This window comes from Erpetoichthys calabaricus, chromosome 5 (genome assembly GCF_900747795.2).
Source record: "Erpetoichthys calabaricus chromosome 5, fErpCal1.3, whole genome shotgun sequence".
NCBI lineage: Eukaryota > Metazoa > Chordata > Cladistia > Polypteriformes > Polypteridae > Erpetoichthys > Erpetoichthys calabaricus.
The window spans coordinates 53,667,544-53,926,328 of record NC_041398.2 but is presented as its reverse complement, the minus strand read 5'-3'; the positions used below and the strand labels follow the sequence as shown (position 1 = coordinate 53,926,328).

Genomic DNA, 258,785 nt, shown 5'->3' with positions numbered 1-258,785 from the left:
CTCTGTTGGTATGCCAAGATATCACATGGTGTAACTCTGGCTTGCAGAGAAGTGACACTCTGCTTGAGAACATAGTGCTTAATAATATGTACTAATCCTACTATAACTCGGTCAGTACAGAGTCTGTAAATAGAATACATTGTTACATTAGCAAGGTAATAATTTAATATCAATGCTAAAATAATACACTTGTGTTTTCTGACACTGGACATACACAGTATATGTTAAAAACAGAACTGTAGAGTTGTGCGATTAACTTCTAGGTGTACAAAAGTGGAATCCTGTAGGAGTTAATTCAGATGTTTTGTTTTTAAAGCACAAAAAACTTAAGTTATAAAAGAGGTTGCTAATGAGCTGAGGTGTACATTTGCACAAATTATGATGGACTTCTGATTTGGCTGTGAAATGTTTCTTTTAAAAAGAGCCTTGAAGTTTAATTGTCACATTATTTTTTTTACAACTTCATGATATTTACAGAATTAAATTAACTGTAAAAATACAGTTGTAATAACATCAGAAGAAATTGTGAACACATACATTGTGGGAGATGGTTTATATAATCTGATTTTTTTTATTCATTTTATGTTTGTGTGGTTTTTCAAATGAAATGTTGCATGACAGAATTTTATGGTACAGATGACAATCTATGTGATAAATTGTTAGCTGATGGCAGTATTACAGGATATTTGCTGTGAATCCTGTATAGGAAGACAGCAGAAAAAGGGAAATCATGTTTGAACAACAAACATAAAGACTTTGTTTTATAAATATGTGTTGGACCATTTTTGTTTCATATTTTGATTGCAATGACACATGCATATGTGTGCCTGAGATTCCAAAATGCTTTTTGTAAGTATTGTTTTTATGTAATAATAATTTGTTTTGATATACTATATATGCACAATTTCTATGATTTAATATTCACTTTAATGGCCTATAAACATGATGTGCCTCACTGTTGAACTCATTTTACTGTATTTGTTTTAATAACAAAATGCCTGCTAGACATTTTGTATTGTTTTAGACTGCTTAAGAATGTACAGGTGTTATGTTTCCTTAAAATATATTTTGATTAAAACATTGATTGCTTTCTATATTTCATTTGTATTATTTTTGGGATGAAATAATCATCATAAAAAAAGCTATTCATTTTCTGTTATTGCTTTAGGTCCAATACAAGTGGCACACAAATTATCAATTATTTCAGAGACTAGTTTGAAACCAGGTCAGTACAGTCACACATACTGTATAGAACTATAATGTACATGTTATTTCATAGTGTAGATAATGCACTGCACTATATGTAGGTTTGCAAGAATACCACTGCAGCTCTAGCCATATACAAAGAGGAGCTAGTTTATCTTTGCTTTCATGTCCTTTTTTTTAATACATTTAATGTTAAATTTATCAAAAAGAAGCCAGTTTCAGTAAACAGGTAAATATTACATGCTGTAGTTTTCAGATTGTTCTTGTGCATGTTGGATCATGTCTTTCCCCTGATGCTTTCAAAATAGACTCCTTCCCCAACGCTTTTTAATAGTGTAATGGAAAAAGAAGCTTCAGAAAATCAACATATTAATTGCTTTTGTTTTGAGATAATAATTACATTCAATTCTGACCATCAGGTGTGGAATTTCCATAATCCCAGTTTGATTCTACGGCCATTTTGCAGGTGGTTATTTTCTTGCACATTCCAAAGATTTGGTGTCATGAAGATTAGCAATTCAATGTTTTTCATAGAGTGGAACTGTGTATGAGTATCCTCTGAAACAGATTGATATCTCACCCAAAACTGCTTTGTATTTTGCACCTACTCCTTCTTACATCAACAATGGATTTTACTGATTCTCTCCTATAATACTATGTTAAGAAAAACATATATATTTCAATCCCACATTTGCTTAACATTAGCATATGAATGGTTAACACATTTCAGAAGGCCTTAGTGACTGACAGTTGTGGCATTTTACATATGACTATGATACCAATGTCACGACGTAGCAATTTGGCCTTAGAATATATACAGTTGGGCTTGGCTATCTTTGTAGTTCAAATACTTTCCCAACTGAATAAATGTACTTTACACACAACTTTCCTTACCTCTTTATATTTAGAATACAATTTTATTCTACTGTACCTAAGCACCTTGGGCATGGAAAAGGTGCTATATAAGTAAAATGTATTATTATTATTATTACCTAATGCATATTGATTTAATATTTTTTATTTTGTGAATGGAAAATTTTAAAACCTAAATTGCTTTAGAGCCATTTGACTTGTACTACTGTATATTCTATTGGATTTTTGCAGGACTAGTGGTTCATTTATTAACGAAGTATTGAGCCTTTTCGAAAACAGAAATTAAGGTATTTGTTTTGCTCAACTGGATTCTAGCTTGAGATGTGTGACAAAACCATCTTGCTGTATGAGATGTGACAGAAGCTGAATATAAGAAGGGTGCAGTTAAGATGGATGAATAAAGATGTTAAGCAGTGTATGTCTTAGTAAACTATAAATCTACTTGCTGTAGCACCAGATCAGTTTTAGGGATTAGGGATTATAGTTCAGATGTGCTTACCCTAGTGGACAGAAGTGTATTAATACAATTACAAGTAAACAGTTCACTTCAGATTAATAATACATTTTATTTATACGTAGGCACCTTTCTAAACACTCAAGGACAACCGAACAACAGATAAAACACACATTATAAACAAAACTAAAATACAAAAATCAAAATCAGACAGAGCAATGGTGGTAAGATGGACGAAGGGGACAGTCAAGTGGATGGAGGAGGAGGACCTAAGGGTACGGAAGGGAATGGCAACATGGAGGAGGTCAGCCTTAAAAGTTAACAGAAGAATTTTGAATTGAATGCGGAACTTAACTGGAAGCCAGTGAAGCTGCTGCAAGACGGGAGTGATATGGTGAATAGAGGGGGTTCTAATAATTATGCGGGCAGCTGAATTCTGAACCAGTTGAAGCTTATAAAGAGATTTGCGAGGAAGACCAAAGAAAATGGAATTGCAATAATTCAGACGAGAAGTGACCAGGCTATGAACAAGGATAGCAGTGATGTGGGGAGTGGGGGAAGAGCGAATACGATTAATGTTAACGCAAGTGGAAATATGCAGACTGGGAGATGTTACTGATGTGGGACTGAAAAGATAGAAATCTTTCTATCAAGGATGACACCCAGACTCTTAACCTGTGGGGAAGGGGAGACAGAGGAATTATCAATAACCAAGGAAAAATGATCAATTTGGATAATGTTGATTTGGTACCAATGAGGAGAACCTCAGTTTTGTCACTATTTAATTTAAGAAAATTTGAAGAAAACCAGGATTTGATTTCTGCTATGCAATCAATAAGCGAGGAGGGTGGAAAGGAAAAAGTAGGTTTGCTAGTGAGATAGAGCTGGGTGTCATCAGCATAACAGTGGAAGCTAATGTTATATTTACAAAAGATATGTCCAAGGGGAAGGAGGTAAATAATGAAGAGGAGGGGCCCCAGGACAGAGCCCTCTGGCACACCTGAAGTAGTAGCCGTGGGTTGGGATGTGAAAGTTTTAAGCTGAACAAACTGGGTGTGGCCTGAGAGGTAGGATCTGAACCAATCTAGTGGTGTGTGCGTAATGCCAATTGAAGATAATCTATTAAGAAGAGTAGTGTGACAAATAGTGTCAAAGGCTGCACTCAGATCAAGAAGGAAGTGACTAAACCAGAATCGGCTGCCATAAGGAGGTCGTTAGTAATTTTGATAAGTACCGTTTCTGTATTATGGAGGGGCGAAAGCCAGACTGGAACTGTTCATAAAGATTATTTTGAGATAAATGAGAATGAAGTTGAATACCCACTATTTTTTCAAGAATTTTGGAAATGAAGTGTAGATTAGAAATAGGACGAAAATTACTGAAATGAGTCGGATTGGCACCAGGTTTTTTCAGTATTAGGGTTATTGCAGCTGTTTTAAAAGATGAAGGAACAGTACCAGTAGTGAGAGAAGAGTGGAGTATAGCAGAAATAAGGGGGACCAGAGAGGGGAGGCAGGCTTTTACCAGAACTGTAGGGAGGGGGTCCAGTTGACAGGTGGATGACTTAGACTTACAGATGAGGTCTGAGATTTCTGAGAATGTAGGAAGCTGAAAAGAGGAAAATGGGTGAGTTGGTGGGTGAAATTCAAATGAAGTACTGGAGGAATCCATACAGAGCGACTGGGGTATCTTCTGGATTTTTTCATTAAAAAAGGACATAAGGGAATTGCAAAAATCAGCTGAATAAAGGTGAGAAGGTAAAGAATCTGGGGGTTGTGTGATATTATTAAGCAGTGAAAACAGTGACTTGGTGTTGCCTTCTTTGGAAGAAATAATGTGAGTATAATAGTTAGATTTAGTTTGGGCAATACAGTCCTTGTAGTAAAGTATATGGTTTTTAGTGTGGTGGCTTAGTGAGATTACCGTTACAGAGCGGATGAAAGCACCAAATTTTGCATGGCTAATCATTAGGGTCTATGAAAGAATTTTAGCCTAGGAGCCCAAAAAAATTGCTTGAAAAAAACACAAAACTGCAGATATACCGATATCAATGAAATTGTTGCGAAAATGACCAAAAATGACCGTACGTGCACTGAAAGAACCAAACTTTGACACTTTAAAGTCTTTGACAGAATCACCAAGTCATTCACAAATACTTGAATAAACCACACGACTGCAGATTTACCGATAGCAATGAAAATTGTTATCAAAATTACCATCCGTGCACTATAAAAACCAGACATAGATACGCGAAACTCGAAACTTAACAGTCTTTGACAGAGTCACCAAGTCAATCACAAATTACTACATCACTATGAAATAGTTTTCAGATTAATTCTGTTTGTTACACATTCATTTACACAGTGGTGAGCAGTCCAGATTTGCATTACTGCATTTGCATCTGGTGCAGTTGCCTTTACAGGAACATTTGATCAGCTCACTGCAGGCCCTGGAGTCTTCAGGGAGAGTGGTCCAATGTGGCACCCATGATCCTGATTCTGTCACCCATGAATAGCCCAATGGAGAAGGAATCAGTTGGTCAGTTTGTTCAGATTCCTGCCTGATACACAATCCTTTGTACATGCAGAAGTAGTGCATCCTGTGTAGGTGGCAGTTTCTCCATTGATCGGTTTGCATGACAGAAGAGTTCTCTTCTTAATTGATTCACAGACACCAAAGGGCTGCTTTTATCATACAGGATAACAGTCAGTCTTTCAAGCGTTTTGAATTGTACACAATCACAAGTCAACTGTTGAAATGGATGTTTGGCAAGATTTAAAAATGTCTCTGTGACATCATCATACGCCTGCCAGGCCTGCCAAGCTGACTTCTTACCTCTACCAGTGAAAGCTGAAGTTGTATCGTAGCCGGAGTATGCGTGGAACACAGGCAACGCTCTTGAATTTGGCTCACCCAAGCTTGCACATATTTCGTTAATGTGGTAAAATCTGTGCTCTTGCCTGTGCCAAAGGCCACTCAAATATCAGCAGCAGATTGTGTGATGACAAAGTCATGAAATATACCTGCAAGGATGACTACTACGTCGGTGTCTACAGTATGCACAACAACACTTTTTGCTCCGTCTTCCAGTGCATGCTGTACATGTACAACAATCCGAGTGTCAGCCTCCTTGTGGTTGCATTCATTCATGGGAGAACCAGAACCAAGAACTGAAACAGCATGTCCTGATGTGACTTTTTTTTTTTTTTTGGTGACCACTTGAACTCTTCAATCTTATTTGTCAAAAAAGCAAAAAGCTCCTTCTTATTGGTTGGGTCATGTTGATAATCCATCCAGTTATGTGGTAGTTTTGTCTGACTGGACATTTTTCTGCATTCGCCTTTTCCCCTCTTTTCTCGTGTTGTCTCTTTCAAACTGCCTGAGATGTAGCTGTCCCAAACAACGTGTAGCCTATTGCAATTTTGCAGCAGCTTTTCAAGGTAAGGGATGAAAACACCACTTGCATACATATCAAACGTATTAAAAATGTTAGTGGGCAGGAAGTGGATGATAGCAGCTCCATCCAGGACTTGGCAGTCATATAAAACAGGTGCCTCACATTGATCAGGCTGTTCAAGGCACTGCAGTAGATCAGACTTGGTACCGGGCAAGAGAAGCTTACCGAAGTCTGACAGGGAAGGAGGGAATGACTGCATTTCGTGTGCAAAGAACTCTTCCAAGTCACCTTTGCGGTTTTGCATAGCAATGTAAAGCTGCCCAAACAGTACAACATTGTTCTTCAGTTCTTTGATCTTCTTGCCCTGCTTTGGAGTAGACTTGTGTTTAGGGTTACTGAAGAGTGCCAGTGAATTTCTTTTTATAGTATCATTGAGTGTGTTCGCTCATCAAGAACCCGCTTAACAAAGTCTTGGTATTGTCTCTTACCTGTGTCCTCCAGGCAGTGGAGTGAGTCAATCACCAGTTGACCTGTGCAGATACGGCTATTAAGAGTAACTAATTCTGGGAAATCAACCAAGAATGGATTGCCCATCTGTCTCAAAGCTTCACAGAGGCTTGTCACCTGTGTGTCGAAAGTCTTCTGAACTGAGAAACCCTGTTCATGGTGTAGCAAATTCTTACTGTTGTCAGAATTATCATCATGGAGGTATTCTTCCTCAAATTCCTTCTGCAGTCTCGCAAGTTCTGGTCCTGAAATCATCCATTGTCTGAAGGCATTTGGATTTTCTGTGATTCCCACTGCACCACCTGAACCCTTCATGATCTTATTCGTGTGCCTGGTCAAATAGAATGGAATTTGTTACATGTCTTTGACAAAACCCAGTGTGATTTGTTCCGAAACTCATCTTTGACTGAGTTAGGAAAGGATTTCATGTCCCTGATATGGACAGGCGTTCATCTTGCATAATTTACATGGTCCAACGCAAAAAACAGAGGGGTTAGTTCTTCCAAAACTTCAACATACAGTGGAAAATTTCTTTCTCTGTGAGCCCTGACGAAAATTAGAATTAGGGTTTCATATCTCATGATCATGTCCCAGAACATGAAAGTTGGACTTTTTGACAGCATGTCAATTCTCCAAGCTTCTGCTGCTTCATCATCTTTTGGGCCTGTACTAAGCATGAAAGCCTCCTTTTGAAGATTCTGCAGGGCAAGCACAGTGACTTGATGAGCATGCCTAGTTCGAGTTAGGTGGGCAGCCTTCAGAAACGAGTCAGCCATGCCAGATGATACTACTTCAGCTGTGGTGAGTGCGGCTGTCCAGCCTGAGCCTTCAAGGAGATCACCCAAGGTATTCCACAGAGCCATTTCAGTATGCAAGCCTCCAAGCATAACCACATGCACTTTCTCACCATGAGTGTCAGGCCATTTCCACTGTACCAATTTGGTAAGGGCAAAAAGAGGCTGATCAAATGTTGTAACAGGAATCTGTCCAGGATTCAAAAATTCAACAGCCTTTCTTACTACATACAATCCATGTTTAATCATGGCAGGTGTAGCAGACTTCTCGTAGAACAAAGGAAGCATGGCACATATTGCTGGGGGGGTCTTCCACCATTGGCTGTATAGAGGAATGGTAGGCTGCCTATGCAATGGCATCACCACCGGTCAATTCTTCCTTATCTAAAATTCTAAATGCAGTAATGTTTTAAACAACCATCTACTACAAAATATTTAATTTGGTTAAGTTATTTTTATCACATGCTGAGTTATTGACATTCCCATCAGGGCTATGTTAGGCCGATCTGAAACAATTGCGATATTTCATGCCTATTAATTAATTTTGTGTTTTATACTGTTTATTGTACAATCTCATCAGGGCTCCTAGGCTAAAATAACTCTATTGAACTTAAGGAAGAACTGTGCCAAATTTGATGCTTTTATCCGCCCTGTAACAGTACCCTTGAATCCGGTCACTAAGCCACCACACCATTTTGTACATCTCTTTCTGAACAAAGAGTCCAGTTTTTTTATACAACCGTTCAAGTTGCCGGCCTTTGGCTTTCAAAAGCCAAAGTTCAGGAGTGAACCAGGGAGCAGAAAAGGAGAAAGAAACAGATAATAGTTTTTATCGGAGTGAGAGAGTTAAGAATACCATTAAGTCCAGTGTTATAGTATGAGAGCAATTCTTCAGGAGTGGATAAATTATGAATATCCATAAGGGAATCAACACTACAGGAAAGAGAGTCCAAGTTAATATTCTTAATATTACGGAAAGACATGAGACGGGAAAGCTTAGTATTGGAAAGTGCAAGTTTAACATTGAATGAAATAAGAAAATGATCAGTTATAGGGTTGTCATCAGTTATAGGGAGTTCATCTGCAGTACAATCAAGCAGGGTAACTCCAGAACAGTCAACAGATTAGACTGTATGATCATGAAGCAAGATATTTTATTGCTTAGGTAAGCCTCTTGATTAGACTTTTAAATGTAGAAATTACACATTTAATTCCTAGCACTAATTTGTACACTGAATAAGTAGTGTGGGCCAAAAGACGGGCACACAGAGGCACAAGTACAAGCTCATGCCTTTATTTTTCTTTTTCCCTCGTGGGAAACGCCTTACCACATTTCCCAAAAGCACAACACAGTCCAGCACTGTCAAAGCACAATGCAAATTTCTCTTCTTTTTCTCCTCCACTCCTGCTGGCAAGCTTCGTTAGCCTCCCCCCGATTCTGGCTTCCCGAGTAGTGTTTGCTGGCTTCTTTTATATGGCACCCAGAAGTGCTCCAGGTGCTCGTTGACACATTTCCGGCAGCACTTCCAGGTGTGGCAAAAGAGCTGCACTCCAGGGCTCGTCAGCTGCTGCAGCACCCCCTGGCAGCATCCCGGATCCCAACAGGGCTGTATCCAACTCCCATGGGAGTCCGTGGCACCGCTGCAACCGAGGGGGGCTGCCATCTAGTGTTCTGGGGGAGGTACTGCTCTGGATACACTCCCTCCCCCGGTCCTTCCAGCGTGGAGTCATCCTGGCCGGGCAAGGGCCCCGGCCGTACGCCACAGTAGCTAGGGTCAAGGTTCATTGATGGCGTTTGTATTGGTGTCATCAAGTTTTTATTTCTTTGAACAATCAGGTTGACAGCAGTGCAGTGATATAAAATGAACACAATTTGGTATAGACTACTAAAATGCCTGATACACACACTAACACACACACACACACAAGGCCCAAAGGTGAAACTTGCAGCCAAACAGTTCCATTTCTTCTAGTCCGGGAAGGTATGCTGTAGAGGTGAGTGATGATACAGTTGTACCTTAGTTAATAAATCCTCTGAGAAGAAAGTTCCTTTTATGGTGAAGTTGGCATAAAATGTACTGTGGCACATGCATAAGTTCAAGTGCCTGGCTAGGGCACTGTGTTGCTGTGCACTGTAATAATTGTTAATATGCAACATCGAAAGTAGAAACACAAATGATTATACATATATTGCAAAGTTCTGGTCAAAGTGGGCAAAGTGCTAAAACATTATATCTAAGTAGTAAATGTGATTCATGAAAATGATGACGACTACTCCAAAATACCAGAATGTGTAAGTTTGTGTATACTTTAAACCAAATCATGAAAAATCAGTCAAAGGGTGGATTAAAAGGGTTCCAGTCTTCAAACCCAATGCAGAGCAGGCTGCATGTACACACATGAGAGCAAAAATATGTACAGTAATCCCTCACCTATCGCGGGGGTTACGTTCCAGAGCCCCCCCGCGATAGGTGAAAATCCGCGAAGTAGCGACCTATATTTATTTTATTATTTATACATATTTTAAGGCTTTATAAACCTTTCCCACGCTCTTATAAACACTTCCTATGCTCTTAAACACTTTCTACATTCTTAAACACCTCAGACCAACACTGCACACTGCCTGCACGCAGCGATCAGACGTCAATGTGTCTGCACTCGCTTTGTGAAGAGGGGCAGCTGAACTCACGCTGAGCAGAAATGGACTTTGTGCTGCTTCTGCCAAAATGCCTGCTTGTCGCTCTGCGCGAGGAGTGTGTGTGTGTGTGTGGGTGTGTGAGAGCTGAACGCACCTTCGCTCAAACCCCCCCTCCCCGGAAGCGCAGTACGCTCCTGCCACTTCGCATTGTCAAGGGGGTGGGGAGCTGAATGAACGCTAAGGAGAAGTGGACTTTCTGCTGGCTTTGTGCTGCTTGTCGCTCTGCGTGTCAATAATTTAAAAGCCTGTACATCACCAATTTTCCTGTCTCACTGTCTTGTCTTGCGTGAAGTTAAAATGTTTTATAATAGTGAGATGTTACTCATATCCTTAGCCCGACATCCACATATCATATGTGTTAACAAAGTGTGTTTTATAAGTTTACATATGTTTAAAGCATGTGGGATGGGAATTTTAAGGCTTAAACTATAAAAATGTTTATTTATATGGTCTTTCTATATCGCAGATTTTCTCCTGTTGCTGATGGGTCTGGAACATAACTTCCGCGATAGGTGGGCAATCACTTGTATTTAAAAACCCGCGAAGTCGTGAATCCACGAAAAGTGAACCGCGAAGTAGCGAGGGATTACTGTATAGAACTCTAGAATACTGCTGGCTCAAAATGCCAATAGTGTTAGTGTTATATTTATTGCATTTGTATGTAGTTTGGATGAAAATCAGATTATCTAATAAGTACTATAGAACATGCTATGAAGAGTAAGTTATTGTGAGCCTGAGTTTCAGGGAAAGGTACTGATATTTTATTCTTTTCTAGTTAAAAGTCACCATATAGAGAACAACAAAAAGCAAAAATAATAAAGGACTTACAGTGCACTTTCTGTGCTGTAGCTATGACATTGCATGGTGCAGCATTTTGGCTACTAGCAGCACATGGAATGGGTTTATAACTTGTACAATATAGAAAGCAAAAAGGGTGTTGTTGTTTTGAATTGGAAAGGCAAAGACAAATGAATAATAGTGGGAGGATGGCCGCTCAACTTATGGAATGGTACAGTATTGGGCTGCATTGAATTTAGTTACCTGAACATGAGTCATTTTCTTTTTTCATCTGTCTATTTAAAGACACTCTGCTGAATTATTTTGCCTTGCACAGAATTTGTAGGCTTGAGTAAATGATAGCCTAAAGAAAGGATTCCTATAACAAAGTTGGGAATTTTATTCAAGTACTGTACAGTCTGAGACGAAGACGAACACCACAAGTGTAAAATCATTTGTTCCTCAGTGTGGAATGTTTCAAAACGTTTCTTTATGTTTTCTTTTGAGGGTGTTTTGTTGACTGACAAATTTATTTTTTCATTGATCTCAATGGAGTTGAGCTTTTCACTGATGACTATGACCATGGTAGATCCCAAACTATCTGTAAGATAAGGGTAATTACCTAATGTCTTGTGACAAGGCCTGCCTTAGCAAGATCCAGAAAGCAAATGTCCGCAATGGACCCAATGTCAGAAAACATTCCTTTAAAAAATAAGTTAGTTAGAATACTCATTAATTACAAAACAAGTAACTAAATATGAAATAGAGTTATTTATTATAAAATGTAATGATGTCATTTGTATTACTTTTACTTCTAATAAAGATGTGCAACCCACATTTTAGTCAAAGTAAATAAATTTCCTTAAACAAGGAGAAAAGAAAATATTCATTACTATTTCAATGCTATTTATTTTATTATGCATCTTTTAGTACTCCTTATTAGCATTTGTTATTTCTTGTGATGTCAGTTCCTGCATTAGGTACAGTAGAATAAAAGTGTATTTTAAATTTAAATGTAGTGGCCAACTAATTCTCAATTAAGGTAATATTTTGTTTAGTCCTTCATGTGATGTGAAGTAAAAAACACCCACCCCTTTTTCATCCTCAATGGAAGCTCAGAAGATCTGTGGTATGCCCATTAGTCGCTGCGTCACCAGATCACACTGTTTCAAAATATCTATAACAAATAACTTAATTATAACTAAATAGATAATTTGTTTATTGGTTTCTGTGTCTAGATTGTGTGCAGTATACTCTTTTAATTGGCTCTGCGATTAAGCCCTGCAAAAGACCATTGGTTGGTTTTATGCCTTACTTCCACTGTTGCTGCGATCATCACTGGCTACCTGTGACCTCTAAACAGCGCTGATGAATTAAATCTGACCCTCAGAACATGTAGGCTTAAATATATATCTAAAACATTTGTATTTTGACATGTCATACATGTCCTTAACCTCTTTGTCACTAGCTGTCACCAGACAGGTGACATGTGTATGATGTTACTGAAGCCAGCAGTCAACATCTTTGCGAAAAAAGGCAATACTTAGTGTGTGGATGTAACTAACTTAATGACGATGATGTTGGCAGCAGATGGCTGGGGAGTTCTTGGGGTGGAGAGTGTTAAGGATGTCTTTCTTCCAAGGTGTCCTTGTGAAGATGGGCTGTCCATCACCTGTCCACTTCCTTTAGACTTGCTGTCTGTCTGGCACTAGATTAAAAGTGGCAAAAATGGAAAAGCCAACAAAGTTTTGGGGATGGCCGGGGATTACAAATAGGACTTTGTTGGGTACAGGAAGGAAGACACGGGAGTCAGGAGACCTTCATGGGCACACACCACTGAATTCTAATGAGCAACTGAGCATTCACGTGAGAGGTTGCTCGCTTCTATAAAAGAAATGTATGCACATGTGACAGGGGAGTGGGTGACTAGATCATCATCTTATAGTGGCACAAGGTTACAAAAGCATTGCAAGAATTCAGTATTGGGTCATCTGAAGGTGAGAAAAGCAGATGCAATTCAGATAATCAGTGACAGTATTATAGTTATAAGCATGCTTTCCTGGACAAAATGAGCTGGAATTGCTTTGTAGCCTAAAATTAACGAATTATAAGGTGCGTTAAAAAATTTAATCTCAAGACATTTTAAACATGATAATCGCATGGGTTAATGGCAATTAATCACCAGCTCTAAAAAATACATTTCCGTGTTTTCCATGTAGACAATGAGAGTGGGATGCTGAATGTCCTACCTATTTGCTACTGACACATACATGTTAGCCCTAGAAAAGCACTAGTGACTTTGAAGGTCACCTTCACTTTAAAACCATACAACTGCTGTTAAGTGAGAGAGTTCATCGGAAAATGTGACAGTGTATTTTGTGAAACCAGGTACAACAGAGGATGTTGTGATTGAAGGTGACAGAATTTTGGCACTTCATACAGCTAAGACTCATAATAGTTACAAATCATTATATTGTACGCTGGATTTGACAAAGTAGGCATTCCTAGACTGGAAAATGAGTCAAATTGGCATGTGCTCACATGAAGACAGAAATGATTAATTAATGCTGTGTGCACAGCACTCTGTTATAGGAGGAAGAAGAGCACCTTACTGTGTCATTGCAGCTCATATCAGCAAGCACAGTGCAGTCAAAACACTGAAACCATTCTATGAATATACTAATAGGAGTTGTAGGACACCACTTCCCTTTTGTTCTCGGTTTCCATGAACAGGATATCAAGGCTTGGTAAGGCTTGGAGAATGTCTGGAGGATTGAAACTCTGGTATTTGCTGATGATTTTGGCCTTTTGACCTGATCTGACAGTAATCTCAGGCGTGCACTGGAAAGCTTCACAGCTGGGTGTGAAGCAGTCAGGATGTGAATCAGCACCACCAAATCTTAAGGTAATAGTTACTGTATATCCTGAATAGTAGTGGCCTGCTCTATATACAGTAGGTCAGTCATTTCTAAGTACTGTATGTGAATGGCTCACTCAAGAAAAAGTCACACAGAATGGCTTTCCACCTTAAAAAAAACGCACACAGTGATGGCACAAAATGAATCATGAAGCACATGAACAAAAAGTATTCATATATATTTACAGAGACAGAATGTCAACACAATTAACCTTAAAAGTTGGTTAAATGAGGTATGACACACTAGTACTGTGGTTTACTTTGCTGCTTCACACCTTCACAGACCACAGTTCAAATTCTGGTCATTGTCTATGAATAGTTTGCACATTATTCACATTTAAATACACTAAAGCAGGTCATAAACAGATGAAAAAACTATGTGAATGCAGGGGTGTACTTTACATAACTATAGCTGTTTTGTGGTATTCAAGGACACTCAGATGGAAGGGCCATTTGGTGTTATGTAAATATTATTATATTATTATATTACAATCAGAATCAGGTGCTATAACTGATGCATAACAAGGCACAATGGGTTGATCGTTCTGATATGTCCCCTTTACCACTTCTGTTTCAGTCAGATTTTAACTGAATGACCATAAACTGTTCTAATCATAATCTTTGACAGCCCTTTTCACTGACCACCAAATGACTACTGGTGTCAGATAATTTCATCAGGGTTGTTCATTTTGGATGATTTAATGCAAAATGAAGGAAAATGTGTACTGTAATAGCTCTCCTAGGGTTTAGATAGGAGCCATAAGCCAAGCTTTTTTTTTTAAATTTTATCCAGCTGTGGCAGTGAATTCTTTATAACCTATCCTTATCAGTTTTCTGAATGTACTTTTTTGATCATAAGGTCATGCAGAGTCACTTCCTATCAGTCACTTCCACACGTAACACAACAAAACATTCAAACTAAGGCCACTTTAGAAAGCACAACCTTTGGTAAAGGGGCAAAACCAGACAAGGTCTACACATAGATGGGGAGAATATGTAAACTCAATGACAGGAATTAGGAGTCATACATAACTCCCTAGAGCAGTAGACAGTAGTTCCAACCACTGTGCAAACATGCCACCTGAGCTGTCTCCAAGTTTAAAAGATCTGCTCATTCTCTTTTTTGAATTTGCCTTTCCTCATCTTTATCTTATTGTTTCAGTTGTACAATTTGTTTACAACAACAACAACAACATTTATTTATATAGCACATTTTCATACAAAAAGTAGCTCAAAGTGCTTTACATAATGAAGAGAAGAAAAATAAAAGACAAAATAAGAAATTAAAATAAGAAAACATTAGTTAACATAGAAAGGAGTAAGGTCCGATGGCCAGGGTGGACAGAAAAAACAAAAAAAAACTCCAGAGCTGGAGAAAAAAACAAAATCTGTAGGGGTTCCAGGCCACGAGACCGCCCAGTCCCCTCTGGGCATTCTACCTAACATAAATGAAATAGTCCTCTTTGTAGTTCGGGTTTTTCACGGAGTCACTTGATGCTGATGGTCATACAGACTTCTGGCTTTTAATCCAGTTTAGGGATTTCAATACCTTGGTCTCCTTGTGACTTTTATGGATTTATACTGTACTTATTCAATTCATCCAGTCTTTCCATGTAATCAAGTGTATGTTGGGATATGCCATGTTGTTCTTTTTTTAACAATTTAAAGGGCTTCCTATAGCTTCCTGTATAGCATCCTACATCGTGCTGTCACCTGTGTATTGTACAACTTCCATATTATTTTGATTGCTCCTTACACCAATATTCTAGTGACACAGGTCAGTAATCTGTTAGCCTTCTAGCCTTCCTTTAGATAAACTTAATTATACACTAAACTTCTACACAGGTTGCACTTGCAGGTTCAGGAGACTAGCTTATTTACTCTGAGAGTCAGTGGTGAGGATTGAACCTGAAATCTTGTTGTTTAGACTCCTTTGTCACACGTTACACAGTTTCAGGAGCTACTGGTCTCTATGTAAAAGCAGATTTTGTGAGCCAAAAATATAGGATTGTTAAGGTAATGTCATTAGACATTTTCCTCTTTGCCTTAGAGCTTCACTAGGATAAAGACCTCGAGTTTTGATCTGTGACACTGTCTTGTTACGTTTATATATCACATGAATGCTGTGCTGCTGGATGAAAATTGCTGATTGTTTTTTGGGTTCACACCAATGTGTTGTTTACTGACACTGAAAGCTTTTTAGGCAGGCAGATCAGAAGATGAGCCAATTTGGTGCTGTTCTCTGATGTTTGCCTTCACTTTATAATTTCAACTCCGTCTTTGGGAATATTTGAAAAAAAACTTTGAACGTGGAAGTGGATGTCTCAATAATTTAAATTTGCTTAGATTTTCTAACATAAAGTAGAAAAGAAAACTTTTCATTAATGAAAAAGTGTTTTGTATTTATATTATATTTTACAGCAATAGTCCTCAAACTTGGTCCCACACAGCTGCAGTGGCTTCAAGTTTGTTTTATTCCAACAAATTTCTTTATTAGTTAAGAAGTACTGTTGCTAAAAAACAATTGTGCAAGCAACATTTTGTTACATAATTTCAGTTCACTCTCTTGTTAAGACTGAGAACACCTAATAGCTTTTTTGGTCTATTTTCTGCTAAATTCACTGTTTGTATTGCTACTTGTTGTCTTAATCTGCTACCAATTAATAATGAGATAAAAATGACAATGGAGCCAGCAGATCTCCTAGAATTATTAAAAAATTTGGAAAAAAAAGTAAAGAAAAAATAAAATAAATGACAATCAAAAATGTGCTTTGTTGGTCAAGCATTTGTTTGATATTTCTGGAAAAGAAATATAAGCAATCTTAAATTAGATAAAGATAAATAATAAGGCTTTTTTTTTAGCAAGGACTGGCATCTAATAGCAAGATTAGTAAAAACAAAAACCTGCAGCCACTGCAACCCTCCAGGACTGACACTGAGTACCCCTGTAGAGTGGTTATTAAACTATCTAGTAATTTAAAGCACATTTCTATGTTCTCAGTTCCTTGTTTTAAATACCTCGGCAGCTATTGATGGCCTGGAGATGATAACTGGTAAAGAAATAAAACCCCAATTAAATTCTTTCTCTTGCATGAATATACACCTTCCTCAAAATACCACTGCTTGAAAATTTTTCAATTACACATATTTTTTTATTAGAAGTTTATAGGGAATCAGTGAGTATTCCTATACATGTTAGAGAAGCACTGACAAAATTTTGATGGGAGATCAATTTGCTCCTTTTTTTACAAACTGTTGTTTTGATAAATTTTCATTTGAATTTACCTATATACAGGACAAAATTAAATCAGACTTATAGAATTGCACTGCAATGGTGTGCTGCCCTGATATAGATGAAGAGTGATGAAGACAGTCATGTCCTTAGGGAGAAAGGAAACTATGCTCTGCTGTTGTCAAGCTCTGCATTGCCTTTTTAATGTACATTTCATCACTGGCTAGCTAATCCACTACTCTGGTGGTTACTTTGAAATGGGTCAAATAAACAAACCTGTTCTTGGGTTATTTATTTTACAGTCTGAAGGGTGGACAATGTTAACACAGAAGTGATTCTGAAAAAATAAAAAAATTAAAGAATTACTGCAAGGCCTTTCCATTAAAGAATGGTTCTTAAAAATAAGGATACATACTGTAGGGTTTATATCCCTACAGTGCAGCTGACATGCATCAAGCCTACACCTACACATAGATGTTGATATACTTGAAAATTTTTCAAGTAAAAATTATTTTCTCACAATCATGGCATACACTTATTTGCCACAGGAATGTGTGCTCTAAAGTGTACCATTTTTTATATTTAAATTTCCAAACATGAAAACAAAAGCCTTAACGTTTATCGAATACATCCACTTTGAAGAAAGTGATGTGATTACAAAATAAACAAATACACATTTCTGATTCACAATAAATATACCTAACAGTGCATATAAAACAGAATAGGTTGAACAAAACTTCATCCTACATAACACACTGTCGCATGTTGAACTATTGCTCAAAAGGTAGCCAAAGCTAAGCAGAAGTTGCACCAATCAAATATGCACAAGGTAGCACCCAACACACAACACTGAATACATTGTTCAGCATAATGGTACATCATAAAATTAAGCAAAAAAAGAACATAAATTGAAACAAAATTAAAGCATAAACCTAAAAATTAATGAACGATTCCTCTGTGACTTAGCTTACCACTGCATTCAGCTGAAAAGGCCACTAAGATAACACCATTAGTGTTAGTTTAATATTTAATGTAGATATCAAAACACCTCACTGTAAATAAAGTAATACTGCACCAAGGCTGATGCATGATATTTCAGAGTTAAAACATAAAGGCGGATGTTAAACACTAAACTCACAACTAGAGAAGATTTGACAAGTCTGGGAGCAGAATTTCTGGGAACATTTCATATTTTTCACCCAACAGTAACTTTTATGTGTTTTTCTGTTACATATTTTAATATACAATTATCAAAATGTATATACTGTACAGTACATACATAAAACATGTTTTTTGAATTTGTGTCAAACGCAAACTAGATGGATGGGCCTGGCACTGACCAAGTTTGAAGTTATGGCTTGTGGTGCTTAGGTAAGATCTGCACATCAAAACAGAAGACATAAAGAAATCTGTTTTGCGAGTTTGTGGCACTCACTTTCCCTACTACTTACAGCTTAAATTTCCTGAACCCTACTGTAGTTATATTTTTTTCTAGGTTATTTATTATATTGAATTCAAAAGTAAAGCAGGGTGAAAAATAAAGCACTGTTCTATTAGCAATAGAAATGTCATTCCATAGCAAACTTAACAATATATAGATGACAAGCTCTTATGTAAGATGGCATAATAGTGTAGTCACTGCCGTTTCATGAATCTAGTGTCCTAGGTTTGAATCTCATAAGTACCATTGTACACATGGAATGTGCATGCCTTCCCTGAATTAGCATGGTGTTCGCTTAACCAAAGACAAGAAGTTTTGTGTGATTGTGTATTAAGTGTCAGTTTATTTGTCTAAATCCTGAAAACAACCTACTATAAGTGTAAGCACTTGCATCATTCTCAATAATAAAAACAACTGAAGTATTCACAGGACACAATATACGAAACCACATTCCAAGTGAGGGTGAAATGCTGCCACAGAGGGAGACAGCAATAAGTTAACAAGGTGCAGGCATTGTGGCCCTCAATGGACTGAGTTCAATAGATAGGTTCAAGAACATTCTCGATACATTTCAGGGTGGCAGGGGCAAAAGACTATCATACCAGGACTGGGCAAAAAAGTTGAAAACGGGCCAGGACAGGACTACAGTCCATCACAAACACCACACAAACACACACACCTCATATTCAGTCACAGTGAGAATTTGAAATTGTCAATTAACATAACCTAAATTAAAAAAAAACAAAAAAACTTTTGCAATGAATTCCTTGTTTGCAGTGAATTTCTTTGTTTCTGAATGTGTGGCTGTAGTAATTTTCATGAAATGGGACTTGTAAAGCTATTCAGTTAAATAAGTGAAAGACTAACTTTATTACAGCAACTGACTATTATAAATACCAGGTGAATGTTGCACTCTGATGGTAAATTATAGAGTGACCAGACTTTCAAAGTCCCAAACCTGTTGACTTGTGTAGTACGTCTGCCCATACATAAAGCTCATCCTCATTTGTTCAATGCCTGCTTTATCTCATCATCAACAGTGAGGGTTTAGGGCACAGAGAAAAAAAAAACACTTTCACAAATTAATATATATGATTCCACATATTTTTTGCAGTAGAAACAAAAAAATTGCAGTACTATCTGTTTTTACCTGCTTCTTCAGCATCCTCATGATGCTGTTCAAATTTGCCACAAGTTCTTAATCAACCTTTCTCCACCGTAGTTATGGGGAGTCACATTTGAAGGTTCGTACACTTTGTTGTAAATATTGTGAGGCTGTTTCGGTGGAGCAATGTTTTATTAGATGAGCATCTGCTTCATTAATTTGTATTTGGGATCTGCTTGCTATCAGTAGCAACTGTCAGAGGTGAAAAAGAGGAAAATCTACAAAATATACAACAAATTAAAATTAAAACAGCAAAGTAATTCGAAGTTGAAGTTGCACAGAATGTTTCTCTGTTTTAAGATTGACAAGGTTGTAGATTCGTCAAAATTTTTTCAATGGGATTTTGAAATTTTACTGTGTACAACATTATCTGTTCAGGATACAGCAACGAAAATTGAACTGTCTAGACAAATTTTCTTGATGAACAAGTGTTACATTTCAACAAAACTGGTTCTTAGAGGGATGAGTTGTTTCAGTACCAACTGATAGAAGGATAGACAGACAGACGTCACAATAGGTCTTCTGGGTGTATATGCTAATGCACCTTTAAAAGGAAAGTCAAACTTTTTGTGAAATGGTATAGTCTCACAACATTGCTTATATTTACTCTTGAAAATGACATGGATACACTATTTTACAATGCAGTATGTGTGAAATCTCAAGGTGGCGATCAATACAAGTGTTTTCAGTAGGTTAGAAAAGTGGTATATAAAGTGTAATTAATTACTGAATACTTAAGAACATTCTTGGCTTTTAAATAGACATTTTGTTTTTATAAAATATACTATTTTAAACCAGAAGAACAGGAACAGTATTTTAAATACTGAATACTTCACTTAAGAATACAGTTGTCTGAGGCAAATTAATGTATACCATGATTGTGAAAAAATAACCTTGACTTATAAATGACAAATCTGATGAACTTATTCTTTTAGGCCCTTCCCCTCTTTATTTCTGTAATCAAATGCAGTCTTCAGTAGGGTAAAACTGAGCCACTTCTGTTTCCCTACAAAATTCTGTTAAAGCAGCATACCTGCTCAGTTTAGAGAACAGGAGAAATAAGAAATACACTTCTGAATTCAATCACAAGCCAATAGCCCAATTAGGAACAGATCTGATTATGTCAATACCTCTTGTGTTCTTTCTGATACACCCACGTAGCAAAATTAGCTTTTTTTAAAACACTATAATTTACATCTGTAAACACTGAAATGTTTCAATTGCAATATACTTTAAGATCTGCAATAAATCCAACAAATGGAATTGTTGAATATGTCTCTACCAGCATCACCAGAAGTACAATGCTTATAACTATTACATGAGGAATCTACCAACTACTGAAACATGAAGGCTACATTGACTCGAAATATAAGAGCATGCTGAAAAATCTTGACTGTATGATGAGTTGTGAATAGGTTAATGTACGTGAGCAAATCATATTAGAAACTCGTATCAGTGGTTCTCAAATTATGCTTGACAGACCACCTGTGGTTCACAAACCTTAGCCAAGTAGCGGGCAACTTAGAGTTCCTCATATCTGACCAAAGTAACTTTTGAATTGCTCTAATAACTCAGTCTATGAGTATTTATTTATATGATCCAGGGTCCTACCCAACATCTGCACTTCAGAACGAATTAAGGTTCTTGAGGAACAGTTCTAAAACTACCAGTCGACCACACCATGCAGCTTACTTTTATCAACAGTAACTGTGATGGCTCATTAACTTTGCATTGCATGGGCATATGAAAAAGATTCACAATGAGTCAACAGAATTAATAAACAAGAACACATGAGACGTTTATTAAAGAACAAAAGGAAAATAAAGTAGTATACATAGCTCCTTTTCTGCTTTTTATGCACAGGTACCTGAAGTTACCTTCACTATTACTATAATTCTTTTAATAAGCTGTACACTGCTGAGTTACTGGTAGTGTATGTTCATGCAGCATAAATATAAAGCACAACTGCAGGGATCCTCAAGTGTGGTTTTAGTGATCCACATAGTCTACAGGTACTTGTTCTAACGTTAATGTCTTAATTATATGCCAATTTTTCCTCAAGCAACATTTTTGTGCTTCTTTTTGCCTTAAATGGCTCCACTTGTTGTTTTTAACTGCTTATTGGTTTTTTAGCCAGCTGCAAATTAACAATAATATCCAAATGATGAAGGAATCAGAAGTTCACTAGCTATCTCAGAGGTACTCAAGTTCAGTTCTGGGGCCCACTGTGGCTACAGGTTTCATCCCAACCAACTTCTGCTTATTAGACTTTTCTCTTAATTAGACTCTTGTCTTAACTAAGTGTTTCAATGTTTTAGTGTGAATTTATAAATTACTAAATTGTAATGCAGTAAGCATTTTTATGTTACTTGGCATTTTTTAACCCTGGCTTTACAATATTTTTCATAATTGCTACAATTTTCCCTCTACTTTTGCTGCTGCTCTGGTTATTTTAGCCATTATTTACTAATGAGTTGTAAGTAGCTTCAGCCTTTCAGATTCATTTACCTTAGTGCAGGGGTCTCCAATTCCAGTCCTGGAAAAAGGAAAAAATGAAGGGTTCTGAGGCTTAAATAGTAAGGCAATTAAAATTAAAAGCAAAAGAGTTAATTACCAGCAAAAACTGGTCACTAATTAAGAACAGGGTTAGAATGAAAATCTGCAGCCACAGTATTGCTCCAGGACCTGATTTGGAGACCCCTACCTTAGTGTTTCCTCTGCTTGATATGATTGTCAACTGTGGTGGGTTGGCACCCTGCCCAGGATTGGTTCCTGCCTTGTGCCCTGTGTTGGCTGGGATTGGCTCCAGCAGACCCCCGTGACCCTGTGTTCGGATTCAGCGGGTTGGAAAATGGATGGATGGATATGATTGTCAATATTGGTTTAAAATGTCTACAAGGGAAAAAGTTGAATTAATACAGAAATGGCAAAAATAATGAAGTATTTATAACTATGGCAAAAATACAAAGACTTCCATGTTTTCTGTAAATGTTAATTTCACACTAATGAGCTTTTTGAATGCACAGAACAAAAGAGAAGAAGAAGCTAAGAGAAGAAAAAAAGACCAGCTAATTAAACGATGAGCACTTTTAGAGGAAAAGAAGTCACTGATTGTAAAACTCACTTGGAAGAAACATCTGTAGTTACAGTGGGTTCACTGTACTACACTACATAAAAACAGCTCACAAACCACAAGAACTTAAGAATTTTGACAAACATGAGAGGGCCATTCAGTCCATCAAGTGCATCTGGTAAATCATTTGGATGATTCTTTCTGAAATAAGAAATCTGCAGTATCAGAATGATTCAACTTAACACGTTGAAAGCACTAGCAGGCCATAAAATCAAATAACAAGTTTTATTAGCACCAATGGATGGCTTCTAGTTAAGCAGTTGGGTTATAACAAAACCCTGCAGTCACTGCAGTCTTGTAAAATTAACAACATTTACTTCAGTGCTGTTCCTTCCTGTTCCGTGCCTGTTCACTTGTTAAGAGTGTGCATCCCCTCTCTTTCTCTTCTTCAGCACTTCTTCAAACTCAGTCCTTCTTCACTACAGCAATTATTTATCATTATATGGGTCTCTCTATTAAATTAACTTTGATGTCAGCCCAGAAAGCCCACCTGTGGCCACTGTCGTCCTTTAATTCCATGCTAGCAGTAACATGTACAGCATGCCAATCTGCCTGTGTTTATACTATCTTCACACCTGAGAGGTTTTCAAGTATCACAGCTGAAATCTGTGGCTTTTCATGATAAATTCAATAACAATAAAATTAGCATTTTATTATTTTCACAAAAATACCTTTAGAAAAATAAATATTGTAATTTTAATGTGGAGTTATACAAGTGCCTATTAACCATAGGTGGACTGCTCTGATTGTAGCAAATTTTTCTTGGTCTAAAGCACTTTAAGCTTTCTTTGGATTGGGTCAATATGTAGCTTACTGTATGTTTTGACAATATTATAATAGAAAAGAAAAGAAACTGTACATATCAACTGCTGAATTTGTAAGTTTTCTGCTACTGATGAGTTTAAATAGTCGCTTTCACCATTCTAATAGGGTACATTTTTTTGCAAAATGCCCCTAATTGCTTATGAATGTCCCCTGGATTACAGTTTGTATTTGCTTGAAAAAAAATTCCAACACTGGTCTATATGAGCCCCACATATGGAAATTTGTAATTTCAGTTTAATCTTCAGTCTGCATTTGTCTCCAAAATTAAACCAGACAATTTTATAGGCACTCAGAAAATGTAAATTTCAGCTTTTTAAATTTACTCCTGTATTTTGCACAAAGTGTGTTATAGTTTTTGTAGTAGTGTGAAGAAAGTTTTACATTTCTACATATATCAATATGCAAGCTTTCAAGGCAACTCAGGTGTCTTGCCTGAAGAAGGGGCCTCAGTTGCCTTGAAAGCTTGCATATTGTAATCATTTTAGTTAGCCAATAAAAGGTGTCATTTTGCTTGGCTTTTCTCTACATTCATAATGGCTAACACGGTACAACACCCTAGTGCTACATACATACATCAATAAATCTTTCTTTAAGACATTAGACTCAATTGTACTTTTACAATTATTTACTTAGCAGAAGCTTTTATACATAACAACTTGCAAAAGACTTTAACATAATCAAGTAACATCAGTCTGGGCACTGTTTGGGGAAAAGTGTAACAGGACAAGTTGATCATCCCAAGTGAATATCTCAGAACAAAATACAAGTGAGTTACAAGTTCCAGATTTACAAATCCTAACAGCCAATATTAGTTAGACGGAAATTCACCAAATAAGAGAGTCTTCAAATGCTTCAAATGAGAGAATATTGTACAGAGTGAATCTGCAAGACTGAGAGACCTTAAAATATAGCTGGTCATCAGTCACCACCCCAAGTTTGTGTTGTAACAATATTTATAGATAGACAGAAGTTTATTCGTCCCCAATTGGAAACAAGGCTTTGTACGGAAGCCCTTTAAATAAATAAATATCTGAAACTCAAAATGGTGAAGCATCAAAAAGGTGACTCTGAAGAGACCTAAAGCAAAAGGCACCATGGCAATACCAAACTTTAATTTTTACTACTGGGCTGGGCTGATTACATCCTTCAACATGGCCTACAAATGTTGCTCAATAATGAGAAAGTAAATTGGGAGATATTAAAGAAGTAGGGGATTAAACCAAGTGTCATTGTTACAAACAAATTAAATTGCCCACAGGCAAATCACAGGAAAGTTACCAGTGTCAAAAATAAATTCCACAAGTTGTTAAGCAGGTATAGTAATTCTGCATCAGCATAAGATGTTCTTGTGATAAGGTAATATAACCAAAATCAGGAGGATGAATGGAGGTAATCACTATTATATTTGTTACACAAGCTTAGTTGCACACATAGCACATTTAAAAATAAAATAACATAAGTAGATAATAATAACAATAGCTATTAAAACAATAACTACTGCTTTTAGCCAAGCTAGGCAAAAAGAAAGTAGATCAGGAAACCAAAAACTGGATCAGCTGCATGGAAGCAAGCAGATGGGATTTGGCCAATCTATAATTGAAAAAACTGGAAAAACAATCAAATGTGGAAAAAAACAAACCAAAACAACAGAACAGAAACAAAGTAAAAATACAGCAAGCGAGTGGTCTAATACATTCTTTTTGGATTTGCCTTATAGTTCCTAATAACACTAATGGCAAATATTGAGCTCATCAAGAATGAGATTCAACACATTGATAAGTGAATAATCGCAGTGGCATCTTATGTAAGGACAGTGCAATGACACTGCATTCCACGAAGACATATACACATAACTAACAGCAGGGTTTTGTTGCCACCAACAACACAACCATGAAAATCAAACACAAAACAACAGTGCCCAAGTCACAAAACAAGAAAATAGCAACAATATGTCACTGGCAAACTGAAAATGATACAGACATGGAGAAGAACTAAATATATGTGCTCAAAAGATACAAAATATAGCATACAAGGTTCATTGTGTTAAGGAAAGAAATAACAAAACAGTAATTTACTCTAGATCATTCTTTTTGTCAAGGTACAAAATATACAACAGTATATTCTTTAGTCACATTTAAAAATGTAAATGTACAAGTAACACCTCCATTAATATAATTACTGTACATATAATGTGAAAACTACAGCAGGCTGTCATCCTGGTTCTGGTTCGTCTTTTTAATGGAATTATTACCAATACACAATTTTTGATCTATATTATTCTTCTAAAAAAAAAAAGCATTTGTTTTTTACGATTCTTTTTTTTTAATATGACCCAATTCCTGGACTAATCTGTAAAATCGCTCTTCTTCATAATAAAAAAATTAAACAATCAATTTTATATTTTACTTTAATTGAAATTCAGTTTCTGAATGAGACACAGTTATATTAATTCAGAAATCATGTAGCCATTATTACCTCCCACACACACGTCATTTACCTCTGTAACTAGCTATACTCTTATACTCTTTTTATGCCTGACTTTATCTTTATTAAAGTAGTTGTTTTACTTTTGCCTTATTTCACCCATATTACAATTCAATTTTTACATTATATACAAAAATACAGGAAGGAAGGTGAGGTAAATACTTTTGCAAACAATAGTGTACAGTATAGCCTTTCAGGTCTCCATTACATATACATGATTTTCCTCATCCTGCTTCTGTCCCAGCAGCAAGGGTTTAAAGTTAGAATATATCTTTCAGCAGGAAGCCAGTCCAGGTAAGAGATTACTTACATAAAAACTTACCTAGAGTCAGCCAGTTTAGACTCTGTAATAAGTCTACCGTCATGTCTTTAGAAAGAAATCATAGTTGACAGAGGAATCCCAAACATGTCTATGTAAATAAAGAAAAACACACTGTACCTTAAGAGAAGAAAGCTTACAAAATGAGGATGGCCACTGCAGTATGGTGTCCTGTGGTCCCATTTACATAGTGGACTGCTTCAAAACCCTCTTCTGTGACACATGAACACACTAACAAATGTGCTCAGTTCTATCAGTGACTGTAAATAATAAAACATTTTGGTCAGCACATCAGTTTTGGAAAACTGCCTCTGTTTAAAAAGTCTTTTAGAAGCATGCTTTTGTTAATATGCTACCTTCTTCAATCTACTCTACAGTATTTAATCTTTGGTTAAAACGTAAGGGGTTTCTCAGTAGGGACAAACTTAAACAAAAATGGTGACACTTTATAATTATTACTGCATCAAGAGGAATTTGCTGCATTCTCTGCTTGAAGAAAGATTTCTTATGTTCACAGAAAAAAATGTGATATTAGGTAAATGTAATATTCTTTAATAAACTTGCTTTCAGAACATTAAATAAATTATTTAAATACTTTTTATATATTAAATTAGTTATTCATAAAATTACAATCCTTTTCTGAACATTGGTCAGTGACAGGCTAGAATATATCATGGAAGCATTAAATGTGAGACAGGAACTAGTGATTGACAGGACACCATGCCATCATTTGTTTTTTGTTTGTTATTTGTTCCTCATATATTCTTAATTGACATTTATGTAAGAACAAAGTTACATACCCTACAATTACCAAAAAAACAACTGAACATAGGCTGGAGATACAAAGACATTATGTATACAATAAAACATACATTGTTAAAAATCAAATAAAAAAAACTTATCAACAATGATTTTAAGTAAAGAATAATTTTTTGGCAGTTTTGCTGCTTATTCGCCTCAGCATAAACATCACGAAAGAACTGTTTAAAATTCATACAAATTTATAAAAATCTACAAACAACCTCTGACAAAAATACTTCTGAGTGGGCACAGCTACAACATAAAAGATTCATGGCTTTTTCCTCTTTTTAAAATGAACACGTGAAACATATTACTTGAAATTATACTTAGCCACCTGTTATAAGGGTAATAAGAATAAAGGATTTTAAAATGATTTTCCTTGAATGTCTTTGGACTGTCAGAGGCACTAAGAAGTTGGAAGGTACGTTATGTCTGCATAATACATACTTTTTTCAAAAAATATATAATTTTTATAGAGCATGGCATAATAAAATCCAGAAAAAATTTATAATAAAGATAAAGTTTAAATATTTTTGGTATGCAGAAGGCATACCAAAGGTTACCCATGTAGATGGCTAAAGCTGAACAACTTCATTATATATAAAATTATTTTACTATTATTATAATTATGTAATTATACATATAAAGTATTATATAGCTCTTTCATATCTATATGTATATCTTAAATAGTGCCTTTCCTATCTATCTATCCATCATTTCTTGTTGTCCACCCACAGTCTTTCAAGTTTTTTAGTGGCTTTTAAACAGTATGTATTCACCACAGCATCTGCTGGGATGGTCCAGTTTTGGAAAGTCGACATTATTTGTAACTACCATCCTCAGCTAAGTGTTGAAACACACAAACAAATTCCGTTTTTGGAACATGTTATTTATGTATGTATAAAGCAACCAATTAGTATTTTCACAAATGGAACTGTTAATACCCGTTAAACCCAAGAGTGAAGTTGTCAGGACGCTATCTCAAACCCATCGGCTCCATGCCTTACTTAAGTAAGCGCTGCTTCAGAATCAAAGGCCGTTCGCTGTCTTGAAAGAGGACAGAAAACCCCTGCCACGTCGACCTTGCGGCTGCCTCGCCTTTTCGCCTGTACATTTTGGCAGGCAGGTGTTTAAATAATTCTCCTCTTGACTGCTGTTTCAGTGTATACTTAATACGCCGTGGACTGGAAACGTAATTGGCGGCGTCGCCCAGATGCTGAGTCCTAAAGTGGCAGCCGTCTAGGGACACGACACTCCGAAGCGCCTTATTACTCGTCGAACGCAAAGGCTGCTACTGCTGCTGTACATCTCTAGGGGTCATGCATTACTGGTGTAAAGTTTCTAAAAAGCCGCCCTGTCTCACTCCCTCTTTTCTCTCCTCCCTTCATCCCTCCCTTTCTTTCTCCCTCTCCCTCTCTCTCTCTTGCTCTGATCTCTTTTCAGCTCCCCGTTTCTTAAATCGTGCGCACATTCACGATTACAACTCTCGTGCACTGAAGCCAAGTCCATTCACCGCATCTTAGCGCTGTCAAGCCCAGGAGCTGTGAACAATGTGCGCCTTCGTCTAGAGCACCTTGTCAGGCAAGCTCGCTTTTTTATTTTAAAGATAATATGGTTCTTGGTTACTAAGTCGAGAAACCAAAAAGAATATACAGTAATAAAGGCAAACCTGTCACCGGTTGTTCAAAGAAAAATATTTTGACTTAGGAAACGAACCGTGGCATCGTACTGCTACTGGGAAAGCTGAACAAACGGAAGAGTGAAACTCCCACTTCGGACAAAGAAAAGCAGAAAAGGTAGGAGTGTTGCTTTTGAACCTTTGCTTTTTGTAATACAAAAATGTAAAGATATGGAGTCTTGTGTAAGTTAGGGCTGCCGCGATGGACCATAGTACCGTTATGTATGTCTATCTATCTATCTATCTATCTATCTATCTATCTATCTATCTATCTATCTATCTATTGCATAATGTCTCTCTTTCTTTCTATTGTATAAGTGCCCCCATTTCTATCTATCTATCTATCTATCTATCTATCTATCTATCTATCTATCTATCTGTCTGTCTGTCTGTCTGTCTGTCTGTCTGTCTGTCTGTCTGTCTGTCTGTCAGTTCTTGGCAATTTTCTGACTTGCTTTTTAGACCAGTTACTGTGGATCCTGAAAAGTACTTTTGAAAGGAAATTGAAAACACCAAAATAAGTCAGAAATAATTGCATCTCCAGACGACAGACTCACTGTTGATTCCTCAAATGAGTAAAAAACTGCATCCTGATTGTTTATTTTAGTATTTTAAAATCTTTATGGCCTTTATTTTAGCAATATTTCACTGTGCCCAATATGAGTTTGGCCTATTACCAAGCACTGAACAATAGCCTGATGGAGTCAAGACAAAAATAATCAAGCATTAAAAAGTCAGTGCATTATGGTTTGTAATTATTTCAAAAGATTTGGAGCTTGCAGAAACATATCAGACCCTCCCAGGACCTCAGTTTCTCATCCTAGTCCATGGTTCATAATATTTTTAAAGTGTGATCAAAATGCCAAAGGAGTGTAAAATATAACAATGTAGATTTATTTAGGTTATCAATGATTTGAATTCTTTGAAACTCATAATACTGTACTAGTTACTGTTCAAATTAGTTAAAAATATCTTATTAGAATTTCTGTCTATACATACTCATCTAAGTAATGAAAACTTTACAGAGGTGTGATAAGTAATTATTGGAATAATCCTGAGGTATTATATTACTTGGTATAAGCCTAATAACTAGGCATATGACTTACTGGGAAACATCTTAAATTTTGGTATGGAAAGAAAACAAAGGCAAAGGCTCAGAGTATTTTCACCATATATTCATGGGAACAGTAAAGTTTTATTAACCAAAGACTATTCTTGGGCAGTTAAATTTAAAACTCTCTTGTTGATGATTCTAATTAGGAGCAGCATGCGAGTTTTTATGAGAACCTGGCATTCAGACCAACATGGTGTGCCAGTTTCTGTTTATCTATTTTTTAGGTAAACATCTATTCAGGATTTGATAGTAAGATGTTACTTTTACTACACTACTAGATAAGCTACTCCATATATTGGCATTTTTCTTTTTTTGTTCTTTGTTTTAGAAGGTTAATTTGGTATTTTTGAAGTTAAGCTTATTTTTTTCTCAATCATGGTATATTGAGATATATCATATTATTTGAAATTTTGAAATACTTTGATAAACCAATTTATCAATTTATTAGGATGAGCTAGTTCAAAAATGAATGAATGAATGAATGGGTAGTAACTTCCAGTGTTTGAAGGTATTAACTTCCAGTCTAAGAGATAGAATCCAAAACTGCAATGCATTAGTATTAATATTAACAAAAGGACTGATGTGTTTGGATAAATTACCTGCTAGACAGGGTTGTAAGTGTATGTTTGAGTATGCTCTGGGCTGGTCAAGCATCCACTTAGGATTTGATTTCTTTGTTTGCCTTGTTGCTACGCTACAAATTTTAGCTGCCCAGAACCCTATTTTGGATAAACAGGATAAATATTCAGAATACAGATGGATTATAATCAAATAGCTTTTTTATCACTTGTTTATTTTATGTTTATGTGGCTAGTAGGGCACATTGATTCCAAAAACACACTATTTTTAACCTTCTAATTATTGATTTTTTTCAGCCAAAATCAGCATAATTATTCACACTGCTTTCACTTTAGAATTAAAAAGCAGATTTACTCATCTGGTGTTTAATCTAAAACAAATGTTAGCTTAGAGTACAAAGCACCTCTGATATGCATGAAAGATGTTTTTTGAGTGAACTTACAATGATCTCAGCCATGAACTCTCTGGTGCAGAGAAGAGTGAGCTAGACTATTGAAAACAGTCCTGCAAATAAGATTCAGGCAATGTTTTCAGATGTGGTGTACCAACTGGATCACATTCCTTGTAATTTAAAGCTACAAAAATGTTGTTTCTTTGGTGATTTTTGTTGTTCCAGTGTAAAAAATACAAAATGATGTATGAAAATCTGTGGTTATTATTTTTATACTTGCTTTTTATTCTTGCTACAAAACAAACAAACAAACTGCAAATTATGAAGAAACTTCATCCATATGTGAGGATTTTCAAAAAAATAGCGAGTCAATAACAATTTAATGGCATATACAATATGTAGTAATAAGAGACATTGCATATACATATAAAGTACATAACACAATATCCAGGTTAATTTTTATTTTGAAAATAGTTACTGCTATTTGTATTAAGATATTACTGCGTACTTTTTAATGCATATACTGTAGTATAGCAAAATGAAAGAAACATAGCAAAACTCTGAGTAGCTACAGTACATTTATTGTCGCAGTAAGATTTATGTTTGTGTGTGTTGCTTTGATACTTTGTGTTATTTCAGTGTTTATCCTTGCTTTTTGTCTTTGGCTGATAAGCCCAGTGTTTTGATTATTGGAGTGACCTTTATTGATGCTGCCCAGTTACTTATTATGTGGAATTGGTTCGGTCTTAACAGAACAGGCCCAAGGCCCTGCAATCTGGAACTAGGTGTGAGTGGTCCAAAAATGGGTGTTGTAGTATTAAAATTGGATAAACGTCAGAAAAATGGTTTTTCATACATGATGATGCATCCATTCCAAGACAGACCAATTGCTGCCACAGACACATAACAAAGATATAATAATGGCAAACAAAAAATAATCACTATAAATAATTAAAAAGCAATAAAATACAATAATATGAAACAACCTCTGTAGAAACTTTTACAACAGTATACTGTGAGTCCTCTGAGACCAATGGGTCATCTCTACTAATGGTGAGTTGATAAAGATTGAGTACCCCAGAACTTAAGCCTTTGACATTTCCACTAGTTTTATTTGTTTTTAGAACTTTTTTTAGGTGTTTGCATCTTCAAATTTGGTAAAGTGAATTAAGAATCAGTTATATAGGGAAATAATTCTTTGTTCTAGTTATGATCCTTGTTGCCATGTTTTAAACTATTAGAGCAGTAATGATTGAAAAAGAGTGTGAATTTCCCCTTGGGATTAATAAAGTATCTATCTATCTATCTATCTATCTATCTATCTATCTATCTATCTATCTATCTATCTATCTATCTATCTATCTATCTATCTATCTATCTATCTATCTATCTATCTATCTATCTATCTATCTATCTATCTATCTAACCATAAGGTAGAGATGCTCCGTTTAGGTTTTTTAAGGTCAATACTGATCACTGATTTCATATTGCTTGATCTGCCAATTCCGATACTGAATCAGTTATTTTTCTTTATCCTTTAAAAAACGTTTTACGCTACTCTCCTGCATAACCAGACACACAGAAGTCCTATGTCCTATATTAAAGTGTATTTTTATAATTAAGGTGTTCACTGTTCATTTATATTAAAAAATGAAATTCTGTAGGCTTATTGTTCAGTGACAATAAAAATCCTAAAATACATAAAATTTCCTTAAAATACATACTAATAAAATATGTGCATAAATATGTATCCATAGTACCTATGGCATAAAAGAAAATACACGTAAAATGCTTGTAAATAGTTATAAGCTATCATATTGTTTAATATTTTTCTGTAATGTAAAAAACTATTTTTCACCATTTCTCTTACAACAAAAATTTGGCAATTAAACATAAATGTAAATATACCTGCACTTACAGGTTTTAACCATTTTAAACATTGATTGCACTACAGCTTTTTTGATGTTAAAAAACATATTTACTGTATTTATACAGGTAGACCAGGGGTGCCCACACTTTTTCAGCTTGACAGTTACTTTTAAAATGATCAGGTCAAAACGATCTACCTATATTGAAAATGCTATTATATATATATTCATAGCATTCGTAGTCTGAATCTCGATCTGATTGTATGGGTGGTTACCTACCAGGTAACACATGTGGTTGGTCTGCCAGTTTGCAAACATCCGCCACAGGCGGATTCTATATAACATTCTATGATTTGCTTCTCAGTTGCGAGAAGCAAATCATAGAATGTTACATAGTTTACTGTCAAATAATGTTAAGAGTACGTGTTTCGCCCTTATTTGGGCTCATCAGGCGTACACACTCACTGCACCCCTCTAGGGGATCGAACCTCTGGTAGGTAACCACCCATACAATCAGTTTGAGATTCAGACTACGAATGCTATGAATGTAATTACTCCGATCTCCAGGCTGTCAAATAAAACGAACCACACGCCATGGCGCAGTGTAAAGAGGCGACGCTGACGTCCGAGGTTCAATCCCCGAGAGGGGTGCAATGAGTGTGTATGCCTGATGAGCCCAAATAAGGGCAAAACACATGTCTTGTACTCTTTGCATTATTTGACAGTAAACTATGTAATATATATATGTGTGTATATATATATATATATATATATATATATATATATATATATATATATATATATATATATATATATATATATACAGTAATCCCTCCTCCATCGCGGGGGTTGCGTTCCAGAGCCACCCGCGAAATAAGAAAATCCGCGAAGTAGAAACCATATGTTTATATGGTTATTTTTAATATTGTCATGCTTGGGTCACAGATTTGCGCAGAAACACAGGAGGTTGTAGAGAGACAGGAACGTTATTCAAACACTGCAAACAAACATTTGTCTCTTTTTCAAAAGTTTAAACTGTGCTCCATGACAAGACAGAGATGACAGTTCAGTCTCACAATTAAAAGAATGCAAACATATCTTCCTCTTCAAAGGAGCAAACAAATCAATAGTGCTGTTTGGCTTTTAAGTATGCGAAGCACCAGGCACAAAGCTGTTGAAGGCGGCAGCTCACACCCCCTCCGTCAGGAGCAGAGAGAGAGAGAGAGATAGAGAGAGACAGATAAAAAAATCAATACGTGCCCTTCATGCTTTTAAGTATGCGAAGCACCGTTCAGCATGTCGTTTCAGGAAGCAGCTGCAGCTGCACAAAAGATAGCAACGTGAAGATAATCTTTCAGCATTTTTAGACGAGCGTCCGTATTGTCTAGGTGTGCGAACAGCCCCTCTGCTCACACCCCTTACGTCAGCGCAAGAGAGAGAGAGAGAAAGTAAGTTGGGTAGCTTCTCAGCCATCTGCCAATAGGGTCCCTTGTATGAAATCAACTGGGCAAACCAACTGAGGAAGCATGTACCAGAAATTAAAAGACCCATTGTCCGCAGAAACCCGCGAAGCAGCGAAAAATCCGCGATATATATTTAAATATGCCTAAATATAAAATCCGCGATGGAGTGAAGCCGCGAAAGGCGAAGCGCGATATAGCGAGGGATTACTGTATATATATAAATATACAGTGTATATATACTGAGTATAATTTATATATAAAATATATGTTGGCATACCTTGCATAACTGCATAAACCCTTATGGCACAATACAATTCAATACATTTATGGTCATTACTTTACTCTCTGATGACTTGCACTGAATGGAGTCAGCAAGGGTTGCATAGTCCAGACAGTAGCTGCTGGTAGCCAGTTTCAAGCAGGCTTCCAAATGATCTTCAGTCATGGTGGAATGAAATTTGGACTTAATAATCTTCATGGCGGAAAAGGCTGACTCGCATAAATAAGTAGAGCTGAATAATGCAGTCAAGGAGATAACACCTTTCCTCATGTTTGGGTACATTTCCTCTGTGAGTAAGTTCCAAAACTGTCCATAAGCCCTGGATTTCAGCTGAATGTTAGCCTGTAGTGTCAAAATCTCATCCTACACTATAGACTATAGAGTTTTAGGTGAAACAGTGTTGCAATTTTTAATGTGAGTGAATCAACCTCAACATCTTCCCTAAAAGGATAGCACATAATTGTAATGATTGGCTTGAGTAAAGCAAAGTCTTGAAACCGTCTGTCAAAGTCTGACAGACAATTTTCAATCTGCTCTGTGTAGCGCGCACTGTCAAGTTGCGCACATTCCTTCCGTTGTGTCTCCAGCTCTGATGCATGATTTTGGATGTTCCCCACATCATGACACTGCAGCTTTGAGGACAGATGTTGCATTTTCCATTTGAAAGCATTAACTGAGCTAATCATATTTTGACCATCGTTTTTGTCTTTTCCTTGCAGCTGTACATTAAGCTCATTCAAAATGTTGGTCAGATCGGTAAAATAATGCCAAGTCTAGCAGCCACTGATCGTCATTAAGTTGCAAATTGCTTGTATTCTGCATGTTTAATGACAAGGAGAAACTCCTTTATCTCCGGTCAGAGGTCTCAAAATCGCTGCAGGAATTTCCCCCTAGCCATCTGCCTCAACTAAGGCCTCTTTTATCATCTCTCCATCATAGTAACAAATAATAAATGGTATGAATCTTTAAAAAAGCTGCAAATGTATCAAATGTTTATAGGTTGTTTATCAAGAAGACACAAAACTAATATGCTACATATTTTTATGCTAAGCTAACAAGAGTACTGTTTACTAAGCAGTAATTTCAAATTCATTCATCTTTTCTTTTTCGAATTAAAAATATAAGCTGCTGCATTTAAAACAAGGTCACTGTCCAAACTCAAATGGTGTTTGTTTTAATTTAAAGGGCAAAATAAAAAGGAAATTAAATTAGCTTTTCTTTGTCTAATTGCACAGGATGGCTTCTGTGATTCCTTTTTTCAGTTTATAACTCTACTTTCTTTAATGTTGAGGAGAGAGATTTTACAATGGCATAGAACATATATGAATGCAAATAAAAGTGGAAGGGGTGCCTGATGGATGAAAAATATGGTAAAAATGTGGCAGAGCGGTGGAAAATAGCCTAAAACATTGTGTTATTTTTAAAAAAACTACAACCTTTGAAACACTATGTTTTCCCTAAACACTAACACTAAATAACCCTGTTGGGCGATGAAATTGTGGACCTGACAACACTGGTTTCAGGTTAAATAGACTTTGACTTGCTGCTCTTTGTTTACACTGCAGAAAGTTTTCTGCAAAAAAAGACTTGTGCTGGCTCAACTAATACCTTGTGTTAAAGAGCAGTGCAACTAAATTACAGTAAAGCTTTGAAAAGCAGGAGCTGAAAAGATTGTTTTTTGTGATCAGCCAATTGACCAATCACTGATTGGGTTTTCTTTTTCGTGAAAATTGGCTAATTGATTGGAGCATCCTTACCATAAAGCAAATGCATAGGTAAGATTTTCAGGATCCTGCAGCTTAAGAAAACACTTGAAATACTTCTAAAATGGAGAAATCTCATTTTAGAAAGTGCATAAGTGTGACAACTGAAGGATAAATCTGTGTCTAAGATAACATTAACATTTCAGATTGATCCTGCTTAACTGATATTTAAGCCTACTAAATTAAGAATATTTACTATACTCTTATCATTCACAACAATATCACCCAGTTAAAGGACTTCTTTATTTCTGAATTTAAACATAGATAATTTTCAGTCATCCACTGTATTTTTTATCAAAAAAGTAGTTAATTAATGGTATCTTAAGAGGTATTGCTTAGTTTAAATTATAAATGAAGCTGATTGCCATTACTGAATGAATGAAATTTTATATTATTATGCTGCTATGTCTCAGCCCAGGGAAGGTATAAGAAGATGTGTATTCTGACTTGTGTTATTTTGTTATCAAGAAAAATGTTTCATGTTTCTTCAGCTATGGTTCTGCAGCATGTTTGACAACAGTTCAGAACATAAAATGCAAAAAAAGTGTCATCTAGAGCAGTGTTCTTCAACCCGTGGTCTCTAGACCGGTGCCAGTCCACAGAAAATCCCTGCCGGTCCGCGAAACATTTCGACCGAATCATGTAGATGTACAGTTCTGTTCACGAGTATATATAGCACATTTTTTTAGTCGACGCAGAAGCTAACTTTTATCCGAACCATGATTTATTTAAATATTTACTAGCCTCAATACAATGCCTCTCGCGGCTATTTTTCATACTACTTTAGATCGTGTTTCCAGATTTCGACATGCATTTGAGACTTCTCTAAAGTGCTGGTCTCCAATAAATGCCGTTGACTGCGCCGCATCAGATGCTTGTTCGATGGATGAAGTGCACGGCTGCTGAATGTCAGTATAGCGTCCGCTCGTCTGGTGATAACACGTCACACAATTCTTATTTTATTGCTCATACGTATTGTTTTCTAATATTTTGTTGTAGTATTTCGGAAAACAGGTTAATTCTTTTGTAAAATTTTTATTTTTATTTAATTTTTAATTTGTAGGGCCTACAAAATGGAGACAAAAAAAGTCAAAATAGCAAAATATTTTAACGTTTTTTAGTAGAAGCAAGGACGATATTCAGGAGAAAATTAGTGATGGTGCTGAAAGAATGCCAAGTACTAGTGCTTCAGGTTTAGGAGAAACAGAAAAATAAATACGTTGATACTTTGGAATGTGAAATACAAACCAAAAAGAGAAAAGTAAACTATGTTAGGCATTACGATAAAGAGTATTTAAAGCTTGGTTTCATTGTAGCCCCTGGCAATGAACTATCGCCACGGCTTTTGTGTGTAGTATGTTCCGAAATTCTGTCAAATGAAGATATGAAACCTTCCAAACTTGCTCGTCATTTGCATTCGAAACATAGAGATTTTACTGATAAGCCACTGGACTTTTTTGAAAGATTACGTGACCAGATAAAAATGCAGAAAAGTCAAATGAAAATGATGACGACTAGTGACAAGTCACTGCTTCAAGCGTCTTAATTAGTTGCGCTTTGAATAGCTAAATCGAAAAAAACGTTTACTATTGGTGAGGAGTTAGTAAAGCCTTGCATCTTAGATGTCATACGAGAAATTTTAGGTCCTCAAGCTGCTGTAAAACTAGAGGTCATACCGCTTTCGGACACCAGCATTATGAGAAGAATTGTTGAGTTGGCCACTGATATTGAAAATCAAGTTGTAGAAGGGATAAAGAAATCGAGATGTTTTGTGATTCAACTTGATGAATCAACTGACGTGAGTAATCATGCTATCCTACTTTGCTTCATGAGGTATAGTGAAGATGAAGACATAAGGGAAGATCTTCTTTGTTGTCTCGGCTTACCTGGACGAACCACTGGTTCAGAAATATTTAATGCTCTTGATGAGTATTTTCAAGCTCAGGGCTTAGACTGGAGCAAATGCGTCGGAGTTTGTACTGACGGTGCTGCGAGCATAACTGGACGTTGCTCAGGAGTAGTTGCGAAAATAAAAGAAGTCGCGCACCCTGAAGTTTTGTCCACTCACTGTATGATCCAGCGAGAGTACCTAGCTGCAAAGAAGCTTTCTACTGAACTAAACACTGTGAAGAATGACGCGGTGAAGATTATTAATGAAATTTGTAGTCGAGCTATGTACTCAAGGCTCTTCACGACACTATGTGAGAGCATGGACTCACACCACAAACATCTCCTTCTCCATGCAGAAGTGAGGTGGTTATCGAGAGGAAGGGTTCTTTTGCGCCTTTTCGAACTGAGGGAAGAAATAAAGCAGTTTTTGCTAGAGCGAAAATCTGAACTGGAGCCTTTGTTGAATGAAGAATGGCTGGCAAAGCTTGTTTACATGGCAGACATATTCAGTCTGCTCAATGAAGTTAATATTTCTCTGCAGGGGTCATATACAAATATTTATACTTTGAGAAATAAAATGGAAAAAGAAGCTAGCTCTTTGGAATAGTCGCTTACAAGAGGAAGATATAGAAATGTTTCCACTTTAGGAAGAATTTTTGATTGCTGCTGATGTCAACCAGAAAGTCATATTCAACATAATAAGTCAACATTTAAGAGCATTAGCTAAAAATTTTAATAATTATTTCCCTGAAAATGAGGATCCTCATAAAGGTAACCTCTGGATTAATAATCCATTCTTGGAAGATATAAAGTCATGTGCACGTGATCCTCGTGAAAAAGAAAAGCTGATTGAGTTGTCTTCTGATGTCACTCTGGTGTCCAGACATAAAATGCAATCATTGTCTCAATTTTGGAAATCACTAGAAAAAGAATATTCATCTTTGAGTTATAAAGCTATCAAATTACTGGTCATTTTTTCGACTTCCTATTTGTGCGAAAAGACTTTTTCAGCTATGTCAATAACAAAAACCAAACCGAGAAATCGAATGGATGTTAATGCAGCGCTTCGTCTCTCAGAAACAACTCTGCAGCCACGTATATCAAATTTTCTAACAAAGAATCTGCAGCAGATGTCACACTAAAAAATTGTAATTGTATAACTGTATAAAATATACCTATATAATAATAAAATACTATCTATATTGGTTTTTATATGTGTCTTAGGATAAATATTTCGTGGACCGGCTAAAAGCTATTTTCACCGGTCCGCAGGTGCAAAAAGCTATTTTCATTAAATGTATTAATTAATTAAATGTATTAATTAATTTAGAATGCATATAATACATACTGATGATTACTCAATTCATTTTCTGAGCTTATTTAATCCAGTTATAAGGTTGAAGGAGTCTATTTTGTCAGGCTCAGGTCCAATGTAGGAGTCAACACTGCACGGTGTAACACTCCATCACAGGCTACAGTACACTGAATCCCGCACAATACTTACACATTCCTGGCTATTTTAGATTTAGAATATTGAGAGAAAACTCTTACATGCACCCCTGGAGCTCTCAGCTGTTAGGTCACCACTTTGCCACTATAGATACCACCTTGAGAATTTTTTTAAATATGCTGGCTTGCGTTTGTATTAGATTTTCCAGAATTTCAGAGTGTAATAAATAACAGTTTAATGGTATTTTTAGTAATATATTGAATTAACTGAAGAGTAACAATACTTAAACCAATATATGTGTGGATGCGCAGCCAAGATTTAACACTAGAATTACCAGAGCCTACGAAAAAACACGTAGATCCGGCCCACCTTAAATCCCTTCGCACCTCTCCCTCAGCATTTTTTGTCCTGTAAATGTGCCAATTAAGGTAAGCAGCCTCCTATTCCATCCTCCACCGCCACAGAACGTGCACAAAGTTCCCCCAGTTCATGCCTTGATTGATTATCTGGGAGTGAAGTGCTGGAGTTTTAGAGTGAAAATAATGGAAGTTATTTAGAACACATGCATCTTATGTGTGTTCCGTTTCTACAATAATTTGTGTAAACACATTGTTAAAACAGAAACGTTTGTAATATTTTAGTAGTAAATGACAAAATGTTGGCATAAACTATATAATGTGTGAAGCCTGAAGTCCAAAGATCAAATAAACACTCACAATAGGTTCAAGGATGATACAACAGCTTCTGTGGCGTAGCGGTAAGATTTGCTGACTTGTAATCAAGAGTCCCTGGTTCGATCCTGTCTGCCTCCTGTATTTGCTGTTTGCAGTAGTGAGCTGCTCTTATTGTTATTATTATACGGTACACACATACATTTGGTTTGCGTCTGTAACAGACAGTGTACATTTATAGGACTTGTAAAAGTTACCTTTTTTTTTTCACTTTTATTCTCTCAGTCACGATCACGATACATACTACTGCCCTAGGGATCTGACGCTGTTAGTTTTTATTTGAAACTGGGAGTAACTGTAGATGTGAGTGGTGTTTTGAGGCAATGGGACTGTACATTCTCTGATCTGGAGAGATAAAAGCCGACACACAAACACTGGTGAATCTGCCTTCTTCATATCTCACCGTCACTTGATTTTTTTAATTCAGTTTATTGAGTGTTCCTGCTCACGCTGAATTAGTATCCGCCTTATGGTCTATGATGTCAAAAAAAAAAAAAAAACAGATATAGATGTATATGATATTTGGAATTACTCATTTTATGACCTGTATAGTACATTTCGGAAAACATTGTGGCACGGATGCAACATTATTCATATTATTCATATTCATTCGCATAACACTGCATGTTTTTTTCCCCGATCTTGCCAGTCTCCACATGTTGCTGTTTCTTTTGTACTCCAGGACATGCAGAGGCAACAATAGTACAGAGAGGTCAGTTCAGCACTATATGCAGTCATCACATTCAAATGTTAACAGTTCACACACACGCAAGGACCGTCCTTCCTACATTTACAACATGTGTACCTGTTGCAATGCGCACACTTTTCTCTATACTGTGGTTTCTATTACACACCTGAAAGAAAGAGACAATATATGTGACATTTTGAAGAAATCATTTTATGATCTGAATAGTACCAACCAGAAAACATCATCGCACTAATTCAATATTACTTGAAAATGAACAGCATCAGATCGGGTGTGAATTTATGCTGGCACTGTTACTTACAGTCAGATCAGGAGGGGCTGGGTTGAGAGGGGGGGTAGAGCGTGATTGTGATTCATAGAATAAAACTGAAAAAATCTAACTTTTACAAGTACAATATGCTAACCTTTATAGTACCATTAAAATCAGCATGGTATTGTTCTCTGTTGACAGATCACACTGTAGTTTTCCGTGCCATTCTTTTTTTAACCATGAGCCACTCCTGAGGAGCAAGCAAATTATATGTAAAATCCTGACTAATGATGAAAAGTACCTGTGTGCTAAAGTTTTAAGTCTGTGGTTTCCACAACCAAATCTTTGCATAAACAATAAACAAAAATAAATTGTGATTTATAAATACAGAGATTACTGGTCATATAATGAAATTCAGAGAGTAATGATTGACATCAGTGGCATACTAGTGCTCTGGTTATTGCTGCCACTTCATGGATCCAACATTCTGGGTTTGAACCCTATGTGTGAATGTTGTCTTTGTGGAGTTTTTACATTCTTGTGCATCTGTAAGATTTTTCTCCCACATCTCAAAAGACATACAGGTTGAGTTAACTGTCAATTCTAAATTGGTCTTTGTGTATGTCTGTGCTTAAGTGGGTCCTGCAGTGTGCTGGCGCCTAGTCCAGAGTTGTTTCCTTCCATTTGCCCAGTGCTGTGGGATAGGGTATAGCCTCCTGTGATCCTGAAATGTCTTAAGTAAGTTAGAGAATGACATGATATTGATTGAGAAAAATTACTTAGAAATGATCTATTGCCAAAACATATAATTAGAATTATACTTTTGTAAGCTGAGGTAACTGCCCATCTATGGTATCTATTCTTGAACTTGCTTAAACCAATTCAGGGTTGCAAGGACCATAGCCTATTTCAGAGTTTAATAATCCTAGGCCTAATAAGTGGAGTATGCATATTATCCGTTTCACTGCGTGGGTTTTTCTCTACATACTCCCAATTTCCTATCTTATGCCAAAGATGTACCATGTAAGTTAATAGGTGTCTCTATACTGGCCCTGTATAAAAGAGAATGTGAATGAGGCTGGCTTCCAATGACAGATAACTGAATTTCTGATTATCATTAACATTCTGTTTTGCAAAACTGCTTTGTTATTGCATGAGCAGAAAACAAACATGTATAGATATTAGAATCTTCTAGTTCAAATCGAAAGGGTGCTTACTAATACAGTTATACTTGTGACCAACACTGGTTTGTGGTATCCAAGTGTGTGTCTATAGTGCAACTTCCACATTTTATTAGCAACATACATCTATCACTTTTTGTCTGAATTTCACTTTATTGTGTAACCTGCATGCACATTACAGTAAAAACACTGCATAATAATGCACTATTTATTGTTTTGAACAAATAAGAATTGCAGATGATTAGGCTATTTGTGTGTCTAGTTATCAATGTGGGTATAAGCACGGAAGGTAGGGTTTGTACCCTGGTTCAGAGAATACCTAGAGCAGGTACTGCTGATAAACATTTTATCGATTATTCTAGAGTCTAAAAAGAAAGAAAGAGTGTGCATGTTTCTGACCAAACTGTCAGAAACAGGCTTCATGAAGTTGGCCCACACAGAGCTCTCTCTATCTCTGTGTGTGAGATGCTGCTCTGCATCTTCTGACTTGGTTTAAGAAAAAACCTATAGCACAGTGCTAGAACGTATCCTTCACTAGGTTATTATCTTTTAGTTAAAGCTACACCATAATCATAGTACATTAGCTGATGGTGTCTTATCTATTAAATTACATTTAATAGTTCTTGGAATCAAAGTAATACTTATGGTTAAGGTGTTCAATGCTTTGTTGATTTCCTGGATTGCTTTCTTCAGACATGGGAAGAACTTTCAGGGTGCTTTCTTTCTTTGTTCAGGAGCTTGTCTCCTTCTTCGCCTTTGGTTGCACCTTTTGGTTGTGGGCAGTACTGCAGTTTCTACTCAAGGATTTTACACACAGTGTCTGTGGTAGCTAGCAAAGTTACCCCTGCTAGGTCAGCTGGTGATTAGTTAGTCCCTGTTGTTAGCAAGGCAATCACGTGGTCTACATATGGTCTCTCACTCTCTCTTGCTTGTGCACTTGCTGTTCCTCGCAAGGTTGGACTAATGGCAATCTTGTCCTAACTCAAATATTGTCAAGTATTCTACCCTTGCGGGCATAGCTGCCCGCTGGAGTAAAGGGATTACTTTAACCTGTATTGTGGCCACACCCTATCAATTATGAGTTCTGGCTATGGGCAGCCAAAGGTGGATGGGTTGAGCTGTAGCTTTGTAAGTGAAACAGTTAGTTAGGGTGTGGTTGATGTTTTTAAAGGAATGAGTAGAGGTCTTGTCATTGGCTTCATGTGTGGAAATCCGTTCTTTTGGCTTACCATTGGTGCAAAGTTCTGTCCCTCAAGGTTGTGACATTACGAGTTATGGGCTTTTGTTCAGGACCTGGTAGCCCATCTTCTACATCCAAGGGACATGCGTGCAATGTTAAAAGGTCTTATATTTATCATCTTATTAGATAAGGCGCAAAGCTGCATTCCGGCTAGTAGCCACATTATGCAGACTGAGACTTTGTAGCTGTCAATAAGAGTGTCTGACCCTGGCTTTTAAACCAGCATATGTTTTCATCATCCATAGCAACAGAATAGTTAATAACTAATGTCAATCTATCCTGCATTACAATGATGATGATTTTATCAAATATCATCTAGTCATCTAATATTTAGCAGATATGTACTGTTAGTGTACAAATACTGGAACCGTGCTTATCATGCAGCCACAGTTTTTCATCCACTCTCATACTGTTGCTAACATTCCTTAGCAACCAGGAATGTGCATCTGAAATTCCACTGACTCTGCCATTCAGTGCCAAGACAGGAAATGAATTCACGGTATTGGCAAAATCTCTTAGATGTGGCTGGAAAGTGGAATTCCTAGTACTTTTAAATAAGGATGTTCTGATATTCCCTGCTAAAATGTTAATTTAAGTTTTAAAAAGATAATTCTTACTGAAAGTGAATAACTTAAAACCTGAAAATGTAAACATTAATAAAAAGAAATGGATCAATTTATCTTTGGTTTACTAAAATAAAGGATTCCCTAAAATATATATGATAAATTAAGAGGATTGCTATAAAATTGCAGATGTTATGCTTTTATTAGGTACTATAAAAAGGACAGTAGCTTGGAAGAAGGTAAAAATTGTTTAGTATGTGAAACATTCAGACATTTCAGTAATCGAAAAAAAAATCTACCAAAAACAAATACATGAGTATAAAGGTGCAAGATATTCAATGTGTAACCAAAACCTATTGCAGACTTAGCCTTTATTTTAAACCATACAGTACACAAAACATTTGCATAATACAGAAAACCTTTTATAAGCAATCTCCAATTAATATCCCAGATTTATACAGCTTTTTAAACAATACTGAAAATTATTAGCTGTCAACTTGTTAAATGCTTTTACATTATAACTGATAATAGATGTATGATCAAATACCATGTAGCGAAGTCCAGTGAGTATGAACAGAATATTGCCATGGTGTAGAAACTACTCTCCATTTCCTAGCACCACAGGGGTAACATTGTTTTTTCCCTTAATCAAATCAGAACTTAACAATAAAATATCAGAAGTAATTTCTGACCATTTTATGAAAAATAAATAAATAAAAAATAATGACTCGGAATATCAAAAACAATATCAATATTGTTTTTATATTTGACCAGCTTGCATTTTGTATAAGTTCCATGAGGCAGAATGGAGTTTCATTTCCAAGAAAAGTATTAACATGTATTCTATGTTTATACATCTCCTTATTGTATGATCTCTGCACTACAAACTAAATAAATAATACTGTTAAAATTAATAAGAAGAGAGATTGTGCCAGAAGCCTGAAGAATACACTAATGCTTAGTGTAATGTACTGTATATTCAATTGAAAGGAAAAATCATTTAAAAAAAAGACTTGAAAACCTTGTTCACCAGGAAATGCTTTTTAGGTGCATTCACATAAAAAGTAAAACTCACTTAATGTTGTCATCTTGTCTGACCTGTCTGTCCTTGTGAAACAATTCGCTTCCCCGGGAACGATTTTGTTCAGATTTGGTACGCTTGTTCTTTAAGGGAATTTGCTGGAGAAGTTCAATTTTTGTTAAGATATCTTGAATAGAGCATGTTATACAAATTGTCTGTCTTAAAACAGAGAAACATTCTGTGCGACCCCAATCACTGATTAATTTACTTTTTTAAATTTATCTTGACAGAAGTTATTTCAGCTTCCATGTTTTCGTTTTTTACATGTCTGATAGCCACTCACCCCTCCTCGAACTGCCACCTTACCGTGGTGGAGGGGTTTGCGTGTCCCAGTGATCCTAGGAGCTCTGTTGTCCGGGGCTTTATGCCCCTGGTAGGGCCACCCAAGGCAAACTGGTCCTAGGTGAGGGATGAGACAAAGAGCGGTTATACAAACCTCCTATGACGAATAAAAAATTTGGACGGCGTTTTCCCTCGCCCGGACGCGGGTCACCGGGGCCCCCCCTCTGGAGCCAGGGCCTGGAGGTGGGGCTCGATGGCGAGCGCCTGGTGGCCGGGCTTGCACCCATGGGGCTCGGCCGGGCACAGCCCGAAGAGGCAACGTGGGTCCCCCTTCCCATGGCTCACCACCTATGGGAGGGGCCAAAGAGGTCGGGTGCAGTATGAGTTGGGTGGTGGCCGAAGGCGAGGATCTTGGTGGTCCAATCCTGAAGGGGAAGGAGCCTGAGCTTGTGCGTGAGATTGAGAGGTTCCGTCTAGATATAGTCGGGCTCACCTCGACGCACGGCTTGGACTCTGGAACCAATCTCCTTGAGAGGGGCTGACTCTGTACCACTCTGGAGTTGCCCCCGGTGAGAGACGCCGAGCGGGGGTAGGTATACTTATTGCCCCCCCGACTTGGAGCCTGTTCATTGGGGTTTACCCCGGTGGACGAGAGGGTAGCCTCGCTCCGCCTTCGGGTGGGGGGAACAGGTCCTAACTGTTGTTTGTGCGTATGCGCCGAACAGCAGTTCGGAGTACCCACCCTTTTGGAGTCCCTGGAGGGTGTGCTAGAGGGCATACCATCTGGGGACTCCCTCGTACTGCTGGGAGACTTCAATGCTCACGTGGGCAATGACAGTGAGACCTGGAAGGGCATGATTGGGAGGAATGGCCCCCCCGATCTGAACCCGAGTGGTGTTTTGTTATTGGACTTCTGTGCTCGTCACGGATTGTCCATAACGAACACCATGTTCAAGCATAGGGGTGTTCATATGTGCACTTGGCACCAGGACACCCTAGGCCTCACTTCGATGATCGACTTTGTGGTCGTGTCGTCGGACTTGCGGCCACATGTCTTGGACACTCGGGTGAAGAGAGGGGCGGAGCTGTCAACTGATCACCACCTGGTGGTGAGTTGGCTTCGATGGTGGGGGAGGATGCTGGTCAGGCCTGGTAGGCCCAAACATGTTGTGAGGGTCTGCTGGGAACGTCTGGCAGAGCCCCCTGTCAGAAGTAGCTTCAACTCCCACCTCCGGAAAAACTTTGACCATGTCCCGAGGGAGGTGGGGGACATTGAGTCCGAATGGGCCATGTTCCGTGCCTCTATTGTTGAGGCGGCTGACCGGAGCTGTGGCCGTAAGGTGGTCGGTGCCTGTCGTGGCGGCAATCCCTGAACCCGTTGGTGGACACCAGCGGTGAGGGATGCCGTCAAGCTGAAGAAGGAGTCCTACCGGTCCCTTTTGTCCTGTGGGACTCTGGAGGCAGCTGATAGGTACCGGCAGGCCAAGCAGAATGCGGCTTCGGTGGTTGCTGAGGCAAAAACTCGGGCATGGGAGGAGTTTGGGGAGGCCATGGAGAACGACTTTCAGATGGCTTCGAGGAGATTCTGGTCCACTCTCCGGCGTCTCAGGAGGGGGAAGCAGTGCAGTGTCAACACTGTATATGGTGGAGATGGTGCGCTGCTGACCTCGACTCGGGACGTTGTGGGTCGGTGGGGGGAGTACTTCGAAGACCTCCTCAATCCCAATAACATGCCTTCCAATGAGGAAGCAGAGCCTGGGGACTCGGAGGTGGGCTCCCCCATCTCTGGGACTGAGGTCACCGAGGTGGTCAAAAAACTCCTTGGTGGCAGGGCCCCGGGGGTGGATGAGATACGCCCGGAGTTCCTCAAGGCTCTGGATGTTGTAGGGCTGTCTTGGTTGACACGTCTCTACAACATCGCATGGACATCAGGGACAGTGTCTCTGGATTGGCAGACCGGGGTGGTGGACCCCCTCTTTAAGAAGGGGGACCGGAGGGTGTGTTCCAACTACAGAGGGATCACACTCCTCAGCCTCCCTGGAAAAGTCTATTCGGGGGTTCTGGAGAGGAGGGTCCGTCAGATAGTCGAACCTCGGATTCAGGAGGAACAGTGTGGTTTTCGTCCTGGTCGCGGAACAGTGGACCAGCTCTACACCCTTAGCAGAGTCCTGGAGGGTGCATGGGAGTTCGCCCAACCAGTCTACATGTGTTTTGTGGACTTGGAAAAGGCGTTCGACCGTGTTCCTCGGGGAATCCTGTGGGGGGTGCTCCGGGAGTATGGAGTACCGGACCCCCTGACAAGGGCGGTTCGGTCCCTGTACAAACCGGTGTCAGAGCTTGGTCCGCATTGCCGGCAGTAAGTCGAACCCGTTTTCCAGTGAGAGTTGGACTCCGCCAGGGCTGCCCTTTGTCACCGATTATTTCATAACTTTTATGGACAAAATTTCTAGGCACAGCCAGGGTGTTGAGGGGGTCCGGTTTGGTGGACTCAGGATTGGGTCACTGCTTTTTGCAGATGATGTTGTCCTGTTCGCTTCATCAGGCCGTGATCTTCAGCTCTCTCTGGATCGGTTCGCAGCTAGCTGAGTGTGAAGCGGCTGGGATGGGAATCAGCACCTCCAAATCCGAGACCATGGTCCTCAGCCTGAAAAGGGTGGAGTGGCCTCTCAGGGTTGGGAGCGAGATCCTGCCTCAAGTGGAGGAGTTCAAGTATCTTGGGGTCTTGTTCACGAGTGAGGGAAGAATGGAGCGTGAGATCGACAGGCGGATCGGTGTGGCGTCCGCAGTGATGCGGGCTCTGCATTGGTCTGTCGTGGTGAAAAAGGAGCTGAGCCATAAGGCAAAGCTCTCAATTTACCGATCGATCTATGTTCCTACCCTCACCTATGGTCATGAGCTATGGGTTGTGACCGAAAGAACGAGATCGCGAATACAAGCGGCTGAAATGAGTTTCCTCTGCAGGGTGTCTGGGCTCTCCCTTAAAGATAGGGTGAGAAGCTCAGTCATCCGGGAGGGGCTCAGAGTAGAGCCGCTGCTCCTCCTCATCGAGAGGAGTCAGATGAGGTGGCTCGGGCATCTGATTAGGATGCTTCCTGGACGCCTCCCTGGTGAGGTGTTCCGGGCACGTCCAACCAGGAGGAGGCCCCGGGGAAGACCCAGGAGACGCTGGAGGGACTATGTCTCCCGGCTGGCCTGGGAACGCCTTGGGATTCTCCCGGAAGAGCTAGAAGAAGTGGCCAGGGAGAGGGAAGTCTGGGCATCTCTGCTCAAGCTGCTACCCCCGCGATCCGACCTCGGATAAGCGGAAGAGAATGGATGGATGGATGGATGGATAGCCACTCAAGATTGCAAAGCAGAAACTGAAAAGGCTTAGTATACCACCAGCACATCTGTCATTGACTTAAGTAGCAAAAATTACTTCTCCAATATTTAAAAGTTCTGTCAGGTTCCAGTCCACTGCTTAAGGTCAAGGTAAGGTGAAGTTCATTGTTATGTGCAAAGTGCAATGACATTGTTTCTTGTATCTCCTCAGAGCAGTTGACAAAATACAATAAAACAAAAGATAAATAAAATTATAACAAGTGTGTGTATGTATATACATATATATAAGCACACTACACTCCACTATACTCATATAATAACACAATAATCCAATACAATAATCAATCCTCCACTCCCAGACGCATTGCCACCCTTCCACCCAGCTCAGCTCAATGCTCTGGTATTTCACTGTCCTTTTTATAGTCCTTGACCCGGAAGCGTTTCACCCTCTCTGTCCATGTGACCTGGAACACTTACAGGTCAGATAAAAAAAATCCTTCTTTTTCTTTACCCAGGAAGCACATCGTTCCCTTTGTCCATGTGACTCTGACGTACTTCCTGGGCGTAAGGCAAATAGTCTCTGTGCCAACCTGCAGCGTCCTCTAGCGGGCCCCAAGGTATCCAACAGGGCAGAGAATAAAAACTACATTGTCCAGTATTCCCTGCTGGGATTTGGGGCACCTCCATGCTGCAGGAAGGGCTCCACCTGGCAGCCTGGGGGTGTTGGCCGGGATGACATGCCGGCCATATCCCACAATATATATATATACATCATTAGTTTAAGCAAATATTAGACTGACATTTATTGCAATAAGAAAGGTTTTCTGAGCCTGTGTGCCACCAATTTGACAATGGTGCATTTAGCAATATGACAATGGTGCATTTAGCATTTAATGCATAGTTAGTAAAAGATACTGTCTATCTTGTGTCTTTACTGTTTTTTTTTTCATACCACAAATAGCTGTAGGGCTAATGTGGTTGCTATTCTTTTTTTCTGCCACTGTCTACAGTATATGAAAACACATTTTAATCTTAGCTTAGCAAAGGCTTAACACATTTTTAAGATTTACGGCTTTAAAAATGATGTGAAAATCAATTAACACAAACTGTTAATCTAAGATCAACTGTGCCATAGTTCATCATTTTGCCAGTTCTCGACTGGTTATTATTTTTAAAGATTTTTGCTTGGCACTGCTAGTATTGCTGATTTTTACTTACATATTTAGGTACTGTGGACTCTACATGTGAATGACAATGTGCATGTTTTCCTAATATTGATTTATAATAGTCATACGTCATTTTGTAGCTTTGTTCATTGTTAAATGGGATAATACTTTGAGTTTCATAGGTGTTACCTGTATGAGGTTAATATTCTTTTAGGGAAAATAGAGTTGAGTTTTGAGACAAACCGTAAGGAAAATAAAAAATATTTCTTGCCTTTTAATATAATTTGAGCATTATATTGTTCATTTGCAGTACACAGAATATTTGTCAATTTACCTAATTTCTTTTGTTTTTATTCAACATCTACTTTCTTGTTCAACCTCTGCACATTTTACACTAAACAAATTATATTGTCTTTAATTCTTTAAGTACCTCTTTTCAATTCAAGGGCCTCTTCTATCATAAAAAACTGCTTTAAATCATCTTTACTAATTTCACAGGAAACGACCACAGCCTGTGTGCACATTGTGATCTGCTCAGTATAGCAACTATGGTGGAGTAAGTTATAGTTGACTTGGACTTGGAAACCATTACCCATCTGGCTAACAGAGACTATTTTTTAACATCTTGATATTATGAGAAGAGGAAGAAGTCTAAAGCTGATTCAGAAAAACAATTTTAAATTACTATCCAGTTGCTAGAGAGGACCTGTAATCCTTGTTGACTAGTAAAATAATAAAGTTAATAGAATAGTAGAAAAGTTTGTTTTCAATTGAAATAGTTACTTTAGCTAGTGTTCCAATTCATAATCCTGTTTTTGCTTAATCCAACTTTCTCTTATCCTAAACATCTTGTACTGTACATTTTATTTTGATTGCCATAAAAAGCACTGCTTAAAAGTTGATTTTTCCAAAAAAAAAATACACTTTTCTGCTGTTCATTTCACCTTGTTTGCTTCAACATATACAGTATTTTAATGCTTATGCTTATGTAAAGAAAGCAAATGTATTCCACAGAAACTTTTTAATTCAGGTTTTTAAATGAGAAGAAGGGTTTATAAATCCTCTTCACTTTCCTTGACTAGGTTCTTGTTCCGATATTGGTTGCCTTGAGAACTAATCTGGCTTGGCTAATTTAAGAAAATCAATGGTGGCGTTGTAATTTGTCTGTATATGGAATGTCTGACGAGATGCGGACAATATCACCTCACATAGCTGCCTGTTTGACAGCTGCTTTGCTGAGTGAATTACACCTTTAATGCAGCAACAGTCAGGGTTTTATACCTTCGTGGCTAATGGCTCTAATCAATTTTCTTTTTCCAGAATACATTTTATGCAGATTGGCACTCTAGTATAGGAGGTAGCGCTTCTGCTTTACAGCTCTGGAGATCTGGGTTTGATTTCTGGCCATGTCAAAATTATTGTGGGGTTTTCACATTCTCTCCATGTGTGTATGTTTGTTTGTTTGTTTGTTTTTTTTTAATATCCTGTTTTCATCCAACAAATTAAGTATAGGTAGTTTTTTTATGGAGTGAATGTTGTGAACTGTTTACCTTGTTTTTAAAATCAATAAATACTTTCTCCTTCAGTTTAGATGTTTAGTAAATCTTTTAACACCTTGTGTGTTAACTTCTTGAAAACCAATTATATGGACCATTTGTTAGACTTCATCTGTAAATTCTTGAATCTCATTTTTGGTTCTCTGGCTACATCTGCTCACACTTTGTGCCAGGCACTATTTAAGCATTCTTGGTTAATTTCTTTCCAGGAATCTTTGATGTCCTCAATTGGGCTTTTAATTGTATAATTCTTCCAGAAATTTTAATTGATATTTGTTCTTTGTTTTCAAATTTTATTAATTTGTTTAATGTATTTCAAATGTACTAAGCTTTGAACACTGCTATAACTCCCTGATCCATTGGTTAGATTAGGGAGGTTGTGTTCGGTGTAAAAAATACAAAAAATGGGTAAGCAAGGTTTTAATGAGCCAAGATCTGAAGGATGACCAGGCACATTGTCAAATAAAAAAAGAGCTTTTACCTTTAAGTTGTTTGTTTTACAATAATGTTTCACAACTGGGCAAAAATAGATTACAAATGAATGAACAAACAACTCTTTTGTTACCCACACTTTTCGATTAGATTTCCATATGATGTAAAGATCAGTTTTCGAAAGCCCCTTAAGTGCTGGAGTGATACACTAGCATTGGTTTCAGTCTGAAATCTCATCACCTGAAAACACTTCCAAAACAAACCACTTTCTTTGATATGAAACACTAAACTCAGCAGATAAACTCACTGTTCAATAATTTTGAGTAATTTTGAAGGAAATTATGTTGCCTCTTGGACATTTGTATTTGTGGCTTCTCCTGTTAATGTAACAGTTGTGAATTCTGGCACAGTTTTTCAATTTTTTGAACCAACCTCAAGATGCCACAGTTTTCTGTAATTTCTTCGGTTTCTTATGATTTCAAATGATTATTTTTTTTTGCTGAATTATCACCTGAGATAGAGGCATATGTTCTTGCAACATATCAATCCAAAGACTTCATATTTTCTCCATATTTTCTATTACAGTTCTGCAAGTGTGAGTTAGTTTTGATGCAGACACATCAGCGCAATTTTGCACAGAATTTTTCATTTTTTCTAATTGATTTAATTCCATAGATGCTGATATATACTGTATGTATATATATATATGTGTTTGTTTACTTTTACTTACCAAGTTGGCTCCATGTGTGCATATGCATATATAGCATGCACACACACACATACTGTATATACTGTATACATACTGTGTGTATCAGCATCTATAGAGTTAAATTTTAATAAATACATTTTATAGAAATTATAATTTTATACTTAATAACATACTACAATTTGTTTAGTTTTCCTGATGGAAATGTAAGGATAAAATCTAATCATTCACAGATAAATTGGCGGATCAAGTGAGTCACCATCCTTCTGTTTTATTTGCTACATTGAGAAAGCATTTGTTTAGTTGCTTCATTTGTAGTATGAAGCAGATGAAAAGCACAATTACAGGGTATGCCGGGTGCTAAAATTGCACATAAAATATTACACATGGTATACATAGCTGTCTTTCTATTTGTATTTAAACATGTGGCACATTTGAAAATGAGCAAATCCAAATAAAACTTTAGTCTCATCTTTGAATGTGGGAATTCATGTGGTATATAAATGACTAATGCTCCATCCTTGATTGGTTACTGCCTTGTGCCCAAAGCTGATGGAAAAGTCTTCACTTCCTAGTTTATAATGAAAATATTAGGTTATATAATTAATGAAAGGATAACAATTTTGTATCAGCATGACATCTTATTTATTTTTACATTTATAACAACATTTTTGTACTTAATTTACAGGTGCATTAAAATCTTTAGGACGTGATGAAGACTGAGCTGCTGTACAAGCAATGGGAGATTCTGGGTTTGCTGTTAAGCCTCCTATCAGCTATGGGACTGTCACAGCACACAACTCCAAGTCCACAACAACAGCAAAGGGGAAAAATCAGATTCCGCCTGGCTGGATATCCTCGCAAGCACAATGAAGGGAGAATTGAGGTCTTCTATAATGATGAGTGGGGAACCATTTGTGATGATGACTTCTCAATGGAGAATGCTTTTGTCCTCTGTCGACATCTTGGATTTGTTTCTGCAACTGGATGGGCACACAGTGCCAAATATGGCAAAGGAACAGGTACAAAAAGAGCCAAATATTAAAATAAATTTGATTTTTAAAATGAATTCCATTTAACAATTGCAAACAGATATAAGTATGTGGGATGGGGTGGATTTACATTTCTATGGATAGAAACCATTCAGGTACATCAGTTCATAGAAGGTTAGGCAATATAACTCATACCAATAAATATCTAAAAGTGATATTTAACTACAGTGCATATTTTTATTAAAATAGCTTTCTGAGGAATGCTTTATATAATACTGTCTTCTTTTTCATATTTTGTTGTTATTCAGAAAGCACAATGACTCCATATGTATCAGTGACTGTACCTGACAGGACTATTGTCCCCAGAGATGTTCATGTAAGGATAAGGATAATTGGCAATTATAAACTAACACAGATCTGTAGTGTGTGTGTGTGTGTGTGTGTGTGTGTGTGTGTGTGTGTGAGAGAGAGAGAGAGAGAGAGAGAGAAAGAGAGATCTCTGCTTTGGATCTGCATCTTGTCCAGATTTAATTCCACTGTGGTGAAGGAATGCTAAATATTCAGGTTTTGGCTCTTTGTGACTCAGTAACAGAGAAAATGGCTTTGACAAATTCATCACAAGAAAGTTATAACAGATTAATACACAGGTTAGTGCTTAAAGAATTGACAATCTCAATGCAGGATGTTTTGACAAATTCATCACAGGGAACATATAATAGATTAATACAAATGTTAGTGCTAAAAGAAATTGACCATCTCAATGCAGGATGTTTACCTTAATGACAATCTCATTACATTATAATTCATGAACACACAGAAAAGACCTTTTAGAATGCAGTCTTTACATATTCTTTCCAAAGCAAAATATAGTGTTGCATCTGGAGTTTCTGCATCTGCATATAGTAATTCTGATATGAACTCTAGACATAATCTAACTTGAGACTGAAATGCTGAAGGGCAATTCACATTAAATACTTTATATAACATTTTTCATCGAAGTTATTTTGAGAAATTCTTCAGAAACATGAATTGTAGCTGTTAGATATTTTGATTGTACAGCTCAACTCATGTTCTAACTTTTAAAAATATAATGTATTCTAATTTTAAATATAAGAAACACTAACTATGTTATGATGTTTATAAGAGTAAGAATGTGTTACAGTGTTCCCCAACCACTAGCATTAGAGTTTATGGCTTAACCATTTGGAATTTAAAGCAAACATATTAGGTGAAAGTTCAAGGAAATACGTGTGAAGCATTATGTTCAAGTGTTTCACAGTTTGCTGCAAGCATGACATCTGGATGCCAACTCTGTCTTTAAGGTTTCCAGGGAACCATGGCAAGAGAAGTTTCTTCTATGGGAGCTGTTGTTTACACCATACTTAAAGTTTGGTATTTTTCAAGTGAAAGTTATTTCTTTGCAATCATGGTATATACAGTATTAATTTGCCTCAAAAAACTGTGTTCTAAAGTAAAGTGTTTTTACAAACTTTTAATTACTTTGTTCTTGCAGCATACAAAACGCTGTATGGAACCCCATATACATACATGATAAAAAAGCGTGAAAACTTACCAAATGCATCTATTTTTAAAGCTAAAAATGTTTTCGAGTATTGTCCCGTGTCAAGATTGCAAAATATATTGTAAAACAGAGTGTCCAAGTTGTTTTAAAAATAAAAAGGAAAAAACTATTGTGAGATTCAGCCATTGTAAAAGGAGACCAGCTGCATTCATCTTACACCATGGTATCCTTGCTCTCTGTGCTCTGTAGATAGCTAGATGGTAGGCTGGATTGATAAAACATGCATGTGTTTCAGTGAGAGAGAGTGTTGAGCTTGTGTATCAGGAAATGAAGTGACAAAAACAGATTAGACATTATTGGCATACATTCAGTGCTTGAATGGAAGGAAGCCAGTGTGGTGCCCCACATCAAACCCTACATTTCATCCATAAATACATATACAGTATCCATCCATCTTCTTAACGTGCTTATCCAGGGCTGGGTTGCAGTCCAGCTGGAGCTTATCCCAGCAAGTATCAGGTTGCAAGATTGGAACAATCCTCAGAAAGGGCACCTGTCCAATCCAGTGCGAATGCACACAATCACTATCAGGCCAGTTTAGCAATACCAGTTCACCTAAGTTTAATCAGGTTGAAGTTTAGTATGTTCAGTGTAGATGTTTTATCATAGGCAGAGTGGGCTGTCATCTCACAGCGGCAGGTACCACATATAACCTGCATGCATTTACAGATTGATTGGCATCAGGGTCAATGATGTTACTCACTCAAAAGCATTGTGCTCAGTTCCTCTATTACTTACAGTATATAATAAGGAAGAATGACTCATCATGCATTAAATAAAATAATGCATTTCTGGCACTTCAGTCTTCCCCAGAGTGCACTCTGCCTTTTTCTGAGGGTTTTTTCTTTATGGATCATGTGTGTGCAAGACACAGCAAAAGTGTCTTTCCTCTCTAAAAACCTATGGATTAAATTTACAATGTGTTATAAATAGTTCAGTTCACATGTATTATTATGTGTGTAAAGTACAATGTATGTGTTGTATTCATTACACATCCACTCATTGTACATCTCGATGCTTGGGTTTTGTAAAATAACCACACAGATTGTAAATATGGGTTAGGGATTGTGTTGTCATAACTTTCATGGCTGCTGCAAGCACACAAATGAGCACATACCTCAAGAAAATTAAAACAATATGTTGTGATAAAATGATTATTTTTAGTTTCCATCTCTTATCACAAGGATGCCTCATAAACAAGGAAGGCATGTTTTCTTAATTCAAAACCTTTGCTACTACAAAGTGTATGTATTTGGTAAGTGTTAAGGCTGTTTTAATCAGGTATGGATGTGGGATTCCATAGAGCTCCAAGCTGTTAGAATAGATAAAATTATTTAGAACACAATTATGTGGCAAAGTAATATATAACTTGTTTGTGAAGAAATAACTTTGACTTGAAAAATACCAAACATATCCTTTAACATCTAGCAAGCGCAATATCTTAAAAAAGTAGTTGCACCTAGAAGCATTGGTGCCATTTACATGAAAATCTGTGACTCCAACACCTGAACAGACAAGTAATTTATTGGTGTCATGCTCAGCCTGCCTGATTGTGCTTTTAATGCATATTGATCACATTGCCACCTAATAAGATTGTCTTCTACCATGTAAAATGAATAAAATGGCCTCCACTTATAATTGATAATTTACGCAATTCATAGTAGCTTCCTTTGTTTAACCCAGAAAAAACAGCCCAAAACATTGACTTTTTTCAAAAGAAAAATGTTATTACCTGTAACAGAAACATGTAAATACCAAAACATTTGCATAAATACAGTAGGAAAGGTATGTCTAGTGTCCACTGCTGTGTTTATGCTGGTGCTATGTGTGATGTGCTATCCTTCTTGTGATATATTTTGAAACAGTCAGCAATGCACAGCCCGATATCACAATCAGGACAGTAAAAGTGTGAGAGGATAGAATGTCAGTGCCTGATCCGCATGGTTGACTTGCCGATTATGTTATTGTAGGCTACCTCAGTGCAAGGCATAGTCACTTCCACATTTCCCCTGACATGAACATTAACAGCTGCTGCATTGTGAAAAGTGCTTAGGGGGGTAATGTTTTGCTTGTCCTTGCACTCAATCAGAATTATTTTGCCTTTTTATCACACAGCTACTGTCACACCATGCTGAAGCTTCATGTGACTGAATTCATGGGGCATATTATGATGGTTTGGTCATGCTCTGCCTTATTGTGCATCAGTTTCACTTTCCGTGTCAACTTCTCATGACCAATTCACATCCTCATTACTATCGCCAAATTCAAGCAATGATTCTGTTTCAGTTCGTTGTAAAACTACCTTTATGGCTTTTCGTTTGCCATTGTGTTTTTGGTTGGACTCTTCAGGTGTCTGCCCCACTAATGAATATTGATGAGTTGCAAAGTTGATGTGTTACTTTAGAGTGGCAATATGGATAGACATATTAATTATTTTTTGTAACATGGTGTTATTTCATTCATTGGATGGAAGCAGAATACTGTCTGTATCATTATTCAGGTTTAAAAATGTAAAGCAGATCATTACACTTCACCACTAATGTGACTTGTGGTCAACTGTAATTGTATAGAATTCCAAGACCAAGTCACACTTGGGATTAACACCAAGGAGGTTAATGGAATTATGTTAAGGTAAGTGACTGAGGTAAATCATAGAAGAGGAACTATAATAAAATCTGACATTCATTTTATTAGTCCACAAAACAGAAGCAGTGTCTTAAATAAACAAGGTTCATTTAGACAAATTCTGAATTGTCTAAAACAGAAGACAGAGACAATAATCCAAATAACAAGTAGATATCATAAAACTCAAAAAAAAAAAAAAAAAAAAAAAAAAAAAAAGAGAACTCAACTGTAAAGCACACCCCAAGGAGTGTGCTCTAATTTTGCGGGGTATCTAAAGCTGCCTGTTAACACAGCAAGTAGCATCCTAAAGGAGGGGTCCATTTTGGGTTAAAACTGTTGGTGTAAAGCAAAGTTATACATGGGTTGGTCTTTAGTATCGAGGAGAAAAAAACCCTTTGTTGGTATAGTGGTGTGTCATTAGGTTATTTCTCTTTTTTTGAATAAGTAACAAAAAAATACAGATGATAGGTGGGTTCAAGTTAAGATTAGGGTTGGGGGTAAGGGAGCTGAATAAGATACGGTTGTTGAATTTTTTTCTTATTTAAACAAAGGGTTTAAATGTGTCTTTATTTTTAAAAAATACAAATTAATACACTACAAATGGTAGCCTATAGAATATGCAGATGTACAAGACACATTTTTCCATTTAAACTAACAATGTGATTTTTATTTAGAAAAACAGTGAAAATTTATATTTAAACATACACTTCAATGATGCTGATAGCATCATTTAACGTTCCTTCATCATTTGGTTTGAGACTTCAAAATTTAATGTTTTGCAGCATCTACTGAGCTAAACAACTATATTGACCATAATTCCTTGTGTATGATGTCACTGTGTGGTTTTTACAAGGTAGCAATTCAGTTATTGCAAATGCTTGAAGTAAAACTAGCAAGTATTTGCAATAACTCTCAGCGTTGTTTTCTATAATAAAAAGAAAAAGCTCTGCTGTTCCACAAAGGATATTACAAAATTAATTCAAACTGAAAAGTTTGCATTTGTCTTCAACATAATATTCATCTTAACTTTTGCCAGTTTTATTATTCTTATCAAAGGTCATGAATGCAAGAGTGTCTTTTTCTAAAGCAGTTTTTTTAAAACCACAGTGACTAAGAGCAGAAACTCTCCAGTCATCACTCTGAAAAATATTACTAAACGAAACTGACTTTTTGGAGCTTTAGAAAGCTATAGAAAGCTTGTAGTGTTGGTGCACGAGCTTGTAGGATCTGATTGTGTTCAGTGTTAAGTGTTTTGGTGTTTTTTACACCATTTTCATATTTATGCTTAATTTTTAAATTAGCATGTTAATTACTACTGTGATTACATTTTAACCATTGCAAGGTGCTATGATTCACTGTTAAGAATCACTGTTTGCCATTCAAAAAAATTTTGGCAGTAATTCATATTTTACATGAATATAAGGTATATAACTCAGCAGATGGTTTACTGACCTTTACAAGTTAACCATCTACTATCACAGACTTATAAGCTGAATGTGGCATATCCAGACAAGCATTGTTTCAGGAAAGTAATGGTCCAAGGGGAGGTGCAGAGTAGAACATATTGGTATTCCAGAATATCCCACATGTGCTCTTTTGAATACTGCGAAGGCAGATGTCACAGGTAGATTACAGTACTTTATGATTAAGTGCAACAAACACCTCACATTTATTTTTGTATAACCTGCTTCTCCTGTTGTTCTGGAACTTTCATGTCTTTCCCAATAAACATGACTGCCTCCTTATAGACCTTTTTGTCAATATTATATCACTGTCATATTTCTGAGACCTGCCCACAAACCTCATGAAGACCAATAATTCTTAAGTGGCATTTCAAATGTTGGCTGATTATCATTTTATCGACCCGGTGCATGATTGACTGAAATATATTCTGCTAAATATAGAACCTGATTGAAATTCAGTGAAAAACACTGCATCAGTGTATTCCAAGGAGTTAAATAACAGCATAACAGGAAATTAAAATCTATTGAGAAAAATAAATCCTGCGATTTATAAGATCAGATCATTTTACATTTAAATTTATGTTATTTGGTAATGTAATAGTTGTTCTCTATCATATATAAACATTAGAGATGCAGTCAGGATAAGGGCTCCACCTCTGAGGAAACAGAAAACTATCTTAGCCGCTAATAACACAAGCGGGGCCACCACGTCAGCAAATCGAAACCTCAGAAGAAAGGCAAATTTGCTTACCCGCTAATATTGGCAAAACAGTATCCGTTTTACTTTTCCTCCAGCCGCTAATGTACAAGCAATGAAAGCACATCAGTAACACGAATCCTCCTAGGATAGCGATGCCCAGAGTAGTTCCTTTCAATTACCTGACATCTCTACATTTCAGTTTTTTTTCTGACGACTTCAATAGTTTCTATGACCACAGACTTTTTACAGCGTGGGCCTACACAGCTAGTATACTATAAGCATACTGTAATGAGCAGAACCGTATTTACCCGGACAGATGTATGGAGGAGCATTCTGGAGAACAATGTGGTATAATCTTTTAACCTTTCATAGGCACTTTCATAGGCATGAACCCCAGCCGGGTGCCACACTATATTTGCATAAACTGAAAAGGCTCAGCCTAGTTGTTTTCTTTTGGACTTAACTCTAGAACTGCTATGTCTTCTGTGTAATACTAATATTTCTTTTTTGTAATTAATGCAAGAACATTTATTCAAGTAGAATCAATATTCACGGCAGAATTTATATATAGTGTATTTGAAAAATGTATATAATCCTTCAAATGAAAATTTAACAGTCCTAGACTTTGTATATGGTATGTTAGCAACAATGTGTGAAAAGCAGGTATTGTACAGAATGCCTAGGAAATCTATACAATGTGTGACTTTTTAGGCAAAGCATGAAATGGTTGTGTTAGTTTAATATGCTATACACTTTCTCTAGGCATTGTGTGCAATACAAAGGCATTATACATAACAACTTGCCGGTTTGCCTTTTGGTATTGCATAGAATGCCTAGGAATGTCTGAAATTTTAATCGTTTCACAATTTCATGTTCCATTTTCAGCATTTTATAGATTTCCTAGGCATTCTATACAATACCTAATTTCACACATTGACAGTAACATATAAAAAAACATATTACCAGTTGGCCTTAAACTACTTTTCCTACATGCATGAAGTACTTCAAATGAAGGTGCACAGACTGGGAGCCTTTGTGACAGCACTAGACCTATAATTAATACATGATATAACACTTTATGTTTCAAAAACTGGCAGCTAAGCCAATGCAGATAACTGTACAATTGTTACCTAATTTTAAAAGATTGTTACTACACAAGAAGTTTTGTTACGCAAGCTGTCTTGGTAGTGAAACCTACAGGGGCATTGTCATGATCTACCGTCATTGTTGATTAATCTTAGAGTGCTGGGATATTATTTAGATAGATAGATAGATAGATAGATAGATAGATAGATAGATAGATAGATAGATAGATAGATAGATAGATAGATAGATAGATAGATAGATACTTTATTAATCCCAATGGGAAATTTAATTGTCTGGTGTATTAAATTTTCAGTTTATTTCTATTTTACAATCATTTCCTTGTGTCTTGGATGCTGTGATCCAGTATCGTCATCATGAACATCGTGAACATCACACTGGTGGCTATGAACACAACTCAGGAGCATTGAAAGAAATAATCCACCTAAAATTTTTTTATATGTTACTTGCCTAATGTAGTTTGTAGTAATGAGAAAAAAAATGTCGTGTTTTCTTGCAGAATGAAGAGAAAGAAGTTTATGATATACTGTTATAGAAGCCAATAGTTACCAATGCTGTAAAATAACAAATAATGTAAAAAATGTCCATGGAAGAAAGAAAAAAATCTCTTGTTGTGTATTTCTTATGTCAGTTATCCAGTCATATGCTCAAAAAATATTGTTAAATATCTACGTTCGGAATTACACATCATAAACAGGAAACCTAAAGCATATAGGAATGACTTTTTAAGTCCACAAATGCAGATCCAGAAAAATGTGAGAATATAGATTAAATTAATATAAAATAGTCTTATTTATTAAAGCATAAAATACAAAATATAAAATATATTTTAATTATTTAGCTTGTTACCCCTTTAAGCAATTAACTTCTATAATGTAGTTAAACTGTAAGTAATAAATAAAACAATATTCTTACAATAATTCAGAAGCAATGACACAGATTGACTGCCTTTTCATCTTCATGATGACCTCTTCACTTTTCAAATCTCATTATTTTTATTTAGTAATTCTGGGCGCAAGTACACAGAAAGAGCTACTTCTTAGTTAGCTTGTTGTCTTACGCGGGACTTTTTCTTGGGAAGCAGTGTAATACTTCTTTTAAACTATACAATTTCCTTTTATTAAGTCCAATACCCCAATACACATATAATTAATATATACATTACTTTATGTAATTGATATGTCTGTATTGCTTATTCTGTTGCAACAATCATTTATAACACTTGTTATTATGAGCCTTTTACAGAAGCTCCACATTCTCTCAGTTTTTCATTTTGTTTTTGAATTTGTTTTACTTGTTACTAGTTTTCATTAAGATTAGAGTTAATATGGCCTCTGGCTTGTCACTGACGATAGCCACTAGAAATTGAAAAAATAGATTTTGAATTTACCAATTATCTGTTGCAGCTATGGTAAACCCTTGCACCCGCGTATCTTACTTGCCTTTTGGACAAGCTTCAGACTCTGGAGAAGCTACATGAAGAAAGCTACCTAGTGTCTACAGCACACACAAATTTAAGAGACACTGAGAAGCTAAAAGGTTGAGGTGTTAAACACTCCCGCAAATTCTAACATGCTAGAACTAAGTACTTTCAGCCAACAAATTATTCAGCAGAAGTTTGTAAATAAACATTACTGGGGTTCCTTTATATAAACAGCAATACACCTTTAAAATGCTTCACAGAGGACTGCTGTTTTTTGCATTGAGTTAAATCAAAAGTTTTCATTCTTTTTATGAGTTTTCATTCTTTTCATTCTGGTGTGTATTTGAGAAGAAGGGTGTTATTTTTTATTTACTGAGCTTCTACAAAATCCCAAATTTCCCCAAGGGGATCTATCAGTCTATCTGTTTATCTAAAAAGCATATGTATGCTTAAATAGACAGTTAATTATTTCAAGGCATAATAAACATGCCAAGTAATAAAACAGTTTGGTTCAGAAGTTCAATGTTTTGTGTAGCACTTGCGGTTTTAAGTGATATTCTTATCCTCGTGTACAGCTCTTTGCTAAATTTTGAAATCCATCTGAACAGTCTTGTCTTCACATGCCAGTCTTAATTTTTTGATATTTGAGTACCTTCGGTCCATTTCCTACCCAATTTGGTTCTGAGGTGAAGCTTATACTAGTGGCCCTTCCTACATCATAAAAGTCTGTCCATTCGATTGACCCCAACTAAACTCCTTGCTTCTGGTTTGCTTATTCAGCCTTGCCACTTAGAAAAATAAACCAGTGATACACTTTCTCTTTTGAGAGTCAATCTTGTTGTCTAACATATCAGTGTAAGGAAGTGAGAGACAGTTATAGTCATGAAACAGTCTCAGGAGATTTCTGCAGGACATTAGAGTGCATGCAATTCATCAGATGCCAGAGATGATCACCCCTATAAGTAGAGAGACATATTCCATTAAGGGTTAGTAAGCAGCCACAAGATCTCCAGGTCAACAGGTGACAGCATACAATTTCTAGATGGGGAAGCCACATACTTCTCTTTTTGACTGAGAGAACTAGCACTTCAAGAGCTACTAAGCTACAGGAGTGCAGGTAGACAAGAGCAGATTTTTAGGAAGCTCTTTCCTAATTTTCCTTTGTCCAGAGATGGACCTCCTCTGACACCAGAAAGAAATGCAAATTTCTAGAAGTACTGTGTTACTAGGAAAGGTTTTAAAGATAGTGAGTTGTTTCTGGATTTGGAGTCAGAACAATGGAGAAGAAAATAGATTTGAGAGAGAAAAATTCTGGTAGAAAGTGTGAGGGAAGTGCTTTGGTTTACTGTTTACAAGGTGAGGAAGTGGATGAGTCATCCTACCTATCAGCCAAATTACAATTAACTGTTAGAGCAGGTTCAGGGGAGAAAACGATTATTTTTTAGTTCTATGTCATTTTAATACTTTTAACTAATAGTTCTTTGAAATACAACTAGTTTGGTTCTTAGTCACAGATGGAACAATTCTTGTACATGTACAGCAACACGTGGCACACAAGACTTAACAATTAATAATGTACAATTTAAATTGTCTTACTAAACAGCATAATGTACTGATTCTGAAGTGCTAAGGCATGGTTTTTCAAATTGGTATCTATTTTGTGATATTTTGTACGTTTCGACATTGTTAATAATTTTTATCCATTGTTTATCAGTGTTGTCATGTTGCTATTTTGTTTTTGACCATGGCAGCTACATGCATTGTTATCACATGGAGCCCGAAAGTTGCAACGTATGATGTCATTAGTATATAAGATGGGGATGCACTTCCAAGTTTTTAGATATTTCTCAAATACCTTTATGTGTTAACTATTGTAAAATCAAGTTAGGAAGTTAGCACTTTTACCATGTTTCTCTAAACTTTGATTAATGAACTCATATTAAGCTTTGGTAACTGGTTTTCTGTGCTCTTTTGGCAACTGTTCATTTCTGTTGCTTTAACTTAGATTTTTGGCATCATCCTATAGTCCTAGTGTTCATTTTCAATTCTGGCTTGCAGCTTTCCTATCGTGGAAGTACAAACTAGATTAGATGCACACTAAAAGGTTAGCTAAGGATAGCTAATGACTTTGTGGTACCATTACTTTCCTGCTTTGTCACAGATGGCCACTTTGACAATTCTTATACATGTACTACAGCACATATGTTTAGTATATATGACTAAATGATTAAACATTTACAATCTAAATTGCATTACCAAAATGTACTAAAGATTCAAACATCATTAATGAGCAAGCTATCATGACTACTGAGAACTTCTTCTTGCAAGTCTTTATAGATGATATTTAAGGAGATCCTTTGTTTAGTTGTAAAGTCATACAAACAAACTGTCAGGCAAAGCAGAGATTCTTACTTAAAGGACAAAGATGTATAAACAAAATTAGCCTGACACCACTAAACTTGAATTTGTAAAGCAAAGGTAAGTCAAAACCAGATTCCGAACCAAAATTGTATTGCTCATAAAAGTCTCTCATGAAGTTATCCCTTTATTATAATAAAGTTTAGGATGAACAAACCACTGTGTTTCTTCGTACCGGTCACAAGCCCGGATAAATGGGGAGGGTTACATCAGGAAGGGCATCTGGTGTAAAATTTTGCCAAATCAATATGCGGACAACAATACAAATTTCCATTCTGGATCGGTTGAGCCCCGGGTTAACAACGACCTCCACCAGTACTGTTAGCCAACAGGGTGCTGGAGGAAATTGGGCTACTGTTGGCAGAAGAAGAAGAAGAAGGAGAAGAAGAGGTAGGAGGAAAGTAGAGTGGAACAGAGGGTAGGAACTTTGAATGTTGGCAGTATGACTGGTAAGAGAGTTAGCAGATATGATGGAGAGAAGGAAGGTTGATATATTGTGCGTGCAAGAGACTAAATGGAAGGGGAGTAAGGCCAGGTGGATTAGAGGTGGATTCAAATTGTTCTATCATGGTGTGGATGGGAGGATAAATGGGGTAGGAGTTATTCTGAAGGAACAGTATGTCAAGAGTGTTTTGGAGGTGAAAAGAGTGTCAGGCAGAGTAATGATTATGAAGCTGGAAATTGGAGGTGTGATGATGAATGTTGTTAGTGCATATGCACTGCAAGTTGGGTGTACAATGGGTGAGAAAGAAGATTTTTGGAGTGAGTTGGATGAAGTGATGAACAGTGTACCCAAGGGACAGAAAGTGGTGATTGGAGTGGATTTAAATGGGCATGTTGGTGAAGAGAACAGTGGAGATGAGGAGGTGATGGGTAGGGTAGGTATGGTGCCAAGGAGAGGAATGAAGAAGGTCAGAGGATAGTGGATTTTGCCAAAAGTATGGACATGGCTGTGGTGAATATGTATTTTAAGAAGAGGGAGGAACATAGGGTTATGTAAAAGAGTGGAGGAAGATGCACACAGGTAGATTACATCCTATGCAGAAGAATTGATCTGAAGGAGATTGAAGACTGCAAAGTGGTGGCAGGGGAAAGTGTAGTTAATCAGCATAGGATGGTGGTCTGTCGGATGATGTTGGAGATCAAGAAGAGGAAGAGAATGAGGGCAGAGCCAAGGATCAAATGGGGGAAGTTGAAAAAGGAAGACTGCAAGGTTGAGTTTAGGGAGGAGGTGAAACAGGCACTGGATGGCAGTGAAGAATTACCAGACAGCTGGGAAACTACAGCAGATGTAGTAAGGGTGACAGCAAGAAGTATGCTTGGCGTGACATCTGGAAAGAGGAAGGAGGAAAAGGAAACCTGGTGGTGGAATGAGGAAATACAGGAGAGTATACAGAGGAAGAGGATGGCAAAGAAGAAGTGGGATAGTCAGAGAGATGCAGAAAGTAGACAAGAGCACAAGGAGATAAGGCGCAAGGTGAAGAGAGAGGAGGCGAAGGCTAAAGAAAAGGTGTATGATGAGTTGTATGAGAGGTTGGATACTAAGGACGGAGAAAAGGACCTGTACCGATGGGTAGACAGAGGGACCAAGCTGGGAAAGATGTGCAGCAGGTTAAGGTGATAAAGGATAAAGATGGAAACGTACTCACAAGCGAGGGGAGTGTGTTGAGCAGATGGAAAGAGTACTTTGAGTGGCTGATGAATTAAGAGAACGAGAGAGAGAAGAGGTTGGATGATGTGGAGATAGTGAATCAGGAAGTGCAACGGATTAGCAAGGAGGAATTAAGGACAGCTATGAAGAGGATGAAAAATGGAAAGGCCATTGGTCCAGATGACATACTTGGAAGCATGGAGGTGTTTAGGAGAGGTGGCAGTGGAGTTTTTAACCAGATTGTTTAATGGAATCTTGGAAAGTGAGAAGATGCCTGTGGAGTGAAGAAGAAGTGTACTGGTGCTGATATTTAAGTATAAGGGAGATATGCAGGACTGCAGTAACTACAGGGGAATAAAATTGATGCTTACAGTATGAAGTTATGGGAAAGAGTAGTGGAAGCGAGGTTAAGAAGTGAGGTGATGATTAGTGAGCAGCAGTATGGTTTCATGTCAAGAAAGAGCACCACAGATGCAATGTTTGCTCTGAGAATGTTGATGGAGAAGTTTAGAGAAGACCAGAAGGAATTGCACTGCGTCTTTGTGACTGTCAAAGATGCTAATTTCATGATTCATGAAACAGCAATAACACCAAAAGGGGGCCCCTCCCCACTGCCTAATGTGCATATAGGAAGTGGTGGCTCTGAGCACAAAGCTCTTACCTAGTCTTCAGTTTATTTTCAAAAAGCTTGCACATGATTTAAACTCCATGGTCATCATATATAACATGGCTAAAATGGCACTTCTATCATGTGGCTAGCAACCATATACTGTAGCATCATAGAAACCAGACATGTTTGAGATGGTTTGAATAAAAAATTTAAAATACAGAATGGTAGCACCCATAAAAAAGTCTTTGAAAATGAAAACTGGACATTTTTCACAAGCACACATATGAATCAATGATAGTAATAATGGGTCTACCTGTGTTTTTCAGATTTTTCCTTGAGAAAAGTCATTTTTGTTTTCAGTTTATTTCCTATAACCTCAGGATGTCTGGACAAAAAATTGAATAATGGAAAAATATTTGTTTAAAGGACCAGGGAGGCACAAATTTCTCAAAACTTGAGGTCAAAGTAAACATGCTAATGTGATGTACCGATGTACAACTTCCTGGTGTCATGTGATGGCAAAGGGAAACCCACAACTTGACACTTGAGGTGGAAACAACAAAACCAGATGGCTGCAACTGTGATACACTAAATGGCAAAATTAATAATACTTTAATTAAGGATACAATATATTATTCATACAAATGGAAACATAAACCACAAAATCATAACAACCTCCAATAAGCACAAAGGTAAGGTGATAAGTGCCATTTTTCCATTAATACCTAAAACCAGAGGGAGGCTCAAGGCCCTGTTTTTCCATTATTTATAATCTTTATTCTGTTCAAAATTTTGAAATGTTTCATTTATTAGATAGCAGTCCTCTGCAATTTTTGTCATGTTGTAATGTATGGATTCATGCTTATATTGTACAGCTTGTCAGAGCTAGGCCTGTCTGACAATGCTGGTTGATGCTGCTTATCTCAATTGGTGATTATTAGTTAGTAGGTAATGGGAGTCAGACCACTTCATTCATATAGGTGTTTTCTGCTTCTTTTGCAGGGAAAATCTGGCTTGACAATGTTCAATGTAGTGGCAGTGAAAAGCACATTGGTGACTGTAAATCTCGAGGGTGGGGAAATAGTGATTGCACACATGATGAAGATGCAGGCATTATCTGTAAGGATGAGCGGCTACCAGGATTTGTGGAGTCCAATGTCATTGAGGTAATAAACTCATCTTTGCCACTCTATTTTTAACATAAGCTATGTTGAATCTGTATTATGAATCAAGAGGCTAGTTTATCTGATTTTTGGCTGTGTTTTATGCATTACTTTTATGCAGCATAAAGCCCTTTTTATGTAGTTTTTTGCATGTCTTTTTGTATATCGTTTTCATGGGTGCCAGCATCTTGTTATCAGTGACTACAATCATTGGTAATCACATGACCTGACAACAACATAAAGTGATGCAATTACACCCCATTGTAAAACACTGCAAAACACAAAGGAAGAGAGTTTTGGTTTTAAATAATTATCATTTTGCTTTTTCCTACAGTATGAAAGCAAGTTGTTTGGTTTGTAAAAATGAAAATAATCACTACAAAAGGTTAGACTGGCAACAATGAAGAGTATTTGCAAAAATAAAAAGATTCAGAAAGACCTTAAGGGACCACAAGCTCAATAAAATTACCTCACTTTTATTGTTCAACAGCTGGTAATGGAGGCTAGCATCCTGCAACAACCTTTAGCGACAAAACCAACTACACAACAAGCATTGCACATGAAAGACCCCAGCGTCTGCATTCATAGCATTACTCAGAGGGCTTAATAGTGGTTGGGGCTTTTTCATCCACTGTCAACTGGCTTTTGTTCAGCAGTCACAAACGTACTAGACTGATAGGGAGGGATAAGATCATTTTTCTATCATTTTTTTCTAGCCAGGAAACCCCTTCAGTGTTAAGCTTCCACCTTGTACGAATAAAAGTGTTCATGTTTTTGCAGTTTACTGGTGTTCCTGCTTGAATTCAAATCTGTTTTTGATGTCCTAGTATCTCCATCCATCATCTGCTTAATTTTAAACTGGGTTTTAGGTCCATAAGTGACTATGCTGTGTCATTTAAAATGCATCTATTGTCATAGAATAGTATGACTCTTCTTTGATTTCAGTCTTTCAGAATTGGTTGTCCAATAAACTTAATAATGAAATGGCAAACCATTGTAAGAGATAAAGTTAAGAATGTATAAGGAATGTTGGGATCAGAAGTGGGAAAACACCATTTAATTATTTTTGGCAGAAAAAGGTTAGAAAAAAAATCTTTGTAAAGAAATCCACCTCTGTTGCTTAGAGAATCATGTCCTTCAGAGTGTGTGTTCATCAGTTGACAGGTACTCTTTGTTGTGATCTGGTTTTAGAAGTGGAGGAAACAGAGTTGGGGAGGAAGTGACTTAGTTAACTTTCTTCTGGGCCATCCTACTCAACTCTGAGGATGGAAGTTGAGATTGTGCAAACTGTGCAACATTTCTAGTCTTCCCCTTAAATTGGTCTCTCCAAGATGCTCACTATACTCATGTACCTAACATGCCAACTCTGCCCTTCGCCCAGCTCAGTCCTATGGGCATTATTGTATCTTACCTCAAGGTAGTGGGCATGGGATAGTACATTAGTGTTGGCATAAGGAGTCCCTTGCCATGTATCATTTTTAATTTGTAAAAGTTGATATTCAGAAACCATCCAGTGATGGGAGATTCCCATCTTTGTGAGCTAACATCTATTGTATATGGGGCATGATCAGTGACCAAAGTGAATTCCCATCACAGCAGGTAGTATATCAGTTAAGTCACAGAGTGTTCACCACCAGTTTAAGGACAGAAGTGGAAATTGATTTAGTGACATTGCAGCCTCCCCAATCTTCCTCAGTACATCCTTGAACTAATCCCCATAAGATACAGATATGTTTGATATCTGATATAGAGGACTTTGTAGAGGAAGTAGTTAGTCTGGCAGTGAAACTGGGAAGATGTTTCCCAGAAAAAAAGTGGGAAAAGAGGGTAGTTATATCAGTATCAAGAAAAACAATGCAATGTTAAAACCTAAAAAAATAGTACCAAACCATGGTAATGGGAAAAAACCTACTAGTAAGGTATCTGAGTTACTGGGTATGTGTTCCTATTGTGGTGACTGTGGGCATTTAGTCGCTAATTGGTAAAAGCTTCAGGTAAACTGATGCATTTACATTAGGTCAAAGTTGGTAAAGTGGTTGGTTATAGTCAACTCAATACTGAATATTGTTTAATAGTTTAAGTTTATTTATAAAGTACTGTAAATATGCAATCCCTTATAGACCTGGGTGCAACAGAAAACTTTGCTTATCAGATGAGGCTTATATAACAAAGAAAGTTTCAAAAGGAACCCATGACATTAACATTTAAAAATAAGACAGGGGTTCCATCGGTAATATGTTTGTAGAATATATCGCAACTTCTTTCCATTCACTACTGGTAGAATATATTCTGAATAATAAAGATTTTTGTAATGGTTTTCCTTGTATGTAATTTTAAATTTTAAGACTTAATTGGAAAGCTAAGGGTCTAGAATACCACATGTGCTACTGTGTTACGGATTTGTTGCTTGGAGTACCTACCTTATGGGAAAGATGTGTAGGATGAGCAGATTAAGAACAGCCATTTATCTGTAGTTTTAGTAGGCTTCTTCTTCATATAGAAAATAGATAATTCAATTTGTTATTGAGAACTTAATAAAACAAAAGTAAAGAACAATTATCCAATTATCCACAGATTGTTTTGAGTAAATATTATTCAGAGGTTCAGGCAGTAATATGCACACTCTGTTTAATAAAATAAGTCCAAAGATTCATAGGTTTTGTGAACTATAACTGCAGATTCATAAAATATTTTAGTTACTTTCTTTTTTCCTTGAGGAAGTAGACAAATTGAAAAATTTCTGTGGACTCTCCGGGGTTCAGCCAGCTATAGTATAATTCTCAAAAATTTCCCAACAGAGGCAAATTCCATTCTTGCACTTTAATGTACACTATGATCTGGGAAACTGAGCCTTAGCGTTAGAAGACTAGTATGACTGGTTTGAGGGAACTGAATATCCATTTGTTATTTATCTTCTTCTTCTTTCGGCTGCTCCTGTTAGGGGTTGCCACAGTGGATCATCTTTTTCCATATCTTCCTGTCCATTGCATCTTCCTCTGTTACACCCATCACCTGCATGTCCTCTCTCACCACATCCATAAACCTTCTCTTAGGCCTTCCTAATTTCCTCTTGCCTGGCAACTCTGTCCTTAGCATCATTTTCCCAATATACTCAGCATCTCTCCTCTGCACATGTCCAAACCAACTCAATCTCGCCTCTCTGACTTTGTCTCCAAACTGTCCAACCTGAGCTGACCCTCTAATGTACTCATTTCTAATTCTGTCCATCATCCTCACACCCAGTGACTATCTTAAGATCTTTAACTCTGCCACCTCTGGCTCTGTCTCCTGTTTTTTGGTCAGTGCCTCTGTCTCCAACCCATGTAACACAGCTGGTTTCACTACTGTCCTGTAGACATTCCCTCTCACTCTTGCTGATACCTGTCTATCACAAATTACTCCTGACACTCTGCCTGCACTCTCTTTTTCACCTCTATTCCACAATCCCTGTTACTCTGTATCCATTTGTTATTTATACTTAACATAAAAATTGAATTTTACAGCTGCTAAATGTTTAAAATCCCTGGCAGCTTGGTGGTCATTTTTTTAGCCGGTTTAATTTTGTAATTTCACGTTTGGCAGGAAACAGAAATACTAAAGCTGACATTTATTCTGACAATTTGAAAACTCAAAGACCAAGCTGGAACCTGCCAGAAAATTACATTGTAGGTGCAGAAGGTGCTAACTAACCAGAAAACATCTTTGAGAAGATTAAGAAGTCACAGGGAGTAGTTTGCCTCAAGGATAGTTAGAAGTACAAAAATTATGGTTGTATTCAAGTCTTTCATTGGAGTGGGGGTCATGATTTATTTTGGGCTTAATTAGCTATTTCTGGTGGCTAACCATTGATGAAGATAGAAAGGATTTTGTAAAAGATTGCAAAACCTGTAATTAGGCAGAAGATACCTCTAGTGCCACACCTGCATTGTTGTAACCTATTCAGATTTCTCTGCCATTCGTGTAAAGAAATTTCCATGGACTTTATTACAGATTTGCATTCTTCATATGGTTATACAACAGTTTTAGTGGTTCTAAAAATGTTCACGTTATTCCCTTAAAAAGATACACACAGTCTAGGAATTAGTGGAGATATGTTCTCAAATGAATAAATGAGTTCCTAATTAATATAATTTCCTGACTTGTCTTGGTCTACAATATATCTCTTATTTCTGGACTTCTGTACTAAGTGGATGTCAAGGTAAACACGATTTCATGTTATCATCCAGAAAGTAATAACTGGACTGAATAAGTCTATTGAATCTATTAAAAACAGAGTGTCTATTGAATATTTCTCAAAAAGAGTTTTGGGGAAAAAATTGTGGCTTACTTTGGGAGACCTTCTCTTGTGAATTTCATCCTGCAAACTTGCCCTGAGCTACATTTGTTTTTATGCTATACAGTACACCCCCAAAATTCACGGGGGTTACATTTCTAGAGCACCCGCGAATTGTGAAAAACCGCAACTTTTGGATGTGGTTAAAAAATGCCTTTTAAATTCTATTTTTATAGTTTAAACCCTAAATACAGTATGCCCCCAAGCACTTTAATTTCATTTCAAACTCAGCTTAATACATTAATACATTGCCTAAAAAATTACCTTAATACATTACCTAAAAACAGAATGTAAAGTTAAACCTGTATACTGTACAGTACTGTACTGCTATGTCTCCCGCGGTGCTAGAATGTAAAATACCGATGTTACCGCTATACATACTTGAAATTCATGCAAGCGCATTTTCTTTGGTATAAGTAGAGTAAATGCATAATAATTTCTTTTAATTAAAATACAGTAAAATGTATGGGTACTCACCAAAATGAATGATATTGATGATGATGATGAAGTAGCTGTGCAGTACAATGCAGAGGATTTAAAACTCCTCGGGTGGCGCCTCTTCTACAGGCGCTTCAGCAGGAGCCGTATCTTTGTACGGGTCTTCTTCTGGTGGGGTTTTGTGCTGGCTTTTCTTTATAGGTTTCAGGAACATTGTGATGGGAAGTTGCTACATTGTCTCTTGTAGCGAACTGCTGGTACAATTTCTGTGCTTTCTCATGGATTATGTTACCATCCAAGGGGATGTTCTTCTTCCTGCAGTCGGTGATCCACAATGCCAAGGTAGATTCCATTCTGACGATATTTTTATTCCTTACGGTTGTTACCTTTTTGGCGCTATCACAGAAACTTACAGATACAGTACTCCAGATCGCTGCTTCGTTCTTCTTTATGTAGCGTACGGTGCTATCATTAATGCCATAGTGGCACGCTACTGCACCATAACTTTTTAGCTCCCGGAGCAAATCCAGTAGTTCAACCTTCTCCTGGAGTGTTTTAAACTTTTTCTGGCGCTTAGGCTCAGTGCCAGAAGCTTTAGAAGGTGCACGCCGTTTCTGCATCATCTTGTTCGTTTAAGAATAACAAAATGAATACAATAACAAAGTGGAAAACACGAGGACATTCAGCTGGAGACACGTCACAGAGCAGCAGTCAATCAGCATCAAGGAGAATTGAATAACGCTGTTGGACTGGCTACTTTTACCATCCCAAACCGCGTTTCCCTCAGCAGTGGTAAACCCATTCACCTGGAGACACGTCACAGAGCAGCAGTCAATCAACAGCAAGGAGAAATGAATAACGAACTCGTATTGGCTGCTTTCACCATCCCAAACTACGTTTCCCTCAGTGGTGGTAAACCCATTCAGCTGGAGACGCATCACAGGGAAGCAGTCAATCAGCAGCAAGGAGAAATGAATAATGCTCTCGGATTGGCTACTTTCACTATCCCACAGCGGTTGCTTCCTGTTCTCTCTACAGCACAGTATTGCCACGAAAAAAGCCATAAAAAATTGCGGAGGATATTTGCACTTTCCGCTAACAATTAATAGTTAGGTTCTAAGGAAAAATCCGTGAACAACCGAGTCCGCAAACCCTGAACCGTGACTTCGTGGGGGTCTACTGTAGTCCAAAAAGTTTATGTGACCTACTGTACATACGTGCACTCACAACACACTTTGTAGTTTACTCTGTACTTTGTGTATCCTATTTGAAGTTGACTTTATACTCTAAGTCACTATTTTAATTCTATTGTTCTCCATCAACCATGTGTTGGTGGATGGGAAGTAGCAGATTGCAGCACACATTTTAAGGCATCTGATCTTTGCAAAAACAGGGGGAGAGACTTGTGAACATCTAGCATTCTGTTGAAAACAAATTATTGTAGGAAATTTGAAGTTTGGTGTTTTGATTATTAAAATTTTTGATCTTTTGTATACTAACCCTGCTTGCTTTCTGTCAACTCTTTTGACTTGACCCTTTAATAGTTATCATTTTTCTGTTGCTTAAAAAAGAATGTGTTTTGGGCTGACAGAAATATCAAACTGCCACTACAGCTTGCTTTGGAATAGATAAGCACAAATGCACATAGAGTATCTTTGGCTACAGCATTAACAATGAACTGTCACGAGTCCTTTGTGATAATTAATTTCACAGGAAAGCCCCATTTATAAAATATACTGTGTTTTTGGAAGTAGCACCGTATGGGGAGCAAATTCTCTTCTTCTGGCCAAAGTCGCTTGTGAAAGAAAGATCTGTGAAAATTGTTATCTCGCTTTAAGGGTCTGGAAGAGTCTTACTGCTTCTTGCCATTTGCATGAGCCTCTCTTTAATGTGATAAAAATGCAGCTGAAATATAACATCTTTGGGTGAATTCACAGAAATGTGTTTAGGTTTAGGTAGTCTATGGCAGGTGACACGGTGGCACAGTAGGTAGTGCTGCTGCCTCGCAGTAAGAAGACCTGGGTTCGCTTCCCGGGTCCTCCCTGCGTGTGGAGTTTGCATGTTTTCCCCGTGTCTGCGTGGGTTTCCTCCGGGCGCTCTGGTTTCCTCCCACAGTCCAAAGACATGCAGGTTAGGTGGATTGGCGATTCTAAATTGGCCCTAGTGTGTGCTGGGTGTGTTTGTGTGTGTCCTGCGGTGGGTTGGCACCCTGCCCAGGATTGGTTCCTGCCTTGTGCCCTGTGTTGGCTGGGATTGGCTCCAGCAGACCCCCCGTGACCCTGTGTTTGGATTCAGCGGGTTGGAAAATGGATGGATAGTCTATGGCATCTATCTATCGTCAGATCCAGTAATTCAAGGTTCGGCAAGAATGCCCATAGAAATTTTTGCAAGTATTACAGCCAGCTGTCTATTATCTATATCCTCCGGGATTCCTCGAAGTTTAACATTATTCTGTCTGGAGCGATCTTATAAATCTGTAATCTTATCTGACAGCCTGCTTATTGTCTCCTCCATTTCGTTAGAAACCATTACAATTTTGTTATGAGCCTTCACAAACTCAGACTTTCTTGTTTCCAAATGTGACATGCATTCTGCAATATCTGCTATGTCTTGTTTAAGCGCTGTAATCGATTTTTTAACTTCAGAAGAAATAGATTTATGGTGCTCTTCCAGAAGTAGTATCAGTCTTGTTTCAGTAATGGGTTGATAAGTAGTTTGTGTATCTAACTTTTTCCCCACCTCATTTGAAACAGAGGATACCAGTGAAGGCATAGGGGACAGGCTACGGGATCTAGAGTGGTGTGTAGTCCTCAGAGTTGAACCTTCGGAAGCGCCATGTTTGTTTCTACAAGTCGAGCTTTCTGGAGTACCAAAGAAGTCTGGCAGCATTGCTGGGCCGCTATTTTTAGACTTTTTCCCCATTTCTTATATGAAGTAATATCTCAAGTTCAAAATAAATGCTGAAAATGATAATTGTAGGAACACTTTGAGCTCCTATTAATGAGGCTAAACTGAAGCTATAAAACTTGCATCCATTCAGGTACACATGGAATCCACGCTCCCACATTTTAGACAAATTTTGATGAGAACAGGACATTCAACCTAACATATGTCCCAATCTTGTTAACCTAATTTCTCCAAAATAAAATTAAGTCAAACACCCCCCCCCAACACACACACACACACACACACACACATACAAATACACACATTCTCTCGTTTGCTTATATTGGGCTATTTTAGAGTTGACGGTTAACCTAAAATATATGTCTTAACACACTTTTACATATCCTTTTAACATGATGTTACCCTTCTAAGTGGAGAAAGCATATTGACACACACACACATATATTCACATTTACTCATACTAAGAAAACATAGATATACTTGTTAAACTCTCATTCAAGTTTTCAGGGAGTAAAGGGAAAACAAGTAAAGACAGTAACTAGTTCTGGGACTGACATATTTAACACTCACTGTTGAACTCCATCACAGTGTTATTATTGTTATATAAACATGTCCATCATGTACAGTATATGAATTTATTCTATATATGAAACAATTGTAGAACTTTGCAGATTGCAGTAAATGGATAAACATATAAAATTTGTATCTAATTATGTTCTTTTCTGAGACTCCTGTTTTCCATATTCCCATTAGGTCAGTGGGATCAACCACAGTATTATATGAAAAGATAATTGGCAAGACTTCAAGGCTGTAATGCTCAGTCTGGTAGTAGGAATGGAACTGTTGTGAAATTAGAAAAGATACATATTCTTGAATGGTAGTTCCACAGAGTAGTATAACACATGAAATTATAGTTTGTATAGTCTAATTAATGTAAAACATTTTTTAAAGAGAAATGCACCAATCTTACAATTACTATAAGTCACTGCCATCACAGTGTCCTTTTGTCAAAGTATCAATCCATCAAATATGGAGCAAGACAAAGTATTGATTTTGGCTTGCTTTGTTTTCATAATAAAATAATGTGCCAGGAAAGTAATAGCATTTAAATATACAATATCTGCCCTGCAGATGTGTCCACAAGAATATTCTTCAGCTGTTTTTCTTCAGATGATGGATGTTTGGTAAAATAAAGATTTTTCATTTCATGTGATTTAGACATTCAAAAATCCTTTGATATATTTCCACGCAGAAAATTTATTACCATCAGAGGTAACCTACAAAAATGGATTTCAAGTTGGTTAATCAGAAGGAAACAAAAAGTATAGATACAAGGTGAATGCTACATATTGGGTGAAGTCATCAACAAAGTCCTTCATTTTTTCTAATTTATATTAATGGCATTCTGGTATTACTAGCAAATTTTTCAAATTTACAGATAATATGAAAATTGGAGGTATAGCAGATACTAAGGAGACAGCAAAAATAATTCAAAATGACCTGGATAATTTTCAGAACTGGGTGAACAATTGGAAAATGAAATTTAACGTAGAGAAGTGCAAAGATAATAATTACAAGATAGTAGACACTGTTTCTCAGAAAGCTTTCTCTGGATTTAAGGGTTTAAGTCAAGGAACTCAAACTCCAGTCCTAGAGGGCCACAATGGCTTATTTAGTGACCTGTTTTTGTTGATAATTAAACTTCTTTTGAATTAATTGTAACTGACTTATTTTTTAAGATTTGTTCCCCAGAATTTCTTCATCATTCCTCTGAATTGCTTCATGTCTTTCCTTAAGCAGAAATGAAATGTGAAGTGAGTGAGCCAACAGAAGACCAACTAAGTCGGGTCCTCAAACTCAAACCAATTTCACTCCAACCAGTTGCTTAATTGGGTGCAATGTCTTGTTGTTAATTAAACCCATTCTTTAATTACATAGCTTGTTGTTGCTCTCATTGTGCAATAGCATACATTTTCAAAATTGTTGATTTTGTCTTTACTTTTCAAAGAGCACTGTTAAAATGTTTTGGGGACCTGAACAAATCAACATTCCTGAGACCTCAACCCTTTTTATTTTCAGATATTGTATGATGGTCACAGTTTGCTGGTCATGTTTTGTTTTGTATCTCATTATTGTTTGGCTGCTAATTAAGGAAAAAGAAACAATTATTGGGTCTGAGACTTCAAGAGCAAGTCAATTAAAATTAATTAGTTTGAGATCCCTGGTTTAGGTGCATCTAAGTAATGTGCACAAGCAATTGAAAAGACAAATAAAATGTTAGGCTATATAGGAAAAATAGTGATGGTAAAATACATAATATTTTTTAGAATAAATAGTAATTTAAGTAACATTATACTCAGACTATATAATGCACTAGTGAGTCCACATTTGGAGCGTTGTGTGCAGTTGTGGTAACAGTGCCACAAAAAAGACATAGTAGCACTTAAAACTGTGCAAATGACAGCAACCAGAGGAGGCTGTGTGGCAATCTAATTCATATCTTCAAATTCTTCAAAGGCATTGATAAAAGGCATCCAGCATAAATATTTCAACTAAAGGATGAATTACATACTCCTGAACATCATAGGAGATTAAGGGGACATACATTCATGACTGAAGCCAGGAACCACTTCTTTGGTGCAAAGAGCTAGGGTATCTAGAACAATCTACTGATTCATATAGCTGAAGCAGAAATCTTGACAACATTTTGAATTCTATCGAGATGAAATACTTGTGTAATGCATGTATTAGTGAACCAATTGAGTTTGATGGAATGAATGGTCTTCTCTTGTTATTTTTTGCAGCAACTAATAAGGGAGAACATCATAGGTGCAACAGACTTAAAGTGAATAACAGACAATCTGGATCTTCATAGTTCAATGACAACTACTTAATACATAAAAATTATAATCTTATAATAAATATTATAAGAATAATTCATAGAATTTAGGGTTATGGTAGGAAGCATTCTTTCCCAGCAGCAACAGACAAAGCAGCAATTACATTTTGAATGATATTCCAATACATTGCATGGTGTACTTATCCCTTTAGTCATATAGGCCAATTTAGTGTAGTTACTTATGTCGGTGTCTTTAGTATATGGGAACAAAGCAGAGTAGCTGAAGAAACATATTATGTATATTGGAGAACAGGTAGTATCCACACAGACAGCACTCAAGCTAGTAATTTAACCCTGGTCTCTGGATCCATAAATCACTGTGCCAATCTAATGACAAATAGAATACTAGTCAAGTGTTTAGCATCCTAGTTTTAATATAAATAGATTTATAGGATGCAATTAGACAGACATCTAACAATATAAATCTAGAAAATACAAGGAAAACCAGGGGAGCTGAACAATGGCTTACCCTGTGCCTGGACCTCCAAAGGTCATGCGAAAAACAATTTCCCCCTGGGGATTAATACAGCATATCAAATTAAAAAATCAAATATCAAAAAAAAAAAGTTTTAGTAATGGCAAATTACAATCAACGTTTATACTGTATATTAAAAAATAGAAACTCTGTTGATTGTTTAGAAAAATGCTGATGATTAGCTGCTTTTCTAAAACAGAGACACAAAGCTGCATGTTTTTTACAGGTATAGAAGCCAGCAATTCCACATCTGGTTTTGGTCATCATAATTAGATGTCAGTCATTTTCTTATTGGCTCTAAGGGGCATTTAAACTCCGTGCTTCTTGATTTGAGTTTGAACAAACTTCTCATAAAGTTTAACACATTGCAGCATTACTGTGTAAGTTTCCTCCTTTACCTGTTATAGATGATACATGAAATCAAAGCACATTGCACAGCTGTGTTATTCTGTCAGTTCCTAAGTGATTCATTGATTGAATTGCTGTGGAAGAGGCACTGAAGTGAATCATCACCATCCAGATGAGGTTCAGTTCATGCTTCTGTGTCTTTCTGGATGGGCATTTAAAAAGCAATAGTGCTATGTATCCCAGCCAGTGCACAAAGAGCAGCAAGTTAATTAACTTTGTTTAAATATAGTAAATATAGGAGAAGTGATTCTGCAATGACTAGCATAAAAAAATGAAAAGATACAAAGGAATTTAGCAAAAAAATAATATAGTGGTAGTTAATGTACACCTACAATTTTGTTTTTTTATTAGGAAATAAGACAATGTTCAAATATATTCAAACTATGAATAGTTCAGAGGATATGATGCATACTTTTCCATTTTTCAAGTTTAGTTATTCTGCACAGAAATACAGCTGGTTTGGTTTTCTTTTCTTTCAGCTGTCAGAAAACCTTTACTTTGATGCCCAGAGAAAGCACTTTATTTGGTATATCTACTAAACAGTAATAGTGGGAACAGCCTGAATTTGTCACTATACAGACTCGTCAAGATGATAAAAGTGACAGACACATGCTGGCTCATTTCAGCTCCAGTGTTTCCCCATCATACCATATTTTTTACAGAAGCTCTTTAGATAGATAGATAGATAGATAGATAGATAGATAGATAGATAGATAGATAGATAGATAGATAGATAGATAGATAGATAGATAGATAGATAGATAGACTATCTATCTATCTATCTATCTATCTATCTATCTATCTATCTATCTATCTATCTATCTATCTATCTATCTATCTATCTATAAATAAAAATAAAACTTCTGACTTGACAGTCACAGTCACAGTGAGATATTATACAGGCATATTGCTGTTGGTATAAAGGAGCCCCTGTAATGTTTCCTGACATGCGTCTGCTGAATGATTCATTGGCTGAAAGTACTCATTGTTAGTGTGTTAGGGAGAGGATGTGCAGCATTGTTCATAATGGCAATCTGTTTTGTTTAATTCTCTCCTTTGCTACTACCTCCAGGGGATCCAGAGTGTATCTTGTAACTGAGCCTGGTGGTCTACCACAAGAGCCCTCATATAGTCTAGGACCAGCTTTTCAGACATCTTCATGATGTGAGACGTAAGTGCCACTTGTCTATTATCAGGTGAAGAGCTGTCTGCCTTGTTTGGAACAGGAACAATGCAGGATGTTTTCGACAGCAGCAGCACTTGCTAGAGCTTTAGGAACAGACTGAACAGGTGACAGAGGATACCACAAAGTTGGTCAGGACAAGCCTTAAGAACTCGAGGACTGGCTCCATTTGGTCCCATGGCTTTTCCTGTGTGTAGTTCCTCAGTTTTCTCTTTACCTGGTCATCAATTATAAACAACCGATACTAATGGTCAGAGGATGACTTGTCACTGGCCATTCCAGTTGACATGGTAGGAGTTGTTGATGTATTAGGGATGGTGTGAGGGGACTTCGAAATATTTGAAGAAACTGAGATTCCTGGAGAAAACACCACAGGAACTAGACTGAGGAACAAACCTAGTGTCATTGAAACTGCTAATCACTGTACCACATGATGTAAAATAGGGCAAACATTTAGAGCCACACTCTGTTTGGATTATTGGCGCCAATTAGCTTAACATACATGTCTTGGGGATGTGAGAGTAAAATTGGAGCACTCAGATTAAATGTCACACAGGTACAGGGATTTTGTGCAGTCACCAGGAAGACAACAACTGGGTGCAAGATTTGAGTACAAGAGTTATGTACTTAAATAAAGGGTCATTGATTTTCAATTGAATGGAGAAATATTTAGCTGTTAGGTCTTTTTAAAACAAGCCTACACAAAGACCTCTATTCTTCTACTATGTTTTTCCTAGTTCTAGTTGAAAATTGGAATTTCCTTGTTGTACAATAGATGATTAATTTAAATTTAAAATAAAATTACTAGTTAAAAGGAAAATAAAGAGTTTACACATGAAAAGTGCAGAATGATTCAATCAAAACCTATATTTCACTTGCAACCACAAATATACTAAACTGACAGGCTCTTCCCTTTTAAGCTTACAGACTATGGAATGTGTTGAAACAGATGATGCAGTCTAACTATTTTCCTCTCTCTCCGGTGTTAAGCTGGAGTGCTGAACTTGAAAGACCTCTGACAACCTCCGGCCAGCATTTTGGAATGCAACCTTTAAGTAAACTATTTACAAAAGCTTGTCCGTAAGTTTTAGAAATACTCCATAAAGAAGGAATTACACTGGGAGGCATGCCTTAGTGCCTTCTTTCTTTATAGGTTTTTCATTATTTTTTTTAACCTTAAGAATTTATGCCATTGTAAGGCACCACTGTTGACAAAAGTGTGAAATATTATGCTTACTAGCTATAAAAATGTGAGTTCGTTTTCGGATGATGGCCTCATCTGTTTTCATTAAACTGTATAAAATGTGATTTCCAAAAAAAAGCATTCAAGCAGTAAGTAGAAGAATTTCTCAGTGCCCAAGGGTCAAAGAGCCTTCCCCCCACCACTCCTAAGTGACTCTCTTTTGCTTTTGTTTCCTGAAAAACAGAAACTCTATTAGTTTTCCTTACTCTCTAGAGGAAAAGTAAATCATAAGAGCAACATTCCTTTCCCAGCCCAGGTCATCTATTAGTTATTCTTCCACATGCATGTTTAGATCTAATATTGTGACTATAATCGGTTGGATAACTGACTGGAAAGCCAGATCAACACCCTCAGGAATATTTTAGGATGTAATAAAAGACACTTTTGTTGATAACCAGTAAAAGCTTCCTTTGTTCTAAAGACATGATTTTTTTATCTTATCCATTTAGTTGCTGCCCAAGAGGAATTTTTTAGTTCAGATAATATCTGATTCCACTACTTTTACATTTCATAAAGGATTGAACATCTCATAGAGGATTGAACCTGCAAGTATATTGTATGTATTCATGGGATCCTATCATAAAAAGGCATCTGTGTAAAACTGACATATGGATGGCGTGACAATAGAGGCACTGTTGACCCCTTGAACCCTCAGACCAGACGTCAGACACCAGATAAAAGTCCAATAATAATATTTATTATTATAAATAAAGTGCACAAAGCACCACCACTCCACTATACAGTGATCCCTCGCTATATCGCGCTTCGCCTTTCGCGGCTTCACTCCATCGCGGATTTTATATGTAAGCATATTTAAATATATATCGCGGATTTTTCGCTGCTTCGCGGGTTTCTGCGGACAATGGGTCTTTTAATTTCTGGTACATGCTTCCTCAGTTGGTTTGCCAGTTGATTTCATACAAGGGACGCTATTGGCAGATGGCTGAGAAGCTACCCAACTTACTTTCTTTCTCTCTCTCTCTCTCTTGCGCTGACGTAGGGGGGGTGTGAGCAGGGGGGCTGTGTGCAGCTGCTTCCTGAAGGACATGCTGCACGGTGCTTCGCATACTTAAAAGCTCAAAGGGCACGTATTGATTTTTGACTTTGTGTTTCTGTGGCTCTCTCTCTCTTCCTGCTCCTAACAGAGGGGGTGTGAGCTGCCGCCTTCAACAGCTTTGTACCGGCGGTGCTTTGCATACTTAAAAGCCAAAAAGCCCTATTGATTTTTTTTTTTGACTGCTTGCTTTGCACTCCTTTGAAAAGGAAGATATGTTTGCATTCTTTTAATTGTGAGACAGAACTGTCATCTCTGTCTTGTCATGGAGCACAGTTTAAACTTTTGAAAAAGAGACAAATGTTTGTTTGCAGTGTTTGAATAACGTTCCTGTCTCTCTACAACCTCCTGTGTTTCTGCGCAAATCTGTGACCCAAGCATGACATTCTAAAAATAACCATATAAACATATGGTTTCTACTTCGCGGATTTTCCTATTTCGCGGGTGGCTCTGGAACGCAACCCCCGCGATGGAGGAGGGATTACTGTACTCAATAAACAACAACAAATAAACAATCCTCCAATCTCCCAGACGCTTAGCCACCCTGCCTCCCAACTCAGCTCGTCCGTCTGGGATTTCCCACAGTCTTTTATAGTCCTCGACCCGGAAGTGCTTCTGAGCCCTCAGTCCATGCGATTATCCAGCACTTCCGGGTCAGGTAAAAACTTCTCTTTTTTCTTCAGCCCGGAAGTATATCATTTCTTCCATTCCCGTGACTTAGAAATACTTCCAGGCTATACGGAAAATATAAATCCCTGGGCCTCCCTGCAGCGACTCCTGGCGGCCCCCATGGTATCCAGCAGGGCTGTGCATTAAAACTCCACTGTCCATGAGGTCCTGCTGGAATTCGGGGCACCTCCATGATGCAGGGAGGTCTCCATCTGGCGGCCTGGGGGTATTGGCCGGGATGAACAGCCGGCCATATCCCACAATGGATTAGAATTTATTATCCCCTGAGATCAAACATTCCTCTTTAGCTATGATAGAAGTAATTCTGGATTAATTGCCCAGGTAGACCTAAAATACTAAAATATGAATAGAATACTAAAATGTTGCTCTGAAAGTATTTATTTGAAAGGGTACTTAGATGGATGATACACATAGACTAACACACATGCTTGTATTTTAAAACCTTAAAAGCTATGCTTATATATACACGGAGCAAAGCAAGCTATTTCTTCCAAAGCTAATGCATTACAGGTAAATTAGGTTGAATTTAAATTAATACATGACACAAACAACATACATCATGGATGACAATTAGAGAAATGTTATTCCGTGATGAAAAATGGGTTAGCTGGCTTTCTTATCAAAAAATATTTTTTATGTTGACACATGTGTTTGTATTTTTGCCAATAAATAATTGACTTCACATTGGTCCAAAACCAAACCACATCTTTATTGAATATATTGAGCAGAGAAAACATTCTGAAAATATTATTCATGAAACCAGATGTCAAAAGCATTGTTCCTTATTATAAGTAAGTAAATCTATAGTATAAATTAAGTGTTCTTGGACTGGATATTGTAGCAGTTACTGGTACTGTCTCATAGCTCAAGGGACTTTGATAGGTGTGCCTTGTTGTCAATAGCTTTCTTTTAAGATTTTACTTGTCATTGATACTGCTAGGTTAGGTTCAGATTCTTCTTGCTTATGGCATCCCTTTAGAATGAAAAACTTTTCAGGTTTAAACTGTCCCAGTAATAACAACTTGTACACATTATTAATTTAAAAAAACTCATTTTTTTTGCTTACAGTAAATATATAAGGGAAATGGGAAACAGTGCAGTACAAATTATTGAAACACTGTATTGGTGTATAGGCTTACCAAGGTTCAAAGGATGTGAAAGTCTGATTGGTAACCAGTGTATGCAGAATGTATTATTCTGCAATCCAGTAAGCACATTTTATCAAAACTATCTTTTGAAATGTACTCTGTGCTCAGTGTTACATAATCCTTTAAAGGTAGCACTATCAGATATTATTACAGAAGGGAGTAAAATATTTTTTATATAAAAAGCATGAAATTAGTTCTTAGGAAATAGAACAAAAACAACAACAACAAGAGAAGTATTTTGTTTCATATGACTACACATTGGGATATAAACTTGTGTCTTACCCTTCATGTGGAGAGCCAGAAGAGACCATATAAATAGCTCCTTACACTGAAGTGGCTATTCTTTCTTAAAACATTTTACTTCACTTTTGCCTTGACATACAAAAAATGATTTGTGAAATAATACTTTAGCTCTAATTCCTGATTGTACACTTACAATGTTTGTCAGATAGCCATTTGCAATTTAAGTTTTTATTGTTAATGCTAATAATCCTGACACAGATGTAGAACATAAACATCAATGAAACAAGATCCTGAAAAGCAGTTTTAGGTTTCTGAATAAGCTTCATATTTAACTGTCTTTCAAATGGCTTCATTCACGTGCAGTTTTTCTTCATATAGGAAGGTAGAGCTGGTAGACTAGTATGCAAATGCTTTTTGATATTCCAAAATATATGAAGAAATTTGGCATTCAGTGGACAGAGATGACAGCTGGGTTGTACAGCCATATCTACAACATGACACTTGCAGGAAGTAAGTTATAGCTAATGTACACATTTAACTGAATATGCTGGTAGTTTAGATTTTTAAAAGATAAGAATATGCTTTTCAAAATAGATTTACATGACATAGTTGGTATTAAGGAAGATCACACTGCCCAACTAAGAATATTGGTAAGAGTTTTAGGATGCATTATATAAAAACATGTTCCAAAACTGGCACCAGTTTGATAGAAGGAGATTGTGAGTAGAAACAATTATAAATGTCTTGGATAATGGTTGCGGTCTGCTGGGATCCATTTTTTTGCATCCTGTTATTGTACATTATCATTATGATGATGAAGTTATCGTTGCACAATTATGCAACAGATTTTCATCAGGGTGCTGCATTTTACACTGTGATTTTTTTATGGCCACGGCCATACAGTTTATGTTAACAACTACCATTGCCGGTCACGTAGTCACTGATGGCATGGTGTGTGGCAAAATACAGTGTGGTAAAAAGGTATCCAAGTTTTGGATACATCTAAAATGTATCCAAAATGCAGTGTTTTTCTTGAATATTTATTGTTACAGAAAAGAACATCTAGTTTTGATTTAGACCTTTTTCCATCCATCCATCCATTATCCAACCCGCTATATCCTAACTACAGGGTCATGGGGGTCTGTTGGAGCCAATCCCAGCCAACACAGGGCACAAGGCAGGAAACAAACCCCGGGCAGGGCACCAGCCCACTGCAGGGAACACACACCCACACACCAAGCACACACTAGGGACAATTTAGAATCGCCAATCCACCTAACCTGCATGTCTTTGGACTGTGGGAGGAAACCGGAGCACCCGGAGGAAACCCACGCAGACATGGGGAGAACATGCAAACTCCAAGTAGGGAAAACCCAGGTAGTGAACCCGGGTCTCCTAACTGCGAGGCAGCAGCGCTACCTCTTCTACGCGGTGATGTGCTGGGGAGGCAGCATAAAGAAGAGGGACGCCTCACGCCTGGACAAACTGGTGAGGAAGGCAGGCTCTATTGTAGGCACGGAGCTGGACAGTTTGACATCTGTGGCAGAGCAACGGGCACTGAGCAGGCTCCTGTCAATCATGGAGAATCCACTGCATCCACTAAACAGTATCATCTCCAGACAGAAGAGCAGCTTCAGCAACAGACTGCTATCACTTTCCTGCTCCACTGACAAATTGAGGAGACCGTTCCTCCCCCACACTATGCGACTCTTCAATTCCACCCGGGGGGGTAAACGTTAACATTATTCAAAGTTACTGACTGTCTGTATACCTGCATTATTATCACTCTTTAATTTAATATTTTCTTTACCAGTATGCTGCTGCTGGAGTATGTGAATTTCCCCTTGGAATTAATAAAGTATCTATCTATCTATCTATCTATCTATCTATCTATCTATCTATCTATCTATCTATCTATCTATCTATCTATCTATCTATCTATCTATCTATCTACCACTGCGCCACCGTGCCACCCATACCTTTTTTTAAGTTCTGAATTTTGAATTTTGTTTAAATTTTGAAATAGTCATTCTTTTGTCTTTTCTGTTTGGTTATTAGACTCATCTTTGTCTTTTTGACCATAGTTTAATCTACACCTTTAAATACTATCTTTCATATTTGGGTCCAATCATCTAATTTATCTTAAAAATCTTGCTTATTTCAAGATGTTCTACAACAAATAACTTGGATCACACCACAAGCAACCTCACTTTAAGTTAAAACCCATGCTTCATGTCCCCTTTGTATTATCTTCCATTAAGGGATTTAAGAGTTCAAAATACTGAAACTTTTTGACTCAAGACAATGATAAGCCAGTGTTCACTATATACAGTAGTTCATTGGTCAGGGTATGGTCCTGAGAGTAGGTCCTGTGTTAGTGTTTTCATAGTCATGAACCATGTTTCTTTAGACATTTGCATAGATTGGACCCTGCGGTGGGTTGGCACCCTGCCCGGGATTGGTTCCCTGCCTTGTGCCCTGTGTTGGCTGGGATTGGCTCCAGCAGACCCCCGTGACCCTGTGTTCGGATTCAGCGGGTTGGAAAATGGATGGATGGATGGATTTGTTTTCATTAATTGATTCTTATTTTAGCGATTGTGTGATAACATCATGCATCGTAACATTGGCAACCATGTGACTAGAAACAGATCTTGCTTTCATTAACAATATGGCCACACATATGTAAAACTACTGTAAAAAGCCAGTCATAAAAATGGTGAAAGTATTTTCCAAAATGACACTGCAGTAATGTTATCATCATAATGAGTCAAATAAACAATCTTAACACTAGTCAACAATTTATGCTTTAGGTCTACCACACAAGACCATGCTTCATTCAAAGATAAGAGGTATTACATGTATTCCAATTCCTGAATTCTTTGCTGGCTCATGAAGGTCAAACTAGCAGTATATCCAATTGTAAAATCATGAATAGCACCCTTAATGGCCAGTTGTATGTAATAATAATAATAATAATACATTTTATTTATATAGCGCCTTTCCCATGCTCAAGTATGTATACCGGATCAGCAGTGGAAATGGAACAAGTGACTGTGAACTCCTCCAAAACAAAAGATTTTATCACAAAATTCCAGATTAAGGGGTAATAATGAGTTATACTGCCAAAGCACACCAGTTGTCTGACAGAAAATTTGATTCTACAGCTGCATTAGAAAGTAATAGAGCCAATGACTGACAGGGACTGCAGTGGGCTGGTGCCCTTCCTTGGGATTTGTCCCTGCCTTGCGCCCTGTGTTGGCTGGGATTGGCTCCCTCTAAGACACAACATGTCTCTTTTCAGCAAGACAGTCTTTAACCATTTAGAAAAATGGAAATGTTTGATCAACCTTGAATACTATACTTGGATGTCTAAATCCAAACTGACTCTAAATGTCTGTTCATATTTTCACATAATCATCTTTAATATGTCTGATATATAAAGCTGAATGAAAGGCTATGTATAATTACAAAACTGAACTAAGGCCGCAACCCCAGGCACTGCCAGGTATCCCTGTCAGTGTTTGTGCTGTAAGCAAATCCACACATTTTAACGTATCTCCACCAAATTTTCAACTGGTTCCCCATTTATACAAGGAAACACCACAGACATATGTTTTGTTCCAAAATTTATTTGATGCCCATATCATTGGTAATGCTGGTTGCTGCCTCCACCATGGTTAGTACTGGACACCCCTGCTCGTTTACAACAAAACAAAATACTGTACAATAAAATAAAGTTTAAAAATAGATAGATGAATACATTTCTAAGTATGGCTAGTAAAATATAAAAAGATAAGGATTAATTTTGCTTCCTTCTGACAGACTTTATGTACACCTCATCTGTCACATTTCAATTTTTGAGATCTTAAAGAAGAGAGTTGGTATGTAATACGTAGTAGAGTGAAAAACGTTTTAAAAAGGCTAGTGTGATTTTTAAATATTCTGACATTGTTGGGTTAATATGTCTTTCCGCTTTTGCCTAGCAAATTAAGCTCTTAGTCATGTAATGATTTTGGAATTCAAGCCCTGTAATAAACATTGTTAGAATGATAGTGTTTCATATAAAAAAACTACTGGTTTCAGTATCCCAGAGATAATAAACAAAACCAGGAAGCATAAATAAAGAGATAAGCAGAATGAAATATGGAGCAAACGGCTGTTATAAAGGCCAGATCAAAGTGCTCATTGATTTGGGACCTAATGCCAACCTATTTAAAAAGAGGCATGAGTCAAGCAAGAGCAATTTTCAAAGACCTTTTTGGCAGTGTATTAGGTTCTATGTTGTTGAGGGAATAATAAAAGTTTCTGAATGTCTCAGCTACAGTAAGTGCATAGCAAGACAGCAGGAAATTTAAAGTTAACAAAACTACACACAAAGTAACAAGATGTCTCTGGATTTAGGTAGACCAAACTATCTGACAAACTTTGAATAACAAATGTAATATTCAGGCTGTTATTTTTTTTTGCTATGCATTACAATCCAAACACATTTCCGCTTATGTTGCTGCTATTATTAGAATCATGTATTTGCTGTTTTGCTTAGACAGTAAATTGATATCTCTTTTGTACTTGAATGCACTTTTTCTTGCTGCTCTAACAGGTAGAGTGGTGGGGAGAAATCCAAATTGGTTATTTGGAAGTGAAATTGACATTCCAGTTTCACTTTTCTGGCTCTCACCCATATACAGTAGTACTTTGATTGATGTCAAGTTAAGGAGGTACTTTGCTTTCCTATCTGGTATCTGTGGAGAAAACAGATATGTGAATACACCCAACTCTCCTGATACTGACATTGTAGATGTGGCACGCGGCTGGGGGTGGTACCCAGCTGGGATGCCCAAGAGGACCAGAGGAGGGCTCACGCCTCCTCCAGACAATGAGGGGGCGACCCCCTGGTTGCTTTGGGGGCCATGGGTGCAGAGCTTTGAAGCTCAACCCTGTAGGGGCCCGTGGTCACCGCCAGGGGGCACCGAGATGCCTTGGCAGCCCTGGACCTCAGCACTTCCGCCACACCAGGAAGTGCTGGCGCATAGAGGAGCAGGGACACCCGGAGTGCTTCCAGGGATACAGCCAGCATTTCCGCCACACTGGGGCGTGTCGGCGGAAGATTGCCGGAGCACACCTGGAGCACATCCGGGGGATAATAAAAGGGGCCGCCTCCCTTCATTCAGGGCTGTAAGGAGAAAGAAGGAGGCGGTCTGAAGAAAAGGCATACTATTGTGTTGGCCTGGACTGTTGTGGTGATTGGTGCTGCGGCACTGGGTTTTCTGCACTTTAGTATTATAATAAACGTGTGTTGGACTTATAAAATGATGTCCGTCTGTCTGTGTCCGGGCTGCTTCCCACGGTGTTGTAGCAGGCAGGATGCTCCTACTGGTTCAAGGCGGGGACCTGGTTCAAAAAATCATTCTGTGGACGGCCCGGCGCAGCAGCGGAACCCACACACGTGCCGCGGGAGCGGCACATGCACAACCCCGCGGGAGCAATTCACCAAAGGGGCTGCAACTGGTCCGCAGAAGGGTCATTTTCCCCTGGTGCAGGACAACAACAGATGGTGCAGGAGTGCAGCGGGCTCTTACGAGTGCGCCATCGTTGGAGGCGCCCGGGACAGCATGTCGCCTAAGGAGGCAACATCGAGGACACCTCCTCGGACAGACAGGACCCAGGAAGTAAGTTCCCTGCTTGCCAGCGACCGGCCCTATGGGGCCGCGTGTGTTTTGTGTGTTGCAGGCAGGGGCTGCCCGGTTCCTTGTTGGTGGCAGGCGCATGTTGCTCCGCAGCACCTCGTTAACGCAGCAGCAGCAGGGAGAGCTGCTGAGAGGGAGACGCTGCAACCCAAAGAGCCAGCATGCCGCTGCACCAGGGGGAAAGAAGCCAAAATGGCCGCGGACTGGAAGTCCCTCCCTGTGACAGGCACACGATTGGATGGTGTGTCTTGCGGGCCCGCCGATGAGTGGATGGAGGCGGGACAAAGGAATGTCCATCACGTGCCAGGGAGAGACCCGATTGGGCCAGGGGGAAAGGCCCACAGGAAGCAGCCGACGCGTGTTGCTGACGGACAGGTAAGCTCACTGTCGGCTGTCTTCCTGTCCTTGCCGGTGGCTCTGCGTGAGCCGGAGGAGTGCCTTTGGCCTGTAGAGTCGCCTTTGTTAAAGGTGCTGAGTGCTCTCCTTGCAGAGTTGCAAATGCTGAAGGGGAAGGTGTTCGCGTCATCACCGACGCTGCGTGCTTCGACAGAACGGCACGACGCTGGATCCTTTGGCCAGAGATGTACAGTGGGGATGGTAAGTGAAGCCAACCCCGTAAAGCATAAAGGAGAGCCCACTGAAAAGGCCTGTGATTCGAGTGATCGGAACCTAGTAGGGGGTTCTCTGACAGTGGATGCGGTGCTGAGAGCTGTGCGCGAGGCGAGGGGAGGAAGATCAAGAGGGCTGGCAGGACGGGGGCTGATGAGTGCCCTGGGTCCTAGCGCCCTACGCCCCGAGCCCGCAACGGTCTTGCGTCGGTCTATAGGGACGCAGACGGGGTTGGATCTGTGCGTTTGCCATGCGCAGACCCAGACCGTCAGGGCGTCCAAGAGAAAGAGGAGGAATCGAAGGAAGAGAACCGGTTCCTCCGATAGGAAGGGACGTGATGCTAGGTGCTCACGTCCAGAGAAGGGCCGCCCTCTGCGGAGGCAGAGGGAAACCCCACAGCCGGCTGAGGTAATGGGGGCGCGTGTGGTCCTGTCCAATGTCCCAACATGGGGGGCACGGAGGTCTCAAAAGGGGGGCCGAGGTGGCAAGCACCGGGGTGCCGGTCAGAGGGGGAAGCGTTGCCCTACAATGAGGGAACATGACGCCGATTGGCGGCGTCAAGGCAATGTCTCCGCCCCATGTTCTGGTTTATATTTTGCAAGATGGGACCCTGGAGTGGAGCATGTCAGCTTCCTGCCGTGGAAGACCTGCCCTCGCGGGACGGGCCGCTGGCCCCTAGGGGTCTCAGCTTGTGGTGGGGTACTGTGGCACGCAGCCCGGACGCCCAAGAGGACCGGAGGAGGGGGCCAGGGGGCGCCCGGATGCCTTGGCAGCCTTGGACCTCAGCACTTCCGCCACACCAGGAAGTGCTGGCGGGAAGAGGAGCAGGGACACCCGGAGTGCTTCCGGGGATACAGCCAGCACTTCTGCCATACTGGGGCGTGTCGGTGGAAGATTGCCGAAGCACACCTGGAGCACATCCGGGGGATAATAAAAGGGGTTGCCTCCCTTTATTCAGGGCTGGAGTGGGATGGAAGAGGTCATGGTCTGTAAGGAGAAAGAAGGAGGCGGTCTGAAGAAAAGGCATACTATTGTGTTGGCCTGGACTGTTGTGGTGATTGGTGCTGCAGTACTGGGTTTTCTGCACTTTAGTATTATAATAAACGTGTATTGGACTTATAAAATGATGTCCGTCTGTCTGTGTCCGGGCTGCTTCCCACGTAGGTTAAGAACATTTAGGTATATATTTAACTTATACTCATTGAAATTACAAATACTGTATGTACGTTAATGTTACATCTGTAGCAGAAAATGAAACAAGGCAGTTTTTATTCATAATCCGCCTTTACAAATTAATTACAATCAGAAAGCACAATGTAAGGTAGTTAAGAAAACTGTAACAGAAAAAATAGATATTTGGAATACTCCTATAAAATATCATAACAATAAATAGAAAATAGAAACTATACTCAGAAAAAACACAAAAAATCTGTATATGTAAACATTCTTAAATGATTGTAAATATGGATTTAGGAATGTTAGATCTGTCAAATTAACATTTTAATACAAGTCTAGCATATGCCTGAGTGTGTGATAAAGCTTTGCAGATGTGCCTTACTAATAAAACCTGTGGGCTGCCATCCACACTAAAAAAACAGGGAACAGAACATATCTGGAATATTTATGCATGTTACTCACCTCTGAAGGAAGATTTCAATATAGGTCACTTAAAAACATTGTTGAAGTGTGATGCTGAGTAATTTAACCAATACACAGTATTTAATTATAGATGTTTACAAGGCAGAGAAAGAAAGACCAAAGAGTAGTAGGGTAGGCTAAAACCTGACATCCTAAACAATGCACTTTAAACTACAAGATTTTTAGTTCAGTAGTTTAATAGTGTACTTGTAAAAGTTTTACATTGCCAAATTTCTCCCTAGGGAAAAATAAAGTTCTATCTATCTATCTATCTATCTATCTATCTATCTATCTATCTATCTATCTATCTATCTATCTATCTATCTATCTATCTATCTATCTATCTATCTATCTATCTATCTATCTATCTATCTACAGTCATATGAAAACGTTTGGGAACCCCTCTCAGTCTGCATAATAATTTACTCTACTTTCAACAAAAAAGATAACAGTGGTATGTCTTTCACTTCCTAGGAACATCTGAGTACTGGGGCGTTTTCCAAACAAAGATTTTTAGTGAAGCAGTATTTAGTTGTATGAAATTAAATTAAATGTGAAAAACTGTCTGTGCAGACATTTGGGTCCCCTTGTAATTTTGCTGATTTGAATGCATGTAACTGCTCAATGCTGATTACTTACAACACCAAATTGGTTGGATTAGCTCGTTAAGCCTTGAACTTCATAGACAGGTGTGTCCAATCATGAGAAAAGGTATTTAAGGTGGTCAATTGCAAGTTGTGATTCCCTTTGACTCTTCTCTGAAGAGTGACAGCATGGGATCCTCAAAGCAACTCTCAAAAGATCTGAAAACAAAGATTGTTCAGTATCATGGTTTAGGGGAAGGCTACAAAAAGCTATCTCAGAGGTTTAAACTGTCAGTTTCAACTGTAAGGAATGTAATCAGGAAATGGAAGGCTACAGGCACAGTTGCTGTTAAACCCAGATCTGGCAGGCCAAGAAAAATACAGGAGCGGCATATGCGCAGGATTATGAGAATGGTTACAGACAACCCACAGATCACCTCCAAGGACCTGCAAGAACATCTTGCTGCAGATGGTGTATCTGTACATTGTTCTACAATTCAGCGCAATTTGCAGAAAGAACATCTGTATGGCAGGGTGATGAGAAAGAAGCCCTTTCTGCACTCACGCCACAAACAGAGTCGCTTTTTATATGCAAATGCTCATTTAGACAACCAGATTCATTTTGGAACAAAGTGCTTTGGACTGAGGAGACAAAAATTGAGTTATTTGGTCATAACAAAAAGCGCTTTCATGGTGGAAGAAGAACACCGCATTCCAAGAAAAACACCTGCTACCTACCGTCAAATATTGTGGAGGTTCCATCATACTGTGGGGCTGTGTGGCTAGTTCAGGGACTGGGGCCCTTGTAAAACTCGAGGGTTGGATGAATTCAACCCAATGTCAACAAATTCTTCAGGATAATGTTCAAGCATCAGTCACAAAGTTGGAGTTACGCAGGGGTTGGATATTCCAATAAGACATTGAACCAAAATACAGTTCGAAATCTACAAAGGCATTCATGCAGAGGGAGAAATACAATGTTTTGGAATGGCCGTCACAGTCCCCTGACTTGAATATCATTGAAAATCTATGGGAATGATTTGAAGCAGGCTGTCCATGCCTCTCTGGAGAGATTTTGTATGGAAGAATGGTCAAAAATACCTCCATCCAGAATCCAGACACTCATCAAAGGCTATAGGAGGCGTCTAGAGGCTGTTATATTTGCAAAAGGAGGCTCAACTAAGTATTGATGTAATATCTCTGTTGGGGTGCCCAAATTTATGCACCTGTCTAATTTTGTTATGATGCATATTGCATATTTTCTGTTAATCCAATAAACTTAATGTCACTGCTGAGATACTACTGTTTCCATAAGGCATGTCATATATTAAAAGGAAGTTGCTACTTTGAAAGCTCAGCTAATGATAAACAAAAATCCAAAGAATTAAGAGGGGTTCCCAAACCTTTTCATATGACTCTATCTATCTATCTATCTATCTATCTATCTATCTATCTATCTATCTATCTATCTATCTATCTATCTATCTATCTATCTATCTATCTATCTATCTATCTATCTATCTATCTATCTATCCTTTAAGTTCTTTACTTGAATAGACAGGGTGCATATTTAAGTCTCAGAGAAGAAACACAAAGAAGAGACTTGGTCATTTCCAGACCAGTAAACATTTTCCTAACATCTCTGATTTATTTTAGCATTTCCTACTTTGCTTTTATGTGTTATGAATTGCATTTTGCTGCTTGAACGAGTAACAGTAACACTTGCATAACCATTCACAATGACACCATGCTAGTTTTTTTAGTTCTGAAAAATGGATCCATGTCCTCAGAGAGTCAGGATAAACACTGATTGGATAATTTAGAATTGAAGAGTTGCTAGCAGACAGGTTATGCAAGTTTTTGTAAGGGCACGATTTCCTGTAAAAGACGAATGAAATGACAAGTACTGGTTCTGGTTCTACGCAATCTCAGTGTACTGCATACACAGGAATTGAGTAAGACAGAAAATTTGCTACAATATTATTTTTTTCCTGTTGTGACCTGGTCAAAAAAGTTTCTCAGATGGAATATGTCTAATTTATGTGAATCAACAGGGAGAGAGTATAATGGCATAACAACTTTTTCAAAGCCACTTTATCTAATTTGGGATTGTAAAGAGTCAGTGTCTATGATGGCAACATTGGGCACAAACAGAAACAGAATCCCTGGATGAAATGCCAGTCCATCACACACCCTCACAGACTCACATAAATCCAGTATAGAGTAACCACAGTCAACTCGTCCTGAATATCTTGAAGATGTCAAAGTAAATGTGCATACACACCATGGTGAGAACATACAAAATTCACATAGACAGAGGTCAAATTGAAAGCTGAACCTAGTCCCTGTGGCTGTGAGCAGGAGCACCAAACAGTAGCCTTAGAGAGTATTAAAGTCAGTTTATTAATATATACTGAAATCATTCAGTTAATCACTCAACCAACATTTTATATTATACCATTGCTAGTAGATGCTATACGAAGACAATATTCTGAGCAAAGAATACAGTAATATAACATGAAAGGAGTAAAGCAGAGCAAAAGAAAGTATATATTTAGCAGTAATAGTAAGCTGAGAGAATTTGCAAAAGATGACTTTGTAGATCATTCTGTTCATCCAGGAAATCGCTTTTTTTTAAATCATTGAGTGAAAGATTTGAATCTTCGGTTCACTGTTGAGGATTTAAATCAATATGTTAAAAATGTAATGTTTGTTTATCCACCAGCAGGTTGAAGAAGACCGTGTTGAAGAGATACGGCTCAGGCCTATTGTAGCCAGTGCTAAAAAGAGAAACCCAGTGACAGAGGGAATTGTGGAGATCAAATACAAGGATGGCTGGACGCACATTTGTGATATTGGCTGGACTCCTAAGAATTCACAAGTTATCTGTGGTATGATGGGATTTCCAATGGAGAGAAAAGCCAACAAGAATTTTTACAAGTAAGAAATTATGAGGGGTTTGATATATTCTGCCATGCATGCATGATGACACAGTGGTTTATGCAGAAGAAATTAAGTCACTTTTATGTCTGTGGACCATCAATTTACTGACATGCTTTTCAAAGTTGGTTTCTTCTGGCACTTTCTGTACCAGTAAAAGTTTTTATTGCTTTGAAAGTTTTCACATTTCATTATTATGTAACACTGCATCACAGTGGATTTAATTCGGCTTTTATGAAATTGATCAACAGAATAAGACTGTTTAATGTCAAAGTGAAAACAGATACCTGCTAAGTGTTGTAAACTAGGTACATATGTAAAATACAGATTAATTGATCACACAAGTATTTGCCCACCTTTAATATAACACACCTAATTCATCAGTAGTGAAGTCAATTGGTTTTAGAAATCACATAAATAGTTCAGTGGAGATCACCTGTCTGTTGTCAGGGGGTTTCAGTTAATTGTAGTGTAAATGCACCTGTATTGGAAGACCAGCTTGTGTTTAGTCTGTATTATGGCCTAACCTACACAATGAAGACAAAAGAACATTCCAAGCAACTCTGTGAAAAGGTGATTAAAAAGCACAAGTCAGGACATGAAGACAAGAAAATATCCAAGTCACTAAATATCCCTTGGAGTCCAGTTAAATCAGTTATTAAGAAATGGAAACAGTATGGTACAGCTGTAAACCTGCTTACAGAAGGCCATTCACAAAAACTGAGTGATCATGCAAGAAGAAGACCAGTGACAGATGCCACCAAGACACCAATGATACCTCTGAATAAGTTCCATGCTACAGTGGGAGAGACTGTGCATGTAACAGCTGTGGCCTGGGTGTTTCACCAACCATAGATTATGGGAAAGTGGCAAAGTGAAAGCCACTGTTACAAAATGCACATGACATCTTGGCTTGAGTTTGCCAGAAGGCACATGGGACACACTGAAGTCAGTTGAAAGAAGGTTCTGTTGTCTGATAAGATCTAAATGTAGCTTTGTGGCCATCAAACAAAATGCCATGTTTTGCATAAGCTTAAAACTGCACATTATCAAAAACACACATGAAACATAATGACGGCAATGTAATGCTGTGGTGATACTTCTCTGTAGCAAATGTAGTAGAATAAATAAAGAAAAAATAAAATGAATGCAGCAAAATACAGGAGAAAAACCCGATGCAGTCCTGAAGAAACTTGGACTTTCAGAGAGGGTTTGTTTTCCACAAAGACAATGACCCCAGGCATAAAGCCAAAGCTACACAGGAATGAATTAAAAACAACAATGCTAATATTTGGAAGTGGCAGAATCAGAGTCCACATCTTAGTCCAGCTGAGAATTTGTACCTGGATTTGTAAAATGATGTTTTCTGATGATCCTCGTGTAACTCGACAGAGCCTGAGCCATTTTGCAAAGAAGAACTGGGACAAATTGCAGTGTCCAGATGTGCAAAGCTGAGATAGACCTCTCCACAAAGACTCAAGGCTGAAATTAGTGCAAAAGGTGCATCTACAAATACTTGACGGTGGGGAACGTTTATGCAATCAATTATTTTGTGTTTTATATTTATAATTCATTTAGACCACTGTGCAGAGATCTGTTTTAACTTTGTCATTAAAGAGCAATTTTATTTTGATTATTGTCAAAAAAGCTAAATTGAATCCATTGTGATTCAAAGAAATGTGTGAAAACAACCAAAGGGTTGAATACGTTTTATAAGTACTGTAAAACTACTATGACAGGCTTTGACTCTTTAGGACACTTTAATAGACAAATTGAGTTTAGAAAAGAATGGAAGGCAGAGGAATTTCACCATACACTAATTTGGTACTTTAGTGATAAAGTCTTGAGAATGTTTTGTGCCTTGAGGGTACCATTACCAGTAGTGTGGCATGGAAAGTATTACTAAATAACTTGAACTGTTCTCTTCCTGTACTATTTTTATTATGCAAAAAATGTTTTTTGTTTTTTATGCAGTTCTTGTTTGTGGCTTTGCAGTCAGTGGTCTGTGAAAATAATGGTTTTGTTCTTTGATGTTCTTTAAAAATGCCAACCCTGCATTAAACATACAGATTTTTGCAGTATGTGTAATTTCAGCTTCTCAAAACTCTTTTGACCATGAAGAATGGTCTAGACTTTAAATAGGAGAAAATTATTTAAAATACTTCTGGAACTAATCAGTGTCACTTTGACTTTCTCAGAGACTGTATTGTTTTTATATAGTACACTTGCATGGAAGGGAATTAAAGTAGCAGTTTAAACTTTATGCTTACTACTGTATATGCCTACTTGGAAAAATACATTGTCAAGTCTCCTATAACTCCTATTACTTTATTTATTGCTTTATTTATTTATTGTAGTTTTTGGGTTGATACTTTGGTATTATAATTTTTTTATATATTTTAAATTTTTTTTGTAATGTAACAATATTCACAAGTCTGCTTAATCCAATTCAACATCACAAAAGACCAAGTTCTATCTCAGCAGCATTTGACACACGTCAAAAGCTAACCTTGGACAAGGTATCATTACATTACCTGGCTCACTCATGCATAAGGGGCAAAATTGGAATTGGCAAGTAACATAACACACACATACTTGGGATATTGAATAATAAAGGCAGTACCTAGAAAAAAGCCCACACAAACAATAGAAGAATAAGCAGTCTCTACATAGTCAGGATTCAAAAATACAGTGCCATTATGAACAATTCCTCCCATCTCTGACACACTAATACTATAACAGCATTTTCAGCAAACAAATTAATCATCAAAAGTGTATCAGGAAATGCTATTGGGGCTCCATTATACCAATAGCAACATGTCTGCATAATTCCTCACTGTGACTGTGGCTGCCACATCAGAAGTTCTTCTTTCTTTTTAATGTTCTTCCTTTTTTATCATTTTTGTGTGTATTCAGGCCATAGTATCTATCTATCTATCTATCTATCTATCTATCTATCTATCTATCTATCTATCTATCTATCTATCTATCTATCTATCTATCTATCTATCTATCTATCTATCTATCTATCTATCTATCTATCTATCTATCTATCTATTGTGAAAAGACTGGACTGACACAGAAAGAGTTTTGGGGGCAGCCGCCCGTATACTTGAATTAGGCTGCCAAAATTGAAAGGTTGATTCCATAGAACAGTTCTCAACAGAATTCAGTCCAACAATAGAACAATCATAACAGGCAAAGATGGCAGTTGTAAAGCCGGGCAGGAGAAATGATACAATCAGGGTGGGAACCGGAAGTGACATCATTGGGTCCAGAACCGGAAGACATGTCACTTCGTCAAGTCCAGGCGAAATTTCCCGTGGTTGGTCTGCCGATGAAAAAGAGAGAGGATTAGTGCACCCTGCCACCCCCTGGTCTGGCATAGAATTAACCCTTTGTGAGCCCTTCAGCTGCTGCCCATGCGCACGTATGTGACACGGCTCCCCCCTCAGCCCAGACCCATTGGGTCGGGCGTTCCTGACCGAGAGGTCATGAAACCGAGAAACAGCATCTGTGTTGGCGTGATGAGAGTCCTGTCAGTGAACGAATGAAAACATATAACGCTACAGAACCAAGAACCACTTCGTGATTTGAGGGTTCAACTCCTTGTGTAAGGCCATCCACTGTAAAGGTGCATGGTCTGTAACCAAGGTGAACTCATAACCCAGGAGGTAGTATCGCAGCTGTGTAATCGCCCATTTGATCACTAAGGCTTCCCACTTCACTGCCGCATACCTGGTTTCCCATTCCAGCAATTTCCAGCTTAGGAACATGACAGAGTGTTCAACACCATCGATACTCTGGCTCAGCACAGCTTCCAGGCCTGTATCCAAAGCATCTGACTGGAGTTTAAAAGGCAAAGAAAAATTAGGTGCCATCAAAATAGGTCTGGACGTAAGGGCCTGTTTTAAGTTACAAAATGCAGCTTCCGTGTCATCATCCCATACCACATTGTTCGGGGCCCTCTTCTTTTTGAGATTAGTCAAGGGCACCACTCTCTCAGGAAATCTGGGCACGAACCAGTGGTAGTACCCCGCTAAGCCAAGAAAGACTTGGTTCTGCCTCTTGGTCTTCGTACGGGGCCAATTCAAAATGGCTTCTATTTTGGTACACTATGTCCTCCCAGTACCCTGGCTCACCAGGTAGCCTAAATATTTGGCTTTATTCATCCCAAAGAAACATTTCTTTGGATTAATACGAAGACCGGCTTTTCCTAGCACCCGCAATACTGCTTTAACCTGCTGTAGATGCTATCTATCTATCTATCTATCTATCTATCTATCTATCTATCTGTCTGTCTGTCTGTCTGTCTGTCTGTCTGTCTGTCTGTCTGTCTGTCTGTCTGTCTGTCTGTCTGTCTGTCTAATAAGTTTCTTTAAAAAACTAACCATCCCCCGGGGACAAATAAAGTCAATATAGTGTGCAGTACCCATTAAATAAGTTTATTTGTAGGCTTGGTATTTTATTTGGTTAAATTTATAATAATAGATCAGTAACTGTTTTAAGTGATTGTGTATTAGCCATGAAATTTCTACATTTAGCTATGTTTGTCCTATTTGAGAATGTGGGCCATTTGTTTAAACAGCAACATGCAGGATTCTTGTAGAATTCAGTCTCACACATACTGGGATAACTTAATGTTTATTCTCAAGCAGTGGAAGAAAACCACAGGTCCTGGATATAACCCATATAAATAATAGGATGGAGGGTGGCATACAGTATTATGTCTGCTAATGTAGAAATATATACAAGATTGACATTGTTACCTTTTCTACAATTAATTTTTATATTTTGTCTTAAATTATTTAATTTAAAAAACTTTGTCAAAATTGCTTTTGTTTTTTTTTCTTATATTTAATTAGAAGTACAGTGTACTTCTTAGAAGTACAATGTACTTCTATTTCATTGAATACTTTGTAGTAAAATAAAAGATATTTGCATTTAGAAGAAGCATCTGAAAGAGAGCTTTCAGATTGTTGGTGGTAAAAGTTTACTCAATAAACTTTCACTATTAGTTATGTTGCTGTGCAGATTTTGTTTCAGTTTCTTTCCAGGAATATTGACTTTGACGAAATGCTCTGAGTCTTTCTTTTGACAGTTATACCTTGTTACATTAAACAGTTCCTGTTTGAGAAGCAAGTAGTGCAGATCATTGCTAGACATGTCTGCTTCCTTAGTGGAAATCTTTAACAGGCATTTGCCAGACATTCAAAACAAGGGCAGAGATGCATGGTGTTTAACAGTTTTTTATTTATAAATGTACTCATATACACATTATCTAATTTCTCAATTCTGTATAATTATATTAAGCATTTACTAGAGCCTTTTGCTTTGTTTCTTTGTTGCACCATAATTTACATTAAATCAAAAGTAGCAAGGTAAGAAAACTTCAAAGTGGGTAAGGCATTTAAAAAAACCTCACAATTTGTCATTTGCTAACCATCTCTCATGTTCATTTGTATGGAATCTTCAGTTCAGACACTCGTATAAAGCTCCTTACAGTTCCTCAGGGTTTTTGTCATTATGTTTTACATTTTGACTTTCCTTGGTTTATCTACTGTAGGTTTCTGGACTTTTTAAATAATTTTTTAAAATTGTTTTTGCTACATCCTCTTTCAGTTCATGTCTTAGTTTATCCGTAGCTTTTAGCAACAATCTTGTATATTCTTTTAAATTGACCATTGCTTTATTTTAATCATTTATTGTCATTTTCTGGAACTAGATTAGCGTTTCCAAATAACACACCATTCGGAAACTCATTTAATCAAATCCACGGTCACAGTATATGGGTGAGTTGAACCTAAAATGTGGAGTCCTGGTTTTGAATTCTTTGCCTGGCCATTGTCCATGTAGAGTTTGCACATCCATTGTGTCTGTGTGGGTCTTACTAGTACTCAAGGACATGCAGATTGAGTTAAGTGATGACCAGGGTGATTGGGTCCTGTGTTTTAAATTATTTTCTTGGCACCAGTTTTATAATGGGTAATAGCATTTTGCAGAATTTAGGTGTGGGCACCAAAATGTATAAGTAATGGCATAAGATGCTGGTGATGTGCGCAGGGTATAAATGCTGCTTACCATGATGGGCAAATCTTTTTGATTCTTTAATAAAAAGCTCACTGTGAATTCTAGATAAGGAAAGACTACTGGAACAGGTTAGTTTTTTACTATCATTTCTGGCAATTTTGTTATTTGTTGTCCAGAGCTCTCATGGTTATAATGTGCGCTTTAAATGACATGCTAGAATCAAAGATAACTCCTACATTGTGGGCTAATTCAGTAAAATTAATGGTGATTCCAGCTGAGTTAAATGATGACAAAATATTGTTGCAATTAGCATCATTCCCTCCAATAATTAACATATCTGTTTTATCTGTGTTTAAAGACAAGTAGTTATCATCCATCCACTCCTTTAATTCACTAACACATCTAATTAAAGATATCATCGGAGAAACTTTATTTGGTCTGAAAGAAAGGTATAACTGGGTGTCATCTGCATATGAGTGAAAATTAACTTGTTTTCTAAGGATAGATCCCAGTGGAAGCATGTAAAGTGAAAACAGTAAAGGTCCCAGTACTGAGCCCTGTGGGACACCATATCTCACTTCTGTGTATAATGATGGAGTACTGTCAGCACATTTCTGTATGTATTGGAATCGATTTGATAAATAAGAACTAAACCAGGCAAGGACACTGCCTGTTTACCCAGCGTCATTTTCCAGCCTGTGCAGTGAAATAGAATGGTCAATTGTCAAATGCTCCTGTTAAGTCTAACAACATAATTAGAGTGGAGTTTCCTTCATCAGAGGATATCAGAATGTAGTTTACAACACATGTGTTATGATGTAAGATTTTGCATATAACTTGATAAATATTTTGTATGTCTTTATTTGTAATTTAGGCAAAGCAATGTAATTTTGTGTTACATTAGTGAGAAGCATTCATGTTTACAACCCCTTCCCCCCTTTTAGGAATGGGTCTCTTTGAATTTTACGACAGAGTTGCGGGGGGGGGGTGCTTTAAACCAGTTTGGCGAGTGTTTCTCTGCTAAAGTCTTTCAACCCCCACAAGGAAGCCAAGCTGCCATATAGTTTTGGCGGATGGCAGGTGTTGCCCCATTGGTCTGAAGCATGGCTGTTTGGAATTGGCTTCTGTCAGAAGATTTTAAGTACCATGATGTCCTATTGGCTCTAGGGGTTGGACAGAGAATCTATAAATCTGCTTGTTCAACCACATTCTCTCTCTCTTACTAACCAACATATGATGAAGAAGTATATCTCTTTTACTAACCTCTGATCATGAAGACCAAACTGATGAACTGAAAGGACAACACAATGGAGACCACAGCTTGGCAGCCATATTTGAACAGGCTTGCGGCCTGTTCTGAAGAAAGCTGAGCACCAATGATGCTTTAACTAGAGACGTTTTAAATAACTACAAGTCTGTGTGCCGCCTGAAACTACACATCACCATTTAATCTGGTTGTATGGTTGCCAATATTCAAATGTACTTTGCATATTGTTATTATTTATGAATATTATCAATAATACATTGTTTTATGTGTAACTTAACTCCTGCTTGTCTTTTTATTATACCTAATTGCCTGAGGTTATAGATATAGAAGGGAAGGTGGGGATAAGTTATATACTGTAATACCTTATACACAGTGGAAAATCTGCAGGATTAGGCATTCTGACAAAGGCTACTTATTAATAATACAATAGGGGAAAGTAGAGCAATATATTACTCTACCAAGACAAAACAACACGTTAGTGCCGTTTCTGTACTATGACCAGTGCAGAAACCAGATTAGAATTTCTCAAATAAATTGTGATGTGTAAGGTGTGACTGAATCTGATTGTCAACTACTTTCTCAAGTATTTTAGATAGAAAGGGTAAATTTGAAATGGGTCTATAATTATTAAGTATATGTGGGTCTAGGTACTGACTTTTTAAGTAATTCTTGGATGACTGACACTTTTAGTGCATCAGGTACTGTGCCATGCAATAATGAACTATTAATAATGTTAAGAATAGGCACTGCAAGAACATCCATTTCACTTTTTACTAGTTTTGTTGGCACCAGATCTAGGGAACAAGTAGTAAGTTTCATTTTAGAAATTAAAGTCAAGATTTCCTGCTCAGTTACAGGATATGTTGAATGCAATGTGAGTCAGGGTCAGCCAAGCTAGTATGTGGTTTGCACTATGATGCTGAGGTCTGGGATCTTATTTTTTAATTTTCTCATTAAAGAAGTTCATAAAGTCTGTACTGCTAATATCTGTTGGTATTTTGCACTGTAGATCTGTAGATCTGAATTCCCCGAAAACTGTTCTAAACAGTCAAGGATTTTTATTATTGTTATCCATAACTTTAGAATAATAATCTGAGAGAGCTTTTTTTATATTTTGAACACTTTCTGTCCATGCAATTTGAAAGACATGTAGCTTTGTTGTTCTCCATCTGCGCTCCAGTTTTTGACAGTCTAATTTAAGAGCTCAAGTGTTTCCATTAAACCAGAGAGAGTTTCTATGTGCTTTGATTACTTTTGTTTTAAAGGGAGCCACTGCATCCAGAGCATCTCACAAGGTCATATTATAATGTGTTGTTAGCTGATCAGTTGTTTTCCTTGTTTACATTCAATATTAACTGATCTAAGTGGTTTTCCACATTTACACTTGACTTACTCAAAGTATCTATAAACTTTGAGGCAGAATTACAGTCTGGATGTCTCACTGTCTTTGTTTTAATCTGTGAGTGTATTGGTAAGGGCAGAACCAAATCAACATAATTAAGTAGTGATCGGAAATAACTTCATTTAATGGAATAATATTTACATTTTGAAATTCAACTTTGTAAGTTATAATTAAATCTAATGTGTGGTTATGATTATGAGTTGGACATTTGACAATCTGACAAAATCCTACTGAATTTTTAGCAATAAGCTTGGCTTTTATCTAGCAAATAAGTAAAATATTTACTTTTAAATATTTTTAAAATATTTTAAAATATATAGTTTCCACCTCAATGTATACATTAAAAACCCCCATCAATACTACATGATCATAATCTATAGTCAAATCAGATAAAAGGTTGCCAAATTCAGTCATGAACAATGAATATGGCCCTGGTGGTCTGCAGACTTGCACTACAATTGTGTTGGAATCTGTTTTAATATTTAAAATGAATGCCTCAAATGATGTGAAGTCGCCTAAATTTTTAGAAGTGATTTGCATTTTGTTACAATGAATTATTCCAAGGCCTCCTCCTCGACCAGAGTCTCTAAACTTATGAAAGAACGAGTATCCATCTTGTGACGCCTCAGCTAGGGGAGCAGTGTCAGATTTACTAACCAGGTTTCAGTGAGAAGACCCCGATCAGATTTTGTACTTAATATAATATCATTTGCCAAAACAGCCTTACTTCCAAAACAGTGAATGTTCAGTAAGCAGTATTTAAAACTACATACTTCTTTCTGAACTGGCGATAGATTTCTAAGTTTCTGTTACAAGTGCCTATGGTGGAGGGTCTGGTTTTATCTCTTTGGCTAATTATACATCTTATTTTTTGGTTGTCAAGTAGTTTAATGATGACTAAATTTACTGGATGCCCCATAACAAGGATTATGGGTAACCACTTCAGGAAAGTAACAGGTAGGATAAACAGCAGCCTGTGATTTAAGATCACATGACTGCGGCCTGGATGGTGTTCTAATCAGTCAGCCACTTTTAATGACTTTTTTAAATAATGTAAACTGTGTAGATAAATATTAGACTGTCTACTCATCTAATATGAGTTTTAGGCATATGCACATTGCTGCTTGGATGACTGCAATCATCACTTATAATACACTCAGTTTTAATACAGGAAAAAAAGTTAAATTCTGTACAGAGTAATTAATACTAAAAGTAATTAAAAGGCAAATAAAATACTAGGATTTAGCAAGTGATGTGTACAGTACAAACATTGTTTAAGATACACTATGTGAAAAAAATAATATCATCCAGGACATTGCATGCAAATTGGTGCGAAGAAGAAGTGACACTTTACAAAAAATGATTCAGAAAGCCAAGAAATTGACTATTGATCCAGAATGGGGCAAGTGTTGATAGGCTGGGATAACAATATCCTCTTGGCTAAAGGTAGTGGACAGATGGTGTCATGTGTTCCATACAATGAGTAACAGGATTTCCTAACAATCTTATCTGTGAAGGCATTTCACTTTTCTTAAAGACTTGGAACCAATGTGAAGTTAATCAATATAACAGCTTGAACAGATTAAAAACAAACTCTAAATCAACCTCTCAGGAGAAACATTACTCAGTAACGGTCCAGTAAAATAAGAAACTACTTCTTTACTGATTAACATAGCAATTGCATTATGCTCTATTCTTTTCTTAGCAGACATCTCTGCAAGCACCTTTAGCATGAACAATCCTATAAAGGACTGCATATCTATTGTAACTTGTTATGACATGATTTAAGTTATTTGTAACCAAAGGCAACCAGGCCCACAAGTCATGCAATACAAAAAAAACCCCATCATTACTTCCACATCACAACATCCATCCCACTGAATCCGAACACAGGGTCACGGGGGTCTGCTGGAGCCAATCCCAGGGCACAAGGCAGGAACCAATCCCAGGCAGGGTGCCAACCCACCACAGGACACACACAAACACCAAGCACACACTAGGGTCAATTTAGAATCACCAATCCACCTAACCTGCGTGTCTTTGGACTGTGGGAGGAAACCAACGCAGACAACATGCAAACTCCACACAGGGTGGACCCGGGAAGCGAACCCAGGTCTCCTAACTGCGAGGCAGCAGCGCTACCACTGCGCCACCATGCCGCCCACATCACAACATGATAATCATTATTCCAGTGGTGTGGCATTCAAGAGTGTTGTCCAGATTTCATTTTTGACTGCTGTAATCACAAAGGTGTACCACTGAGCCCCAAACTACAGACATAATAATGTCCAAGCACAATTCCGGATTCAAATAAAGGATTCATGTCTGTCACAAACACCTTCTTTTCCAAGAATTCCAGCCACAATGCACATATATAAATTCCCTCCTTCCACCTCCCAAGAATGTTGCCCACTGCCTCTTGACTCTGAATAGTGAGGCTGTCTTTTAAATTCAAGCTGGGAACTGCTTCTGGTCTCATGTCCAGGTCATCCGGAGCATTGCCAGGTCATGCACAAACCAGTGCAGTCCTTCCCCCTTAGCACCTTCAGGACTGTTTCCAGACTCCAACTCCCATGCAATCCTGTTGGTGTTTTCATCAGGTTCAACCTTGAGGAACACTGCCACCAGTCATGTTGGGGAATGAATTACTCCTGGTAAGCCAGTTCACCAAGTCTATCCATTATACCCTCCTGGTGGGGTATGAATCCATCATTTATACAAGGCAGAGTGGTGGCTCTGAGGCTAGGGATCTGCACTAGCAATCGGAAGGTTGCTGGTTCGAATCCCGTAAATGCCAATGGGGACTCTGCTCTGTTGGGCCCTTGAGCAAGGCCCTTAACCTGCAATTGCTGAGCGCTTTGAATAGAGAGAAAAGCGCTATATAAATGCAAAGAACTATTATTATTAAGCTAGGATGCCTGTCTTTTCTCCCTGGCACCTACACTTTGTTGTTTCTGTATACTAGTCAGCATTCATCAGCTTTAGGGGAAAAGTAAAAATCATTACTGATGACTCGCACCAGAAAACAAACAGAACAAAAGCAAGAAGGAAGAAAACATTTAAACTATAAAGATAATTTTTACATTAATTACATAATGCATCTCCAAAATGGTCAAAGTTGGGCACAGATACCTAAAAAATAAATTATGCATCTTTTACTTTTCATTGTATTTATTCTGACTGAATATCTATTGTGTATGTAAGAATTACAAAGTTAATGATTTTTGTTAAACAAGGGGGCTTGCAGCACAGACTGGAAATTACACCACATTTCAAAGGTTCAATTAGTGGTAATTGTATTTCTATATGTAGATCTCTTGAGGATCTGTGGTATTTTCTGGACAAATAGCAACAAGATGTCTGTTTTTAATATATCTGCTTGTAGTAAACCAATAAACTGTGTTTGCCTTGCTTATGTACTCTATACAGAGCATCAGTTGTAAATACTGCTTATACTTTTTTCTAAATCCTTTTAAATATTTATACCTTTTAAAACATTTTTCATTTTTGAACTGTCATAGATATATTCACTGTCTTAATTGTCAGGAAGGTGGTGTAAATGTTTACCCTACCAGTCTAGTTCAGAATTAATACTGAAAAGAAAGATTGTCATTTTGGATTTCACTGTTAAATCTAAAGGTGATGCACAATCAATTAATGGATGTTGAATGCTAATGTTGAAGCTTAGTTATAAAGGACATAGTAATATTACTTGTATTGTACTGTATATACAGCAGTATAACAAAGCTCTCCGCTGTGTTCAATTTGAGTATGTCACCTATAAGATAAAAGCAGTACATTTATTACAATGTATTATTTATTTAGATTCATCCACTTCAGTGAGTGAATGTGTCTAAAGATAAGATTTTCACTTTAATAATATTAATAGAAGCATTAAATGAGATTTGAGCTGTTATATTAGTCTAAAAACTACAAAATTAAACCTTTGCTGATCAAGTGTACATTGTGCCTATGGCAAACCGCAACTGAAAACAGCAGAGAGCAGTTCCACATAAGGAGGTTTTACATAGTCATATTGAATAGATATATTTAGCTGGGCACCTGGCATAAACCTCAAAACCTCAAACAAGGATGGGTGAAGAGAACAGTGCACACACATTTTATTCATATATTTTATTTTCCTTAATCCATTTCAAATGATTAGGCTAAATAAACATGAGGTCAAGGAGAGGTGTCAAAATAAAGAAGCACAAGCAAAATCAGAAAAAGATGGCAACATTTCACCAAACAGAGTTCAGAAGAAACAGGTAAATAGTAGATGATTTCAGAAAAGATTGTTGGGCACAATAGTAGAGCATCCCCTAATGTTCGCCCTTTTTAAATCCTTCATCATGTTACTAAAATGTTGTGCTAGTAGCGTTGACAAATGGATGAGCTAAATCAAGGGTGCAGTATTATGTGAAGGAATTGGCTATTGCTGAATCTCAAACCCTGCCAATTACATACATTTATACGGACTTTTAGAAATGAAGAAACAAGCAAGCTAAATGAGGCAAAACATGGAAACAAAAGATTACAAACACAATAAGGCAGATAAACAGGTCTTGCAAACATTTTGCAAAACGTACAAGCTTTTGAACAGTTCCAGGATCCAAAGGAAAAAGATATAATGAAACATTCTAAATGAAATGAATCAAATAAGAGTACTACTTAAAAGAAAGCTTAGAATTATACAAAAAAATATACAGTAAGAAGAGGTGAAGCGACATAACAAAACACTTCAATATAAGATGTAGATATAGACATGAATCAAAGAGAACTCTACTTACCCAGTTAATCTGAGCTAGGCAAAACTGTGAGACCTAAAATGCAATTAGGGAAACAGAATAATGGTAAAAGAAACCTGAAACAAATGACAAAAATCATGTATAATTAGAATAGAAGACATACTCTAATAGCCCCAGATCTTGATAGTTAACAAGGATTAACATTTTGTTGACCCTGGATAACAATATGAGCAATACCAGTATTTCATTACATATTAATACATAACTTCAGAGTTCTTATTTCTCACTTTGTAGGCTTATGAAGAAAGAAACTAGAATATAGAAGGTGAAAATATGACGCGTGTATTTTGTGCTGAGAAAATGAGTTAAATGGTTAGAAATATATATAACAAACTAAATAAAGTATTTATTTAATTTATTTCAATTAAACTATGAATTTAGTGGCTCGGGCATCTGATTAGGATGCCTCCTGGACGCCTCCCTGGTGAGGTGTTCCGGGCACGTCTAACCGGGAGGAGGCCCCGGAGAAGACCCAGGACACGCTGGAGGGACTATGTCTCTCGACTGGCCTGGGAACGCCTTGGGATTCTCCCGGAAGAGCTAGAAGAAGTGGCCGGGGAGAGGAAAGTCTGGGCATCTCTGCTCAAGCTGCTGCCCCTGCGACCCGACCTCGGATAAGCGGGAGACAATGGATGGATGGATGGAAACTATGAATTTAATATTATACATTTCATGCTGGCGGAACACATCCTTAATTCACAATCTTGTCTCTTAATGGCTATACATGTAGAGACATAAAAAGTTTTGATAACTGTAATTTTATATTTCATACTGCAACCCTGTGCAAAAACCTTATTTGAGCTCTTCATTCTTTCAATCATTACCCTGAGTCCATGGCCATAAGTGATAATGGGGATATAGACTGATCACTAACTCCAAAGGCTCATTTGAGGCCTTAATTCCAGATTCACCACGGTTCTCTTCAACCTCTGCAAAACTGCTGCTACTCCACTATTTGTCAGCCTCACAATCACCTTTTCCTTCTCTCGTGAACAAGGTCCCAAGGATCTAAAATGCATCAGTGGGTGAATTAATTTTCTGATGAGAAGCTACTGTTTTCCTGGATCGGGCAATGACCTCAGCTTTTGAGATGATGATTCTCATCTAAACTGCATTATCCTCAACTGTGAACCATTCCAGTTCATGTCACAAATCCCAGACTGATAATGCCAAGAGGACAGCATCATTTGAATACAATTTTTGTTTCACAAATAAAGGGAACAAATAGCTCAAATAATCAGCCCCAGAAAACAAAATTGTTGAAGTACATACCCACAAAATACTGTGGAGTACAAAGTCACAAGCTTTTCCAACTTTACAAAGCATACAGTATGTAGATCTTATTTACCTTGTGGATGAAAGATCACAGCTGGAATATAGGTGCACTAAAGACAACAGACAGTGATTAAAATACCCAGAATGAAAATATAAAAAAAACATTTGTTACAAAACAATGATAATAATACCAGTTTGGTCTGTTACAAACTCTTACTATCAGTTTATGTTTGCCAGGGCTATCTAGCAGACATTCTATCTTTCTTAGCCAGAAAACCTAAGAAAGTGGTGATTAGTTGACAGCTCAGCAGCTCTTTTCAACTGATTGTTCAGATCAGATGACAAAACTACAAAATCGATCTTTGGCCCAAATTATTCTGTTAACGGGTCCGCTTATGATCTTCCTTGTGTTTAAACATAGTGATTATTATGAAGAATCCATGACTAGGACAGAAATACTATAACAACTCAGATTCAGATCAGGCAAGCTGTTTCTCCCAATCATGCCCCTCCAGGTATCTCTGTTATTCCCCATGTGAGCATTGAAGTCCCCCCGTATTTCTTCAGAGTTACTGGATGAGTACAGTTTTGAGTATCTAATCTAATGTCACTGAGAAGCTTGAACACTATGAATATTAGTTTGGTCCTTGTATCCAACCAACAGTCAGTTTTCCTCAATAGAACTCAAAGTCACATTAAGGTGACCTTCTTTTCCTCTGGAGCAAACACCAACTCTAAGGCACCCAGTCATCAGTTTGTGAATATCACCACAGCTGCACAAGACACCTCCCAAGGACAACTCCAGAACATGATAGAGACCATCCTTAATCGAGAAGTCTGGTTCCAAATCCAATACAGTGCATTGAGTTGACTCTGACTATATCTAATCAATATTTTTCAATTTCATGCACAAGCTCTTTACATTTTAAATCCCAAAAGCTAGTTTTGGCTAGTGGCCAAAGTCTAGTGTCCCTGGGTCCATCTCATTCATGCCTCTTGTCTGACTGGCATTGTACGTGACCTTCATCCGTCATCTTGGGGATGGTAATATCACATGGTGCCTCCACACACCTTTTCTGAACTGACCCTGACTGGACTACTCAGGTTACCCAACCTTCAGTTACTCATCTACGAACCCCACTACCGGGCCTGCCTCTATGCGCAGGTCTCAGTACCCCTGATCTACCTGAGGTTCTCTTTAATTAACTTTTGGGCTACTAATAAGAGTAGTAGTAGTAATAGTAATATTACTTATACTAAGTGTAGTGAGATTATTAGTTGCTAGTCCAACTCATTATAAAAGTCTTTAATATACCATTTTTTGTCCCTATCAGGAGCATACATCTCTAAACAACATACTTCTAAGCATCAATGAGCTACATAACCACCTCCACTACTAAGGTCACAATAAACAAATCTAATAAAATACATCATTTTGGCTAAAATTGAGTTTAATCTATTTTAGCATATAATTTATTAAATTTGACTATCATCTTACATATAACTTCTACAAGCCTATTGATAACATTTGGTTATATGAAAAGGTCTCTGTTCAACAGTGAAGTGGAAAGGAAATGTAAATAAATTGTGTATACATAGACATGGCAAATTCCCATGTAGTGAAGATATTTTAGTATTACTGTTTATATTACGTTATATTACAAGTGCATAAGAAATTAATTTCCAAACCTACTGAAAAAAATACATATGCTGTCACACACATGCGCATGGGAGGCAGCTAAAGGGCCTGAATAATGGTAGTTCTATGCCAGACCAGGGGATGGCAAGGTGCAGTGACTTTCTCTCTCGATCCTCTGCAGACCATTTACCGGTTCCAGCGCCCATGAAGATGTTGTTTCCAGTTCCGCCACCAAATGATGACGTCACTTCTGGTTCCAGCAACCACCCTTGGTGACATCACTTCCAGTCTCGGCCTTTAAAGCCGCCATCTTAAAACCTCTAAATCAGTTCTGTTTTGGACTTGAACCTGAACACAACTCAACAAATAATACCCATTTTGCAGCCAGGGCATAACATACAGGTGGCTGCCCCAAACCTTTTTGGATGTCTTGTGTCAATCCTTGTTACAATGCATAAATATGTACATTATTACAGATGCTATCTGACCTTATTTAATGCACATTTTAGAAAATTGTGCTGATATTCAGTGCATTAATATCACTTATTGGGCTCAGATTTTAGTAACGTTTCAGAAAACGTTTTATATGGTGACAACAAAATACTGTACAAGATAATTGATGATTACCTTGATAACAGGAAAAAAGTGAAAAGTTGTACCATATTCTGCCAACTGCTGAGGTTTCAAAGAAATCTGAATCACTTATGTTGGCCTTATGCAATGTAATAAATAAGCTGAAGTATACAGATGGTGTCCAGACTTCATCTGAAAAAATGGATCCAGACCCATTCTATATATCACTCCAACAGTGCCCCTAAATGCTGTATTAAAGCTTTCTACTAGCCAAAGCAGCCAGTAAACTAGATAGGACTGGTGTGAACAATAACCATGGTTGATAACCCTGCTTCTCTTAATCATTAATGTACGTTATTGTTGTGGGTTTCCAATCTTTAGTCCTAATGTGAATAATTGTGAATTTCCCCTTGGGATTAATAAAGTATCTATCTATCTATCTATCTATCTATCTATCTATCTATCTATCTATCTATCTATCTATCTATCTATCTATCTATCTATCTATCTATCTATCTATCTATCTATCTATCTATCTATCTATCTATCTATCTAATGTTTCTTGGGCTCATAGATTCAGTGTTAAATACACATCTGTACCATAATCAGACCTAATTGTAAAAGAGTTTAAGTCAAAACTAACTAGTTGTACATGAGAATAACTGTGACACGGAGACGTGTCCCCATAAAAACCTGCAGCTGAAACTGGCAGGACTCTGAGACCACAGCAGCACAACAAGGTATTTAAACAGCACAGTTATTGTAGTAGGGAAAAGCTGAGAATTAAGCTGAGCTTAATTAAGAGGACTTACCGTCAGTCGTCAGAGCATGAAGAGAGGGGCTTACCATAGCTCCTTATTCTCTGACTGTCTTCTTTCAAGTAAAGGCACGTGCACCAGTCCAGATGCCATTTTAAATATGGCGCTTTGGTTGGGTGCCATGCTCAGGATGCTGGAAAAAGACAGCCAAGTGGGGGAAGGTCTTTTAAAGGCATTGAGTGTATGTTGGTTTAACGCTTTGTTTTTCGAGTTTGTATTATTGTGTGGGCAGATGCACCAAGGTGATATTGATGTTATTGTTTCAGTTGGGTGTGGTTAGGTTTAGTTTGGTTATGAGTCAATTAGGTCATTTTCCCCTTTAAGGGAATATGGATAGTTTCATCCAGCAGCAGTGTAGTCTGAGAGAGTAATGGCATAGGCTATATAAGGTTTGAGACATCGTCCTCTAGGGATTGGTTAACTGACTTAAGGATAGAGAGGTGTTGATGAGCCATCAGTAGTGAGAGAGTTGACTCAGTGTTTGGCTGCTTCAGTGGAGAGTAACAGACTCCTAAAAGTTAGTTCAGGCTCCTGATATTTCACTAGTTGGAGGATCTTATCTTTAAAATAGTGTTCAGGTAGTTTTAATTTTTCCAGACAGGGAAAATTGCTTTTGGAGACATTGCCTTATTTTTGAGTATTTTATTTTTCCATTTTTCTATTCAAGGCTTTGTGTGGGTGTTCACCATAGAGAGAGCTGTATATGGCGTTACTTGTTAGGTGCATTACAATACATTTAAGTAATTTATACTGTAATCTTTGGAGCACAAAAGGTAATTTGCTCAAGATGGCTCATGAATCATCTGTGAAAAAGTGTATATCAAGGTGCTGCAGATTAAGAAAAATATAACTAGTCACTAATGAAAAAGCACCTCTGTGTAAGGGATTCTTAGAAATATTTGGCAATAAAAAGGTAGAAAACAACTTGATAAAGAAATTATGTCATCACTGTAGTCATTAAGATTGGCCACGTTTTTGCATGTTGGTCAGACATGCAAATAAGAATTTCACTGTACTTTGCACATATGACACTTTTACTGCTACAATTGCTACTACAGAACAAAGCTGACTCAAGTAAGCATTTGGTATAAGTACATATCAACAAAAATTCAGTCTGAAACCATAAGAAAATGTACTGTATTTAAGAACAGTATTTTCTCATGAATGTATTTGTTTGAGTTTTTCTTCCATTGATAAGATGTAATTTTTACTTATCCTGGACAGTGATAAATGACTGTCCTGTATTATTATATATTTTAACTTAAAACAAGAAAATGCAAACTGTTACAGAACAAACACGATTACTTACATAGAGCTCTCCAGATTTTTGTCCTTTGTTGTAACCTGTGTTTGCTGGGATATGCTGTCACCATCCTGAAACTATATTTTAAAAAGCAGTTGTTATATTCTTAGTTTCTTGTTTAAACCTGCCTGATTTCATCTCATCATTTTGATTCTGCATATTGTCATCTAAGTCCTTCATGGCTTTATTTACATTTGGTTGCTTGAGCTCATTAATTCTCAACAGGACTGCATCTTTGGCATAGGTTTTGTTAGGATTGAGCAGTTGAAAACTACCTGGCTGAGATGAGCTTGACATTCATTTTCATGTGTCATTTGTGGTTATCTGGGCAGTCAGTTCACAGGAAGCGGGCCTCTACCATGAAGACAGGTCGAAAAGAAGCCTTCTTCATGCATTTAAAAGTTCAGTCTAAACATTAAAAACTGATCACTAACATCTGCTCTACTAAGGCTTTCTATATTGTGTTCATGAATTCTTTGCACGTTACTTAGAACTATAAATTTCCCCAATGGCTGCACTTGATTAAGAACATGCGCATTAGTCAGTGGCCACATGCTATTGATATTATTGTACCATCAACATTTTTGTTTAAATAGCTGATGACTCAAATTCCTCTTCCCATTTACTGTGATTGACTGTTTATACAACCTGTGTGTCTAGTTTAACTGAATAAACTGTAACTTGTAGTATACTAACCTAACAAAGTACAGGTGATTGTTCGCATTAAATGGTGTGAACAGTGGTATATTTGAATAGTTGCATTTGTGTATGTCACTTAAACAGGAAATACCAGCTGAGAACACAGGAAGTAGGCAACTTTTAAATAAATATTTGGCAAGAAACAGCTTCAGATGGCTTGTTTCTTGTTTTAACATTTCCCTTTAAATTTGCAGTATTCATATTAGTTCATTTTAGAGTGTCAAGTGTTATGGGAAATTGCCTCATGTTTCTGTACACTTAATTTCATATATACAGACTATCACTTTAAAGTGCAGAGAATAACAAGAGATGATGCAGCTAATGGTGCAGATGGACAAACAAAAAATACAGTCACATCAAGCAGTGTAGTGAAACATCCACAACAAGTCGGTACACTCAGTGATGAATGCTGAAGAAAGTCCACCCATGAGACACAGAAACTGTTGAGGTATAGGTCTGAGTGCAAGACAGAATTTCTGTGGGTCAGCCCTGTCCCTGGCCCCAGATATACTTTGCACAATGAGCTTATGTTCATATGAGTTTCCCAAGTTACTCATTTCCTCCGACAGTCCATAGAAACTTGTTAGGTAAATTGTGGGTTTATGCCTACCCTGCAGTGGCCACTAGTGAAAGTCATTTGAATCCAATGTTTAAAGAGTTTTATTGCCATTCTCCATGATATCTCTAATCCAGTTTAAATAAGCATGAAATAATGAAAAGGATGCATTTTAATTTCTCTATTTATGATTTTAATGGAGAGGATATAATGGTGCAGCCAAAATGTAGAATGTATCCACTTTGGAGACCTAAATGTGATAACTCTGTTATTTCCAGATAATGTCTTCTTTCTGTCATCTGATTATGTTTTCTGGAATGCAATAGATTGGTTTTCATGTACAAGCTGAGTATAAGTATCTTGTACTTTGAATGACATTCTATAGGTATTGTATAAAAGGACCAGCAGTCCCAGGTGGAAGAATGTAAATATTTTGGAAGTTGGAAGAACAGGAGGTGACATGATCATTAGAACCACTGTAGTGTAAAGTACATTTAAAATAAAATTATGACTTTTGTTGAACTCAACATGTTTTTCTCATTGTAGGGTGGGGTATATAATCACACAGTTAATTGATTATCTGTTTTACCTTCAGCAATGCTGGTAAATAATTTAAATAATCAACAAGATGCCCCTCAAGGCATGCCAAGCTAAATGCAAGTTGATTGAGGGATCTCCGTTTCACTTTCTGGCCAGGACACCAGAAATATGAAGAGATCTGTACAATTTTCTGAATAAAGTCCATAAATCAGCAGAAGTCTACATTAACACTTTCTCTGTTGTGGTTTGAACATGACTGAAGGTTTACTTTCACAAATACATGTAACCCAAACATGCTTGTTGAAATAAAAAAAACTAATATAATTTATTTTTGACATAAGGAGATGGATATATGCAACTATATATATATATATATATATATATACTGTATATGGATATGAATATATACAGTACAGAGATGAAAGGTGCTAGCAGACAATGCAAAACATAAAATTCCTAAAGCTGTTGATTTTTTTCTTAGCTACAGAGAAAAGAACATAACTGATCAAATCTGATCTTTCAATTCATGTGTTCAAGATGGATACGTTCTTTAGGTAGTTAATTGAGCTTCTCATGTTTGTGCCATGGTGTTCATGTGCTCACAGATAATCTGCGCGCTGACTTTCTAACCCCTACACCAGAGTTGTGTGTGTATAGGTGTGTGTTACTTAATTTAGGATGAGAAACATGTAACAGCCAGAACTTATCCTTCACAACCCTTTCAGTTACAGTGACATTAATACCATACTACATTAGCCAGATTTCTTCTGTCTACTACATAACAATACTACATAACAATTAATAGTTGTCAGAATCAAAGTTAGTATAATTATAGTTCTTGCGTAAGCAATGCTTTATTCCTTTCCTGGTCTTCTTTCTCAAGACACGTAGAAGAAACTTCAGCGTGCTTTCCTTTGTTTTAGGAGTTTGTCTCCTTCTGCACCTTGATTATACGTTCTGGTTGCTGGTGGTACTACAGTTTCTCTTTGAGGTTTCTTACACACAGTGTCCTTGGTTGCTAGCAAAATGATATCTTCGGAGCAACTGGTGATCAATCAGTTGCCTTTTTCAGCAAGACAAGCGCGTGGCCTCTTGTATACGGTCTTCTTCTGCTTGGCACTTGCTGTCTTGGCAAGGTGTGGACTAAGGGCATCCCTACTCCAACTCCTGTTATGGACAGTATTCAGTTTTTTTTAGTTCAGTCCTGGTTAATTTTTGGAGTAGAAGGAATTGCTTTAACCTTTGTTATGCCCACTTTCTATATGTATTGGTTGCTGCTTTGGACAGAGGAGAGTATGGCCAGGTTAGGCAGGAAGATGATAGAGGGAAGCAGTGAGTTAGGGTTGTACAAGGGTTTTTAAAGGAACGAATAGAAGTCTTGCCATTGGCTTCTTGTGTGCATGTGAGGCAGTCCTTTTAGGTTGACCACTGGCGCAAAGTTCTGTTCCTCAAGGTTGACAGCACTTGAGTTATGAGCCTTTGTTTGAACTTGGGTATCCAGCTCATACCTCTGAGAGCTATCCCTGCATTTGATTGATCATTTTATCAGATAAAACATGGAGTCTGCATTCCACAGAGGGACTGCATCAGACAAACTGAGACCTTTTACAAGTCAAGTTTTTCCTTGACTTGTAAGCCAGGATCTGTGTTCTAGCCATAGCAAAAGAATAGATAATGTCAGTCAGCAGCATTCTTTGAAAACTAACAGTACGCATTGTACTTGTATTATCTTTTACCAGTGATCATGTGTACAGTAGATAGGTTTGTTGATTTAACATTTACAGAAGTGCACTCTGACCTCCAGAGGTCTTACAAAAAGATAAGTACAGCAAATATGAAAAAATAAATAAATAAAAAATAATCATCAATTTTGGGTGCTAACTTGGTAAGATGTGTTGTCTGCTACAACAAGAAACTAACCATCCATCCATTCATTTTCCAACCCGCTGAAACCGAACACAGGGTCACGGGGGTCTGCTGGAGCCAATCCCAGCCAACACAGGGCACAAGGCAGGAACCAATCCCGGGCAGGGTGCCAACCCACCGCAGGACACACACAAACACACCCACACACCAAGCACACACTAGGGCCAATTTAGAATCGCCAATCCACCTAACCTGCATGTCTTTGGACTGTGGGAGGAAACCGGAGCGCCCGGAGGAAACCCACGCTGACACGGGGAGAACATGCAAACTCCACACAGGGAGGACCCGGGAAGCGAACCCAGGTCCCCCAACTGCGAGGCAGCAGCGCTACCCACTGCGCCACCGTGCCGCCCTCAACAAGAAACTAAGTTTATACAAAATAGTTTTATTTAACTGTTACCTAAAGGAAAGATTAGGTCAAACCCACAGACTGTTTGTAATGTTTACTTTTTATACATTAAATATTAATTTGAATCATATTATTCACAAAATAACATTACATTGCTTTGACATCTTTACAAAAATAAGTATTACATACAGTGTAAGAAGTGTGACCATTTACATAAGTGTTTCCATCATGATGGAAATGAAGAAAATGGTCAGATTCTACTACAGTTACAGAGATGTGCCATAAACTGTACATGCACAGCGCAGCTTATGGGGTGCCTGTAGTCTAATAGCAACTGGCTTAGCTTATCATATAAATCATATATAAAATATACTAGATCTGGAGAGAACAAACACACAATATTCAAAACATATATCAAGTGCAGTCTTTGCAATTAGATACAAATAAGGGTTAAGCAAGTGACACAGGAAGCACTAAGCATGTCAACTTGTTTTGAAGAATATTCTGTATAATGGGATGCATTTGGCCAGGTTTTCATAACCCATGTGACTAGTCATCAATTTGTTTTGGCATAGTTATAAATGGATACAACAACGGATATGGTTTCATGAATACGTATGTAGTTTAATTTGATGACATTTTCACTATCAATTTTTTAAAAATAAATATAAAAAACCCCTTAGTAATGCTCTTGTTATCTTAGTATTTCTGAATATGTTTGTTACTGTGAAGGCTCCGGTTCTGCCTTGTTTTGTTGCACTTAAGTTGGGTGTACCTACTTGACATAGCACTGGAAAGCAGCTGGGACATTTACTTTGACAAATGATTTTCTTTGATTCATCTGTATTGCCTTAAATCTCAAACTTCTTGAAGCATATTGATGTTTTGTCAGCTATCTGCATGTACAATGTTATATTTATTAAAATTTCCTTCATATTTAAAGACATGCATATTTAGGTGTTTTACTAAATTACTGAAAACAATGTGCTTTTTTATTTAGTGCAGTAATAGAATAAATTTTAATGTACAGCATATAGGTCTTAACATTAAACATGCAGACATATTGGGTCATAAATCCAGCTGTAGATTTTATTCTTCATATTTTACTAGTGCATTAAAGCAGAAATTATATTATATTTAAGAATTTTGTCTTCTGCATTTGACTTGGAAAATCCACAGGTTTTTGAAAGGAAACATTTTGGCATGAAAAGCAGCAGAGTCATCGAGATAAGCCTTTTCCATTATGAAATGAATGTTAACTGTTAATAATGTGATTTTCCTCTTCTTAACTTGTAATGCACCTTGACCAAAGTTTACTATTTCCATATTTCAGACGAATTAAAAAGCAAGCAGCTAAAGCTAAATCCAAGATTATTGGGTCTGGAAACAGGTACTGTAATTAAAAGTGGAAAGTTTATTATTAAATTTTCCATTTACAGATATGTGATACAGTATCTGTAAGAAATATTATGGTTGGTATTTTTATTAGGGGAAATTCCACCCTAACTAGCTGTTTGTCTTGTATGATGATTGCTTTTTGTAACTTTTGCATCAGCATGCTATGTACAATATGATGAAAAATGGACCTGAAACAGAACATAAAAACTTCAGGATTTAATATTTTAAACACTTAAAAATACTGTATATTTCTAGCAAAATCATTATCTTTGTATATTAACTGTTTGACCACTATATTAGATATACATTTTTGTGAATATAAATAGTCAGCTCCTCCAAACAAGTAATCATGTGTCTTCAATGTAGTATATACTGTACAGCATACATACTGTACATAGTGAAGCATTTTAGGTGGTGTTCTACTAAACATTAAAATGGACAAGATGCACAACCTCAGTGACTTGCCTGGTGGCATAGTACCAGGCATGATGGTTCTAGCATCTAAGAAATAGCTGCTCTCTTTGGAGTTGTAAGCACAAACGTCTCAAGACTTTACATACAATGGGTCAATAAACAAAAAAAAAAAATCCCATTAGTAGCAGTGTTATTGCTTAAAACACTGTAACACTGTATTAGTACGAGAGATCAGAGGAGAATGGCCATGTTTGTTCAGGCTAGCATAAATGGCAAAATGCCTGAATAACAACCCCCTATATCAGTGGTGTCTGGAAAGGTATGATACAGAAAATGCATGATATATTTTGAAGCAGAAGGCCAGGTCAGGTTCCAGTCCAATAAGCTAAAAACAGGAAGAAAAGAACACAATGGACACGTGATCATTAGAAACTGAACCAAAGAAGATTTTTATGTGATGTGGCAAATCTCAATTTCTGCTGAAACATACAGGGGGCAGGATGAAAATTTACTGTAAACTGAACCTATGGGACCATCCTGCCTTTGTGCCAAAGGTACAGGCTGGTGGTTTGAAATTGTCAAGTGTAAGGAATATTTCTTAATATACTATACTATACTGTAGTTCTGTTTGTACAGACTGAGCATGACATATCATCAAAAAATTAGAAACTGGTTCAGATGCACTCATTTTATTAATTGAGGAACAGAAATGTGTTTGCTGTACAAATGCATTTGCCAGAATCAAAATAAATAACTAACTTAATCAAAGACAGAGATTGTCTATCAAGTGCTAACATCAAAGTTTCATCAACAAAACCAAAGTAGTAACCAGAATTCAAACAAAAAATAATTGCTTCAGAATTAAAGTGTTTCACTAAATCCTTCTTTTTTGTTTCAACAACTTTTTGAAATCCCTTTAACCTTGTGGCCATCTTATATAATATGAAAAACTTGAGACATATTTCACATGCCTAGAAACCACTGAGCATCACAACCACTAAACAAACTAAATAGTAGTGCTGATGGAAACAATAAATACAACATAGAAGGACACATTACATAAAAAACAAGGAACACAAAGCAGCAGCAACCGAAAAATAGAAAATGGTGCCAATGGCGATGTCATCGTCAAAATGGAAAAATGATAAACAAACAAAAATGCATAAAAAATAAGATATATATATATTTTACATGTCATTATTACTGACAGAGCATACTCTTTAATAAAACTCCTGTGTGCGTCCATGTGTCTGTGTGTGTGTGTCTTCTGGTGAAGTGCGCATGCGCTGGACATGGACACTCTTTAATAAACGACATCATTGCTGGGGAGAGTGCTGATTGGGTAATCGCGGCCAAGGCAGAAGTACAGGGAAGGGTGGAATGAGTGGCAGAGTCACCGGCCTCTAGCAGATGCTTCAAAGGCCGCCTGACGCGTCACACAAGACAGAGAGGGTGAGACCTATAAAATATCGCGTGGCCGATCCAATCGGATTTCGGTAAATGAGGTAAGCAACATCTCCTGGAAGAACGGTCAGCTCAGCAAGTAAACATCAACAAAAGAAAGGCTGAAAGGCAAAGAAAAATACGAGCAAATAGAATGATTTAAGAAAAAGAAAATGAGCGTCAGAAAAACGCTAAAAGAGAAAGACTCTATAGAAGAACAGGAAAATGAGTGTAAAAAAATTCTCAAAGAGAAAGACAAAGACGAGCAAATAGATCTATTGAAGAAGAGGAAAATGAGCATCAGAAAAATGACAAAGCACACAGAGCTAAAGCTAAAATAAAGAGAGGCAGGATAAGAGATCTTCAAACAGACACAACACATCAATCAGCAGCCACAGAGGACAGGATAAATGTAATATTAATTATACTTACAGTATTGTCATATACGTTTCTATTTTATTTTTATTATTATTTTACATTTAATGTAGACTGTACCTACTAATGTTTACGCACTACTGTTCTAGCGCCCGTTATTGTATGTCTAGTTAATAAAATGAAGCAATTGTGATTAACCATGTATATCTTTCTGTTCACCGTCTGTCTTTGTTGACTAATTCATACCTCAAAGAATTCAGGACCTTGTAGTGACAAAAATGAGGTGCTAATAAAGTGGTCACTGGTGGTAAAGTGGTAAAATTCAATTTACTTTTCTTTTCACATAAAAAATAGAACATGGCTCATTTAAAATATAGCTTGACACAGAAAAAGTTGAAGTATTTTCTTCAGTGATCCTGGAGGTGTTTTGTGAGGTTCATTCTTTATCTTTTAGGACAACCCTTACACTTTCAACTTACTCATCCGTATTGGCCAAGGTGGGGGTTAATCTGTGGTACTTAGTAGAGAATTCATAATCATTTGGAACTTTGAAAATTAAATTATTTGGTTACAATATGACTGCAATATTAACTTTATAGCATTAAAGTAAAGGTTTTAGGATATGTATGTTGAAAATCTAATGGGGTCCTATCCCAAGTACATTCACAAACATTATGTTTTCATCTTTTATTACAAAAGTTAATAGCTGTTTATAGAACTATGTGTCCTTAATTCCATAATACTTTTAATAATTAAATAATAATTACCTTCATAACTAAGTGCATTTTTACTGTGTACGACTGTGTAGCCCTTGTTATTATATAGGTGAGTTTACCATGACCTATAAAATAAAAATCAAAAATAAGCACTTACATAAGGTGCTACATATTAGGTTTAACAGAATAAGTTCAAATTACACTATAGCTAAGCAGCTTTTTACTAATGAAACACTCCATAAGTAATCTGGAATTGAGAACACAATGCTAAGAGCTACCCAGAAGGTTTGTTTTCTTCCTAACTCTGTAGAGTGTTGCCAATTTCCTGCTTATTGCTTGGTTAAGGGAAACTTTTTCAAATACACGTCTGTCAGATGACAGTATGAAGTGCAGTCAGTATCCTGGAAAATGTTCATGTCTACAAATTCAACAGTTATATCCCCACATTTAAGTGGTTGAATATTTGGTGCAATAACCAGGAACTACTGTACAAATAAAAAAAAAATTCCATTCCAATCACTGAATGTATTAATTGTTTTGAAAAAATTTTCCCTTAACATTATAAGTGTGGGTTATGAGGGTGGAACAATGTCCCTTTCAAAGTCTTGTTCACTAATTGCTTCATTTACAAATTTTACTACAATAAAATGATTACATTTAAATATTATTCTTTAATACATTATGTGCTTCAATATCCCTTTTTTCTTAATGGTTTAAGATGTGAAAGTGATTACAATACTGATACTTACATATGAGTTCATATTTGTCATATACACATATACGATAAATAATGTAAAATGATTGTGGCATTAAGCAGCAATGTCTGAACTGCTTAGGTCTCACAAGAAATTGTACTGTAGCACATTTTTAGCAGAAATGGGTATGGACTTTTAATACATAGGAAATGTATAGTAAGAAAAAAACGCAAACACAGAACTGCTTGGCCTGATTTATGAAAGCCCACTTACTGTAGAGGTTAGTATCCTTTTTTTAAAGTTAGAGATTTGTTACTTCATTTTTTTACTTCTGTAATGCTGAAGAGACCCATCATATCAGCTCCATATTTTGAGATTTTCATCAATTTACAGTTAAATGCTTTGTTTCAGCTAATAAAGTGTAAACTGAAATTATTTTACAGTAATGGACTTTCCTTCTGCACACAGTCTTTTCTGAAAATACTATGCTTCCACCCTCTCTTAACCTCTTGGTTTAGGACATTCTCTAAAATGCAAGTGGCCTCAAACTGTTCTGTCTTTTTAAAGAGTAGACAGAAATGAAAAATGTAAAAACGCACCTTTTTCTCTCATTGTTTAGCAGGACTTTTTCTTCCCTCTGTAAATGTCTGTGTGTAGCCTGTAAGGAAATTCCAGGGCCCTGATAGGTATTTTACCCAATGGAAATGTCAGGATAATATCATAATAGGTGAAAGAATATCAGGTTGCAAAGATATTCAAAATTAAAAGATTAGAATACTTCAAGCTGTAAAACTAAACATGCCATTTCAATTCAAGAGCTGAGAGTCTCTAACAAAACATATCTGTCGTATGTATCTTGTTTTGATTACATTTGTGAGTGATTTTTCTTAGCAGTATTTTTATTCCTTTTCTTGCAGTCACTCGAATATTCGTTTTTTTTTATTGCTTTGTTTTGTTTTGTTTATAGGGTGAAATCTAAATCTAAATTTAAATCTAAACCAAAAATCATTGTGGGGACCAGTTCTGGTAGAAGGTAATGTTGGGGAAAATTGTTTATTTTCAATTTTTCCTGTTTTCTGGAGCACAGCAAAATGGACGCTGTCTACTTACTAATGTCTGCTTAATAATTTGCGCCTGGCAACTCAGTTCTTATGTATATGCTTTTGTATTACACGCTTAATGCGATTATAAGTCCATTAGCTTCAGAAAAACAATATTTGCTTATTTTTGTTAGACTTTAATGAGCAAATTATTTTTTGAAGAATGCACATTAATTTTCAATAATTTTTTTAGCTGTTCCATATCACTAATAGCTTCACTTTTTCAGAACAGCATGTCCACATTTTTAGGTCTTAGGTGGCTTTTGGGCTTTAGGAAATCCAGTTAATTATAAATATATTTATTCAGAGATTGGATTCAGTTGGCATAATTAAAAATTCCTGACCAAAAAAGATACATACTGTGTTGCATTCTGATTGACTGGAAAAGCATGCGTGAAGAGGAGGCTGATGCACTGATTGACTACTGTTTACTTGTGCCAGTTTTTCAAGGATGCTTTGTCAATTTAGGGCTGCTGTTCTCCTTCATCCACGGTAGTTGTTCTCTAGTTGAGGTTCCTGGTGTATCAAATGAGTTGTTTACTTATGTGAAGTGCTTCCCAAGCTGAGGACGACTTCACTTACTAATGCATTACCTGCTTTATAGTCATAAATTGTACCGAGTATGCAGCTTAGTGTTTCAAATAAACATATCACCCCCACTATTTGTTTCCCAGTGTTTGCAATTACTCCATAAAATACCTCTGATCCCTATGAGATGTCCAATCAAGTCAAGTTTCCAATATAGAGCTGACAGTTGTTTTTCATTAAGACTGACTGAGGCTACATTGATTTCTGTGTTAGTTGCATGTCAAAACCTGACAAATCTCTTGCTAGTAAACAATATGCTACCAAACAGTTCCCTTACTCATGTAGTAGTATTGGAATTATATAAGACCCTTAGGTGGTCACACTAATCTGTTATTCCTTATTATTGAAGGCAAGGAGTGTCTGTTCTAAGCAAACCTGTATGCAAACAAACACAATAGCAACACTACCATCTACTCAACAACTCAATAAATAATTTCATCAAAGACACCAGTTATGACCAAGTCGTGTGTTTAAAATGTCCTGCCGTTACATTTATGTCTAGGGAGATAAGATGATGCATAAACAGGAAAAAGCACTAATGAATAAGCCCCTGTGAATAGAAGTAGTACATTTTTGTCATATGATATAAAATAAAAGAAAGTGCAGCTATTGTGTGTTTGCTCAAGAGAAAAAAACTCTCTTAAGGAATCCCAAAATAATGTCAAAAGGCAAAACAGAACCACAGGTAATCTTATTTTATATGTTACCTTCATGCTAAGTTCTTATATTAAACCCTTTGAGGTTCTGTGCAGAGCTCACGTAGTCCTGGTCATTGTATCTCACCATATGTTCTGTTCATGTTTGTCTGATGTATGTGTTAGGTTAACTGGAAACTGGCCCAGTGTATGTCCAGCAAAGACCTGGTGTGCTGACTGGGATTACTTCCTGCAACTGAACTGGATAAAATGGGTTAGAGACCCACAGATCATTGCACAGATAAATAGAAAATATGTGTTTATTAAGTACACACAAAAAGACTGAAGTGCAAAGACAGTTCAGGTTTTCTATCTTATCTGCATGAACAGAATGGGACTGTGACACATTATTCACCATTATGTGACTTAACAGGCATATGAACCAGTTCAAAGTTTATATTCTGTTTCTCACATTAGATGTTCACAGTTCTTCATCATATGGAAAAATGGATTTGGCTTCCAAATTCTACACTGATCCATCTGCATGCAAGCTGAAAACCTGCTGTTAGTTAACTAGATGTACAGCCAATATTTCTGACCTGAGAAAATGCAGCTCACACAATTCAGTGCCTTGTATTAATGGACTATATTGTATATTACTTTTACTCCAAACATAACCCATATTATCTTTAAAAGTAAAATCATCTGTCCAGAATGTGAGGTTTGTTTTTAGTCTTTATGATGTCAACAGTTGGCTTTAAGCTTTTACAAATAAATGTTACATTTACAAGAGCCATTCCTTATGTTCAACGACACAAAAAACACTGGCCAAGAATATATGAAGTGAAAGTTGATTGGCTATGCATGATAAGTTATTTCTTTAGAGCGACAGCGGGGCCTAAAGGCTAACGAATTGCTTTGCAAAACCAAGGCTACTGTTTCTGAAGAGGACACACAGACAGAGTAGTATTCTGTTTGTGGTCCCACAGAGAGGTTCCAGGACTTGATTTCATTTTCCCAGTGCTGATATAATGGATGAGCCCTACTACCTAAGCCAGTATCTGAAATAAGAGGCATAACATACTTCATGTGGAAGCAGGGTTTGCCAAGCCTGCATGAACAAAATTGCATCAATGCAAAGAAAACAAACAGGTGCACACTTTGTGCCCAAGGTTCTTGGACACCGTAGGACTCTGCTAGTGTGCAAACTGTTGTGCAAACCCTTTGCAGGTGACAAGATGCAATTTAGTGGCTAACTGAGTTGACAAGTGGGACTGCGTGTTTAGTTTATAACACTTGCCAAATGAACAGGATTTCCAAGTTGGCATCAAATCTCATGGAGTGTCTGTTCTAACAATGTAATGTTTTGTTTTATACAGAGTAGGATTCAAAAGTAATGAGCCTCATTTTGTTCTGACGAGAACGTACCTCGCCGCGCGCCCCACTTGCCAGTGACGGCAACGGTGGGTGTTGGCTTCACAACGGAGCAGTAGGATCGGCCTTGACGGGAACCCCTGTGCGGTAGTGCATTACATGGCAGAATGGAAAGTTCGTTAGAGCAACGGTACGCGTTGAAGACGAAAACCATGCTCATTGCCTTCTTCGGAGTGAAGGGGATCATCCACTACGAGTTTGTCCCGCAAGGACAGACCGTGAATGCTGCTTACTACTTGGAAGTCCTGAAAAGGCTGAAAAGAAGCGTTGCGCGCAAGCGAAGGGACATCAAGGACAGCTGGAAGCTTCACCACGATAACGCGCCCAGCCACACCGCCTTCATCGTGAGCGCCTACCTGGCCCGGGTGAACGTTCCGGTGATCCCCCAGCCTCCCTACAGTCCGGACGTGTCGCCTTCTGACTTCTTCTTGTTTCCGCGCTTAAAATCAGCGCTGAAAGGAAAACGCTTCGACTTGATCGAGGACATCCAAGCAAATGTCAAGGCAGCCCTTGCAGCCATCTCGGAACAGGCCTACGTGGACGCCTTCGAGTCATGGAAAAGCCGCCTACAAAAGTGTATTGATGCAGGAGGTGCCTATTTTGAAGACTATTAATTAGTTGTACCGATTTGCTCAATAAATTTGTCTTTTTGAACAAAGGCTCATTACTTTTGAATCCTACCCTGTATGCAAAAATAATCATAATTTTTCAAACATTATTTTGTGTTCCTGTAACTTTCATTGTCAACTGGATATTTTTTGTTTTATCTGATCATATAATTCCATAATAATTTTTGCTCTTTAATAAAATGATCTCATTTTACATTGCCACCTTTTGCACTTACTCTTGGTAGTAACGGGGTGCACTGTCACCTCTCCAAATGACACTTCTTGTGTCTTAAATGTCATGCCTAATTCCTTTGTAAAAGTGACAATGACAATAAAGATCTATCTATTTTAGAAGTATACTTGTACATCTGCTGCACATTTATTCAAAGTTTCAATTTTATCATTAAGCAAATAATCATGTCCAACAGTATAGCATTAACATTTGTTATTTTCTCAGGGATTCAATGAAAGTTCTGTTATCTTTTATTTAAATGATTTTCTCCCAGGTTGTTTACAGAAAGGCAAGAAAACACCTACCGAATTCACTCTGTGGCCTGTACTGGTAGTGAAGTCCACCTGTCAGTGTGTCCCCTGCAGTTTTACAAAGCTAATGCTACAGCGCCCTGTGAGGGTGGTATGCCTGTAGTGGTCAGCTGTGTTGCTGGACCTCAGTTTGCTTCTGGGAATGGACAGAAAAAAAAGAAAGCAACTTCAGTAAGTTGATGAGCTTTATTGTGCTTTATTCATTTGGAGCCATGGCATGTTATTCTTTGCTAATGGGCAGGCCATCATTTTCTCACCAAGAAGACTTTGTTCTTCTTAATTGCATAGAAGAAAGAAGCAGCTACCATTTTAATCAGAATGACATTACCTCCAAACTTGTAGAAATCAGTGCATTTGTACTGCAATTTCCCATCTCTGATTGTTTATATTTAACCTGTTTTAACTTTTTTTCAGCTTCGGGTACGTTTAAAAGGTGGTGCTAAAACTGGGGAAGGCCGAGTCGAGGTCCTGAAGAACAATGAGTGGGGCACTGTGTGTGATGATCGATGGAACTTGCAGGCTGCCTCTGTTGTCTGTAGAGAGCTGGGGTTTGGCAGTGCCAAAGAAGCCCTGACTGGAGCTCGCATGGGACAAGGCAGGTCACTTTACAAATTATCTGAAAATGTTTGTCCTTATCATACGTATGTAGTTAGGTCCAGCAAATGACCTTTATAATATTATATTTTACCACTTTGACTCTGGACTATACAGCTACTCAGCATTTACACTTTAGTTCTTTAGTGCCCTGGAGACCTGCATTCAATTCACAGCCTGGTCACCATGTGTGTGTGTGGGAAGTCTTCACATTCTTACAAGCACAGGGATTTACTTTGGGTGCTTTGACATTGGCCCTTTCCATAAGTGAATGCGCTTGTGTGGGTCAGCGAACCCTGCAGTGAAATGGCATCCCATCTTTTGTTTGTTACTTCCTTTCCTCGGGACCTCTGGAATAATTTATGAATTCCACAGACAGTAACCAAGCTGAGAATTAAACCTACATGTTTGACATAGAGAGTTGCAGTTTTAGAAAAATTTAAAAAACAGAGAAGCTAGGAGAACAAAATGAGGAAGGCGGAAGAGAGGTTGCAGTGAGAAGGTAGCAACACGTACTGCAATGCATGGCCCACTTTAACTGTACACATATTTTAAATAAATAGTTCATGATACTGTACATTTTATGCAAACCAACCTGCTAAATAAATACATTTAACAAATGATATCTGTCAATTTACTGAAATCAAATGAATGAATTCAATAGAAAGATTAAACAGCTGATTGTTATTTTCTATACTAAAGGATTTGCTTCAGCTGAGCAGGGGAAAGTATTGATTAATTATTATTTTATCCAAGGCGATTTAAACATCTGAGATATAAAATTGGTTACACTTCTTTTGTTTTTCCAGTTGGAGCACAAGCAGGTGAAGTGACTTGCTCGTGGTCACACAGTGTCAGTAGCAGGTTTTGAAGTCCAAAGCCTTAGCCACTGTGTCATACTGATTAGCTAGCTCAGTTCACGCTAACTAAATAAAATATGCATCTCAGTCACTCTTGCTTGTCCTTCTTGTGTTTATGTGGAGTGCTTGCTGTTTGTGCTCCTGCATTTCCATCAGATGCACATTAAGGTTAACTACTGACTCTAAGTTGGCACTCCAATGGACTGGTGTTCAGTCAAAGTTTGGCTCCTGGCTTGCTCAGGGTAGGTTTTAGACCTCTGCAGCATTGAATTAGATGAAGCAAGTTTCTGAATGTATTGTTATATTATGTAAATAGAATTCCAGACAATTAATTTTAATAGGGAGCTACAAAGCTGTCTCTCATTTTTACTTATTTGTATACTTATTATAGAGAAAGTATAGGAATCATGAAAAAATTGATCTTGAGATTTTCATGAATCTTGACGTCTTAGACCTTCCTGAGTCAAAAAATACCAGCTGTCGGTTTTCCAGCTTGAACTACTTGCTTCACGTCCTTCTATAGCATCACTTTTGGGTTTACGTTTGATTACTTAAGTCCAAACTTTTAATTTTGGTTCTTTTCATCTTCACATGATTGCACTACCCCTGCTCTGTTTGACTGCTGGAGTGATATCCTTACTGTGAGATGTTGCTGTGTTTGCTTTACACCAGGCACGAAGAAGCCCATTTTTGTTTAGTGTCTTTCTGATTGTGGAGTCATGAGCACAGACTTTTGATCAGGCAAGAGAAGTCTGCATTCTTTTTAGGACCAGTTGTGACATTCTGGGTATTTTGTGCTGGGTTCTTGGAGTCATTTTGTCAGGCAGGCCACTCCTGGGCAGATTCATTACAGTTCCAAGAATTTTCCATGTGAAGACTAGGGTTCTTACCGTGGTTTGATGTAGCCCTGGAACCTTTGAAATAGCTTTTGTAGCCCTATATAGACTGACAGGTGTCAACCTTTTTCCAATCTCTCTAGATGTTTCCTTTGATGGTGGAATTATGAGCTTGTTGAATTTTTGTGCTGTTTACTTGATTATGTTGGTAAGAGGTTTAGAATGAGTAGGGCTGGTCATATTTAATCAGTTGACTCAAATTACCCCTTTAATTGGTTTAATTTAACTATGGAGGCAATTACTTTTTCACACAGTGCAGTTTGCAGTTGGATAATTTTCTATATTGGACAACTGGAATAGGATTTAAAAAATTGTTATTTGTTCACAAAGGTGCCCTTCATTTTATATTAGATTTAGGGTCAGAAATGTGTAGTAAGAGAAGAAATCAGAATAAGGCCAAGTAGTTTTTAATGGCTCTGCACAATTGCAGTTTTGTCCATGACATAACAAGTGACACATTAAACTACTGCTGCAGTGGACAGTCACATCATGAAGTAAGCTCATATCCTGATCCCCAATATTCCTGTCTTCTTTGACAAAGAGTACCAGTCATCTTACTCAGGATTCTCAGATTTTGGATTGACATAATGTGTTTGGTAATTTAAAGTTTTCATCCTTTTACATGAGCTTTTGCTGGCTTTGCTCAAGTTACTGCAGCTGTTTGGGCATTATGCCCATGCCCATATCTCAGACTGCTGGAAGCATGCTGCTACCACTAGCAACAGAATTAATGCTTGTCTTGTAAGAAAAATATACAGTGAGTATAGTGCTGTTGTTTATTTTGTGGCACAAACATTTCTAACCTTTGACATAGGATGATAGTGCCCTAATTCTCTGTGAACAAGTAACCCCACAAGCATTACTCTACATTTCAGAAGGCTTTGCAGTAACATTACTATTGTCAGCGTTCAATATGAAAAACATCCTCATGGCTCTACATAGTTGTGTGTTTTAAAACAAATTTAAACTCAGTTTTAGCATTACTTTATAAAATTAGTAGTTTAGAGAATTATAAACCAGTCAGCCCAACATACTGTAGATCGTCTATTCATGTTCACATAATGTGACCTAAAGAATCTCAAAATGTAATGATCCCTAAGTTGTGACTTTGAACCACTCTATTCTATTCTATTATACATTCTATGTAATGTATATATAGATATACACTTAAAAATATGTTCAAGCTTTTGTTTAAATTTCAGTCTATGTTTCATCTAGGAACGCAAAGTACAAGTTGACCTCAACATTAGTTATTGGCACAGCTGTATTTCTAGACTAAAGTCTTTTTTTTTTTTTAACGTAATAAGGAAAGACAAGGAGTATACACACATAAAAATTACTAGAACATCTATGAGCCTTCTGTTGGTTTTGTAGGACAAAGTGGGCATTTCCTATTGTGCTAGACCTTTAGTGGCAGTAGACACAAAAGTGAAAAACTAAACTGCAGCTCTACCAACATTTTGGTAATCTGATAACAAAAGCAAAACTGATCATTAATGAATTAATTGTTGAATAACATCAGTTGATTCTTCTTCCACATGGGGCCCCCTTTGACCCATTAATGGAAAATGATGGTTTGTATTGCTGGCGGAGATTTCTTGAATAATCTGTTGAAACCAAACTATAACCAACCTGTTCGTTCACAGTATTATAACTCCATTATCAAAATAAATAATGTAGAAGTCCTCTGCTGACACTTGCATATGCACTTGAAAACATAGCTGTACTCAGAAGCAGTAATCTGATATTTATGAAAATCGGTTTACAGAACCATGTGATACATGATCAAGAATCGAATGAAAGACAGCCAACTGTTGATTGGTCTGGAGTGACCTACACACAGATGATATTTGTATCACATACAAACTCCTGTTCTTCTTCTTTCGGCTGCTCCTGTTAGGGGTTGCCACAGCGGATCATCTTCTTCCATATTGTCCTGTCTTCTGCATCTTACTCTGTTATACATACCATCTGCATGTCCTCTCACCACATCCATAAGCCTTCTCTTAGGCCTTCCTCTTTTCCTCTTACCTGCCAGCTCTATCTTTAACATCCTTCTCTCAATATACCTAGCATCTCTCCTCTGCACATGTCCAAACCAACGCAATCTTGCCTCTCTGACTTAGTCTCCCAACCGTCCAACTTGAGCTGACCCTTTAATGTATTCATTTCTAATCCTGTCCATCCTCGTCACACCCAATGCAAATCTTAGCATCTTTAACTCTGCCACCTCCAGCTCTGTCTCCTGTTTTCTGGTCAGTGCTACCGTCTCCAACCCATATAACATAGCTGGTCCCACAACTGTGCTGTAGACCTTCCCTTTCACTCTTGCTGATACCCATCTGTCACAAATTACTCCTGACACTCTTCTCCACCCTGTCTGCACTCTCTTTTTCACCTCTATTTCCACAAACCCCATTACTCTGAATTGTAAGTATTTAAACTCATCCACCTTCACCAACACTACTCCCTGCATCCTCACCATACCTCTGACCTCCCTCTCATTTATACGCATATATTGTCTTGTTCTTACTGACCTTCATTCCTTTCCTCTCCGCTCTAGAGCAAACCTCCAACTCTCCAGGGTCTCCACGACCTGCTCCCTACTCTCGCTACAGATCACAATGTCATCAGCAAACATCATAGTCCACAGGGAGTCCTGTCTAATCTTGTCTGTCAACCTGTCCATCACCATTACAAATAAGAAAGTGCTCAGAGCCAATTCTCTGATGTAATCCCACCTCCACGCCGAATGCATCCATCACTCCTACTGCAGACCTTACCACTGTCGCACTTCCCTCGTACATATCCTGTATAACTCTTACATACTTCTCTGCCACTGCCAACTTCCTCATACAATACCACAACTCCTCTCAAGGCACCCTGTCATATGCTTTGTCCAGGTCAACAAAGATGCAATGAAACTCCTTCTGGGTTTCTCTATACTTCTCCATCAACACCCTCAGAGCAAATATTGCATCCGTGGTGCTCTTTCCTGGCATGAAACCATACTGCTGCTCACTAATCATCACCTCACTTCTTAACCTAGCTTCCACTACTCTTTCCTATAACTTAATGCTGTGGCTCATCAATTTTACACCCCTGTAGTTACTACAGCTCTGCACATCCCCCTTATTCTTAAATATCGGCACCAGTACACTTCTTCTCCACTGCGCAGGCATGCTCTCACTTTCCAAGATTCCATTAAACAATCTGGTTAAAAACTACACTGCCATCTCTCCTAAACACCTCCATGCTTCCACAGGTATGTCATCTGGACCAACAGCTTTTCCATTCTTCATCATCTTCATAGCTGTCCTTACTTCCTCCTTGCTAAACCATTGCACTTCCTGATTTACTATCTCCACCTTATCCAACTTTCTCTCTCTCTCATTCTCTTCATTCATCCGCCTCTCAAAGTACTCTTTCCATCTGCTCAACACACTCTCCTCGCTTGTGAGTATGTTTCCATGTTTATCCTTTATCACCCTAACCTGCTGCACATCTTTCCCAGCTCTGTCCCTCTGTCTAGCCAATTGGTACAGGTCATTTTCTCCCTCCTTAGTGTCCAGCCTCTCCTACAACTCATCATACGCCTTTTCTTTAGCCTTCGCCACCTCTCTTTGCATTGTGCCTTATCTCCTTGTACTCTTGTCTACTTTCTGCATCTCTCTGACTATCCCATCTCTTCTTCGCCATCCTCTTCCTCTGTATACTCTCCTGTACTTCCCCATTCCACCACCAGGTTTCCTTTTCCTCCTTCCTCTGTCCAGATGTCACGCCCAGCTGTCAGGCAGCTCTTCACTGCCACCCAGTGCATGTCTCACCTCCTCCCTGAACTCAACCTTGCAGTCTTCCTTTTTCAACTTCAACCATTTGATCCTTTGCACTGCCCTCCCTCCCTCCCTTTCCCCTTCCACCACTTTTCAGTGTTCAATCTCCTTCAGATCAACTCTTCTGTATAGGATGTAATCTACCTTTGTGCATCTTCCTCCACTCTTGTATGTCCCCCTATGTTCCTCCCTCTTCTTAAAATTCGTATTCACCACAGCTATGCCCATCCTTTTTGCAAAATCCACTATCCTTACCTTCTTCATTCCTCTCCTTGACACCATACCTACCCATCAACTCCTCATCTCCTCTGTTCCCTTCACCAACATGGCCATTGAAATCCACTCCAATCACCACTGTCTGTCCTTAGGCTACACTTTCCATCACCTCATCCAACTCACTCCACAAATTTTCTTTCTCATCCATCAAACACCCAACTTGCAGGGCATATGCACTAACAACATGCATCATCACACCTTCAGTTTCCAGCTTCATAATCATTACTCTGTCTGACACTCTTTTCACCTCCAAAACACTCTTGACATACTGCTTCTTCAGAATAATCCCTACCCCATTTCTCCTCCCATACACACCATGATAGAACAATTTGAATCCACCTCCAATCCACCTGGCCTTACTCCCCTTCCATTTAGTCTCTTGCACGCACAATATATCATCCTTCCTTCTCTCCATCATATCAGCTAACTCTCTTCCTTTACCAGTCATACTGCCAACATTCAAAGTTCCTACCCTCAGTTCCACTCTCTTTACTTTCCTCCTCTCCTCCTGTCTCCGGACACGTCTCCCCCCTCTTCTTCGGCCAACAGTAGCCCAATTTCCGCCAGCACCCTGTTGGCTAACAGTACTGGTGGCGGCCATTGTTATTCTGGGTCTCGACTGATCTGGTATGGAAATTTGTATTTTTATCCGCATATTGATCTGGCAAAATTTTACACTGGATGCCTTTCACGATGTAACCCTCCCCATTTATCCGGGCTTGGGACCGGCGTAAAGAAACACACTGGTTTGTGCATCCCCTGTGGCTGGGGATACAAACTCCATGGCTAGTAAATGGCATTCCATGGCACATCTTATCAAGCCTCGTGCAAATGGTTGTTCAGGAAGACATCAGTCCCAGATTGTCCTACATGTTCTGTTTTGGGATCATTACATGTTGACACATATGCTTTATCAGGAAATGGTAGTCATATGTAGTTGGGTTTTGTGTTGGTCACAGGAAGCCTCGACAGGGTGGCAGGGTATCCTCATCACAGTGCTGGCAGGAAAGCAGCAGAGGTGAATGGAATGCATGATAGACTGTATAAGAGTCCAGTAGTCAACAACCGAGAAGCGAAGCCGGAAAAGTGAATACCAATACTGAAGATGACCCAGCACTATTCCAGACACACTTGGCAGTAGGAAACAGCAGGAATCCATTTAGAATTTGGCTGTTCTAGCCTGTTTGATTTTTATACTTTTTTTCCTCAGGGCCTCTTAGATTCTTCTGTCACCAAACTTGGCTCCTGCTTGACTCTCTCAGTTGTGTGTCGTGGAAATCTTGGCATGTTGTTGAAATAGAAAATACAGTATTAGGCCGCCATGATTAGTCTTGTGTTTGCTTATTGCCTATTTATGGAGCTCCCTAGTGGTGAATATGTAATAAGAGACATGAACACTTTCTTATTTGTATCCCTAGTCAAACTGATTGCTTTTTTTTTATGAAAACTGCTTTGCAGCTTCATACTTATTAGGCCTAAATAAAGAAAACTGAAAGATATTATTTTAACAACTACAACATCTTGACTTCTGTGTGAGAACTACCACAACCATGCTGGTATTTACAAGGAGAATGCTGGCATCAGCAGCGTCTCATTTAAGAGAAAAGATGTTTTATTCGGAAATGATTCAGGGCAGACTGCTTAGAATTATGACTGGAAAAAGGCCAAGTTATAAGTTGGATGTTTGACAGGAGAAGGAAGAAGGCAAGGCAATGAACCCACATTGCTGCCTTTAAAAAAGTCTGGCAGGAGCAAAAACAAATTTTCATCCAATTTCATAATTTTTGTTTATTTACAAATACTTCTAAAAATGTAGAAATGGCCTTGTGCTTTTACTAAACATTTTTTCAGCAACTGTAACATATATCTTTAACACTTTCTGTACATATAGAATATAATTTTAGTCCAAATTCTGTTAAAAAAATCCCATTGGCATATAGTGAAGCTATGAGGGGCTGAAAAGGAATATACACAGCCTGACCAGATGGAAGTAATCCAACTGTAATCTTCTCTTCAAACATAAAGGCATGTGGAAAATGAGTAAAATCTGCAGGACAAAGGCATCCCAGTTGAATCTGATTTTATTATTCTACATTGTAAAAAAAAGCATTAATCTTCTCTAAACAAAGCAGATGTGGTTTGATGAAGAGCAAGTGGCAGGAAGGGAATGCTGGCCCACACTCGCTTTTTGTTAAAATTTGTGATTTCTATGGATTATGTCTTGGCTGGCCTCTGGGACAATTGATTTGAATTTCTGTTTGGTTCACTGAATAAAAAACTTTCTTCGATTGCCCTTCTGTTGGCTCGTGTCTGATTTGTGAACATTTCTATTTACAATGTGGAGATCTAGTTTTTGGGAATGTTCCCTTTTCTTTGATATACTAGATCAATGCTAGCACTACATGTCCTTCAATAAAGAACTGAACTGATGCCCAAACTCACCCGTAAGTCTTTGAAGGTCCTGGTGACCCTGCTGGCCAATTTGATTGCCTTTTTGTATTCTTCACTGGCTGCAACTGTGAAGTTCACCAGCACCACTTGCTCTGAAATATGTCATCCTACTCATGGTTTTGGGAATTAGGATGTTAAGGTACCAAATCTACAGTATGCTACATCGAAAGAAACTCTGGATTTTGATCTGTGCACAACACGCTTTCTACCTCAAAGATTGCCTAGTTTAACACAAAGTCTTATCAGTGGGAAAGCACTCGCACAGCAACTTTGAAATGTTAAGTTTAACAGAGGCTTGGCAAAAATCAAACTTGTTTGTGTCTCTAGTAGGGGCGACTCCATCTGGTTCTTTTCTTTACAGGGCTTGCAGCTCAAGACAAGGGGGGAGGGCTTGTTGTAATTGTGAAATCTGAGCTAAATATCAAAAGAACTGAATGTCCATTGTCCTTCAAGAGTCTGGCTGTAAAACTCATAACAAATCTGGCACTCCACTTTTTACCTGATCTGACTGAACTGCTAATTCCATTAAGTTCTCTTTCTCAGGTAGTCATTCTTGTAGGTGGCTTCAATACCTACATTTATGATCCTTCATGTAAACTGACAAACAAATTCTTATCTCTACTGGACTGTTTTGACGTGGTGCAGCATTATGATTTTCCCACCCACTCTAGTGGTCACATATTGGAGCTGGGCCTCTCTGACCATAAAGCAGCACTTTTCACTGTCTCAATCTTCCCACTCTTAACTGTCAACATCAGATTTCTCCTAGAAACCTTAAAACCATCTGTCCCTGCTAGATCAATTACTGATCTTTATCTGTCTTCCCTTATTCCATCCACATTAGATAATCTTGTTGATCACTAAAATAACTCCTTTAAAACACATGGAGGTTTCCTTTAAATGTTCAGCTCCACGATATAACTGGCATTTTACCAGCAGGTGAAAGTGAGTTTTAATTTTTTTTTTTGCTCATCATTATCCATACCTGCATAAATAATTTCCATGTTTAATAAGGCAAAATAAGTAGGCATCAGATGCAGTATTACTGTTTATTCTATTTCAGACAATATTAAAAAAGGTGACCGCAGGCGGTGATGGTATTGCTGTGGCAAGCACATCTTCGGGTGCTAGCTGCCCACACATCCCTGCCTCAGAAATCGCCAGGCGACCATCAGGCCACGTTCAGATGAACGCTGTTCTGGAGCCACATAATGCAATAGGGGATGCTGTAAGAGATGTGACCAATGAACTAAGGAATATAAATGCTGTACTATGTTATATTGACCACAGATTAAATGAACTGATTAAAAATTAAATGCTGCATTTGATATTCTATTTTTACATTATGCTGATTACATTCAAATGAACTTGTAACGCTGTTCAATTTGGCGGATCAAGTTCATCATAGCGTATCTCTTCAGGTACAGGCAAGTCACCATTGTGTGCCACATTAAACAGCACGCTACATGCTTGTACAATGCGACACATTTCCTGTGGACTATCGAGCAGCACATTAATAGAGTGGAAATTATTTATATTTACATAAGCAAATTAATTCTGTGAAGACACCTTTATAGCAATGTGCGTGCAGTCGTCTGCTCCAGCCATACAGCTGGCATAGCATGACTCAGTGATGACTAAGAAATACCCAATTAGTCAGCGATTTCACATTGAAAAGCTCCTGTGGCTAAAACCCTGAGGAGTAAACAGAACTTGCAAAGGAATAGGTAGAGCACAGTTCCTCAAAGTCTGCAGTCATGAAGCTAGTCACAGTTCAGCACACAGCTCCAAGAGGGTGGCTCTTACAAAATTTAAATCAATTTAGAAGCCAGTTATCATCATAAGACAAGAAGTCAGTATAATCTCTAAATACACACTCTTGTCTAATTCTTCAATTTGGACATTTTCTAACAACACTAAAGCAGCCATGGTAGTTGAAATAGTTTCGCCATTCCATACACCATTATATTGGTACAGAGTGATTAAAGTCAAGTGCTTTAAATTTGTAAACGATATGCAATTAATTTTGGTATATTTGATAAAACCCATATCATGATGGCAAAATTAAATAAGAAAGGGAAACCACACAGAAACAGTAGCACTATTTTGATGCTGGGTGCCACCCTTTTGCAAAACCGACCAGAAATGTGCATATACATGGTCTGAGGCTGCCATGAAAATGTGTAGCATTAGTCTTAGTTTAGTGTTTATACATCTCGATGTGAGCATGAAAACGGGCATACCCAACATTTTTTGCATGCGCACCCTTTATACACGAGGCCCCAGGTCTGTAAGATGAAGCCTACTCCTTGTGTACTGGACCCCATCCCTACCATACTTCTCAAATCCTGCCTTCACGCCATAATCCTGACTACTACTACAATATGTAATTGACACAGGTTCCGTGCCAGCTACTTTAATTGCTTCTGTAACCCCAGCATTAAAAAAAGTCTGATTTTGATGCTGATAATCCCAACAATTGTCAGCATATCATTTACCCTTCTTCTCTAAAATTCTTGAGCGTGTAGTGGCCTGCCAACTGACCAGTTACTTAACTACTTAACTGCTTAACTGATGGAGCCGTTTCAGTCTGCTTTCAGAGTACAGCACAGCTGTGAAACTGCTGTGCTTCACATAACTAATGATTTGCTTATGGCAGCAGACTCTGGACAAACCAGAATATTAATTTTGTTAGACCTCAGTTCCGCATTTTACTCTATCAGACATGACACTCTACTGTCTAGAATGGAGAACATTCTGGGTATCTCTGGTGCTGCCCTCCAGCAGACCCAGTTCAGCGCCGGTCACACAAGGAGTTCCTCAGGGCTCTCCTCGTCCATCTGTTCTTCTGTATCTATATGCTTCCCCTTGGCCGTATTATTCATAGCTTTGGACTGGGTTATTATTTTTATGCAGGTCATATTCAGATCTATTTCACTGTTAAAAGTGAAGGTTCATCAGAGCTTTTAAGCTCACAGCTTTCCGCAGTGAAATTAATCTCTTTTAAATTAAACTGTAATAAAACTATTGGTGCTAGTTAAGAACATGAGCTCCTTCTAACTCATCCCTGGGGATGTTGTCAGTTAGACTTTCTTCTTCTGCTAGAAATCTAACTACATTTATCAAGTTAAGAAACTTTCTTACTTCCATTTCTATAACAAAGCCCATATTCCCTAATTCTTCTCCTTTTCAAATGCTGAGAAACTTGTCCATGTTTTCAGTTCATCCTACATCAACTACTGTAACTTAAAGTTCGATGACTAGTGCTTCTTTGAGAGTACTTGACAGCCACATTTGTTTTTGGAGGACAGCTGTCTGAGGCTCATTGCTGGCAGCACTGCCAAAGCTTCCAGAACAAATGGAAGTGATGACTCAAAAAAGACCAGCCATGCAAGCTGTGATGTCTTTTACAAAACCTTTACATAAAATATAACAAGGCTATAAACAAGGACAAAACTATACCAATACCAGTGAATGCTAACTAGAAAACTAAAAAGCTAACTAAAACTAGAGGATTTACAATTACACCGCTAGACTATGACTAGTGTGCTACACTAAATATGTATTTGGAAAGAATATGTATAGGCCTCTTACAGATGTTCTGGTAAGGATTATGCAAGTAATACAAGTAAAGATTATTTAGAATTTATTTAAATTCATATTGCCCAACAAAATCTTGTTTGTGGCCGAGAATGCCCTTGGTTTTGGACATTGTAGTCATTCTAGAATAGGACAATCTAAAGTATTTGGCTAATAATGATGGAGTATCACATTGTTTATAAACTCTTTCCTTAATTTAGTGGTGTTTTGTTTTTCTTTTGGAGCCTATATTAATAAATACCTCAGAGTTTTTCTGTACTTATTATTTAACCAAAAGCATTAAGCACTTCAGTCAATAAAGGTCAACATGGTGTTTGAGTTTCGCTGCCAGTGTAATCCCACCTTAAACGCGGAGAACTGCTACAGGGTGCGTTGTTTGTGGACTCAAGAGGTGTACTTCTGCCTTTTAAGACCATTTATGGTTAGCGAGGCAGCCGCAACCAGGTATATCTAACCTTTTTTCTTTAACATTTATAGGCATGATATACTTATTGCCCGAATTCTCTCCATTTAAGATCATATTCACAGTACTATTAATTGATTAAGACATCAGAAGGAAAGAAATGGAACTAATGGCTCATGTCACGATCACAGAAAAGTTTTTTTTTTTTTTTTTTTTAAACATTGCACATTGCCTTCTCTTAACTGTATGGGTCACTTAATCACAATCATACCGTATATGTTATATAAAAGTGAGAACTCCTGGGAAATGTTCAGCAAAGAGTTTTTGTTTGTTTTATTTATTTTCAGCTAATGGAACATTTTCTCATTTTGTAGGCATGGGTCCTATCCATATGAATGAAGTTCAGTGTACTGGCAATGAAAAATCCATCTGGAACTGTCAGTATAAAAACATCACATCTGAGAACTGCCAGCATTCTGAGGATGCTTCGATCAAGTGCAACATCCCCTATATGGGGTATGAGAACTCGGTCAGAAATCCTTTTTATGCTATTTTCTTTTCCCTGTTAATTAAGCAATTTAGGTAAATTAGGTAGATCAGAATTATCATATTTATATACAGTAATTGATAAAACACAGTGCTGCTGATGCCATTAACAATATTATACTGTAAGAAACAACATGATATACATACAGGTAGAAATATTTTAGTGATGGAAATGTTGACTGAAACCTCAAAATTCATTTAATTCTATACTTGGTTCCATAATGAGCTTCATTAAGCTGTCAACTACTAAAGTCCAGCTGAGGTTCAGCCTTCACTGGGCAGTAAGGATTAGCAAGCTTTGTGAAGAATCCAGATGTCATCCCAGCACGTGTCATACAGTAATTCATCCAGGATATTTTGGGATTAGTAACTGTGTTCTAAGGACTTTTTAAAATTTCATTTAATGTTAAGAAAGTAACCTAATAAAAGTAAAAATTAACCTTGCAGGACGTTATTTTAACATTATTTAAAACTACTGTGATAAAGTTCTCTAATTGTTGAACAATTGTATTGTTTCAGCAAGTGGAAAGAAGAGGTGAAACTATATATGCGATTCTGTTATTAGAAAGATGCAGAGTATTCATACTGAACTTGCTTTGTCTTCATTCTTTGAGGGATGTTCAAAAGACTTGCAACGTTAAACCCTTTAAATTGCTAAAAGTCACTCATTTCAAAACAATACTTTGATGTTAGAGCTTGAAGGGGAAAGTGCAAGCCAACTGGATTATGACAACCACCAAGTTAAAGTAGAAAAACTTTATTAACAAATATTATTAACACAATAATGCTCTAACTTACAGTCGAGTAGAATTTAGCTACATTTTGCTGTTACCTTTTTACCAACTGCTGTTTTAGAAATGCTGGACTTTATGTTTCATTTATGTGGTATACTTCTCTACATTAGATACACATCAAATAATGTTGTTTTAGATGCTGACATCCTTTAAACATTTCTAGAATATGGAGTCCAAACATTCAGCTGTGCTCCACATCTCTGTGGGGATTTCAACCTGGCACTCCAACTTTCAATCCAAAAATGTGCCTGTTCAGAAAATTAGTAAACTGGGTTGTTGTGGATGTGCCCTGCATCACTGAAACAACACGTCCACATAACTGAGGCAGGTGACAGTTTTCATTCCAGTATAACATAATAAATGGAACTGTTATTTGTGATACTATGCAGTTCAATATTTTGAGGGATTTTTGGATCATTCTGACATTGATATTAGATTATTATTATTATATAGTGTAAGAAAGGTGCTATATTGCATCTGACCCGACACAGATTGGACACGGGAGGCATGTATAAAAATAAATAAACTTTTATTTCTCTTCAGCTGGAGGGCACATCTTCCCCGTAATCCCCCCCAGCCACAACACAGTCCCAAGCACCAAAACCACACTACAACATTCCTGTCTCTTCCACCACCACTCCTCCACAAGCTTTGTCCTGTGCCTCCTGACTCTGGCCGTTGAGTGGCAGTTGCTGGCTGCTTTTATGGCCCTCCTGGAAGTGCTCTAGGTGCTTGATCACCTGTTTCCAGTTGCACTCCCAGGTGGGGCTGAAGATTAGTCCAGCTGGGCTCAGGGACCCATGCCACGCTCCCTGGCAACTACCCCAGATCCCAACAGGGCTGTGGAGAACTCCAGCTCCAATGAAGCCCTGCGAGAGACTGAGGCACCGCTCCAACCCAGGGGGGCGGCCATCCAGCGTCCGGGGCAGATACTGCACCGTCCAGGGTTGCTCCCCCTGAATACCCATCGAAGGGGTGTCCCGGCTGGCCGCCACAATGGTCAGCAGCATTTGTATTTAAGAAGGCATAGCTTGAAAATTAAAAACAAATTGTAGAAGAATACAAAATGAAGTGACATAATAATTGTAGGATGTTATAGCTGATTGATAATTCCCAGCTGTTCATTACAAGAGGAATGCAATGCTAATATAATCTTATATTTAAAAATCCAAATCATCACAGTGGTAAAACAAATGGTCACCAAATACAGAATAGTTTTAAATATAGAATGAGATTACAGCTGTGTGCCCTGAAGCCAAGAGCACTCGCATTTTAACAGTGCAGCCACCATGCAAATGGACAGCATGTCTTCGGACCTGAAGATGGTTGTGGGAATTCCTTGAGTAAAGCCATCCAAACACATGGGAAAACATACAGCTTTACATTAAATACACTATAGCCATAACTGAAATTGGATCAGAGTCCAGATCCTGTGAATTGGCAGTGCTATCTGCAGTGTCACTGCACTCCCGTTAGATTACGATGAACAAGAACAGGCCATTCTGTCACATGACAGGTTAGCTTCAACAAACGTATTTCTTAGCAAAGTAAATTCTTCTCTAGGGTACTAGATAGCAGAATGTTATTTCTTTTTTATATTTGGCTGTGGCTTAATTTACAAGGACCCTAGAAAGAGAATGAGCTCACGGGCATCAAACAGTTATTATTAAAAAAAAACAAAAAAACGGGTCCTTCTAAGCATTTCAGTTCATTGGTGGAAGTATAGTGCTGATTGGGTCCAATGTAACCCCACAAGAGTGTATGTTTGTAACCTTAAATATACATTTGTAAAGAGGATTGGTATTTTGCAAAATGAATGAGACAGCATTCTAGGATTTTATTTTAATCTGTTTTATCTTATGCATAACTAAATCATTACTTAAATATTGACTAGTCAGTGGCCATTGTTTTATGGGTCTGAATAGTTTCAGGCCAGAACTAACTTTGAAATGCCAGTTCAAGCTTTCTCGATATGTTTGTAAACATTCACGCTTATTAGAAATCCTGTCAGGAAAATGTACAGTATATTTACTGAAATTTCATCACATAAGAAGGATGGGTTCTCCATGATTAAGATTTGCATGGCTCTAAACAGTCCCAACTGTAACTGAATTTTTAAGCATAAAAACTGTGTGCTTCTTAGTGGCCATTTCAACCAGATATGAGGTATAGTAAGTCAAAGAAGAAAATGAAGTGCTTTTACCAGAGGCATGAATAAACTAAACTAAACTGCCTGACGCCTTTACAGATTTTTTTGATTCTTTGTATTAACTGTAGCTAGTGTTACATGCACTTACAGATCTATCAGAGTGTCCATAACTTGCTAATATAAGTGCTCGATAACAGGAGCGTCAATAAATTGCATGTAAACTAAGCAAAGCATAAGGCAGTAGTTTTTTTTCTCAATGCAGCTTTATGAATCATGATTAAATAATGGAAAGAGTTTTATAAAGGCATTGTCCAAAAACTAACAAACAGAAGAAAGGTAAGCATATTCACATTTTTACTCTGGTTGAAAGGGACTACTTGTAAAAATCTTAATTTTGCAAAACTAGTGTACCTGTGCTGATTTAAATGAACAATTTTCACTGTGACAAGTTTATCAAAAGTAAAGTGTCTCTCAAACGTTAGTGTGACGAGAAGGCCATTAGGGAAGAATGAGACATGTGAGGCTGGGGCTAACCTTGTCTTTGATGTGATGACGGTCATCAGTGGAGCTGCTCCAAAAACAGCACAACATTTACTAATACACAGAGTAAAATGAAATACCTGTGAGCATCAGTAAACCAATAGTAAAATCCCATATTTGTATGAACTTATCTGAAATCAGAAGCAGACTGATCTTCCCTGTAGTAGCTTCAGTGTCATGGCAGAGCTATAATATTTTGCAAGTTCACACTTAAAAGGTACTTGTTTATGTTTGTGTTCTTTTGTGAAATAAAGGCCACAGTTTATAGTTAATGTTTGCTTATTAAGAATTACTTGTTAAATAGTTATATATTTTTTAAATGAATAATTTCTATAAGTATTTGTCAGCATCTCCTTTTCCACAAAAGTACTGATTTTTTTCTCTAATTTACTTTAATTTTCTTTAAATGAAATAAAAATAATGTATATAATTTAATACTAAGCAAATAAAAATGTAGATACTGTACATACTGCCCCTATGATCTTAATTTTAATGATGGAACGACTGTGAATACGGCCTGATAAAAATAAATAAACCAGGACAAACTGAAAGAATCAGCTACTGCTGCTATAAAAAGCATGGACAATAACGACACATACTTCTACTATAAGAAAACAGGAACACATTAAAATATTCAAGTTCAGTGCACATTTTGTTCATATTCTTTCTAAACAAACTGAACCAACTGAGGTTCAAAGTTCTTGAAAACGTGAACTTTATCTGTGATTTTGGGTCTTTGAGTAATATCCAATCAATACACTGCTGGCATTTAACCTTTAGACTAAAGAATGTTGTCATTTCTCTGCCTCCTGGAGGTTACTTTTTTGTAATTAGTAAGGCAAAAAATGTAATACCAAGCTCAGAATTCAGTGTTTACATATAAAAGCATTTTTGTTCAATGACGTCTTGGTTCCAGTCAACAATTCTGGCCCTATACAAATGCTAATTAATGGCAAAACAAAGCAAAGCAACAGGAGTGTAATTGATTACATTATTGATCTGCTGTTATCTCAAACAGTAAGTTGCTCAGTGAGGATCTGATCTGGACGGTCCAGAGTCTGCAGCCTTGATTTGAACTCAGTGGGTCTGAAATGGATACAGTATATCTATTTCAGTTAAAACATGCAAAAACACTAAATTATACTTCTAAACCACAAGACTATTCTGTTAACTACAGCCATACGTTAATCATAGTGGAAATGAATAAATCAGCACAGGTAATATGTTAGAACTTTAATAATTGTATCTTAACACGATTGGCTAAGGCAGAAGAAATTAATTTTCTTTGGTAGCATATTTTCTAATTAATTGGACACTTAAAATTCTACAGAGAAATTATTTAATTTGACTGGAGTCCAGATTTTATTTAGTGCCTTGTACAAGATGTTGCTGGGAAAAACTACAACAAAGTGGACCCACGTAGTATGAACAAAGGACACATTAAACTAATAAAGAGATGGTTAAGTTTATATTTTTCAATTAAAAGTAATGGTCCAACATTATATGAGCCTATGAGAACTTAGCCCTTTAACAGTGAATATTCTCTGCCTCAGCCAAGCATTGTTAAAACAGAAGCTGTTCGTCTTTGAACAAGGAGGACCGGCTTCTAAATAACCACTAACTGGTACCATTTTGTCTGGCGGTGTGCAGATTCGCTTGAGTGGTGGGCGCACTCAATATGAGGGCCGAGTGGAGGTGGGGACAAGTAGCAATGGAACACACCAGTGGGGGCTGATTTGTGGAGAAGGCTGGAGCACCAAAGAGGCCATGGTAGTCTGCCGCCAGCTTGGCCTTGGATATGCTAACCACGGCCTGCAAGTAGGTATTTAGGTAGGAAACTAATGCAACTGATCCGGCATGCAATTCTCCTCATAACAAAGAAATAAAAGGAGTGAATTCCAGCTGACACTGCAGTAGAAGCAATCCATTGGTTTTGCGGTAAATTGTATTGTGATGACATCTAAGACTTCAGTATAAACCTCTGCACTCTTTAAATGAAATATAAAAATGTTTTAATCACAAGTTACAAGTGTGGCAAATGCAGATCTTCATTGATATGAGCAGAGAAACATTCTTTCTTAATAGTAATGCAAAAAAAAAATTATCCAAAGGAGATTTGACAGAAAGACAATCATATGTATGACTTAGTACAGGGTGGCCCACAAAAAAGTGGCCCACCGCCACTGAGACGACTGCATTAAGTGGTGAAGAGAAAAATGATCAAATTTGGTACTTACATTTACAGAAGATGCTGAAAGTGATCCCCTTGTGTGTCAATACATCTCTGTGCCTGTTTCAGCATGTTCATGTACACTCTTTGCACTGTTGGTTGAGGCGAGTCACTTTTTTTTTGAGCCACCCTGTATTACAAGATAGTATTTTATTATCATGATTTTTGTACCTCACACAAATGTTATATAGTAAGCCATGACTTTCATCTGAAGATGTACAGATGAACAGCATGTACAGTATATTGTATCTATCCCCAAGGTAATACATTACTTTTATAATGTAATTTAAATTATAACAGTTAAAATTATATTTTACAAATCTTCCAGTTAAAAAAAATACAATATTTGAGTGAAATTTGTTTAAGGCTGCATGAAAAAGTTAAATTTTTTCAATGGTGGATTCATAACCATAACTGATGAGCCCTGAAATCATCTAGAGGATTCATGTGCTTACTAATATGCAACATTTTTTCATTTTGGGTTGCACTGGTAACTATCATATGCTCATTATGTTATTAGGGAAACATCTGAAGATTCTCTTCTTATATTTAAAATAGCATATTACTACACAAAACAACTGGCAATAATAGTGCAAGAAATTAAATGGATGTTATCAGCCCTGATGTGTTAGAACTCCAACCCTCTTAAATAGTTGTTCACTTACTCCTGACATTTTCAGTTGTCTTTTGACAACAGTGTGAAACATGGATGCGAAACCTGTTTCTATGGGTCAATGAATGTTACCGGTTACCTCAAGCTCATATCATATATTCCTCATTTAATTGGTCACAACTGTACTTTAGAGATTTGAGGATATCACGTATACCTTAGAAGTCAATTTTCCTGCTGAACTGTATTGCTGGCACTGGACTTTAAACCACAAGGTACTGTTCCCAACTCCAATTGCCATGGATAAGAAATGGCTTTCCCTTAGTAATAAATTTGCAAGGATGGGTGTTTGGCACTGATTGTAGGTGATGTGGAGAGACCCTCTGTGCCGAGTTCATTCAGTTTTTGCCTCTGTGTATGTAGTACTGCACACAACACTCATTATATGGAAGATTAATAATACTAATACAGTATATGTTACAAATTATTTATTAATAGAAAAACTATTTGAATTTATAATTACAGTATAAATAATAATAAAATAATATTATTATAATTATAAATTATAGATTATAATCTGCAAAACAGAAGAGAAATCTCGTTAATGGAAGTATCTGTGCTACCCGTCTAAAATGGGTTGAGATCTAAGGAATCAACGTAGACCTCAGTGTTACAGTTTGCAGTGTACATGTCTCTGTTATATGTTATTCCATATGTGATTTGCAAAAGCAGTGTTAATGTCTGTGATGCACCATCTAATGGAATGACAAATGCAATGCATTTTATTACAAAAAATGTTTCTTGTGCTCCATCTGTTAGAATGTCTAAGACATAGCAACCAGATGGAAATACAGACACAACACTTTTTATTAAGGTGAATATTAAATATCATGAAGTGTGTTAGAAGTATATGAAGGTCTGTATTTAACACTTTTTGTGGCAAGTGATTAAACTGGCTCACATCTATCAGAAATGCAGTGACTGCAATACAAATAGTGCATCATCTGCTTTGGGCAGACTCACAGGTTTTCCCTGCCCCAAAGGTGAATAAGTAGAATAACCGAGAAGGATGCTTGCCAGCTGACATCCCACAGGGCTTTTCAACAGATTCGGATTATTGGAGGACGGACTACGTATGAAGGCAAAGTGGAGATAAAGAGGGGTACGAAGTGGGGAACTATTTGCAGTGATGGGTGGACAACTAAAGAGGCAATGGTAGTGTGCCGCCAACTAGGACTCGGCTACTCCCTGCATGCTATAACAGTAAGTAAAGAAGGAAAGTGCTTTGGGAAGCTCAAAGATTTTAACACCTAAGGGTTTATAATATACAGTAGCTAATGATAGACACACTTTCTTAAAGATCATACATAAGATAGCAGAATCTGACTTTAGCCCATAGTCAGGCAGACACACATGGAAAAATTTGTTCATAGGTTAAGCATATTTTACAAAGATAAAGAAATTTTAAAAGACTTGGAGAAAATTTATATCTTCTCAGTAAGGCAGTAGTAATTTATCAAAGCCAGAACTTTTGTAGAATATTGTAGCTTCAAACGCACACTCAGCTTGCCTTCTGCTTACATACAGTGACCATGTTCCCATTAGTGGATTTGCTGTTTGATTACACCCTGCTCCAGATACTGCCAGAAAAGCTGTAGCTCCCAGCAACCTGTAATTGTTCAGAAAATGGATGGCCGAATAGATTTTGGTGTGACAGTAATCCCACATCTGGATAATCAATTTCAGCATACACTGTAACAATTACTTTATTTAAACTGCTCTACACACATCTTGCTTTTGTTTTTTATTTTCACATTCACTGTGAAGAATATTCAAACACACTTTGATGGCATCCAATCTCTGACATTGAAATATGAACATCAAATGAGTGTATTGCTACATAAATTGCATTCATTCATTTACTCTTTGAATTCCCCAAGCTGCATTTTGTAATTTGGGTTTAAAAAATTACACCTAGTCTTTTCTGTGAGCTGTGATGGAATTGGCAGTTTTACGATGTGGGTGAGCTTCATTATTGTGAGGAAATTTGATGTGTTTACTGCAGTACAGTGTAAAAGTAAAAATAAATGCAAGGAACTGAACAAAAAATCTTGCTTAATAAGCAATAATATCTACCAATCTGTTATAATCATCCAGGGCCTCATGTATAAAAATGTTGGGTACAACTGTTTCCACGCACACTTCGAGATGTATCAAAACTAAACTAAAGCCACGCACATTTTCACAGCAGCCTCACACTGTGCGTATGCACATTTCTGCTTGGTTTTGCAAACTGGTGGCACCCAGTGTTAAAGCAGTACTACTGCTTCTGTTTCTTTTCCCTTCTTCTTCATACTTGCATCCATGACGTGGGATTTATCAAATACACTGAAATGAACTGCATATCATTTACACATTTAATTCATGTGATTGTGATCATTCTGTAGCAATATAATAAGCTACTCTTTGCGTTGTTAGAAGACATTGCAAATGGAAGAATTAGAAGAGAGCGCATATTTATAGATGATAGTGACTGGCTTCGATTTCGATTTCTATGAGCCATCCTCTTGGAGTTGTGTGCTGAACTGGCACCGTCTTTACAAAGGCAGACTTTGGGGAATTGTGCTCTACCTGCTCCTTTGCAAGTTCTGTCCACTCTCGGTTTTTCATCCATGGGGGCTTTTCAACGTGAACTTGCTGACCTATCGGGTATTTCATAAACATCACTGAGTCGCACCATCCCAGCTGTATAGGATGGTATTATCCGCTTTTCATCCAGATACAGTATCTTAGATTTCACTTTTACACTTTGGTTGAATTGTCAAACATCAAAGAATAATTCGCAGCAGCATCCATTTTTCCAAATGTACACGCACATGGCTATTGCAATGGAGCTGAACAAGTTACATCAGCCAGGGATGAAACACCAAAAGAATGAGCTGGCATTGCATCATATATAGCAAGAGAGCCTATAAAAATGTCAGCTCTGCACTGTCACAGGTGCTTTTTCCAATTGGTGTGGTAAAAGGCAAGCAGTCCTTTTAAAGATAGTGAGTCACCTCAAAGAGCCATGTAAACAGCAGAGAATCTATCTGTTGTGGCAGTCATTGTTGACATTACACTATAAAGGAGGCTTCGGAGAATGAATTTGCTTATGTAATTAGAAAGCATTTCCACTCCATTAATGTGCTGCTCTATAGTCCACAGAAAGTCTGTTACATTGTGCACGCATGTAGTTTGCTGCATAATGTGGCACACAATCGTGGCTAACTGAAAGGATGCAGTATGATGAACCTGACCCTGACCTACCAAAAGATCAGCCAAATCAGCAAGCGTTACAACTTCATTTGCATGTAATTAGCAGAATGCAAAAACAGGTAATCAGATGCAGCATTTAATTTTTTTACCAATTTATTTAAATTGTGGTCAATATTACATAGTTCAGCCCTTATATTCCTTAGTTCGTTGGCCACATCTCTTACAGCAGCCACTATTGCATTTTGTGTCACCAGAACAGTGTTCATCAGCACACAGCCAGATATTCACTCAGTGGTTTCCGAGGCAGAGGTGTGTGTGTGCAGCCAGCACCCAAAGATGTGCTGAGCATAGCAACACCATCACCACATGGATTCATGTCCTCGGTACGATGGTCAGCGTTTGTAATATTGTCTGAGACAGAATAAACAGACAGTGGGCTGCAACTCATCTTTTTATGTCAACTTTGATATCTGACCACTTTTTTATTTTGGGCACTGTGCGATTTTCTTAACTTGAACTTTCGAGTGTCTCCATAACTCTGTATCAAGCTCTACCTTTTGTAGCTTATATCACTGCTTAAGCCAGCAAATAGTACCTTTTTCCTTGCCTCCACTTTGCATTCACTGAAATTCTTCTTTTTATACATGCTTTTACCATTGTCTTTTAACAAAACACTAAAGGAAAGGGGCAATATTGATAATATAATATCAATAATATATATAATATTATATCAATATTAATAATACTGATTTGCATATACAAATATGTGAAATTCTGGGAGGAATCAGAGTGGGGCTATAGATTTGTGCACTTGCGTTAAATTTCATGTTCTTTGGTATTTATAAAGGTGAAGTGCGTGGAACATGTCGTATGCTGAGTTTTATGCATCTGGATTTTTTTGTGTGTACGCACATTTCCAGTTTTGTCCATACACCATGTTTTTGTGTGAATTCTACACACTATGTTATACATGAGGCCCTAGACCATTTCCTCATTATACACAGCTTTTGCTTCCTTTGATTAAGCAGCTGAAAACTGTGACAGCAATGTGTGTATCCATTAACTATTTTTTTTTACTTTCTAAGATATGTTTGTTTTTTTCGCCAAGGAAACCTGGTACTGGGATTCAAGTAACACTACAGAAATGGTGCTAAGTGGAGTTAAGTGTACAGGGAATGAAATGTCTCTAAGTCTTTGTCAACACCATGGAAACAATGTTAACTGCAAAAGGACCGGCAGTCGATTTGCTGCAGGGGTCATTTGCTCTGAAAGTAAGTGTTTGGATCAAAAAAAAAAAAAAAAAATCATAAATGCAAGAGGGTGTAAGAAACAAAATAAATTAGTTACATACAAGAACTCAAAGGGTAAAGGGGAATTAATACAGACAATGAATACTAGATTTTCTAAATAAGCATTTTTCTGAGGTCTTCACAAGTGAAGAAGTAGATTACCTCCCAACAGTAAACAGGTCTACTAAAAAGGTACTTATTGATTTGGAAATTGTAGAGGGAGAAGTGCTACTCAGATTAAATAGGCTGAAATCAAACAAATCACCAGGACCACATAATATTACCCTCGAGGTCTTAAGGAGGTTAGCGAGTAAATATATAAACCCTTGACACATATTTTTAGGAAGTCACTGCACGCTGGGGAGATTTCGAAGGACTGGAAAATGGCACGTATTATCTCATTGTATAAAAAGGGTGACCAGGCAGATACAAGCAACTATAGGCCTGTAAGCTTAATGTGCATCACAGGAAAATTAATGGGAGGAATAAACAAGGATAAGATTGAGCAGCACATGGCAAGAACAGGAGTTTTACTAAACAGTCAGCAAGGGTTCAGAAGAGGGAGGTCATGTTTTACTAACATGCTGGAATTCTATGAGGAGGCAACAAAAGGGAACGATAAAGGTGGAGCATATGAAATTATTTATCTTGACTTTCAGAAAGCATTTGATAAGGTGCCACATGAGAAGTTGGGCATCAAACTAGAAGAACTGGGAGCTCAGGGTGATGATTTTAGATGGGTGCAGAATTGTCTCAGGTACAGGAATGAACAGCGAGGAACCTTATCAGAATTGGCTGATGTTAAGAGTGGTGTTCCACAGTAGTCAGTACTAGGGTTTCTGCTACTTTTTTATATATTTATATATAATATACAGTATATAAATGATTTGGATTGGAATATAAATAACAAGCTTGTTAAGTTTGCAGATGATACCAAGATAGGTGGATTGGCAGATAATCTAGAATCCATTAAATCATTACAAAGGGACTTGGCCAGCATACAGCATTGGGCAGATTTGTGACAGATGAAGTTTATTGTCAGTAAATGTAAAGTATTAAATGTAGGAAGTAAAAATGTTAGGTTTGAATACACAATGGGATGTCTGAAAATCAAGAGTACACCTTATGAGAAGAATTTAGGAATCGTAGCACACTCTATGCTATCAACTTCTAGACAGTGCTCAGAAGCCATTAAGAAGGTAAACAGAATGTTAAGTTATATAGCACGATGTGTGGAGTACAAGTCCAAGGAGGTTCTGCTCAATATTTATAATCCGCTGATGAGGTCACCAACTACAAAAAGGTCATAGCAGGACTAGAAAAGGTCCAGAGAAGAGTCACTAGGCTCATTTCAGGGCTACAGGGGATGAATTATAAAGAAAGATTAAAAGGGCTGAGCCTATACAGTTTAAGCAAAAGATGATTAAGAGGACACATGATTGAAGTGTTTAAATTTATGAAGGGAACTGGTAGAGTGAATCAAGACTGAATTCATCAAGAACAATGGGACACAGTTGGAAACATGTTAAGGGTAAATTTCACATAAACATTAGGAAGTTTTTCTTTACACAGAGAACCATAGATACTTTGAATAAGCAACCAAGTAGTGTGATAGACAGTAAGACTGTAGAAACATTCAAAACTATACAGTAATCCCTCCTCGATCGCAGGGATTGCATTCCAGAACCCCCTGCGAAAGGTGAAAATCTGCGAAGTAAAAACCATATGTTCATATGGTTATTTTTATATATTTTAAGCCCTTATAAACTCACCCACACTCTTATAAACATTTCCCGCACAATTATACAGCATAAACCCTTTGTATTCTCTTAGATATTAGACTAATTGAAATTATGTATGTAAACACACTGTTTATATACAGTAAAACCTAAATATTATTTTAAACATATCGAGCGTCTCCGATATCACATATGTTACAGCCATTACAACAGGCAGGCCACCAGCAATAAATACGTACAATGCAGGAAAAATTGTATACAGAAAAATGTGTGTACAGTGATACTAAACTATGTACATGTAATAAGTACTGTACGTAGAAAATTAATTATGTTACTCAACAATAATGACACGGCGACTTGTCCGATAACGAGGAGTTTAATTTTACTGCACAACAAAGGAGAGCGTTACAGCTCTTCTAAAGCAGCCTCTTCAGGCGACTGTGTAGCACCGCAGTTGTTCTTCTTCTGGCAGTCTTCAATCCAGATCCCTAAAGCAGAGTCTATCTGGACTACCGCCTTATTACATCCACTTACAACTCGTTTTGCGCCCTGGTTAAAGGACACTGCGGCCATAGATCTTATATTCTTTTCCTCCTATTTAAATAAAAAAGAATCGTGGACTCATTGATTCCTTAGTGGCGTCCTGCAGCGGTGTAGCTGTTCCCTTCCTTCAACATATCCAAAACTTTTACCTTTTCAGAAATCGTTAGCATCTTCCGTTGGTTCTTGGGCATGGCCCCTGAAGCAGTAGCAGGAGCACGTTGATCCTGAATGAGCGAGACGAGACTTCCTGGTTAACGCAGCGGAATTGAATTCTGTGCTCCGTCGCTGAGCCAATCAGCACAGAGGAACTTAACTGCGTGCTCTGATTGGGTAGCTTCTCAGCCATCCGCCAATAGCGTCCCTTGTATGAAATCAACTGGGCAAACCAACTGAGGAAGCATGTACCAGAAGTAAAAAGACCCATTGTCTGCAGAATCCCGCGAAGCAGCGAAAAATCCGCGTTATATATTTAGATATGCGTACATATAAAATCCGCGATAGAGTGAAGCCGCGAAAGTCGAAGCATGACATAGCGAGGGATTACTGTATATGGTGTTTTTGGTAGAATAATTAAGTGGATAGTGCTGGCAAGGTTTGCTGGGCTGAATGGCCTGTTCTTGCCCAGATTGTTCTAATGCTCTAATATTGACATTAAATTATGACATTATTGAAATGAGTCAATCATGGTAAATTGATAATAATTGGAAGAAGTGGCACATCCTTCAGGAAAGTAAGAGAAACTATGGTTAATCTTCTTTGTGAGATCAATGACATTATGGTTAAGTTTGAAATCGTCTTTGCAAATACACAAGTAAAGCTAAACGAACTACTCAACAAAATAAAGGCATCTAATTTGCCAAAAAAGCTCACTCTCTTGTAAAGTATGGAGAACACAAGAGAATATAGAACAAGAAAACAAAAGACTCATAAAGGGAAATCCTGATTTCAACACAAAGAAAATATATTCCAGTAAGATACACTCGACACACACAAATGAAGTAGTCTCCACTGATTAGTAATGGTTCAATAAAGAGTGGTCACCATCACTTACAAAAAGTAAAAAAGTACAAGCCAAGAGGAATTGCAGAAGCTGCACCTAAAGGTCAAAATTATTTTGAAACTTTGACAGAAAACAAAAATCAAGTATTACTCTAGTATAAAAACAGTCAAAAGTCTCTGATAAACAAGGAAAAATAATCAAAAATGAATAGAAAATAGTAAATTCATCAAATTCATTTCCCACAGTTTTTCCAAAAACAAATGAAAAAAGTGAACTCCTCACTTGGAATTTAAAATTAAGGTCCATGTTTAACGATTTCAAAATATAAGAGTCAGACAGAATTTTACTAATGCTGCAAGAAACCAAAGATGAATTGGCAACATGACTGACGTGGCATTTTTATCTTTTGGTCTATTCCGCGTTAAACTGACTTGATGCCTTTTCTTTTTCTTTTTTTTTTGCTCCTCATCAGCTGCCTCTGATCTCATCTTAAATGCTCCCCTGGTGCAGCAGACTGCCTACATCGAGGACCGACCACTGCACATGTTGTACTGCGCAGCTGAAGAAAACTGCCTTTCCAGTTCTGCTGCTAAGGCCAACTGGCCATATGGCCATCGTCGCCTGCTACGCTTCTCTGGGCAGATTCACAACATAGGCCGGGCTGACTTCCGCCCCAAGTTAGGCCGGCACTCCTGGGTGTGGCACGAATGCCATAGGTAAATGAAGGGTCCATCATGATTTGTTTCTGTGTGCTAACCGTTTGTATCCCACTGGCCTCCATGTAACTCATCAGCATGCCTTTTTAAAGCACGTCTTTTGTCCTGAACTCATTCATTGCTGTCAATGTGTCCTAATAAAGTGTGCAGTATGATGGTGCATGAGGAACAAGAACAGAGTCATGAAAAATAACTAACAATATTCAGAACAGAATAACATCACTGTTGATTCAAACATTTAGTGGTGTATGTACTACAGATAATATATGGAGTATACAAAAGGCAATGTGTAAAGAGTAAATGTTATATTATGCACAGCAGATGCACCAAGTCTACCAGATCACAGGAAATGAAAGCGGGACGCTCTTAGAATTTCATCCAAAGCTTTGCATTGTGCACTCTGCATTTTTATGTCACTCATGCTAGATAGATATGTGTGTCCACGTGCTTTACATGTTTTGTACGATAAATGACCAATATTTGACATAACGAGATTGTACAGTGGTGTAGGCTACTCGTAGACTTGTTGGAGTTGTGTTGTGCCACTGCATGGCTGCATTCTTTAAACGAGTAAGGAGGATGATTTCATAGTTTAGTTGCAAATCTGGAGATCATTGACAGTTTGCTAATAAACTTTTGCCTGAGCAAGTAGGCTTAAATTTGATGACATCTCTTAAACTGTCTCCCAGCAGATTACATACATAAGAATCTTAGATGTATGCTGATCTCAAATCCTTGATTTAACTTTAGCCAAAATGGTGGAATGTGTTTAATAAGACTTCACAAACTGGTCACATCTTCATCTCAGATTTGCATTTTTTAAAATGAATTTCTAAGAAAAATGTTGTCTTTTTAAAATATTAACAGTATTTTAACTGTAGTTGAAAAATAACAAAAAATAATTTAAAAATAAATGCTTCAAACAGTTGAAACACAGCAAGGCATATCATTCCGGTCAGTTCTACTACTGGCCTACGAATGTTCATTTCGAAATGAAACTGTGCCTGCTTAGCTGGCCACAGCAAGGAAACCATACACTTTATCTATCTATCTAAAGTGATTGCTACTTATTGGTAATTAGTGTGCAGACCTGAAAATAGATAGATAGAGAGATAGATAGATAGAGAGATAGATAGATAGATAGAGAGATAGATAGATAGATAGATAGCTAGATACTTTATTAATCCCAATGGGAAATTCACATTCTCCAGCAGCAGCATACTGATACAATAAATAATATTAAATTAAAGATTGATAATAATGCAGGTGAAAACCAGACAATAACTTTGTATAATGTTAAATGTTAACGTTTACCCCCCTGGGTGGAATTGAAGAGTCGCATAGTTTGGTGGGGGAAACAATCTCCGAGACGAGACATGACAATATATATACACCATTGCAGTACACAGCATTTAACTACCATATAAACGACACTTGTATTGTTATCCTCAGAGGCATGTGTATTGACTGTGTATTTGTATCCTTTGAATATTCTTCTACCGCAAATATAGTCATCTCGGAAAACATTGATTCCACTGCACGCAATTTAGAGATTTCACTAGAAGACACCTTGTTAACTCTTCTAATCTGGTTCAAATTATACTGTCAAATTTTTCATACCAGTTTTTTTTTTTTAACACCTGTAGGTATTTTAAGACAGAACTGGGAGAAGGGACTTTCAGGCAGATGTTCAGATAATAAATGAAAGTATCCTTGTGATAAGCGCCTTAAAGCCCCTGCTTTACTGGATGACATTTTCTCCTAAATGTACCCTGTTTAGGCCCAGTTGAGATAAAATGTTTGGATATTTATGACACAATCTTAGAATTGCAACAATCCCAAATCTTTCAACAGCCCTATTGTAGCTAATCTGTCATAATAAACTGTGCGACACTTCTAGTATGCTGTGTGGTCTGGCTCAGCTTAAAGAATCGTAGCCCACGAACCTTCAGTTAATATTTATTTTACAATTTGTTAAAATTAAGTTCACTTTTAAAGGAATGATACATTTTTTAAATCTGCCAGTCATCTGTTTGTGACATTTTTGCTTACCTTTTGGATATTTTATTATCTCTGTGTTTTTAATTTAAATTCTTTTTTTTTTTCCAATTTCTTTGTGAGAATGGGGCATCTGATCAGAACAAGATGAAGTAATGTAGACACTGTCAATAATATAAAATTTTATAAACAAATTTAGCCACTGAGGTAGTTGCCACTTTCAGTAAAGATGTTAGCAAAGAAACATTAATTATAAGAACAGTACTGATCTTTGTCAAAATTAAAGGCTCTGATAATTAAGTTATTTAGACAATGAACAATGCCTTGGGGAAAACTGGAAATTTAAATCCTTCCCTATGTATCTTTTGTCAGATTTGCAAAAAACTACTTTGTACTTTTAGGAGTGTAAAGAAATGTCCCTTTTAAAATTTCTGTGTCAGCTGTTGACATTCTTAGTTGGACTGGTATCGCCCTTACAAGAGTTCTTTAGTAAAGTATTCACTGCTGGTAAGTTACATGAAAGGCCCTTTGTCTGGGATAAATCAGGTTTCTTCCTGCAAGTCATGGTGTATCCTTTATTTGCACCATGGCTGTACACATCATGTTTTTACTTGCAGCCATTTATAAGGTACAACTGAAAAATTCAAAATTCCGGCGGTAAAGGTAATGTAAAATTTCAGTCGTCCCATCCCTCACTTGTGGTATCCAGCATGTCACGGAACTTCTTCACTCAGATCGTAACATTGTATGGTATGTGAAATGGTTCTGTAACAACAAAGTGGAGTTTTGGATGGTTCCTTACCTTCTGTATGGTAACTAATACTCGGCTATTAATATACAAACAAATAACTGATTGAAATGTGCTGTGGAAAGCATTGTGAAAACTAACCCTGTGAATGCACCAGTTTATAGTTCTTTTGGATTGCTGGCTAATGCATTAAGTCCACACTAATCATTTTTACAATTTTATGTTTGTAAAATGTTTCTTTTCAACACAGAAGCTTTTCACAACATTCCACAAGCATAGTAGTGCAAAATGTTTTAATCAAAATACTGTTTATTTTTGCTCAAAGTGTTAGACAGCATTTTTAGGTTCCATCATCTACTTGAATTTTACCAATGGGATGGCAGAGCTCATATGATTTCAGCCTTAATTGAGAGCATGGCACTAACAAGATACATCTACAAGTAGACATTTCAAACTGGTAATGAAAGGACTGAAAACTAGAAATGTGCAGGGTGCCCATATTTACCACTTAATAAATGCTGCTGGTAGTGAATTCCAGTCATTAAACAGGATCACTTCATTAACTTTCACTGTCTAGATGAAATGTTCCTTTGTGCAAGCTAAAGTAGAAGCCCACCAGTCTCACTGGGCAGCACTTAGTCTTTTTCTCATGGTGACATGAATGGTGCCAAATCAGGTCTTGTTCTGCAAACTGTCAGAGCACATTTGTTAAGACACCTTAAAATATGCTTTAGATACAAAATGGCACATTTCAGTAGTAATTGTGTGTACTAAAACTCCCCACATGCTGATTGCAATCCCCAACATCATATTATCAAAATATTTGAGTCACAGAGTACTACTTGTTTTCCATTCTATAATATATTGAAATGTATAATTCCTTTTCATTAGATGTAAAGTTTAAGTCATATCCCCAGAGTAAAACTTACCACTATTTTGAATACCTTGATATAATTTCTAATATCTCGGCAGTCTCTTCAGTAAGAGAAGGAGTCACGATACTTGACACACATGTCGCCCAACATCCACGATTCCCACAGAGATGAGCCCTTATGTTTGTAGGAGCGGTCAAACAATAACCGACACTAGAATGTTTTATGCTTAGAATTCTGCATATGTATGATAAACAAGTATTTGAAATTCTTGGGGCGACAATGTTTGTCGTCAGATATATTGTATGTAGGTGATTAATATGCTGTTTTCACAATAAATCATTAAACCCTCATATATGTTAAATAACCCTCAGTTCTCAAATACTGATAGTTTCATATCAATGAACCAAAGTATGTAATTATGTATATATATCCTATGATACCCTGGGAGTTTAAGTGAGCACTAGTGCCAACATACGAGGACCAGTTTCACATCAAGTTTCTCACTTGTGGCGCTCCTGATATCTCTGCAAAAGGACGAAGGCCCAAGTCTTTAGAGTCCTGGTGCTTCCGGTTTTGCTACATGGTTGTGAGACATGGACACTATCCAGTGACCTGAGATGAAAAATGGACTACTTCAGTACTGTGTCTCTTAGGTATTGTTGGTTTGACTTTGTGTCAAATGAGCAGTTGCTCATGGAGTCCTGAATGAGGCACATTACCTGTTTTGTGATGGTGCGTCAGTTATGGCACTACGGCCATGTGGCACGACTCCCAGAAGGTCATCAAGCTTGCAGGATCCTCACTGTTGAGGACCCGAGTGGCTGGACCAGGCCAAGGGGATGCCCACGTAACACCTGACTGCAGCAGATAAGAGGGTCATTTCCAGGTGGTGACATTGGACCGCTTGTTTGTCTGGAAGGTTGTCAGCCAGGATCCCAAGCCGTTTCAGCATGTGCTGGGTGCAGCAACCCGCTGTACCAGTGCATGCTCCTCAGCCTGACATGACCTGACCTGTTTTACATCTACATGTGAATTCTAAATACAGTTTTAAACAGCCTTCAAGTGCAGCTGGACATGTTCTAGAATGCAGTACAAATTGGATTTTGACATTTTGGATTGGAACACTCAAAGCTTTTAAAGCACTGACAGGACGCCATAATTGGAAAATTCCACCCCAGGGTTCTCCTTTAGAAAACCTTACTTGGATTTGAGCGTGAAAATATACATATGCCAAAAAGTGGATGTAAATAACATCTGTGCAGATTCAAAATGAATTCATTCTTTCAGATCGGGATGGAGGTGGGGTTGGGGGCTCCCCGGTTGAAGCATTGAGCACCATGAGGAAACAACACACAGTTGATGATTGGTGGGAGTGGGTGCCAATATAAGCATGGAGCACCACTAAGCAATGAAACACAGTTGATGAGTTTTGGTCCCTGTGAAGCATCATCATAACATCTGTGCAGCAGTTCAAAAGTTCTTCATTGCACCATTAAAATTGCAGCTGACGTGCACATTAATGGGGGCATCACTGCTCATGGTTGGCATTATTATTGTTGCAATACGAGTGCAATAAAGTAATTTGATTACATTAGGAGAGTCAGACAGTGCTGCAGACTACCATTTTATGTTGCCAGAAACGTGTTATGTTTTATGTATGTACATCCAAACCATGCGAAAACTGATGTAATGTCTTCCAGTACAGCGGGCATGATGGAGTGAAGGTTGGCTGAGATATTGTATTCATGATCTGTCAGCAAGTCCTGAAAAGTGACAACAGGGAACCAATATAAACTAATGAAAAACCAAGAAAGCTGTTCAGTACAAATACACAGCCATGGACCCTCTTAAAAGAGAATTAAAATGCAGTCAGAGCATCATATTCATCACTTTTGAGGTGCAATGTATTTGTCAAGTCAACACAAAGTTTAATGACACCTCGGTGATATGAATTACTATGCGTGCGAGTCGTCATTTTGCTGCTTAAGATATTGCATTATGTGTAGGCAAACATTCCGAAATCCAAAAATATCCCAAATACTGTTGGTCCCAGGCATTTCGTGTTAGGGATACTCAACGTGTAGTATTAAATTTGTATCATTCTGCCCTAGTTGACATTTCCTGTGCGTGTGGACACAGCACATACCAAGACACTGCGATTTCAGACTGATTTTGGTAAAGAAGGCGCAGCACACGTTATCAAGTGTCCAAGCACAGACCCCATTAAGTGAAGACTTGGTGCTTGAGACAATTAAAGGAATCAAAATTTTGTCAGAGTTCATTTCTTTGACTATAGTTTTATTGTAAATTTAAATCTGACTTGTTCTTGTAATACAGTGATGCCTTATAAAAAGGTTTTCTGACTGAAGCATATTTCATTGTGACTTTGAGTCTGGCATTGCTCCTTTATAAGTAATTCCTTACAACATTTCGATTGTCCTACCAAACACGTTAAGGGACGAGCGAGACTCCTAATCAGTAGAATCTCGGACGACTTGTTTTAAGATGGTGAAGCCTGACAGTGATATGTTTCCTATGAAGCTCTTTCTTCATTTTAACATTTTAAAAAGCAAAATTCAAAACATAACCCAACAATGTGTGTCTGTTAACATGATTAAACTACGGCCAGTTGACAATGGAGGAGAGGAAGAGAATAACTCAAGTCAGCAGCATCACTGGAAGAAATAAAGCTCTCTGCCCATGGTCAGCTCTAACTGAGAGTCAACAGACACTGGGCCAGCTGGCCGTCTGCACACTCCTTGACATCCAAACCCAAAGACCTCAATGTTTGTTCTAGAAATGTATGCAGTGCTGTTCATGTTTGCAGTACGTCATCTGTGGGCAAGGAATGCATTTTGCTTAGCTAGCACCTCTTTCATTTTACAGTGCAATTTTGTTAGGATTTTCTAATTATTATAATGTATTCCCCCTAACTGGCAGGTATTTTCATTGATATTATTTTTAGTTTTTTTTTTTTTGTCCTATAGGCTTTATGATTTTTGCTGTTAATGCTTTTTCTAGATCATATATTTTAAAGATATAGTGCTGAATCATTTGTGGCATGTTAAAACACCTAAGGGCTTCACCATTAAGTCCTGGAAATAAATCATCAGCTAAGTTCAGTGCTGTATAATCAAAGACTATAATTGAAGGATGTGAAATTTCCCAGGAACACTGCCTAAAAATATTCTTTAAACAGAGTAGCCTTTTCTGTTTATTCCTTGTGTATCTTGTGTGTTTTGAGGACAACCAGCCAAGAGCATTCTCATATGTGGGCTTCCTGTTTGTGCTTTTTTAGGCATTACCACAGCATGGACATCTTCACTTACTACGATTTACTGTCTCTGAATGGTACCAAAGTGGCAGAAGGGCACAAGGCTAGTTTCTGCCTCGAAGACACGGAGTGTCAGGAAGGTGGGTTTGTGTCTGAATGGACCCGTTCTGTGGTGATACAGCATGACACGGTGTGGCCAACAACTACCAACTCATTTCTACATTCTACATGCTTTCCTGGGTGTAAAGCAAAATGACACTAAAATGTAAAATCTAGTAGAAGTGTCATTTATAAATGGTAAGCCTTGCAAATTGTGTTTTGGGTATTACTTTACAGTTATTAAGAGACAGGACACAATCAAGATGGGCAGTACGTCACAATAGCTTTAGTGAGGGGTTTGAACCTGGTAGTGCCGACATGTGCTTTGCCTATGGAAAGAGTTGAGAATTTCTAAAAGAATTGCAGTAGAACAACACACTGGCCAACTCAGATTTAGGGCTCAATCACACGACACATGCATAGAAAGGCCAGAAATGGCACTATAGGCATGCTGCATACTTTACTATCTAAGGATGGAAAACACAGCCGTCGTGGACAGTTTGTTGATGTCCTTTGTAAACAATTGAAAAAATCATTTTCAAGGTTTTAACAAACCTGGGTGGACCCCTCAGCGGCTGTAACAGGAGTTCCCAAATCCTCTTTCCACAAGAGCACTTAGATGTGCAGATTTATGCTGTTATGTCAGAGGATCAACCACATTACCAATGCATCAAGAACACACAGTGCAGATGTAGTAAATATTGAAAACTGAGCAGAATGTTCAATCTTGTGCCTTCATGGAGAAAGGACATAAAGCTTCTTACAGAATGGAAGGCAATGCTGGACAACAGCAAAACAATATCATTACACCATTATGCTTCATAATCCACACATCAAGTCATCTAGTCACATGCAAAACAAATGTGATTTGTGTTAAAAAACAAATGTGTAAATACTGGAAAATGAAAGTAGTCCACAAGCGCTAAGCCCCTTTGCATGGGATTTTGCTTTTGACTTGAAGATCAACCTCTTGACCAGTGAATGAGGGGGCTGTGGATTGTGTTTGCTGTTGTCTAGTGTTGGTCACCATTGGGTCCCGTTCATTTTCTTAGTCATCACTACAAACTCCATGGCACAAGTCATTTTTGAGTGGAGTACTCCTTTAAACAGGAAAAAATCAACTTGTGTTTTCTTTTTGAATCACTGCCCGTGGTCCTGGAGACCACACTGTCACTCTTCTCTGGACTGTTGCCTTTTTTTGTCACATTAAAGTCAAAACTAAACACATTATTCCCAATGACCCAAGCGAATTCAATAGCCTACCTATAAATTTGACTTGCACTCTACTGCACGCATTGGGCTACATCTGCTGCCACTCTGTTAGTCTTCTTAATGACTTGTCCACAAGATGTCAGATATTCACTTGTATATACAACATAAACAGGAGAGGCCCCAGTGCTGAACCCTCAGTGAAAGCACACTTTAACATCATTGCTCGGAGAGTATTTTCATTAAAAAAAGCTTAGTGAAGATCTTAAAATGATAACACACCTTGGAATAAACAATATTAACAAGACTGCACTTTAGACCGACAGATAAAAAAAAAAAAGAAGTGAAAGTTAACACTTTTGCTGAACAAGTCCATCATGGCCTACTTGAACTTCCTTTTCACCTGTTGTTGGCTTTTTCCATAACGTTGTTTTCCAGGAGCTACCGAGTTGACCATCTCAATGATGCTCCCCCAACATTTGGGCAATGTAGCTTTTCCAATACCAGGACCTTAACATAGTGACAATAGATGAATGGACTGGTAAACAAAAGAAGTTTCACAATAAGGCTTTTCATTTGGCTGTTCATGAGATGGTACCGACTACAAGTGACTGATTACATGATCCAGTCTTGGCTCGACTACTTGTATAGAATCACCTGAAAAGAATCTGTGTACCCAGTTATTTCATTGTATATGTAACAGTCTGTTGCGGTCATTTAAACTAAGACAGCCAACACCCTTTTCTAACTCCATCTCCACATTTTTCAATCGAGACGAGTTATAGCCAGACACACTACAGTGTCACGATTTGACAAGGCTTTACTTTATTCTCCAGCATCAACATGTCAAATAAGTTGTTTACTGCGGTGTGTGCACATCATACTCACTTCCATGTCCAGCTTTTCCAACATTTCCAGGACATGCATCTTAGACTACCTTGAGATGGACACTAAACTGACCTGGTGTATCTAGCTGTGTGTGAGAGTGGTCTCTGCGATGGACCTCCATCTTGTCCAAGTTTTGTTCCTGCTTTGTCTCTTGTGCTGCTAGCACTGTCTTGACACTATAACAGAAAATGGTGGTATGGAAAATAGAAATTTTATTCTCACAGTTTGGCCTAATAATGTTTTACAAAATTTTGTGTTTGTTTATTGTGCAGGCATTGCTAAGAGGTACGAGTGTGCAAACTTTGGGGAACAGGGCATCACTGTTGGCTGCTGGGACTTATACCGCCATGATATTGACTGCCAGTGGATTGATATTAGTGATGTGAAACCAGGAAACTATATTCTACAGGTAAGGAGAAAATACTGTTCAAACGATAAGACAGAATCAAGAAGAACGACAACCCAAAATCAGTTAAACTCACCATTTTTAGACCACCCTGTCATGACAATAGCCTGCTAAAACAAAGAAAGCCCAACTGTGAGCTACACTACCCATTCAGGCAAAAAGCTTTCCCTAAAAAGTAAAACATTCCTTATATATTCAAAGTTTAATTACTAAGGTTAGTCCACTCTGCCAAAATATTGAAAAAATACACAAACACAGGGGAGTTTGGGAGTTGGATCAGAGTTGGAAACTTTCTAAGGGTAAATTGTACACCCGCACTGAGAACCATAGACACTTGGAATAAACTACCAAGTAGAGAGGTAGACAGTAGGACTTTAGGTTCTTTCTAAATTCAACTTGATGTTATTTTAGAAGAATTCAGTGGGTAGGACTGACGAGCTTTGTTGGCTGAATGGCCTGTTCTTGTCCAGATTATTGTAATGTTCTACAAATCTGACCAGAAAAGAGGAACAGTGGGGCTTTGAACTTAATGACCTCCTGACTGTGTCTTTGTCCTAAGAGGACCCCAACACAAGGTGACACAATCAGTCTTTCTTCTTGTCCCCCAGGCAGATGTCTCTGTCACATTAAAAGACGCTGATTAGTTCTTAAAACCACTTTACACAGAATCTTGCACAGTAAACACATTAAAAATGTCTGTCTCAACAGCCAAACAGAAAAAGTGTTGCAGTGAGAATCTAAACTGTACTGTAACTCTCCACTTATGTTGTGTGCAAGAAAAGCGCCATGCAAATAACACTGAGAGTAATCTAAAAATACAATTAAAGAGCTAATTTCCAAAATGCACTTAAGCCCACTACGCTCACTTTTGAACTTTCTTTTCCCCCCAATGAGTTTTTAAAGTTAACATGAATTTAGTTCAATATTAATATACATATCCTATGACCCTTCCCTAGAGAAGTGGATAGATTGATTAACATAGACAGTTATAGTCACTTTTGATTCTGTTTCGCGCTGGGAAAAAGAAATTCCAGGAACAGGCATGTACTATCATCTTAATCATCACCAAAACAAAGAGGGAGACTTTAGGAATTGTTTTTCCCCCATAAACTTTTCAGACAAGCATAGCAAATAATGAAGATGTTAGTAAAACACACTTAGGCCAGGTTTATACTTCACGTGATGCGTGCTCTGGCAGACGCTACTGCTACGCAAGTGTTGTACTGTTCATACTTGTGCGTTTACTTTACGTAAATCTGGAAGAATCCACCAGGTGGCAGTGCAAGATATCATCACGGGTTTGCTGTGTTGTGAATTGCCTGAAGCATCCATTAAATTCCGAGGACACTTTGCAGCAATATCTCTGAAAAGGATGTTTAACACTAGAATTACCAGAGCCTACGAAAAAACTCGTATATCCGGCCCACCTTAAATCGCTTCTTAAAACCTTTCTCACCTCTCCGCCAGCGTCTTTTGTCATCTAAATGTACTGATAAAGACAAGCTGCCAGCAGCCGGCTATTCCATCCCCCCAACGACTTAGAACGTAAACAGGCTTTTCCCAGCTCTTGCCTTGATTGATTATCTGGGAGTGAAGTGGAGTTTTAGAGTAGAAATAATAAGATTGTTATTTGAAACACACGCATTTCATATGTGTTGCATTTCTACAGTAATCTGTGTAAACACATTGTTAAAACAGAAACGTGTTATATATTCTAGTAGCAATTGACAAAATGTAGGCATAAACTATATAATGTATGAAGCCTGAAGTCCAAATATCAAAGAAACACTTTCACAAAAGGTACAAAAAAAAGCCACCGCCAAAAAAACCCGCCTTAGTGTGAGACATTGACATGACTTAACTATCACTGCTTCCGTGGCGTAACAGTATCAGACGCTGGCTGGGAATCAGAAGGTCATGAGTTCGATCCTGCACAACTCCCATTTGAGAAGTGTTCTTATTTTCACTATTTTAGAATAAAAAGATACATTTGATTTCAGTCTGTAACAGCTGGTGTAATTTATGATATTTGTAAAGGTTAGCTTTATTTTTTTAAAATTCACTTTTCATTGTCTCAGTCGCGTTCAGGATCCATCCCTACCACCCCCCACCTGACACTGCTGTTTTTACATAAAGACGCGCTATAGTTCTGCAGTGTATCACGATACATACGACCGCGTGTTTTTTTCCCCCCAATATTGCCAGTCCCCACGTGTTGCTGTATGCTGTTTCTTTTGTACTCCAGGACATGCAGAGGAAAGCATAGTAAAGAGCAGTAACTTCAGCGCTATATGCAATCATCAGACACTCCCCATCTGATGCTGTTTTCACATAAAGACGCGCTAAAGCCCTGCAGTGTACTTGTGACTGCATTGTTGTACCAATGCTTGCGAACTGAAGTGTCTGCATACACTTTTCGTGGCATTATACGTGTATTTTTTGAGCATGCCCATGTAGCTCAAACACAGGAACATATGTTGATGTAAAAGTATAACAAAACAAGTGCACTTTTATTCAAGACTATAACCGAAGAAAAAAGAAAGCAAGTTACAGTAGGCGGTTGATATGACAGCTTGCATGGTGGAATGCTAAGAACTGCTGATTTCCATTCTGTGCTATATAACTTAACATTTGAATCTGATGATTGCATATAGCGCTGTCTTGTTTAGTGTGCGCAAGAACATGCAGGTGGCCAGTTGCTGAGTGCTACAACACACATTTTAAAAAAAGAAAGAGACAAATATATGTGACGTTTTGAAGAAATCATTTTATGACGCGAATAGTACCAATCAGAAAACATCGTCGAAGTAATGCAATATTATTTGAAAACGAACAGCGTCAGGTTGGGTGTGAAGTTATATTAGCGCTGTTTGAGTCAGATCAGAAGCTGAAAAAGCTGAACAAGCTCCTGTTCTGACTCTAAGTAAAAAAACATGAATTAATCAACAGAAATAACCGCGATCAATATCACCAAGTGTGATCAAGAGTACTGTTTCGATCCCCACTCACTCCTATATTTGCCGTTTTCAGTAGTAAGCTGCTCTTTTGTTAATATTATACAGTACACACATGCACTTGATTTGTGTCTGTACTTGCGCTGTTACTTAGAGAGTCAGATCGGGGGGGAGGGGTAATGTTAGAGCTGGTGAGCTTATTCAGTGCTTTTTCTTTCAGTACATGTGCCTTCCCTGTTTGTTTGTATATCTCTGCCTGTCTGTCTCTGTATTACGCAGTGCTCTGTCTGTCTGTGTGTTATGGATCTTGAAAAAAAATAAGTTATAAGGATGGTTTGCTGACTTGGAGCACCACTGCCTTACTCTGCCACAGAGACGCGAGTTCGATTCCCAGCTTTGAAGAAAGTGTTTTTTTTTTCCTCAAACGGACATTAAATTTATAAATTGGTATGCACTGTAAATCGTTAACTTTAAAATGTCAATCGCGGTTATTTCTGTTGATTAATTCATGCTTTTTACTTAGAGTCAGAACAGGAGCTTGTTCAGCTTATTCAGCTTCTGATCTGACTCAAACAGCGCCAGTATAACTTCACACCCAACCTGACGCTGTTCGTTTTCAAATAATATTGCATTACTTCGACGATGTTTTCTGATTGGTACTATTCGCGTCATAAAATGATTTCTTCAAAACGTCACATATATTTGTCTCTTTCTTTTTTTAAAATGTGCGTTGTAGCACTCAGCAACTGGCCACCTGCATGTTATTGCGCACACTAAACAAGACAGCGCTATATGCAATCATCAGATTCAAATGTTAAGTTATATAGCACAGAATGGAAATCAGCAGTTCTTAGCATTCCACCATGCAAGCTGTCATATCAACCGCCTACTGTAACTTGCTTTCTTTTTTCTTCGGTTATAGTCTTGAATAAAAGTGCACTTGTTTTGTTATACTTTTACATCAACATATGTTCCTGTGTTTGAGCTACATGGGCATGCTCAAAAAATACACGTATAATGCCACGAAAAGTGCATGCAGACACTTCAGTTCGCAAGCATTGGTACGACAATGCAGTCACAAGTACACTGCAGGGCTTTAGCGCGTTTTTATGTGAAAACAGCAGTGTCAGATGGGGAGTGACTGATGATTGCATATAGCGCTGAAGTTACTGCTCTTTACTATGCTTTCCTCTGCATGTCCTGGAGTACAAAAGAAACAGCATACAGCAACACGTGGGGACTGGCAATATTGGGGGGGAAAAAACACGCGGTCGTATGTATCGTGATACACTGCAGAACTATAGCGCGTCTTTATGTAAAAACAGCAGCGTCAGGTGGGGGGCGGTAGGGATGGATCCTGAACGCGACTGAGACAATGAAAAGTGAATTTTAAAAAAATAAAGCTAACCTTTACAAATATCATAAATTACACCAGCTGTTACAGACTGAAATCAAATGTATCTTTTTATTCTAAAATAGTGAAAATAAGAACACTTCTCAAATGGGAGTTGTGCAGGATCGAACTCATGACCTTCTGATTCCCAGCCAGCGTCTGATACTGTTACGCCACGGAAGCAGTGATAGTTAAGTCATGTCAATGTCTCACACTAAGGCGGGTTTTTTTGGCGGTGGCTTTTTTTTGTACCTTTTGTGAAAGTGTTTCTTTGATATTTGGACTTCAGGCTTCATACATTATATAGTTTATGCCTACATTTTGTCAATTGCTACTAGAATATATAACACGTTTCTGTTTTAACAATGTGTTTACACAGATTACTGTAGAAATGCAACACATATGAAATGCGTGTGTTTCAAATAACAATCTTATTATTTCTACTCTAAAACTCCACTTCACTCCCAGGTAATCAATCAAGGCATTAGCTGGGAAAAGCCTGTTTACGTTCTAAGTCGTTGGGGGGATGGAATAGCCAGCTGCTGGCAGCATGTCTTTATCAGTACATTTAGATGACAAAAGACGCTGGCGGAGAGGTGAGAAAGGTTTTAAGAAGCGATTTAAGGTGGGCCGGATATACGAGTTTTTTCGTAGGCTCTGGTAATTCTAGTGTTAATGATTAAATCCATCAATCCAGAGATGCGCCCATTACAGCAAGCATCAGGCGTGAGACAGAAACAATCCCTGGACGGGGCATCAGCTCATCGCAAGGTGAAGCACACACACACACACTAGTGTCATTGTAGAATCACTAAATCCCCAAATATGAGCACAGTGTGGAAACCCACCAGGAAAACATGCCAAGTCAAGGCATGGAACACCAGGGACATGACTTCCTGCGAGGCAGACCGTGCCGCCACAACATGTGCAATTATCAGTATTCATTATTTAAGAAGTTATTGATTTATCTGTAAAATGTAACATACATACTTTAATGCATTTAATCATGAAAGTGATATCAAATATAAATCTAAGGACTCTAAATGTGCGATATTCCAGCTCTCTGCACATTTAATGTGTTCTGTGTGGTGATTGCTGCTGTCAGTTCAGGAGGAATCCCCAGAAGCACGTAGCGATTAACAACCGGGTCAGTTTTAAGATGACGTTTACGACGGTGTACTTTAATGATAAAATAAACCATGAGGTTAAAGTGGACATTTCGAGATTAAAGTCGAAATATCCACTTTAATCACAAAATACAACTTTTCACCATGTCCTTCATTTTTTTTTTTCTGTCTCAAATACGCTGCTGTATATTCTGATGCTGTTTTGAGACTTTTAATATGCATCGTGTCATTACGATGGGGAATATGCAACGCTTGAATATAAAGCATCACGAATGCATTTGTATGTCAGCATTTTGCTTCACCACATTGAACCATTCATCTAACATTGAAGCATGCGCGTCGATCCAGGAGGATCCTCAAAACGGTTTATCATACCGCCCCTGACTTTTTGCTGGTACTGCAACTCGTGCACGCATCGCGTAAATTTCTGAGGACGTGCTAAGAGGACACATCAAATGAACATGTGGTAGCCATGATGTGTGCGTGTACGCATTCTGAGCGTGAAGTATAAACAAGCCCTTAGAGGCACAGGGCTTACATCCAGGAGCCCACCAGGCCTGTGGGGGTCTCCTTCCACATACCAAAGATGTCACAGTTAAGTATGACCTCTGAAGTCCGAGTGTGTGCATTAGTGTGTCCTGTGATGGGCAGGCGTTGTCCCAGCCTCCTGCCCACTGCATCACAGTTTGTTACTTAAGCAATTTGCGCCCCAATTTCTACAGTGTACTGAACTTAAATGACTGCATTTGGCAAACATTTATTGATGTACACAAATAAAAGTGATGCAGTGGCTTCAGACTGCAAGTACTGAACAATTCCACTATGCTGTTAGTGACTCAATGAGGAGAGCGAAACAGAAAGCTAGTTATATAACAAGAACAGATGTTTGTGTGATTATACCAAAAATTATAAAATACTGCAGTGGTGTATGCTTACATTTTGTTTTTTCAAATGCTGTTTTTGGTTACTTTCTTGTGCAGGTTGTTATTAACCCTCATTATGAAGTAGCAGAAAGTGATTTCACCAACAATGCTATGAAGTGCAACTGCAAATATGATGGACACAGAGTGTGGCTGCATAACTGCCATATTGGTAAGGCGGGTTATTTAGCATTATGGTCAATCTTGGAAACAATATGTTAAATAAGGGGACACACAGTATGTGAAATTTCTAGAACGACCATGTAATGGGTTGCCATGCGCACTCCTAAAGTACCTGAGATTTGGATACACACGGTGCAAGTCAATGATTCTTTAGTGTTTTGTTCTTTGGTTCAATGAACTAAGCATCTGGTTTAATGGCTTTGATTCTTCAGTACAATTTGGTAGCGGTGAAACAGTCTGGAGTTATTGGTTACAGAAAATCTGGTCAATTGTCCGAGTACAGTCCTCTTTCTTAAAAAAATATTTTATATTTCCAACAAAATCAGAACACCTACAGAATAAATGTGATACTTAAATTTGGGCATCGCTGGACTGCCGACTAGCACAGTGGATTTAGTGGAGCTCTTCCTAATGTGTGTGCCTTAACCCGTAAACAGCAGCTTTGATCTTCACGAGATCATACAAATGTAGATGTGAATGCTGCTTCTACCTCAGCCCTGTTTAATTTTACTAATGTAGCCTAGACTGCAAAAAATGAAAAGTTAAAAAGGGGTTTCCTTAGGGGCAGCCATCATGTACTGCTGAGCTCTGACATTGTGTTATGGGCTCTAGACAGCCCTTCGGGTGTAACGTCCACCATATCAACATCCTCTGCGTTATCGTCTTCCTTAAATAAGATGGACCTGTGGCACACATAACTTGGTCGTATCGCAATGATACATTTTTCTTACATTTACTTATACAAGAAACTGTAAATACTGGAGTCACTTTATCAGTCACCAGTCTGCCAAATACCCACTATCTTCCGACTCAGAACTTGTCATATTTCCAAAGCTTCACAGCTCACTGTTTGGGTCTCCCTCCGGGTTTATATTCAGCATGTGCCCTCCTAATCCATTACTTAAAGCATTATTCCTTTGTTTCAGGCTCCGACTGACTCCTTTGCTTATGTTTTGTCGACTCTCAGTGAATCTTCTAGTTCATTTTAGACTTTGGTGGGCTCTCCAGATTTGTTCTACAGTATTTTATATTGTTCGTTACCTTTGACAAGAACCTTTAAGTGATCTGTAAAGCACCTTGAGAAGGTGTGCTCCAAATCAGGATTCATCCAGGGACTGGACATCTGATTGACTTTTTTTCCCTTCTTAGGTGATGCTTTTAGTGATGAAGCAGAGAAGAGATTTGAACAGTACCCTGGGCAGCTGAACAACCAGATCTCTTCATAATGGACCCTAAGGTGGACGTTCGGTGAGACAGTAAAGATGGCTACAGTTGGCTGAACAGCACTCACTCCGGGGCCTTTCAGCCTAAATTTCCATCAGCCAATCTCACAAACGGGTTTTGTTTTTCTGAATGGTTTGAAAGAAAGGAAAAACTGTAACAGTGTGAAGCACATTAAAACAAAGTCAACTTTCTGTTCTGGTGTTTTAAATTCATATCAAATGTTTGAGCTACACACTGTTTATTTATAAATGTAGAATATAGCTGAATATTTAGAAATCTTGTAGTAAAAAAATATTCCATTTCTTTAGCGCCTGCAGCTTTGGATATGCAAAATATGTACTGTAGATGATAAGGAGAAGACAAAATGTCATTGTGGCTGTAATAGGACATTTTCTACTAGACATTGCTCAGAATAGCACTCTAAAGTGATGGCATAGTGGGCATTCTACAAAGTGAGTGGTGCCGAATGGGAAAATGTGTGCTTTAGAAGTTAGAACTGGGAGGCCATTTGAGTACAGTAAATGTACTTCTGCCCAGAGGGGCAATGCCCATTGTGTCCACTGCTCCTAACAGTCTTGGTGGGCAGCCAAGTTATGTCGACATTACATAAATGAACTCTAGTGGGTGATTTCAAGCGATGGGAAGTGCGTCTTAATCTGTGAGCATAAATATTCTGGCTGGGGAGTGAGGTCCCAACTTCAGGAGATGAAGGTGCCTTCCAGACAGGGAGCAGTTAGTGGAGTCTGGCTTACCAAGAACAGAACAACCCGAGCAAGATAAGTCGAGCTTCTTCTGTGGACTGTCAGGGTGTCGGCGGCTTGACATTTTCTTCTCTGAACACTTTGAATGACAATTTTATATTTTTTTACCAATTAAATCTACAAAAAATGTATTGTTTATCAATAAACTACGCAAATCAGTTGCAGATGTGGGCTCACAAATGTATCGCAATTGCAGTTTTCTTTTGAGGTTTATATTCTGTTTGATTAATTAGTAATACTAAAACTTTGTTTAAATTCTAAGCAGTTCCATAAATATATTTCTGCACTTTTGTTTGAAGACCAAAGGGGCAAAGTATATAATTGTATATGCAGCAGTTTTACTATTTAAACCTGGCGAGTCCACTTGAATGCATGTGGGTTAAAGAGATTTATTTATTGCTCACTACAGTATGGTGCTCATGGAATCCCACGTTTCATATGTATCATATTTGATACATCGGATACCAAAGTTTGTTGTATTTTACAACATCTGTGTATTCAAATGGGGAGAAAAATGTAAAATAAATAAATGTAAAATGATTTACTTTAATGGCATATGCTATTATTTTACTAACTCTAATACACCTACACTGAACCCATTTCTGTTATTACAATTTAAAGGATGAGTATGCATTAATTTGCCAAATTGTGTTCATAAGTGAAACACACTTTATTAATTTTAACCAATGCCATGGCCATTACTAAGATTACAGAGTTAGATAATACTTTGTTGCTAGAAGACATTTAAAGTTCAATAAATACAGAAGTATAAGAAACAACAAACTCGCTCTTAAATACACAGCAGAATAACTAAAAAGAATGAACAACTTGTGACTTGGCTAAAGATAAAAAGAGCAGTCAGTCCCAGGGTTGTACTTGTATAAAGGAGCCCCAGTAACGTTCATGATACTCACCCCCATGGCCTGGAGTTTGTAGTGATGGCTGAGAAAAATTTTAATCTCATGTTTTCATGGAGAACAGAGATAAGAAAGTTTCTAATACAACAGGCATCTAGACAAATGCCGAGTAACAGTAAAACATGCCAAAAAATGTCCATTGAAAAATAATAATAATCTAAAATCCCCCCATTACTCTTGTTGGACTAATCACATGTGACAAGTCACCCAGTTGTCAGCTCACAATGTCCCAAACACAATTTTTTACTAGAATATTGTTAAATAGACCACTTCCAGAAAATGGTCTCATGATTGGAAAACACACACTCAAAAACCCCCAAGCATCTGAACAGAAGAAGACCTCAAGTAACATATTAAAAATATTCATCTTTGGGTGGAGTATTCTTTTAAATGTCCACTTTGAAGAGAAAGCACACCTTCTGCCTTTCCAAGGTCTGTTTATGACAACAAAAGGAACTTGGAAGAAATGCACATTTTGGTACCCATTCTTGGTTCAACAGAATACATTTCTGTTAACAACGATCAACATGGGCGGAGTACGCAGGAAGTGGAAGAGTACAAAGCCATACGCACATCTCATGTAGAGCGACATTGTTTTCATTTAAATGGTTTTAAAATGCATGTACAGTCATGTGATGACTTATGGCTGACTGACAGCTGAGGAAAGGAGGAAAATAAATACCCTAAGTTCTTGTCTATAAGCCGCGGCTTATCTAAGGAAAAAAGTTGTGAAAATGAAAAAATAGAATATCGGCTTATACATAAATCCAGCTTATACAGTAATCCCTCCTCCATCGCGGGGGTTGCGTTCCAGAGCCACCCACGAAATAAGAAAATCCGCGAAGTAGAAACCATATGTTTATATGGTTATTTTTATATTGTCATGCTTGGGTCACAGATTTGCGCAGAAACACAGGAGGTAATAGAGAGACAGGAACGTTATTCAAACACTGCAAACAAACATTTGTCTCTTTTTCAAAAGTTTAAACTGTGCTCCATGACAAGACAGAGATGACAGTTCTGTGTCACAATTAAAAGAATGCAAACATATCTTCCTCTTCAAAGGAGTGCGTGTCAGGAGCACAGAATGTCACATAGATAGAGAAAACAATCTCTAGCAAACAAATCAATATGGCTGTTTGGCTTTTAAGTATGCGAAGCACCGCGGCACAAAGCTGTTGAAGGCGGCAGCTCACACCCCCTCCGTCAGGAGCAGGGAGAGAGAGAGAGAGAGAGACAGAGTTTGTTTTTCAGTCAAAAATCAATACGTGCCCTTCGAGCTTTTAAGTATGTGAAGCACTGTGCAGCATGTCTTTTCAGGAATCAGCTTTATAAAAGATAGCAACGTGAAGATAATCTTTCAGCATTTTTAGACGAGCGTCCGTATCATCTAGGTGTGCGAACAGCCCCCCTGCTCAATCCCCATACATCAGGATCACAGATAGTCAGCGCAAGAGAGAGAGAGAAAAGTAAGCAATCTAGCTTCTCAGCCATCTGCCAATAGCGTCCCTTGTATGGAATCAACTGGGCAAACCAACTGAGGAAGCATGTACCAGAAATTAAAAGACCCATTGTCCGCAGAAATCCGCGAACCAGCAAAAAATCTGCGATATATATTTAAATATGCTTACATATAAAATCACAATTTAAATGACCGCTACGCGCGCGTGTTGACTCGGCGACGCCCAGAGCAGAAAGAACACGCTCCGGCCGCTCCAACCGCGCCATGCGGGGAGTGAGAGAGACGCCAATATCTCACACTCTCTCCCCCCTTAAAGAAATTAAATGGGTGCGAGTGAGACCACTGACCTCCCTCCCTTCTATTAGTTATAGGTTATAGTACGTTCGGCTTATCCATGAGTCTGGCTTATCTATGATAAGATTTTATTTTAAAAATTCGTATGATTTTTGGTCTCCGGCTTATACACAAGAACCTAGCGTAGTAGGGTAATAATGTTCTAAAAACAGCCAAAGCTAGCCGTGGTAATGGAGTTTTTTGTTGTTAGTATTATTATTTGACAGGGTCTCATGGGTTTTCTGACTCTTGGAGGGCCTTTTAGTGTTTGTTCTCATCAGCGCTGCTCCACATGGCTAATTCTTATGCAATTCCACCTGCACAGACCTTTTTACAATCATTGAAGACCCACTTTGTATAACTAGCGTGACTGAGGGGGTCCCCCTTGGATGAAACGATCTCCCTTAGAAACAGAGAAACATATGGAGCAGCTCTGCTGAAGGCTTAGGCGACCCACCGCAACCCACTCAAGCAGTGCCACTGGTGGTGTGACAGCGAGATACACTGGTGGTCACCACATCTGATGTGCAGCAGCAGCTAAAGTATGCGTGTTAGTGACTGCAATGCACTGCACCCTTTGAGACTGACATGCGGCCAAACAGAGTCACAAGTCAGCACAATTATTGTGTACGAGAAAATAAAAAATAAAAAAACAAATTCTGTTGATAGATGGCATCAGCCTGTTAATTTTATCACAAGCCTCACTTTTGATTCAGGCTGCACTTTTAAATGTAGAGAGCAAGATTAAGTCACACGAGACAGCAACACTGGATTACCAAACTAACAATCACACCTCAAATAAACTGATGAGGTCACTGCCATGCAAAACCAGAACAAAACAGCTGGGCCTGTGAGAAAATCTAACAGCAAGACAGTAACTTCATCTTCATCACAGAATAAACATATTGAGGAAATGCATAAATCCATAAAAAGAAAACATCCCAAAATTCAGATTATAATATGACTCTATATATTTGTCTTTTTGGTTGGCCACACTGCTGGTATAAAACTACAATTTGTCTTAACTCTGAGAAAAAGTTTACCTTAAGTGCTAAAACCGCCATCAAAAGTGAGCTACAGGAAAGACAGCCAAGGGAGTGCAAGAGCACTGGGGAGTGAGACGGGCAGCGGGGTGAAGAGCGCCATCAGACTTCTTTTAAAATAGCAGGATCAAAACACAACTTGAGATACATTTAGCAGTGTGTGTGTGTGTGTGTGTGTGTGTGCAATGTGAAGACCAGGACAGAAACTTGAGAATATTCTTGACTTGCAGTCTGAAGTGTTTATTTTCATATTTGTAACCATTTCATGTAGACACCATTTTTTAACTGCATATGTTTAAGAACATAAATTCCCAATGAAAATGAATGTATACTATGAAAGTTAAAAAAAAAAAAAATGTAATAGCAGCTCACATTTTAGCAGACTTCAATGTGGTGTTGAAAATCTGCATACGCCGACTTTTGTCCACGGGTAGTAAAGCCCAGAGTAGTCCGCCTATACTTTAATAAACCTGCTAATTTAAAGAAGTGTGCAGTAAATAAACATAAAAGTGTAATTTTTTTTCCCTCAGATTTACGTGGTTTTGAGCTCTGACCACACACACACACTTGTCCATTTAACTGAGGGACTTGTGTAAAATGTGTTTACAGACTAAAGTGACATGACGTACACTTGAGCTCAGGCCCTGGCCAGATCACTATCTCACATCACTTGTACTCTCGCTATATTCCAGTTTCCTCTCGTATCCAAAATACAGAATTATTAAAATGCTGGCTCCATGCTGACCCATATAAAGGCACATTTCTGCTGTGTTGCTCATTTTGCTGGAGCAGGCCGACGCTCCCCACAACCCTAAGGGATCAATCAGAAAACAAAGTCATGTTTGCATTGAAAGCACTATTTTTCCCCCAACTGCCTCTTATTTTTTTTTTTGTTCATCTAACTTGTTAATAAAGGATTACTTCAACATGATTTTTTAAATGCATTGGTCTTATGAACACACAAAGCTTATTCAAGCTGCATATCTAATCATGGAATTCTCCCGGTCAGGACTGGTTTCTGCCTTGTGCCCGTGTCTGCTAGGGCAGGTTCTGGTCTTGAAATGCTGCACTGGATTAGACAAACAGATAAGCAGTCACACTGCAGTAACGGTACAAACCGTGCGACCCTGAAATTTCCAGAATGCTGCTATAACTGGGAGCACATTCTTACTGTCAAGTCCATAAAAAACATCAGCGGTAAGCAGCAGTGCCCGTACATTTTGGTCAGACAAACTGTCTTTAAAGTATGAGCCAGTGGCCACCTAACATCCTGCCTTCTAGAAGCCTCTTTGGAGCCTCAGGCAGTTTTAAAAATAATTACACAGAACGTCTTCTTTCTTCATGGCCCTGCTGGACAGACTCCATGCCCAGCTGCTTTAGAATTTTCAGATTAAAGGAAAGGAACTGAAGGGAATGAAATCTGTAAGTAAGCTTAGCTGCTGCTTTGTGGTTTTAAGTTACTCGTGACTTATGGGACACACTCTCCTTATGCTCCTCTATAAACCCTGCAGGTATTTAACGTCACACCCAGACGTGGCACAAGTACATCCACCCAAGAGTTTTTCCAGTCAGTATGACCCCCCCCCCCCCCCATTCTAAATAAAAGAGAGCACATTTTTCCTAAACCCCAGGAATTTCACCCAGGGGTCACTGCAACTTCTCCGTTTGCCTGTGTACTTGTGGTAGCCTGCGGAAATGTTTTCCACACGTTTGGTGTCTACGTAACATCTTGCCAGAATAGCTTATTCATTAACTTGAACATATCCACAGTGCTTTGCACTGGAAACTGAAATGCCAATACAAATTTTAGGAACGTTTCAAGCATCCACAATCTCATGAAACTGAAAAGACCAGACAGTACACACAACACTTTATGAATTTGCAGTGTGCTAAAACAGGATTCTTTTCCAAATAACAGAATGCCTTTACTGTGCACTACTTACAATCTTCAAGTGGCAATGGAAGATGATTCATATCACGCCAATTCTGTGGTCTCGGGAATTTACTTCATTCAGTTCAGCCCACTTTCCATCTGTGAGGGCACCCTGCCGAATCTCTTTGCATCTACACCGTCGCCCTCTAACACTGGTCTTCTGTGCTCTCCCACTGGGCAAGTCTTCAAATAAAATGAAGCCCAGCAAGTACTGGTCATTTCTACCTAATCAGAAGGAGAAAGGAGGCCACCTTTGATTTCTACACTTCCATTTAACCTTTTGTGCCATCAGATCTCCTCTGATTACAGCAGGACATCGCAAGCAGCCAGTCATTAAAAATTAATAAATAAATATTTCATTTCCAATTACTTAAACGGAATTAACAGTCAGGGTATTGATCAATCCTTACAGCAGCCTTCTTTGAGTACATACATGCCTCAGGTCTTGCTCTTGTATTTCCTCCACCCCAAGATATTCTTTCCTGGTCTGTTGAACCCGCTCTTCCTCCTAAATGGCGGAGCCTTTACCGTATCTAGCATGGATCCAAGTAACTGGGTTTGCCTCTGCCTCATCATTAAAGAGACCGTGACGTTCTAAGCTGGACACTGGGACTGTCACCAACAACATACAAGAGCATCAGTGGTCACCTGTATGGTGGCCAAGTTTGCCAAATGGATACGCCAATGAGAACAAGATAATGGCTGCAGGAGTCTCTAATGTCTAACAAGTAAAAAAATGTTAGGTATTCGGATTGAGTCCTGTAATATACTGACAATTGTAATGCTTTTTGATTAAAGTTAAAGTAATCATTAATTAAACTATTTACTATTAATTAAAATTAATTATTTAAGTTCAGGTTAAAATCATATCCCAACAGGCAAAAATGTGGCAAATTATTATACCTAAAAAAAATTCAATTCCATCTTTTTAATGTAGTAACAGTAAGAATGGGAATACTCCGATCTGGGGAGTCTTACCTCTGGGTGGTTCATAATTCTGGTAGTGTTTAAACATACGCAGAAGTGCATTTAAAACTAGCAGGGCTAACTAAATGTAGTCTGCCATTTCAACATTAATTTGCTATTTTCTTAATAAATTACTACACTTTTATAATCAAGCAAATGTATGAACGCATTTCTCAAATAAAAGCATGTTCAAAATCCTGTGACACTTCTCCCCACTTACCTTGTTTTAATGCTAGTAACTTACTTTTGCTCACAGAGTAGCTCATGCAGAAACGAGCTGTAGCCAATCAGAACGGGGCACACAGAGGGTCCTGCCAAAACTGCAGCCACATGTGACCAGCATGTAAGTAGAACGCTAACGTCAGCCTTCAGTCGCACCTGTCAGTTGGAGAGACAGTCCTAGTTTGTAGTGTACTAGAACATCTCATTTTAATACAACAATACTGGCAAGCAGAATGTTTTTATTAAGCTACTTCTTCACTGTAATGCAAACTTGAGCACTTGGCCTAAATTAAACTCCGTCAGAACATTTACAGTTGTCTCTGCAGCAGTATTGAATTTTATGGTGCACCAGCTGTTGGAAATAAAATGCATCACCATTAGATTCTCGCCACAAACGTTAGCACTACACCCACAGAACAAAAGTAAATAAATAAAACTAATACTTGTCCACAGCGTATTGATAATATACACCTATAAACATGTCACAGCACTCTCACACATCGATTTTTTTCCTCCTACCTGTGGTCACGTAGCAGTGGGTTTCTGCCCAGTGATCCTACTGATGTCAGGCCGACGTTCACACTTACGGGGCACATGCAGGCAGGTACTGTCAATGGACGCTAAACTCAAAACAGAAAGTCTCAAAGACCTAACATGGGAAAGATGAAAACGCATCATAGGATAATTATCTTGTGAACAAGGCATTTCAGAATTAAAAAATAAATAGGAACTAAAAAAAAGAAGGTGTCTCCACATCAACAAAACTTTTCTGTTAATGAGCTTTAGGGTACTGGAAGAGTGCCAGGTAAGAAGTTTACAACCTGAAGCTTTTACATCATAAATAATCAACTGTTACAGGCAAATGTTTAGAAGGAAAAAAACTATCACTACAAAATGTTTCAATATTTTATTAGGTGTAACAACAGTTCAGTTACAATTGTACAAAGTTTACAAAAGATGCATGTTACAATTAATAGTAAACAACGGATCACAAAAAGAGCACGGGCAGTGCCAGCGCAGTGCGTCAGTTTTCAGGGCAGTGGTGACTGTGCCGGGCACGTCCATGTGATCACAAAGTGCTATTCCAGCAAGGCACTTGAGGCACAGAGTAATCTCGGTGGATTGGAGGGCCTGAGAACATACCCTGTGTTCAAGTTCAGAAGTGGCAGTTACACACGTATTGTGCCTTGCAAATCACTCGCCATAAGGAGAACAGCGTGATACCGACAACAGAGTTGGTCATTTCAAGAAAAGGCATTTTAAAATGTGAACTTTCTTGTAGTTCGTTTGTAAACTTGTTTTGCATAAATTACCCTATACTTGAATATTTAAAGGCGTATGTTTACCACAATGTTGCTGGCCTTCATTATTTATTATAACTTGAGCCCCAAGAACCCTGTGCTCGAATATCCAACTTTAATTATGCCCTCCATCACATCAGGCTGGTCACATAAGATTCTGTTCAGCCCATCCAGTAACCTCATTCAGTGATTATGTGTGTAAACTTTGGCAGTCACAAAATTACCTAATGAACCAGTGACAGTCAATCATTCTTTGTTATTAACAGAAAAGGCTAAGAAATAAAGGTGAACATGATGACCAAGCGTTCCTCATATACCTGGGTGAAAATACAGAAGCAAAATAAATGGGGTCTGTTTAACAAAATAAAACTCTTATTTGGACTAAAAGAAGAGCACAATCTGCTGTATGGATTAAGTCTTCCACTGAAATTAGATGCATTGTCGTTTTGTGTAATTCAAAAATAAACCACTGAAATTAGATGTATTGCATCAGAGCCGTGACCATTGTTAAAAAAAAAATGAAATGAAATGACGCCTTTATCACAATATGTAAGATTTAAATAAGACAAAGTGATCATGTGCATGTCTAGACCTAGAAGTATCTTACGAAAGCCAACATAGTTAATACAAGTTCAAAGTGTGGGAGCCCTGTGGCTCAGTAGTTAGGTGTCCCGCTTTATAATTCTAAAGACAGTGCTCGAGTATGGAGTTTGCTCAGGCTCCCCATGTCTGCGTTGCTTTGTCCTGGGACACTACTAGTTTGATCAAACATCCCACAATCCCCAAGCTACATTAACTGGCGAGTCAATGTGTGCACGAGAGTTGCAAGCAATGGACTATCAAGCCATGCAGGGTTAGCTCCTATCTTGTGTCAGGTGATGCCAGGATAGGCTTAAGCGCATTACTGACCCTCTGTTCCTGAAGTGGGTACCCCAGGTCCCGAAAGAACTTGGGTTTTGAAGGGCACAAGAATTTCTGGCAATCAGTGTTTTAACTTAATGCCACTCTTACTGGCATTTCAATTCTCCTTACTTAATCACACAGCTCACTGTTAATCTCCATCTGTCATCTCAGGAATTAATAACATACTTCCAGGGTGGTAAGGTTGGCAGCACTGCTCCCTGGCAGTAAGGACGCCAGCCATGGTCCATGTCCCGTGTCGTCCTTGTGTGGAGTTTACATGCTCTCCCTGTGGGTTTCTTCTAGGTGCTCCACTTTCCTCCCACAGTCCAGAGACATGCAGGTTAGGTGGGCTGGCATTACTAAATTGATCCTAGCATGTGTGGGGTTTGTGCATGTGTCCACACTATGTTGGACTGGCACCCTGCCCAGGGATTGTTCTTCCTTATGCCCTGCACAAGAGTAAGCTGGCTAAGAATAGTGTGTACTTCCCAAAATCCAGAAAGACAAATACTATTGTCATGACTTTTAGTGCACAAGGGTCTCCCAATTTTCCACCTTTCTCCTTCTTTTAAATAAAACGATTGTCAAAAGGCAAGAGTGACAACCACTAATGAACTAAATCCAAACCATTTACACCTTTGTGTTGTTTTTATTAAAATATAATGGCAAAAACTGACATAAAAATTAAGTACTGAGGGGTTGAACTGTTCATACTCTGGAAGGAATTTTTAAGAATAATGAAAGTTACAAAGGCTAACACTTGTGATGCACCACAAACCAAAATAATCTTCACTTCACTGAGGAGACAAAAGCCTGCAGTCAGTGAATCCGTAAAAGCAAAGCGCAGAGCACCACTGCCCTACTGGAAATAAAGAGGTTCATGACAAGGATGGAGGAAAACAGAGCTCATATTTACCATGCACTTCTGCTGGTACTTGCTTATTACAGGTCAGAAGCCCAGATTTGTACAGCTGGAGGGACAAATGGCAGATGTAGTGGTGTGTGGTGTTTTACAGTACAAGAAGCTGAACTGTAAAAGGTTCTCAGCTCAACACCCTAAACACTGGGCCTCACAACTTTCTCAACAGCTTTGATTTTCTTATGAGAGAAAACAATGAACACATGATATAGGCAGTTAGTCCACTTTTAAAGTTTCTTTGCAAAGACCAACTTAAATCAACAAACAAATGAATCAGGCTTATATATAAATGTCTATGTGTGGAAGTGTGTGAGTCTATCCGGTCCGGAAGTGAGAGGTGGAGTTCACCTCTGAGGAAAGAGAAAACTAAACATCTATGTGTGGAAGTACGTGCGTGTCTGTCTGTCCAACCCGCAACTGGGAGGCTACTACAGCATGAAGCTCAGAGAGACGGCAAGGCAGCCCCAAGTTAACGAGTCAGAAGAAGAAAGCGATTCTATTGCCAAAGTAAAACCACCGAGAAAAGAGAGAAAATCTGACGCAAGCGAGATGAGCACATCAGCCAAACGGTATTCCTTTTACTTTTCTTCCTGCCGCTAATGCACAAACGATGCAAGCATGTCGGCAAAACGAATCCTCCTAGGAGAGAGATGTCCAGAGTAGTTCCTTTCAATTACCTGACATCTCTACATTTCAGTTTTTTTTTTTCCTCTGACGATTTCAATAGCCTGCGGTGGGTTGGCACCCTGCCCGGGTTTGGTTCCTGCCTTGTGCCCTGTGTTGGCTGGGATTGGCTCCAGCAGACCCCCGTGACCCTGTGTTCGGATTCAGCGGGTTGGAAAATGGATGGATGGATGGATTTCAATAGCTTCTAGGACCCCGGCCTTTTTACAGCACAGGCTTACACAGCTAGTATGTTAGATTTATGTACACCTGCAATGGGCCGGCAGCCTGTTCCTGCTGAGCTCCCTGTGACCATGAAATGGATTAAAAGGTTTGAGAATCTTAAGTTACTAATGTACACTTCTTACACTGATCAGTCATTCATTCCTAAAACTGCACTGAGCAGGACTACTGACCACCGGACTAAGAAGAAATGTTGTCACAAATGTCCTTTAGTTCCATCTGCAGCAGAAGTGACACCCCAAATGAACTCAAACACTACAACTCGCAAGTGTGTAACTTCTTATTTCCTCCCGCTGTGTTTAGTATTACACATAAGAAACAACAGCCTCAAGAATGAAAAATGTAAACAGAAAGCGGATGTGTTGCTATTTCACAGCATATTCTTATTGGTTATTTTGGGACCTTGCACAATGAAGTTTATTATCCTAAAACCAAACATTTAGCATGATCTAAACAAGGTTATTGCTGCATTATAACTATAAAATTTAGTTTCAATGTTTTTAAAACTTACTAATTAACTACGTCAGAATAAAGCAAACATGACAAACTGCTATTATCTTTACTAGCATATTTAAATTAAAATTGAAATAAAAGCATATCCCTAAACAATTGATTTATTTAGATGGTAATGGCATCGCATGATTTCACCTTGACTTAAAGATTCAGTATCTTAATTGACATTAAGTGCATTTATAACAAACTGCAAGTAAGGCAGTAGTAGTAGTAGTAGTAATATTGTACAGAACACAGAAAAAATTTGTACTTGTATCTCAAATCAACATGCAAAACATCGCCACTCCCCAGCCTACAAACCTTTTCCAAGAAGCAGTTTAATAAAAAGTGGTGAGGCTCAAATAACTGAATATCAACAATAAAAACTACAACAAGTATATACATGACTTACAGTTTGATGTTTCTCACAAAAGTATGTCCTCAATGTTTAAAAGTGTAAACAATGTCAGTGTCCATAGGATTTCAGACAAGATAAGCTAAATATAAATCAATACATTTTAAGAAAATCACGACCATATACTGTAATAATTACAATACTATAAAAATGCTGCATAGCTAACAAAAAAGGAAAAGCTTCTTGAGATTAAAAATAATTCAAAGGAAGATTTATGATCACTCAGTGATTTTTTTTTTTAAAAAAGATTCTTTTCATTTTCTTTGGGTTCATCTATTTTTCAAAATGGCTTCATCAGATTATAGGGTTCCAAGGGGATGAAGCCAATCCTGAATACAGTACACTGTATTTTGTTATTTAATACCTTTGATTAACCAAGTGATAGTGCAACAGAGCATGCTTATGACATATGTATCACAATTTACTGTTTTTTTTTTTTTATATAATGTATCTCAGGTTTGTATAATAGAGTTCACAAACCTCACAGGTAAAATGAAAACTCAAGAGGGCTCTCTATGGACAGAAATGTCCACCTTTAAATAGCACGATGTACTGTACGGATTTGCTTTTACAGTTTATGGAAAGCAGAGTCCTCTAGTGGAGACAAAAATATCTACACGCTAGGTTTGCTTTTAATTATACAAAAATGTATTAAGCCAGTGGATTCAGTTAACATTTTTGTTTTATAAACCCAGTTGTGATGGTGTAGCCCATATAGAACATTTTAAAAATAAAGAAAAGGTTTTGTTGTTTTTTTTTTTTTCCTTTTAAGGTCTTTCCTAAGAGGAGTGTTCTTTCCGAAAATATGCTACTCTCAAAATGATCCACTGCCCCATCTATTCTGTGAACTCTGGTGTCATGTGAAGCATAAGTACGTCATGGCCACGCTTCACCACCATATTAAGGCTGTCAGATGTGCGGACGGCACTGTAGAGTTCTTCAGCAGTCTTCACAAGTTTTCCATTTATCTCCTGAACAATGTCACCAGGTTTCATCCCTGCTCTGGTTAACAAACAAACAAAAAAAAAGTCAAAAATACACAGTGTAATGTATATTTTTTTTGCAGTATTAGACTACAATTAAGGCTGCTTAAAATATGCTTGGGCCTACATGCTCAGCATTGCTGGCTAAAACATTGATGGTGTTTTTACATTTCCCTGTTTATTTGTATTTGTTTTTCCCTGCACTTGTCTACTTTCAGTTAAAGTACATTAGTGTGGCACTGGAATAACGTCATATTTGTTTGTTTCCTGGGCTGTTGAACGAATGTTTCATTTTATGCAAGTCTGCATGTTACATAAATAGGCAATGATGTCCTAATATTGTCTCCTAATTGTGATTGAGATGCCACACATAACACCTAAGTAGTTTCTATTTGGATCTGTTTACCAAAATGACATACTGTATACTAATATAGCATCAGGTAATTTAAGATTAAGTTTTTACACAGTTCTCCGAGTGGGGTCCATACTAGTTTTGCAGGCATGCTTTTCTGATGGAATTCTGATACATTGCTCTGTTACGTGAAATGTTTTTCCTTGATAGATTGAGTGCATGATGGTAATCTAGAATCACCCAGATCATTGCCAAGAGATACCTACTTGTATGGTCAGAATACAGAAGTGGGTAGATTTGCGGCAAATAACTTAATGTAAGTAAATGTAAGATATTAGATGTACAAGGTAAACAGGTTACATTTTAATACACAATGGGAAATCTGAAACTTCAAAAGGACAACTTGTGTGAAGGTGGTCATAGTGGACTCATCACCACCTACATCCAGAAGTGTTCAAGAGGGCTAATAGAATGTTAGTTTATATAACACAATGGGTGAAGTATAAGTCAAGGAAAATAATGCTAATGCTATATGACTTACTAGTGAGGCATCACCTGGAGTACTGTGTACAATTTGTGTCCATATTGCAAAAAAAAGACATAGCAGCACTAGAGAAAGTACAGAGAAGGGCAACTAGGCTGATTCCAGAACTGCAAGGATTTAATCAAAGTGGCTACTCATCACATGAACGGATAGTTTAAAAATGTCTAATTCCTGCCTTGCAGATAGTGGAACCAATAATATAAAATTATGAAAGCAATGAAGCATATCAGTATCTTCATAGTGGTAAAATAGGTAAAATCAGCTCAAGTTACAGAGACCATCCTAGTTTGTAGTGTGTTTGTTTTAACATAACAGCTTAGGTAGGACTTTTTAATTTTAAGAGCCAAGTCTTTGCTGTAACACTGAGAAAACCAAAGTGTACTCAGTTAGTGGACTTGTTATGCATACAGAGTACTCCCTTTATGATAGGACTCTTGGCAGTACTGCTAATAACTGCAGTCCACAATCAGCTGGAAGGCATTTTATTATACATGTACTATTAAAATGCATGTTCTCTCACAGATGATACGCTGCAAATTACTGCACTGTTGCAGAGATACCTACACCTATATATACATAGTCTGTGTTGTTTTTGTTAGTCTATATATTCCTACCTGTGAGCAGGAGATCCAATGATGACCCTGTGAATTAATACACCATGCATAACATCAGAGAAACTGGGGTCCCGAACCTTCAGCTGCTCAATAATGCTGAAAGACAGGTGAAAAGACAGATCATTTACATAGAAAACAGAGTAGGAAAAAATAATTAAAATATAATTGAATTGTAAACTGTACTGTTGTTGTAAAGCCTGAGACAATTTAATTTACTCTTATTTTAGAAACACATTTGTCTAGGCAGACACACCTAGTACTTCACAGAAGACTGCATGACAATATGGAGATACAACGCTAATTACATGTATTAATTATTAGGGAATAAGGGATGTGCTCTATTTTTAAAATTAGCTTTTTTTTGTGATCAATATTTTTTAGTTTTATATTCCTAAATTAAAAATGTCAAAAAAGTTTCAAATAATAAAAGATATAAAATGCAATAATATCCCAATCCTCCAACATCCATCCATATATATCTATATATATACATATCTATATATCTATCTATATCTATATCTATATCTATCTATATCTATCTATATCTATATATATCTATATCTATCTATCTATATCTATATCTATAATGTGCAAAAGTTTTATAGGCAGGTGTGAAAAAATGCTGTAAACAAAGAATGCTTTCAAAAATGGAAGTGTTAATCATTTATTTTCATCAATCAACAAAATGCAGCGAATGAACAAAAGAGAAATCTAAATCAAATCAATATTTGGTGTGACCACCCTTTGCCTACAAAAGAGCTTCAATTCTTCTAGGTACACTTGCACACAGTTTTTGAAGGAACTCGTCTGGTAGGTTGTTCCAAACATCTTGGAGAACTAATCACAGATCTTCTGTGGATGTAGGCTTCCTCACATCCTTCTGTCTCTTCATGTAATCCCAGACACACTCGATGATGTTGAGATCAGGGCTCTGTGGGGGCCACACCATCACTTCCAGGACTTCTTGTTCTTCTTTATGCTCAGGATAGTTCTTAATGACTTTGGCTGTATGTTTGGGGTCGTTGTCCTGCTGCAGAAGAAATTTGGGGCCAATCATACGCCTCCCTGATGTTACTGCATGATGGATATGTATCTGCCTGTATTTCTCACCATTGAGAACACCATTAATCCTGACCAAATCTCCAACTCCATTTGCAGAACTACAGCCCCAAACGTTCATGGAACCTCAACCATGCTTCACTGTTGCCTGCAGACACTCATTATTGTACTGCTCTCCAGCCCTTCGACGAAAAATACTGCCTCCTGCTACAGCCAAATATTTCAAATTTTTACTCATCAGTCCAGAGCACCTGCTGCCATTTTTCTACACCCCAGTTCCTATGTTTTCGTGCATACTTGAGTCGCTTGCCCTTGTTTCCACGTTGGAGGTATGGCTTTTTGGCTGCAACTCTTCCAAGAAGACCACTTCTGGCCAGACTTCTCCGGACAGTAGATGGGTGTACCTGGGTCCCACTGGTTTCTGCCAGTTCTGAGCTGATGGCACTGCTGGACATCTTCTAATTTCGAATGGTAGTAAGCTTGATGTGTCTCATCTGCTACACTAAGTTTCCTTGGCCGACCACTGCGTCGACCACTGACAACTACGATCCTCAACGTTGCCCGTTTCTTTGTGCTTCTTCAAAGGAACTTGAACAGCACATTTTGAAACTCCAGTCTGCTTTGAAATCTTTGTCTGGGAGAGACCTTGCTGATGCAGTATAACTACCTTGTGTCTTGTTGTTGTGCTCAATCTTGCCATGACATGAAACTGTCTTCCACAACCTCACCTTGGTAGCCTCCTACACAGCTGTTTCTGTTTCAGTTAATGACTGTGTTTCAACCTACATGTGACACTGATGATCATTAGTACCTGTTTGGTATAATTGGTTGATCAAACACCTGACTATAATCCTACAAAATCCCTGACTTTGTGCAAGTGCACCTATAAGAATTGATGCTGGTTTGAAGGCAAAAGGTAGTGACACCAAATATTGATTTGATTTAGATTTTTCTTGTGTTTGCTCACATTATTTATATTTCTGACAGCATTCTTCGTTTACAGCATTTTTTCCACAGTACTGTATATATATATATATATATATATATATATATATATATATATATATACATATATACATATATACATATATATATATACATATATATATACATACATATATATATACACATATATACATACATACATATATACATACATATACACATATATACACACATATATACACATATATATACACATATATATACACATATACACACACACATATATACACATATATACATATATACACATATATACATATATATACACATATATACATATATATACACAGACACACAATCCTACCCGATGCTTATGAAAAATCACAAATGAAATTAAATAAAAACTAAGATATATTGGATTTTAGGCCTTCAGTTGCTGCATTGCAAATACTAAGTGATTTAGAAGAATTACTCACTCTAGAAACACTAGTTAGATATTTCTAACTGAATTATATATATTTAAAAAAAAAAAAAAAACACAACTTAGGGAATTTCCACCTTGAACTAAAGAACCTAATAAGAACACTCTCTTTTGATAAACATTAAAAGAGAAAGAATCACCATCAGCATGGAAAACAACTGAAGGGAAAGGGGAATTCCGAAGTTTAATAAATAGGAAAGCAAAAGTGGAACTGCAACAACTAAAACATTTGGGCACTTCCAAACACAGGAGGAAAGTACCAAGGGTGCCAAGTGAACAAGAATGAAATGAAGCTTCACATACCAGCCTCATTTTTTGTTGCCTTTTAGGAGTAAGAACATGTGACAAAACTGTACCAACAAATGAGTGCAGTAGCAATTGCACTCTTATTCAAGGCATCGCCTCACCTTTTCTGTTAGGTATACACAGCTCATGTCTCACAGAATGCAGAAAAAAAACTGTCTTCCCATTGGCAAAAGGAAATGGCTTTTTCTAATTCAGACAGTCAAAGTCAAAGTGAACTTTATTGTCATCTCAACCATATACAAGTATACAGATAGACGAAATTGCGAAGCTCAGGGTCCACAGTGTAACAACATGATGTGCAAATAATAAATTAAAAATAGAATTTAAATTAAAATTTAAAATTAAAACACAAACAAGACAAGACAAAGAAGTAGCAGCAACATTGACGTGTAGTTAGCAATATGAACATAGATAGATAGACAGACAGATAGATGCAATGTATGGTATTTTCAATCTAGATACAGAAATATAGCCAATAGATATGTAATATAATAAATAAAAAAATAGATATAGATAATACAGAAATGATCAGTGTATGATAATAGTTGTTTAAGACATGTGTAAACAATGACAGGTCAGAATGTTTCACAGCAGAAGGATATCAAGAGTGTCAAAATCCTTAAAGGTTAGTATGAGATTTTCAGTTCTTTTCTACATGTACACTCGTCTTTACAGGACGTTGGCTTGCATGTATAAAAGTTCTGTTTCTAGAGGTGGTTGAGGCCGTGTGGAAGATCCCAGGGGGGCAGCCTGGTGTTAAGGAGTCTAACAGCTTTGGGGTAAAAACTCTCCTGCAGCCTGGCAGATCTGGCTTTGATGCTGCAGTTTCTTCTCTTGGATGGCAGAAGTGTGAAAAGTTCATGTGAGGGGTGTAAGGGGTCCTGCACAATGCAAACACTGCATGTGTAAAATATGTCCTGTAGTGAAAGGAGAGGCACCCTAATAATGTTCTCTGCTGTCTTCACTATCCTTTGCAGACGCTTGCGGTCAGATATGTTGCAGTTGCCATACCATACAGTGATGCAGCTGGTCAGAACACTCTCAATGGTGCCTCTGCAGAACATGGTGAGGATGGAAGGGGGAAGACTTGCTCGCTTCAGCCGCCTCAGGAAGTGTAGTCTCTGCTGGGCTTTCTTGATTAGTGATGAGGTGTTGTGTGTCCATGTAAGTTCCTCAGTTATGTGTACACCGAGGAACTTGGTACTCCTAACAGTCTCCACATCTAAACCATTGATGCGGAGTAGGATGTGGGCAGGATGTGATTTTCTGAAGTCCACGATTATCTCTTTTGTCTTGTCGACATTGAGAGATAGACTGTTGTCTTCACACCATGCAGACAGCCGTTCCACCTCATCTCTGTATGCTGTTCCATTGTGGGGAAAGAGTGGGAACGTAATTGAGTGGGCAAAACAGGTTTAGCTGCACATTAAAATGTTACTAGCTTACGTTTTATGTCTTGTCATGACAAGCCCACTGCTTCCAAGTCAAGGCATTTTCACCACAGGCAACAGTTAATAGTGTCATAAAGACAAGGCCTGCTTTTACACTTTTTGGGACAAACTAAAAACTGCACAGTACACAGTTACCCATTTGTTTATATGGTTTTGTGTTTTCACCATATTTGCGTGTAGCGTTTCTGCTTGCATTTAGCTTAGTCACATTTTTTAATTTTTATTATCAATTTTTAAATAACTTTCCAGTAAATAATTTAGTAGGAAAAAATGACTATTCATTTGTGACTTGCAATTCAACAGAGGGGATTTTATCTTATCTTAAAAGTTAAAACATTATTCAGCACATATGTCACCCACTTTTGTTGGTGTGTCATGGTATTGATTATATAAAATGTGCTGAGAATTAGTTTTCAAACTTATCATGCTCCTGTCACACAAAAACTACTGATCTTGTCATTGTAAATATGTTTTTTAAAGTAGGCAATATCAAATAATAGTGTAGCTGCAGCTTTGATAACTAAATTAAGCCAACAGTGAATTATTTTAGTTGCTTTGCAAGCTGCATGCAGTGGTAGGTTGCATACAGTAGAGACATTCTTGATTTTGTATGCTTATGTGTATTATTTAATCTTACTTCCATGTAATTGGGGTCAAAAATTCATATCAAGTTAAGTTCAGATTTAAATTCTACAATATTCAAATCATCACAAAATTTGATTTTAGCATGGCAGAATCCACTGTTTCTCAAGAGGCAACCATATCCCCAGACTTAGAGGTGCTGATCTTCGTCTCTGCCATTTCACAATCAACAGCCAATGGTTTGAGTGCATGTCGAAGGTCACAGTCAGATTAGAGGAAGATGCTACCACTAGCCTCCCGAACTGATCACCCTCATATATCCTCAGTTGTACTTTGGTATCTTGTCCAAGAAAACTACAAACAGGAAAAGTGACAAGACAGAGCCTTGGTGGAGTACAACACTAACAGCAGATTAATAAGATTTAACCCAAAGTATCCAGAGATAGTTCTCACCGCATTCATATAAAGAATGAACAGCATACATGAGCAGACATGTTACCCCATATTTCTGCAGAACTTTCCACAACATATGCTGAGGGACATGGTCATAGGCCCTTACCAGATCTACAAAACACATATAGACTGGGTTATCATACTCCCCAGTACCCTCCAGAAACTGTGCTGGGAAGAAGAATTGGTCTACGGTTCCATGACCAGGACAGAATCCACACTGTTCCTAGTGTATCTGGGGCTCTACCCTCAAGCACCCTGTCATAGGGCTTAGCTAGGAGTGTGAGGAGTGAGATCACCACTGGTCAAAATTCTTAAAAACAGAGAAACACCAAACTACTCCAAAAGGTACTCTACCGACTTTTCATATGACATAAAACATGCATTTACAAAACTACCCATACAATGTCCAGTGCTTTCAACATCTCCAGTCAGATTTCAACCACTGCAGCAGTATTATCAGCATAAAGTCCTCTGACCATCATAGTGACTTCAGTAACAGTGATGAAAATCATTGTTATAACAAATAAGGAAGTCTGTTTTGATGTCCATGACATTTCACCACTTCAACCCTCATCGGAAAACACAAATCTACTATATGTAGTGAACATAAAGTAATTATGAAGCCTGGAAAAACTACTTTTTAACCAAAGAAGCATTCACACTTGTTGCAACAATAGCTGGAGGAGTCAGCTGCAAAAGAAATAAAAAATATGCAGTAGATTCCAACCTAAATATTTACGTATTCTGCACTGGTCTGTCAATTGTGGTGAAACAAGGCCTAAGATGCGAATATGGAAGGAAAATGTAAATGCCACACAAACCTGTGGCCAGCAAGACAAAAAAACAAATAAAACTTTAGCTCACTATTCACTGTTACTAATGAAAAAAAAAAACAATTTCTCAAAAGAATTTTACCTCGGAGTCAATGTCAGCATCATTACACCAATATAGCGTCTCTTTGGCTCTTGACCACCAAACCATGACTCTGTAGAGGAGTTAAAAAAAAAAAAAAAAAACAGAATATACTTTTAAAATTTGGAGCTTAGAGTTAAAATGGTGAAGTGATTAAATAAATTATTAATATAGTTATTACAATAGTAATATACTGATTAATAATATAGTAGGCTTGGTAAGTCAGCTTTGATAGGAAAATCTAGAAACAAAATAGCGCCACTATAATAACGTTTACTAAACCTGCGGAAAAACTCTCATTTTAGGAGACTGGACATTTGTATTAAAGAAATACGGTAACATCAAGTGAATTACCTTTACCATGCAATCTGCATATGACTCTACCTTGAAAATAACCATAATTTTCCAAAAAACATCAAAACAAATTTGTGATTTAACTGACAACAGATTGCATGTGTACAGACTAATTTAAGTCACAGCTTCTCATCAGTTATACTCCCTGAGCCTACAAGGCTGAAAGGCATACTTACAACACCGGGGATTACAACCAGTGAACCAATCAGACACCACTGCAAGCAAAACCAAACGACGAAAGGCTTGATGCCAGAACTTTCAAAACGGGTTTTGCTAAATTTTAGTGGGAATGTAACAAGCATATACTTAAATCATATGGAGATAATTGTGATTTTTTATGTTAGGTTTTAAGATTTTATTTAACATCATCATCCATTAGAATAACTACCTGCTTTTCCAGATGTTATTTAAGTTATTGAAGACATTACTTCCTTGTGACCAAAATAGTGTGTTTGACACTGAAGTAGTTGCATCCTTTCAGCATTAAGATTCATTTGATTTGGTGTTCACTCTACTCATGTTTAACGGTCATTATTAACAAAAGGAGTAACTATTGTCAGCAAACGCAAAATGGAAAAGCTGACTTAATAAGAAAATGACGAAACTGAAGTCAGAATGTAATATTACTGCAAACATACAAATATATCAAATTTTCTTATGAATGTAAATCTCAGACTATTGCATAGGCCAGAACTATATGAAAATGCTCATACTTAAAATTTACTGAAGCCCACTTAAGACAATTTCCACCGAGTCTCAAGAAATTCAGAATTGCTTACTCTTTTTCTCTTCCGCTCTGTTGAGGAACTGCCTGAGGTAGTCTGAAGGAATTGCAAAGGAGATTCCTGCTGTCACTTTCATTGTATTAATACCAATAACTTCACCATCCTGAAATCACAAAAGATTCTGATGAGAAGAAATAAAGATTTACCATCTTTTATATTTGTTTTCAATTACCTAATCACAGAATAAAAAAGTCTTCAAAACTACATCATTTATAACAGTGTTTACAGTAATTCCTCAGTATGGGTGAGTAAAACATGTGGTTATTGCCCCGTGATGCAAGTATTTGTTACATGTTGGTAGATGTGAGAAATCGACACTCTGTAATAACTGTGTGGTACAGATACAAGGCTCTTCATGATCAAGACTTTAAAACGTGTTTTACAAGTAATATGCTGCATGATCAAAATACACTGTCAAACTAAAAACTGTCCTTTAGTTTTATTTAGCACTTAAATGTAACTGCATTAATCAGTGACTGTGACAGATAAATAATTATTGTAGTAAAATTAAACATTCAAATATGATTATGAGCTAAATTCAAACAGCACAATATTTTTCACTAGCAAACACTCAAACTTCCTTATTAACTTAATCTCTAAATTCACATAGACAGCTATAAATAAATAGCTTACCAAATTTATAAGTGGTCCTCCAGAGTTTCCAAACTGTTGGGGGGAAAAAACACAGTTGTTTTACCTTCCAGTAAAATCAAAGACTGAAGGGAAATTAAGTTCCAACAAGTAAGAAAATACAATATGGCATAACATTCAGCTGTGTTTGGGGACATAGCTAACTACTTTAAAAGTTATAGCATTTTTATTTAGGTATATCAAAGAAACAACTATCACATTTTATTTAGCAAATATACTTTTAACATTGAATTATATTTAAAAATAATAACAATAATAGAATGTAATTTTATGTATTAGATGAGTACATATATGGAAACACATTTTAAATATAATTTTTCAATATCAAGCAGTACAAAAGACTTTTGCTGGCTAAGAAAACTTTCACAAACAAGATTACAACTCAAGTGATATTATTACATCAACTGATATACTGTTAGAGGTTTCTTGTGGAGGGATAGAAAACTAATTCATATTTCTGAAATATAATATTTTTTTGAAAGTACCCCCCAATGGAGGGGTAAAATCTATGTTGAAAAATCGCCATTGCTTTTCATAAGGAGTTTTTTAAATGTCAAAAATATGTACAGCATGCCTCTATTCAAAGTATCTTAAAGAAAATTGAACTTTCTCGAAAAATTTTCATGATGATTAGATGTGCTGTATTTTTGCAAATCAGCCCAAATTGTTTCATCTGAACAGACAGAGACAGACAATAACAATGCCAGTGTTTTTCGCACTGTGTGTGAACATATGTAAAACCATTATTACATGACGGAATCCATACATTTTAAAACCTACATGTGTAAATCAGAGCCATGGGGGTACCGATTATTTAATTTTGCTTATTTTATACTTAAGATGCATCACATAGCTAATGTTATTTTTAATATAAATGATTAGGCCAAAATACCTATGATTTTGTAAATAACATAAGAATATGTACAAAGATTTCTATATGAAATCAGAAGAAAATCAAAGAAGCAACAGCTAATTTCAGTGGTATGAAAGGGAAGTACTTTTGTATCCACAAAGGGCTTATCTTTGTTACATTCTATTGGGACAATAAAGAAGGTTCATTAAGTTGTATTGTACAAAGTATACAAACATTCTAAACTACTACAGCCAAAGACTGATAACTCGCTCTGAAATCTATCTTGTTGAACATAAAGAACATCATTTTGGTAGGCCTGAAATGATTTGCTAAGTTGGTCCATGGGTAAATCATAAAGTAAAGGCAATTTGAAAATTATGCAGCAACTATAATGGATAAATATTTACGCAATAAAAAACACATTCATTATGGCTAGTCGGTAGTTCAAATACATGCAGTGCAGCACTCTGCCGTTAGTCTACTGAAGCCAACGTCAAATGAACATGGACACTCCAATGTGCGAGTGCCCCATTGTTGAACAAAATGCTGTAGTGAGATTTCTTTAGGCAGAGTGAGTGAAACCTGCTAAAACTCACCGAGGGATGTCGGCTTGTGCAGATCAGTAAGCTTTTTGGGTACCCAACTTGCACAAACTTTACAGTACTCCAAGTCATTGTGCACTGTAGCAAGTGCAGATACATAGCTGATATCCCAATGTGCAGCAAAAGCAGACAATGTAATCTGTAGGTCTTCTCTGATGAAGCCACTGGCCATGTCAATGTGGGCTTGTGTGCACACCGTTGATGGTCGACCAGATTGAGCTTCGTCAGTTACACTTGTTCTCTCTGCTTTATATCTTTCTGCCCATTTATAAACTTATCGTCAAGTCGTGCTTTTTCACTTACGTACTGAGTCAACATACCTTGGCAGATTTCACTCCCTTTGCCCAAACAAGTCTCACTATGGCACATTGTTCCAACAATGGGGCAATCTCACAGATGAGTGTCCATGTCACCTGGGTTTCAACTACACTAATGGCAGAGAACTGCACAGTGTGTGTTCGAACTACCTATAAGCTATCGTGACAGTGTTCCAGTTACCGTATAATTTTCAAATTGCCTTTATTTTTTAATTTACGTTAGTTAATTGTTACATATGATTTGGAATTTTTATAGTAGCTATATCAGTTTTGGTATTTTATATTACTGTACTGTATATAGTGTGTATCACCTGTAGTAACTTAAATTCTTACATCAATGGCTGCATCTGTTTGAATGTAGTCCATATTAGAGTTGGAAAGGCCAAGTTCTCGACCTTCCCTTTGCACAGAGCTGATAATTCCTGAAGTGATGGTATTACGCAATGCAAATGGACTTCCCATTGCTACAACAAACTCCCCTTGGCGCAAGCTTGATGAAACCCCAAGAGGAAGTGTAGGGAGTGGATGCTGAAAAAGACAGAAGAATACAAAAAACTATGAGAAAAAAAAGATGCAAGACTAGAATACTGAAATAATCATTCAATAAAGACATTTTTTTATGGTAACTTAATGAAGCCAAAGAAAAATGTATACATATTAAATAATATTAGATTAGACTAGATCCTATGGGGAAATTTAAATGCATACAAGCAACAGAAACGCAGACAATGCATCTAAATGATAAACAAAAAACAAACATAAATAAATTAATAAAAACTTAATGACTACATCTGGTGTAATCATTGAATTGCCAGATAACAGTGGGCAGAAAAGACTCCCAGAAGGGCATCTTAGCACACCATAGTGGAATGAGCCTGTGGCTAAAAGTAGAATATCTTTTCTACAACAGCTTCCAGTGTGTTCTGGGTTTGTCCTGTGATGGAGCGGGCTTTTCTGATAAGTTTGTTCAGGCATTGTTCTTCTTTTGTGCTCGGGTTGCTTCCCCAGGAGACTGCAGCATAGAACACCACACTGGCTACTATGGACTGATAGAACATTTACATCAGCTTGCTGCATACTTCAAATGACCCGAGTCTCCATGTTCTTGTCCTCCACAACTTTTCTGTACTCCGACTCATCCCCATTATTAATGCAGCCTATGATGGCCGAGTCATCTGAAAATTTCTGTAGATGGCAAGCAAGGTATTATGCTGGCAATCTCTTGTGTAGAGAAGTAAACAGAAAAGGAGACAGGACAGTTCCCTAAGGCGCTCCAGTATTACACTCCACCATTTCAGACACATGTTCCTCAGCCTCACAAACTGCTCTCTGTTGGTCAGGTAGTTCATGATCTAGGAGACTGTGGGAACAACAAGATTCAAAGCTTAGAGCTTTTTCACCCATCAATGAGGCAGAATGGCGTTACAAGCATTGGAAAAGTTAAAGAACATTATCATGACTGTGATACCAGCTTTGCCCAAGTTGGAGTAGGGTTTGTGGACCATGTAGAGGAGAGTATCCTCCTCACCTATATGTGCCTGAAAGGCAAACTGCAGGGGATCCAGATGTTCTGAAACCAGAGGTTGGAATTAGGACCAGCCCCTCAAAGATCTTCATGATGTATGAAGTAAGAGCAGCTGGTGAACCTTCTGCAAATTCAGGGAAAAGGAGAACAGGTTCCCCGCAGCACATGTTTTCAGCACACTGTGGCCAATTCTACCTGGCCTTGAAGCCTTGGACTGGGCTGGGCTGGACTGACAAGGATCAATCAAACCTGTTGAAGAACTGGTTCATTAGCTCTGTTCTTGTTCCTTTCCTCTGTATTTTTAACAGCCTGCTTGTAGCCAGTGATAATCCTCATCCCGTTCCACTTTTTCTTGATGTTGTTTTGTGGTAAACTTGTGCTAAAGTTTCTCTATAGTGGGTTTTCCCTACACAGAGCAGCTTCTTCAGCTCTGATTGCACCTGCTTGGTTTCATCCTCATCTCCAGACCTGAAGGCTCTCTTTTTCACATTAGTAGGGTTTTCAGTTCTTTTGTGATCAATGGTTTGTTGTTTGGAAAACAGCTCAATGTCTTTGTGTGGACCGTGTTATTCACACACACCTTGATGTAGTCTGTGATATAGTAGCTGAATTCCTCAATGTCCTGACCATGTGACTCACAAAGCATATCTCAGTCAATGTTTTCAAAGGCAGCCTTTAGAGCCTCTTCAGCCTCAGTTGTCCATACCCACACGGTCCTGGTGGTTGCTGGCAACCTCTGGACAATGTGTTTATATGCAGGTAGGAGCTGTACCAAATTATGGTCCCATTGGCCTAAAGGTGGCAAAGCAACAGAATTATATAGCTTTTTAACACTGGCACATAAGTCCAGGGTCCTGCTTTTTGTTGTTGTGAAGTCGACAAACAGGCAAAAATTGGTGAGAGTAACTGGTAACTGAAAGGTAATAGTTTGGGTCAGAACAAAACAGAGAACATAAAGAAGATAATCAAACTTGTCATGAAATCTCTCTCCACAAAGGCCTGAAACAAGGACTTGGACTCTATGAGGCAGCTTTGATAATTACTATACCATGCTGCCATTCTTCATATGTTTCATGCTTTTTAATAATACTAAAAACAACTATACTGGAATAAATGTGCATAGCAGATAAAATATACTATAAAGAGGAGAGATTGTGAACTCTTTGGAATATCCACATTTATGTATAAATATGGTCTGATCTTCATTATTCTAACATAGATGAACAAACACAATCTGTTTTAACTCATAATACACATTATTGTATTGTTCTTGTACATATTGAATACATCTTTTAAACATTCACAGTGCAGATTTGAAAAAGTATGTGAATCTCTAGGTTAATGACTTCAACAAAAGCTAACTAGAGGCTGGAGCTGGCAAACCTGCAGTCCAATCATTGCATGGTTTAAGACTACTTTGACCTATTTATAAAAATAAAAAAAAAAAAGACATTTTAAATTTGCTGTTCTACTGCTGTGAAGTATGCCTCACAAAAAAAAGAGATCTCAGAAGATCTACAATCAAGAGTTCCTGATTTGCATACAGCTGGAAAGGGTTACAAAGTAATTTCAAAGAGTTTTGATATTCATCCGTCCACAGTTAGAGAAACCGAATAAAAGGAGAGGATTTAGTATTTTGGCAACACCCCCTAGAAGTGAACACACAGCCGCCTCGAAAGGCGTAATGTAACAGGATAAGAAAGAACTTTACAGTAATGGCTAAAGGCTAGAAGAAAACACTGGAATAAGTTAACATCTCTGTTCATGAGTCTATCATATTCAAAACATTCAACAGGCACAGTGGGCATGTCAGGACACTAAGGAGGAAGCCAGCTGATTAGACAATGTACACATGGTATAACATTTGTGTGCATTCGGTGACTAAGTTAACCAAAATAAAAGTTGGAGTATTTCACTTTCTTTTTTAATTGACTTCATAGAATAGTCAGTTATTACATTTTTGTTTGTTACATAGTTTTGGAACATTGAGGCATATTCAAAAGAAAGTGATAAAATGCAATTACATGTGTAAGTAGACTACATTAAATATGTGCTTTTTAACAGCACTTTTGCAATTAAGTTAAAATAAATACACTTAAATATACTTCTGGTGGCTCAATAGCTTTCATACAGAGCAGACTGCAATTCAAGTGATATTAAACTGGCTTCGACTGATGTGTGATAGTGGTCGAGGGTCCGTTGTGAGAGAATTAATTTAGGGTAATGTAGCATTCATCTTAAAGAAATAGGATAAAAAGTTAATAGATGTCAGAAACCTGTTCAGGCGTATCAAGAAACCAGTTAAAGGTCAAGTGAACAACAAAGACGTAATACCCAAAATGCACTGAAAGATGATTACTAAGAACTTAGCAGATATCCTGTAAAACAACCAGAATGGTCAGTTGTTACATACACAGAAATTTCAAAGGTGGTGACTCAACTGTTGGTATAAGAAGAACCAGAACATAATATAATAGATTGATTACATGCAAGTCATTTGGGTGTAAACGAACAAACCAACCAGAGTAAAATGTATGCACTGATTGACACTGTATGCAAATTCAGTAGTTTATAAAATGAACCTCTATCCTTTCTTCTCTTACCATTCTCATTATGCTGTAATAGACTGCTGTTAAGAATGCTCCCTGTTCAAACATTTGTTGATTAGTAAAAAATGACACAATGAACATCATTTCTGCTTGATTATGGGCTCAATAAGATTTACCGAGCTTTTCCTAGTAGAGGATAAGTTTCTTTCTTTAATTAATACGTATGCTTTTACCACACTGTGACTAAGTAATATTCACTGTACTTAAAAAAATATATATTTTTGAAAAGCTACCCAACAGAGTAGTATCCAATACTTAGCAAATGAAAAATATTTAATAATACAAAATGGCCAATACTAGAATAAAATCAGTATCAAAATTACCTTTTAAAAGGAGAACTGAAATAACTTTCCGGTATAACTAGCAATTAGTTAAAAAAAACACAGTAATCTTTTAATATTACATAAATAAGGAGGAACATTAAAAGGAACTAAATTTATTGTATAATGGGAATATGAATGGTACACAATGTGCAAAAAGAACAGGGACTTGCCGAGATTGTTTATGTATTATCTGGGAATGAAAGATCATGGTCTGAGCTCCACAAATCAGGGACTTAAGCAAGTGTCCATTTTTAAATGCATCCTATGCTCATATCAGTTAGGGCAGCTGCACCATTCCGGTATTACTAATTAGTTCAAACACCATTACGCAAGTTACCGTCAGTGTTGCTGCCTCACAGTAAGAAGACCAGAATTCGTAAGCCAGGTCCTCCATGTGTGGAGTTTGCATGTTGTCCCCATGTCTGTACGCGTTTCCTCCCACAGTCCAAACATGCAGGTTAGGTGGACTGGTAATAATAAATTGGCCCTAGTGTGGGTTTTGTGTGTATGTATGTTCGCCCTGCAGTGGACTGGCGCCCTGTCCAGTGTTTGTTCCTGCCTTGCACCCTTATGCTGGCTGTTCTAGGCTCTTGCACCTACCCTAAACGCTGTCCCCACTCCCCATGACCTTGTTCAGGACTAAGGACTAGGTTGATAACATTGATTCGTTTGAACAATAATCTGCAGATAATATGGTTAAATCAATTCAGTCTTATGTATTTCTTACATAATTGCTTGCCTCTTCCATTAATTGCCAAAGAAGTGACATTTTTTGTACTTGGTTGTATTAGTGAACTTACCTAAAGCAGCAGGAGAAGGGTCCTGAACTGTGAGCTGTTTGCGGGTGTGCTCTGCTCAGGATTTGACTCACTTGCATTGAATCAGAGCAGATGCCAGACAACTAAAAAGAGGAAACTATGCAAACTATACAAGTTTAAGCAACCACTCTCAGGGTAAAATTGCAAGAGTAAACTAATTTTGCCAATGCATTTCAATGAGAAATTTTGAAATTTTAAAACTTCATACAGCGTGATCTTTTCATGATATTTGAATGGAAATTGAACTGTCTTGAGTTGTTTAATGCGGACAGACAGAATTGAACTTTCACGATAGGTGTTTTGCGAATTAGATTTATAAAAAAAAAAAAAAAAAAAAAAAACATCTGACACTCCAAAGGGCTATTGGGAATATGTTTTGTGAACTGAGGAATGTAAGGTTGATTTGTTAAGGAAGAATATGCAGCAGAACAAACTGCGTAAGCAGTGTACTATATTTACACATGAAAACATTATCCCAAAAATGAAGTATGGTAGAGGGAGCATGCCGATTTAGGACTGCTTTGCAGCCTCCGGGCCTGGACAGCTTGCCATCATCAAAGGGAAAATGAATTCAAGTTTATCAAGGTGTCCTACTGGATTATTGTCAGGTTGGCTACTCGCTATCTAAAGGTTAGTAGAAGTAGGGTGATACAGTAGGACAAGGACCCTAAACATCAAAGTACTGTAAATCTACTAGCTATTGGCTTTAAAAAAAGGAAATCCACCTTTTGGAGTTGCACAGTCAGAGCCCAGGCCTTAACCCAATAGAGATCTGGCCTCAAGACATAAGACAAATGTTCACACCAAACTTCCTAAGAATATAGTTGAGGCGAAGCAGCTCTGTAAAGAAGAATGGTCCAAAATTCTTCCTGAAGAATTTACAGGTCTGATCCACAGTTCCCAGAAGTATTTGTTAGAGGTTATTATTGACAAAGGAGGTTCAACAAGTTATTAAATCCAAGGGTTTGAAGGATATGTTTAAAAGATTAGAGGAAAGAAAGATTACAATTGTTTGCATGTTATTAGCTTAAGCATATTACATCTTTTCTATACTTGTGACTTAGGTGAGATCAGATCACATTTTATAACCAATTAATGCAGAAAAATAGGTAATTCCAAAGGGTTCACACACTTCCTTTTGCCTTTAACTTCTTAACACAAATACAAAGAAATGGACTCTTCATCTGAAAACTAAAAAAGACAAGGTAAGGAACCATTTGAGAATTTATTCCTTTATACAATTACTAGCTATATTACTGATCTAAGATAGGTCTATATTAAGTAGATTTCAACCTTATTTAAATATTTGCAGTGCACCATCTACTTGAATGTATTTTGTAATGCATGAAGTAATAAATTACATTGCATTTGTCATTCCAACAGACAACACATCAGTAACATTAGCACTGCTTTTATATATCCCATACCAAATTACATATAACAAAGACATGGCAACCAGAAGCACACACTAATGCAAAGACAAATAGAGTCCTTTCATTAGGGTGCAAAAGTGTTCTGCCTACATTTGCCTTCATATCCTACATTTGTTTCCTGATGATACAATTACTGTGAAAAAACTGGCACTGACAAATACCTACACACAATATGCTCACTATCCTTTAAGAGAAAGTAACGTTAAGGTATCACTTGATAAATACCTTTGCATTAATTTTGATGGTAGCAATGTCTGCAACTTGGTCAACATCCAACACCATGGCATTATAAGTCTCCCCATTGGCCAGCTTTACTCGCACTCCTCGTTTATTAGCAACCACGTGAGCATTAGTTACTATTAAGCCATCTTTGTCGATGATAAATCCTGAACCATTTGAAATCGGAACTTCACGGCCAGAAAAAGGTTGCCTAGATGGAAAGAAATGGATTACTATACAGGAAAACTTATTAACTTCATGGATGTTGCCCTTAAATTTGATGTAAATAACAGTAATTGCTATATTAGATTAGATTGGATTAGATAAAATGTTAAATTTTAAAATGTATTACATAGTTTTCACAAGATTATCTACTGTAAAACTTCTCAAAGACACATTTTAACCTTGCATAGACTGAAACTTTGGGCATTTTTTGTATACTACAAATCACATTTACATTCTTTGCTTCCACTGGCTGACGATGAAGTAATAAATATTTTTAAAAAGTCAACATTTGTAAAGCAGCCAGTATATATCTATAGTGTCCAATAACCTGTTGTTTTCACTGACATTTTTAAAGCCTCACTGAGGTAATCTAAAATGCCTGCCTGTTTCAAAATTACAGCAATCATCTCTTTGCCAGCAAAAACAAAATGGTTTCAATGACTAAGGAAGAGGGGCACTCACTTCCATCATGATGAAATACCTTAAAAGACAAGTGCTGGGATACATTGAACCTTACATTTCAGATACTGTAGACCACCTCCAGTGTGCTTACTGAAACAACTGGTCCACGGAGGATGCCATACACTAAGTATTTTATCCCACCCTGGCAATGTAAACAGTTATGAAAGTAAAAGATGTGGCTATGTAATACTTGTAGTGATTTACATACTACATTCTGTTGCACCCGAGGTTAAAATCCATTCATTTCAGTATCTAAGTGAAAAACATACACAAGAAAAGGGCTTTGGAGACGTGTTGCAAGTTAACGTTATTCCCTTCACCACTGTGAAAACTGAGAACAAGCTAAAGTGTTGTAAGAATGCTCAACCTCCCAACCACCATTATACAAAATCCCATACAGACTAATCATCAGTTGTGACCAAAGCATCTTCTGAAAAGTGTTTAATACTTGTCAAAATTAAAACCCTAACTATTCAAAACTCAACCTACATCATTAAACAGAGTAAACCCTGGTTTGGCAACTCTTGGAGCACCTCTTGTTCTTTGACTACGGGTTCCTTATGATGACAAAAAGCCTAATGTCCCCTTCTGACTAATAGACTGACAAGAAATTCTAGACTATTCACAGACAAATTATGGAAAAAAGGCTTTCATGAATGGATTGATCTCGTTGGCCTGAGACTTAAAAACAATCTAACCTCACCAAAGTTAATTCAATTATGAAAAAAACTCAATGATATTTCACAAGTAAAATCCAGGGAGATTTTATAACCAAAAAGGAGTATTTTGGAAAATGTACAAAGCATAAGCAATATATTGATCCAATTATACATGTTTAAGGGGACCACCTAAGACCAACAGTCATTTGTTAACTTAATCCCATGCTGCAATTACCACATTTAAATAAAAAAAAAAAAGACAAAAGGTCATGGACTACAGGAAGTCAAAGCCAATAATACCAACATCTATACTGGAAGGGTTGCTGCAGAAAAGAGTGATCCATATTACTAACCGAGAATGGTAAACCGGATGGCATGGACGCAGGGACACGGCAATGGGACCATGAGACGTACTGCGCAGGCGCGTACAGCGCGCGTCTCATAAACTGCACGCGAAGTCTTATCCACCGCGCACAAAGGAGTCATGGCCCAAAAATGAAAGAGCTCAATTAACTTGTCATATAGATCTGTTTACAAAAATAGTCAAAATGTACTTTTGAATAAAAAAAAAAAAGAAAAAAAAAAAGAAGAGGATTTTGTGAAATCAGTAGCCAGCCTAAAAGCTGTAAAAATGTTTTTAAATGAACTAGGATTCACCAACAGCAAAATATTAGTTAACGATTATTAGGGGGCTCCACACCCTGCTTGTTTTGCTTGCCAACCCACCATTCGAAGGGGGACAGGGCACCCCTCCATTAGAGAAAGCAATTGTATTTAGGCATATAGAACACTATGCAGGGCGTGGGAGGAAGACGGTTTGGTCCTTAGATATAGTAGATAGAAAGTTGTAGTGAAATACCCGAGTAACTGATTTTCTATTTTAAATACCAATGAATAATAAAATGTAGTAAAGACGTAAAATGTAAATAAAAAAATGAAATATTAACGCCTCATCAAAAACAATATTATGAATTACTTTATCCTCTAACTTACATTCTATAAACGTTGCTTTTTTGTATTTCTGTTTGCTTATTGTTCGGGATATTTTTCTCTCTCATTTTTTGGACGATTCTCTTTGTTCTTGATTTTTATTAAATGCAGCTCTTTTTTGTTCACTTTCTTTTTTAATTGTTCATTATCAGCTCTTCCCACTGTTTCTCTATCGCAATCTAAATTCGATGTTCTTGAATAGACAATTTGATTTTGTTTTCAGGATCCTGAGTTGGTTTGTCGTGTGGTGGGTGTGGCAATGCGCTACTAACCTCTCTCTCGCCATTATAACCAACTGCACTGATGGGCAAGTTAGCAGCACTGAGAATGCCACCGGGTGGTACGGAGAGAGGATGTGAGCAGTAGCCGTAATCATTGGCTGAGCAGCGTGGAGGGGAGTGGTCAATGCTGAATAACGTGGACACAACGGAAGACTTTTTTTAGTATAATAGAGAGAAGAGACAATACACACCCAACATTGTTAAATGTTGAGGTGAGGGGGTTTCTCTCCTAGCAGAACTGAGCACATGTCTGTTAACAGCACACACCCACTATGGGATCAATTTGTAACCACTAACTAAAGTAACCAGCTTGTTTTTGGGTACTGGGATGTAAAACCAAAGGTAAATCCACACAAACTTCAAATGGACATCAAGCTGGTGTGGGATATGAAACCAGTACACTGGATCCATAAAGCAAGAGCACTTGCCACTGCAACACTATGCCTTACTTATACTTGATACAGTTTCTTGTTTTTTTTTTTTATAAGAATAAACCAGAATTAATGTACTAGTGGTTTGCTTACTGAGAATATTTCAGTACAAAACCCTGAAATTCTGTTTTGTATTTTGGTAAACAGACATTTTCAGAAAAAAACCCAAGTGGATGCATAGAATACAAACATTCAATACTGCATATCAAAGAGCAGATAAAATATATTCACACATTAGTCCAAAATCGTCTAGAATATGTGAAATCGACATTCTAAACAGACTGTGAAGGGGTGACGAGAAAACCAACATGAAGCAAAAGCAGAATGACTGAATATTGGAACTGAGGGCACTGGCTTGAAATATAAAAGCTGCAATACACTTACTTGGCTTTAAGTTATCTGAGAAAACTTTCAGAAAATAATGAAATTTACTTAGAAATGATTATAACAGCTACTCATACTATTCTACAAGTTAATTTTGTGTTTTTGCAGTTAAAAGGAAAGCAGATGATTTTTAAAAGATTAATTTACGATAAACATGTAATGTTAATCAAACTGACTGTTGATCAACTTATGCTTAAAAGTTCAAAATTATTTGTGATTTATTTCTTCTTCATTAGGCAATTAAATACCATACTCATAAGCTTCTGTATGTTGAAGAATATTAAAAACAATGCATGATTGTGTAATCGCAAGCCTGTGAAATATTATTAAAGAATTAACCTGTCAAACTCTGCAAAGAATGTAGTACAGTACACAAATTTTACAGCACCATTATCAGTTTTATTTATTCATATGATTTTTTTAAAAAATGTATTTGTTTAAAATAAAATTCAACCCTTAATGGAACATTACAATTCTTTGTGCATTTCCTAACATTTCAACTGAAAAATCAGTCTCGGCCTTTATTTCTTAGCCACATTGTCCACGACTAACTAGTAGTAACAACTATGCTGCTGTTGTAAAAAAAAACTCATTATTTAATATTATGAGATCAAAGTACAATTCTTAGTTGCATCTACTATTTCAGTCACTTGAACTTAACAACACAGCAGGTAATTAATTCCTCCATTAGGTTTTATCCGTTCACAGAGTTTCACAGGAAATATTTGGTTTCTTAGATTTCTTAAACTAGATAGCCATTGGTGAACTGCATGGTTCAAGAACTACTACATAGCCATATATAGTGCTGCTGTGTTTATTTCATTGTACAGGACTATTCAAAGGGTTTTGCAAAAAGTGGGAAATAGAGTACTGATAAAAATGCTGTAAAAGGGTGTAAAACAGTTGTACCATGTATCTAAATTTTAAAATTGTCTTGTGACTGCATTTACTGTAAAAATTCTGTATAAATTAATTTTTTTTGTAAAAATAATCTAGTATCTGTAAATATAAATAGTTTACTCAATATTAACCAAAGAAGCAATATTCAACACTTTCTTAATACTTCTTTAGCAGGGTAGCCACTCAAGGCAATTTACTTTGCATCAAAGCTTTCAAGACTTGAGCTAAATGAAAACTGTAAAGCACATGGAAACCTCTTATCTTTTATTAACCACTTAAAAATAAATTGCACAAAAAAGTTTAAATATAAACATTTCCATGAATGTACTGTGATATTGTTTATAATATATCCCCAAACCTCTACTTTTAAACAAAACTGGTTGTTAATGACAGGTTCATATATGTTCCACTAAATAATACACAAGGATTAAATATGTTAGTGACAAATGCTATTATAAATCCTATTTTTCCATCTCATGATGCACAACAAATAATGTTTTAAATCCACGTTTTGCATGGTATAATCTTGCAATCGATTTAGTGTTTGGTTTATAAAATGTCTTTATGCAGTGTTGTTGTTGTTAAAAACAACATATTAAACAAAGATCGCTTTGTTCACGGACTCTTCCAAATTAAATACTTTATGACTTTAAGCCCTCCGAATACCGGTCCCAAATTATTTAACAACTCTTTTCCTATCGAGTGGACAATACTACACTGAAAGTCGCGAAAAAACATTTATTGCAAAACAATAACATGTATTTCCAATATTTTGTATTAATTCCAGCACAACAGCTGCAACGTTTCTTAGTGGTAACGGAGCTGTTGTGCTGGAATTAATACAAAATATTGGAAATACATGTTATTGTCTTGCAATAAATGTTTTTTCGCGACTTTCAGTGTAGTATTGTCCACTCGATAGGAAAAGAGTTGTTAAATAATTTGGGACCGGTATTCGGAGGATTGCCAAAGCTTGTATCGTATATAAAGTGCTAACAGATATCAATTCACAGCCTAATAAAATTAATCCGAACAATTTACAGCAGTCAACCACCCATAGATATAAAGCGTCTTTTTCTATTTAAACGGCTCATCAGGAAGTGATAACTAAACTAGGATTTTACTACACGCACACCCATATACTTAGCATTATTCTCGCTTTCTAGTTACACTGTAATAAGAAGTGAAACAAAATGACACATTTTAATGGATGACTGACCAAATTACAATATGTAAACTTTCCAGGCAGCTCAGGCCCCCTTCAAGCAAGTTGTAGTTATACTGTACAGAATGTTACGATGCTTCCGCTATTAAGCTGAATGCTGTGAATGTCGTTGACATTCCTTTAAATCTCTTGTAAGGAAAATACTCTGTAAGCAGAATGCTCAAAGAAATAGGTTTAGTACTGCAACATCACTCTCCCCTGCCCTAAAGCATTAATATAAACCATAATATGGGTTAAACTATAAAATATATATTAAAGAGGGTCATTCACTTACCTCCCCACAATCTCGATATAAACGACAGCAGGTGCGGACCTCTCCACTACGTCAGCAATAAAATTATACTTGTATCTGGGGCTGTCCTGCTTGAATGGGGTAGCGCAGGCGGCTGAAGGCAGACCAAGAAAAGATCCATTCACGCCGACCAGTCCTCCTTTCTCTTGCCGGGAACGAATCACTGCCACGCCACAGACTCCGAGTCCAATAGCACAGGCTGTCCTAAAGAGACTGGCCGACCATCCACCGCTTGTCCTTTCACCACCGCTACCCCCAAAATTATCAGGTTCTGGTTCACCTGACGCTATCGCTCCTGAAACGGCCTTAAACCGAGATGAAAGCTGTGTCGTGCCACTAAGGCCCCGGAAAAGAATCTGTAAGTCCCGAGACTGACGGGCACACTGCTTCACTGCTGAAAGAAAGCCGCAAGTGCAACGTGATTCCATCGCCACCGGGCCACCACTCCGGCGCTAAAAGTGACAGAAGCTCGCGGTAAGACAAAAAGGAACAAGTTCCTGTTGATAATTGTGTCAAAATAAAAGATCCTATGGCAAAGTAAGAGTCCCAATAAAGAAAGTAGAACAATTATACAAACCTATACAGGAAAACAATTTTAAAAATAGCTAATTAAAGAGGTCACAACTCTGATACCAATATATTGGACAGCACAAACAGGTTTACACGTCCGTATTTTCGAAGCGGTCTGATTACAACCGGTGCGATGTAAGGCGTCATGAGTCACATGATTAGCCCGAACAGTTGCCACAGAAACCAGACCGCGGCTACAATTTCCTGTTTCTGTTAGTTTCATCATAGGTTGGGAGCATGCGCTATTCGTTACCACACCCACTACACGACGAACTGCCTGGACTGCAGTGGGTGACACCTAGAGTTATATAAAGTAAATTACAGGATTAGCAATCAAATTTATTTATTTACTTTCTATTATAAGACATGTCAAAAACAAAAAGTGCAAACTAGTAACAATATTTCACATACCTGTATTTACACCACTGGTCAAAACTTTTTGAATACCTCAGTTTTTTCAGCTTGTATTAGAATTTAGGCAAAGTCCAGTGAATAACCTGAAATGATTTAAAGGTAAGCAGTAAACTGTTAGAGCTTAGATTACCAAAAACTGAAATATAATGCAACTTTCAGATTTATACAAAAATGCCTTTGTTAGGGGAACAAGTACTATTTACACCTTTTCGGTGACAATGGAGTGAATTAAGCCTTGAAAGTTAATGCAGCTTTTGTTGTTTATTTACAAGTCCTCTGTCTGTATATAAGCAGTGTGAAAAATTATTTAGACAATATTGCAATGTACATTGATAATGGTGAGAAAAAGGCATCTAACAAAGGAATACAGACAGACCATTATTACCCTTTCCTTTAGAGAAACTGCAAAGAAATTCAAGGTGTCCGTGAATTGATTTTCCTACACCATCAAAAGGAAGTCAAGAACTGACAGAAACAGGTCTGGCAGACCCAACACCACAACAGAATCAGAAGGCAAAATGCTGAGAGTCAACAGCTTGCATGATAGATCTGAACTGCTAAAATAATTTTTAAAAAATGGGGGCGTTCTAAAACTGTTGACATGGAATCTAAATTATATTTACAGTCTAGGGATATAAATAATTATTGATAGAAAAAAATAATGTTTTTACTTTTTTTTATTCTAATCTAGAAGCAGCACCTGGCATTGCATGGGTAAGAAATTTTAAGATCTGGGGCCTCATATATAATGGCATGTATAGAATTCACACAAAAACATGGAGTATGGACAAAAACTGAAATGTGAGTACTCACAAAAAAATCCAGATATATAAAACTGTGCGTACGCCAAATTGCATGCACTTCTCGTTTATAAATCCTAAAGAACATGGAATTTAATGCACGTGCACGTGCCTAAACCCTGACTACTCCCAAAATTTTGCATATTTTAATATGCAAATCAATATAAATATCACCTTCCATTTGGTGTTTTGTTTAAAGACAATGGCAAAAGAGAAGAATTTCAGCGAATGCGAAATGGAGGCAAGGAAAAACGTACTATTTGTTAGCTTAAGCAGTGGTCTAAGCAAGAAAACAAAGTTATGGAGTAATACAGTGTGGCGGAGACACTTGAAAATTCAAGTTCATAAAATAACATAGTTCCCAAAAGAAAAAAGAAAGCGACCAGATATCAAAGTCAACGTGAAAAGGCAAGTTGCAGCCCACCATCTGTTTATTCTGTTTCAGACAATATTACAAAAGCTGCCCCCTGTGTGATGGTCAGTCAGTGATGGTTATTGCTGTGCAGAGCACGTCATTGGGCGCTGGTTGCCCACACACCTCTCCCATGGAAACCGCTGGGAGGCCATCTGGCTGTGTGCTGACAGACACTGTTCTGCAATAGTGGATGCTGTAAGAAATGTGACCAATGAACTAAGGAAAAGGGTTGTACTATGTGATATTGACCACAAATTAAATGAATTGGTTAAAAACAAATACTGCAGCTGATTACCTGTTTTTACATTCTGCTAATTACATTCAAACGAAGTTATAATGCTGTCCGACTTGGCTGATCATTTGATGGGTCAGGGTCAGGTTCATCATAGCACATCTGTTCAGGTACATGCTTGCACACTGTGACACACTTTCTGTGGACTATAGAGAAGCACATTAATAGAGTGGAAATGCATTTGTTCACGTAACCAAATTCATTCTCTGAAGGCGCCTTTATGGTGTAGCATCGGCATTGAATGACACAATGGATCGATTCTCTTGTCTTTATATGGCTATTTGAGGTGACTCACTGTCTTTAAAAGAACCGCTTGCCTTTTGTCCCACTAATTAGAAAAATCACCTGCAACTGTATAAAGTTGACATTTTTATAGGTTTTCCAGCTATAGATGATGTAATGCCAGCTCATTCTTTTGGTGATTCATCCCTGGCTGATGTAACTTGTCTAGCGTCGTTGTAATAACAATGTACATGCAGTTGACTGCTCTGATTACAGGTACATTTGGAAAACTGGACATTACTGCCAATTGCACTTTGATGCTTTTGCAGTTCAAGTGTAAGTGTAAGGAAATCTTATATATCTAGATGACAAGTGGATAATGACATCCTATACAGCTGGCATGGCGCAACTCTGTGATGTTTGTGAAATACTCGATCGGTCAGCAAGTTCAAGTTGAAAAGCTCCTGTGGTTAAACACCTGAGAGTGGAAAGAATTTGCAAAGGAGAAGGTTGAGCACAATTCCTCAAAGTCTGCCTTTGTAAAGCTGGTGCCAGTTCAGTACACAGCTCCGAGAGGATAGCTCTTGGAAATCAAAATCAACTTAGAAACCAGTCATCATCATCTATACAGTAAATATGCACTCTCTTCTAATTTTTCCATTTGCAATGTCTTCTAACAACACTAAAGCAACTATGGTAGTTGGAACAGTCTGGCCATTCTGTGCACCATTATATTGTTACAGAATGATTACAATCAACTGAATTCTATTTGTAAACAATATGCAATTAATTTCAGTGTATTTGATAAATCCCGCTTCATTGATGCGAATATGAAAAAGAAAGGTAAATGACACAGAAGTTGTACCACTGCTTTGGCACTGAGTGTTGCCAGTTTGCAAAACGGAGTTGAAACGTGCATACACAGGGTAGGGGGCTACCGTGAAAATGTGCGTGGCTTTACACCAAGTTTAGGTTTTATACATCTCAAAGTGTGCAAGGAAACGGATGTATGCAACATTTTTGTGTGTACGCACAGTTTATACACTGAGGCCCCTGGTCCGTTTGTCTGCTAGTCTGACTTCAGGCTTTCTGGTGCTTCACTTGGCATAATCCACCAGGTGACACTGTTGTTCAAACTGTAGTGAGTAGGAAAAAAACAAAAAAAACAAAGGTACACCAAGGGTTAAAATTTTGGGTTGGGATGTAGTTTACAGACTTTCCTTGATCAAATGAGGGAGTTGTGCAAATTTATTTTTCAACAGTGTGAATCTGTTGATAGCTAGCACATGCGAGTAAATCCTGCTAGAAGTGACAAGACCAAAGCCTGGACCAGAAGTCAGATAAGCTCCGATCTTGCAGATGTTGTGCAGAGTGAACTTCCATGAAGAGAAACAGTAGAAATGTGGTCAGAAAAAGATAGCTGCTGATCATTCACCACCCCAAGGCTGCGGACTGACTTGGCAGGTGTTAACGACAGTGAGCCAAGCTGTACAGAGATGGAGACCCCTTTAGGTGGCGTAAACTATAGGTGAGACAAAGATGATTGAGAGACAGCAGCATAAAGAGAACTGTAGTATTCCAGGCGTGGGGAGACAAAAGCATGAATAAGCTTTTGCAAGTCATTATATGACAACAAGGCTTGGCTTTAGTAATAGCCCTAAGATGAAAAAGCAGTTCTTTACAACAGCATTTATCTGTTTGTCAAATTAAAGTCAGAAGTCAAAAATCACACCTAGATTTCTTACATGTGACCTAACATATGGAGTCATTGGTCCCAGATTATTTCCAGTTATTTTGGTAGATTTAGAAGGACTGAAAAGACTAACATCTCTATTGGATTTGTTTAGTTGGAGAAAATGTAATGCCATTCACCATTTAATATGCTCAAGGCATTAAAAAAGGGAAGTTATTGATGCCTTGTCACCAGATTTGGGTGTCATCAGCATAGCAATGATAATTAAAGTTATAGGTTTGTAGGATCTTACAAAGTGGCAACACGTATAAAGAAAAAAAGAACAGGTCTCAAAATGGACCCTGGTGGAATCCCACACGTCACAGAAGCTACAGATGACAGATCAATCAATAAAAACCAACGGTACATGACTTTAAGATACTGTGCATTTCAAGATGTCTCATATGCATTTTATATATCTTAAAATTCATACAATGTTAGCTTGAGATATTTCAAAATGAATTTGAGTATCTCAAATTATACTATAGCCTTAAAATGTAAAGGAAGCTATTTTGATATATCTTGAGGTGGATTTCACCACTTTGAAAAGCTGTACTGCATTGTAGATATCTGCAATTCATTTTGAGATAGCTCTAAATGCTATTTTTGGCTTATCATTCTACCCTGCCCAGTTCAAAGAGCTTTGTGCTCAGAGAACCCAGCATGATGTAGTTTCCCAGACGTACTCAATATTGTGATTTGCAAAGCTCACACAACTCAAAGTAGGTCTCAAATTCAGAAACCAGGCCTTTACTCCTGGTAGGCCTAAAAAATACAAGGGTAAGCCACACATGATAAGCCTGGTTAGCCAAAACTCAAGAAACAGGCTTTCAGGCCTGCCCAGACAAAGATTGGGCCATGCTTAAGTTCTCAAAAAGGAGAGAGGTTACCCAAAAAACCTTTGTTCAAAAACAACAAAACAAAGCTCATTGCTGATTAGAGTTTATTAACAAAACATTAAGGAAATTAAAGCAGCAAAAACTAGTAACATTGCCTAAAAGAAGCAAAACAAAAACCAAGTCCATAATCCAAAAATCAATAACCTTTGATAAGAGCAAAATCTGAAAAACCGGAGAATAAAAGATGAGCACTTACAAAAACATGGAATCCAAAATGAGCTGAACAATAAGAGCAGGAAGCTAATACCTTTACAATGGTCCCGAGACATCGCAGATGTTATAAAGACCGAGAGCAGTCCGATGGCAGCGTCAGGGGCCTACCCCCCTTTGGTTCACTATACAGCACACAAGAAGCACAATAAACCAAATTGACATACTTTATAGAAGCATAATAATTAGAAAAAAACAAAAATGTAGTATATAAAATAATATTCAATAAAAATATTAACAAAAAAAACGAGTCTGTGACAGAACCTTGGTAAAACCATAAGTATGAGGCATCAGGCTAGTTAACAGAGACCTTGCTTGTTTATTTTAAAACAACATCAATAAATTCTTGACACATTTCTGAAAGGCATTAAGACCAGTCCTCATAGAGAAAATTGTATTTTTAAAATTTTAAGTAAAATAAGACATCCATTTGCCACTGAGTTAGGGTGGGTGTGTTAGGATTTTTTCCAAATGAATCAGGTAAAACAATGAATATGTAAAGCAGTAGAAGATACCACAAAAGATGGAATGTTGTTCTATTCGCTCTTTGAGGATTTAGAGTAATTGTGAATGTAAACCTCTTGACCAATAAACACATTTCCCCCCAATACAGTATAATTTTAGTGTAGGGCATTTGAAAATATACATCTTAGTGAAGCAAATGCTTCATGACATTGTTCACAACTTGTGTTTTCTTTGGGATACAGTTTGGATAATGTAACATGATAGATGTATGTGACATACTGTTTTTGCTGAATTGAACCATGCTTTGCAAAGCCGATGAGGAGTGTATTAGTTGATGGCAGTTTTTTTTTTTTAAGTTTCATTTAGTTTAAACAGCGAGCCCATCATTCAATTCGAGAAACATTTTCTTTTGCTCAATTGGAAGTGTGGAACTCTGGGTCTTCAGTGATGTGTGTGTTTTATTAATTTAATTTACTCTATTCTTTTTTAATATAGGGTGGAGTGGGCTTGAAATTTATATATGAAAATGTCTTATTTTTAATTTGTTATCCTCTTCCTATTTTTTGAAATAAAAAAGATAAAGTATTCATGAATGGCCATTCTTCTGATAGCAAAAAAAAAAAAAAGGCACACACATCTCAAAACAAAGGATGTGAATAATTAAAAGCTGGGAGGAAAAATAATGAAATAGAAAAGAACAAAATAAGCAGTGAAAGGAACAGAAGGGGAGAAACCAGAAATAATAATACTAGTTAAACACTAACCATTACCTCTTATAATATCAGGAGCAATGAGCAACAGGTTAGGAAAAAAATGATTCCTTCCTTCCTTCTGCAACCCTGTGATGGCCAGTGCAATTTACTACACTGTGGTGTGCTGGGCTGGTATCATCACTTCAAGAGAGGCCCACCGAATCAACAAGGTAATTAAAAGGGCAGGCTCAGTTATGTAACGCCCTCTGGACCCCCTGGAGGTCATGGCAATGGAAAGAAATAAAACAAAACTGAGTGCCATTATGAACAATGCTACACATCGACTCTCTGACACTGAGGATCTTCACTAACGCTGAGTATTTTTCAGCAGAAGTGTGTCAAGAAACGCTATGGGGGCTCCGTTATATCAACAACAATACACCTGCATAATGCCTCACTGGGACTGGGACTGCCAAGTTAGAAGTCTTCTTTTTTTTAGTCATTCTGGTGTACAGGGGGGCTTCGCCCCCTGCTCGCTTCACTCGCCTACCCCCGGCGTTTTGAACCCGTGTCCGCTGGGCAGCCAGGTGTGAGGATGACGCACGTTTAATACGGAGCGCTCGCCCGTGTCACTCTGGGGCTCTCCACTGGTAATACGGAGTCCCGTCCGTACCATTTATGACGTTTTACTTTGCTTTCCACTCTGTCTTTCATTTGAGACCTCGCTTTATTCTGTTTTTGTTATAATGACACCTGGTCCGTGGCGATTTTATTGTTTTCAGTTCGTATATCGTGTAGTTGAGCTCTTTCTTTTTGGAGGAGTCTCTGCCTGGTTTGCGTCATTTCAGACGCACGTTGTAGGCACTTGCGTTCATTAATCATATCCAGGCAGTAGCGTGTTTGTATCTCGGGCACTCGAGCTGTGTCGTGTTGAACCCGTGCCTTCTTTGCCTATGCAGTTTGAGACGTGCGTTGTAGGAGTCCACGTTCATTAGATCTACGCATTAGTGCCACTCACAATATGGCGGCGACGCCTGCGCCTTCCGTATTATGTCGGTTCTTACCATGCTGTGCAGGCGCCTTTGCCTTTTGTACTTCACTGCGCATTCTGACGGCTGATGTAGGCGCCTGAACCTTCAGGGTCCGTATCCACTGTGTGGTGTGGACGTTTAACTGTCGTTGTTTCTGTTTTTATATTCTGTATCCTGGTCTGCATGTGTTTAGTGCCCAGGTTTGTTTGTAGCTGTCGCATTCCAGTTTTCATCATCTGTAACCCGCTCTTCATGTGTTCGTCCCCGTTGTTTAATCCCTTTATGAAGTTTTACTTCGTTTCCTACTGTTTTATTTCTGAGGGCTTTGTTTTGTAACCTGCTCTCTATGTGTTTGTCCCTGTTCTTTAACCTCTTTATGACGTTTTACTTTGTTTCCTACTGTGATGGTTCGTAGTCTCTCCCGTTTTGGTCTGGTGCTTTTGGGGTGGCTTTGTGTGGCGCACGTGTGTAGTCTCTCCCATTTCACTATGGGGGGGGGGGGCTTTGTGTGGCGCCTGCGCACTACGTCTTTTGCGTCCACGGCCCACGTCCATGCGTCCATCCGGTTTACCATTCTCGTTTAGTAATATGGATGTCCAGACCAGAAGGTGTGGGGATATATATTATCTTATCTATCTATCTATCTATCTATCTATCTATCTATCTATCTATCTATCTATCTATCTATCTATCTATCTATCTATCTATCTATCTATCTATCTATCTATCTATCTATCTGTCTGTCTATCTACACTGTATTGCCAAAAGTATTCTTACACCCCTCCAAATCATTGAATTCAGGTGTTCCAATCACTTCCATGGCCACAGGTGTATAAAGTTGAGCACCTAGGCAGGCAGACTGCTTCTCAGGAGCTCAGTGAATTCAAGCGTGGTACCGTGATAGGATGCTACCTGTGCAATAGGTCCATTCTTGAAATGTCCTCACTACTAAATATTCCATGGTCAACTGTTAGTGGTATTATAACAAAGTGGAAGTAATTGGGTACAACAGCAACTCAGCCACAAAGTGGTAGGCCACGTAAAATCACAGAGCGGGGACAGTGCAGTGTGTAGTGCGTACAGTGTGCAGAAGTCGCCAACTTTCTGTAGTGTCAATAGCTACAGACCTCCAAAAGCTCAAGAAAAATGCGCAGAGAGCTTCATGGAATGTGTTTCCATGGTCGAGCAGCTGCATCCAAGCCTTACATCACCAAGTGCAATGCAAAGCGTCTGATGCAGTGGTGTAAAGCACACCACCACTGGACTCTAGAGCAGTGCAGGCGTGTCCTCTGGAGTGACGAATCACACAATCCGATGGACAAGTCTGGGTTTGGTGGTTCCTCGGAAAACGTTACCTGCTTGACTTCATTGTGCCAACTGTGAAATTTGGTGGAGGGGGGATAATGGTGTGGGGCTGTTTTTCAGGGTTTGGGTTAAGCCAATTACTTCCAGTGAAGGGTAAACTTATACTTCAGCATACCAAGAGATTTTGGACAATGCCATGCTTTCAACTTTGTTGAAACAGTTTAGGGAAGGCCCTTTTCTATTCCAGCTTGGCTGTGCCCCAGTGCACAAAGCAAAGGTCCATAAAGACATGGTTGGATGAGTTCGGTGAGGAAGAACTTGACTGGCCCACACAGAGCCCTGACCTCAACCCCATCAAACACCTTTGGGATGAACTGAAACAGAGATTGCGAGCCACGTCTTCTTGTCCAACATCATTGCCTGACCTCATAAATGCTCCACAGAATGAGTGGGCACAAATACCTGTAGAAACACTCCAAAATCTTGTGAAAGCTGTTATAGTTGCAAAGGGGTACCAACTAAATATTAAAGTCTTTGTATTTGAATGCAATGTCATTAAAGTCCCACTCTATATATATATATATATATATATATATATATATTGTGATAGTTGCCTGGACACCACCAGTCGGAGACCACATCTTTATAAAAAGCACACGTTTATTTTCCATTAATAAACACAGTGTCACACAGCACACAATGCACAAAGCAATAATCACCACTGATTCTCTCTTTCTCAGTCCTTGGCTGCCTCTACTCTCCTCCTGGGAGCTTCGTCCTACTCCCACTCCCAACTCTGGCTCCCCGATTGTAAGAAGGTGGCCCCTTTTATTCCTGCCCGGATGTGCTCCAGATGATTGATGACGTCCATCCGGCAGCACTTCCTGGTGTGGCGGAAGAGCTGCCCTTTGCCCCGGAAGCACTCCGGGCGTCCCTGGCAGGTTCCTCCTCCATCTTGCCGAGTGTGGCGGAAGTAACAATATCCGGGTCCCACGAGGTTTAACACGTCCTCTGGCGGTGGCCACGGGTCCCAACGAGTTCGAATCTTTGCTCTCTTTTCCCGTGGTCCTTCTCTGCTCCATGACGTTTGTGCCCTCGCAGCCCGGTCCTTTTAGGCGTCCCGGCCAGGTAATAACCCTGGCCATCTGCGACAATATATATATATAATATATATATATATATATGTATGTAGTGATGGATGGCAGCTGGCGCCATTACCTGGCTGGGATGCCTCTATAATGGAAGGACAGGGGGAGATGGCTTATGAAGGCTGCTCTACTTGGCATTGCCCCTGGGCTGCAATGACACCTCGGATTCCCACAGGGCTGGATGATACTTACTTTTTGTCGGCTCAGCCCTGCTGGGTTCCATGGATGCTGCCAAGGGGGAGCTGCAGGAGCTGCAGAGCCCTACTTTGGGCTTCCACCACACCTGCGAGTAATTGCAGACCTCCATAATGAGCCACCTGGAATACTCCTGGGTGCAGCTTAAAAAGGAGCCAGCTGCCTGACAGAGATGAGCTGGAGTTGGGAGGTAGAGGGACGAAGCTTGCCAAAGGAGGAGTGGAGGCAGAAAAAAAAGAAGTGAGGAGAAAAAAAAGAAAGTTCTGTATGCTGTTTATGGTACTGTGCTGTAGGGGCAATGAAAGAAAAGTGTTTCCCCTTTGTAAACAGAACGTGTGTGTTGCAAAGACTTGTGCCTAGAGTTTGTCTGGTGCACCGGCTGGTGACCACAAGTGGGGCAGTTGGCAGGATTTCTGGCCATCTGCTAGCAGAAACATGTGTTTAAAAACTTTTCTTGTGGCAAACCCCGACACAGCAGCGTGGCCAAACACACGACAGCATGGGATCCTGTGCAGACCCAGCAACATGGCACACATACAGTAAGCTCACTGAAGACCTCACCCCTGTGATGGAATAGAAAAAGGGTAGGCAGTCCAGGAAGACGGCAAGGAGTAGGGCATACGCCACTGTCATTTGCAAGGCAGCCACCACAGACAGCAACATGGCCACCTGGGAGAAGAAGATACCGGAGTGCCGGACCTGGGATGGGTTTTCCCTGGGATCATTTGTTTTCTTTGCCGTACTCATACCTCTCAGATGGGGAATGCCTGTAGCCGGCTGATATATGTTCCCAAGAGCGACGATGGCGGTGTGGACACGGAGTTGTTAATCAATAAGGACCTCACCTCTCAGAGAGGGTCATGAGATCGCAATATGTGTTCTTTGCTTTTAGTTACCACATGCAATCTATGGATACGACTTAAAGTGCAATACACTTTTGAATTGGGTTTTAAACTGACATGAAAATTGTCTCCCGTAGTCAAAAGCAATCGGCCATTTTGGATGGGACACTAAGACTTGCACCAAGTGCATATGTATTACATTTCAATGTTGTTAACACATTTGATTGCTTTAACTTTGGCATGAATAATCGTCCATACAAGGGAAGACTGTGACAATTGTTAGCATAAAGGATAACTTTTCATCCTTCAGTAAGAAACAGGAATTCTTGATATCTTCAGTTGAACAAAATAATTATGACTCCTTCTCTACATTACATGAATTTTTGACAGAAATAAATGCTACAATCCACAGTCATTTCTGGTGCACTTTTACAGGATGTGCTTGATTTGCAACTAGTTTGCCCAAATGCACCAAAAATGAATATATTGAGTTTCAAATCCATTTAAATTACAGCAATACCCGTCACCTTCACTGCAAATGATTATGAAAGTCGAACTGATTTAATAGTGGCTCTGATTTGAACTCCCATGAAACCATTTCTGGGCTAGGATAATACACAAATTCCCCAAAACAAGCAATCCAAGTATTATTTCCTTTTGCCAAGACTGATTTGTGTGAGTTGACGTTTGTATGTTTGAGGTATAGTGGGTCATCAGCTTTACAATCAGGTGGCAATTTTTAAATAAATTAATAAGTAAATAGCCGGCTCGATTGCTATGTGTGCGTATGCCGCTGCGGGTGGTTGGTGAAGAGCCAGTTCTAGGACTTTTGCTGCCGTTGGTGAAGTTGTAAATGGCGCTCTGCCACCCCCTTTGCTTTGAGAGGAATCACCACTGCAAGACCTGTACATTGAGGCCTGGAGACAGCGACGTGTTTAGGACCTTGAATTCTCAAGTTATAGCAACGCCTAACAAGACTGTCTCAGAAAAACACTCTCTTCAGGGGTGCCAGTTCAGAAAGTATGTAGGAATCAGGCTGTATTAATAATGTGTGTTTATTGCTTTTAATGTTTCTCTAAAGAGAGTTAAGAAACACTTTTAAGTAATTGCTAAACCTGAAATTTAATTTTTATAGTTATCTATTTAAACCACCAGGAAAACGTGTCTTTTGATAATGGTGACAAGTCTATATCTCTCTATTATAAAAAAAAATCTTAGAAGGCTTGGAAGGAGACGATACGCGATTTTCTCGGACACACTTTAACGTCCCACGAGACAAGGCAGTGAGACAAATGGAGAGCTGCTGTGCAGGCTTTTAAATGATCGACACACAGCGTGACAAGCAGAACACGCAGCTCGACAGCAGCTGTTCCGACCGCATCGCATCTCCTTAGCGTTCGTTCAGTCCCCCCTAGTGTATATATATTTATATACACAAAATGACCTCCAGTAGCCCACTGGTGTGAATGTCTCTGATCAAACAATGAGAAACAGACTTCATGAGGGTGGCCTGAAGGCCCGACATCCTCTAGTAGGCCCTGTGCTCACTGCCCGGCACAGTGGAGCTCGATTGGCATTTGCCATAGAATACCAGAATTGTCAGGTCCAGCACTGGCACCTTGTGCTTTTCACAGATGAGAGCAGGTTCACCCTGAGCACATGTGACAGATTTGAAATGGTCTGGTGAAGCCACAGAGAATGTTACACTGCCTGTAACATTGTTCAGCATGACCAGTTTGGTGGTGGGTCAGTGATGGTCTGGGGAGGCATATCCATGGAGGTATGCACAGACCTCTACAGGCTAGACAACGGCACCTTGACTGCCATTAGGTTTCGGGATGAAATCCTTGAACCCATTGGCGAGAGTATGCAGGCAGTTCCTGGAGGATGAAGGAATTGAAACCATTGACTGGCTCCCATGCTCACCTGACCTAAATCCAATAGAACACCTCTGGGACATTATGTCCATTCGAAGCCTCAGAATATCCAGGAGCTCAGTGAAGCCCTGATCCAGATAAGGGAGGAGATCACCCAGGACAACATCCGTCGTCTCAATAGGAGCATGACCTGACGTCAGACGTACATATAAGCATGTGGGGGCCATACACTACTGAGTACAATTTTGAGGTGCTGCAATGAAATTTCAGCAAAATGGACTAGCCTGCCACATCATTTTTTCACTTTGATTTTCAGGGTGTCTTTGAATTCAGCCCTCTGGAGGTTGATAATTTTCATTTCCATCAAATGATGTGGCATCCTTTCGTTTCTAACACATCACCCAGTCTATATCAGTAGAGATACCCAGCAGGATTTTTCCCCATTGAGATCTGATGTATTTTCAAAGTGTTCCTTTAATTTTTTTGAGCAGTTTATATATTTTAAACTAAGACCTTACTGTAACATATACATGTAATTTAAATTGATAAAATAAATTGAAAATTTAGCAAAATGACAACATTCAGTGAAACTGAGAATTTAATCATCTTTAAATAGGAATCTTTACCCAAAATTCATATTTACCACATGCTTGTGTATGCAAATAATGAAATCCACCCATCCAAAAATATACACCACTGCTTTGTGCCCAGAGTGAATCTCACAAATGATGGTGAGGAGCAGAGGACGATATTTGCTAAATTTTAACACAAGTTTTAATGTGTTTCCATTTGAGAGATGATCATAGCTTGGGCTAAATCAGCTTTTAGCAATTCACTCAAGAGCAGTAGACCTGTTGCCGTTTTGATCGTTGAATTTTATTTCGTCATGTCTGACTCTTCTGTGTTACAGTTGGATGATTATTATTATTGCCATCATCATCATCGTTGTTGTTCATGTTATTGTTGGACTGTGTAGGTCGTCAGACTGTACATCACTAGTACGCGAAATATAAAACAGTACAATTGGACATTTGCTTTAAGTGAGAGTGTTTGTAGGTCTGTAATTGCTTAAAAAATGTTGCGTTGTTCAAGGCCATTTCTGGGCAACAGCTTGTGCTGTGCATAGTGCAGACAGTGCTGGCGTCGCTGAGGTACACAATATAAACGGTGCTCTTCGCACTTACGTTTCCTTTTTAAATGGGGATGTGGCACAGCTGCGGCAATCAGCAGCTCCCGCTGTCAGTTAAGGTCAAGCCAATCCTGCAGCTGTGCACTAACTGCAGGGCCGTCCGCTCTCACCAGGGTTAGGGTTAGCGAGTCTGCCGATTATTTATTTAAAACGCCAATCAGCCAACTCACTTTACTACACGCAGATACATTCAACCAGAGTGCCTCACAGCAGGAGACTGTACAGTAGTGATGGGAAAATGAAGCATCATGAAGCTGAGGCTTTCCTTCTATTTGTGCCGAAAAAGATTTGAAGCTTTGAAGCCTCAGCCTCAGTGTGAACAGCGGCATCTGATGGTTAACTGTGGTCAAGGCACACTCTCAAGAGCGCAAATGAAGTAGCACTCACTGTTTCAGTCTCATGGCACCAGTAAAAGGTCAGAAAAGTCTGTTCATTTTATTCTGCTAAGGTTCTTGTCCATTCATACTATTTCACTTTTGAACGCCATTTTCTGTTGTTAGTCGGCATCTGTCACCAAAGCTCTCCAAATCTCTCTCTCCTCACCAACCAACATTGTTGAATAAGAATTATGTATTTTATATAGGGTACCTGTAAATTTATTAAGCTGTCAAACCAATGAAACAGAGTCAAACCAACAAAGCACGCTGTGAAGCACTGATGACATTCGAAACTTCAAACACCACAGGTCACATGACAGTGGTGTTTTGACACAAGCTCCGACACAGTGATTCAACTCACTCCGCTTCAGATTGACCGACACAAGCTTTGATATCATTTTCCCATCTCTACTGTACAGCATGAAGCAGAAAGTTGCTGAATAAAAAGTTCTGCCAGGAAGAGAGAAAAAAAAAAAAACTAGCAAGACTGCTGTGATCCTCATAAAAGTGACTTATAGCCATAGAGGGTGCTGCACAATCTAAACCACAGATAAATCATCTGAAGACAGTACAAAGTCTTAGTGGGGCTGTGGTCTGTTATTTAATGGACAGTGGATTCAGAAAATATTCAGACCTCTTCAATTCTTTTTATTTTTTAAAAATATCACTGCTCACTATCCCAGAATTACAAGGCGAAAGCAGAATTTTATAATTTTTTTGTAAATTTAATAAAACATTGGTAACATCACATTAACACAAATATTCAGACCATTTGCTGTGACACTTGAAATGTGGCTCGGGCACAGCCCAATCTATTGATCCTTACTGAGAGGTTACCACACTTTGTTTGGATTTCACTGGGTTCAATGGACAGGATTAGGGAAGGCTGCATAAGGTCCCACAGCTGACAATGTGTATCAGAGTATAAACCAAACCATGATGTTCAATGAATTGCCTGCCAAGCTTAGACATCTAGAAAAGGGCATATATATTATAATAAAAAAAAATTCCTTCATTAAATGAAGGGAAATAGGACTTCAAACTGAGCAATAACGAAAGAAGAGCCTTGACCAAGAATCAGACTGGCTCAGCTGCAGAGAACCTGTGTGGAGATGGGAGAAACATCTAGAAAGACGACCATCACTACAACACTCCACCTATCTGGGAAATATATCAGAGCAAGAAGACGCATGAAAAAATGGTGCCCTGGTCTGATGAAAACAGGATCAGCGTCCGCTGGAAACCAGGCACTGCTCCTAACCTATGCAATACCATTCCAAAGAAGCAGAGTGGTGGCAGTATATTGCTCTGGGGTCATTTTTCAGTGACAGACTGGGAGGCTAGTAAGGGTTGAAGGAAACCTAAATGGTGCAAAGTCCAAATATATCCTTAATGAAAACCTGCTTGAGTTTTGAGACATCGGAGTGGCCAAAGGTTCACATACTAACAGAACAATGACTACAGGCACACCGCAAAGACAACACAAAGAAGGGCTTACGGACAAACTTGGGGAATGTTTTAGACTTTCTCAGCAAGAGCCCAGACTTGAACATCTCTGGGAGAGACCTGAAAATAGCTGTCCACCAACTGTCTTCATCCAACCTGACAGGCCTTGAGAGGATTTGCATAGAAGTCAGAAAATCCCCAAGTCCAAGTGTGTAAAGCTTGTCATATCATACCCAAACTCGGATGATTCGTTCTACAAGTGAAAAATATTCATATAAAAATGATTAATACAAAATATAAAGTAAAAATATGTAAAACAAATAAACCTGCACTTTACCTTTGAAAAAATCGTGGCTGGTGTGAGAGAGACGAGAGGAGGGTTATTGTGTAATACGACTTTCACTCTAACAGATCACTGCTATCTGTTGGCTCACTTTTTCTTTTTTTGTGACTTTAACAAGGAGCCTATCCAATGACAGTTGCTTTTGTCTGAAGAGTCACTATACTTGGACACAAAATTAAAAAAAAAAAAATGCTTTACGCACTGTAAGGATTCTAAACTCTTTTGGGATTCCCCCACAATGGGATGACACATGGAAGAGCGTCCCGAAGCAACCACAGGCTTCCAGTGCTGTAGCAGAGTTGAAATGAAATTCCTAATGGCAAGTATTACACACAGAAAGAAGGCATGCCAATGGGATCACCGTTATCTGGACTCCTAGCGGAACTGGTAATGCAACGATTTGAAAACATAGCTTTATCCCAGATTACACCCACAATTTGGATACGCTATGTAGACGACACATTCGTCATACTAAGAAAGAACCAGCTGAATGAGTTCTACAATCATATCAACACAATATTCCCTGCAATCCAGTTCACAATGGAAAAAGAAATGAATCGACACATCAGCTTCCTGGACATTTACATCAAAAGAAATAGTGACGCCACCCTGACCACAAGTGTTTACCGCAAACAATGCTATGCAGACAAGATTCTACACTTCTCCAGCAACCACCCGGTATCTCATAAACGGAGCTGCGTGAAAACCCTATTCAAACGAGTCCACACTCATTGTATTACCAAGGAAACAAAAATTAATGAGACACGCTATCTCTTCCACCTTTTCACCTCGAACGGATACTCAAAAACATTCATTAATCGGAGTCTACACAGCAGACGCCAAATGAATCAGTAAACAATCGACTTAAATCAGAACCCCCACCCCACCTGGCACTCACTCCCTTATCACCATAATGTGTCAGAAGGCACAGCACGCACCCTGACCAAGTGGGGCATCAGAATAGCACATAAACCCACAAACAATCTGCGCACGGTACTGTTTAATGCTAAAAACAAGAAATCGACAGCCGAAACACGAAACGCAGTTTATAGTATTCCATGCAATTCTTGCTCAGAGGTATACATAGGACAAACGTCAAAAAGAATCTCAACACGTGTACAGGAACATCGCAACGCCGTCAGAAGAAAGGACGCACTCTCTTTGATCTATGCACATACTAAATCGACAGAACACACATTCAACTGGGACAACGTAAAAGTAAAATTTAAGGCCAGTACTAAAAGTGCCAGAGAGTTGGCCGAGTCTTGGCTATCAGATGAAAACACCATCAACAGACACTTGGCATATGCTGGATTTATGTCCAACTTAAGAAGAACATGTACACAGTAAATAAACTATACAACCCCCCTCCCCCCCCCGATCATACTGACTTAGTCACCCCCATCCCCCATACTGAATGTGTTGCTATATATTGCCTTTGATTCTTGTAAGTCTAAGCATTATCCTCTGATGAAGACCCCTGGGGTTGAAAGCTCAGGAATAAAAAGAAAAAAAAAAAAAAAAAAAAAAAAAACCTATTTTATGATACGTGATTCTTTTTTCTGGCGGCACGGTGGCGCAGTGAGTAGCGCTGCTGCCTCACAGTTGGGAGACCTGGGTTCGCTTCCCGTGGAGTTTGCATGTTCTCCCCGTGTCTGCGTGGGTTTGCTCCGGTTTCCTCCCACAGTCCAAAGACATGCAGGTTAGGTGGATTGGCGATTCTAAATTGGCCCTAGTGTGTGCTTGTGTTTGTGTGTGTCCTGTGGTGGGTTGGCACCCTGCCCGGGATTGGTTCCTGACTTGTGCCCTGTGTTGGCTGGGATTGGCTCCAGCAGACCCCCATGACCCTGTGTTCGGATTCAGCAGGTTGGACAATGGATGGATGGATGGATTCTTTTTTCTCCCTTCGTGGATCTCCAGCTGCAAATATGCAAACTGTATCACAGACCTTCTCTTCCATATTTATATATATATATATATTATATATATATATATATATATATATATATATACACACACACACACACACACATACATACACACACACAGTACTATGCAAAAGTTTTAGGCAGGTGTGAAAAAATGCTGTAAACAAAGAATGCTTTCAGAAATATAAATAATGATTGTTTATTGTTATCAATTTACAAAATGCAAAGTGAGCGAACAAAAGAAAAATCTCAATCAAATCAATACTTGGTGTTACTTCCTTTTGCCTTCAAACCAGCATCAATCCTTATAGGTTCACTTGCACAAAGTCAGGGATTTTGTAGGATTCTAGTCAGGTGTTTGATCAACCAATTATACCAAACAGGTGCTAATGATCATCAATGTCACATGTAGGTCGAAACACAGTCATTAACTGAAACAGAAACAGCTGTGCAGGAGGTTTAAAACTGGGTGAGGAACAGCCAAACTCTGCTACCAAGGTGAGGTTGTGGAAGACAGTTTCATGTCATGGCAGGATTGAGCACAGCAACAAGACACAAGGTAGTTATACTGCATCAGTAAGGTCTCTCCCAGACAAAGATTTCAAAGCAGACTGGGGTTTCAAGATGTGCTGTTCAAGCTCTTTTGAAGAAGCACAAAGAAACGGGCAACGTTAAGGATCGTAGACGCAGTGGTCGGCCAAGGAAACTTAGTGCAGCAGATGAAAGACACATCAACCTTATTACCCTTCGAAATCGGAAGATGTCCAGCAGTGCCATCAGCTCAGAACTGGCAGAAACCAGTGGGACCCAGGAACACCCATCAACTGTCCGGAGAAGTCTGGCCAGAAGTGGTCTTCATGGAAGACTTGCAGCCAAAAAGCCATACCTCCGACGTGGAAACAAGGCCAAGCGACTCAAGTATGCACGAAAACATAGGAACTGGGGTGCAGAAAAATGGCAGCAGGTGCTCTGGACTGATGAGTCAAAATTTTAAATATTTGGCTGTAGCAGAAGGCAGTTTGTTCATCGTAGGACTGGAGAGCGGTACAATAATGAGTGTCTGCAGGCAACAGTGAAGCATGGTGGAGGTTCCTTGAACGTTTGGGGCTGCATTTCTGCAAATGGAGTTGGAGATTTGGTCAGGATTAATGGTGTTCTCAATGCTGAGAAATACAGGCAGATACTTATCCATCATGCAATACCATCAGTGAGGCGTATGATTGGCCCCAAATTTATTCTGCAGCAGGACAACAACCCCAAACATACAACCAAAGTCATTAGGAACTATCTTCAGCGTAAAGAAGAACAAGAAGTCCTGGAAGTGATGGTATGGCCCCCACAGAACCCTGATCTCAACATCATCAAGTGTGTCTGGGATTACATGAAGAGACAGAAGGATGTGAAGATGATCTGTGGTTAGTTCTCCAAGATGTTTGGAACAACCTACCAGCAGAGTTCCTTCAAAAACTGTGTGCAAGTGTACCTAGAAGAATTGATGCTGTTTTGAAGGCAAAGGGTGGTCACACCAAATATTGATTTGATTTAGATTTCTCTTTTGTTCATTCACTGCATTTTCTTGATTGGTGAAAATAAATGATTAACACTTCCATTTTTGAAAACATTCTTTGTTTACAGCATTTTTTCACACCTGCCTAAAACTTTTGCACAGTACTGTATATATCTACACACACACACACACACATTATATTTTTATATATATATATATATATATATATATATATATATAATGTATGTAAAATGTACACACTGAATTATGTTTCTTCTATTTCACACAATTTGTACTTACTGTATCAGAACTAGGCTCTTAAGTGGAAGTGCATTTGAGAATATGTTGAATTGATGAATTTGCTAACGTTGAAATTAACTTGCTCCCTCCGTTTATAACTGTGCTATTGCGGTCATCTCTACTGCATGCTAAAGCTAGTCTTTATCAACAGTGCATTCATTTAATGTTTAACCCTACTCCAGTGATGAATGTTTTTCAGTTTAGACTGTACTGTAATAATAATACTCCCTGAATGTGATTATAGACTGAACGATTAAACAAGGCAACAAGTATACTAAATTCAAATACCACATTAAAATCGACTAAAAGAAAAATTGATTTGTTAATTGGTTTTGCACAAATTTTCTGATTATTGTCTGATACATGCACCAATCAGTCTAGTCCAGCATATCACAAGCATGTACAGATTTTCACAAAAACATTTAACAGTCTCATCTTGTCCATGTCTGAATATTACGATTAACAGTCTAGACTCTGTTTTAGCAGTACACAAATAGCTTGAAAATATAAACATTTATGATCACCAGAATTAACTTTGGTTCTCAAGATCAAAGAAAAATTAAATGTTTGATTAACCCAAAGTAAGGTTAAGTGAGATTTGGTAAAAATGTGCAGTTAAAATTCTTTTCCAATAGCATTCATTTAGCAATTATCAAAAAAAAAAACTTTCATATAAACAAAAACATTTGATGGCCAGATTACAAATACAGGAAAGGGGTTTCTGGAATTTGTTTAAACAATTGTAGGATATAATAATAATCTCATTTTAACCACTGATCTAACAAAATAAAAATCCTCTCATTAATAAAATAAGGATTTAAAATTATACCTGCAATGTTTAATGAGCAAACCATAAATACCCTTGGAAAAACCAATCAATGTGCCCTTGCCTTTCTGTAATGCGTTTGTTAATTTTGAGTAAGTTTTTCCCTGGGTAATACACATATCAAAATGACTGCCACATTATTAAACATGCATATGTATAATAAGTTAATTCATGATTAAGTCTTATTTTTTTTTTAAAAAAACCACGCCAAAAAGTGCATATTTATTTTTTTATTATAAAAAAGCATTTCATTACTTTTCAACACCTTCAAGATGAATAGGTACTATATGTTTACCAATGTGTGTTTTGACAAATCTTTAGTTTTGTGAATGCTTTTATATATATATATATATGTATGTATATATAGAGAGAGAGAGAAATAGTAAAATTCTGCTTAAGTATACAGCACACAACTTACCGAGTTCAAATTCCAAAAGGAAAGATGCAGCATTTTTCAACAGAATCAATATGGGGTCTTCAGAATTTCTATAAGCACCATTGGAACTAATGTACTCTTACATAATGCACTTATTTCTTACCAATTAAGTTCTAACCATATAAATTACTTTTTAAATAAAATATAAAGCTTTACCGCAAAAAAGGTGAGGCATTTTGAAAACTGAATAGGTATAAGACCCATTTGCATCAAGAATAACTTTTGAGACCGTTAATGTAAATAATGGGAAATTAATTTCTTTTGTTCAAGTACATTACAAAATATTTTTGCAGCATTTTAATATCTATGGTAAGGGACAGCCAAAAACATACATCTGAACCAGGACCGTAATATATTCTATTCTTTAATAGACCTGGTAGCAGGCTATGTATTTATAATTGCACACATCCAGCTGTAAGTGCTTAGAACCTGAAGTTTTTTCCTCAGACCCAACGGTAAATGTAAGACCCAAGACCAACGCAAAATAAGTACATTCTAGCAAAATAAGATAACCACTAATTTACTATTACGGTATTTGCATTATCATCTGCCTATCATTATAATAAATACTGATACTCCCATTTATTATTGCAAGTTAGCTGTGAACATACAGGTCCTAGACAAATGTTATGGCTTGTTCTGATTGGGGCTCAGGGGAGGGCAGAGTGGACAGCTGCACTACAAACATTTTGCATTTGCTTGTTGAAATTTCACATTAATTTTACTTTTGTAAAAAATAACAATGCATCACTGTAACTGGGTTAAAGTACAAACTTTACCAAAATAATCATCTTTGTTCAGATAAAGGATTTAAAAGAACAAGGTGGCACATGCATAAACTCCATGCAGAAATATTTCAAAAACCTCTTTTAATTATTTCTTAGGACTCACTCAACATTATCTGTGGTTTACAAAAAAACTTCTGCATGTGACATTTTTTTCCACACAGGTCACTAAAATCCTTCAAAAATAATGGCTTTCAAGAGAAAAAATCTGTTCTTTTAGACTTCCAATACCCAGGTCACTGGCAACTGTGTTGATTCGGTCCATGTTTCTCTAAGTAGCGCCTGTTAGAAGGAGAAAAAAAATTACATATACACACACATTTATTCAAAAATTTACAAAGAAAAGTTACATTCTTACCACAAAAGTAACCTTTGTTTATTGTATTTATGTAATCTTGAGTGTTGCTTACAGAAAATTGTGCTTCACAAAACAGAAGTAGGAAAAAAATATACTCTTATATTATACCTACAATTACATTTTACATGCCTCTTTGTAACACTGTCACTGTGTATACTCATAAGCTTCTATGGCTCCTCTTAATCAAAATACATGCAGTGGTAGTCTGAAAAGCACTCAATTAAAAAGGAAAGGATGGTGTGCAATTTGGGCGGGACTATTTACTTCTTTGAGAAAACACTGCATTATATCTTAAATCTGTCATCTGCACTGAACAGAATTTGAATGTTCTTATTTATAACATACACTAGGGGGCTCCGCCCCCTGCTCGCTTCGCTCGCCAACCCCTGGCGTTGGGGCATGACAAAGAGTGAGATGTATGAATTAGATATAGAATAGTGTGCAGGTTTGGATGATGCCTATATAAATACAAAATAGAGTGTTTGGCATAGAGTAATGTTTTATTGGAATATTTCTCTGTATACAACATTAGTAGTAAAGATGGTGTCTTGTCTTTGAATGAGTCTTCCTTGGCATGGATCATTTTTAATTTTAACTTTAATGTGAGATGAACGTCGAACACATGAGAAGGCAAAATAAAGTTGTGCATGTCCAAAAACGGGTTCAGAGAGGTAGATGCCAACCTTGTCCATGGTTTGTCCTTGTGATTTGTTGCTGGTCATGGCAAATGCAGGTTTAACGGGGAACTGTCGGTAAGGTTGTGTTGTGGTCATCCATCCGGGTTAATAGTGTTCAAATATTCTAATGGGAAATTCAGATGTTCATTGTCGTCATCAGAGTCAACTTTGTCAGAGCTTAGAAAGAGCCGTGTCTCTCCAGGAAGTAATGAAATGACCTGGTTAATAATGTGATTAACATTAATATTTTTTGGACATAATATAGTGCGTTGTGTTAACCACATATGCGAAAGCAGTATGGGCCATTGCCTTTTGGTGTCCTGTTATGTTCTCTGGCAGATGCAAAAGCAAATGAACTATTGTAGGATCTAATGTAGTTCATAAAGTTTTTACTTTCAGGCACATCCTTAGTTAGAAGCTTCTGTAGATATTCCGGATATGAATGTAAAGGAGGCAGTCTAATCTGCCCCTTTTGACAACAACGTGTAAATTCATTATTTGTATTGCCAGTTGTTTCTTCTGTGAAGTTAAGTGAATGACAATGATTGCAAATGACATTCATTAATCCCAATGAATTTTCCTCAATAGTGGACTCATTATTGAAAGCGTTGTCAGCCAACTGGCGTAAGAGTTTAGCAGACGTCTGGTGTTGATGTCTGCGACGGGCATGTTTTGCTTGTGGTGTTTGAGTGCCGCGTTGTTGCATGTCCATTATTTGTGACGCGCTATTTTTGAGTTTTAATTGATCCGCCTCCGCTTTGCGCAAAGTCCGTTTCACTCTACGTCGTGCATGGTTTGTATCGTGCGTTGTCCGTTTTTGTATGTCGGTCAGTTGAGCTTTCTGCTTTTTGAGTCCTGCTTGCTTGTTTTCTGGCCGGTCATATGCGCGTTGCTTTGCTCCCTTTTTTGTATGTCTGAGACGCAAGCTCTTTCTTTTGAAATCGTGCTTGTTTTGATGCAGCACTTTGAGACGCGCGCTGTATGCATCTACGTTCAATGTGTCTGTTCATTTGGGCACGTCTCTGTAACGGGGTTACTTGAGCTTTGCGTTTTTTGATTCTAGACATTTTTTCTCACGTATTTTCCGAAGCGCATTGTATGCGCCGCCGTGTATTCTTTTTGTTTCATTCGTGTTCGTGTGTTTGGTTCCGTTATCCGATCCGAATAGTTTTGTACCCGTGACCGTGTATGCATGACTTGTTTGTTCCTCAGCGTGCGAAATATGGATTAGTATTAAGGAGGATCGTACTCACTGTTAATATGGAGCCTTTTCTCCAGTTGAACGGTTAATAGTGCTTTATTTTAATGAGATCCACCTATGCTGCCTAGTGTGAAGGTTTTGAGATGACGTATGTTTAATATGGACGTTTCCTTTAGATATGTGGCTTTGGGTGTCACTTCTTATTGATTGGGGGGGGGGTGTGTGGGTGAGGATTGTTGTTGAGCGAGCGTCTTCTTTCGTTTTGTGTTCCAGGGGCTTGTTGAATCCCCCTCTTTGTGTGTGTCCCGTCCGTTGCTTGTAGGGTGTGTGGGGTGGTTTTGTGTTCTTTTTTTTTGTGTTCCAGGGGCTTGTTAAATCCCCCTCTTGGTTTGTATCCCGTCCGCCCTTTCTTGCGCCTGCGCAGTACGTCTTTTTGCAGCTACGGCCCATGGCCGGATGTGCCTGCGTCCATCATCCGGTTTAGCATTCTCGGTTAGTAATATGGATCAGTTTCCTAAAAATTACAAGAGACGATCATGATACTTCAGTCCATCAAGCTTGCTCATCTTCACTAGTATCTAAATTCTCAAAAAACAACTTGAGAAAGTAAATTGAGAAAACATGCTATGCTAAAATTCTATTTGACAGATGGGAAATGCACACATCTCAGTTGGAAATGTCACCCATTAAAGTATACTTCAGTACTTCAGATATTTCAGTCAAAACATTTTACAGAGTTAGGATGTAATGCTAACATTTTACCTTGATCAATAAAAAAAATATTGCCTGATCAGCTTAAAATTACATTTTTGTGATGGAATTGTATTTGGAATGACAATGTTTTATTACACATCATTTTAAGTTATAACAGTTATGTTTACTCAAACAGTATTTTGTCATTTATTTTCAAAAACTTTTAATTTATGGTCACATTCTGTATTCTAAAGATTTCTCCTTTGCTTACCTCCTTGCATATTCATATAGAGCCTCTTTTCTTTCTTGAAGTGATAAGTGCCTATCAATTGGAGACTTTTCAAATGTGTTTGAAACAGGCTATTGAAAAAAACCGCATTAACAGGTTACTCAGTTAAAAAGCAAATAAAGCATTTACATTTGATCAAATATTTTCTGCACAGTAAATAAAATACACAAGAAAGTAAAATATTACTGTTAGTCTTTACCACTTTCCTTTATCTAAGACAACTTAAAAGTACAGACCATAATACATACAATTTGAATTACTAAAATGTACAAAGTTAACAGGTGAGACTGAGAAAAATTCAAAGTTGAGCACAAGTAGTGCAGGACTATAATTAGTGCCAAGAACAAAAACAGTATCAAAGCTTCTGGATGGTTTATGGGTTAGTAGAGCTGCACAAATTCAGGAGTGAGCAGAGGAATAGTAAATCTAGGCAACCTCAAGATTTTCTGTAAATAGGTGTGGCTTTAAGACTCACCTGAACATTAGTATTCTGAGGGTAGTTCAGATGACCATGAAAGATACATCCATCTTTGTTCTTTATAATTTCCTGTCACATCTGTATAATACACACTTCTTTGCCAGATTGCTTTTATGCTACAACTCATCATTTAACACTAATGCTCCACTAGAACTGATCACCAAGTTCCTGGACTTGGGGTCACACTCAAAAAGATGGATTTTCAGCATCATAACTGGTAGACCCACAACGTGTGAACTGTTAGCATCACAACCTCCACACACACAGCCCTAAAACAGCCATCTCAAATGGGAGTGTGCAGATTCTGTAGTCTGGTGTTCCCCTATGAATAAAGTGGGCAGACATGGCTCCAAATCCATTATTAAATTAGCTGATAACAAAACCACAAGCCTGATCTCAAACAATTAGATAGCTTACTGGGAAAAGGTTAGTCTACTGCCACATGGATACCACAAATTTGAAGGTTACAAAAACAATGGAACTAGACAAAGATTTCATGAAAAAGGCACAATACTCTCTTCCACATCAACAGGAATGGAGTGTAGAGGGTCGCCAGTTTTAAGTTTTCAAAGTCATAACCTAATATGAGCACAGCTCATCTTGGCAACTGTCAAGAAAGCTCTCCAGTGTCTATTTCCTTTAAAGTCTAAGAAAAGCAAAATATCTTTTATGCTCATCGGCAAGGTGACCCAACTAGCACTCGCTGCACAACATCCTGTTATGGCACCTGCTCATGTCAGCAAATTTCTACAGAGGGGGGGTCAAATCTACAGAGTATATTATAGGAACACAGCTCTCTCCTGTTCAGGACACGAATCACATGCTGCCTTTTAAAGGCAAAAAGTACTATTAAAGACCTCCGCCATTTTTTTTACAGTCACTCATATCCATTTTCCACACTGGTAAACTATACAGGTCCATTAAACTTGCATCTCTAGATTTAGGGACACTTTTTACCCTCAGCTTATATCATTACTTAGTCATTAATTAATATAACAAGCAAAATGACAACTGCAAAAAAGTACTTATTGGTGTGTGCTTGCAAGTTTTATTTTAATATATACTGTATATCATCTAATGATGTTACATTGTATGTTTTTAATTGTATTATTGTCACCAGTCTATTTTAATAAATACATTGCTGAAGCTGTCCCAGAACTACACACACTATGTTTATGTTGCTAAATAGTGACAGAGAATCTCCATCACTTACATTACTGTTTTTTATATTCATATTCCCACTGGCTGACAACAAAATAACCACACGCCATTACTAAAAGTGTGTAATGGTGTGTATATTTTCTTCTACTTCACCCCTACACCTCTTAAGCCTGCTAAAAAAGTACAGTTTTAGCAGAAGAACTGTGCGGAGTGAAGTCATTTGTGTGCAGCACAAACTCGGTTTGCTATAAAAAAAAAAAAAAAGGAAAAAAAAGAGAAACAGGATTTCTGATGTTTAATGTTGTGTATGTTACGCTAATATGGTAACCTGCTTATTAAGATACAGTTAGGTCCATAAATATTTGGACAGAGAGTTAAAAAAATGCTTTAGTTGCCTCACATTTTTATGCAATCGTTTTGTTCACCCCACTGAATTAAAGCTGAAAGTCTGCACTTCAACTGCATCTGAGTTGTTTCATTTAAAATTCATTGTGGTAATGTACAGAACCAAAATTAGAAAAAAAGTTGTCTCTGTCCAAATATTTATGGACCTAAATTTACTAGGCTGGCTTAAAAGAAAAGGGAAACATTGCCATTGACCATCAAGGATTTAAAAATTTCCATTTTTATATTTAACCGATAACCTGCAGTGAATACACTTGACTTGAGCATTCATCCTCTTTCTTTCTCTGTACGTTTAGCATTCGTTTGCTCAGAGGTTGATGTGCTTGTTGCTTCCTGAGCAGCTCTTCTTTTCTCCACCATAGCAGCCCGCTGCTTCTCCTTTCGTCTGCATCTTTTCGCGTTAAAACTGATTTAAGTTAGTTTTTATGTTGCAATTACTTAGTACGTTTTCTTTAATTTTTCACATAATCTGGCACTTAAGTCTTCTATCTGCTTCAAGAATGATTAGCAAAGGTGGTAGGGAATAAGAACGGAGCCTGTACGCTTGCACTGCACGGCCACCCTGCTGCGCGCTGCAGAGAGTTGATTCTACAATAAAATAAAATAAAAAGAGTAATAAAATCAAAACCCTGAATGCGGATAGTAGACGTCACGTAGTATATGTGGACCAAATTTCAAGTCAATAGGTGAAATGGTTTGCGAGCTACAGGTGATTTAAAATTCTGGACGGACAGACAAACAGCCACGGTAGCGTATTATAGAAGATATGTACAACTGCCAAACAGTAAGAAATCAAATATCAAGAATTGCTCAGCAATAGAATAACATATAGAAGTTACACTGAAACATCTGGCTTAAATAAACAAATGTTTAAAAGTGTTGATAACAGCACCAAACAAAGTGAATTTAAAATAATGCTGTGAAATCATTGTAAGAATTTTCTGTAACAGAAAAGTATAACTTTCATAATTATTTAATATACCGTGGCTGCAAAAGTGTAGTACACTGGTGTTATTTTAGCCGTCATCCCCAGCAATATGCTTTCAGGTTCTATCATTTACAGTGGGGAAAAAACATTAAGCAACTTTATGGCAAATATACATAGATGAAGCAGTGCTCTTGAAAAACCTTGCAGCTGTATTCACAAAGCCTATGAATAAGTGTCTTTGTAGATCTCAATTTAAGTAAATCTTTATAAAAACACATGTTCTTATAAAAATAGTCTTAGAGTGAATTTACATGCAAATTTATATAATTTATTTTAATTGATAATATTCAATTAATCTCTTCAAGGAATAAAACAAATTTGATACATTTTTCTTCATGTTTTGATTTGGAATAGAATGTGTAGTGTTCTCAATGCATTTCATGTATGGAAATAAAAGCTATTATAAGGATTTTGAACTTTATTTGCTTTTTTAAACACACTGCTATTATTCTGAACGCAAATGTACTTCCAAACACCAGAAAGACAACATAGAATACATGTCCAGATGGCTATATGTATGAAGAAGAAATTATACTGTGTGCAGATATTATAGCACAAGTGTAAAATTCAAAAATGTCTTTAAAAGAAAAAAAAAAGATATTTTCTAAAATATAATAACATCATCATTTACAATATTCCATGTAATGGTATAAGTTCAGAAATAAGTTGAAATAACAAAAATACTGTTCTGGGAAGGGAAAACTACAGTAATCCCTCCTTCATCGCGGGGGTTGCGTTCCAGAGCCACCCACGAAATAAGAAAATCCGCGAAGTAGAAACCATATGTTTATATGGTTATTTTTGTATTGTCATGCTTGGGTCACAGATTTGCGCAGAAACACAGGAGGTTGTAGAGAGACAGGATCGTTATTCAAACACTGCAAACAAGCATTTGTCTCTTTTTCAAAAATTTAAACTGTGCTCCATGACAAGACAGAGATGACAGTTCTGTCTCACAATTAAAAGAATGCAAACATATCTTCCTCTTCAAAGGAGTGCGTGTCAGGAGCAGTGACTGTCACAGAGATAGAGAAAAGCAAACAAATCAATAGGGCTGTTTGGCTTTTAAGTATGCGAAGCACCGCGGCACAAAGCTGTTGAAGGCGGCAGCTCACACCCCCTCCGTCAGGAGCAGACAAAGAGAGAGAGAGAGAGAGAGTTTGTTTTTCAATCAAAAATCAATACGTGCCCTTCGAGCTTTTAAGTATGCGAAGCACCGTGCAGCATGTCGTTTCAAGAAGCAGCTGCACAAAAGATAGCAACGTGAAGATAATCTTTCAGCATTTTTAGACGAGCATCCGTATCGTCTAGGTGTGCGAACAGCCCCCCTGCTCAATCCCCCTACGTCAGGATCAGAGAAAGTCAGCGCAAGAGAGAGAGAAAAGTAAGCTGGGTAGCTTCTCAGCCATCTGCCAATAGCGTCCCTTGTATGAAATCAACTGGGCAAACCAACTGAGGAAGCATGTACCAGAAATTAAAAGACCCATTGTCCGCAGAAATCCGCGAACCAGCAAAAAATCTGCGATATATATTTAAATATGCTTACATATAAAATCCGCGATGGAGTGAAGCCACGAAAGGCGAAGCGCGATATAACGAGGGATTACTGTATAGGAAAAACTTGATCAAGAGCTTTGACACTAAGAAAAAAAACAAAATTGGTGCATACAGTTTAGCACAACCCACTTTCACCTTCCTGGTATAGCGGGTCTGCAGCTTAACAGGTGGCTAGATTTAAATAATCGTGCACAGGAAAGTAAAGGCAACAATTGGGTACAGGTGTGTGTAAGTGCATGTCACTCCACTCTGCGGTTAATCAAGGTGCTGACTGACCATGCTGCATACATGTGCGAAGGCGGGTGGATTGAACAGGTGCATAAATAATGCCTCAAAGGGGGCAGCTCATTGCACCCGTGCTTAAGTTAGGCTACAGGGTTTGTAAGGAGCCTACATGGGCAGAGAGGATCAGGATGATCATCTGTACAGAAAAGGCACAGAACCAAAGGAGATGGAGAAAGTAGTTAATTGGAGGATGGGAGGGGGAGAGAGAGAGAGAGAGAGTTAGAGAGAGAAAGACAGAGCCATACAGAAAGGAACAGAGGCAGGTGGTCGGGAATGAGCCTCTGGCTAAAGGTAGGGATGCTCCAACCAAGCGACTGCCGGGTTGTAGGTGTGGCCCCATATGTGGTGTTCTTGCAGAGACCAAGGGATTGGCAGTGGAAGATTATGTAGCTCGGGTTGCCAAACTGCTGGCGATGGGGACCAGAGCCTGGATGAGTAAATTGACTGCACCTACCAGTTGGGCGTATCCTTGGTTGTTGGATCTTGCATGGGGTAAGCCGAGGAGAAATCTGCATGTAGAGGGCAGCATTGTGTGCTTGTGTTTGAGGAAAAAGGATCTGTCTCTATGACTTTTAACCTTGTTTTTAAAGAAAGATTTGATGGATTTTAACATCCAAAATCACTTCACATTTTTTTATTGAATTACTTAATTATAAATGGAACACTGCACTTTTTGGACATTGTTTTTGGATTATGCTAATAAAAGCACTGTTGCACTTTCTACCTACCTATTGCTGTATGTGTTTGTGTCCTCATATGTCTGGCTCAGCTCAGTTTTATTATAGACGGTAGCAGGTTCAAGAGACACATAGCACATTTTCATACAAAGAATGTAGCTCAAAGTGCATATTTAAAATAAAAACAGTAAGAAACATTGTATCTAGATGAAGGTCATTAAAACCTAATTAAATAATATGAAAAAAAGCATGCACCCACCCCTTCATTAATTTACTACAATAAATAATCTCACTAGCATGCTCCATCTATAGGACATTTTACAACCTGGGTTAATTTGGTTTTGCATAGGTGTAGTTCTTTTAGAAACAAGCTAACTCTACACAGAAAGTGGTCATGCTATAAAACATTAGGCACTGGGGCAGGCAAGCTATAAACACAAACAACAAATATTTTAGTACTACATTAGAAATGGTGAGTTTAACACAACAAATAGGTGTTAGGCTCTTTACAGTATCTTCTCCCGTGTGATCTGTCATGGATCTGAAAAGAACCAATAAACCTGGTACAGTAGTATGCAATTTGGATCTGGGAGGAATCCATCTGAGCACCTTAAGAATATTCCATAGAGACCCTGGAAAAACATACAAACTCTACACAGATCTAATCTAGGCCTTTACAATTGTTTCTTGTATAAGAAGAAGTTTATAGTACGACATTGCCTCTGGAAAAACAATTTTTGAGCAAACTACATCAGCGTAGCAAAACTATTAGGACTTCCAGGAGGCCAAATATATATTTTTCTTTTTATGTTATACAGATTATAACAACGCTCCCAGAAAAACATCTTTATTCAAGTCAAAATGTAACATGTTTACTGTACCTTTAATGCAGGAGTAGAACCTGAAGTGGTGGCCCTGATGGATGAGGAAAGCAAATCTGAAGCACCTCCAGACCCTGAAGGCATTTCCTCTGCTTTTTCAAGAAGATTAGTGATGGTTGTGTCAATGCAGTGCGTTTTCTCTATTCAAGAAGAAAACAATATTTACATTCAAGATGTTTATGAAGTGGCTCAGAATGGTGCAAAATGTTTATGTAGTAAGTGTAAATATATATATATCAGCAATGGAATAGTTTTGGAGAAAGCTGGAAAGCTCTATCACTCAACTGACAAGATGAGTACAGATAAAGGTGTGGGCATACCAGTGATAACTAAGGTGAGAGTTGCATGGAAGAAATTGCAGGACCTTCACCCTATTAGAACTTCAGAAAGGAACCTCTCTGGCATTGAAGAGAAAAACTTTTACAAAAGCTATGGGAGGTGAAGCATGCTCTATGGAAGTGAGACAGTCTATATAGAAGGAACACGTTTCAAAGCTGGAAAGAAAAGAGAATGAATGATACACTGGATGTGTGGAGTATCATGGAGTAAAAGAAGATATATGGCAAGTGAGAATGGATGACTTGGTGTGGAGGAAGTGTTATGGTGAGGATAAACGGATTCAAGCAAGTGAAGAGGGTGACTTGATGAAGAGCAGCACTACTACGGAAGTGCTGTCGTGGGATATAAAAAGAATAGGTCTTATTGATGCATCCAGGGCAGCCGAGAGAGGAGAAAAAAGACTTGGGTGGCAAGTGTCTAACCTAAACAAACCAAAAAAATGGACATTTCTGTTGATATGAAGGAATACATGTAATAAATATTGAAAACCCTACCACTACATAAGGAGGTGGGGTAAAATACCTTTTAAACAAATCAACACAAGAACCAAACATAACCTTAGGAGATAGACAATCTGAACTGAATAAGTGGGCTGGAAATGCATGGATGAAAAACATGCATACACAAAAAAAAAACTTTTACAAGCAGTTTAAATAATTTAACTATAGCCAAAGTACAAAAAATAATTACTGACTTACTTAAGTCATATTTGATAATGCTAAGTGGAACATCAGGAAGCACTTCACTGACTCTCTTAGCCATGGCTGCAATTTTTGCATCATCTGCAAATGAGTTTGCACCTAGAAATCCCGGAGAGATAGTACTGGATGCAGTACTTAATGTTTGACCTGTAATAAGAAAAAAATGTACTATATGTACAGACTAAACAACAATCATCAAAAACCTAGCAAACGTCATTATCATCTAACATACTCATTTAATCTAAACATAAAAATGAACAGACTTGCTCTAAGGATTATTAACAAGTTCTAACTGGTTGGGCATAAATATTTATAGAACTAAGTACTAGAGGTTTTTATTTATCATTCATTCATTTTTTATAGTAATCTCAACATAAATATACATATTGAAATTCAGTGCATTAAATACATGCATATATACAGTAAGTAATCCATCTAACAATCATATTAAATAGATAGATAGATAGATAGATAGATAGATAGATAGATAGATAGATAGATAGATAGATAGATAGATAGATACTTTATTAATCCCAATGGGAAATTCACAAAATAAAAATAGAAAAATAAAAGTAGAAAAGTACACATACATATACAGTCATACACGGAGCTGCTGAAAAGGCTGCCACTCACGGCGGCGCCGGATGCTTGAAAAATACCTCTTCCCTAAAAATTTATTCTTCTTTTGGTGACATTTATAATGTTTGTTTTATTTCTGTCCTCCAAATAAATTTATAAATAATATTTCTGCAGCATAAAATAATGTGTTTGATCAAATTTTCAAAGTTAAAAAATATCTTAAACTTATTTCAAATTTGAGGACTTTATAAGCACTGTATACTTTACCAAGAACAGGAAAATTAAATATTAGAAACATAAAACTTGTTACAGTTGTTTTGTTAAAAAATTATCTTAGCACACACCTGTAACAAAAGCAGTGCAATATAAACTGTTAAATGCAGGAGACTGAATACGGGTAAGATACTACTAAGCTTTGACAGAGATTCATAATCAGAAACACCTATGAACCAATTTAGTTAAAAATAAACAGAATTCTACCATTTTAGGATTTTAACAAGAATGGCAAATTTAACTGTGACCAGTTGATCCACTCACAAGTACTGCCTGGCACTGACAAATTTAAGCTACAGAATGATGATTAAAATATGTAAGGCACTGTAAACACAAAATATATTTTTAGCATTATATATAAACCTGAGAATACTGAAATGAAACTTAAAACTAATTATGGACTTTTATTTTTACTCTCCATGAAGAAAGTAAAAATTTGAGTTCAAATGCTGCATAACCTAAAATTAGTTACTTCCAGCAGTCCCAAATTGGTGCTAAAACTTTAAAAACAAGCATTTTTTCACATTTTTTAATAACATGCATTTACTGAAAGAATGCCATAATTTTATAAATATCAATACTCACTTGAGTTTACATGAGGTGCAACATGTCTTTTCCTCTTGAGGTGTTCAGCTTTGTCTGCTCGAGTAATCTGTGTTGTTACAAGTTGAAGCTCCTTTGCCAGCAGCTGGTAGACAAACAAAGGATTCAGTATGTTAAAACTGGTAACAAGCACAAAGGGCTATAAATACCATAAATAGGATTTTTCATTTTAGCATTTATCAGGGTAGCAAACTAGATTAGAACCTTGTAGCATGTAAAAAAAATAAATAAATAAAAAAAAAGCCAAATTACTTGTATTCCATAGGTAAGATGTAGGAGAGAAAGACAGGAGGCTGTGTCAGAGTGCATCTTTATTTGGGCTAGACTAACTTCATTTCTACTCAGAAGTAATATGAGAAATGCTGTAAAAGGCATTTGAGGCCTGTGCCTCCTTTTCCGAGTTTACTGATAAATGGTATAGTAACAGCCAAGTGTAGAAGGAAGCAGAAGTATAGTATCCCTCCAAATGCAGTTACATGATAAACAAGATGACATGCAATCCTGCCCAAAAAATGAAAAAACGTGGCCCAGGTGAGGTATCAGTTTTTTCAATTCAAAACAAAAATTATCTACTAGAAATTTAAAGTGGTACGATTACATAAAAACATACATATTTTTTAAATTAACATCCATTAACCACTTATTTTATAAATAATTTACAGGTGATCACAAAACATATGTGAAATAGTGCTGCAAAGTTTAAAAAAAAAAAAAGTCATTTAAACCGGGAAACCCTAAATTCCAATTATAATTTCAAAGCTACAGTGGGGCAAAAAAGTATTTAGTCAGCCATTTTTTTTCTCATTTTGTCTCATAGTTGAGGTATACCTATGATGAAAATTACAGGCCTCTCTCATCTTTTTAAGTGGGAGAACTTGCACAATTGGTGGCTGACTAAATACTTTTTTGCCCCACTGTACAATGGATTTGCTATAGATCTGGGAAACACACTCGAGTAGCTGTCTTTAAGAAGGGATGAGAAAGGAGTTCATCTTGGCTGAATACTAGATAATGTATCCATTCATTTATTTCTAAACCTACTTATTTCAGCTGGAGGCAGGGCTGAGATGACTGGAACATATTTCAGCAGCACCAGATGTGAGGAACAAACCAATTCAAGACAAAGCAAAATTCAACTGAAGGGCACACTTATACTCATAGGGTGCCAATTTAGATTGTCCAATTAACTACCACTGCTCCCCTAGATGATACTCTAAAATCTGAATTTATATTGCTCAGTTCCTGTAGCCATCAAGCACTATGAAATAAGCTCTGCTGACATGCAAATTTCTTTATACATATATATTGCATATACAAGAAACAGCAGAGTAGTTTTACTGAGCATATTACTGCAACAACAGTAATTTTTACAGCATGAACAACAAAATGAAAAAACAAACTGCTTCAAAAGATAAAAGGTATTATCATTATAAGCAAAGAAGAAATCATATTAGGATTTATATTTATTATTTTTGTTAAAAAAAAAAAAAAAACTGTATTTACATCTACAGTTCTGAAAACATCAGATATATTTGCAAGCCATGCATTAATTTTTTGGTGTCTTTTTCTAACGAAAAGAGTGCAAATTTTCAAACACCAAAGATTAGACTATCAATTGTTAAGGGTCTTAATTTCTATATTTAATTATTTAGTTGCTGATCCCTATTGCTTTAATAATGTAAATTTTTTTATTCTTATACGAACTTTAAATCCTAGCGGTCAAAATGAAAGGACAAGAAGGTCTGAAACCTGGCAGAGAATTAAAACATGGACTAGGCTGTTAATTGCATAATCAGCTTTCTTGCCGACTTTTACCTAGCTTGAGATTACAGGGTTATTTCCAACTAAATATATTATGACTAGACAAGACTAGGGGGCTCCGCCCCCTGCTCGCTTTGCTCGCCAACCCCTGGTGTTGGGAATGACAAAGAGCGTGATGTATGAATGAGATATAGAATAGTGTGACAGTGTAGATGATGCAAATAGAAAGCAAACAATAAAGTGTGTGGCACAGTGTAAAGGTTTATTTGAAAATTTCTTTGTACACGCCGTTTAAGTGTAAAAGGTAATTCCAGCTCAGAACTTGTAAGGTCATTTAAGATGGTTATTGTTGTGATCAGAGTCAAGTTTGTCAGAGCTTAGAAAGAGTTGTGTCTTTCCAGGAAGTAATGGAATGACTTGGGTATTTATGTTTTCCACATTAATATTTTTTGGACATAATATAGTGCGTCGTGTTAAAAGGGGCATTTGGTCTAATGAGATTGCTGTTCCAAATCTCTCTGTAACTAAGTCGTCGCAGATAAAGGCTTGAGGAATTGTAATAATATGTTGCTGAAGTCCATCTGTATTGGTGAGTGTACCATCTCTCAGTTGTAATAAGCAATTGTTATGATCTGGTTCTGGACATCGTATCTTTTTTACTAACTGTATCTTTTGAAAGCAATGCCAATTGTCTGCGTATTTTAAGGTGCACTGAACAATAGCTGAGTGCATGGCATCTGGAAGAATAGCTAATCACGGTCTAAAATCTCCTCCTCATAAAAGTACCTTTCCTCCAAATCGAATATTATTATTCATAAACGTTTGTTCATGCCATTGAACATTCATCAATAAACAACATTTTTTCAAGACGGATGTCACGTGCAGTGCCACCGTTAATGTTCATAGTGGATTCCGATTTGTAGGATCTAATGTAGTTGATAAAGATTTCACTTTCAGGTACATCGTCAGTTATAAGCTTCTGTAGATATTCAGTATATGAATGTAAAGAAGGCATTGTAATTTGACCCTTTTGACAACAACGTGTAAATGTATAACTTGTATTGCCAGTTGTTTCTTCAGGGAAGTGAACTGAATGACAATGATTGCAAATGACATTCATTAATCCGAATGAATTTTCCTGGTGTATGTTTTGCTTGTGCCGTTTGAGAGGCGCGTTGTTGCATGTGTAGTATTTGGGACGTGTTGTTTTGGAGCTGTAATCGATTTGCCTGTGCTGTGTGAGAAGCCCGTTGTAGCCTTCGCTGCCATTAACGTATGTCTGAGACGGGAGGTGTTTCGTTTTGAATCCGTGTCTGTTGCGATGCAGCACTTTGATTGATAGTTTGCGTCATGTGGATCTAGGATGTAGATTTGTGCATATTAAATGAACTATTGTAGGATCTAATGCAGTTCATAAAGTTTTTACTTTTAGGTACATCGTTAGTTAGAAGCTTTAGTTGAGCTTTGCGTTTTTGGAGTCGAGTCATTTTTTCTTTTAGAAATATGGATAAGTAATAAGGAGTATTGCACTCACTGTTAATATGGAGCCTTTTCTGCGGTTGAATGGTTAATAGTGCCTTATTGTAATGAGATCCACCTATGCTGCATAGCCGTCTATTTTGTTGTTTCTTTCGTGTTCGTGTGTTTGTTCCTGTTATCCTTTCCTTTTCGTTTTGTACCCGTGACCGTGTATTCATGACTTGTTTCTTTCTCAGCATGCGAAATATGGATAAGTAATAAGGAGGATCGCAGTCACTGTTAATATGTTTCCTTTTCTGCAGTTGAACGGTTAATAGTGCTTTATTGTAAGGAGATCCACCAATGCTGACACCTATGCTGTCTAGTGTGAAGGTGTTGATGTTCACTTTAGAATATGTGGCTTTGGGTGTCACTTCTTATGGATGTGTATGTGTGTGTGTTGGGGGGGTTGAGGATTGTTGTCGCGCGAGCGTCTTCTTTCTTTTTGTGTTCCTGTGTCTTGTTGAATCCCCCTGTTTGTGTGTGTCCCGTCCCTTGCTTGTAGGGTCTGTGGGGTGGTTTTGTGTTCCATGGGCTTGTTGAATCCCCCTCTTGGTGTGTGTCCCGTCCGGTGCCTGTAGGGGGGGGGGTGCCTTGCTGTTGTGCGCGAGCCTCTTTTTTTTTTTTTTTTTTTTTTCTTTTGGGTCTAGTCTCGTGTGCAATGTGTTTCGTGCTTTGCCTGCGTTTCCTCATTTCTCCATTTTTCCTGTGCTCACTCCTTTTTTCTGTGGTCTTGTCCGCCTCTTGCGGCCCCTCATCCGCCTCTCTCGCCCTCTTTTGTCCGCCTTTCTCGGCTCCTCAGCCGACTCTCGCGGACTCTTTTTGCGCCTGCACAGTACGTCTTTTTGCAGCTACGGCCCATTGCCGGATGTGCCTGCGTCCATCATCCGGTTTAGCATTCTCGGTTAGTAATATGGATTAGTCTTTGACATATTTAATTACATTTTAATATATTTAATCCAAACTGACCAACAATTAATTACATGCAGTCCCCGGGTTACGTACGAGATAGGGACTGTAGGTTTGTACTTAAGTTGAATTTGTATGTAAGTCGGAACAGGTACATTATTTTAACAAATGCTATTGTTGACCGACTGTAACCAAGTGCTCTGCTAATGAATGATGTTTCACCTCTCTCTGACCTTTTTATTATTTCTACTTTATTTTCCATGGTGATGGTTTTTATCTTCTTTACTGTATCACCAGCACTTGCATCAGATTTGTGTTTCAGAGACATTATTGAAGGGTGAAGACAAAAGGTTAAGATGAGCTCTTCTGCACAGCTATCACAGCAGGAAGGCACCAGTCGTCAACACGTCTGATGCATAGGGTGGTCCAGATCTAATTATGCAATTTTCATTATGCTATAACTTATTCAGTTTATTACATAGAAAATCACCCGAAAAATCCTGGACCATCGAGAAGTGTGCGAACTGACGACATGAAGAATCATCTTCGTGCCGAACTGGAATTGTCCCTGCGTAAATCAAAGTCATCCATATGTATCTGGATCTGCATAATTAGATCTGGACCACCCTGTACTGTACTGACAATAGACAACTTCCTGCTATGTGCATAACAGTACAAGCAGGCTTGCTATTGAGAATGAATGGGGGCAGCAAGGGGCGGTTCATCACCAGCCTACCTCACAGTCACCTCCACTACAGTATGCTAGCCTGCAGCGTACGCAACACTTCCGCCCCCATTCAACACGCACCCATCTGAGGCATACTACAATGCTACCCCCTGCCGCCCCGTTCAGCCACAACCGGATCATCCCTTGCAGCATTACCAGCTGCGCACCTAGAACGAACAGGGGTGTGGTGGGCGGTCAGTGAAACCGACTGCCGCCAGGAGCCACCCGAGGGACACTACACTGCGCAAGCAGCGAAGTCGCCACCATCCAGCCTCCGTCCAGTCACCACTTGCAGCGTCTGCAGGCCGAAGATGACAGAGCGGCAGTTACTGAGGCGCATGCGTTGCAGCTGTGGCCTTGTTCGTAAGTTGTAGGTCGGATGTCCGTAACCTGGGGACTACCTGTACAGGCATCTTCAATTAGAATTTTGACTAGTCAAAACGTAAGAGGTGGACAAATTTTGAATACACAAGGTAGTTATGCAATATTTGAAAAGTTTTGCTGTACACAAGTGCATAGCATTCTTTTACCACAGTATAAATACAACTGGCATCTTGGAAGAGAATATTTTAGTAAATAGATGACTTTTAAAGAATTATGTTATACAGTTATTTTATTGGAGGAAAAATAATATTCCATACAAAGATAAACTTACACAACAAAGGAAAAAATAACAGGGAAGAGAGACGGTCCTTTTCCACAATATAAAAGCTTATTCTGAAATTTTATTAATTAGATCTTGCCATAATTAAATAAGCGAGAATTTGATTTTTTTCCAGTTTCAAATTGTATAGAACAGTGCTCCGCAACCGGTGTGCCATGGCACACTGGTGTGCCTTGAGCCGATACAGGTGTGACGCGGTCAAATAAGACAATTTTCTAACTAAATAATATTTCAACGGTCCTCCTTAGAAACACAATAACGAGAATACGTGCAATGAAATATTCGCGTAAATAGCCTTTTAAAGGTTTCATAATTTTATGTGTCATTTCTCTGAAATATAATAAATCCTGGCGCCTGTCGCCTACGACATAGGCCCTACGTAGTCGCCAGACAACTGCGTAGTATGCTTTGATAGGCAGAGCGCTCCATGCCCTCACCTAGATTCAATTCAAGCCGACGTATTAGTCGTGCTACGTCACATTCACTCATCTTGCGACAGTAGTTATCATTCATTACTATTAGTTGTGTTGCTGAATTGTGTATGGTTAACGTTCTTCGTGTGATTCATATCAACTTCGGGTTGCGCTGTCAAATATTGAGCCGAATATAAAACTTTTGTGTTCATTGAAACAAGCGCAGGTATCACATTAATCAGTCATTATGTTATAATAATTATTAAGATTGCATAAAAGTAAATATAGTATAGTTTTTATGTATGTACTAGGGGGCTTCGCCCCCTGCTTGCTTCGCTCGCCAACCCCCGTGTTTGGTTTTCCGGATACACACCTTGAAGATTGTTGCTATTTCATTAATTTCACTTTTATTTCAGAACTTACGTAAAAACAATATGTGGAATCCTTTGGGTCCCAATGTGGTGAATCTTTTAAATGAGGTCTGTGAGAGATGTGTTTAATGACTTTGTACCATAATTCAGGATAGGTTTTGCAATTTCAGCACAGACAAAGTGACCCACATCATCAGCAGTTAATAATTTTTTTTGGAAAGTAACCAATAAATGCATGTGAGGTAAAACACATTTTTGAAATTTTCTGATTATAGTACAGTGATCCCTCGCTATATCGCGCTTCGCCTTTCGCGGCTTCACTCCATCGCGGATTTTATTTGTAAGCATATTTAAATATATATCGCGGATTTTTCGCTGCTTCGCGGGTTTCTGCGGACAATGGGTCTTTTAATTTCTGGTACATGCTTCCTCAGTTGGTTTGCCCAGTTGATTTCATACAAGGGACGCTATTGGCAGATGGCTGAGAAGCTACCCAACTTACTTTCTCTCTCTCTCTCTTGCGCTGACGTAGGGGGGTGTGAGCAGGGGGGCTGTGTGCAGCTGCTTCCTGAAACGACATGCTGTGCTGCACGGAGCTTCGCATACTTAAAAGCTCAAAGGGCACGTATTGATTTTTTATCTCTCTCTCTATCTCTCTCTAACTCTCTCTCTGCTCCTGACAGAGGGGGTGTGAGCTGCTGCCTTCAACAGCTTTGTACCGGCGGTGCTTCGCATACTTAAAAGCCAAAAAGCCCTATTGATTTTTTTTTTGACTGCTTGCTTTGCACTCCTTTGAAAAGGAAGATATGTTTGCATTCTTTTAATTGTGAGACAGAACTGTCATCTCTGTCTTGTCATGGAGCACAGTTTAAACTTTTGAAAAAGAGACAAATGTTTGTTTGCAGTGTTTGAATAACGTTCCTGTCTCTCTACAACCTCCTGTGTTTCTGCGCAAATCTGTGACCCAAGCATGACATTCTAAAAATAACCATATAAACATGTGGTTTCTACTTCGCGGATTTTCCTATTTCGCGGGTGGCTCTGGAACGCAACCCCCGCGATGGAGGAGGGATTACTGTATTTACATACTTCTGACATATCTCCTGTGTCCATATATTCGATTACTATTTGCCTTTTAGTTATTTCTCAGAGTAATAATTTCTCGTTTTTTGCACTAATGCAATGTTTACTTTCATTTTTTGACCCTGTCGTCGTTTTCTGCTTTCATATTCTGTATCTTGCTCTGAATGTGTTTCGTGCCTACGTTCTTTTTTGAGTGTTTTGAATTCCAGTTTACATTATCTCTAACCTGCTCTGCATGTGTTTGGCCTCGTTGCTTTATAACCTAATCATGACGTTTTACTTTGTTTTCTACTCTGTTTTTCGCCTACCCCCGGCGTTTTGGACCCGTGCTTGCTGTGCCTCCGTAGTTTCAGATGCTCGTTGTAGGTGCCTGTGTTGTTTTGAATCCATGCTTGCCTTGCTTCTGTGGTTTGAGGCGCGCGTTGTAGGCGTCCATGTTCATTGTATGTGTCTATGTGGGCTCGTTTCTGTAGCTTCGCGTTGTAGGCGCCCACGTTTGTTTGTGGAGCTGTATAGTTTTGGAGACGTGATCAAGACTCCAGTAGTTCTCCGTTGTGTACCTTTAGTAATATGAACAATTGCACTTACTGTTAATACGGAGCGATTTCTGTGGTTGTACTGTCAATAATGCATCACTGTTATGTGATTCATCTATGTAATACGGAGCTCCTTCCCCACTATTATGCAGTGCGGTGCATTGTGGACCACTGCGGACTCCATAGTGTTTCTCGTTTCACTTTGTATCTGCCCGTGCCTGGTTTGCCTCTGCAGTTTGAGACATGCGTTGTAGGCCTCCAAGTTCATTGTATCTGTCCATGCGGGCTTGTTGTTTTAGCTGTTTTAGTTGTTGAGCCTTTCTCGACTCCGTATTCTGTCCCGTTTTACTCTGGGGTAGCGTATTATTTCGGGTTTGATTTGTGAAACTTTCTCGACTCCGTATTCTGTCCGTTTTACTCTGGGGTGGGGCGCTGACTCCTTTTGTTTGTGTGGTTGTGTTGTTCGTAGTCTCTATGGACTCCGTAGTCTGTGGGGGGGTTTGTGTGGCGCCTGCGTGTCGTTTGTTTGTAGTCTCTCCCGTTTCACTCTGGAGCTGTTGGCTTTGTGTGGCGTCTGCGCACGTTCGTAGTCTGTCCCATTTCACTCGAACGTGTTTGTGTGGCACCTGCGCACTATGTCTCCTGCGTCCACGGGCATACCTGCTTCCATATCCGGTTTACCATTCTCGGTTAGTAATATGGATACTTATAATAAATGTATACTTATAATAAAAAATGAAAATTTATTGTAAAATTTGTGTATTAAATTAATATCTATATATCAGTGGCGTAGCTGGAGATCATGTTGCCCGGGAGTGTGAAAAATTTGATGCCTTAAAGCTGAAAAATAAATTGGAGATCATGCTGCCCGGGCGGTGAAAAATTTGAAGCCCTAAAGCTGAAAAATAAATTGTGGAGTTCATGTTGTCCGGGGCGGTGAAAAATTTGACGCCCCAAAGCTGAAAGAAATTTTTTTTTGCGCCTCCTCAAGGAACAAAAAAAAAAAAAAGAAAAGGAAACTACTGTAGTTTGCACACCCCTAAATAGCTGGCGCTCGGAGCAGACCGCATTCCATATGACAGGAACAACAAACGGTGGATGCAAATTATTAGCAAAATTTAGTTTAATGTTATTAAACTGTAAAAATAAAACTTTTTTTTTTTAAATCACTGTTTGAGAAGTGTCTACTTAGCATGCTGAGCACAACCCATCTTAAAAGTATCTCTGTTGTGATTGGTTGAGCGAGGGGGTATGTATTTTGTTCATGCAACAAATAGCACAGTACATTCTCTGACTTGGCTGTAATGCTGTCACCTTCCTTCAGTCATCACTACTTTGTGGACTCTTCCCTGTATTTAATCAGCTGAAAAGGTTACTCCAGCATTTGAAAAATTATTTTCCATTTATTTTTGTCCTAATGTAATTATGAATCCTTTCATTGGTAACTGGCATTCAAACAATAGTGGAAAGGTTCACTTTGCCCTCTCCTTTTTTTTTTTTTAATACCATAATAAATAATATATTTTGACATTACTTATATGGTGATTTTGACATTCTTGAACTCACTGCCCCAGCTGCTTTATGGCTTACTACTCTGTTCTTGCTCTTGCTTTCTTTACAGACATGCTACACAATTTCACAATATTGCTCACTAGTGGGTATGTATATTATACTTGCTCTCCCTTTGCCACTTTTAATTAATGGGTCTGATATGACACTTCTTTTTTCCTCTTAAAGCCAGTAATAACAAGCACAATTCTTTTTCCATCAAAAGAGTCTTGCTTCCTCTGCTGTGACATTGTTAGGTATGCAACATTTACCACACTGTTAACCTACTCAAAAACAGAATATCAGTGCACCGATTGAAAGAGGCAGCACGAGTATAAATACATTTTAGTCACCAACAGTACACACTCTTTGTGTTAGGTCTACACACCTCCTTCACACGATAAGTAAAAACAAAGTCTGGGTGGGGCACTACAGAAAAAATATGTAGGATAAAAGTAAGGTGGAAAGGATTCAGAACTGGTTTGTCGCCATAAATGTGGAATGTTTGATCGTTTTTGAGTAAGTTGGATGAACTTTTGTGTGTTATGGTGAGTCAGGGACTTTTTCTTGTACAAAACTGTTTCTAAATAAATAAAAAAAAATACCAGTCCAAAAATGAAAACAAAAGCCTTAAAACATGCCCAGTATGTCAATTTTCTCACACTGTAAAACAGACAATTTGTGTCATATTTTTGTGAGATTATGCTATTTTAAGAGAGTCTGGCTGTGCTCTTTACCTTGTTGATTATCTATCACCACAGTAACGTTTCACCTTCTGGGGTTTTAATTTCTGCAGCTCGTTTCATAAATGTTTATTTTTGAGAATGATTTGAGTACTCAGAGCATGCTTGAACACAATAAAATATATTTGTCATAAAAATAGTTTAATATATGTGCATATGTTTTAAACGCATGTGTTTTCCAAATAAACATTCACATAAAAATAAACTGAATAAAAACTGCTTAAGTGATTCAACTTCCAGACACATGAAGTGCCTTCCTCAATTTAAAATCTGCATTAATATTTGTACATTTTAATCTTGCAATATCATGCATATTTACTGCCTTGTTGGCTGTATTACTTTATAAAAAGAGAAGCACTTCACTAGCTACATATTAGATTAATAGTGCATCAACAGCATTATTTTAGTAGGCTTGTTAGCCGCATACAGCGGTAAGCTAAACTACTATCATTCTTGAATTTTTATTCTTACATTTATTTTATGATCTTCCAGATCTAACCAGAACAACATATATAGTGCTGGGTATTGGGTTTTATGAACTGAAAATATGGTGGCTTCCATCATAATAATGCATCACACTCATGGGGGGAAACCCCACATTCCTGTGGGAAGAACATGCTAACTCCACACAGACAATGACTGAACACAAGATTTCAACCCAGGTACCCACATCTGAGAACCAGCAGCAATACCATGAAACTCTATATTTGAGCTACTTATTCATACAGTATTCAGTTTGGTAGTAAATAATTATTATATAGCTACATTGCTACACAGTTTTAGACACGAATTGTTTTGAGGCATTTTACTTTCTTATTGATATAAAAACACTAAAACGGTGGTTT

General features: G+C 37.9%; 3 protein-coding genes across 8 annotated transcripts in view; 1 reads left to right on the top strand and 2 right to left on the bottom strand.

Annotated features, from left to right (window-relative positions):
- The first annotated feature begins 28,317 nt into the window (after nt 1-28,317).
- loxl3b (lysyl oxidase-like 3b) lies at nt 28,318-175,874 on the top strand. Of its 6 annotated transcripts, none has more exons than XM_028801540.2 (16): nt 28,318-28,819; nt 53,403-53,736; nt 68,285-68,448; nt 96,710-96,924; nt 121,443-121,499; nt 126,118-126,183; nt 130,022-130,229; nt 130,473-130,653; nt 143,346-143,500; nt 150,948-151,103; nt 154,207-154,369; nt 158,142-158,385; nt 165,305-165,420; nt 167,749-167,885; nt 174,337-174,448; nt 175,609-175,874. In XM_028801540.2, the coding sequence occupies exons 2-16, from the start codon at nt 53,427-53,429 to the stop codon at nt 175,683-175,685; spliced, it is 2,361 nt and encodes a 786-aa protein (XP_028657373.1). In that variant the 5' UTR covers nt 28,318-28,819; nt 53,403-53,426; the 3' UTR covers nt 175,686-175,874. The 6 variants fall into 6 exon arrangements, with proteins under 6 accessions (XP_028657373.1, XP_028657372.1, XP_028657371.1 ...); XM_028801539.2 differs by lacking the exon at nt 150,948-151,103 and adding an exon at nt 148,651-148,818 and having other exon boundaries at nt 28,323-28,819; nt 96,713-96,924; XM_028801538.2 differs by lacking the exon at nt 150,948-151,103 and adding an exon at nt 148,651-148,818 and having other exon boundaries at nt 28,328-28,819.
- Nucleotides 175,875-188,159: 12,285 nt separating this feature from the next.
- On the bottom strand, nt 188,160-213,961 carry LOC114651680 (serine protease HTRA2, mitochondrial-like). Its single transcript, XM_028801545.2, has 8 exons — nt 213,259-213,961; nt 207,434-207,638; nt 200,834-201,028; nt 198,711-198,743; nt 198,072-198,180; nt 196,942-197,011; nt 190,750-190,845; nt 188,160-189,258 (listed from the first exon to the last, which is right to left on the bottom strand). The coding sequence occupies exons 1-8, from the start codon at nt 213,702-213,704 to the stop codon at nt 189,093-189,095; spliced, it is 1,320 nt and encodes a 439-aa protein (XP_028657378.1). The 5' UTR covers nt 213,705-213,961; the 3' UTR covers nt 188,160-189,092.
- Nucleotides 213,962-234,516: 20,555 nt separating this feature from the next.
- Nucleotides 234,517-258,785, bottom strand: part of aup1 (AUP1 lipid droplet regulating VLDL assembly factor) — a 43,003-nt gene continuing 18,734 nt past the window's right edge. The window contains exons 8-12 of the mRNA XM_028801537.2: nt 247,650-247,752; nt 246,210-246,359; nt 245,173-245,312; nt 238,723-238,811; nt 234,517-235,804 (exon numbers count right to left, since the gene is read on the bottom strand). Coding sequence (XP_028657370.1) covers nt 235,759-235,804; nt 238,723-238,811; nt 245,173-245,312; nt 246,210-246,359; nt 247,650-247,752 — 528 coding nt within the window. The 3' untranslated portion in view covers nt 234,517-235,758. The remainder of the gene's footprint in view (nt 235,805-238,722; nt 238,812-245,172; nt 245,313-246,209; nt 246,360-247,649; nt 247,753-258,785) is intronic.

Coding starts and splice junctions, on each gene's coding strand:
- loxl3b (XM_028801538.2), top strand. CDS start 53,427: ATGAAGACTGAGCTGCTGTACAAGCAATGGGAGATTCTGGGTTTGCTG. Junction 126,184..130,021: donor GGGACCAGTTCTGGTAGAAG/GTAATGTTGGGG, acceptor ATTTTCTCCCAG/GTTGTTTACAGAAAGGCAAG. Junction 158,386..165,304: donor GTGTGGCACGAATGCCATAG/GTAAATGAAGGG, acceptor GTGCTTTTTTAG/GCATTACCACAGCATGGACA.
- LOC114651680 (XM_028801545.2), bottom strand. CDS start 213,704: ATGGAATCACGTTGCACTTGCGGCTTTCTTTCAGCAGTGAAGCAGTGT. Junction 197,012..198,071: donor CAGAGCGGAAGAGAAAAAGA/GTAAGCAATTCT, acceptor ACTCCTCTACAG/AGTCATGGTTTGGTGGTCAA. Junction 189,259..190,749: donor ATTGGATCTCCTGCTCACAG/GTAGGAATATAT, acceptor TTTGTTAACCAG/AGCAGGGATGAAACCTGGTG.